The sequence below is a fragment of the Oncorhynchus gorbuscha genome, linkage group LG13, assembly GCF_021184085.1.
Source record: "Oncorhynchus gorbuscha isolate QuinsamMale2020 ecotype Even-year linkage group LG13, OgorEven_v1.0, whole genome shotgun sequence".
NCBI classification, from domain to species: Eukaryota; Metazoa; Chordata; class Actinopteri; order Salmoniformes; family Salmonidae; genus Oncorhynchus; species Oncorhynchus gorbuscha.
This window is the reverse complement of record NC_060185.1, coordinates 35,074,590-35,296,133: the sequence shown is the minus strand read 5'-3', so window position 1 is coordinate 35,296,133 and position 221,544 is coordinate 35,074,590. Positions and strand designations below refer to the sequence as shown.

General features: G+C 43.7%; 4 protein-coding genes and 2 pseudogenes across 7 annotated transcripts; 5 read left to right on the top strand and 1 right to left on the bottom strand.

The window, feature by feature from the left end:
- The first annotated feature begins 9,514 nt into the window (after positions 1-9,514).
- On the top strand, positions 9,515-24,492 carry LOC123992795. Its single transcript, XM_046294318.1, has 4 exons — positions 9,515-10,030; positions 10,696-10,853; positions 15,540-15,587; positions 19,399-24,492. Exons 2-4 carry the CDS (start codon positions 10,718-10,720, stop codon positions 20,211-20,213), a joined length of 999 nt encoding a protein of 332 aa, XP_046150274.1. The 5' UTR covers positions 9,515-10,030; positions 10,696-10,717; the 3' UTR covers positions 20,214-24,492.
- An 11,501-nt stretch (positions 24,493-35,993) lies between these two features.
- Positions 35,994-63,015, top strand: LOC123992786 (clustered mitochondria protein homolog). Of its 4 annotated transcripts, XM_046294311.1 has the most exons (28): positions 36,315-36,349; positions 37,292-37,408; positions 41,813-42,003; positions 42,285-42,456; positions 42,662-42,805; positions 43,025-43,164; positions 43,754-43,908; positions 44,157-44,282; positions 44,515-44,662; positions 46,122-46,214; positions 46,449-46,883; positions 47,107-47,366; positions 47,514-48,034; positions 49,217-49,318; positions 49,416-49,516; positions 49,710-49,862; positions 50,064-50,126; positions 50,302-50,546; positions 50,693-50,777; positions 50,988-51,141; positions 54,053-54,192; positions 54,304-54,384; positions 54,491-54,616; positions 54,808-54,929; positions 55,068-55,161; positions 56,244-56,378; positions 58,817-58,890; positions 59,041-63,015. In XM_046294311.1, the coding sequence occupies exons 3-28, from the start codon at positions 41,836-41,838 to the stop codon at positions 59,180-59,182; spliced, it is 4,179 nt and encodes a 1,392-aa protein (XP_046150267.1). In that variant the 5' UTR covers positions 36,315-36,349; positions 37,292-37,408; positions 41,813-41,835; the 3' UTR covers positions 59,183-63,015. The 4 variants fall into 4 exon arrangements, with proteins under 4 accessions (XP_046150264.1, XP_046150265.1, XP_046150263.1 ...); XM_046294308.1 differs by lacking the exon at positions 37,292-37,408 and having other exon boundaries at positions 35,994-36,349; positions 43,025-43,152; XM_046294309.1 differs by lacking the exon at positions 37,292-37,408 and having other exon boundaries at positions 35,994-36,349; positions 47,514-47,950.
- Positions 63,016-63,366: 351 nt separating this feature from the next.
- Positions 63,367-123,780, top strand: LOC123992794 (lissencephaly-1 homolog A-like). Its single transcript, XM_046294317.1, has 11 exons — positions 63,367-63,637; positions 75,544-75,851; positions 101,600-101,684; positions 105,599-105,673; positions 106,115-106,321; positions 109,658-109,826; positions 111,948-112,050; positions 112,175-112,403; positions 117,349-117,450; positions 117,800-117,956; positions 119,651-123,780. The coding sequence occupies exons 2-11, from the start codon at positions 75,820-75,822 to the stop codon at positions 119,722-119,724; spliced, it is 1,233 nt and encodes a 410-aa protein (XP_046150273.1). The 5' UTR covers positions 63,367-63,637; positions 75,544-75,819; the 3' UTR covers positions 119,725-123,780.
- A 1,443-nt stretch (positions 123,781-125,223) lies between these two features.
- LOC123992798 lies at positions 125,224-158,024 on the top strand (annotated as a pseudogene).
- Positions 158,025-163,234: 5,210 nt separating this feature from the next.
- Positions 163,235-194,480, top strand: LOC123992788 (max-binding protein MNT-like). Its single transcript, XM_046294313.1, is given in 7 exon segments — positions 163,235-163,488; positions 170,734-171,403; positions 171,861-171,902; positions 172,463-172,574; positions 188,430-188,520; positions 188,523-188,621; positions 191,326-194,480. Coding segments are annotated over 7 exon segments (1,902 nt in total). The 5' UTR covers positions 163,235-163,415; the 3' UTR covers positions 192,141-194,480.
- A 502-nt stretch (positions 194,481-194,982) lies between these two features.
- Positions 194,983-217,365, bottom strand: LOC123992789 (annotated as a pseudogene).
- Positions 217,366-221,544: the final 4,179 nt, after the last annotated feature.

Below are 221,544 nucleotides of genomic sequence, written 5' to 3'. Positions count from 1 at the left end.
GCTAAGACAACGCAGGAGTGGTTTTGGGACAAGTCAATGAAAGTCTTTGAGTGGCCCAGTCAGAGCACGGACTTAAAACCAATCGAACATCTCTGGAGAGACCTCAAAAAAAATGTGCAGTGACGCATCGAACCTGACAGAGCTTGAGAGGATCTGCAGAGAAGAATGGGAGAAACTCCCCAAATACAGGTGTGCCAAGTTTGTAGCATCATACCCAAGAAGACTCAAGACTGTAATTGCTGACAAAGTTTCTTAAACAAAGTATTGAGTCTTTGGTCTGAATACTTATGTAAATGTGATATTTCCATTATTTATTTATTTTTATACATTAGCAAAAATGTATAAATCTGTTTTTGCTTTGTCATTGTGGGATGTGTGTAAATTGAGGAGGAAAAAAATATTTAATCAATTTTAGTCTTACCCTTTAACATAACAAAATGTGGAAAAAGTCAAGGTGTCAGAATGTGTGTGTGTGTGTGTGTGTGTGTGTGTGTGTGTGTGTGTGTGTGTGTGTGTGTGTGTGTGTGTGTGTGTGTGTGTGTGTGTGTGTGTGTGTGTGTGTGTGTGTGTGTGTGTGTGTGTGTGTGCGTGCGTGCGTGCGTGCGTGTGCGTGAAATGTCTTACAGGTTGAGGTGCAAATCTCATAACACTGAGAAAGAAAAATATATATAAATACTATATGGAATCATTGAATCCAACACCTGTGTCTTCTTGAACATGTTGAGTAAAACTAGCACTAGAGTCGAAGACGTTTATTGGCCAAGCCTTATGTAAACTAAACACCTGCTACCTCGGAAGACTGTAGCAACTGCAGCTGTTCCTAACATGAGCTTTGCTATCTATTTTGTAAGGGTTCCCATGAGGCAGCACACATTTGGCCCAGCGTCGTCTGGGTTAGGGGAGTGTTTGGCCTGCTGGGATGTCCTTGTCCCATCGCGTTCTAGTGACTACTTGTGGCAGCAAGGTGCATGCAAGCTGACTTCGGTCGCCAGCTGTACGGTGTTCCCTCCAACACATTGGTGCGGCTGGCTTCTGGGTTAAGTGAGCAGTGTGTCAAGAAGCAGTGCAGTGCATCCTCGTGTTTCGGAGGATGCATTGCTCTCAACCTTCGCCTCTGCCGAGTCCGTACAGGAGTTACAGCGATGGGAGAAGACTGTAACTAGCAATTGGATATCACAAATTTGGGGAGAAAAGGAGTAAAAAGCACCAAAAAATCAAACCAACAAAAAAGGGGCGTGTTGGTATTTCTCAAAACTGTTTCACATACTCGCTGATCGGGTTGTTAACCAAACAACAAGGTTGACTTCAGATCGATGTCGAGTTGAATTTTGTGGAAATTAAACTAAAACAAAATTTCCCTAAGAAACAGCAGCTATGTTTGCTTTCTCTCCCTCACACAAACAACACACACAGGCACACAGGCAACGGCTGCTATGTTAGTCCATTTGGAACTTGCCCATTAGGTCGAGTGTACCTCTCAATACTAGGTCCACACAGTCACCATGACAACCGAGAGAGCCAGCTCTTCCCATACACACCAGCTAATGACATCACTAATGACATACAGGCCGTTAGACTGGTATCTGATGACTGACATGGTTGGTGGTCATTGAAGTGTCATTACAGAGTTGGCCTGAAGGAGGCAGAACACTCCTTAGAGGAAGGATATGAGATAGGTGAACTGATTCTGGATCTGTGCCTAAAAGTGCAACTTCTACCTAGAGCAGGGATGGGAACTCCAGTCCTCGGGAGCCTGATCGGTGCCACACTTTTTTTTCCCCAGCTAACATGCTTGACTGCAGTAATCAACTAATCATGATCTTCAGTTCAGAATGCCATTTGTTTAATCAGCTGTGTTTGGTAGGGATCTGGAAAAGGTGTGACACCACTCCGGCCCTCGAAGACTGGAGTTGCCCATCCCTGTTCTTGGTAGAAGTTGCCCATTTAGGCACAGATCCAATATCAGCTACCTGTCCCATATCCTAGATCTGTGCCTAAAAGGGCAACCTCTATCTAGTATCCATCATAACATAACAGACCATCGGTAATATTGAGCTGAAGTTTTTCTAACAAGATGTATTTCTATGTTTTGCTCCACTTTTTATTTTATTAAATTGTTTTTGTATATTTGTAATTTATTTGTATTCAAAAAAAGTTGTGTATTTAATTATCAAGGATGAATAAAATTATAAATATGGTTAATGAACACAGTTTGAATAATATTGTATATCCCTTTAGAATAATTGTTGGTTATATTGGAGATATATGGATTGATAGTGGTATCTACAGTATGTGGTGTATAAACTGTTGGGCATTGTGGTGTTTCTATAACCAGTGAGGGGTTCTTTCTGTTTCCCTGAGTCTAGAACATCCATGAGGGTCTTTTGAAAAGAGAGCTTATTCTTATTTGCCTGTTGATTATTTTGCTCTCTGACCAAACACATCCACTATTGCAGGGGTGGGCAGTCTTACCCAGCAAGAGCTGGTTCCAGCCTAGCAGTAATTCTACTTGACCAATTCTTCATGGAATACTATGATTAGAATAGCAAAATTAGATGACCCTACCAATGGCAACACACTGCTATAATGTACCACTATCAACAATGAAAATACACTAATGATGTTTGATATGAAGCTCATTAGCAAAGCTTGTTTCAGCTGCTTGAATAGACCTCCCAAACATCAGACAGTGACTGAACGGCTGAAGACTATTCTACAAAAACAGCTATGATTTGTTTCCATTCAGAAGTTGCCTTTATTGCGATAAGACTCCTGAATGAACTTCACTAGTTTACAACATGTATGTATGTACTATATTTGTTTCTTTTCGAGCAGATTAACAGATTGTGGTGGTGATATCTGAAGTACTTGCATTAACTTGTGAGCTTTATATTGCGGATCATGTGTCCTGTTTTGTAATGATACGACATCTTGTTATTGCTATTTGCCATTATAAATGTAAAGTACCATTGTGGCCAAGTTGGTTGGTAAGTGTCTGTATATTGTTGTAGTCTTTTGTAACCACATGGTGTAACTTTGGTAATGGAGGTTGTGACAATCCTAACAGTGTTGTGTAAGTGGTGGGCCGAAGCCGAAAAAACGCGCAGTTGGTCGATCCCCTTCGAGGGAGGCGCTGATTTTTTGTATATGACAGTAAAACATTCTTATGACCAAAAAATGTGTTCGCATCTTCAATTCTTGCACATTTTCAAGTAAATATATTTCATCACTCTGCTCATGCAAATTTGCCAAACTGCTCAACTTGGAACCAATCAGAACTCCCATACATACCTCTCCCCTACAAGACTATGGTACTTGCCTTCAGAGCAGCAAGAGGAACTGCCCCTCCCTACCTTCAGGCTATGCTCAAACCCTACACCTCAACCCGAGCACTCCGTTGTGCCACCTCTAGTCTCTTGGCCCTCCCGCTCAGCCCAATCCAAGCTCGTCTCTGTCCTGGCACGCCAATGGTGGAAACAGCTTCCCTATGAAGCTAGGACAGCAGTCCCTGCCTATGTTCTGAAAACATCTGAAACTACCTCTTCAAAGAGTATCTGTCTTAAATAATCCCCCGCCTCCGGAACTAAAACTCACACTTGACTTTTTTTTCCTCCTTTGCTCATAAATACTTTATTGAGGAACAATGTAGTTAATATAAATACATATCTGTTTTTGAGTGCACTTGAAATATGCAGCGTGCAATACGAATTGTCTCGATCAAATGAAGAGCTAACTCCGTTGACCATTTAGCCAATTTATTGAAAGCAAGCCAATGTTACAGTTTAACCAGCCTAGCCAGCTACCGTATATGTCAATTTGCCTGCTCAGAAGGGTAGTGTTTCATTAGCTATCTTTTTCATGATGTTTTGATATTTTGGCATGATTAGGCTACAGTGGTGATTTTTTGCATGTAAATCTTGGTGGGGCAAACATGAATTGTACAATAACAGTGATAAACGGTGCCCACAAACTGTTAGGGCCTACATAAAGCTGTCCCAACAGCAGAGCTTTCTTATCAGCAACATGGAGTGAATCCTTACCACTGTTACACCTGGGTATCAGCAGAGCATTGTCGGGCAGCGAAACAGTTCATTCATCCTCATTTACCGCCTTTAAAAAAAACATAGCTGATATTGCTGACATGCTTAAACAAATGGGGTTTCTACTGACAATTGAGATGTACAAACAATGGCATAAGGGGACGACGGGCGGATAAATGACATACCCAAATCTAACTGCCTGTAGCTAAGGCCCTAAAGCAAGGATATGCATGTTATTGGTACCATTTGGAAGGACACACTTGGAAGTTTGTGGAAATCTGAATTGAATGTGGGAGAATATAAAACAATAGATCTGGTAGAAGAAAATACAAAGAAAAAAAACAAACGTTTTTTTTCTATCACCATCTTTGAAATGCAAGAGAAAGGTCCCAGTTCCAGCCATCACTCTGGTTGTAATTCCGATGTTGTCCACACGATGGCAGCAGTATATGTGCAAAGTTTCAGACGGATAACTTGAAGTATGAGCGAACTACATGTCATTTAGTGTGAAGTCACCCAGGCACATTTGGGCAAATTATGAAGGAGACATTTGCATTCATATGAAATTTTTCTGCAATAATATCGTCAAATCTTTATACTTGGACTCTGATTTAGCTTTCCCACTATTAGTAGCCATATTATAAGTTAAACATTTGCAAAACAACCAGTTTTCATAACTTCATAACTCTGAATAATGTTATAATTTTTGTCCAAAAGGAAAAGGCATGCTGTCGCAATGTTGGCAGCTACATTTTGAGACGGATACAGGGTTTCCGGATACTCCCGTAAAGCCCAGCTCATTGGCTATCTAGCTAGCTTTGTTTGACCCCAATTGGTGCTTATTTGACAAAGTTAAAGTCAATCAAGTGAAGACCGCCCTTGTCATCGGCGTGCCATGAAGGTGTTGCTTACTGACCAAATTTGGTGTCCTATAGGATATACTACACCCCTAATGAAATAGTGAAGTCTGGTTACGTTCTATGATCTCTGAGAAATACATACAAACGTGATTTGACTGGTTGAAACAACGTTTAGAGTTAGATTTTCACAGATTCCTTTCTTTGCAAATTGAACGAGTGGAAATACAAAATCGATCGTGCATGCTATATGGACCTTTTTAGGGTATGAAAAATAATTTTATCTAACAAAACGATACTTCATGTTATTTCTGGGACCCTTTGGATGATAAATCAGAGCAAGATTTCAGAATGTAAGTACACATTTCACCTTCAGAGGTGAATTTATCAAACCTATCGCAGTGAAAAAAGTGTTTTGTTGTTAGGAGCAATCCTCAAACAATAGCATGGCAGTAATAGCTACTGTAAATTGGACCATGCAGTTATATTAACAAGAATTTAAGCTTTCAGCTGATATAAGACACTTACAATGCCTTGCGAAAGTATTCGGCCCCCTTGAACTTTGCGACCTTTTGCCACATTTCAGGCTTCAAACATAAAGATATAAAACTGTATTTTTTTGTGAAGAATCATCAACAAGTGGGACACAATCATGAAGTGGAATGACATTTATTGGATATTTCAAACTTTTTAAACAAATCAAAAACGGAAAAATTGGGCGTGCAAAATTATTCAGCCCCCTTAAGTTAATACTTTGTAGCGCCACCTTTTGCTGCGATTACAGCTGTAAGTTGCTTGGGGTATGTCTCTATCAGTTTTGCACATCGAGAGACTGAAATTTTTTCCCATTCCTCCTTGCAAAAGAGCTCGAGCTCAGTGAGGTTGGATGGAGAGCATTAGTGAACAGCAGTTTTCAGTTCTTTCCACAGATTCTCGATTGGATTCAGGTCTGGACTTTGACTTGGCCATTCTAACACCTGGATATGTTTATTTTTGAACCATTCCATTGTAGATTTTGCTTTATGTTTTGGATCATTGTCTTGTTGGAAGACAAATCTCCGTCCCAGTCTCAGGTCTTTTGCAGACTCCATCAGGTTTTCTTCCAGAATGGTCCTGTATTTGGTTCCATCCATCTTCCCATCAATTTTAACCATCTTCCCTGTCCCTGCTGATGAAAAGCAGGCCCAAACCATGATACTGCCACCACCATGTTTGACAGTGGGGATGGTGTGATCAGGGTGATGGGCTGTGTTGCTTTTACGCCAAACATAACATTTTGCATTGTTGCCAAAAAGTTCAATTTTGGTTTCATCTGACCAGAGCACCTTCTTCCACATGTTTGGTGTGTCTCCCAGGTGGCTTGTGGCAAACTTTAAACAACAATTTTTATGGATATCTTTAAGAAATGGCTTTCTTCTTGACACTCTTCCATAAAGGCCAGATTTGTGCAATATATTACTGATTGTTGTCCTATGGACAGAGTCTCCCACCTCAGCTGTAGATCTCTGCAGTTCATCCAGAGTGATCATGGGTCTCTTGGCTGCATCTCTGATCAGTCTTCTCCTTGTATGAGCTGAAAGTTTAGAGGGACGGCCAGTTCTTGGTAGATATACAGTGGTCTGATACTCCTTCCATTTCAATATTATCGCTTGCACAGTGCTCCTTGGGGTGTTTAAAGCTTGGGAAATCTTTTTGTATCCAAATCCGGCTTTAAACTTCTTCACAACAGTATCTCGGACCTGCCTGGTGTGTTCCTTGTTCTTCATGATGCTCTCTGCGCTTTTAACGGACCTCTGAGACTATCACATTGCAGGTCCATTTATACGGAGACTTGATTACACACTGGTGGATTGTATTTATCATCATTAGTCATTTAGGTCAACATTGGATCATTCAGCGATCCTCACTGAATTTCTGGAGAGTTTGCTGCACTGAATGTAAAGGGGCTGAATAATTTTGCACGCCCAATTTTTCAGTTTTTGATTTGTTAAAAAAGTTTCAAATATCCAATAAATGTTGTTCCACTTCATGATTGTGTCCCACTTGTTGTTGATTCTTCACAAAGAAATACAGTTTTATATCTTTATGTTTGAAGCCTGAAATGTGGCAAAAGGTCGCAAAGTTCAAGGGGGCCGAATACTTTCGCAAGGCACTGTATATGTCCTGACATTTGTTGTTTCTCTAAAATCTGCGATCATGACAAAAGGCGCTGCATGATTTACAATTGTCCCTTGGACGGGACGCCTATCCATTATATTATTTGTTCAGCACTTTTGAAATGTACAGCGACAGAATTCAGAACATGGGTCATTCTTACAGTATTCTCCCTGTTCTCGAAGTCAGAACCGTAGGATAAATAAAGGGGGCATATAAGCAGACAATGAAAGCTCTTACAATATTTGATAATGACATTTCAAGTATTTGATACACTGCCGATTTTGCAGGTTTTCCTACTTCTTACTGGTTGGTAGGTGATCAAATACTTATGTCATGCAATAAAATACAAATTAGTTACTTAAAAATCATACAATGTGATTTTCTGGATTTTTAGATTCCGTCTCTCACAGTTGAAGTGTACTGATGATACAAATTACAGACCTCTGCATGCTTTGTAAGTAGGAAAACCTGCAAAATCAGCAGTGTGTCAAATACTTGTTCTCCCCACTGTATCTCCCTGGCATACTACATAATTTATGCAGAAGCATAAAATACATTTTTGGACTCACCTTGTTGTGCTGTGCTCACTTGAGCAGGAAGGAGGCTCTGGGGTCCTTCTTGTGGGCAAATTTTGTCATCAAATCTGGCATTCTCTGGATTTATGGTGCTTTCAAGACAACTGTGAACTGAAAAAAAAACAGGTTGAATCATGACGTCAGTGATCTTCAGGTCAGAGCTCTAGAAAGAGCCCTGAGTTCTCAACTTGGAATTCCGAGTTGGATGACCGTTCAAAACATATTTTCCCAGTCGGAGCTCATTTATTTCCTTGTTCCCAGTTGTCTAGAACTCACTGAAGATTTCTGAGATTTCTCTCAGTTCCGATTTTCCAATTGTTTTGAACGTGGCTAACTGGTTAACTGTTCTGTTCAGGGGCAGAATGACAGATTTATACCTTGTCAGCTCAGGGATTCGATCAAGCAACCTTTCGGTTCCTAGTCCAACGCACTAACCCCTAAACTACCTGCCACCACATATAGCATACCTTGAGGAAATATGCAAGAATTAACATGACCAACAAATGGAAATGTGTTCAGGAAGATAATTGTATTTTTTCTTATTCTTTTGTTGAATTGAGGGTTTGTAATTAATTCGACTTCAATGTATGTTTCTTTACAGTAACATATATTTTGTATTTTATTATGAAAATAAAAAACATAACATTGAAAGTATTTTGTGTATTAATTTCATTAGTGGGTGCAGATGTCTTGCCATCATCTTTGAGGCACCAGTGACTCAATATCACAGCCTAATCTCATTGACTGGACATAACACAGTAAATGACAATCTGAGACACTCAAATTGGTATGATATAAATTACTTTTGGTATGATTACATAAGACAGATGGTTATTTAAGGCAAAAACAAAAGTACGGTCGTTGGTCGGGGGAGGTGGGCGTGTAACACGAACAAAGGTTGCGAGTTTGAATCTTAATTAGCAACTTTTCAACTACTTACTCCTTTTTAGCTACTTTGTAACTACTTAACATGTTAGCTAAGTCTTCCCTAACCCTAACCCTTTCAGCTAACCCTTCCGCTAACCTTTATCCTTTAACCTAACTTATAAACGTAACCCTAACCCCTAGCTTAGCTAATGTTATCCAGCTAGCTAACCTTAGCCACCTAGCCACCTAGCTGGAATTTATAAGATATCATAAATGTAGAAAATTCATAACATGGTGTACATTTAGCACATTCGTAACATATAATACGCATTGTATTTCGTAACATATCATAGTGTAACGACCTTGGGTTTATAAACTCGGAAATCGACATTGCCGCACGAGCATGCTCCCTTCTGTTTCATTACATTGGTGTCAGAAGTACAATATAAAATGGGTGATGGACATCCAAAAAAGTAATACATACCATACGAAACCTAACATACTGTATCATACTAAATGGAGGTTCCCGGGTTAACATACAGAATAATACTAAATGCTCTGAGACCAGGTTGAATATCAATGATTGACAGTCTTAATTCTTGGCCAATTAAGCCTCATTATTGTGCTAAATGTTGCGAAAAAAATTTTAACCTAGATAATTTCCATATAGACATAAGAGCTAGGCCTATCCATCAAGCCTAGCAAGACATTGCCATCCCCCATCAGGTCTGAAATGACTGGACTGTGTCAGATTGTCTCAGGGTGACGCATGTCCAGAGCAATGTCCCTGTCCATGGTGCTGAAATTGAGGCTTGTATTTGCCGTGCATATTCTCAAAGTAGCCCATATGATTTCGTAAGAACCCTGGCTCGGATAAACAAGCTTTGGTGTCACCCAAACAATTGTCTTACCAAAAGTACAGTCATTTTAACTTTCATAATAAAGACTATACTGTCCTATCTCTGCCTTCGAACTACTGCTATATCGATCCTGGCAAAAGTCGATGTTGGGTACGGCCACTTCTTTCAATAAGCTGTATTTGAGTCGGATGTTCCGGTCGCGATGTCTTGTTTTCATCATACGACAGTAGACTACTGTACCAGCTCAACCCAACAGACGATGAAGGAGAGGGTGGCTGCGCCTGTCGAAATGTATCGTGCTCCGTTTCCATACGTTACAATCTACTTGCTATGGTGACCTTGTTATGAGTATTTTGGCAATAACTGTTACTGACGCAGCGAGATGGTGCAGCCGTAATGAAAACATATTTATCCTGTTGTAGCCTCCCAGGACCGTTATGCGATGCGTCGCTGATTTTATTTCTGTGTACATGCTATTATCTTTCGTTCTTGATACAACGTTATCGCCTGCAAATGATGTTGAATTAATCTCAATTATTGGACGAATATCCTAAATGGTTTTGAAACATTCCTGGAAATCAATCATGTATGGATCGAAGGACTTGTTTATAGATCTCATGAATTTCATATCGTAATTCTTTGGGACTTCGTTCGACATTATCTAAAATAGCACGGTAAGCATGGATCATTTTCATAAAATTGCCACATTTATTGAGTGTATTGTAGGCATGTAGGAATCAACTGTAAAATTGAATTTAACTGGTACTAGGACTTTCAACATACTGTAACCTACCAAGCATATTGCGTTGGTTTCTTCCATCTCTTTATTGGGTGATCAATACATTTTTAACCGCATGACCACAATGACTCATACACACTCATACACACTTTATCTTACCTGACATAACCATCATCAATCATTGTGTTTTTTAAAATTTATCTTAGAATAAATTAAGACCAGTGTTTCTCTTGTTGTAATGCTTATTGAAAATGTGTCAGGTGATATTCTAAACTGCATTGTAAAGTAAGATTAAATAATTAACCTACAGTGAAGGTAAATAAAGAAGGGGGAAAGATACTGCAAATGCATCATTACACACACACAGACACACACAGACACACACAGACACACACAGACACACACAGACACACACAGACACACACAGACACACACAGACACACACACAGACACACACACAGACACACACACAGACACACACACATATACATTTGGAATACTTCCTTTTGTTATTGTTCATCATTAGTAACAGGAAAGTGACCCTTATACACATGCAGGTATAATGTATATTAATGCCCTCTGACCCTGTTCTCTGTGCAGGGTGCAGGACAGGTGTGTAATCATGGAACCTACAGGCTCCACCTTGGACATGCAGATGGAGAGTGTTGAGAGGAGTACCGTGTTTCTCAGACAGGAACATCTCACCCTACTGCATGGCCTACACCTGGAGATCCTGTCCTTGCAGAAACGATGTAGCGGTGAGTCTATACATCACACACACAAACATACACACATACCGTATGCACACGTGCGCAAACACACAGAGATCAAATTAGACTAGTGGAGTAGACAGTGACCCTCTTTACAACAACAGTGTTACTGCCAAGCCAAGCAGAGGCAGACCTCACTGCAGAACACGAAGAAGGTTCAGTTAAAGGGCATCACCACATGGTGTTGTGGTTTGACTGACAGACTAGGCTCATACACTGCAAAGATGCTAAAGCAATCAAATCTTAGATACAAACACAATGTAGCCTACTGTACTAGTCTATCAGCCCAATCAATTTGTTTTCTTGGGACTATTAACTTTAACTTGAAAAGAGCTGGTTTATCTCAATGAATGCTCCCCCACTACAGCCAGGGTTTCCATGAAAGGAAACCACATATTATAATACTTTCCTGTTCCTGTTAGTTAATCTATCCACCCTCCTCCTCCCTCATCCTTCCTTCCTTCCTTCCTTCCTTCCTTCCTTCCTTCCTTCCTTCCTTCCTTCCTTCCTTCCTTCCTTCCTTCCTTCCTTCCTTCCTTCCTCTCCTTTCTCTCTCTCTCTCTCTCTCTCTCTCTCTCTCTCTCTCTCTCTCTCTCTCTCTCTCTCTCTCTCTCTCTCTCTCTCAATTCATTTCAATTCAAAGGCTTTATTGGCATGGGAAACATGTGTTAACATTGCCAAAGCAAGTGAGGTAGACAACATACAAAGTGAATATATAAAGTGAAAAATAACAAAAATTAACAGTAAACATTACATATACAGAAGTTTCAAAATAGTAAAGACATTACAAATGTCATATTATGTATATATATATACAGTGTTTTAACAATGTACAAATGGTTAAAGGACACAAGATAAAATAAATAAGCATAAATATGGGTTGTATTTACAATGGTGTTTGTTCTTCACTGGTTGCCCTTTTCTCATGGCAACAGGTCACAAATATTGCTGCTGTGATGGCACACTGTGGAATTTCACCCAGTAGATATGGGAGTTTTTCAAAATTGGATTTGTTTTCGAATTCTTTGTGGATCTGTGTAATCTGAGGGAAATGTCTCTCTAATATGGTCATACATTGGGCAGGAGGTTAGGAAGTGCAGCTCAGTTTCCACCTCATTTTGTGGGCAGTGAGCACATAGCCTGTCTTCTCTTGAGTGGTCAATAGCAAGGCTATGCTCGCTGAGTCTGTACATAGTCAAAGCTTTCCTTAATTTTGGTCAGTCACAGTGGTCAGGTATGCTGCCGCTGTGTACTCTCTGTGTAGGGCCAAATAGCATTCTAGTTTGCTCTGTCTGTCTGTCTGTCTGTCTGTCTGTCTGTCTGTCTGTCTGTCTGTCTGTCTGTCTGTCTGTCTGTCTGTCTGTCTGTCTGTCTGTCTGTCTGTCTGTCTGTCTGTCTGTCTGTCTGTCTGTCTGTCTGTCTGTCTGTCTGTCTGTCTGTCTGTCTGTCTGTCTGTCTGTCTGTCTCTCTCTCTCTCTCTCTCTCTCTCTCTCTCTCTCTCTCTCTCTCTCTCTCTCTCTCTCTCTCTCTCTCTCTCTCTCTCTCTCTCTCTCTCTGTGGGGATTGATGGGATTTTCTGAGCAGGCAAAGGAAGGTGATAGGTTAAGGATTTACTGTGCTTATTTTGGGAGGTAAACTGTCTATTCAACCCAGCTGGCGAGTGAGAGGGAATAGACAGGGACATAATATAAATACTGTACAGTATATTTTAGTCTTTGTCCTTGAGAGCAACCCAAGCATGGCATCTGTCTGTGCTGACTGGAGAAGTGCTTAGAGTCCACCCAGCTAAACATAATCAGTTTAACTCAATGGCATTACTGTATGTCCAGTCTACACAAGGCCCTAATCATCTCTGTCTGAACTGTCTGCAGTCAAGCTAATTGACAGACTAGTCGCAAACAAACAGATTGGACATTCACTGCTTCAACAGCACTACAGTTATGATAAAGGATTAACATGGGTAACAGCGAACCCGGGACTGTCCTGGGAACACTTCACATTTCCTGAGAAAATAAAATGAAAGACCTGGGAAATTACAACATTTTACCTCAATGTTGGCACCAATGCAGACCCTACACATGCGCAGCATCAGATAGGCAAAAATTAAAATAGCACATTATCCAAAGAAGTTGTCACATGGCCTAGCACATTTACTTCACACAAAGTCGCCTTAAATTCAAAGCGCACGCATAATTGACACTGCCGTACTGCACATCGACCCAATTGCAGTTAAACCCTACAGGAAACCTCTACAGTTGGCCTAAAGACTATAAATGAACATGTGCCTCTTTGAGCTGTCATTGTGAATAGTCACACAGTCACACATTAGATAGGCCTATACACATTTCACTACATAGGCATCTCTGTCACAGATGTGAAGTCTGTTAACAATTCAGAGAGGAATGAGGACAATTCTCCTGTCCTAGAACCTAGGCTATTTTCCTATCCAGTCCCAATCCCACTGAAACACAAAATCCTGACTCCTGTCTCGCATGAAAATTCCAAACTTTATTCTGTAATCCATAGGTTGCATTATCAAAGCACCTCTCTTGCCTGCATGTCAAAATACCGCTAGAATATTTCCCCTGCTTGTCTGTGCAGTCTCATAGCCTAGCCTACTGCTGCCCATATGAGGGCTGAGGAAATATTCTGTTGACCACTATTTTGCTCCACTCATACAGAAGGTAATAAAGGCCTAGTGCACAATTTTAAAAATATATATACAGTACCAGTCAAAAGTTAGGACACACTTACTCATTAAAGGGTTTTTCTTTATTTTTACTATTTTCTACATTGTAGAATAATAGTGAAGACATCAAAACTATGAAATAACACTTATGGAATCAAGTAATAAACAAAATAGTGTTCAACAAATTAAAATATATTTTATATTTGAGATTCTTCAAAGTAGCCACCCATTGCCTTGATGACAGCTTTGCAAACTCTTGGCATTTGCTCAACCAGCCTTAATGGTCTCCTGAGTGGCACAGCGGTCTAAGGCACTGCATCTCAGTGCTAGAGGTTTGATTCCAGGCTGTGTCACAACTTGCCATGATTAGGAGTCCCATAGGGTGGCACGTAATTGGCCCAGCGTCGTTTGGGGTAGGCCGTCAATGTAAATAAGAATGTGTTCTTAACTGTCTTGCTTAGTTAAAAATAAAGGTTAAATAAAATAAATTAGGTAGTCACTTGGAATGCATTTAAATTAACAGGTGTACCTTGTTAAAGTTCATTTGTGGAATTTCTTTCCTTCTTAATGTGTTTGAGTCAATCAGTTGTGTTGTGACAAGGTAGGGGTGGTATACAGAAGATAGCCCTATTTGGTAAAAGACCAAGTTCACATTATGGCAAGAACACCTCAAATAAGCAAAGAGATTTGAAAGTCCATCATTATTTTAAAGACATGAAGGTCACTCAATCCAGAACATTTCTAGATATTTGAACATTTCTTCAAGTGCAGTCGCAAAAATCATCAAGTGATGATGAAACTGGCTCTCATGAGGACTGCCACAGGAAAGGAAAACCCAGAGTTACCTCTGCTGCTCAAGATAAGTTCATTAGTGTTACCAGCCTTAGAGAGTTCAAGTAACAAACACATCTCAACATCAACTGATCAGAGGGGACTGTGTGAATCAGGCCTTCATGGTTGAATTGCTGCAAAGAAACTACTACTAAAGGACACCAATAAGAAGAAGAGCCTTTCTTGAGCCAAGAAACTAGCAATGGACATTAGAATGGTGGAAATCTGTCCTTTGGTCTGATAAGTCAAAATGTTTGATTTTTGGTTCCATGTCTTTGTGAGACGCAGAGTAGATGAGCGGATGATGTCCGCATGTGTGGTTCCCACCGTGAAGCATGGAGGAGGAGGTGTGATGGTGTGGGGTGCTTTGCTGGTGACACTGTCGGATTTATTAGAATTCAAGGCACACTTAACTAGCATGGCATGCGCCATCCCATCTGGTCTGCACTTAGTGGGACTATCATTTGTTTTTCAACAGGACAATGACCCAACACACCTCCAGGCTGTGTAAGGGCTATTTGGCCAATAATGAGAATGATGGAGTGCTGCATCAGATAACCTGGCCTCCACAATCACCTGACCTCAAACCAATTGAGATGGTTTGGGATGAGTTGGACAGCAGAGTGAAGGAAAAGCAGCCAACAAGTGCTCAGCATATGTGGGAACTTGTTTAACACTTTTTTGGTTACTACATGATTCCATATGTTACGTCATAGTTTTGATGTCTTCACTATTATTCTACAATGTAGAAAATAGTACAAATAAAGAAAAACTCTTAAATGAGTAGGTATGTCCAAACCTTTGACTGGTACTGTATATATTTTTATGTGATTTATCAGGGGGTGCTACAGCATCCTCAGCAACCCTCAGCAACCCTACTTCTCGTTGCTATGAATTATTCCCGAATTATTCCCGGTATTGAAACTTGGTAGATTTGGTGGGAAATATTAATCCCTAGTTTCGATCAGCATTAGTATTTAGTCTTTCAATGAGACACATCAGATTGAAAGCATTCCTTTTTATTATTTTTGTAAATTCCTGAAATGTATCTATTTGTCTCCTAGACTTACTCATATGACTCATTTCTGTCTCACACATTATTCATTTATGTCTCTGTCTCACTGATGTCTCATTTCTTGTCTCTGTTTTCTCAGAGTTGACATGTGAGCTGAATGTGAAGCCTCCAGGCAAGAGTGAACTGGGTAAGTTCTGTGTCTCTCTTTCTGTCTCTTCCTGCCCCCCTCCCTCTCATTCTCTCCAGGCTTGGCTTTGTGACACTAACTGTTTGTCCTCTTTGGCTCCCCCCATCCCACCCTCATGGCATTATCCTTCACTTTACCCATCCGCCAAGGGACAGCCCTGTGGTCGACCTCCACAAACGCTCTCCCCCTTTCCCCCTCTCATCCTCAGCCATAAAGGCCATATTCCATGAATAAAACATCACATTTTATGGATTGATCTGTTACCAGGATAAAAAAAACGTGTAGGAGGATTGGAATTGGGTAGATTGGCAGCGGAGTGCAATACACAGTTCATGAATATGAACCAGCAGACAAAGGCTGTGTGTGTGCACCTTAATATTCCATTCATGGGTACTTTATTGCATTAGAATGTCTAGATAGAAGATGGATATTATGATAATATCGTAGATAATTACAGAGACAGAGGGGATGGGAGGGAATGGGTGGTGGAGAGAAAGAGAAAGAAAGGAGGAGTTGGGGGGTTCATGCCCATCTGCAGCCAATTATAACTAATCAGGACCCCCCTCTTTTTCCAGAGCAGGCCGTCCTTTGCTCTATCACACCACCACAGCCCCCTCTCCTCCATCCTCACAAATTGATCCATCAATTTTTCCTCCTCTCTCATATTCCTCTGTGCCCTGGTGGAGGGGTACAATTACAGTCTGTTTGCTGAGACAGAGAGATGGAGGGACAAGGGAGGAAGGGAGGGAGTGGGAAGAATGGTACAGAACGTGTTAGAGGGTTAGTGAATGAGATAGAGATAGAGATAGAGAGAGAGAGAGAGAGAGAGAGAGAGAGAGAGAGAGAGAGAGAGAGAGAGAGAGAGAGAGAGAGAGAGAGAGAGAGAGAGAGAGAGAGAGAGAGAAAAGGAGGACAAAATGGAGATTAGATTACACAGCATTTTCTATATTTGCAGCATGACCTCACCACCCTGGTCTAGTGGGCGACAGTTTGACAGAGACCAGGAAGAACTACACCAAGGAGAAAGCTGGGTTACTCAGAGAGAAAGGGAGGGAGGGGAAAGAGATGGAGGGGGGGGGGTGCGAGGAGTGGAGGGCAGGAGGGGAGAAACAGATGTAGAAAGAAAAATCTGTAAAATAGTGATTGGGATTGAGAGAAGAATTAAGACAGAGGGATGGAGAAACAGGTACAGGATGAGACTGGTACAGAGAGAGGGATTAAGATAGAGGGATGGAGAAAAAGGTATAGGATGAGACTGGTACAGAGAGAGGGATTAAGACAGAGGGATGGAGAAACAGGTATAGGATGAGACTGGTACAGAGAGAGAGATTAAGATAGAGGGATGGAGAAACAGGTACAGGATGAGACTGGTACAGAGAGAGAGATTAAGATAGAGGGATGGAGAAACAGGTACAGGATGACACTGGTACAGAGAGAGGGATTAAGACAGAGGGATGGAGAAACAGGTACAGGGTGAGACTGGTACAGAGAGAGAGATTAAGATAGAGGGATGGAGAAACAGGTACAGGGTGAGACTGGTACAGAGAGAGGGATTAAGACAGAGGGATGGAGAAACAGGTACAGGATGAGACTGGTACAGCGAGAGGGATTAAGACAGAGGGATGGAGAAACAGGTACAGGATGAGACTGGTACAGAGAGAGAGATTAAGATAGAGGGATGGAGAAACAGGTACAGGGTGAGACTGGTACAGAGAGAGAGATTAAGATAGAGGGATGGAGAAACAGGTACAGGATGAGACTGGTACAGAGAGAGGGATTAAGACAGAGGGATGGAGAAACAGGTACAGGATGAGACTGGTACAGAGAGAGAGATTAAGATAGAGGGATGGAGAAACAGGTACAGGATGAGACTGGTACAGAGAGAGGGATTAAGACAGAGGGATGGAGAAACAGGTATAGGATGAGACTGGTACAGAGAGAGGGATTAAGACAGAGGGATGGAGAAACAGGTACAGGATGAGACTGGTACAGAGAGAGGGATTAAGACAGAGGGATGGAGAAACAGGTACAGGATGAGACTGGTACAGAGAGAGAGATTAAGATAGAGGGATGGAGAAACAGGTACAGGGTGAGACTGGTACAGAGAGAGAGATTAAGATAGAGGGATGGAGAAACAGGTATAGGATGAGACTGGTACAGAGAGAGGGATTAAGACAGAGGGATGGAGAAACAGGTACAGGATGAGACTGGTACAGAGAGAGAGATTAAGATAGAGGGATGGAGAAACAGGTACAGGATGAGACTGGTACAGAGAGAGGGATTAAGACAGAGGGATGGAGAAACAGGTACAGGATGAGACTGGTACAGAGAGAGGGATTAAGATAGAGGGATGGAGAAACAGGTACAGGATGAGACTGGTACAGAGAGAGAGATTAAGATAGAGGGATGGAGAAACAGGTACAGGATGAGACTGTTACAGAGAGAGGGATTAAGACAGAGGGATGGAGAAACAGGTACAGGGTGAGACTGGTACAGAGAGAGGGATTAAGATAGAGGGATGGAGAAACAGGTACAGGATGAGACTAGTACAGAGAGAGGGATTAAGACAGAGGGATGGAGAAACAGGTACAGGATGAGACTGGTACAGAGAGAGGGATTAAAACAGAGGGATGGAGAAACAGGTACAGGATGAGACTGGTACAGAGAGAGAGATTAAGAGTGATGAGAGAAGAGAAGAGCAAGAGAAAGAGAGGAGGATGAGAAAGGAGATAGAGGAAGGAAGGGCTATTTATGTGGATATCAGGTTCCTCCTATTCTAAACTAGATGCAGCAATCCTAATATAGGCCAAATGAAAATCCCTACTGATCATTTTACAATGATTTCACATCCAAGTTTCAACTAATCACAGCACCTTTTGCTCCCCTCCCTTCCCATTAGTTTACTTTGACCTAATTCTTGGGTCAACCAGCATACCAGAGGCTGTGGTGTAATCCCTCTCCCCTGGCCCAGCTGTCTGAGCTGGGCAGCCTCAGCCCAAAGGTACAGCTGCAGCTAGTACTGACTAAGGCTTTTTTTAATCCCCCATTCCTACTGGAGGATTTCACTGTGATGGAGTACTATAGCTTTGACTTTGCCCCAGAAGCACAGCAAATGATGTACAATGATTTTAGACTTGCGGTTAAAACTGGATGCAGTGACGTTTTCACAGCAAATTCCTGGTGTAATGACGACATCAGTGCAGCCAATTTTGTCCGCTGAGAAAGTAGGTATTATTGGGTTGAGGGAACTATCAGTATATTACTATATTGAATGTTATATCGGCTATCAGCCCTCCAAAACAATCACCCCTTCCCCTCCCATCACACCACCACTGCATGTGAGCAGTCTGCCAGTCTACTCTCTTCACTCTCTCTCTATAGTGGGTAAGTGGCAGCAGATGTCACACCATGCCAGTGGCCATGATGCGGCTGGTAGAGATTGGGTGGTGGATACTGGCAGGGATTTGCTCAGGGGCTCTTTAATCCTTTGCCCATATGTGCTCAGTCTTCTGTCTTTGTCCATTCAATCCCTAAACCCACATACCATTTCCTATCTGCCAGATGATCCACAAATGTGCTTTGAGGCCAACTTGGTGATTGAAAGCAGCCAGCGCTGGTCACATGACCTAATTCCATATCCGTTTGACTGAATGTATCATATCCAGGCAGTGTGTTATCTTTCTGGCAGCTGCATTTGGGGCTTGTTTTTTTTTGTCTGAATGTTAGCTATCTGTCTGTGAATCTCTGATGCGTCCTCACTATTTGATTTGTGTGCACTTCTCTGCTTCTGTGTTCGTGTGTGCGTCCTCAGACCTGGCGGAGGAGGAGGAGCAGCTGGAGGCCCGCTGTCTGGAGGTCGAAGATCGCCGGACCGAGCAGCAGTGCATACTGGGAGAGCTGTGTAAGGAGCTGACTCACAAGGGGGCGCTGGTTGGTGTGCTGCGGGCTAACCTCAAGGACAAGGAGCGCCGCTTCCTGGATGAGCTGAAGCGCCGCAGCCAGCGCTCCACGGTGCTCAACACAGAGCTGCAGAGGCAGACCGAGGCGGCAGCCTATCTCTCGTTCCAGCTGCACGCTGCCCGTCAGAAACTGCAACACCAGCGGCTGCAGCAGAGGCAGCAGGCCCTCAGGGAAAACTGGGAGAATAGGGATCGTCATCATGGGAATCCCCCTGGGCCCCAGTACAGCCAAGCAGCCGAGTGGGACACCGCCATCTTTTCTCCCTTTTCTCCTCAGTCGCCCTCCGGTTTCTCCAATGCCTCCAACACCAGCTCTGCCATAGCCTCCCCTGTGGTCAAGCCTAAACGCAGGGGCAGCAGGACCATGTCAGGGCACCAGCTCCGGGCGGAGAGGGCCAGGGAGTGTGTCCCCAGGGAGAGGGTGACGTGCCCTGCAGAGCCCACCGCCATGCCTGACCCAGCGCTGTTCCTCCACCCTCACCGCAGGCACCACAGGTCCAGGGTCAGGCATTCCTACTCCCTGGCCCACAGACAGAATCCTCTGGTGGGGGAAAGAGGGGAGGAGGAGGGGGGTGGAGAAGGGCCCATGGAGCCCCAGGACGGAGCTCCTCCCAGACTGGCAGCCACGGCCACAGCGTCACCTGCTGGCTGCTCAAACCAAGGCTGAAGGCTGATGGCCCCACTGTGACCATCCCTAGAAATGCATCATCATCATCACTATTATCATAATCATTGTCATCATCATCGCTATCCTCATAATCACTATGACTATCTGATTTTATTAATACTGTAAATCGCCCATTGTCCTGCACCATTATCGAATTGATACTGACATTAATTTAGCATTGTTGATTATAATCCTATTAATTCTAATGACTGGTATTTAGATGTATTGCTATGATGAACACTTTTTATAATTATACATTTTGACATGACCTGAATTAACCCAAATTTCCAGGTGTACGAACACCCAATGAGGTTGTTGTTACTAATCACTTCACGTCAATGTGTAGAATCATGTAGTTGAATGCATTTACACTGGCGTCGCTCTATATAACGTTATTATGGGGCCTTATCTGAGTGTGACATCCTGTGTGGAGGTTAGTTTAACCTATGGCCTGTTGCCATAGACCTCAGCGCCTACTGTGCAATTACCTTACCCTGCTGTGTCGTTTTAGGGCCAACCATAAATCAACCCTGGGTTGCCCTTGTAGAAAACATGTTCTGACCTCTGTTACGCGGAGTCACAGTTGGGTAGCATCTGAGCATCTGTGTATGTCCTTGCTGTGAATACTATTGAATTTCAGATCTGCATCGGTGGCCTTCACTTGAAAAGTTCCCACATGGCCAAGAGGTGTAGTCATACCGTCATATCCCACTGAATCTTTCTTTATTCCATTGGTCATACAATAGGTAGGCCTACAGCACACCCTATACGTTATACAATCATTGAAAGTAACATTAGTCCACTGGCCTCACACACATACCTTAGTAGGTTTCAATTATATTGTGTCTCTGAGTTAAAAAAAAATAATAATAATTACCAAACACTGATGAAGCTATTGGATGAGTTAAACTGGAGTTCCTGGCATCCTGCATAAATAGGTGGAGGTATAGGTAACCTTCTAATCTTGCAGATGCTTTGCATAAACAGGACACTTTTGGGTAATAATGCATTGGGACCAGTTTGGCCAGATGCTTCTCTCAGGTTTAGTGAGCTGTGTGTAATACTGTACACAGACAATAGTATTTCTCTGTGTTTATTTACATCTGTGGTTTGCTGGGTGGGTTTCACCTTAGGGATAAAAGACACATAGGAATGTTGTTTATAGATGGTATGTGTAACGATCCTCTCCCTGTATATGACTGGACCAAAGCGCAGAGTGGTACGTGTTCAGGATATTTTATTCAATCAGAACACTTGAACAAAACTAACAAAGAAGAAAACAAACAGTTCTGTAAGGAAACTAAACTATACAGAAAACGACTACCCACAAAAAACCCTGTGGGAAAAAGCTACCTAAGTATGGTTCCCAATCAGAGACAGCGATAGACAGCTGTCCCTGATTGAGAACCATACCCGGCCAAAACAAAGGAATACAAAAACATAGAAAAAGGAATCACACCCCGACTAAACCAAATTAGAGACATAAAAAGCTCTAAGGTCAGGGCGTGACAGTTTGTTGCTGTTTGTTTTGGGTTGAACTTAGGCTGTGGCTGATTTGATCTCACTATTACTAGTCAAGCAAAAGGGGTTATTAGGGCCTTCTGGTAGATTTGTCTCTTGTCTCAGATAGCTGAGAAGAGAAAATTCAAATGTTCTTAAATAAAGGGGTCATTTTGGTTATCTACATGGTAGACTCCAAGCTGTGTAGACAGCAGCTGTTGAAAGCCATGACGCTATGAAACCAGCCAACATTGATTTGCACTTGGCTGACCCTAGTGGTGTAGTGAGAGAATAGCACCCAACCAGATGAAGATGTGTGGTGTCACTTGATCTGAACATTTAACCTAGTCTCTTTTCCTTTTAATTGTCTTTTAGTTGATGAAATTGGTGGATTTTACATTCAACATCAGATATTCGTACATTTTGAAACCGTTTATCTTGGTAGGTAATATATCTTAACCCTTATATGAATGTACATATATCATCTGATAATAACTCAATATAACACCGAGGTAATCCTTTTAGCAGACACTCTTAGCCAGAGCAACTTACAGTAAGTGAGTACATACCTTTTCATACTGGTCCCCTGTGGGAATTGAACCCACAACCCTGGTGTTACCAGTGCCATGCTCTACCAACTGAGCCACACGGGAAATGTTGTCAAGGGGTTATTTAATACAAAATATTTCCTATTAATCAATATAAAATGGAATACTGTAAAAGCTATTAGAAGGATATGTTTTATTATGATTGTTTTAACTTCATCTTTTTTTACGACTTATTTAACTGATTGTTTAATATATTATGTTCATTATATTACAGAATGTTATAAAACTATTATGTTATTTTCTGTATTTATCTGTCTATAAGGCATTTGGAGGAGGTATTGTCATGGAATGCCTTGAAGAAGAGAAGATGGTTTGCACTCAGTGCAGACATTTAACATGGTTGTTTTTTACAATGTAAGAAGAGCTGCCTCATTAATGAAAAGCCATGAACTTAAACTGTTGCTGGCAACAATAATGTCAAGCCTCCCAAAAAACGGCTGTGTCCCATAGGCACAACTTTCATTTTCTGTGTAGAAAAATGTCCAGATTCATGGTCAAGGCCTCCATAATGGCCCTTAACCCTTAGCCTGCAAGCAAGCAATTTATCATGACTGTGCACTATTTCCTCAGCTTCTGAGAACACATTCCCCATTCAATATCGAAATGACAGTAACATGACATTGAAAATGTTTATAGAGTACATGTTCTTCTTAGGGAACCAGAAGTTAGACTGTTCAGCTTTCATGTAAAGCACATGTCCTTGGATGATGTACTTGTGATATACCTGTGCTTATAATGGTGTCGGTACAGATTTGGTCTGTGGCTAGAGCCAGCTAGGTCCAAAAAATATCCTTACTTTCACACGGACACATTCCACTCTACAACTAAGCAATAAGAACAGATAAACCTGACACTTCAAATCTTACACATTTTGGACATTGAAATGTGTAAGTGACACGCTGATATGATATTATATCACAGACAAATAACAAATAAAAACACTATCCCTTTATTCTTAATCAAACAGCTAAACAGCTTTGATATACTGTTGAATCAGATTGTGGTGAAAAGTGTCTTATGACGACAATGATGAGCCAAAGAGGCCCAACACAGTTGTATGGTGTTCTGCCTTAGAGTAGTCCTGCTGTGGCTATGCTGTGTAACGTTGCAGCATAGCCACACACAATTACGTAGAAAAAAAACTAAACGTACCTTATATTTGAATTTACTCTGCCAATTGTCCGTGGGTCGAAATTTGAGACAAAATGTCCACAGAAAAGCATTATTAAACCAACTTCGAAACACGGGTCTCTGTGTGTGGCAATCAATATTTGTTTGCTCGTGACCTAAGGCATGTGCACAAGACGGAATTACATGCACAAGATACATGCATACTAACCAAAGTCGTGCCAGGTGATAGAAATTGCAACGGCAGTACTGGCGCTCTGAAAAGTTGGGTAAATAATAATTTCCTGTGGATATTCTGAAGGACCAACCTCACAGATAACAGATAGAGTAAGTTCAAATGGAATGGTATTGAACATTCTGGCTTGTAAGGAAGCTTTTTTTCAGACTGTATACCAAGAATTGGTACCAGTCTGATTTATTAGGCAAGCCTTGTTCTCCTCTTTCTGAATACCAGGAGAGGATGAGTCTTAAAAGTATTTAGTTGATTCTTCATAGAAAACTCAGATCTTCCCCTTCTGCTCTCCTTGCTTCCTTCTGATCCTTTGAGGAGGTGGCAAGGAGAACAGACACAAGGAATCGAGCAATGACTTTTGAGATCACCCTGGTATCCTCACTTCTATCTTCTATCTGGTTTCCAATTCCACATTTACTCAAATGTTTCTCTATCCATTTACTCACTAGCATGAAGAAAATGAGGATGAGGGAGACATTTGAATGAATTTCCCCTGCCGAGTATGTATTCCATGAGACCATGAGCCTGAGTCATGTCCACTACATGGGCATTTTAATAAGTATGAGTTTTTTTCTTGTTTGATATGCTAAGTCTTTTCAAGCAATACAAAGGCACCACTCTATATGTTCCCTCAGGCATACAACATAAGATATGTAGTGAGACACTTTGAGGGCGCCTCCTCTCAAGACCGTGAGGTGTGTTGTGTCATACGGTCCCGTGCTGAGCGCCCCCCACCCCCGTCTCTAGCGCACTACTGTGTTGGCTTGCTGTAGAGCATAGAGCTGTACACATTATCCAAATAAAATGTAGGATTGACTAAGCGTGTCGACTGTGTGTTGTATCTTTGAATGTGTTACCCTGGATTATCCAGTTCGATGACGGACACCAGCTCTGAAATCTACATACATAGATATACAGTAATGTACATACATAGATATACAGCAATGTACATACATAGATATACAGTAATGTACATACATAGATATACAGCAATGTACATACATAGATATACAGTAATGTACATACATAGATATACAGTAATGTACATACATAGATATACAGTAATGTACATACATAGATATACAGTAATGTACATACATAGATACACAGTAATGTACATACCTTCAGAAAATATACACACCTCCTGACTTTTTCCACATTTTCTTGTGTTACATCCTGCATTTAAAATAGATTAAATTGAGATGTGTCACTGGCCTACACAAAATACCCCATATCGCCAATGTGGAATTATGTTTTTAGGAATGTTTACAAATGAATAAAAAATGTAAAGCTGAAATGTCTTGAGTCAATAAGTTTTCAACCCCTTTGTTATGGCAAGCCTAGTCACATAATAAGTTGCATGGACTCACTCCAATAATATGTGTTTAACATTAATTTTGAATCACTACCTAATCTCTGTACCCCCACACTTACAATTATCTGTAAGGTCCTTCAGTCGCGCAGTGAATTTCAAACACAGATTCAACCATTAAAATCAGGGAGGTTTTCCAATGCCTCACAAATAAGGGCGCCTATTGGTAGATGGGTATACATTTTAAAAAAGCAGACATTGAATATCAAATCAAATTTTAATTGTCACATTCCTCGTAAACAACAGGTGTAGACTAATATGAAATGCTTACTTACTTCCTGACAATGCAGAATACAAAATTATATACTGTACATTAATAATAATAACAATAACAACAACAATAATTGAAGAAAAGAATAGTAACATGTGGAAATAATACACAATGAGCAATGATAGCTTGGCTATAGACATGGGATACCAGTACCGAGTCAATGTGCAGGGGTATGGGGAAATTGAGGTGGATATGTACATATAGGTAAGGGTAAAATGACTAGGCAACAGGATAAATAATAGACAGTAGCAGCAGAGTATGTGATGAATGTGTAAGTGTGTGTGTGTGGTGAATGTGTGCCTGTGTGTACGTGTTATGTGTGAGTGAGGGAGTGTGTGTTGGAGTGTCAATGTAAGTATGAGTGAGTGGGTAGAGTCCAGTGTGTGTGCACTGATTCATAAAAGAGTGCAATAAGGTTCAATGCAGATAGTGTGGGTAGCTATTTGGTTAACTATTTAGACATCTTATGGTTTGGGGGTAGAAGCTGTTCAGGAGCCTTTTGGTCCCAGACTTAGCGCTCCAGTACCGATTGCTGTGCGGTAGCAGATAGAACAGTGTATGACTTGGGTGGCTGGAGTCTTTGACAAATTGTAGGGCCTTCTCTCTGACACAGCCTTGTATAGAGGTCCTGGATGGCAGGGAGTTCGGCCCCAGTGATGTACACTGCCGTATGCACTACCCTCTGTAGCACCTTGCGGTCAGATGCCGAGCAGTTGCCATAGCAAGCGGTGATGCAGCAAGTCAAGATGCTCTCAATGGTGCAGCTGTAGAACTTTTTGAGGATCTGAGGGCCCATGACACATCTTTTCAGCATCCTGAGGGGGAAAAGGCATTGTTGTGCCCTATTCACGGCTGTGTTGGTGTGTTTGGACCACGATAATTCCTTAGCGATGTGACCCCCAAGGAACTTGAAGCTCTCGACCAGCTCCACTACAGCCTCGTCGAAGTGAATGGGGCGTGTTCGGTCTTCCGTTTCATGTAGTTCACGATAAGCTCCTTTGTCTTGCCCACGTTGAGGGAGAGGTTGTTGTCCTGGCAACACAATGACAGGTCTCTGCTAGGTCACTGACCTCCTCCCTTTGAGCATGGTGAAGTTATTAATTACACTTTGATGGTGTATCAATACACCCAGTCGCAACAAAGATACAGGCATTCTTCCAAACTCAGTTGCCAGAGAGGACGGAAACTGCTCTGGGATTTCACCAATGGTGATTTTAAAACAGTTACAGAGTTTAATGGCTGTGATAAGAGATAACTGAAGATGGATCAAAAACATTGTAGTTACTCCACAATACTAAGATAAATGACAGACTGAAAAGAAGGAAGCCTGTACAGAATAAAAAATATTCCAAAACATGCAATAAGAAAGTAAAGTAATACTGCAAAATAATTTGCCAATTATTTTAAGAATAATGGGTGAATATTGTGCAATCCAGGTGTGCAAAGCTCTTAGAGACTTACCCTGAAAACCTCACAGCTGTAGTCGCTGATAAAGGTGATTCTAGAATGTACAGTTGAAGTCGGAAGTTTACATACACCTTAGTTGGCTAAGATTGAAACTCAGTTTTCACCATTCCTGACATTTAATCCTAGTAAAAATTCCCTGTCTTAGGTCAGTTAGGATCACCACTTTATTTTAAGAATGTGAAATGTCAGAATAATAGTATAATAGAATAATAGACTAATAGAGAGAATTATTTATTTCAGCTTTACGTAACGATTGTCGCCAGAGAAGAAAAATAGGACCAAAGTGCAGCGTGGAACATATTCATAATAATTTTATTAAAGATGAATAGTGAACAAAAACAACAAACCAACAAACTGACAGTTCTGTAAGGTGCAACAAAAACACTAAACAGAAAATAACTACCCACAACCCATAGTGGGAAAACAGGCTGCCTAATTATGGTTCTCAATCAGAGACAACGATTGCCAGCTGCCTCTGATTGGGAACCATACCAAGACAAACATATAGAAATAGAAAACATAGAACACAAAACATAGAATGCCCACCCCAACTCACGCCCTGAACCAAACTAAAATAGAGACATAAAAAAGGAACTAAGGTCAGGACGTAGCACTTTAATTTCTTTCATCACATTCCCAATGAGACAGAAGTTTACATACACTCAATTAGTATTTGATAGCATTGCCTTTAAATTGCTTAACTTGGGTCAAACGTTTCGTGTAGACTTCCACAAGCTTCCCACAATAAGTTGGGTGAATTTTGGCCCATTCCCCCTGACAGAGCTGGTTTGTAGGCCTCCTTGCTCGCACACGCTTTTTCAGTTCTGCCCACAAAATTTCTATAGGATTGAGGTCAGGGCTTTGTGATGGCCACACCAATACCTTGATTTTGTCCTTAAGCCATTTTGCCACACTTTTGGAAGTATGCTTGGGGTCCTTGTGCATTTGGAAGACCCATTTGCGACCAAGCTTTAACTTCCTGACTGATGTCTTGAGATGTTGCTTCAACATATTCACATAATTTTCCATCCTCCTGATGCCATCTATTTTGTGAAGAGCACCAGTCCCTCCTGCAGCAAAGCACCCCCACAACATGATGCTGCCACCCCCGTGCTTCACAGTTGAGCTGGTGTTCTTCGGATTGCAAGTCTCCCCCTTTTTTTCTCCAAACATAACGATGGTCATTATGGTCAAACAGTTATATTTTTGCTTCATCAGACCAGAGGACATTTCTCCAAAAAGTATAATCTTTGTCCCCATGTGCAGTTGCAAACCATCGTGTTTTTTATTTTATTTTACCCCCTTTTTCTCCCCAATATATAATTATTAGTAGATACTATCTTGTCTCTGTCATGCAGGTGAATGAGGACCCAAAAGCGATTTGGCGAAAACAGAGTCTTTAATCCAGTAAAGTAATTCTACAAACATAAGACATAATTCCACTCGTAATGACGAGAACAGACTGGAGACTCGATCAAGAACTGCAGGTTGCCTCGGGAAGGCACTTGAACCTAGCAGACTCAGACACCTGCTCTCCACGCAGCATCTGAGGGAAACACGACACGACAGGGCGATACACAGACACAGCACGGTGAACAATAGACAAGGATCCGACAGGGCAGAAACAGAAAACAAGGGGAGAAATAGGGACTCTAATCAGGGAAAAGAATAGGGAACAGGTGTGGGAAGACTAAATGATTGATTAGGGGAATAGGAACAGCTGGGAGCAGGAACGGAACGATAGAGAGAAGAGAGAGAGGAAGGGAGAGAGAAAAAGGGGAACGAACCTAAAAAGACCAGCAGGGGGAAAATGAACAGAGGAAAAAGCAAAATGACAAGACAATCTAAGACAAAACATGACAGTACCCCCCCACTCACCGAGCGCCTCCTGGCGCACTCGAGGAGGAATCCTGGCGGCAACGGAGGAAATCATCAATGAGTGAACGGTCCAGCACGTCCCGAGACGGAACCCAACTCCTCTCCTCAGGACCGTAACCCTCCCAATCCACTAAGTATTGGTGACCCCGTCCCCGAGAACGCATGTCCATGATCCTACGTACCTTGTAAATAGGTGCGCTCTCGACAAGGACGGGAGGGGGAGGGAAGACGAACGGGGGTGCGAAGAAAGGGCTTGACACAGGAGACATGGAAGACAGGATGGACGCGACGAAGATGTCGCGGAAGAAGCAGTCGCACAGCGACAGGATTGACGACCTGGGAGACACGGAACGGACCAATGAACCGCGGAGTCAACTTACGAGAAGCTGTCGTAAGAGGAAGGTTGCGAGTGGAAAGCCACACTCTCTGGCCGCAACAATACCTTGGACTCTTAATCCTGCGTTTATTGGCGGCTCTCACAGTCTGTGCCCTGTAACGGCAAAGTGCAGACCTCACCCTCCTCCAGGTGCGCTCACAACGTTGGACAAACGCTTGAGCGGAGGGAACGCTGGACTCGGCAAGCTGGGAAGAGAACAGAGGAGGCTGGTAACCCAGACTACTCTGAAACGGAGATAACCCGGTAGCAGACGAAGGAAGCGAGTTGTGAGCGTATTCTGCCCAGGGGAGCTGTTCTGCCCAAGACGCAGGGTTTCTGAAAGAAAGGCTGCGTAGTATGCGACCAATCGTCTGATTGGCCCTCTCTGCTTGACCGTTAGACTGGGGATGAAACCCGGAAGAGAGACTGACGGACGCACCAATCAAACGACAGAACTCCCTCCAAAACTGTGACGTGAATTGCGGGCCTCTGTCTGAAACGGCGTCTAACGGGAGGCCATGAATTCTGAACACATTCTCGATGATGATTTGTGCCGTCTCCTTAGCGGAAGGAAGTTTAGCGAGGGGAATGAAATGTGCCGCCTTAGAGAACCTATCGACAACCGTAAGAATCACAGTCTTCCCCGCAGACAAAGGCAGACCGGTAATGAAGTCTAGGGCGATGTGAGACCATGGTCGAGAAGGAATGGGGAGCGGTCTGAGACGACCGGCAGGAGGAGAGTTACCCGACTTAGTCTGCGCGCAGTCCGAACAAGCAGCCACGAAACGGCGCGTGTCACGCTCCTGAGTCGGCCACCAAAAGCGCTGGCGAATAGACGCAAGAGTGCCTCGAACACCGGGATGACCAGCTAACTTGGCAGAGTGAGCCCACTGAAGAACAGCCAGACGAGTGGAAACAGGAACGAAAAGGAGGTTACTAGGACAAGCGCGCGGCGACGCAGTGTGCGTGAGTGCTTGCTTAACCTGTCTTTCAATTCCCCAGACTGTCAACCCGACAACACGCCCATAAGGAAGAATCCCCTCGGGATCAGTAGAAGCCACAGAAGAACTAAACAGACGGGATAAGGCATCAGGCTTGGTGTTTTTGCTACCCGGACGGTAAGAAATCACAAACTCGAAACGAGCGAAAAACAACGCCCAACGAGCTTGACGGGCATTAAGTCGTTTGGCAGAACGGATGTACTCAAGGTTCTTATGGTCTGTCCAAACGACAAAAGGAACGGTCGCCCCCTCCAACCACTATCGCCATTCGCCTAGGGCTAAGCGGATGGCGAGCAGTTCGCGGTTACCCACATCATAGTTGCGTTCAGATGGCGACAGGCGATGAGAAAAATAAGCGCAAGGATGAACTTTATCGTCAGACTGGAAGCGCTGGGATAGAATGGCTCCCACGCCTACCTCTGAAGCGTCAACCTCGACAATGAATTGTCTAGTGACGTCAGGAGTAACGAGGATAGGAGCGGACGTAAAACGTTCTTTTAGAAGATCAAAAGCTCCCTGGGCGGAACCGGACCACTTAAAACACGTCTTGACAGAAGTAAGAGCTGTGAGAGGGGCAGCAACTTGACCGAAATTACGAATGAAACGCCGATAGAAATTAGCGAAACCTAAAAAGCGCTGCAACTCGACACGTGACCTTGGAACGGGCCAATCACTGACAGCTTGGACCTTAGCGGAATCCATCTGAATGCCTTCAGCGGAAATAACGGAACCGAGAAAAGTAACGGATGAGACATGAAAAGAGCACTTCTCAGCCTTCACGTAGAGACAATTCTCTAAAAGGCGCTGTAGAACACGTCGAACGTGCTGAACATGAATCTCGAGTGACGGTGAAAAAAATCAGGATATCGTCAAGATAGACAAAAACAAAGATGTTCAGCATGTCTCTCAGAACATCATTAACTAATGCCTGAAAAACAGCTGGCGCATTGGCGAGACCAAACGGCAGAACCCGGTACTCAAAATGCCCTAACGGAGTGTTAAACGCCGTTTTCCACTCGTCCCCCTCTCTGATGCGCACAAGATGGTAAGCGTTACGAAGGTCCAACTTAGTAAAGCACCTGGCTCCCTGCAGAATCTCGAAGGCTGATGACATAAGGGGAAGCGGATAACGATTCTTAACCGTTATGTCATTCAGCCCTCGATAATCCACGCAGGGGCGCAGAGTACCGTCCTTTTTCTTAACAAAAAGAACCCCGCCCCGGCCGGAGAGGAAGAAGGCACTATGGTACCGGCGTCAAGAGACACAGATAAATAATCCTCGAGAGCCTTACGTTCGGGAGCCGACAGAGAGTATAGTCTACCCCGAGGAGGAGTGGTCCCCGGAAGGAGATCAATACTACAATCATACGACCGGTGAGGAGGAAGGGAGTTGGCTCGGGACCGACTGAAGACCGTGCACAGATCATGATATTCCTCCGGCACTCCTGTCAAATCGCCAGGTTCCTCCTGAGAAGTGGGGACAGAAGAAATGGGAGGGATGGCAGACATTAAACACTTCACATGACAAGAAACGTTCCAGGATAGGATAGAATTACTAGACCAATTAATAGAAGGATTATGACATACTAGCCAGGGATGACCCAAAACAACAGGTGTAAAAGGTGAACGAAAAATCAAAAAAGAAATAGTCTCACTGTGGTTACCAGATACTGTGAGAGTTAAAGGTAGTGTCTCAAATCTGATACTGGGAAGATGACTACCATCTAAGGCAAACATGGGCGTAGGCTTGTCTAACTGTCTGAAAGGAATGTCATGTTTCCGAGCCCATGCTTCGTCCATGAAACAACCCTCAGCCCCCGAGTCAATCAAGGCACTGCATGTAGCACCCGAACCGGTCCAGCGTAGATGGACCGACATAGTAGTACAGGATCTAGATGAAGAGACCTGAGTAGTAGCGCTCACCAGTAGCCCTCCGCTTACTGATGAGCTCTGGCCTTTACTGGACATGAATTGACAAAATGTCCATCAAATCCGCAATAGAGGCACAGGCGGTTGGTGATCCTTCGTTCCCTCTCCTTAGTCGAGATGCGAATACCTCCCAGCTGCATGGGCTCAGTCTCTGAGCCAGAGGAGGGAGATGGTTGCGATGCGGAGCAGGGAAACACCGTTGACGCGAGCTCTCTTCCACGAGCTTGGTGACGAAGATCTACCCGTCGTTCTATGCGGATGGCGAGAGCAATCAAAGAGTCCACACTGGAAGGAACCTCCCGAGAGAGAATCTCATCTTTGACCACTGCGTGGAGTCCCTCCAGAAAACGAGCGAGCAGCGCCGGCTCGTTCCAGTCACTAGAGGCAGCAAGAGTGCGAAACTCTATAGAGTAATCCGTTATGGATCGATCACCTTGGCATAGGGAAGCCAGGGCCCTAGAAGCCTCCCTACCAAAAACTGAACGGTCAAAAACCCGAATCATCTCCTCTTTAAAGTTCTGGTAATTGTTTGAACAATCAGCCCTTGCCTCCCAGATAGCTGTGCCCCACTCTCGAGCCCGGCCAGTAAGGAGTGAAATGACGTAAGCAACCCGAGCTCTCTCGCTAGAGTATGTGTTGGGTTGGAGAGAGAACACAATATCACACTGAGTGAGAAAGGAGCGGCACTCCGTGGGCTGCCCGGAGTAGCAAGGTGGGTTATTAACCCTAGGTTCCGGAGGCTCGGCAGGCCAGGAAGTAACAGGTGGCACGAGACGAAGACTCTGGAACTGTCCAGAGAGGTCGGAAACCTGAGCGGCCAGGTTCTCCACGGCATGGCGAGCAGCAGACAATTCCTGCTCGTGTCTGCCGAGCATGGCTCCTTGGATCTCGACGGCAGTGTTACGAACGTCTGTAGTCGCTGGGTCCATTCTTTGGTCGGATCCTTCTGTCATGCAGGTGAATGAGGACCCAAAAGCGACTTGGCGAAAACAGAGTCTTTAATCCAGTAAAGTAATTCTACAAACATAAGACATAATTCCACTCGTAATGACGAGAACAGACTGGAGACTCGATCAAGAACTGCAGGTTGCCTCGGGAAGGCACTTGAACCTAGCAGACTCAGACACCTGCTCTCCACGCAGCATCTGAGGGAAACACGACACGACAGGGCGATACACAGACACAGCACGGTGAACAATAGACAAGGATCCGACAGGGCAGAAACGGAAAACAAGGGGAGAAATAGGGACTCTAATCAGGGAAAAGAATAGGGAACAGGTGTGGGAAGACTAAATGATTGATTAGGGGAATAGGAACAGCTGGGAGCAGGAACGGAACGATAGAGAGAAGAGAGAGAGGAAGGGAGAGAGAAAAAGGGGAACGAACCTAAAAAGACCAGCAGGGGGAAAATGAACAGAGGAAAAAGCAAAATGACAAGACAATCTAAGACAAAACATGACAGTCTCATCGCATAGTCTGTTTTTTTAATGACGGTTTTGAAGCAGCGGCTCCTTCCTTGCTGAGCGGCCTTTCGGGTTATGTCGATATAGCACTTGTTTTATTGTGGATATAGATACTTTTGTACCTGTTTCCTCCAATATCTTCACAAGGTCCTTTGCTGTTGTTCTGGGACTGATTTCCACTTTTCGCACTAAAGTACGTTCATCTCTAGGTGACTGAACGCATCTCCTTCCTGAGCGGTATGACTGCTGCGTGGTCCCATGGTGTTTATACTTGTGTACTATTGTTTGTACAGATGAACGTGGTACCTTCAGGCGTTTGGAAATTGAGTTTCAAGGTAGGCCTTGAAATACATCCACAAGTACACCTCCAATTGACTCAAATGATGTCAATCAGCCTATCAAAAGCTTCTAAAGCTGTGACATATTTTTCTGGATTTTTCCAAGCTGTTTAAAGGCACAGTGAACCTCATGTATGTAAACTTCTGACCCACTGGAATTGTGATACAGTGAATTATAAGTGAAATAATCTGTCTGTAAACAATTGATGGAAAAATGACTTGTGTCGTGCACAAAAAAAATGTCATAACCGATTTGCCAAAACGTTAGTTTGTTAACAAGAAATTTGTGGAGTGGTTGAAAAACTAGTTTTAATGACTCCAACCTAACTGCATGTAAACTTCTGACTACAACTGTATTGACTCAGGGGTTGAATACTTATCTAATCAAGATATGAATGATTTATTTTCCATTGACATTACAGAGTATTTGGTGTAGATTGTTGACCATAAAATGACAAATAAATACATTTGAATCCCACTTTGTAACACAACATTTGGAAAAAGTCATGGGGTGTGAATACTTTCTAAAGACACTTCATACACTGAACAAAAAAATGATGCAACATATAAAACACCAGTCTCAATGTCAACAGTGAAGAGGCGACTCCGGGATGCTGCCTTCTAGGCAGAGTTGCAAAGAAAAAGCCATATCTAAGACTGGCCAATAAAAATAAAAGATTAAGATGGGGAAGAAAAAAAAGATGGGCGGCAGCATAGCCTAGTGGTTAGAGTGTTGGACTAGTAACCGGAAGGTTGCAAGTTCAAACCCCCAAGCTGACAAGGTACAAATCTGTCGTTCTGCCCCTGAACAGGCAGTTAACCCACTGTTCCCAGGCTGTCATTGAAAATAAGAGTGTGTTCTTAACTGACTTGCCTGGTTAAATAAAGGTAAAATTAATAAAATAAAAAAAAGAACACAGACACTGGACAGAGGAACTCTGCCTAGAAGGCCAGCATCTCGGCGTTGCCTCTTCACTGTTTACGTTAAGACTGGTGATTTGCGGGTACTATTTAATGAAGCTGCCAGTTGAGGACTTGTGAGGCATCTGTTTCTCAAACTAGACACTCTGATGTACTTGTCCTCTTTCTCAGTTGTGCACCGGGGCCTCCCAATCCTCTTTCTATTCTGGTTAGAGCCAGTTTGTGCTGTTCTGTGAAGGGAGTAGTACACAGCATTGTACGAGATCTTCAGTTTCTTGCCAATTTCTCACATGGAATAGCCTTCATTTCTCAGAACAAGAATAGACTGACGAGTTTCAGAAGAAAGTTCTTTGTTTCTGTTTTTTGAGCCTGTAATCAAACCCACCAATGCTGATTCTCCAGACACTCAACTAGTCTAAAGAAGGCCAGTTTTATTGCTTCTTTAATCACACAAGAGTTTTCAGCTGTGTTAACATAATTGCAAAAGGGTTTTCTAATGATCAATTAGCCTTTTAACATGATAAACTTGGATTAGCTAACACAACGTGCCATTGGAACACAGGAGTGATGGTTGCTGATAATGGGCCTCTGTACTCCTATGTAGATATTCAATTAAAAATCAGCTGTTTCCAACTACAATTGCCATTTACAACATTAAATGTCTACACTGTATTTCTGATCCATTTTTTGTTTACTTTAATGGACAAAAAAAATGCTTTTCATTCAAAAACAAGGACATTTCTATGTGACCCCAACCTTTTGAACGGTGGTGTATGCACATACATACATAAGTGTTTATAGACATCAACAACAACATTATTGGCAGTGTAGGTCAATATGGTAAATTTATTCAGTCCCAAATCTCTGGTTCACCAGCTTTGATATTGAGTGCCTGTACATTGACTCGGTACCCCCTGTACAGTCTTGTTATTGTTATTTTATTGTGTTACTCTTTTTTAAACTTTAGTTTATTTAGTAAATATTTTCTTAACTCTTATTTTTCTTAACTGAATGGTTGGTTAAGGGCTTGTAATTATGCATTCCACAGTAAGGTCTGTTGTATTCTGCGCATGTGACAAGTACAATTTGATTTGAGAAGTGTTGCACACCCCTATAGACATATTAACCAAAGAATGATGTTATACAAAAAGTCAAAATGTTCTAATACCAGTAATACAGAGCACCTGTCCAAAATAAAATCACAGTTTATCATTTTGTGATCCTATATGGGCACCTGTTCATAAAAAAACGGCACATTGCGCTTTCCGTAGCCAGACGTTTTGGGGGTGGGAACCAACGCAAAGGCAAAGGGGTCAGGAGGAGGAGAAACCACGTGTTTGCCATGTCCAGCTTTGACTGTCCTTCCTATGTAGACTTGTTTTTGTAAGATCGTACCCTCTGCATGTAACTGGCTAGCCCGTTAGCTAAGAAGAAGCATTTCACAGATTAACATAGCAATTTTGAGCAACATATTTCTGTTGCCACCTTTAAGCTAACTAGCTGCCACACTGACTGCCAAATAATGGTGAGCAAGACGGATGACATCCAGGCGTCAGTACCCAACTGTAATGTTAACACAGTTGATCTTGCAGAAGGAGAAACGCCAGACCACCAAGAGACCAAGGCACCAAAAAAGGATCCTTGTGCGTGTGGTAAGTAACAAGCTAACGTTACGTAGTTATCTAACTTGCTAGTAGAGACTAACTACCATGCAAAATGTTTAAGTTGTATCGTAATGCTAGCGGCGTCGGTTGAAAGTTATGAAATTGTGTACATAGCTAGTAACTAATTACCGCGTTAGCAAGCTAGCTACACACATGTACAGTTTATTCAAAGTAGTCATATCATCTGTCAATGCGTTGATTAGTCTGTTAGCTAACTAGCTGAAAATGCAGTAATGGGCCTCAGTATTCAAACCAGTTTTCTATACAACCAAGATGTGTCAATTCAACAATGACAGCTTGCTTGAGCTGTTGTATTGGCTAGCTAGTAGTTGTTGTGTTGGCTAAACTAACATTAACATGTAGCTAAGTGGTTAGCTTAGGCCATATCAAGAGGGTTTAGCTAACAATCAAAATCAAATTACTATTAGAATTATTTAGATAAGCTGTTCGACTAACTAGTTTGCTCACTGGCTGTATGCCAAACAAAGACACAACCGTTGATACACACAACTAGCTAGCTAACTAGCTTCGACATAGTTAGCCAAGCTTGTGGTGATGCTGACTTGTTGTAGAACAATGGCTGATATAAATGCGATTATAGAAAGTAATACAATTGTATCCACTATCTTAACAATGTGGTGCGAGCACCCCACGTTCTAACGCACATGGGACCACAGCTGTTCTGTACCTGCATGAAAGAACGAATGGACTGAAGGTCACCTTCAGTGGAACTGCACATTTCGAGATAATAGAGGGGTTCTAATCGATGTGAAGTAATTTCACACAGTTTTCTATTTATATAAACTACTTTTTTCCCAGTTAGTCCATCAAATGCATGATATTTTTGTGACCTAGTAATATCGAAGTGACTAGATCACCAATGTCCCCGTTAGTTGGCATGATACCTTCCCGATCCCCCCTCCCGTTCAGAACCGGAGAGGTTGGCTGTTCCTCGACCGGGAAGCGGAAGCTGACCCTTTGAGAAAAGTCATGGTGCATGCACGGAGAGAGAAGGTTATTCTTGAGACATTCTGAGTCATATAGCCGGTAAGTGTCGTTTAAACAAACCGATTTTCATGACTTTCCACCGATCGCTTGCGTCAAATATATATATATATAAAAAGTATTGATGATCGAGACAGTCACATGACGCACTACTGGTATAGGTTTGGTGAATGTAAGGCCACTGTTGAAATTACACAACCTTATGCAGCCTTCACGACAATGCCACAGCTTTCGGTGTCACGTTTGACAGGACCTTGAGTTGCATGCATACACGCCTGTGTTGTCACGACTATAACGTTACACACAATATAGTTAGTTCAGCTGTCACACTTTGAATTGGCCTCATTGTCACAGTTATTGCACGACAACTGTACTGATTGTAATTGATTGTAGGGACTCATTGTGTCACAGCCAGTGACTGTAATGTGTAATAACATGTCATTTATATCAGAATACAACTCTTAATTCCAGGTATTTGTAGGTTATGTTATGTTTCATCAATTATGTGCATTTGCAGCAAATGATTTTGAGACATAAACAAAACGTTTATGTACCAATCAGTATTTGTTGGAAGATGAGAAGCATATTTTTAATGGCTGCCTTCACCTAGACTAGAGCTTTGTATGTGCAGCACATATACCATCATACTTTCTTCTAGTGAATTTAAGTTTTTGTTTATGGACAAAGTGTTTGTAGCTTGTAGCTTTAGTATGTTGGCAACCTTTGTCAGCTATTGACAATATTCATTCACAACTCCATAGGTATTAAGTAATCAGTACCAACAAAATAATTGACCCCTAAACCACTTTCCTAATTATTGGCACTTCAAGATACGATCACCTCCTTGATTAGCTTTCTATTGCAATTCACCTCTCATTTAAGAGGCTTGCTGGACTAGACAAATGCCTTAGGCTGCATTTGAGCCTGTTGGTTAACTACCAAGACACTGAGCTGTGTATCCTGCAGTACTGACAGTATTGTGACAGACAGCACATGGCAGACTGATGGGGTAGCATGGGGGTTTGCAGGGGTGAGAGAGGTGGAGGAGGTTGAGGGTAATGGGGTGAGGGGGTCTGCTGGTGATTGTAACCGAAGGGGCTTAAAAAATCCTCAAGGGTGACCTTTGTAGTCCTCAGGGCACTGTCCAGACTCTCCACCCCCCCCCCCCTTTAGCCCCTTGTCATCTCTTGTAATGTTTTACTAACATCAGGCCTTCATAATCACAACCCAGAGAGGTATACTACGAGGTAGTATCAAATGAGTTAGCCAGCGAACTTTGATAAGCAAGCTGAAATAACTGTTGATTTGCTTGTTCTTTATTAGACCATGTCCATTTCAAGCTTATCTTTCTCAAAAATAAAAAGTTATTTCAGAATATTTGGGCAAGTTAACTCCTTGATCCTGCTTTGTCGTATACCCCACAGGTCTGAGGTCTAAAACAACAACTCATTCTAAAACACATCAACATGCTTCAGACAGAGGATTCATTTGACTGGCTATGAGACCTCCCTGCAAAGATATATGCATGACTCTGCAGGAAAGCTTTCCCCTTCCTGCTCTATATCAATCTATCAAAAGAAGGTTGCCATCTTGTGGTGTAATAAATCTATGTTGGACAAAAAAAAGACCTTGTTCTGTGCCCCCTCCCCCAAAATGCTGTCTGTTTGGTTTCTTTTTGCCCTGGTCTGTAGGCCCATCATGTCAAGGTCCACCATGTCAAGGGGATGGGGAATGAATTCCTCTGTAGTCGAAGCAAGAACAACGCTCAGTCCGTGGTTAACCTTGATCAGAGATATAACAGCTTACAACAGACAGGCTAGCAGACAGGGCAGCATGGAGGTAGCTTGCTCTCTGGATTAGTTGGCCTAGTGGTCTTTCACAATTTTGATTGAATAAGGATGTCAGTAGCGATCAAGACATTCACACCTCGAGGAAATTGTGAAAATGATTGTTGATCTCTTGTAGCCCGCTTTCTATTATTTGCCTAATTGATCTCTTTCGTCTTCCTTTCCATACTATCAGGGACCTAACTCTTTGACCCACTGCCCTGAATGAGACGTATCCTGGCTCGAGGATAAGTTTGGTTACTGTGCAACCTAAGGAGTGAGCTAAGATGCTAATGGTGGCACTGGATGGGGTGTGGAGGGGTTGTTTTGTCTAACTGGTTTAACTGAATGCTGGTCTGCCTAGTCCTTCTGCTTCCCCTCCCCCTCAATGATTTACCTGTTCAGGAGGATCAAAGCTCCTTGCTTGTGTAATAATCACCATTTTGTCTGGTTAAGGTTGGTCTTGTGGTTGAATTCTTTATTTAACTAGGCAAGTCAGTTAAGAACAAATTCTTATTTACAATGACAGACTAGGAACAGTGGGTTAACTGCCTTGTTCAGGGGCAGAACTACAGATTATTACCATGTCAGCTCGGGGATTCGATCTAGCAACCTTTCGGTTACTGGCCCAACACTCCAACCACTAGGCTACCTTAACACTATTAAGATAAATATTTCTTATTGAAATAAGCAAAGCCTTCAGTTGGATAATCTGTATATGTAGGCCTAACTCACCCACCGAGGCCAGAATATGCATGCCAGTATGACAGAAGTACTGCAGCAGTTTGTGGATTCTGCTTTCCCTTCCCTCCACCTGCTGCCCTCTTCATCTGTGAGTTGTCACCAACGACATGATTCTCTCCTGTCTACACTACACACAGTGACATGAAGGCGCAACCTCCTTAAAAAAACACGTTTAGTTGGGCTAAATATTTTGAGTAATGCAGAAGGTTGTGTAATATTGAACCCCATTCCCCACCCTGTCACCTCACCCCTAGTGCTCTGTTCTCTTGCTGTAGGGCCAAGTGGGTCTGTTTTGCAATTGTTAGGCTAGATGATTTTCATATTGTTGTCTGACACTTTGTACTCTTGGTTCTGACACTTGTAGTCTTGCCTTCTCAGTACAGATTGAATAGCATTGGCAGCAAGTATTCATACACACCATTATTTGAAGGCTCTTCCCCTACCTCATCAATTCCACTTGAGAAACTTAAACTGTATACATTTTCATTAAATTGATGTGAGTCAAGTACCATGTTGAATTTTTGTGGGAGTTACAAAACTGAGCTGAAAAGTGAATCATGAAGAAAGCAGAGGACCTTGAATGACCGAAGGGATTCCCACTGTCTGTTTGTGACAACTCTAAGAAAAATGCAATAGCTGGGGCATTGATGGAGGGAGGAAAGAATTAATGGAGAGATGAAGAGTGACTTGGATCAGGCCAGAAATAGGACACCTAAGGAGAGAGACAGAGTAACTGCTGTAACTTATCAAATATGTCTGCTTCTACAACAGGACAGGATGACCGGCCACTGTACCTGTTTCTAAAAACACAGTTGATCCCTTCCTTCACCTCCCTCCCTTCTGACCTACAGAAACATTATCCCTTGGCTCCTATCATATGTTCAAGTCTATTTTCCTTGTTCTTTTTTAGTAGTCCGTCTTCTCTTGCAGCATGGACTAGTTGTTGGCCAAGGCTGTTGTGTTTGGTATTCAGAGCGTGGTGAGTCTTTCTTTCTCACTCTTTCATTCCCTCCGCCCTCTCTCTCTCGCTCACCCTCTTACTCTAGATTCCCCCAACCACCCCCTCTACGTGGTAACCCTGACACTGCGTTACCCTTGACGTTGAACAAGGGTGCGCTGGTTGCAGTTGTCTGGGAGAGAAAACAGCCCCTCCACACTGCAGGCCCCACTTGTTATTTATGCATGTAGCCTTTCCTCTTGGCAACTCAACCCACACCATTCAAAATAGTACAATATTTTGTGACACTTTTTTGTTTTATTTTTAGCTCTGGTAAATGGGAAACACCCCTGCGACACAGATTTGTCTCCACAGTTACACTGCCTTGTGCCAGTGAGGCCCCTTCGGAGGTCAAGGAGGTTGCACTCATTCTGGAAGTGAAGATGTATACACACACACAGAGGGGAGGATTTGTGTGGATGGCTCTATTTTCCTTTCAAACTTTCCAGTATAGTTTCTCTTCAGTGACCTTGGGAGTCTGGTGCCCAATGTGGAGAAGGCGAAAAGCACCAGGCAAACAAACCACCAACTTTTGTGTTCTGTACTAGAGTCTGATGGTTAAGAACTCCGGGTTGAGAGAAGCAGACCAAGGTAATCTGTATACCTCTGCCTCACATGGCAAAGGCTGGAGATCTTGTTTTCTGTGCTAATTGGATCCTATTCTCCTTGGATCCTATAAATTGCCGATTTAGCACTGTAGACTATGCCCTTTTAGGAGTAATCTAATCTGACAACACGCACTACTTTGTTTGCTATCTGTAGGCTTATATCCTTATTAATTCAGTTATGTGTCACTCTGCCATGGCAATGCCCTCTCTACCCATCTGTCCAATCAGATGACAAGCTATGTTGAATGTATCTCCTTCTGTTCAATCACAGGGCACAGTGCAAGCGCAGTGGTGATGAATGGGGGCGGGGCCCACTATCATTCGGAGGAGGAGTCCAAGCAGGATGGGGGTGGTGACATGGACGGTGTGGAGGATTCTAACGAACAGGAAGTGATTGTGATTCAGGATACAGGGTTCACCGTGAAGATCCAGGCACCCGGGACGGAGCCTTTTGACCTCCAGGTACAGTACATACTTAGACAGCCCAACAGCCGGTCCCAATTTGCCACTACCCCTTGACCCGCCTAATCCTTCAACGTCTGCTGATCTGTAAGGTGTAAGCAATATAGTGGATGGAAGCTCTACCAGCACACCGCTTATACCTATCCAGAGGCTTCAGATCTGCAAACATTGAAGGGTTAGGGCCAAGGTGGAGAGATGGGGACCAAATTGGGACTAGCTGTATGACCAGACATTATCCGTCTCTGTTGCTATAAGATGTTAACCCCCGCCCGCTCCTCTAGGTTTCACCCCAGGAGATGGTGCAGGAGATCCACCAGGTGTTGATGGACCGTGAGGACACCTGCCATCGTACTTGTTTCTCCCTGCAGCTGGACGGCAATGTGCTGGATAACTTTGCTGAGCTCAAATCCATCGAGGGCCTGCAGGAGGGCTCCCTTCTCAAAGTAGTGGAAGGTAGGACTTGGTGATGTTCTCAAGTCAGCCACTAGCCCCTACCCCTAGACATTATTGATCTTAAAGCCTAAAAATTGTATAGGTTTAAGCTCGAAGGCAGAATTTCCTCCTAGTCCCCTTTCTAGAGAGTCTACAGTCCAGGAGACAGTCTGTAGATTGCATCGATAATAAAGCAATGACTGTCCTTTCTTTCTCCTCACCCCAGAGCCCTACACAGTGCGCGAGGCCCGTATCCATGTGCGTCATATCAGAGACCTGCTGAAAAGCCTGGACCCATCTGATGCCTACAATGGAGTGGACTGCAACTCTCTCTCATTCCTCAGTGTCTTCACCGACGGGGACCTAGGAGGTGTGTGTGCGTGCCCACGTGTTTGCGTACCCAATTGTTTATTTGCGTGTTTGGGTGGATCTGTTCAGCGAGAATTGGGGTGAGAGATTTCAGTCAGCATTCTGAGGTATCCAGCCACCTTTATCCTACAAATGTGTATGTCTGTGTCCTAGGTAGCAGGCTATAAAAAAATTTGGTCAGGCTGCATTAGTCTGACCTGTGACCTTATCTCCTCTGCAGACAGTGGTAAGCGGAAGAAGAAGGGCAGTGATCTGGAGCAGATAGACTGTACCCCTCCAGAACACATCCTGCCTGGCAGTAAAGAACGCCCCCTGGTGCCCCTCCAGCCACAGAACAAGGACTGGAAGGTAATAATGACGGTAATTACGATGATATTAGCACATTTATCCAAAGAGGCTTACAGTTCATACTGACATATATTTCACATTTGCTGTAACATTAAAACCCACAACCCTGGTGTTGGTTGCCAGCAAGCTAATTATGATCATTCTAATGCCATCTCATTCACATAGATTCATGTGTGTCTCTGTGACATTATCTGACAGTTCAAAAAATTTGTTAAATTCTTCAAGGAGTTTGTCCATTTGTAGTTTACTGGCTTCAACTCCAACCTTTTGATCTGCTTGTAGGAGCCATTTTTATATAGCTCACAATGATTTGCTAGCTAAGTGCCAGACTTACTCAAGCCTGGCACTAGTACACTTTTATTATTCTAAAATAAGTAAACGTGGTTATAGAATAAAGGGTAAGATTAGTTAAAAGTTGAGTGAGCACTCAACAAAACCAGCATACATCAGCTGGCTGGGTTGTACTATATCCTGTACATCCATACCACCATAAAGTGCAGATTAAGTAATCTATGACCCTTTTCCAATATCCACACTAGCACACCACAAGTCATAAGTCACATTCCAATGTCCATATCTGATTCCCCCTCTTGCTCTATAGCCCATGCAGTGCCTGAAGGTCCTGACTATGAGTGGCTGGAACCCCCCCCCTGGCAACAGGAAGATGCATGGTGATCTGATGTACCTGTATATGGTGACTGTTGAGGAGAGACACATCAGTATCACTGCCTCCACACGTGGCTTCTACCTCAACCAGTGAGTCTGGCTTTCCCTTTCTCCCGTTAGACTTACCGCATGCTGTTTTCACACTACTGTGCTGAGCCGAGCTGGATTGTGTTGGTCTGATTACACATCCACCACTTGCTGGAACTGTACTGGAAAGTGTGAAAGGGAAAATATCAGAGCCAGCACAGTATGGTTAGCTTTGGCAAGATTGTGTGAAAAGTCAACTGGCCAAGGCTGAGAGTTGACCATAATGAGAGATGACCATGGTGTTGTTCCAGGTCAACCACCTACACCTTCAACCCCAAGCCAGCCAATCCCAGTTTCCTGAGCCACTCGTTGGTTGAGCTGCTGAGCCAGATTAGCCCTGCCTTCAAAAAGAACTTCACTGTCCTGCAGAAGACAAGGTAAGTGGGCTACGCTAACCACAATGCACTGAGTTATTTATTAGTTCTGTGTAATGTGGGGAAAAGAAACTAAGCATACAATTATTAGTCATTATCAGAAATGTGTATATATTTTTAAGAGCTAAATATATTAGCCAGACAGTAGTTGTTTTTCTTGATCATTCAGGTAAGCCTTATCTGAGAAATATTCCCGCTGTGATACATGGATCATTTAGTTTCTGATTGATTGCAGGGTCCAGCGGCATCCGTTTGAAAGGATAGCCACACCCTTCCAGGTGTACAGTTGGACCGCCCCCCAGGTGGACCACACCATGGACTGTGTCAGAGCTGAGGACGCTTACACCTCCCGTCTAGGCTACGAGGAACACATACCTGGACAGGTACACACACCATACACCTCGCTACGAGGAACACATACCTGGACAGGTACACACACCATACACCTCGCTCCTAGGCTACGAGGAACACATACCTGGACAGGTACACACACCATACACCTCGCTCCTAGGCTACGAGGAACACATACCTGGACAGGTACACACATCATACACCTCGCTCCTAGGCTACGAGGAACACATACCTGGACAGGTACACACGAGAGGTCGACCGATTATGATTTTTCAATACCGATACCGATTAATCGTACCATTTAAAAAATAAAAAGTATTTGTAATAACGACAATTACAACAATACTGATTGAACACTTATTTTAACTTAATATAATACATCAATAAAATTAATTTAGCCTAAAATAAATAATGAAACATGTTGAATTTGGTTTAAATAATGCAAAAACAAAAGTGTTGGAGAAGAAAGTAAAAGTACAATATGTGTCATGTAAGAAAGCTAACGTTTCAGTTCCTTGCTCAGAACATGAGAACATATGAAAGCTGGTGGTTCCTTTTAACATGAGTCTTCAATATTCCCAGGTAAGAAGTTTTAGGTTGTAGTTATTATAGGAATTATAGGACTATTTCTCTCTCGACCATTTGTATTTCATATACCCTTGACTATTGGATGTTCTTATAGGCACTTTAGTATTGCCAGTGTAGCAGTATAGCTTCCGTCGCTCCTCCCTGGGCTCGAACCAGCAACACAACGACAACAGCCACCCTCGAAGCAGCATTACCCATGCAGAGCAAGGGGAACAACTACTCCAAGTCTCAGAGCGAGTGACTTTTGAAACGCTATTAGCGCACACACTCCGCTAACTAGCTAGCCATTTCACATTGGTTACACCAGCCTAATCTCGGGAGTTGATAGGCTTGAAGTCATAAACAGCTGCTGGCAAACACACGAAAGTGCTGTTTGAATTAATGCTTACGAGGCTGCTGGTGCCTACCATCGCTCAGTCAGACTGCTCTATCAAATAATAGACTTAATTATAACATAATAACACACAAAAATATGAGCCGAAGGTCATTCATATGGTCGAATCTGGATACTATCATCTCGAAAACAAGACGTTTATTCTTTCAGTGAAATACGGGAACCGTTCCGTATTTTGATCTAACTGGTGGCATCCCTAAGTCTAAATATTCCTGTTACATTGCACAACCTTCAATGTTATGTCATAATTACGTAACATTCTGGCAAATTAGGCGGCCCAAACTGTTGCATATACCCAGACTCTGCGTGCAATGAATGCAAGAGAAGTGACACAATTTAAAAAATTGTAAAAAAATAATAATCTGCCAAATCGGTGTCCAAAAATACAGATTTCCGATTGTTATGAAAACTTTAAATCGGCCCTAATTAATCGGTCGACCTCTAGTACACACACACCAAAAATAGTATTTTTTAGAGTCAGTGTAACAGGGTCTCTGTTATTTATTCAGACGCGAGACTGGAATGAGGAGTTGCAGACGACCAGAGAGCTGGCCCGGAAGAACCTGCCTGAACGCCTGCTGAGAGAGAGGGCCATCTTCAAGGTGAGCCAGCCTACAGCAGCAGTTGAAGCCCAACTCCTTCCCCCTCTTCTCTCCTGCACTCTTTCATGCTTATTTGCTTTCTCCAGTGAGCCTCGGTCAAAGACTCTCTCTTGAAGCACCCTCCTTTTATGCTACTCTCTGTTTCCGTCTATATCCTGTAGTGTGCACAGACTACTCTTCGTTCAATCCTCTACAGCCTTACGCATTCACTTTCTAACTCCTCCCCCTCTCCAGGTCCACAGTGACTTTGCGGCTGCTGCTACTCGGGGTTCCATGGCGGTGATCGACGGCAACGTCATGGCCATCAACCCTGGCGAGGAGACACGTATGCAGATGTTTATCTGGAACAACATCTTCTTCTCCCTGGGCTTCGATGTCCGTGACCACTACCGCGAGCTGGGCGGGGATGCTGCCGCGCACGCTGCGCCCACCAACGACCTCAACGGTGTCCGGGCTTACGGGGCCGTAGACGTGGAGGGGCTGTACACCCTGGGGACTGTGGTGGTGGACTATCGGGGTTACCGTGTCACGGCCCAGTCGATCATCCCTGGCATTCTGGAGAGAGAGCAGGAGCAGAGCGTTATCTACGGGTCTATCGACTTTGGGAAGACAGTAGTGTCTCATGGGAAGTACCTGGAACTTCTGGAGAGGACCAGTCGACCACTCAAGGTGAGGAAGAGGATATGATAATGCCAGTTTCATGGTTTATTTTTAAGTCTGATAATTGTTTGGGATGAATGTTTTTGTCAATACAGGGTAAGCAAACTTCAATATCTTTTTTCACTGCACCGGCCTACAGATGTTCAACGTATATTGACTGCCGTGTCTCTAACCTGCCATACTGTGGTTATCACATTCTCTCTGTCATAATGACTGACTCTCCCACCCCCAGGTCCAGAGACACAATGTGCTGAATGAGAAGGATGAGTCTGTGGAGCTGTGTTCCTCTGTTGAGTGTAAGGGCATAATTGGCAACGATGGACGCCACTACATCCTGGACCTTCTGAGGACCTTCCCTCCCGACCTGAACTTCCTGCCTGTGGAAGGGGAGGAGCTTTCCCCTGAGAGTGTGAGACAGGGTTTCCCCCGCCAGCATCGCCACCGTCTGGCCTGCCTCCGACAGGAGCTCATTGAGGCCTTTGTCGAGCACAGGTACTGTAGGGTGCCCTGGGTATGTCCCTCGAGGGTCATTTGATGTTCCCTTTAGTGTATGATTGTGTCTGCACTATTGAATGTTCACGTAACTGAATGGATGTCCTACTCCCTCGGATAATAAAGATTCTCTAATCTACTCCTCAGATACCTCCTCTTCATGAAGATGGCAGCACTCCAGCTGATGCAGCAGAAAGCCAACAATGAGAGCAAGATTGCCACCCTGACAGAGAATAACAGCCCCGAGGCAGCCGTTCCAGCCCTGCCCTCCACGGAGAACCCCGACGCTTCAGCGAAGTCCACAGAAACCCTCAATGACGGCAAGTCCGACGTAGTCCAGATAGAGACCACCTCTACCTCTGATGCCCCTCAGCCAGCAGCAACAGAAGCCACAACCACAGAAGCAGCCCCCAAGGCAGAACAAACAACAGAAACGGACATTCCCTCTGCTGCAGCAACAACCATGACTGCCTCCCAGGCAACCCCTACAGAGGATAATGTGGTTCCCACGGTGACCACCAATGGGCCATTGGTGCCCGTTGCCACAGCGATTCAGAACGGGGAGTGCGAGAGCCCTCTGGAGGGTAAGGCTGAGGATAGTATCCCGGGCTTAGCCCAGGCCAAAGAGCTGGCTGAGTCCTTAGCCGCGGAAGATGGATCCGGTATCGGTACGTCCAAACCATTGCAGGGTAGATAGAGACTGGGGATATCCAGTCGGTGGAGAAATGCTTTTAAAGAAGATGTCTCTTTATTTGCTCCATAGACTTGCATTTAGAACGGTGTGTGTGTGAGTTGTTAGCAGTTGACATTATTCTTCAATAACACAGACTCCAAAACAAATCGGGGACAAAAATAGATTGATTTGAGAAGAATCATAGATGTTATGCTGGGAGGTAGATGTTCACTCTCCCCTGTCCTCAGTTTTTCTCCACAGAACAAATAAACAGTATTTTATTTATAACCCCCCCACCCTAGCCTGGGGTTGATCAATCAGAAGTCCTTGTAGTACAACTGGGCCAGTGGCCAAATAACAAGTATCCTGCTCCAGACTCAATGAACAGACCAATGAAAACGTGGCACGTGTAGCTCTGATTTCAGGACATTCCACAGATTCTAAACAGCTGTTGAACTGAAAGCCAACTATTTCCATTGACAATTCCCTATTGACCATTGGTACTCTATTTAGTTTTTAGTACTCTCGTCCTCTCATCCTCTGCGTTGTGTATTTATCTTAAAAATATTCTTATACTCCCCCGTAGAACATTTTAAAGAGTGTATGTGTAGTTTCTCATCAGGATGTGAGAGCGTTTATCCATAGTATTGCTAAGAAGACTTAATGCTGGTGTCTTAGTTGCATCTCTCCACCTGGCTAGGTGTCCCTGTCCAGTTCTTAGCCTTCTATGGGGTGAGCATGGACCCCAGTAAAATCACTAACAGTGTGAGATATAGCAATCCAATAACCACATCTGTCAAGTTTATTTCTCATTGGCTGGTGTGACAATTAATCAAAGGGTTTGACGCTCCAGAAAGAAGGAAAGAATCCCTGGTTGAATGTGATCATTGCATGTGTGTGGGATAGCAGGAGGTGGCCCCTGGCCCTACTGTCTGCTTGACAATAGCTCTAATGACAAAGTTTAAAAAAAAATTAAAAACACAAAGATCTGCAACAATGTGTTGGTAGGGATTTTCAACGCATGTAGGCATTGGACAAAAGATGATAGTGGTGCTTTTGGGGAACTTACCCCATATAATTTTGATTTGAGTTGCCCAGCTAACTTGGTATATTCATAAAACACCCCTCTCCCCCTCCCCTGATCTCACCAACCCCACCCTGACCTGTCTCCATCAAGACCCTAAAAGCCGAGAAGTTGTCCTCAACGCCTGCAAGGCCGTGGGTTCCATCAGCAACACCTCCTTCGACATCCGCTTCAACCCAGACATCTTTTCTCCAGGTAGGATGATGGTAAATGTAGTGCTTTTAGGAGAGGTTTTGTGTGGCAGCTAGCTCTGCTGTACAGTACTCATTTCCTCCTCATGTCTCTCACCCAGGAGTGCGTTTCCCTGAGGACAGTGTGGATGACATTCAGAAACAGAAGCAGCTGTTGAAGGATGCTGCAGCCTTCCTGGTGTCCTGTCAGATCCCCTCTCTGGTAAGTTTCAGGGCAACAACATGGTACCACGCACAAGCAGTCATTGCCTTAACTATATTTCAAACTATTTTCATACATCACTGTATCACTAGCCTTTGTGTCTGTCTAGCTATTTGTGGGTTGGTGTTTCCTTGGTTATTTTTTTCTTGTGTGTGTGGTAATTCATTTTTCTTATGCGTGTCTTTCCCTCCAGGTGAAGGACTGCCTGGACCACAGTGCTCTGCCTATGGATGGAGCCACGCTGACTGAGGCTCTGCACCAGAGGGGCATCAATGTGCGTTACCTAGGCAACGTGCTGGAGTTTGTGGACAAGACCCCAGCCAAGGCACAGTTGGAGCACTTCTATGTAAGCCTAAACCGCTGACCTCCATACGCCCTTGAGGACTGACTAAGGAGAAATATAATGAAGGGCAATGATAACCTTCCCGACTGCTCTGTTTCTACTGCAGACATATTGCAGGAAAGGGTGCAGGACAATACATAAAGATGAATCTGCATTAAGTGTGTTTTTACCCCCTGATGGTTTTGTATCTCTTCTGTTCTGAAGAGAATAGGTATCAACGAGTTGATCACCAGATGTGCGAAACATATCTTCAAGACATACCTCCAGGTGATTGCTATTTCTAAGCAATGATTGTTAAATAATTATAATGCACTTAGAATGACACAGATCTTTGTACTTTTGCACAAAATGAGTATCCCTACTTGCTTATCATAGAAAGTATTTGTCTCCCTAAGAAATTGATTAAATATGAGAACAATAGACTATGTACTCCATCTCCCAGGGTGTGGAGTTGTCGGCCCTCTCAGCTGCTGTCAGCCACTTCCTCAACTGCTTCCTGTCATCCTTCCCTGATGCCGTGGCACATCTGCCTGCCGACGAGCTCGTGTCGCGCCGTAAGAACCGTAAACGCCGTAACCGAGTACCAGGGGGAGGGGACAACACGGCGTGGGCCAGCCTGACACCCAGTGAGCTGTGGAAGAACATAGTCTCTGAGGCCCAGAGCTACTACAACTTCACCCTGCACTGGTGGGTAGGAATTAGGATTGATGTTTGCACAATAGTAGGCTTGACGTTAGCACACTATTCTGGCAGCTACCATGTCGGCATGCACTGGAGTGTGCTTGGGTTAAAGTTGGCGTAGGTTTTTCCTAAAAACACGCATCTTTCTACAGTGAGAATGCTGACCAGGTAGTGGAGAAATACGGCCTTCAGAAGATCACCCTGCTCAGAGAAATCTCCATCAAAGCTGGCATCCAGGTAACTCTCATCAATTCCTATTTAGACAAGGTGTGATTTTTCAACATATTGTATACATTTATTAAATACCTTCAGGTCTACAGAAATGCCGAGGGAGTAGGTGCCAGGGGTCAAATTGTAATTCAGAATGTGTATTTTAATGATGTCATGTTTTTAACCCTCGCCCTCCTAACAAGCTTCCTGTGTCTCCTGCCTCCCTGTGTTTTCTAGATCCTGATAAAGGAGTATAACTTTGACAGTCGCCACAAGCCTGCCTTCACAGAGGAGGACATCCTTAACATCTTCCCTGTGGTGAAGCACGTCAACCCCAAGGCCTCCGATGCCTTTCACTTCTTCCAGAGTGGACAGGCCAAGGTTCAGCAAGGTGAGGCAAGCATGAAGCAACAAGACTTCAATCAGCATGGCCCAGAACGGCATGGATGCTCCTAGTGCTAGAGACATACAGTACTACTCACACTAATAATGCAGCACACACATGCGGACAGGCCAAGGTCCAGCAAGTTGAGGTGGATACCAGTCCTGCTGGGCAGGATCAGAATGGGTCCTCCTAGGGCTGTGGCGGTCACAACATTTTGTGAGCTGGTGATTTGTCAAGCAAACTGTTGGTCTCACGGTAATTGACTGTTAATTTACAAAAGACATTTAGCATCTCCTGGCTTCGACATACAGCCTACAAGCCATTATTTATTTTTTGACAGGTCTAAAGAAGCATGATATGAAAAGGTAGTCTATTTCAGAAGAAAAGAATATCAAACTCTGAGTTGTCCTGATGTGGCTATGCCAAATGGCTGTGGGCTGCACTTTTTCATTTAGCAGACAAGATTTGCTTATAATTCCGTGGCATTATTTTAAAGTATGAAGAATACAATTGAACAAAGCTGAATAAAACAGAAATATTTTCTCCAAATGATTTGAGGGAGTGCGCACGAGTGCTATTGTGTTGGGCAGTTAACAAAGAAATTGGTACTCCTATATGCTTAATTTAGAGTTATTAATGTAACTTTAGTTGTTCTACAAACGTTGGGCAATATGTTTTAGGTTTTTAATACATTGTAAGGCTGCATGATGAGAGACTAATAATGATTTGAAAAAAGTAGCTTGAAAGGCATGAGCTCTGCTTTTGCACAGGCTGTACTCTCAATAGTTTATCATTCACAGTTTGACAAGCACTTGATAATGCCTCGAATTTCATGTCGACATCCCCTTTGTGGCCATAATGCACCCCAAAACAATCCATGCATTTTGCGGCCCGGAGTGCTGTGTTGTTCCCTTCTCCCTGAGTGTGCTGTGCAATCCGAAGCACCTCTCCGTCACATGATCGGGTCTTTCTCACAGGCTACAAGTTAAGACAGACACATTGGGGATGCAACTGCGTCCTTAACCAATTCCGAGGCGCATATTGAAGATATTGGAAGAACAGTCCACATTTACTTTTCGTCAGCCAACAAGATGAGTAGACCTAACAAACATCAACTATCACCCATAGTACAAAGTCAACCTTTTCTGTGCAATAAATAAATATTCCATACATGGGACAGTTGTGGGATGTGATAGATTCCAAATTTAATACAAGCAATAAACACTTTTTTTATGCAATGTGGCTGATGCAACAGATCAGAAAATGTAGCTTAAAATAAACTATTGGGCTATTTCTTCATTATAAGCACAGTGTTGTACACATGGTAGTAGGCTATACCCGTGAATTTTTCCATTAACGGAAAACACCATTATCAAAGTGACCGCAAATGCAATTATGCATCTAATGCTTTTATTATAAAGGTGCATTTTTATGGTGACAATTATCTTCCCCAAATGTGAAACTCGCACGCTGCTTATGTATGCCAGTTAGATCTACACTCCTTGTAAAGTGGATCAAAGTGTTTAATTTTAATGATTTATTTGGCCAATTTAGTTGTGATACAAACCTTATTAAAATTGTAGGCCTGTGTTTTAGGCAAATTTTAGGCCTATGGTTTAGGTGTGCGAATATGATTTGAAATTTGCAGTGATAGGCTAATATTGTCACCCATTAGAGTTTTTAAAAATGTATTATTGTCTTTACATGTACTAAATAATGTGTGAAATTTGTTTTGATTTCGAATGGACCATTATCAGGGGCCTCCCAAGTGGTGCAGTGGTCTAAGGTTGTGCCACTAGAGATTCTGGGTTCGAGTCCAGGCTCTGTTGCAGCCGGCTGCGACCAGGAGACCCATGGGGCAGCACACAATTGGCTCAGTGTCGTCCGAGTTAGGGGAGGGTTTGGCCGGCAGGGATGTCCTTGTCCCATCGCGCACTAGTGACTCCTGTGGCGGGCCGGGTGCAGTGCACGCTGACAGTTGTGCGGTGTTTCCTCCGACACATTGGTGTGGCTGGCTTCCAGGTTAAGTGGGCATTGTGTCTAGAAGCATTCGACCTTCGTGGCTCTCGACCTTCGCCTCTCCCGGGTCCGTACGGGATTTGCGGTGACAAGACTGTAACTACCAATTGGATACCATGAAATTGGGGAGAAAAAAGGGCAAAAAAAAAAAAACGGACCATCATCATGAACCTGTCTCTAAACTGGGGCAGCGGGAAATAATACATGTAATCTATGTACTTAAATAGCGAATGGAGGAAGCTTTTCCTGTGGATCATTTTCATGCCAGCCAGGTAGGCTGTACTGTACTCCTGTTGTAAAGATAAACAATGTGCTTAATATTATGAAAGTTGAGAAATAAATATAGTAGGCCTAGCCTATAGAATGCTGAGGGGATCCTCCTCTTTTTATTAGCAGCCATCACTCTGTGTTCTCACTAAATTTCATAGCCTATAGAAATGTTGTGCAACATGAGCTCATGGGCTCTCATGAAGTGTTTGAGATTTTTGAATACATTAGCATTGATGGTAGCGTGATTAGGGAAAATAGAGTGCTGAATACCAGGCAGTTAGCATGTTTGGTAGGCTACTAACGACCATCAGCAGCATCAGAGCTTGGAATTTGACTGCCGTCATGACTCTTGACCGCCGGTGTGGTGGTAATACTGTCACCACAACAGCCCTAGGTCCTCCTAGTGCTAAACAGATATGCACATGAAGCTCTACTCACACATGCAACACACACACAAAGGCTGAGAAATGTTTCCTTCCTCCCCATACAAACCATGCAGAAGCATTACTACATTCATTCAACAATGCAAATTACCTTAGTGTCCTCTCTGAACCCGTTCACATGACTTTCTTTTGTGTTGTACAACAATTGTGGAACCCTGAGTTTTTAACAAGGCCTCTGTCTGCAGGTTACCTTAAGGAGGGCTGTGAGTTAATCAACGAGGCTTTGAACCTGTTCAACAACGTGTACGGGGCCATGCACGTGGAGATCTGTGCCTGCCTGCGTCTGCTGGCTCGCCTTAACTACATCATGGGAGACCACCATGAGGTGTGCTGCTCTAGACATGATACACACACTTTTATATTCCTCTCACACATGAAAACAAAGGGCCACAGCAATTCCAGTGACAGTCCTGACTTTCGTCTTCTCTGTCCACAGGCTCTCAGTAACCAACAGAAGGCTGTCTTGATGAGTGAGAGGGTTTTGGGCGTCGAGCACCCCAACACTATCCAGGAATATGTATGTATCCATGAAAATGGCTATTTGAAAAGGTTGTTTTGTCATTAAAAAACAATGCCAGTCCATGTAAGCTGTTTAAGTGCCTCTGGTTGCTTTCTCTCCCCAGATGCACTTGGCTCTGTACTGCTTTGCCAACGGTCAGCTGTCCACTGCCCTGAAGCTGCTGTACCGTGCCCGCTACCTCATGCTGATGGTGTGTGGGGAGGACCACCCTGAGATGGCGCTGCTAGACGTGAGTGGACCACAGTATTTAATGTATTTTCTTTTGATTGAAACCATCCTGTAAGTGGACGTGTTACCACGTTAACTCTGAAGTTATGTACCAATTTTGTGGAAGCCTTTGAGGTGTGTTTGTGTGTGACCTTTGTCAAATCAGTTCTCCTTACACTTGTCCTCCCTGTGGTCCCGGGTCTCCTCCTATAGAGTAACATTGGCCTGGTGCTGCATGGAGTAATGGAGTACGACCTGTCTCTGAGGTTCCTGGAGAACGCCTTGGCCATCAACTCCAAATACCACGGACCCCGCTCCCTCAAAGTAGCCCTCAGGTAAGGACAAGGGAGAGTTATTCCTTGAGTGACTGAACATAATTTTCAGTATATTAACTGACTACCTGTTCTAAACTCAAGTTTGTGTTTATCTTCAGTTGATTTAATGCAATTGTTCTTTTATATATAATTCTGCAGTCATCATCTGGTTGCGAGGGTTTACGAGAGCAAGGCGGAGTTCCGCTCTGCGCTCCAGCACGAAAAGGAGGGCTACACAATCTACAAAAACCAGGTAAGACGTACAGCTACAGTACACAAAGCTCTACACGTCCTCTCCTCAGAAGTGGCTTAAGAACAATTGCTGAAATAAGAATATGTGCTAGATAGCCTCCCGAGGTGCGCTGCGGTCTAAGGCACTGCATCGCAGTGCTTGAGGGGTCACTACTTTCCCGGGTTCGATCTCAGGCTGTGTCACAACTGGCTGTGACCGGTAGACCCATGAGGCGGCGCACAATTGGGCCAGTGTCGTCCGGGTAAGGGGAGGGTTTGGCCGGCCAGGATTTCCTTGTCCCATCGCGCTCTATTGACTCGTTGTGGCAGGCCTGCAAGCTGACTTTGGTCGCCAGCTGAACGGTGTTTCCTCCAACACATTGGTGCGACTGGCTTCCGGGTTAAATGAGCAGTGTGTCAAGAAGCAGGTTTGTGTTTCGGCTTGGCAAGGTCGTGTTTCGGAGGATGCGTGGCTCTCGACTTTCGCCTCTGTGTAATGGTTCTCTTGTGTTGAAGCAGAGTCGGACCAAAATGCAGCGTGTAGATTGCGATCCATGTTTAATAAACAAACGTATAACACGAATCAATTAAACACTACAAAACAAAGAACGTAATGAACGTAACGAAAACCGAAACAGCCTATACTTGTGTAAACTAACACAGAGACAGGAACAAGGACACTAAGGACAATCACCCACGAAACACACAAAGAATATGGCTGCCTAAATATGGTTCCCAATCAGAGACAACGATAAACACCTGCCTCTGATTGAGAACCACTTCAGACAGCCATAGACTTAACTAGAACACCCCACGAAGTTACAATCCCAATACCAACACACCACATACAAAAACCCCATGCCACACCCTGGCTTGACCAAATAAATAAAGATAAACACAAAATACCTCAACCAGGGCATGACACTCTGCCAAGTCCGTAGGGGAGTTGCAGCGATGGGACAATTGGATATCACGAAAAATCTGTAAAAAGTACTAAAAAATGACAAAGTGGAATATGTGCAAGATTACAACAACTGATATTAGTTGAGGTCAATCTGTTTTTAAGCTTTCTTTCTCACTTTCTTCCCCTATGTCCCCTCTCAGGTGGGAGAGGCCCACGAGAAGACTAAAGAGAGCTCAGAGTACCTGAAGTACCTCACACAGCAGGCTGTGGCTTTGCAGAGAACCATGAACGAGATCTACAAGAACGGCTCCAACGCCAGCATCATGCCACTCAAGGCACGTGGCTTAGGGCGTAGCTATGGTTTCATGGTTTTTATCCAGAAGACAAAATCAATGGGCCTTGTATTGTACCCAGATGATAGCATAATCTACAGACCAATGTTCCCTCTAAACTGCGCGAACAGTAGCCCGAGACTGACACCCAAACATATCAGCCCACAGAGAGTAGAATGAGATTGAAGTTTACTCAACTTTCTAGAGAGTGGTCACCAACCGGGAGATCAACTGGTTAATCTCAAAGGCATTCCTACTCGATTGCCAAACATTTCTGTAAAAAAAAAAAAAAAAAAAAATCCTTGTGTTCCTATTTTTATTTTTTGGCTCGGGCTGTTGGCGGTAGGTGCACCTGATTCAGCTGACCTGTGTGCCGGGTAGGCGAACTGTTGCCATTTTGAACCATTTCCTGTGTCTGAAGGTACAAACTGTGCTTTCTGGCCAATTGGATGGCTCAGATACTGTCTGCAGTAATATAGCAGGCATAAAACAAAGCTACAGCGAAGTTGATACTGTGAGATTTCAAAACGTTTAAAACCATGACAAGGGAGACTGTCAATGAATACAGAAAAAAGCTGCTGTTTTTATGAGTGAGTTATAGTTCGTACTCAGCACTGTCAACACTTTTATACGCCACAAAATGTGCCGCCTTCCTATTTCCACTCAGCGCTACAACAAGCAGTGCAGCAGTAATGAATGAGTAGGAAACTATCTATAGGCTTGCGTTGTTATTATTAGTGGCTCGGGTCTTTTAATATCGAGGAATATTTCACTTTCTCTGTTCATAGGAGTAACAACATGAATTTGTGCATGAGGCAGAAATAATGTGGTGCGACTCGAGCTTCGCCATCAGCTGGAAGACTGTGTCCCGTTTTGGTCAGTATCAGTGGAGGAAAGGCAGAGTGAAGGGATGTTGAGAGGGGGACCCTCATTCTCCTCTATTCCCTCTGCTGCAACTGACCATCAGATGCATTCACCATCAGCCCAGTAAAATAAAAAGGATTTAAATGTATGCTCACTCAGCTGTGCCTCACAAGTAATACAGCAACGGATCTATTACCGGTGTGATCATATAGCCTACCTCAAATGTTGAAATATAATTCATAAAAATGGCCTGAACAGCAAAGCCAATATGTGGTGGTAATGTATTGGGCCTATAGCTTACTGCACAAACCTCATTGCTACAGTACTGTTTTTAATTGGTTTATGTTGCATAGGTTTGCATTTTTTAAGTCATGTTAAAACAAAACCGAGCAGTAGATCTTGGCTTGCATTTTGACTCAGTGATCTTGACTCAGAAAATGTTGGTGACCACTGTTCTCGAGATTTCCCTGATAACACTATCAACGTTTCCCTTTACTCTGGCAATTGTGATTGAATCAACACAATATTAGCCCATTTCAATGTAACATACTGAAACAAAACAAACTATGCAAGAGATTGTTGTAGGCAGAATGTATCGGAGTATGATTCCATTTCATTGACACACTACTCAGCCCTTACTCTACACAGACCCGTGAGGCATAAACAATCAGACCATTGCCATATATGGATCTGTACCACTTACTTTGAACTGGACTGTATTTACAGCATGAATGGTTGTGAGTAGATGCACTTGTTTTGTGATCAAAGCGAGAGCTGCATTTTGTTCATATCCTCTGCTTGTTAGTGAGTTATTAGCCCAGTTATAGATGATTTGTAGTCAGCAATAGGGGAATCATTGCTTCCTACAAGAGCACATAACGTGTACATTTCTAGACCTCTTTGAAAAACAAGTCAGGTAAAGAGCTTTTTTTTTGTCTTAAAGGGGCAGTATTGTATTTTGAGGCAGGCTTGAATAAACTAAGTAGCCAATTGACAGAGGGTAGCATAGTTTGTCTGATTCTCTGTAATAATGGCATGGCAATAATAATACCTTTTTATTCTATAAAGTGGTTTCTTGGGTCAAACAACAACCATTTTCAGCCGCCTTGTCTGAAGGGCAAGTGGATAAACAGGTTAATGTCAAGCCCTGCATGTTTATTTCAAAAGGCTCATGGACTGTAGGCCTACATTGAAAACCACACATTGGCATCTACTGTAGGCTGAAGGATAGAACGGCTATTTCCATGTTAAAATGTTATGGGATGCATTTTCTCCATAGTTTTTGATGGTAAGGCCACTCTGGTAGGCCTACATTATGATCAAATAGCCACAGTAGCCTACATGGCCACTGTTAAAACTGTAACTTAAAGTGGGTATAGCCTCTGTGTTCACAGTAAACGCGTGCTGGAAGTTGCACAGAACGTTCAAGTTTGCATTCGGCTGACCTGAAATTTGCTCAGTGCCTACAATAATTTGAGGGACCATTGCTACAGACACAAGTTTCTTTTCAAATGTGTTTTTGGTGTTAGTTTCATAGAACAGTGTGTCATTTTGTTGTTTTCTGTCACTTTTTCCAGTTCACAGCACCCAGTATGGCCAGTGTTCTGGAACAGCTCAATATTATCAACGGCATCATCTTTATACCACTCAGGTAAACTGAAGTAGTACATTTTATTTTTTAAATAAAAAATGGAAATGTGCCAGGACCCAGTTCTGACCCCTGTGGAATTCTATCCAGTCTTAAAAAATATAAATGTCTGGGCTCAACATTAACCCCTGTGGTATCCCATTCTCTCTGTAGCCAAAAGGACTTGGAAAACCTGAAGGCGGAGGTTCAGCGGCGGCAGCAGCTTCAGGAGTCAGGAAAAAGCATGGAGGAGCTCACTGTGGACGATCCACTAGAGCTGGAGGACAAAATACCCATGGACGTTAATGTTGATTAATGTCAAACCCTCCATACCACACTACTTTCTACAAGGGAACAGATGTGATGCAACAGCCATCTCCTTGAATGAGCATGTGGACCTGAGAACTGAGCTGTCTAAAAATTAACAATGAAAACAAGAAGGGTGAAGGGTTGTTTGGGGCAGTCAGAGAAACATCTATGTATACAGTGGGTAGAGTGTTTATAAGAGGAGCTTCAAGGAGTAACAGAGCAAGAGTTACAGTAATATACAGAGGTAGGAGAATTTAATCAAAAGATAATATAGAATCCATGTTCAATCTGAAAGCCCGTAGCCTCTAGCTTTGGTAAAGAAACAGAAGGAGTAAGTATGTGGCTGTGTGTGAAAGCGACCAAGGACGACCATGACATTGTATTACCAGAGCCTTATCCACTGTTCATCCCACTCCACATCAGCCAACTGTTCCCTTTACCCTCTTCAACTTTTAGCCGAAGGACCACGGTTTACCCCTGCAACACTTCCAATAATCCTAAGAGAGCCACCGAGGCAACTAGGGCTTCCGGTTTCACCATGGTCCCATGTTGCCTCGAAATAACAACTGACACCCTGTCCCAAAACTCGGGAATTTTGTAAAAATATTTGTACTGTGAACTAGATCAGACTAAGAAGCAGTAATTAAATTAACACTATATTCTTTCATGTTGGGCTTCAGATTGGAAGTTCTCTTCTCGTGCGTTTAGTATTGTTAAACCTCACCTCCAGTCATCCATTTAGTCGCTAGTGTTCCTTATGGTCAGTCAAACTATTTGTGTTTCTATTTATCCCAGGTGGGTGGCTGCTTTGTCCTTTGGTTCTATCACAGCGATCAAACAGTGACGCGTGTGTGCTCTCAAACAGTATTTTAGAATTATTTGTTATACCTTTTTTTCTGTAAACATGTATCTTTTTGTAAAATCAAAATGGAAGGGGGAGAAAAGATTTTTAGGTCTGTCAATTATCCATTAATTGAAAGGTAGAATCATTCATTTCTGCAACAGCTAAAAGCTTTGAAGCACGAGGCTAAACTCACCCACTGTTTTGGTCCGGTACCTACCACACACTAACAGCGTGACACGAACCCATGCACATGCACTGATACTGTGTTGGCGCGAAGTCTTGGATCTCGCTCATCGCAGTATCTGCGGTCCTGCGGACCCAATTCACTGACTCTACCTTTAAGCCATGTCTGTTTTTATAGAAAATATGAGTGGAAAATATGTATAAATAGATCTGTCTTTGGGGTTTAGACAGGTACTTGATCAATGTTGATGGAAATGCAGATATGAAACGTCCAACTATGGCTTGAGCAGTAGACTCTATAGGTCTCTTATATTAGATGTGTCCAGTCTTCTATTTTTCCACTTTTAAAGAATGTGTGCATGTATGTTTGTGTAGTCTAAAAGAAGGAATCAGATATGGCCATGGTTTGTAACACTTCTGCTACTTCATAGTGTAATGGCTAGGTTGGGTAAGCCACGACCTTCCAAATGTTTTATATTTTATACACAAAGGCTGTGTTGACACCGGAAGGCCAATTCAGGTATTTTGCCCAATTATTTGGTGGCTCCCGAGTGGCGCAGCTGTCTTAAGGCACTGCATCTCACTGCAAGTCCCTGGTTCGAATCCAGACTGCTTCACATTCGGCCGTGGCCGGGGTAGGCTGTCATTGTAAATAAGAATTTGTTCTCAACTGACCTAGTTAAATCGAGGTTAAATTTAAATTGACAAAAAGATCAGAATTGGCTGCCTGTGTAAACTCAGCCATCGTAAAATCATGGGACCGCTAATATAAACTTGTATGTAACATTCTTGGCCAGCGATGATGTAAATCTGCTCATAAGAAGTGATTGTGAGAAACTTCACCCTATAATTTGATAGATTAGACAGACTAAACACAGCACCACCAAAAGTGGATTGAGTAAGGCTGCTTCAATATACCAAAAAGGACTGATAGCGGTGTGTGTGCGCTTGTGTACATGCAATGTGACCGACCTTCCCTTGCAAATGTCTTTCTAAAACATTTTGCGCGGTCTAAATGTATGTGACTAAAGCAATATAGAAGATGCTGGAACTAATTATTTTGAAGTGCTGCACTTGTGTTGCTGCAAGACAAACAGCTGTCATTGTAAGTAAAAGGTTGTCAAAGAGAGAGGGGAAAAACACTTACTATAATTAATTTCTTGATTATTATGCTCCTGAAAAAAATGGTGGTACAATAATACAACGTGGTATGTGATTTGTGCCTAATTTAGGCTTCAAATGGAACCAGGGTGTTAATGGTTTTCTAGTCAGCCCTTCAAAGCTTGTTTTAAATTTTTTATTTTATTTTGGTTTCTTTTCATTTGTATTTATGTTTGTCATAGGGCCATCACTGGTTTCCTTTTTGAAGTGTATCTGCATTTCCTTCCTCCCCTCAGGTTCAACTTCCTCCTTTATGAATGTCAGTCCTGTCTTGCAGTAACCTTAGTGGCCATGGGGCGGTGCACTAGAGTACTTCCTTTGGAACCATCGGAAACAAATGAAAAGGCTTTATTAATATGAAAATGTTTTTGTCCCATAAGGATGTTCAAATGGATATGTCCAGGCTAGTGTGTAACTATTTCATATGTTTCTCATTCGATTGACTTTGAGGGAAGCAAAATAAACAAGTATTTGATTGAATTGATGATGACGTGAACCTGAAAAATTGCAAAGGCTGCTACTTGATGTACATTGGTGAACTTGTTGAAACCCTGAGGTCTATTGTTTGAGATTTAGACATTTCTGATAGAATAAACTCGTTGAGAGTGATCAAAAATGCTTTTGTCTCCCTAGAGATCTATTTTTCTTCTTCCATGGATCATCAAATCATAGTGCTTCTATTCTATTTCATCACCAAGGCACGAATTCTTGTTGTTAAGCTGTAATTATGTTGTAATTGTGTAGTAATATACCTCTTGATACATTCAAGTAATTGCATGAGAAAATTATTTGACTGTTCTTTAGATTCATTCAGTAGGGAGTGACAGACCTCCGGATTATTTTATCAAAGCAAAGACCATTTATAATTTTCTCAATTTAACATTTTCAATTTCCAGATCATTCATATTACATATTGCTTCATCTTATGTAAACCCCTTGGTTTGTATGGATGGATGTCTTTATATTCGGAATGTTTCCAAATGTAGATTACAAAACTAAACCTGAATGTTGAGTGAAATGTTTGTGCAAAATTACATTTTGGGAGTTTATAAGGCCATAAGGCATTGGAGAAGTCACCTGAACACTCAAAGCTCTTCAAATTACTCCCAGCACTTCATCGATGTCAAACATAGGAGACTGTTATTACGTACATTTACACACATGCATTTTGTGTTCTCCCCAATTTTAAACAAAAATGTGTATTTGTCAAGATGACACATCTATTTACCAAAACGTCACACAAGAAGCCACCAATAGATCTGTCCATTTACTACTTAAATGTACTTTTGGCTCTGACCAAGATTTCATACATCTACTGAGCTGGGTTGTCTGCCCTCTTGTCTAGTGGGGAGAAAAAGAGGTCCTATGGGACAAAGACAGTACATATCTGGTCTCTATCACCTCAGTGTAGATGGATGTCTAATGCACACTGATCATCTTGCATTGTCTCTGTGTGGAACTCAAAATGAGGGTTTGTTCTTCTGTTTTCTCTTTTCTTGAACTGACAAGATTTATTCTGCACATTCTAGTGTTAAAGTCTGCTTCCCTTGCTGTGTGGTACCTATCTGTTGCTCTTTACTAAATAACAATCTAATTATTTTTGGTCAGAGTATGCTTTTGTATTAAAATTAATAAAGAAAACTAGCAAATAACACTTGGCTTGGATTTTTATTAACTACTTATTTACATATAAGATTGAGAGGATGTTAGCTATCCATCTTGTTGGACATGTAATTAGATGCAATGATATTATCATGCATTTCAAGTGTAAAGACTGGATGTTTATTTTTGGTATCCTACTAGTGGACCTGTCACACAAGTGTTGCAGTACATAGTTCTATGAATTATGTCCCGTCATCAATAGAGATCAAGTTCTGATAACATTCTGGAATCTGAATATCCACTGTAAACATGCGTCAATGACACCATCGGCAGAGGCTGGGTAATGATGTGTAGTCAAAAATAGTGAATGTTCATAGCTACTTGTTAAGTAACATTAGAGTAGGTTATCAGTGGGTGTTTGCAAGAATCTATTTTTTTTTAAAGTAGGGCTGTGATCAAGGACGTGCGCGCGCGTCGCTGTCAGTTTGTAAACGCAAGCGCGTCCCCGACTCTGAAGGCGAATGCGGCAGGAAAAAACAAGGATTGCAAGAGAGAAAAGTCGGCATACTCTAACCTCGAGATCATACGTTCTTTATTTTGGAACGAAAAACACGTCCTTTTGGCTTGTATAACTGTCCGAACTAGCTAAGGATATTCAGGAAAAACTATAGGGTAAGTTGTTTTGCAACAGATATTGTGTATCGAAGAAACGCTAAGTGGGGAAAAGGACGATGTGGCTGTAATTTTTGCGCCTCCTTTCAATGTCTCAAAATGGCGGACAGGCCGCTTGGAGCAGCAGGTAGCTGGCCATCAGAGTTGTAAATGTCTATGCTAACCAACTAGTGGCACTGGTCGATTTGCTTCTAAATAACTGTTGTTAACTTGATTTAAGTTACTATTTGATGAAGACTTGCACCTATTTTTCAAGTGTTATTGATCCGATCATTTGATATCAACTTTCTAGTTTGCCAGCCAGCAGCTAACGTTCACCAGTGGAAATCATTTTGACGTTAGCTAGGCTAACCGGCTGGCTAGCGGGCTTGCCAAACTCATCAATTGTGTGTGTGGGTCGTTGCCTCGCATCAAGTCTGTGCATAAACATTTATAGTTGTAACTATATATATATAGTTAATTACCTTTTTAAACGTTTATGTTGAGTGCATTGCCAATGGCTTCATTCAATTGAATCCGTTGCTTTTTCAACTCGCATTCGAATGGCTAGCTAGCGTTGCGATCATATGTAGGTCATGATTTGGGTGACAGTTATTTCACATACCAGCTACAAATGTATACCAGCTAATGTGTTGTCGAGCATATCTACTTGGTATACGGGTATCTGCTTGAACAAGCTAGATAACTTTAGCTAGGTAACGTTACCCACGATTTATAGAATGTTCAATAATGGAAAAGGGCGTATGCACTCAGCTGTATCATTATTTTGAGCTATTTAGGAGGGAGGCAGCTACGTGTAAATATATTATTTAGGTCGTATCGGTCGATTGTTATGTTAAACATTTGATGTGGTCTGATATTTTGACACCTTTGTTTAACTCAGCTAGTTACCAAATTAGTTGTGTGTTTCCTGTAGCCACTGAACACGCTACTCCCTCCATCCATCACGTTACATCCAGTGAGCTGGACAACTTCGATCGTTTTATGATCTGTCATCAAGGCTCTAGACCGGTAACGTAAATCATTATCATTACAGTTGGCCCTGTTTTACGAATGATCTAAGTTGAATGAATTCATGCAGTTTATAGAAATAAGTGTGGAACACATCGGTGGAAAAAAGTTGGAGGAAAACTACAATTTGCTTTGACCAATAGCTTTAGCTTGAAACCTATGTTATCTTAATATTTTTACATTTTATTTTGCGATTGAGGATCGACTATAGTTTCAGTTTGATCACGTGGGTTGAAAGGCAGCGGTATCCTCCATTCGGTTAGAAAAGACGCCACCCCTTCTACTGCAGAATGGATCCTTCAGCCTGCGTCTCTTTCCGCTGAAACTGACAAGTCACTCTCCTCCCCGTCTTGATGGTACCCCTATCGTGTTTGAAGCAGTATCCGTTGCTATGCAGTCCTCCCCGAATGTATAATTTCAACCTGGCCAGATCAGAGCTTGGCTACACCTGTAAGGATTGCTGCAGCAGCTGATGCAACCGAAATTATGGGATTGTTTTAGGAGTGGAGCTTCAATTGATAACTTGGTAGCTATATTTTTCTCCTTTACAGTTGTAACTAATGTGATTCTATGGTTTGTATGTCTATGCTGGTGGACCCTACTTGATTGAATAGGCAGTCACTTGATGTAAGCATTTAGATGTTGATTTTTTTACATGAAATGGTAGTTTTGGGATATTTTAATAGGTTGCTTGTTTGTGGTTGCAGGCTTGACAATTTCCAGACTCATTTAGAAAATAAAGCAGATTTTTAAAATCCTGAGAACATAAACACATGTGCTCCCTCATGTATCTATTGTTGTGCCAAATAGCTAATCGGTAATCATGGTGTTTGTGATTCTCATAATGGCCTCAATACACACCATGTGATATTTGACTGTTATACAAGAGGTGGGACTATGTTAACCTGACTGATTTGTTTAGTATACCTTTCAGTGTTTTGAGTGGTACCTGACCCATGGCGACATTGAAAATGTGTTTTCAGGTTCAAATTTTATTTGTCACATGCTCCGAATACAATAGGTGTAGACCTTACAGTGAACTGATTACTTAAGAGTCCCTAACCAACAATGTAGTTAAAAAAATACTAAAGATTAAGAAATAAAAGTAACAAGTAATTAAAGAGCAGCAGTAAAACAACAATGGAGAGACTATATAGAGGGGGTACCGGTTAGTTGTGGTAATATGTACATGTCGGTAGAGTTATTAAAGTGACTATGTATAGATGACAAAATTGCATCTATACACAGAGGATGATGTTTGATTCATCTCTCTGAGGAGGATGAGGGGGGAGGGAGGATGAGAGCGAGAGAGGGTGTGTCTTTTTTGTGAATGCAGAGTGCCTCACTAACACAGTCAGCACCAGATGCCCATGTTACCCTGTTTTGAGCTTTAGCCCAGAGGTCACAGTAGGACACTGGCTGACCTTCAGCACAGGAGGACTGGTCTAACACACACACTGCTAATAATGACATGCCAGCCCAGCAGACCCCCTCCTGTCTCTGGGTCTGCGACAGCCAGGTTGGGTTCACCTTCACATGACAGCTTAGTGCCACTGCTCATTTAATGGGTTTTGGATTGGAAATCAACAATTCCCAGCATATTATGCGAGCTCTTGGAAATCACTGCACTATTACTTATAAAACAGTCAAATAAACACACTATTATTGCACTGACCCATCACCACATTACAAAAAGAGGTCAATTTCAACCAATCACTGCACATTTACCTCATATGGTTAAATCAAGCCACCTGTCACTCCAAAATTTCCCCTCAACAGTGCATTTTCGCTACAAATTGGACAAAATCATTGCATATTGCCATACAAAATGTCAGAATTGCTTCAGCAAAATTTAGCAGTTTGTCTGCAAATATTACACAAAATCCACACTAAATAATGTCGAGACTTGGAAATATGATGCCAGTATGCGTAATATTTATTCCGTCAGCTCATGCCATTGTAATATTTAAAACCGCTTGATTTCTGAATCCTGTCAAGGATGAAGACACTATCCATGATTTGCACATTGCACTGCATAGCCTACATGGAATATTTGAAAATATGCTGAAAACCCTTAATTTGATCTTTGTTCTGATCAGTTTAATGTTGGCCTATGTGCAGTCAACTTGGATTTGTTAAGTAGGCTTGTCTTATATCTGGTTGTTGCTTTAAATCGCCTTAAGATTCTTTATGTAATCAATAGCGCTATAAAAGTTTAATTTATCTTCTGTCAGTGGTTTAGCTAGCACTCAATGAATGATATGTTGCCCTGGCCTGTAGCAGCTCTTCTCCTCTGACTCTCCCAGAGTCCTGTCTACCACAGACCTCCGTGTTGTTACTGAGCACTCCCTCAGCGTATGTGTACTCTGATCTGCTAATCATGACTCTTCTATCAGGGGACTCTGACTCCAGTGATGATGGCCAGACCCATGTTTTATTGGCCTCTCTTTGCTTCTCGGCAGCGGTGGTGCACATTGTCACTGCACTCAGTCATGGTTCCTGCCATCTGTCTCAATTGGCTTGCTTAAATATACATGGTAGGAGGAGGAGCCAAGATTGAATGGACTTCTTCCACCACTCTGTCTAGGATGTGGAAAGTCAACAAAGCTAAGATATGTTCAGTTTGAATGTGTTAGGTTTAAGAATGAATGCTTTATTTGACTGAATAGCAGCAGCCTGGTTGCTTTAGGCTTCTCTCAGACCACATAGCTTGGATAACAGCAATTGCAGCCAGCACAGTGATGACTTCTGGAAGACTGCAGTTTGTGCCAGATGTTAAATCCCCTGTCATTATCAATTAATGATAAAGCTCTTCAAATAATTTCTGCAAGAGTGCCCTGCCTGTCTAGAAGAGACCTACTGTGCACAAGCTGGTCATTATTTATAGAATAACTAGCTCTGAAAATCCCATCTTTATTTATGTATGTAGCCTTAGTTAGAGGTTCTGGCTGTTCCAGCTGTTATTTTAGAGGTTTAATGCTGGTGTTGTGGCGTGGCCGCTTGCCTCTGTGTTTGTATGCGCCTGCATGCAGACCTGGAGAGTTTCAGTGTATTTTGGTTGCAGGCAGAGATGGGAGTGGTTAGTCAATACTGAACTCTGTCTAACCAGAGCTCTGTGGTAAACCAGCATGCTAGCTGACCTAAAATAACTCCTCTCAATTGGTGGTTTGATGAGTGTTTTTCCAATGTGCAAGTGAACTGAGTACTGATGACCCCAAGCTACTAGCATAGTGTTGTGTCTGACATGAATTGTTAAATCAAAATCAAATCAAATGTATTTATATAGCCCTTCGTACATCAGCTGATATCTCAAAGTGCTGTACAGAAACCCAGCCTAAAACCCCAAACAGCAAGCAATGCAGGTGTAGAAGCACGGTTGCTAGGAAAAACTCCCTAGAAAGGTCAAAACCTAGAGAGGAACCAATCTATGTGCGGTGGCCAGTCCTCTTCTGGCTGTGCCGGGTGGAGATTATAACAGAACATGGCCAAGATGTTCAAATGTTCATAAATGACCAGCATGGTCAAATAATAATAATCACAGGCAGAACAGGTGAAACTGGAGCAGCAGCACGGCTAGGTGGACTGGGGACAGCAAGAAGTCATCATGTCAGGTAGTCCTGAGGCATAGTCCTAGGTCCTCTGAGAGAGAGAAAGAGAGAATTAGAGAGAGCATACTTAAATTCACACAGGACAGGAGATGTACTCCAGATATAACAAACTGACCCTAGCCCCCGACACAAACTACTGCAGCATAAGTACTGGAGGCTGAGATGTGACCACAGGAGCTGTAGGCATCTAGTCAGACCACGGTGTCCTGAAATGTACCGTGGAAACTGGTGATTGATTTAAAATCTTAAGTATTATTATCAGTTACACTTTTAAGCCTTGTTTTGATGTCATTACCTGCTTTTCTCGGGTCTGTTAGGTAGTTGTAGTTATCAGGGACATGTTACATGTACATTATTGTCAGTAGCAGGGCTCTACGCTGACCTTTTTCTACAAGGAGCACGTAGACTTTTAATTTAAACATTTTTTTTTAGGGGGGGGTGCACACCAAAGCCCTATTCATACTGGACTAGTATTAGAACGTTGCTTACCTAATTTAAAACCCTAGAATGTCCGTTATTCCAGAGGACGATTCGACAGGATTCATTTTTTTCTAAACCGCCCCCTGTAATTATTGAATACTTTTTTTCAATAAATTGACAGTTATATTACGGAAGCCTGGAGGTAATTTTTTTCTAGGCGTGAAGATATTTCAACTCCAGGTGATAACAGGGCTACACTGATAACCAGAGCTGGGTTCCTAAGTTTCTAAACCATAGTCGCCATAATATTTGAATTGAGGAAGTGTGATCCAAAGTATGTTCTAAATGCCCCTCAGTCTTCAGATGTGAGCTAAACAGTGCACTTGCTCTTGATGTGTTTTAAGGCTATGGACGAGGAAAAAGTGAACTTACCATTTCTAAATGTTTAGGTCAGATGTATGCTGCTTTGCAATCTATTAACCGCAAGGGTTGCATTAAATAAGCTCAATTTTTTTACTGAGACATTTGGCAATATTAAATTAATATGCACAAACTTATAAGCATTTACTGTGTGAGTGTGTACATGTAGGCCCTTCAAATATAGGCTATGCGCATCACTTCATTCAATTTATCGAATCAGTTGTTTTTATTTGCTCAAATCGTGAAATGTAGGTGCGCATTGAAAAAGACATGCATTTTCAAAGCCATTTGGATTGATACAGGAGTCGATGATGACGTTGAAGTGGCAAAGAACAACAAAGGAATCCTGCTGTTGTGATTTGGGAATCTGGGAAAGGAAATCCCTATTGCTGTATTTGTGTGACAGTCTGATAGTGCTGCTAAGTGTGTTATTCCACCCTTTGTTTTAATCATTCCATAGTAGTGTAGCACTGAAGCATTTACTATTCCTTTGTTCATGGCCTTGTTCAGTCAGAATTCAGAAAGGCATTGACTAAAATGCACTATCAGTATACATTACTATTGTAAGGATTAAGATGTTTAAGAAATACACGTTATCTGTTGGGTTCTGTTAGCCTGTTGAATCATGCTTACCTCTCTATAGACTTTGATCTTTGATATGCTGATGTAGGCCTACAGCTAATCTACTTGGTTATTTTATTCTGCAAATTATAATCGAATGTGTCGACTAGCCTACTAGTCTTAGTTGATTGTAGATCAAGTTATTGTAAATTCACTTAGCAGGCTATTAGAACTAGCTTCACAGGCTGCATTTTTATAACATTTGCATGACAATACCCAGATGTTTTCAAACTTTTTTTTTCTTCCTGTTTTTGTTTCTTCATTGGTTCCAGTGGAGTGTTGACCTGTGAATTGATCCATTCTTCAAATATTGAGTCCTGCTTACTGTGCCATACCTGACAGGGCTCTATGCTGACTGAATGAAAAATATTTGAGATATTAAAACTAGAATCCCACATTTTTCTAGGTGCACTGGTACTCCTCAATAAAAATTACAGGTTTCACATCAATATATTTAGGCGCATTTGCAAGTGAAGTGGTCGCACTGCAGAGCCCTTCCTGACCACAGAGAAATATGGATAGTTGGAGAACTCTGACCACTGACACACACAATCTCATCACCTTGGGTATGATAATCAAGATTATTGGCATGGTCTGCTGCTGTTTCACAGTTGACCTTTCTCATTCAACTGATAAAATAGCATACTTATGACTCAGAGCACCAGCCTTCAGGGCAGACTATGCCAACATTCAGAGCAGTCTATGCCAACTTGCCAACCCACAGGGCACAGCCATGCCAACTCTGGATAGCTGGTTTCCTTATTCAGTCGCCGCAGGTACACAAAGACTAGAGAATTAACAGAAATCTGCATTTTCAAAACACAGACACACTTTTTATTATCTGTTTTTTTTTGTTGCTGTGTTTTGTTGCTTCCATAGTGATCAGTGGCGTGAGAAGTGCAACGCTATTTGGCTAGCAGACACACGTACTTTGGCTTACAATAAAAAAAGCATGTTTTTTTCTGGTCAAAAATATATTTCTGTTTATCATAGAATGTAGCCAAATATGTTTCCTAATGTTTTGCTTGAGGTTAATCTTGCATTTTACTAGAGTTAGACAGATTATGATTTTTAACGCCGATACCGATTATTGGAGGACCAATGAAAGCCGATACCGATTAATCAGCTGATTTTTGTGTCTGTGTAATAATGACAATTACATCAATACTGAATGAATTCCGTATTTTATCGAACGGGTGGCAACCCTAAGTCTAAATATTGCTGTTACATTGCACAGCCTTCAATGTTATGTAATTTCTGTGTGTTATTATGTTATAATTTATTATGTTATAATTAAGTCTATGATTTGATAGAGCAGTCTGACTGAGCGATGGTAGGCACCAGCAGGCTCATAACATAGCACTTTCGTGCGTTTTGCCAGCAGCTCTGCTGTTTATGACTTCAAGCCTATCAACTCCCGAGATTTGGCTGGTGTAACGGTGTGATGTGAAATGGCTAGCTAATTAGCAGGGTGCGCGCTAATAGCGTTTCAAAAGTCACTCGCTCTGAGACTTGGAGTAGTTGTTCCCCTTGCTCTGCATGGGTAACGCTGCTTCCAGGGTGGCTGTTGTTGTATTCCTGGTTCGAGCGCAGGTAGGAGCGAGGAGAGGGACGGAAGCTATACTGTTACACTGGCAATACTATAGTGCCTATAAGAACATCCAATAGTCAAAGGTTAATGAAATACAAATGGTAGAGAGAGAAATAGTCCTATAATTCCTATAATAACTACAACCTAAAACTTCTTACCTGGGAATATTGAAGACTCGTGTTAAAAGGAACCAAATCAAATTTTATTTGTCACATACACATGGTGAGCAGATGTTAATGCGAGTGTAGCGAAATGCTTGTTCTTCTAGTTCCGACAATGCAGTAATAACCAACGAGTAATCCAGCTAACAATTCCAAAACTACTACCTTATACACATAAGTGTAAAGGGATAAATAATATGTACATAAAGATATATGAATGAGTGATGGTACAGAGCGGCATATGCAAGATGCAGTAGATGGTATCGAGTACAGGATATACATATGAGATGAGTATGTAAACAAAGTGGCATAGTTTAGTGGCTAGTGATACATGTATCAAATAAAGATGCAGTAGATGATATAGAGTACAGTGTAAACATTATATTAAGTAGCATTGTTTAAAGTGGCTAGTGATATATTTTACATCAATTCCCATTATTAAAGTGGCTGGAGTTGAGTCAGTGTGTTGGCAGCAGTCACTCAATGTTAGTGGTGGCTGTTTAACAGTCTGATGGCCTTGAGATAGAAGCTGTTTTTCACTCTCTCGGTCCCAGCTTTGATGCACCTCTACCGACCTCGCCTTCTGGATGATAGCGGGGTGAACCGGCAGTGGCTCGGGTGGTTGTTGTCCTTGATGATCTTTATGGCCTTCCTGTGACATGGGTGGTGTAGGTGTCCTGGAGGGCAGGTAGTTTGCCCCCCCCCCCCCGGTGATGCGTTGTGCAGACCTCACTACCCTCTGGAGAGCCTTACGGTTGTGGGCGGAGCAGTTGCCGTACCAGGCAGTGATACAGCCCGACAGGATGCTCTCGATTGTGCATCTGTAGAACCACCAGCTTTCATATGTTCTCATGTTCTGAGCAAGGAACTGAAACATTAGCTTTCTTACATGGCACATATTGCACTTTTACTTTCTTCTCCAACACTTTGTTTTCGCATTTTTTAAACCAAATTGAACATGTTTCATAATTTGAGGCTAAATCGATTTTTATTGATGTATTATATTAAGTTAAAATAAGTGTTAATTCAGTATTGTTGTAATTGTCATTATTACAAATATATATATTTTTAAAGCGGCCGATTAATCGGTATCGGCTTTATTTGTCCTCCAATAATCGGTAACTGCGATGCAAATTCATAATCGGTCGACCTGTAATTTAAAAAATATATACTTTTATGTATTTAAAGTGTAGATTTCTTCGTTCCTGTGACTCCTGTACCCACGCGCACACACTCTAACCAGGTAAATGGGTGCATCTTGTGGCAAGGCAATCACCTCTTAAATCGTGGTGTGATGTCATCACATTTTCTCCCAAGCCAATTGCATCGATTGTGTTATTGTTCCAACAGTGTACTTACTACTGATGAAACACCGAAATGAGAAAGATAACGTGCAATGTCTAGCACGATCACAAATTACACACACACAAACCTGCTATTAAGAGTAAAACATATCTTGTATGGAAAATCAACATGTTATAATGCACTACAGGCATTTAGCAAAGGCTCTTATCCAGAGTAAATGTACAGCTTTCATGTTGCCCCCCATGAAATCTTTGCCCATGCCTGGAGTGTATGACAAATGGGAGCAACAAATGCAGTGTTTTATCTGCAACATTGTGAACGATTCACCTCACTGATTAAACCCTTGAGATCTTTCCCCTGCAGTCAGTGTATGACAGGGTGATTACTGCTTGCACGGTGTTGACATCAGTGTTCATAGGTCAGGTGGTGCCCAGGGCAATTCATATTCACAGCATAGTCCATGCCAAAGCCCCACGTCTCGTTCCTCTAGCTATCTGCTGCTGATAACCAGTTTTGACTGCTCTGCTACATAAGTGTCAAGTCCACCAACCGCTGATAATGAACCACCGTTTCCGTTCATTACATTCCTTATTGGGTTTTGTGTAGAATCTATTGACTATGCCACCTTTGCTTTTATCAACTTTTTTCTAGATTTCTCTTGCAAAAAAATAAGCCTACTTCTGTGTGCAAATGGCAACAGGTGGAAATTCGCCAGCCTTAGGATCACCTAGGCTACATGTTGACTGATTTAAAGCAATTCATTGGCTGTTCCTCCAGTAGGTTACATCTTTTAGGGTGTGTTCCAGTTACCATGGTGCTCTATTCCTTTAGGTCACCCTTCCTGGGTGCTATGTTGAAGCGAAGGCTGGAATTGATCTTCTCTTCCAATGGTCTCCTCGCTTTCCTCTGTCGTTGTTGAGAAGGAGATGAGGAGCAGGGACATGAGAAGAAGCCCTGGAATCAAGGAAAATATTTCCCCTTAGCGTCCGGAGAGAGCTCGGATCAAAACATCCGGTCGGAGACCGCAGGGAAGGAGTTCCCTTGAACCGGTTAGACCAAGAATCAATTGCGAATCAAATGACAAGACTCTAGACAACGTGTGGAAGCTGTAGGCGCTGAAACCTCGGCCCTATTTAATTCGGTTCACTTTGAACAATTCCTTGAAGTCGCGGAAGGATATATTTTTCCATTTTCAGTAAACAGATTTCCCTGCACTTTTCGATGAAACGCACGTTCTGTTAAAGACACAGCCGTGATTTAAACAGTTTTAGAAACGTCTGAGTGTTTTCTATCCACACATACTAATCATATGCATATACTATATTCCTGGCATGAATAGCAGGGCGCTGAAATGTTGCGTGATTTTTAACAAAAAGCTGCGAAAAGCTGCCTGAATTCTCTACTTCCTTAACAGGTTAACAGCTGTGTTTTGTTTACTGGTCTGGGCGAGATGATGTGATCCTTCTCCCAGTAGACTAAGAGGCTTACCGTGGCTAATGGCAGTGGCTGGCGACTCAGGTTAATCCCAAGTACCATCAACTTTGTCCTGAGTGGATAGTATGTTTTCCTGTAGGATGATCCTTGAGAAGCACTCAAGCCCTCTTTAATTGATTTTGTATGGAGTGAGGTCGTAGATGAGATGTTTTGAAATCATGAGACCAAAAAGGCCACTGATTTGATTATTTGATTAATTCAATTATTTGAGCTCTGTTGTTTTGAAGCCCTCGTCATTCGATTTCATATGAATCGTTATCAGCCATTTCTGAGGGAACCGGGAGAAGTGAAATTAGTTTGGTCTGCCTGGAGATTTGACTGCACTGTCGGCCGTTACTCTGTCCTGCATTTTACTGTTCTGTTGGACAGGCGTTGGGAGGGGAACTGTGGGTTGCCGGAATCTGGGTCATCTCTCTACTCTACATGTGGTAGGAACTCCCTACAGGGGGATTTCTTTTTATTTTCTTATTTAACCTTTATTTAACTAGCCAAGTCAGTTAAGAACAAAGGGTCTGATGCCTCTAGCTAGCAATGAAATGCAGAGCTTAAGACTGCTGACCAGGCTGCCTCATAGGGCTGGAGTAGTGGGGTGTTGGTGGTGGGAATGTAGAAGAGTGGTTACTGGGAGAGTTGAACAGGTGAAACACCTGATGACAATGAGGATGGTTTTTAACTCTTGTTGGCTAGCACATTATATAATTAAGCAATAAGTATGGTGTATATGGCCAATATACATACCACGGCTAATGGCTGTTCTTATGCACGAAGTAATGCGGAGTGCCTGGATACAGCCCTTAGCCGTGGTATATTGGCCAAATACCCCAAACCCCTGAGGTGCCTTATTGCTATTATGAAATGGTTATCAACATAATTAGAGCAGTAAAAATAAATGTTTTGTCATACCTGTGGTATACGGTTTGATTTACCACGGCTGTGAGCCAATCAGCATTCAGGGCTTGAACCACCCAGTTTATAATATACCTGTAAGGCTTGTTGAAGAACAGGTCAATATATTCTATTGATGCAACAGTCAGCTGCATTATTGTGACCTCTCCTTATCTTTCTGGCTCTCAGTAGTGTTACAGGAAGAGCTGGCTTTAGACACCGCTGCTCTTTACTGTCATATGAATGTTCTCGTCCCTATCTGCCCTCTGCCTGTTCTTCTATCAGGTGTTTGTCATGCATACATAATACTGACCTCTCGCTCGGTCTCTTTCTGTCGCTCTACTTTCTCTCTCCCCTCGCTCATATTCTCCCCTCTCTCTCTCTTCCCAGATGCAGTTTAGAACTGACTGGTAACACTTCTGCAGGCGTTCCCCTCGTCTCATTTTTGGAGCCAGAGCTTTTGGGGGGCAGAGTCCTGCGTTAGTGGCAGAGCCTCCATCCCCCAGTTAGCCGGAGTCGTCATTGTACATCGGAACACTGTCGCTGTCAAAGTGTGTTGGTTGGATTGAACTGATCTGATCTTCTGACTGGGGAAACCGCAGCAGCTGCAAGCCAAGCCCTCTGCTTGACCACCCCTGGCCCCGCCGACACCGCCCTGCTGCCACCATGGTTCTGTCACAACGGCAACGAGACGAACTGTGAGTAACGCACACATACAGCCCACAATTTTGTTGCAAGAACTAGCTGAACTGCTGTTTCTTTGATATCCACCACCAGACATTCTCTAGTCCAGTCCTGTATAACACAGCCATGTGGCATCAGCATTACCTGTGACATTCAGGGACTGTGGCTGGTGAATCTTAATTATATGGGCTAGAAGCCACATGAGCTCAATACATGCATCTGTGTTCAGCAAAAGGGGGGAAAGCAGGTGAGCACAGAAAATTGTGTTTCTTCCTAGCCCCCCTGCAAAGTGCAAACCTTGTTAACCATTCCATCCATTCCAGAGACACAAAGCAACATCTCTAGCTAGTTATTACCATTGTTCTTGTTAGACAGACATGTATGCAGTAAGGAAAAATGCCCACTCTCTCACAGCACAAGATGTGCATGGATTATTTTAAACTGGCCGAATGGGGTGAATTATATATATTTTTTTAGGCCCATCTGGAAGAATCAATGATCTGTAGTTAGTTAGGGTGCCTGGGGGCCAGACACACTCCCATGAGGTCCCCATATATTGGTCTCCTCCTTCCTGTCTCCAGAATGTTATTGATCATTGTTCGGTTTGACCTCTAGCTGTGACCCAAAAGATTGCATAAGGCAGAATCCTCACAAAGGGTGTGGATAACGACACAGCCTAATATTGCTAGTGCAGAGGTGATCTCTTTAACATGTGGCCAAGGAAATGGGCTGATGTTTACAATGGCTTTTGTACTATGTGGAAGTCCAGATAGTCCCATGTGTGTTGTCCACAAATAGTCAGAAGCATTGATTTGTTGAGTTATACACACGCATACATAATGTGTGCAGCTGTGCATTAAGTCAGGGATAATGCATAGCAGGGGAGACACTGTTGTAGCCAGAGATGACAGGATAGGTGTGACCAACCCTGCGGTGTCTGTAGCCCTGCGGTGTCTATGAACCTGGAGGTTCTATGAAGCTGGTAATTAACCCCTGAAGCGGGGGATAAGAGGGTTAACACAGCCCTATGTCAGATCAGATACATGATGAGAAGTGTGTGATAAAGGTTACGATATGTGGAGATGGTGTATCTGAGCTCTGTTTGGGGTAGGGGATTACACATCTATATGAGAGCAGAGGGGAGAGGTGTCAAAGGTTATGCGTTTAATTCACACACAGGAGTCTCAGGGGTTGTGTTAACGCAGAACTCTGCATGGGGAAAAAATAACACCTCTAAAATGCTTATTGTAATAATAAGCAGTTGTTAAAATTCCTGCATTCACAAACCGGCATTCTTTATTTTTCAACATGTTTTTTACATAATAGATTCTGAATTAGATAAACTTATATTTTTCGGCAGGTACATATGCAGGATTCTACCCTCCCACAGCATGGCTTTCGCTACAGATCAAAACTCCAAACCTACAACCTAATTTTGACCAAACTTTACCGGAGAGATTACTTCTTGCAAGTTGTCCTTTTTCCAAGCTATATGGAGGGTGCTCTAGCAAGCAAACAGCAGAGACCTGAGGACACCATTCCAACCTGGAACTGACTGAGTAGTGTTTGGGCTGATGCTATTTTGAAAGCCAGGGGAGAAAATAAAGGTACATTACAATATATTTCACTTCATGGGGACTGAAAGCTGAGTTAAGTCTGCCAGGCTTGCAAGGACAGACCAGATACAAATTCAATTAGCACCAAGGTGTGAAGTAAAAGCTCTTTGGGACCAACAATTGGCAGGAGTTATTGAAGCCCCGTCCTGCTGTTCAAAGACCATTCACTGGCACTTCTTTTGTCGACTGTGTAGTAGCAGTAATGTTTTTTTGTGTGAAGGAAAACTAATTCCACTAATGTTTTAAGTGCCACTCTATTGTCGCAAAAAAAAACACAAACCATTTCACCTGCGTTTTTAATTGAGCAATAAGGCCCAAGGAGGTGTGGTATATGGCCAATATCCCACGGAAAAGGGCTGTTCTTATCCGCAACGCAGAGTGCCTGGACACAGCCCTTAGCTGTGGTATATTGGCCATATATCACAAAACCCCGAGGTGCCTTATTGCTATTATAAACTGTTTACCAATGTAACAAAAATAACTTTTGTCATACATGTGGTATACTGTTGGACATACCACGGCTGTCAGCCAATCAGCATTTAGGGCTCCCAATTTAAGTTAAGACGCAGATTTTATGGTCTGCGTTTTGAAAAAGCCAATTTCTGAAATCTAAGCTGACCCCGGATTCTAATTAAGATATTGATGAGTTAGCCTAACCATGAATTTATTTGGATTGATGAACTAGGTTAGTGCTATTACCATATCTGTAATGAGATGGGTTGACTATAAATGTGGTGGCCCTTCACACTGCAGAACAAAACACTCGTCATTCTCTTGACAATGTGTTTCTGTATTTTAGTTTAGCCTAACAGACGCAGGGCCAGCGGAACTCTGTTTCGCTATCGTGTATTCCATTGGAATTCTAATCATCCTTATTCAGAACACTGCGTAGGTTTCTGACATTCTATTCTGTTATTTAATGCCTGGACACACACAAAATACAGGAAACCAGTATAGGACTATTGCGCCTTGTGAGCTGCCAGGCCGACGAGTGGCGCCTGTTGCGTTGCATCTAATGGGGAGTCCCTTGTCCCTAGTGTTTTCTGTGGAGGCTCTTGACAGTAAAACACCCACTAAGAACTGTGGGGCTGTGTCACAGACCTACTGCCGCGCCCGCTCTCGCTGTGTTCTGGGAAACCGGGCGGCCATCTTGAGTCCTAACAGCTTAAACAATGGACTGACTGGGGAGAAATGGTGACTGACCAGTTGACTGCCCCGGCCTCGTCAGTACTCTATGACCCCTTTCCCCTCCCTCACCACCTTCATGGTTTATTTGTTGTCAAGCCGTACGCATTGATCTTGTTCCCGTTCTTTTGAAAACTTTCTCCCCCCTCCCAATGTTTTTGTGTCCGAACTCAACTGTCAGATTGAGCTGGAGAGAGATGCTTCTTCAGGGTAAGTGAAAGCTTCTTTAAATTGCTCATGCTTTTAGGAAGCAAAAGTCTAGGAGAACAAGGATGTGTTTGGCTCACTGGTGATATAAGTCATGCCACCATAGAGATGGTTAGTTAAGTGAGAAAGAATGGGGAATACATTTGTGCTTGTTTTTATGGACTTTGTAGGCTTCTTAAACAAACTTTGTGCTTCTTGGAGGTACATTTGAAATAGCAACTGATTCCCTTACTGTTGTATGTAAATTATCTATCCGTCTCTGTCACCTTATTCTGAAAACAGCTATATTGTTTTCAGTGTCAAGCCTGTTTGTCAGATGTCACGATTACAAAATAAAAAAATTCAAGTTCTATTCTTATTTCCAGAACCAATGAAAAACACATTTAGTTTTTCCACAGAAATTAGATTCAAGCCCAGAGACCACGGCAGTAAAAATAGATGTGGTGAACCCCCCCAGACCTGCTGGCAGGAGGCAGACATGTGCAGATGGGCCAAGTTCAAGCTTATTTATTTTTTCCTGCTTCACAAAGAACTTCTCTTTAGTCTTTTCCAGGTATTTTAGTCAAATATGTTTCATGTGACTGTGTTCCTGCTCAGCTGCACCCACTAGCTGTGATTGTGCGGACGTAAGCACATCAAGATTATTAATAGTGAAAGTACATTGTACCGTCTGAGGTTAATGGTATAGAATAGCACTGACAACAAAACAGAGTGACATACTCATGCAGACCTTTGATCTGCTTTTATGTGACTGACTGGAAAAAGGAGGCCAATTTTAAATCAATGTAATTTTTCACTCTTGATTGTTTCGTAACTCTTTGATTAATTCTGGGTCCTATTCCTTTTCTTTTTGGGGTAGCTAAGTTCATTGTATCTCATTGTGGAATTGTTTTAACTGGCTTTCCTGAATATGTTGAACATGGAGACATGACATCAAATGTAGAACAATGAACACATTTTGTTGGCAGACACATTTCTGTAATGGTACAACAAGCTCAATCACTCCCTGTGCTCTGTATTGGGTGTGGCAGCTGGCTTCTATGGGAAATTGCTCACACGTGTCCATCTTGTCCACACACACACACACACACACACACACACACACACACACACACACACACACACACACACACACACACACACACACTCCTGTGGCGTGATCATGGTGTACTGTGTATCGAGTGTGACTGGGTAGCCGGCAGGATTCCATCAGCAATATGGATCTAATATCCAGCCGGTCAGACAGGCGGATTGTGTGGGGACACCACTGTTCTAACTTCACTGAAAATTGCTGGTGCTCAGACTGCCATCATAGCATACCTTTCTCAGGGCATATTTCTTGAAACCTCTTCCTGTTGTTCTTACAGAGGATGTTAAGTCTACTTGTTGAAGCATGAAACGTGGGATATGTGCTTTGTATGCATTACACAACCATGTAGTGTATTTTAGCAGGCTAATTTAACTGAACCTGACTTGTGGGTCTTGCTGCTAGTCCTCTTTGCTGCTGAATACATGAGTTGGTAATCTAAATCTTCCTGAATCCTGTTAGGTCAACTCTACTCTCCTGCGTCGGTCTCTCTCCCCTCTGAAGCCTCCTGAATCATGTTAGGTCAACTCTACTCTCCCTCGACTGTCTCTCTCCCCTCACCCTTGTCTTTGTCTCTACCCCATTTTCTCGCCCTCTCTTCCCCCATCCTCCTGTAGTCTTACTCAGGCTGAACAATGTAAAGGCCGGCTCGTTTAGTCTGTGCCCTTGACTCCTGAGAGGTGTGGCTAAGTCGAGCCCACCAAATCTCATTATGCCTGCTGCTAGTGGGAGCGGCTGTTTGTTGTATGAAGAATTAGCTCAGCAGCTACAGCAGATTGTGTTCACCATGCATATTTTGTGTATTCTGTGTATTTGCAGCTGACTCAACAGTACCAATCGAGAGAGACACACACACACACACACACACACACACACACACACACACACACACACACACACACACACACACACACACACACACACACACACACACACACACACACACACACACACACACACACACACACACACACACACACACCTCCATGTGTTGTAGAGCTCACTGACTCTCCTCCAATTTGCATATCAGTAACATGTCATTGCCTCTATGTGGTGGGGAAACTGACTTGGCTGGTACTGGTAAATACTACGGTCAGAATGACCTTTATCACCTCCTTTCCCTGTGCATATTCACAGCTGTCTGGTGTGCATATTCACAGCTGTCTGGTGTCCTCTTCTACGCTGAGGGATGAACATACTGTTATCCTCTAATCTTATCCCAAACCAGTCAATTCCATGTTAACTGTAGCCTCCACTGCTAAAGGGGATGCATTAGCTTTCTTGAGTATAGACCGTGACATACCCACCTATCTCAGACAGAGAATAAGTTAACTAGGTCTACTTTATGATATTATTAAAAGAGTGGAGGGTAAATGAAAGGTGTAAAACCATGACGTACCAATTTACCGTCTATTTTGAATTTTATTCAACCTTTCCGTAGTAAATGGGTTTGTGGATTAATTGGCTAGTTAAAGGCTGAATCGCTGCAGGTAAGAAGACTGTTAATTGGCACTGTCTAATGACCAAGACATGGGGCCAGTCTCAAATGGTTCCCTATATAGTGCACTACATTAGGCCAGAGCTTCTTATTCCCCATACCAGAGCTCTATGAGACACTGGTCAAAAGTAGTACGCTAATACGGAATAGGGAGCTATTTTGGATGCAAGCCTGGAGTAGCCCAACACCACCAATCAGATACATTCAGCTGGACAGAATTCGTATGACTGACTGGTATTTTTTATGGACATTTTAGAGTTGCCCAGCGACACAACCGTAATGACCCAATCCTGTTATGATTGGTTCAAACCCCTGAAGGTTAGAGGCAACAAGTCCTCTCCTACATGTTCTCAGATCCACACAATCCTTTGGTGAAGAAATAATATTGATTTAAAAAAAAAATGTTTCCCCCTCCATTATTTTTCTCCTTACCTCCCTGCCCCTCAGTGGTCAGAGGAGCTCCTGTGTGCTGCTCTTCCATGGCTTCCACTTGGCTGAACATGGTTTTGTGATTTTAACCGCCAGACAGACATTCTACTGCTCTACGAAGCCATGTGTGCCTCAGACACAGTCAAACACTGGCCACTATGAGCGGTATAGAGTCCCATTCTCTGTCCTAGTACAGCAGTGGGATAGAACTGAAGTAATGAAGAAGCCCACCACTCTCTTGTTTGTGTATTGCTTTTCTTCGATTTGTTTATTTATTGAATGTCTCCAGCTCTCTGTAATTAGTCTTCCTCTGCCTGGCAGTCACACTGGCCTTGTCTTTTTACAACTGTACTGAGCCCTGTTTGTTTGCACTGAGGTTATCAGTTCACAGGCCAGGGAGAGCAGCACCATAACACTGAGACAGAACAGGCCCAGGCTGTGATATAATGCTCTATATGCGGCAGCAGGCAGGCAGCACAGGGCATCTCATAAACTTTCAGCCTATTCAGAAGTAAACAAAAGTTGACTATATAGAAGCCTGAATACGCCAATACCACTCAAGGGTTGAAATGAGTGATGCACCGATATGACAATTTTGACAGATATCCAGTATTTTCCTTGCCCAAAAAATCGATACAATTTTAAATAAATCAGTATCTGCTTTTTTAAAGCATTCTAGTACAGTTAAATACTTAACACACACACATGGACGCAGCAGTCTAAGGCACTGCATCTCAGTGCAAGAGGTGCAACTACAGTCCCTGGTTCAAATCCAGGCTGTATCACATACGGCCGTGATTGGAAGTTCCATAGGGAGGAGCACAATTGGCCCAGTGTCGTCCGGTCTGTCATTGTAAATAATAATTTGTTCTTAACTGCCTAGTTAAATAAAGGTTACACACACCACACTGACCAAAAAGTTATTTTGTTGGCATTTACGTATATCAAATCAAATGTATTTATATAGCCCTTCGTACATCAGCTGATCTCTCAAAGTGCTGTACAGAAACCCAGCCTAAAACTCCAAACAGCAAGCAATGCAGGTGTAGAAGCACGGTGGCTAGGAAAAACTCCCTAGAAAGGTCAAAACTTAGCCTGGTTCCTCTCTAGGTTTCTTCCTATGTGGGGTGGCCAGTCCTCTTCTGGCTGTGCCGGGTGGAGATTTTAACAGAATATGGCCAAGATGTTCAAATATTCATAAATGACCAGCATGATCGAAGAATAATAATAAGGCAGAACAGTTGAAACTGGAGCAGCAGCACGGCCAGGTGGACTGGGGACAGCAAGGAGTCATCATGTCATGTAGTCCTGTGGCATGGTCCTAGGGCTCAGGTCCTCCGAGAGAGAGAAAGAAAGAGAGAATTAGAGAGAGCACACTTAAATTCACACAGGACACCGAATAGGACAGGAGAAGTACTCCAGAAATAACAAACTGACCCTAGCCCCCCGACACATAAACTACTGCAGCATAAATACTGGAGGCTGAGACAGGACCTCCATCTTCTGCTACCTTGCTACCCATGGCTCGGCTAGCTGTCTTAATCGCCGTGACCCCAACCAAGCTCACTACTCACTGGATCCTTATGATCACTCGGCTAAGCATGCCTCTCCTCAATGTCAATATGTCTTGTCCATTGCTGTTCTGGTTAGTGTTTATTGGCTTATTTCACTGTAGAGCCTCTAGCCCTGCTCATTATACCTTATCCAACCCTTCAGCTCCACCACCCACACATGTGATGACATCACCTTTTTTCAATTATGTTTCTAGAGTCAATATCTCTCTCATCACTCAATGCCTAGGTTTACCTCCACTGTATTCACATCCTACCATACCTTTGTCTGTACACTATACCTTGAATATATTTTATCGCCCCCAGAAACCTGCTCCTTTTACTCCTTGTTCCGGACGTCCTAGATGTCCAATTCTCATGGCTTTTAGCCGTACCCGTATCCTACTCCTCCTCTGGCAATGTAGAGGTGAATCCAGTCCCTGCAGTGCCTAGCTCCACTCCTATTCCCCAGGCGCTCTCTTTTGATGACTTCTGTGACCGTAAAAGCCTTGGTTTCATGCATGTTAACATTAGAAGCCTCCTCCCTAAGTTTGTTTTATTCACTGCTTTAGCACACTCTGCCAACCCGGATGTCATAGCCGTGTCTGAATCCTGGCTTAGGAAGACCACCAATGACTCTGACATCTCCATCCCTATCTACAACGTTTTCAGACAAGATAGAACAGCCAAAGGGGGCGGTGTTGCAATCTACTGCAGAGAGAGCCTGCAGAGTTTTGTCCTACTATCCAGGTCTGTACCCAAACTATTTGAACTTCTACTTTTAAAAATCCACCTCTCTAAAAACAAGTCTCTCACCGTTTCCGCCTGCAATAGACCACCTTCTGTCCCCAGCTGTGCCCTGGACACCATATGTGAATTGATTGCCCCCCCCATCTATCTTCAGAGCTCGTGTGCTAGGTGACCTAAACTGTGACATGCTTATTAACACCCCGGCCATCCTACAATCTGAGCTTGATGCTGTTAATCTCACACAAATGATCAATGAACCTACCAGGTACAACCCCAAGCTTGTAAACACGGGCACCCTCATAGATATCATACTAACCAACTTGCCCTCTAAATTCACCTCTGCTGTTTTCAACCAAGATCTCAGCGATCATTGCCTGCATCCGTAATGGGTCAGCTGTCAAACGACCTCCACTCATCACTATCAACCAAACACTCCCTGAAACACTTCAGCGTGCAGGCCTTTCTAATCGACCTGGCCCGGGTATCCTGGAAGAATATCGACCTCATCTCGTCAGTAGAGGATGCCTGGTTATAAAAAAAAGCCTTCCTCACCATCTTAAATAAGCATGCCCTATTCAATAAATGTAGAACCAGGAACAGATATAGCCCTTGGTTCTCTCCAGACCTGACTACCCTTAACCAACACAAAAACATCCTGTGGCGTTCTGCATTAGCATCGAACAGCCCCCGTGAAATGCAACTTTTCAGGGAAGTTAGAAACCAATATACACAGGCAGTTAGAAAAGCCAAGGCTAGCTTTTTAAAGCAGGAATTTGCTTCCTGCAACACAAACTCCATAAAGTTCTGGGACACTGTAAAGTCCATAGAGAATAAGAACACCTCATCCCAGCTGCCCACTGCACTGAGGCTAGGAAACACTGTCCTCACCGATAAATCCACTATAATTGAGAAATTCAATAAGCATTTTTCTACAGCTGGCCATGCTTTCCACCTGGCCACCCCTACCCCTGTCATCAGCACTGCACCCCCCCACAGCAACTCACCCAAGCCTTTCCCATTTCTCCTTCTCCCAAATCCAGTCAGCTGATGTTCTGAAAGAGCTGCAAAATCTGGACCCCCCCCCCCCCCCCCCCCCACAAATCAGCCGGGCTAGACAATCTGGACCCTTTCCTTCTAAAATTATCTGCCGGAATTGTTGCAACCCCTATTACTAGCCTGTTCAACCTCTCTTTCGTGTCATCTGAGATTCCCAAAGATTGGAAAGCAGCTGCGGTTATCACCCTCTTCAAAGGTGGGGACACTCTTGGCCCAAACTGCTACAGACCTATATCTATCCTACCCTGCCTTTTCTAAGGTCTTCAAGAGCCAAGTTAACAAACAGATCACCGACCATTTCGAATCCCACTGTACCTTCTCCGCTATGCAATCTGGTTTCACAGCTGGTCATGGGTGCACCTCAGCCACGCTCAAGGTCCTAAACGATATCTTAACCGCCATCGATAAGAAACAATACTGTGCAGCCGTATTCATTTTACCTGGCAAAGGCTTTCGACTCTGTCAATCACCACATCCTCATCGGCAGACTCAACAGCCTTGGTTTCTCAAATGATTGCCTCGCCTGGTTCACCAACTACTTCTCAGACAGAGTTCAGTCTGTCAAATCAGAGGGCCTGTTGTCCGGGCCTCTGGCAGACTCTATGGGGGTGCCACAGGGTTCAATTCTTGGGCCGACTCGCTTCTCTGTAAATATCAATGATGTCTCTCCTGCTGCTGGTGAGTCTCTGATCCACCTCTATGCAGACGACACCATTCTGTATACTTCTGGCTCTTCTTTGGACACTGTGTTAACCTCCCTGTGCACGGAACCCGCTAGCGGGCTGAAATTCCATAACATAGGGCGATCGCTACATAAATGGTCATATTAAACATTCATGAAAATACAAGTGTCTCACATGTTTTGAAAGCCGAGAATCTTGCTAATCCAACTGTGTTGTCAGATTTACTGCGAAAGAATACGATGCGATTATCTGAGCATAGAGCCCCCCAAAAAAACTAATATTTTAACCAGCACAGGCGTAACATATTCACAAACTGCATTAAAATAAATGGTTTACCTTTGACGATCTTCGTCGGTTTGCAATTCCAATGCTCATTGTTACACAATGAATGATCTTTTTGTTTGATAAAATCCATTTTTATAGCCTAACACGAAACATTTTGTGAACCGCTTGTCGTGAATTCCGTCTCATTCCATTTTAGACGACACATTCCAGGTAAATAACCCACACAGAACGTGACTTTTCCAGTCATGTTTGGTTTCACTGCAATCAACTGGTTTGTTTGTAATACAACCAAACCTTGATGGGTCATTTCGCAGGACGTATTGACTGAAAGAAACCGATTTGAAGACAACAAGTAATGACATCCTTGTGCACCAATGATTTGCCTGCTGTTTCGTTGATTGACTGTATTTTAACCCAATGACCACTGATCGTCTTGAAATCTAGCTGGGTAGATAGCCAATGAGCTGAGATAAACGGCAGTAGGCCATGTTTATGTGTTGCCAGTCTAACCCATGTAGTAAGCTCCAGTGTAAAGTGAGTCATTCGCTATTGAAGTTTCATACCGGAAGGAGAAACGCATATTACGCACTGCATTGTTTGGTAAACGCGCAGATTCAGCTGTTTATATATCAATCATTATGGCGACTAAGTCAGGGAAAGCTAAATCTAAGTCTAGATATACAGATGTACACACACTTTTAGAATAAATTGATTGGGAAGGTGAGACAGAGATTGTTGTAGGACGATTCATTTAGCGATTGTGGAGGAATATTTTTTGAACGGGAGAGGACATTGTTTTGGACTGGTAAGTTCTTATCATGCTAATGCCCTTGTTTTGAAATTAATAACATAAATTAAAAAATCAAAAAATATTTTATTTTAGAAGCAATATATAAACATGTAATGTCATGAAATGTGACATGCGTGTGTCTGCCGCCTCACATGAAATAGCCTATTTGAGGCTGTTGAGGGGAGGGCAGGCCCACAACAATGGCCAAAGTGAAATGGAGACAGTAGATACAGCTGGTCTGTTGTAATATAATAAAGACTTAGATCTAGCTGGTCTGTCATAATACAAAAGAGACAGATCTAGCAGGTCATAATAATGTATTCAACCTTATGTTCCCTGTACTCTCTCTCTCTATATATATATATATCTGTTTATTATACCTGTTGATACAGCGCTCATATGTGAAACTATTCTAAATGAACATTATCTTTCAAAGTGACACTGAGTCTTATCTGGTGTCCTGTGTGAATTTAAGTATGTTCTCTCTAATTCTCTCTTTCTCTCTCCCGGAGGACCTGAGCCCTAGGACCATTGCGTCAGGACTACCTGGCATGATGACTCCTTGCTGTCCCCAGTCCACCTGGCCTTGCCGCTGTTCCAGTTTCAACTGTTCTACCTGCGGCTATTGAACCTTAAACTGTTCCTTTTTACTCTTGAGGTGCTGTCCTGTTGCACCCTCTACAACCACTGTGATCTCCACCCGGCACAGTCAGAAGAGGACTGGCCACCCCTCATAGCCTTGTTCCTCTCTAGGTTTCTTCCTAGGTTTTTGCCTTTTCTAGGGAGTTTATCCTAGCCACCGTGCTTCTACACCTGCATTGCTTGCTGTTTGGGCTGGGGCTATATACTTTGATTTGATAGAGGACTGAGGGTCTTCCAAATATTGAAAGTGTGTAAATAGTTACCCATGTTATTTTGTAAATGTGTATATCTATATATTTTTTCAGATATTTTTCTCAAATTTTTTTTTTGGGGAGGTGGGGGGTGTTAGAATACCATTTTGTATATAGTTATTTGTTTCAAAATGTATACCTTCACCAATTTGGCCACTTGGTACATTTGTGCTACTTGTGTAGGACACCTGGGTGACTTCATGATAAATGTCATGTAGCACACTCATTTTGGAAGTTATCATTCTGAAACTTTGCACAAGTACTGTTGCCCTCTTTTATATTTTTCATTGAAATTGTCCCATCATCCTATCTGAATGTTTGTTTTATCTTGTTCATTTTAAAGATGATACAACAATAAAAAGAAAAAACGTATGTTTTCTTTCATTGTATTATCTAAACCAGATCTATTGTGTTATATTCTCCTACATTCAATTCATATTTACACAAACTTCAGAGTGTTTTCTTTCAAATGGTACCAGGAATATGCATATCCTTGGTTCTGTGCCTGAGCTACAGGCTGTTAGATTTGGGTATGTCTTCAGGCGGAAATTGCACAAAGTAGGGGGGGAGCTCTAAGAGGTTACCCTCCAGGTGAGCTTCAATGCCATAGAACTCTTCTTACATGGCCTTCAACTGCTCTTAAATACAAGTACAACTAAATGAATGCTCTTCAACCGATCGCTGCCGGCACCTGTCCGCCTGTCCATCATCACTACTCTGGACGGTTCTGACTTAGAATATGTGGATAACTACAAATACCTAGGTGTCTGTTTAGACTGTAAACTCTCCTTCCAGACTCACATAAAACATCTCCAATCCAAAGTTATATTTAGAATTGGCTTCCTATTTCGCAACAAAGCATCCTTTACTCATGCTGCCAAACACACCCTCGTAAAACTGACCATCTTACCGATCCTCGACTTTGGCTATGTCATAAAAAAATAACCTCCAACACCCTACTCAACAAATTGGATGCAGTCTATCACAGCGCCATCCGTTTTGTCACCAAAGCCCCATATACTACCCACCACTGCGACCTGTACGCTCTCTTTGGCTGGCCCTCGCTTCATACTTGTTGCCAAACCCACTGGTTCCAGATCATCTACAAGACCCTGCTAGGTAAAGTCCTGCCTTATCGCTGCTCGCTGGTCACCATAGTTGCACCCACCCGTAGCACGCGTTCCAGCAGGTATATCTCACTTGTCACCCCCAAAGCCAATTCCTCCTTTGGCCCCCTCTCCTTCCAGTTCTCTGCTGCCAATGACTAGAACGAACTACAAAAATCTCTGACACTGGAAACACATCTCCCTCACTAGCTTTAAGCACCAGCTGTCAGAGCAGCTCACAGATCATTGCACCTGTACATAGCCCATCTTTATATAGCCCAAACAACTACCTCTTCCCCTACTGTATTTATTTATTTTGCTCCTTTGCACCCCAGTATTTCTTCTTTGCAGTCTCATCTACTGTCAAATCTACAATTCCAGTGTTTTAATTGCTATATTGTATCGCCACCATGGCCTATTTATTGCCTTTACCTCGTCTCACCTCATTTGCTCACATTGTATATAGACTTATTTTTCTACTGTATTATTGACTGTATGTTTGTTTTACTCCATGTGTAACTCTGTGTTATGTCGAACTGCTTTGCTTTATCTTGGCCAGGCCGCAGTTGTAAATGAGAACTTGTTCTCAACCAGCCTACCTGGTTAAATAAAGGTAAAAAAAAAAAAATTGTGCTGCCCTAGTTGAAATAATATATTATCTTTCAAGCACTTTAGCTGTGCTTGATTGTGATTGCGATGGAGTAGTACTAAAAGTGTAAATTCCACCCATCCGGCACTTCAGGCAGCTAAGAAAACAAATACTAGCTAGCTTATTTTAAAACCATGTCTGCAGGGCATAGCTACACCTAACAAGCATATATGATCAGACTTGACCTACATGTACATAGAATTTAATATCTTTTTCTAAGGGAATATCATTCTATATGTGACAAGATTCAGACAGATCATTGAATGTCTTATAAGCGATGCCTATAGGCTATTGTTGAAATATTCTGCAGGTCTATACATCTTGCCGACTGCTGTGATCTAAAGTGTACCTGAGAAACCTTGTTACAGACAGATGCACCGCCGTAGGCTAGATGGTGTCCTGGCAGGCGAGTCAGAAAGTATGGTTTCATAGCCTAGATTGATTGACCAGTAATACGAAAGATAAGTAGCCCATTGCTTGGTAATGATTGGGACAGTCACGATTGAGCGAGTGTAGACTTTCTGAAATGTTGGCATGTCTTTTACTCTTTGGGTTGCTGTAAGGTATAAGACTGGGCAGTGTCTCGGAGTTGGAGTGCTGCTGATCTAGGATCAGCCCCCCCTTGTCCATGTAATATTATTCATTATGATCTAAAAGGCAAAACTGAAACTAGATTAGAAATTCCACTGAGATGCTTGATACATGTCGCACCAGGTCTGAAGAGCTTTGTGGCAAAATTAATTTCATTGTGAATTAGGGATGGTGCAGTGTGAAAGCTGTGCAGTAGCATAATGGCGGATCTGTGGTGGTGATCTTGAAGGAGATGTGTGGTGCGAAGCTAGCTCAACAGGAAGTGAGGTCATCGACTTACAGGCTGGCTGGCTAGCTCTATCTTAGAGGGATGAGGTAATGCAGCTGCTCTCTCTCCTCTCACGGTGTGATTTCTCTCTGTCTCTGTCATACTGAGCTACTCTGTTTGTGGATTATTTTTCATGGAACAGCTCTTACTGTACTGTCTCATATCTGTGCCATTTGAGTACCAGCATTGCCCCCTCTGCTGCATTCAGCCTATGTTTAGGGTTGTTATACGTTTTGTGGAACTTATCTACTCTCCTATGGGTGCAATAGCTGGTGAAAGCCTCATTAGATGAAAAGTTTCTTGTGATCATGCAGTTTTTTTAATAGAAAGGGTGGGGTTGGGGATTGGCTGTCTTTTAGTAAGTAGCATGACATAGTCCATTTGCCAGTCACTGTTTAGATGGAGAGTTGATATGTGTGACATCGGTCTGTGTTGAATTGGTCAACACCTGGTAGGTACAGCATGTACTCTGAGCATGTCTTGTTGCCTATGGTGGCCCACTCACTGATACCAACCAACCACACTGCTTCCACTCACTGTCTCACTGTGGGCTGCTAGCCATGAACCAGCCTGCTTGCTCTCTGTCCTATCTTCTTCTTTCTTTCTCACACTCTTTCTCTTTCTCCCCTTTTATTTCTCTCCCCCTCTTCTCTCTTTTCTCTGTCCCTCTTTCTCCCTCTGTTCCTGCCACATGTTGAATTTGGTATGTGTGTTTATTTATATAGTATCCCCCCCCCAGAGGTTGAGCCAGGGTGAAGAGGGAATAGCTGGGCTCTCTGCAGTCAGTCTGACTGCAGTACTGCAGCATCTTTTTGCTCTTATTGTTACTCCTGTTCCTATCTGAGGTAGAGTATTGAATTGGCTTCTCATTCCCCCCCTGTCTACCCTTGTAGTTCACTATAAAAGTTGTTACTGGTCAGGGACCAGACTCCGATGTATGCTCATCCCCCATCAAGTTAGATCTGTGGTAGTAGGAAGTAGAGGTCGACGGATTGTGATTTTTCAACGCCGACAACAATTATTGGAGCACCAACAAAAGCCGATACCGATTAATCAGCCTATTTGTAATAATGACAATTACAACAATACTGACTGAACACTTATTTTAACTTAATAGAATACACCAATAAAATCCATTTAGCCTTAAATAAATAATGAAACATGTTCAATTTGGTTTAAATAATGCAATATGTTCCATGTAAAAAAAGCTAATGTTTGAGTTGCTTGCTCAGAACATGAGAATGAAAGTTGGTGGTTCCTTTTAACATTCCTAGGTAAGAGGTTTTAGGTTGTAGTTAATATAGTATTTATAGGACTATTTCTCTCTATACAATTTGTATTTCATTTACCTTTTGACTATTGGATGTTCTTATAGGCACTTTAGTATTGCGTCCCTCTCCTCGCTCCTACCTGGGCTCGAACCAGGAACACATCGACAACAGCCACACTCGAAGCAGCGTTACCCATCGCTCCACAAAATCTGTGGCCCTTGCAGGGCAAGGGAAACAACGACTCCAAGTCTCAGAGCGAGTGACGTTAGAAACTCTATTAGCCCGCACCCCGCTGACTAGCTAGTCATTTCACATCAGTGACACCAGCCATTAGGCTGATAGACTTGAAATCATAAACAGCGCTGTGCTTGCGAAGAGCTGCTGGCAAAACGCACGAAAGTGCTGTTTCAGTGAATGCTTACGAGCCTGCTGCTGCCTACCATCGCTCAGTCAGACTGCTCTATCAAATCATAGACTTAATTATAACAACACACAGAAATATGAGCCTTTGGTCATTAATATGGTCGAATCCGGAAACTATCATTTTGAAAACATATAACGTCTATTATTTCAGTGATTATAAGGAACCGTTAGATAAAATACCGAACGGGTGGCATCCCTAAGTCTAAATATTCTTGTTAAATTGCACAACCTTCAATGTTATGTCATAATTATGTAAAATTCTGGCAAATTAGTTCGCAATGAGCCAGGCTGCCCAAACTGTTGCATATACCCTGACTCTGCGTGCAATGAACGCAAGAGAAGTGACACAATTTCACTTGGTAAATATTGCCTGCTAACCTGGATTTCTTTTAGCTAAATATGCAGGTTTAAAAATATATACTTCTGTGTATTGATTTTAAGAAAGGCATTGGTGTTTAAGGTTAGGTAAAGTCGTCCAACGATTGCGCATTTGTTAAATCATCCCCCAACGCCGCATCAATTATATGCAACGCAGCACACGCTAGATAAACTAGTAATATCATCAACCATGTGTAGTTATAACTAGTGATTATGATTTATTGATTTTTTTTATAAGAAGTTTAATGCTAGCTAGCAACTTACCTTGGCTTACTGCTTTCGCGTAACAGGCAGTCTCATGGAGTTAAACGAGAGGCAGGTGGTTATAGCTTTGGAATAGTTAACCGTTAGGTTGCAAGATTGAATCCCTGAGCTGACAAGGTAGAAATCTGTCGTTCTGCCCCTGAACAAGGCACTTAACCCACCGTTCCTAGGCCGTCATTGAAAATAAGAATGTGTTCTGAACTGACTTGCCTAGTTAAATAAAGGTATAAAACTTATTTTTTTAAATCGGCTCCCAAAAATGTCCTATTGTTATGAAAACTTGAAATCGGCCCTAAATTAATCGGCCGTTCCGATTTATCGGTCGACCTCTAGTAGGAAGGAAGGTAAGTGGTGTGGTAGTGTAATGGTTTAATGAATCTGAATCGAGATAGCGGTGATGTCTATCTCTCTCCAGGCTCTGCTAGCCCTCGTGCAGGGTCTTGTGCTTATCTGGATGAAAGGACAGAACAGGCTGTGGCAGGTTTGGGTTCTTTAATATCTCTGTGTAGATGACACTGAGGATCTTTTGTTTGCCCCTGCTCAACTGAGAGGCCCACAGAAAACCATTGTCTGCTGTAGCAAGCAGCCCCAGAGTCAGACTGACTTCTGTTGCAGCTCAGGATAACACTAGTACGCATACGCATGTCGTGTCTTTAGCTATGCTGGATTAAGTGATATGTGTGATATGTTTATGTGATAAGTGATATGACATGCTTTTCTATAAAATCATTTCTCCGTAATTAATATTACCTGATTGAGCTAATCGTGTAAATGTAATTAACTAGCGTCGGGGCACCACAAAATAATATTTAAGACATAGTAATATTTGACATCAATAGCAGTCAATATTAATCGTCACCTTAATTCAGTCTCATCTGAAAGTTGTAAATTCTTGGTTATCTGCACGAACCCTGCTAACAAGTTGAATCAGCAATACAAAATTGGGTTTAATTATTTATTTACTAAATACCTAACTAATCACACAGAATTACACATACAGTGCCTTGCGAAAGTATTCGGCCCCCTTGAACTTTGCGACCTTTTGCCACATTTCAGGCTTCAAACATAAAAATATAAAACTGTATTTTTTTGTGAAGAATCAACAACAAGTGGGACACAATCATGAAGTGGAACAACATTTATTGGATATTTCAAACTTTTTAACAAATCAAAAACTGAACAATTGGGCGTGCAAAATTATTCAGCCCCTTTACTTTCAGTGCAGCAAACTCTCTCCAGAAGTTCAGTGAGGATCTCTGAATGATCCAATGTTGACCTAAATGACTAATGATGATAAATACAATCCACCTGTGTGTAATCAAGTCTCCGTATAAATGCACCTGCACTGTGATAGTCTCAGAGGTCCGTTAAAAGCGCAGAGAGCATCATGAAGAACAAGGAACACACCAGGCAGGTCCGAGATACTGTTGTGAAGAAGTTTAAAGCCGGATTTGGATACAAAAAGATTTCCCAAGCTTTAAACATCCCAAGGAGCACTGTGCAAGCGATAATATTGAAATGGAAGGAGTATCAGACCACTGCAAATCTACCAAGACCTGGCCGTCCCTCTAAACTTTCAGCTCATACAAGGAAAAGACTGATCAGAGATGCAGCCAAGAGGCCCATGATCACTCTGGATGAACTGCAGAGATCTACAGCTGAGGTGGGACACTGTCCATAGGACAACAATCAGTAATATATTGCACAAATCTGGCCTTTATGGAAGAGTGGCAAGAAGAAAGCCATTTCTTAAAGATATACATAAAAAGTGTTGTTTAAAGTTTGCCACAAGCCACCTGGGAGACACACCAAACATGTGGAAGAAGGTGCTCTGGTCAGATGAAACCAAAATTGAACTTTTTGGCAACAATGCAAAACGTTATGTTTGGCGTAAAAGCAACACAGCTCATCACCCTGAACACACCATCCCCCCCTGTCAAACATGGTGGTGGCAGCATCATGGTTTGGGCCTGCTTTTCTTCAGCAGGGACAGGGAAGATGGTTAAAATTGATGGGAAGATGGATGGAACCAAATACAGGACCATTCTGGAAGAAAACCTGATGGAGTCTGCAAAAGACCTGAGACTGGGACGGAGATTTGTCTTCCAACAAGACAATGATCCAAAACATAAAGCAAAATCTACAATGGAATGGTTCAAAAAGAAACATATCCAGGTGTTAGAATGGCCAAGTCAAAGTCCAGACCTGAATCCAATCGAGAATCTGTGGAAAGAACTGAAAACTGCTGTTCACAAATGCTCTCCATCCAACCTCACTGAGCTCAAGCTGTTTTGCAAGGAGGAATGGGAAAAAAATTCAGTCTCTCGATGTGCAAAACTGATAGACATACCCCAAGCGACTTACAGCTGTAATTGCAGCAAAAGGTGGCGCTACAAAGTATTAACTTAAGGGGGCTGAATAATTTTCCACGCCCAATTTTTCAGTTTTTTGATTTGTTAGTTTGAAATATCCAGTAAATGTCGTTCCACTTCATGATTGTGTCCCACTTGTTGTTGATTCTTCACAAAAAATATTTTTATCTTTGTTTGAAGCCTGAAATGTGGCAAAAGGTCGCAAAGTTCAAGGGGGCCGAGTACTTTCGCAAGGCACTACACATAATTAAATCATAACTTGATTACAAATTACATCATAAGGGAAAATGTCCCTAGCGGGTGGAACAGATATGACAGCTGGTTACACAAAAGAAAGGGGTTTGAGTGAAAGAGTGGAAAGACTGAGGAACAAAGGGCGAAATACAGTATCTTTTTCATTCTAAATTACTGCCCATTTGGAAAAGGAAAATGCAATAAATATTTACTCTGAGTTGCGCTTCGGTAGGTTGGTGGTAGATGGAAGGCCGTGTTGCCAAACCGAGTCCTTTGTCTTTTGAAGAATGTCTCTGCTGGTAAATTGAATACGTTGAAGTAACGTCATTGAGTGGTAGACGGGATACTCTGTCTGTTCCTTCCTAACCCTAGTTTGCAGCTGCTGTTGCTAACTCAACGGCTAGGAGGTATCACTTCTGTAGTGAATAAGAGTTCAAAGTTCATACCATTCCCAACCAAAGCTCACGCTGATGTTGGCTTCGTTCTGTAGTTATTATCTGAACCATTCTGACATCGGACCGTCGTCCTCACATCCTCTGAACAGAAGGTTATATTGTTGTGAAGGCTTTATATAGGAAGGGAGAGGAGGACGTGTTTGAAAAGTTTTATAGCCCATGTCCCTTCACAGGGGCGGGCCACTGATTGAGCAGACTTTCCACCGTAGAGTTTGTCATCTTATCATTGATGAGAATGTCTCAGATGACAACCGAACTGACATCATATTCATTAAGTACCACCGCATATGTTCAATTGGTCAGATTACCAGAATATAGTTCATTTCCTCCCACCTTCTGATGTTCCCAGAATCTCTGTTAACCAAAGGGGTTTGCAAATGTAACATCAGTGGGGTAGAGAGGTATTTATGACTGTCATAAACCTACCCCCAGGCCAACTTCATGACACGCACGACCAATATGCTTTAATGGTTTCTGTCTGCTGGACCTGGGTGACTCTAGGGAAACACGGTACACACCAGACACACACAGATGTGCAAAGACACTTCCTCACAACTAATTTACACCAACCCCCAGACCTGCAGCAGGATGTCACATGAGCGATAACCTCCTGCTGACCTTCAGCTGTAATCACACTGCTTCTGTCATCTGGGAGGAGACGGGGATACAGGAGGGATGGGTGGGAAAGGGCATGGTGCAGTCAGGCTGCCAGGCCAGCTACATGCTCTGCTGACATACTGTCAACCACACACGCACCACTTTAAAGCCAGCCAGCCTCCGAGTATCGGTGCCAAGCACAACACCTTTTTTTATTCTTTCATGTCATTTTTCTGTCAGGTGAATAGCCTTTACCCAATGCCCACACGCCCAGACCCATCCAATGATGAGGGAGTAAACCCTCAAGCTTTGACACCTATTATCTATCTTAAACTCACATTTCCGTTCTCACTATAAATGAATTCCGTTCAGACCAGGGTTTCTGTTGGCAGGTAAGAGCCAGCTCTCGTCCGTTAATTGTCGGAGAGAAGAAAAATCCCAGTGAGAAATAATGCTCTTTAGCCTGTTCATTGATGGAATAATGCTTTTGGAAAGTATTCAGACCCCTTGACTTTTTCCACATTTTGTTACGCTACAGCCTTATTATAAAGTGGTTTAAATAAATATTTTTCCTAATTAATCTACACACAATACCCAATAATGACAAAGCGAAAACAGTTTTTTAGAACTTCTTGCACATGTATTAAAAATAAAATAACATTATTTACAAAAGTTTTCAGACACTGCTATGAGCCTCGAAATTGAGCTCCGGTGCATCCTGTTTCCATTGATCATCCTTGACGTTTCTACAACTGCATTGGAGTCCACATGTGGTAAATCCAATTGATTGGACTTGATGAAAACCTGCTCCAGAGTGCTCAGGACCTCAGACTGGGACGAAGGTTCACTTTGCAACAGGACAAAGACCCTAAGCACACAGGCAAGACAATGCAGGAGTGGCTTTGTCTCTGAATGTCCTTGAGTGGCCCAGCCAGAGCCCAGTATTGAACCCGATCGAACATCTCTGGAGAAACCTGATAATAGCTGTGCAGCGACGCTCCCCATCCAATCTGACAGAGCTTGAGAGGATGAGCAGACAAGAATGGGAGAAACTCCCCAAATACAGGTGTGCCAAGCTTGTAGTGTCATACCCAGGAAGACTCGAGGCTGTAAGGTGCCAAAGGTGCTTCAACAAAGGACTGAGTAAAGGGTCTGAATTCTTTACAGGACCAGTCAAAAGTTTGGACTCCTACTCAAGAGTTCATTTTTATTGTTTTCTACATTGTAGAATAATAGTGAAGGCATCAAAACGAAATTACACATATTTTCATCATGTAGTAACAACAAAATTGTTAAACAAATCCAAATCTAGACTCGGCAAAAAACAACAACATACTGCTTGTTCTGTGTGTGATTTCCTGCAAGACAAGGAATGTCAGTGTTCTGCCATGGCCAGCAAAGAGCATGGATCTCAATCCCATGTGAGCACGTCTGGAGACCTGTTGAATCGGAGGATGAGCGCTAGAGCCATTCCCCCCGAGAAATGTCCGGGAACTTGCAGGTGCCTTGGTGGAAGATTGGGGCAGCATCTCACAGCAAGAACTGGCAAATCTGGTGCAGACCATGAGGAGGAGATCCACTGCAGTTCTTAGTATCTGGTGTGGCCACCAGCTGCATTGTTACTTTTTTGATACTGACCCCCCCCCCCCCCCTTTACACATGTTAAGTTTGCTGAAAATAAATGCAGTTGACAGTGAGCGTATGTATCTTTTTGCTGAGTTCATTTTAGATTCTTCATTGTAGCCACCCTTTGCCTGGATGGCTTTGCACTCTCTTGGAATTCTCTAAACCAGTTTCATCTGGAATGCTTTTCCAACAGTCTTGAAGGAGTTCCCACATATATGCTCAGTACTTGTCCTTCACTCTGCGGTTTCACTCATCCCGAATCATCTCAATTGGTTTGAGGTTGGTTAATTGTGGAGGCCAGGTCATCTGATGGAGCACTCATCACACTTCTCTTTGGTCAAATATCCCTTACTCAGCCTGGAGGTGTGTTGGGTCATTGTCCTGTTGAAAAATAAATGATAGTTCCACTAAGCTCAAACCAGATAGGATTGTGTATCATCATGGGTTTCTATGGCCGACCAGCCTCATACAAACCTAATGTCACCATGGTCAATGCGACGCATATGGTGTCGTGGCTGAATGACGACATGAATAGCAGGTTATAAACTATCGCAGGATATAACAGTAGCCTCTGGTAAGACCCGGGGTGGCATTCTTTGTATGTTTGTAAACAGCTGGTGCACGATATTTAAGGAAGTGTCAAGGTTTTGCTCACCCGATGTAGAGTATGTCATGATAACCTGTAGACCACACTATTTACCAAGAGTTTATCGATATTCCTCATAGCTGTCTATTTACCTCCTCAAATCGATGCTGGCCCTACGACCGCACTCAATGAGCTGTATACGGCCATAAGCAAACAGGAAAACGCTCATCCAGAGGCGGCGCTTCTAGTGGCCTGGAACTTTAATGCAGGGTAACTTAAATGAGTTTTACCTCATTTCTACCAGCATGTTAAATGTGCAACCAGAGGGAATAAAACTCTAGACCACCTTTACTCCACACACACACAAACGTGTACAAAGCTCTCCCTCACCCTCCATTTGGCAAATTGACCATAATTCTATCCTCCTAAAGTAGGAAGCACCAGTGACTCGGTCAATAAAATAGTAATCAGATGAAGCAGATGCTAAGCCCCAGGACCACTTTGCTAGCACAGACTGGAATATGTTCCGGTATTCTTCCGATGGTGTTGAGGAGTACACATCAGTCACTGGCTTCACCAATAAGTGCATCGATAACATCGTCCCCGCTGTGACTGTACATTCACCCCAACCAGAAGCCATGGATGACAGGCAACAACCACACTGAGCTAAAGGGTAGAGCTGCCGCTTTCAAGGAGCAGGACTCTAACCTGGAAGCTTACAAGAAATCCCGCTATGCCCTCCGGCGAACCATCAAAAAGGCAAATCGTCAATACAGGACTAAGATCAAATCATTCTACACCGGCTCTGATGCTCATTGGGTGTGGCAGGGCTTGCAAACTACTACAGACTACAAAGGGAAGCACACCCACGATCTGCCCAATGATACGAGCCTACAAGACAAGCTAAATTACTTCTATGCTTGCTTCGTGGCAAGTATTACTGAAACATGCATGAGAGCATCATCTGTTCCCGATAACTGTGTGATGACTCTCCCCGCAGTCGATGTAAGTTAGACCTTTAAAAAAAAATAACGGTCAACATTCACAAGGCCGCAGGGCCAGACGGATTACCAGGACGTGTACTCCAATGATGCGCTGACCAACTGGCAAGTGCCAAGTGCATTTTCAACCCCGCCCTGTTTGAGTCTGTAATACATGTTTTAAGCAGACCACCATAGTCTCTGTGCCCAAGAACACAACGGCAACCTGCCTAAATGACTACCGACCCGTAGCACTCATGCCTGTGGCCATGGCTCACATCAACACCATTATCCCAGAAACCCTAGACCCACTCCAAATTGCATACCGCCCCACCAGATCAACAGATGATGCTCGATCTCTATTGCACCCCAGTGCCCTTTTCCGCCTGGACAAAAGGAATACCTTTGAGAATGCTATTCATTGACTACAGCTCAGCGTTCAACACCATAGTGCCCTCAAAGCTCATCAATAAGCTAAGGGCCCAGCGACTAAACATCTCCCTCGGCAACTGGATCCTGGACTTCCTGACGGGCAGCCCCCAGGTAGGAAGGGTAGGTAACAACCCATCCGCCACGCTGATCCTCCACACAGGGGCACCTCAGGGGTGTGTGCTCAATCCCGTCCTATACTCCCTGTTCACTCATTACTGCATGGCCAGGCCTGACTCCAACACCATCATTTAAGATTGCTGATGACACAGCAGTAGCCTGATCACTGACAACGAGACGGCCAGGTCTCTGACCTCCTCCCTATAGTCTATGTGATGTCAGGACAACAACCTCTCCCTCAATGTGATCAAGACAATGGAGGGGATTGTGAACTACAGGAAAAGGAGGACCGAGCATGCCTCCAATCTCATCGATGGGGCTGTAGTGGATCAGGTTGAGAGCTTCAATTTCCTTCGTGTCCACATTACCAACAAACTATCATGGTGTAAGCACACCAAGACCGTTGTGAAGAGGGCACAACAAAGCCTATTTCCCCTTCAGGGGACTGAAAAGATTTGGCACTGGGTACTCGGATCCTCAAAGTTCTACAGCCACACCATCGAGAACATCCTGACTGGTTGCGTCACTGCCTGGTAAGCAACTGCTCGGCCTCCGTCCGCAAGTCACTACAGAGGGTATTAACCGATAGATATGGGTCCGTTAAATTAAAATGTTACTGGTCAAATGTCTTGCGCTACATTTTCCTAACGGAAACCCTGGTTTAGATAACAGTCTCAGCTGAATGACTTTTGCCACTGAAATAACCTAGCCCTTGGTGGGTAAATTTAGCCTGAGTTGTAGTCCTAGGGTTGATCTACAGCTCAGTTAAGCGTATGTGTATGTGCTTGTCCCTCTGTCTATTGTCCCAAACCTGAACAAAGAGAGGAAGAGGCAGGCAGTCATTTTACTGTGTTTGCTTCTGTCTGCCTGTTCTATTGTCATGTCTATCTCAACATCTCATCTCATACCTCTCGCTCTGCTTTCACTTGGCTCATGTCTGGTCTTCATGTGAAGGATTTTGTAGAAAAGCTGTGTGTCAGGAGAGCGTGTGCGTGTCTGTCTGCGGGTGTTTCTGTGGTGTACAGTAGTCTAGTTTTCATTTTCTCTACTCTGTGGGGAGTGATTCCTCCATTATCTGCCCAGAGCAACAAGAGCTCATTATCGACAGCAGACACATGTGCTATCTATCTGTGTCAAATTGGTCTGTGAGCGTGTGGCCGTGCGTGTTATTTTTCTATTTAACACATGTCAAACAAAAGACCAATGCAATTTACTTGTTACTCAGACACACTTATTTTCTTTCTTTGTTTTACCCGTAGTCAAATCCCTTACTCAAGCTTTTTCTCCATTTTAAAGATAAATGTCTCATCTTCTTAACAAGAGAAACTCTAATCTCAACTGCTTTTAATAAGATAACTAATTGGTTTCTTCTGTCCTATTTCAGAAATCGAGCGATAGCTGATTACCTTCGTTCAAATGGATATGAAGAGGCATATTCAACTTTCAAGAAGGAGGCAGAATTAGACGTGGTGAGTAACGATGGAACATTACACACAAACACACACAATAATACACGCTCACTATAAATCAAGCCTATTTACCCAAACAATACCACTTTAATTTCCACTTTATTCCCCCTTTTAATTGACGCAGGCACAAGTCTGACTGAAGCCAATTGAGCCCAGCTAAGGGAATCTAGAGTTATTATTAGGTTGTCTGACACACACACACACACACACACACACACACACACACACACACACACACACACACACACACACACACACACACACACACACACACACACACACACACACACACACACACACACACACACACACACACACACACACACACACACACACACACACACACACACACACACACACACACACACACACGAGGGAGAAGCTGCAGTCAGGTAGTGGAACAGAAGCTGAAGATAACCTGTCTTCCTTACTATCTCTATCAGAGCTAATGTAATGGCAGGTAGCTAGCAGCTAAAGCCCTGGGAAAAAAAGTGCCCTTTGAATTACCTCAATGTACAGTCTCCTCAAACAAGACAAAACAAAGCGCCAAGACAACATGTGGCAGGGTAACATGTAAATGCTCCCTTCGCTCTCTGTCTGCCTCTTTTCCTCTCTCTCTCCCTGTCTTTGTAATTTCCTCCATATTTCTATAGCACAGATATGAGAGGGGTTCAGTCCTTCCTCCTCCCTAGTTAGTGGAAACAGCCTGAATAATAGATTGCTATGGACAGAGAAGCTCCCTGACACATTTGACACCACACACACAGGCACACCGTGGCAGGATTGTGTTAAAAACTTGCCCTAATGATGCTGGCAATTCCAGCCTTCCATTGCCTTAATCTAGTTTATTTATTACCTGTTAAATGAGTAGGTTATACCAATGGAGAATGGAGACATTTCCCCTAATGCTACATTTACACAGCCTTTGTCTTGGGTTTATTTTAAGACCTCCTAAAATATTGTAATGCGGTATGTAGGTGAGCAGAGTGGTGTTGAAGGTAGTATACGAAACAGCATGCCACACCTCTCGTCTGGCACTGCCCGCACACACCCTGCTGATTAGACTGGCAGACCACAGTGATTAGGTGTGTGTGTGGATCACTGACTGACTGTGTGTGTTAAGCTGTCGGCAGAGGGTCTTGGCAGATGGCAAATCAGATTTTTCTCTCCTCCCTCTCAACCGCTCTTCGTCTCTCTTCACGGACACAATGCCACAACTCCTTTCATCCCTCCATCCTGTGAACCTCTCCTCCCATTTTATCGCTCCAAGTGCTGAGCGAGGCAGCAACTGTTCTCTTGGACACCTCTGATTTTCCATCAGAGCTATTTCTGCCTAGGAGCAGCAGTTCAGCTTCAGAACACACACCTCCCCTATGTGCCTATAGCGGTACTCCTCACTTCCACATTTTCTCTTTTGTTTCTTCCCCATTGAAACAGTGGCTAGGCTGTCAATCTGAATTGTTGATGGTTTGTTTGATAGCTGAACTGATGCCAGTGACCTGCTATAGAACTGTACTGAATCACCAGAGAAGTTAAGTGTTGTGCTACCCCTATCCCTTCACCTCTCCCCCTCATGGCTCTTCCATCCTCTCCCATTAGTAACACCACATGAGGAGACAATGGAAATATGTACCAACTAGAGGTCGACTGATTATGATTTTTCAACGCGGTACCGATTTATTGGAGGACCAAAAAAGCAGATACCGATAAATTGGCCGATTTTTATTTATTTATTTGTAATAATGACAATTACACAATACTGAATGAACACTTATTTTAACTTAATATAATACATCAATAAAATCAATTTAGCCTCAAGTTAAATAATGAAACATGTTCAATTTGGTTTAAATAATGCAAAAACAAAGTGTTGGAGAAGAAAGTAAAAGTGCAATATGTGCTATGTAAGAAAGCTAACGTTTCAGTTCCTTGCTCAGAACATGAGAACATATGAAAGCTGGTGGTTCCTTTTAACACGAGTCTTCAATATTCCCAGGTAAGAAGTTTTAGGTTGTCGTTATTATAGGAATTATAGGACTATTTCTCTCTACCATTTGTATTTCATTAACCTTTGACTATGGATGTTCTTATAGGCACTTTAGTATTGCCAGTGTAACAGTAGAGCTTCCGTCCCTCTAGTTATTTAGTGTGCGCAAACTAGCTAGCCATTTCACCTCGGTTACACCAGCCTCATCTCGGGAGTTGATAGGCTTGAAGTCATAAACAGCGCAATGCTTGATGCACAACGAAGAGCTGCTGGCAAAACGCACGAAAGTGCTGTTTGAATGAATGTTTACACAACTGCTTCTGCCTACCACCACACAGTCAGATACTTGTATGCTTGTATGCTCAGTCAGATTATATGCAACGCAGGACACGCTAGATAATATCTAGTAATATCATCAACCATGTGTAGTTAAGTAGTGATTATGATTGATTGTTTTTTATACGATAAGTTTAATGCTAGCTAGCAACTTACCTTGACTTACTGCATTCGCATAACAGGCAGTCTCCTTGTGGAGTGCAACGAGAGGGAGGCAGGTCGTTATTGCGTTGGACTAGTTAACTGTAAGGTTGCAAGATTGAAACCCCCGCGCTGACAAGGTGAAAATCTGTTGTTTTGTCCCTGAATGAGGCAGTTAACCCACCATTCCTAGGCCGTCATTGAAAATAAGAATGTGTTCTTAACTGACTTGCCTAGTTAAATAAAGATATATAAAAAAATAAGAATCGGCAAATCGGCGCACCAAAATACTGATGTCCGATTATGAAAACTTGAAATCGGCCATTCCGATTAATCGGTCGACCTTGAGTACCAACTCTTCTCACCAAACACTCCATCCCTTTCCCTTTTTTAGTGTTTATAAGCCACATGGCCAGTTGAGCTCCAACAGTGCAGGACAAAGTAAAGGAAAACAATACAAATATGATCAAATTGATAATAATAATTGAAATTATAGCCCCCTCTTTATCAATCTGCGCCCCCACGCATATTTCAGACCGCAGAAATGGTGTCTGCAGCAGTTGTGTGTACCACACTGTCTGACTGCTTCCACCTTCATGTGTCTTGGGGAGTGCTGTTGTCTAGACTGTAACTTGTGTGGGAGGACGGATGAGAACCCACCTGGTGTGTGTAACCCTGCTCAGTGTGACTCTGTCTGATTAGCATGTTGTAGAGGCAGGTGTGGGGCTCAGCTGCAGGTAACTCAACCTCCCCCTGGCTCATTGGCACCCACAACACGATCGAGAGCTAGGGGCTTCATATGCCACACGTACACCAACCACTTATTTTCTTTGTCCCTTTCTGCCTTCCTTGAATAGAACATGTAGGCTCATTTCTAGGTGAATTGCTCGTCTTGATCTTTGTTACTACCCGTAACAGATTTCACTTAAGTTTGTCTTACTCCTTACCCTAGCCAGCCTGTAAAAATGCACCAGAAGTCCCTCCCTCGCCCTTTAGTAAAATGGCCGCCATACCCCTGTTGCTAGCCTTTCCTCCAGGTGGAAGCCGCTCTCTGCCAGGCTCCCGGAAGTTAATGTCCATCAACAGCAGACTGTGAGGGCGTAAGCCCTTGTCTGCAGGAGATTAGCCTGTGTGAGGGGGATTAAGAAGTGTGTGTGTGTGTCCGTAAGTATGTCTCCGTGTGTATGTGTTTTTACAATTAGCCTCAAGTCTGACCCTCTGTGGTGCGACCACTGTTTGGCTGTAGGGGTGTAAATCCCATTCCTTATTACTGTGTATACACACACACTCCTTATTACTGTACCCACAGACTGCATGCAACCTCCGCTGCCCCCTAGGCAGACCATAGGGCCCACTGATTAGGCCTAAGCTAAGCTCTGTGCTTAGATTGTGTGTCTGTGCATGCAGCGTTCTTTTCCTAACTCCTTTCTTTCTTTTCATCCCCAACCAGAATGAAGAATTGGATAAGAAGTATGCCGGCCTTTTGGAAAAGAAATGGACCTCAGTCATCAGATTACAAAAGAAGGTTTGTGGTTTGTTTCAGGGATGCTGTTGGGGATTCTGTCTGCTAGTCTCGGCCCCTGACTGCGGTGGAACAGCATCTGATCATAAATTCACCATACATGGCATATTAAAAAGGTTACAGTTCAAGGAATTGAATGTGTTAACCCAATGCCCTTATGATATGATGAGATCGTTTGATATGGCTGGCTCTCGTGTGGTTGCTTAGCAGTACACTGAAGCTGCCTGCAGAGATTTCCATGTATCAGCAAGCTTATATTAGCCATTTGTACTTGCGTAGTACAAAGTATACACTGTACTGTATCCCAAAGTGCTTTACATTGTAAGTGGTACATTTCCCACCTGATGAAAACAGCCAGTTTCCTTCTGTAATAATGTAATACCACATTACTGTGATGGTAACTGAGTCACCATGTCTATCGCCATGTCTGACCCCCCCCCCCAGGTGATGGAGCTGGAGTCGAAGCTGAACGAGGCCAAGGAGGAGATCACCCTAGGTGGGCCCATAGCCCAGAAGCGTGACCCCAAAGAGTGGATCCCTCGCCCGCCGGAGAAGTACGCACTGAGCGGCCACCGCTCCCCTGTCACACGCGTTATCTTCCACCCAGTCTTCAGCGTCATGGTGTCCGCCTCCGAGGACGCCACAATAAAGGTCAGTAGAATATAATAATCATCATAAACAACAACAGTCTTTACTCTTTCAAAGTTTTTCTCCAGGTTGGTTGCCAAGGTCCCTGAAGACTGCCTAAACAGTGAAACAATGTACAAACAACGTGATCATCATAATAGGGGATGCCAGCAACCCACCCCATACAACTTCCCAACGCTGTCTTGACATCTTACTTAATCTACTTCACTTGTATGCGTGTTGACTGTGTATGTATAACTGTAACTAATAAGGCATAGTACAAGTGTGTAATCAGGCCACATTGATATTTTGTTGTCATACTTCTAGTGCCAATCAAAGTTGGCATTTTGAGAAAATGACTTCAACATATGTATTTTGAAATACATTTCAGAATTAAATTGTTCTAAAGCATAGTATTGTTATTTGACCTGTTCTATGACCGGGTGGTTCGAGCTCTGAATGCTGATTGGCTGACAGCCATGGTATATCAGACCGTATAACAAAATGTTTATTTAAAAAAAAAAGTTGATAACCAGTTTATAATACCAATTAGGCACATTGGGGGTTTGTGGTATATGGCAAATTTACAATGGCAATGGTCGATGCATCGTGCATAAGAACACCCTTAGCCGTGTTACATTCGCCATATACCACACCCCTCAGGCTTTATTGCTTAAATATGCCAATATATGATTCCACTCATTGTTGTTTGTTAATCACAGCTGTTTCTGTATTGTACTATATTCTTTGGACACGTGCTTGTGAGAGAGGGAGAGAAAGAGGGAGAATGCTGTAGCAGGCCTCATTCTCCATCGACTTGCATTGGATTTGCTTATGCTGTATAATATACTCTGTGTGTGGATTTCTTTAGATATTGTTTTCACAATAACAGAGGAGAGATGCTCATAAAAGGACACTGTGTTTTGCTTTTAGCTGCATTCCCAAAGCGATAAGCTCTGCTTCCTTGTTATTCATTCATTCACCCTGATTCGTCCGCCATTGCTATTTTTACAGCCATCCAGGATTGGTCTGCTGCTCTACCACAGCTAGATACCTTCATGCCCCAGTTCCTCTGTTCCGTATAAATATTTGTGCTGTATATTTTATTCATGTGGAATCAGACTCCTGTTCTCTGTTTTGCCATGCTATCCTTCATTCTCTATTTGACTACACTACCACAAGGGGCCTCCTCTGGCACCACTTACTTCAACCACCACCTCCCCCCAGCTACCCCTCTTCATTCCCAGCACCCCCCTCCCCCTTATCTTCCGCTTGAGTGCTGGCCCCTCTGCCTCGACCACTATCCATCCAACCCGGAGCAGGCCCAATCAGGCCCCAAATCTCACAATCTGCCCCCTCCCCTCTTCTTTCCTGGCCTGTCTCGCCTCACTCTGTTCCCTACTTTCCCTCCAAACCTTGCTGTTAAATCTTATACTGGGGAGCTGAACTTAAGAGCTCTGCACACTCTGACATTCTCTCTATTTCTCTCTTCCTCTGACATTCTCTCTTTGACATTCCGCTATGGCTGTGTTAGTTTGCCTGCAGTCAAACTAGTCTCTTTTTTTCCCTCCTCTTTGTTTAGTATGCAGGGAGTAATTGTCACGGGGCTTTGGTGCTCTGCGGACAAACTGCTTCCTCTCACTCCTTCCCTCTCTTACTCCCTCTCTTCCCTTGTCCACTGCTCTCCCTTCTGCTAACGTAGCAAATCTATACAATCCTTTTTTTTTTACTTGTTACCAGCCTTGAGCTCGCCGCCTTGGCAGTATTTAAATCAGCAGGTTTTGTGAGCAGTGAGCCTTCTCTATTTCACTCTCTCTTGCTCTCGGTTTCTCCCTTTGCTTTCTCTCGCTCTCGCTTCCCCCCACCTCCCTTTCTCTGCATCGTGATGAGAAACCCTGTCACACAAAACTAGACTGAACAGCTTGAGGTGAACTACTGCGTATGGCAAGAACGACATATGCCTTTAGCATATACTGGACCCCATTATTTTAGTGACTATTTAATAGTGTCTTTCTCTCACAAGTGGGCCTATATTAATTACTGCCTTGGTATTTTGGTTTTTCTTTAAATTGAATATAGGTTATCTTCAGTTGGTCAATGGAAATACTTAATCAATTTGTCTCTCTCTCTTAGAGCCACATTGTTACGAGTGGCTAACATAAACACTAAATTAATCTTATGCTGTTGTCAGTACATAAGCACAGTTAATTTTCAGGTTAGCTTCCTCTGACCTTATTACCTAATGACCTTCTGCAGTGCATCTAGACTGCACTTTACTGAGCTAATATTCTACATGGGTCTGCAGACGAAAATGTCATAAAAGCTGGAATTGCACCACCATGTTTCACTACCCCGCCACTTGCATAGGTAGCACAAGCTCAGCAGACCAAGTGATGGGCTTGGTGGTACTGGCAGACTTAACACCACGCCATACTGGGTGGATTTTGTGGTACACTAGACTTGAAACAGGAGGGGAGAGGGGGCGGGTGGAGTTGGCAGTGGAGAAAGCCCAAATGAGGCAGAAGGAGGGGGCTTCTGTCACTGTCTGCCAAAATCCAGCCCCCACCACCCTGCTTGCTCAGCGGTGGAGGAAAAGCTTATCCCCACAGTGCCTGTCTGCCTGGAAACACAGGGTAATGTGATAGCCATTATGCTTGAGATGCAGCCAAACTAGTGTTTTTGAACTTTTTATTTAAGACTCAAATCCCACTGTCCGTATAGACACTCATATTTATTGAACCACCATAGTCTTACTTTTGAATTATTTCCTTCTGACTATCCCAATAAGAGGATATTTGAATTGACACGCTTCACAGACTAATGTAGTCTTCTAGAAACAGTCATTTAATCAGACAAGGAAGATTTTGAACATTTTAATATGTATGGGGTCTGTGTTTGCATGTTGAGATGTCGTCTGGCTTGTAGGTTCATGATTCTGTGCTATTTGGAGCTCTGGAGACGAATCTCAGACAGTGAACTGTGGTAGCTAATGTCTAGAGTTTGTCTGGCACCCCACCCAGGGTGTGTTGGAGCTCCTATGATATGACATCAATATGATCTGCTATCCCCATCTCTCTCTGCCATTCTCGGCCTGGAGGCAGTGTCACAGGGTGCAGGCTAGGCTAGACTAGACCTTGGTATTTGGTCTCTGTGGAGATTTTTAGATTTTTGAGAGCAGCTTAGGTGTGCGTTTCTGTTCAGGTGTTTGTGTTCATGTGTGTTTTATGTTCACACAGCAGCTGAAGTTTAGAATTGTGTGTTCATGTGTGATCTTCTCTCTCATCTGAGGTGTGTTTGTTCTCATTTTCATGTGTGACATGTTTAGGCAGAAGCTGAAATAGTGTTTTCTCTCCTCACCAGGTGTGGGACTATGAGACAGGAGACTTTGAGCGGACGCTGAAGGGCCACACTGACTCTGTCCAGGACATCTCCTTTGACCAGACTGGCAAGCTGCTGGCCTCCTGCTCTGCAGACATGACCATCAAGCTGTGGGACTTCCAGGGCTTTGAGTGCATCAGAACCATGCATGGTGAGGGGACAGGGGAGGATGGGTGGGACTGGTTGGAGGATGTTATATGTCTTCGACTATGAGGAGGACCAGGGATGGTGAGGTATATCGGTTTGGTTCAGGCAAAGCATGGATGAGCAATTCCAGGCGTGTATGTGAGAATGTGTTTGGATGGTGCGTTGGGACACAGGTGCTACCGATGCTGTTCATTGTCATGTATGCTATGGCTCCTCATCACTGAAGTTCATGGCAATCTGTTCCAATTCACAGAAAACCCAGTGACACTAAAGAGCTTCACACAACAACCAAATGATCTGTCACACAGGCTTTAATGTTAATGCCAGCCATTCCACACTTCTTAATATCCTCCCCAATCTAACTCCTATAGGCGGTGGGGACTTGTTCTCTCACCATCTCCCTGTCTCTCTCAGGAATTCAGTCATTTGCACCCTTTAATATTAAGATTTGGAGGGCAGAATATGAGAAGCCTTTTTGTATTCACACACACACGTACACCCCCAAGACAAGGTGCTATTTCTCATATCAGCACTCTAAATGTACCAGTCCTTAGGCAGTGTCACTGCCCCCTCCCCTCTTTTAAATCCTAATTGCTGCATAAATTGAAGCGGCATATCTTACGTGTGCCTTCAGGCCCCACTGAAACAGGAGGACACCACTGGAGTGGCTTTCCTATTCCATTGGAACTGTCGAGAGCTCCTAAAACATATCAAAACTTAATGTTTGACATCATATGCCCCTTAAAATCTCCCCCAAAATGTCTCAAATTGCCCTAACTGAGAAGTATACTACATGAATGAATATGAATGCTGAATCTAAATAAGCTCTTGACTAGGACTCAGTCATTTTTTAATCCATGTTTGACTTGTAAAGGTTTAAAGTGTGTGTGTGTGTGTGCGCGTGTGAGATATTAGCAGTCTCTCTCCAATCCGTTTTGGGTGTAATTTACACCATGTCAGTTAGAGCTGGCATGTTGCCCCAAAACAGACAGGCTGTGTTCACACTGTGAAGAAACGAGAGCTTGGGGACCTCTTCTCTTTGTCTCCATCTCTCTCTCTGCGCCTGCCAAGTTACACTGCGCCATATTTCCTGTCATCCTCCCATCCCCTCATATTCTCATCCTTTCATTTTCCTTGAGTTCCTTTCTTCCTCTAATTTTCCTTCTCTCCTTCCATTCTCCTTAACCAATTTCCCTTCTCCGTAACCAATTTCCCCTCTTTCCTCACCCTTTCTCATCAACACCTTTTCTCTCTCCCCATCTTCCTCTCCCTCTCCTTCTCTCATCCTCTTCCCCTCCTTCCCTGCATCCCTCCCCCTCCCACCAGGCTGGCTGATTTGGTAGTGAAGATTAGGAGAGATTTTGGACAGTCAGTTTAATTATCCTCTTCACTCAGCACCAGATAGCAGCCCTTTTGTGAGGCTTTCACCACCCATTATTATAACAGCCAGTAGCGCACTGTGGGGCTACTGTGCTCCCCAACACATACACGCACACTTCTCATATTTTAAGCTTGCCTTTTAGAACCTACTTATCATTTCTGTATCTTTTTAGCAGATTAAAAATGGCTGCCCTGGTGACTAGGTAATTAGCTGCCTCTTCTCCAGGAACAAAGACACCCTGGGTGTAATTGGCTGTCTCACTACACATGTTAATTGGCTCATTTGGACAAAACCCATTTTATGGCATGTTTAGTTCCGGGGACTTTATCAAGGGGATGGTTAAGGACTTCTTGTCAAAGTGGGTGGCATTCAGAAATGGAAAGGTTTTGGCAGGAATTGCTGGCTAATGCTTTTAGCCCAACTTCGTACTGCCACTGTCTGAAGTACAGTACTTGAACATTTCACCAATAGATATTTCAGTCACCAAGGGAAAGGGGACACCTAGTCAGTGGCACAACCGAATGCGTTAAACCGAGACTTGTCTTCCATATTTAATCAGAGGTGCGGGGGCTGCCTTAAATCGACGCCATAGGTGCCTGGGTGAGCATTTGTTGTTGGGGGTTGCTCAAGGGCAGAATTGTTCTACCTTTTCTGCTTGACAATTCGAACCAGCAACCTTTTGGTTACTGGCTCAGCTACCTGCCGCCCAGTAAAGGTCTCATTGTGTTGTCTTTTGTTTTCCAGGACACGATCACAATGTTTCGTCCGTAGCCATCATGCCCAATGGAGATCATATAGTATCTGCCTCTAGGGACAAAACCATTAAAATGTGGGAGGTGGCCACTGGGTAAGTACACTGCATAATAGCAGTCAGCGCTCACCATGAGCCTAAATTTTCTTTGAAAAATTCCCTATGCTTCTGCAAAGCAAGCAACCATCTTTAACCCTTCTCCCCTCTTCCCACCCGTCAGTTACTGTGTGAAGACGTTCACGGGCCACAGGGAGTGGGTGAGGATGGTCCGGCCCAATCAGGATGGCACCCTGATCGCCAGCTGCTCCAATGACCAGACTGTGCGTGTGTGGGTGGTGGCGTCCAAAGAGTGCAAGGCCGAGCTGCGGGAGCACGAACACGTGGTGGAGTGCATCTCCTGGGCCCCTGAGAGCGCTCATCCCACCATCTTGGAAGCCACCGGCTCAGAGGTGAGAAGGTGCTCGACACGAAGATACTGATACACACACACTTCACGAAAGGCTTTGTCTCCTCCTTGGTCCCCAAAAGCAGATTAGGCAACCCCTTCATCGTCAAAACACCCACTGCTGACTCTTCAAAAGCACCTTGCCCTTATGCCCTGTATTTGGATCTGTGCCAAAACCTGTATGTACATACAGTGGGGCAAAAAAGTATTTAGTCAGCCACCAGTTGTGCAAGTTCTCCCACTTAAAAAGATGAGAGGCCTGTAATTTTCATCATAGGTGCACTTCAACTATGACAGACAAAATGAGAAAAAAATTCCAGAAAATCACTTTGTAGAATTTTTTAATTATTTTATTTGCAAATTATGGTGTGTGTGTGTGTGTGTGTGTGTGTGTGTGTGTGTGTGTGTGTGTGTGTGTGTGTGTGTGTGTGTGTGTGTGTGTGTGTGTGTGTGTGTGTGTGTGTGTGTGTGTGTGTGTGTGTGTGTGTGTATATATATACAGTGCCTTGCGAAAGTATTCGGCCCCCTTGAACTTTGCGACCTTTTGCCACATTTCAGGCTTCAAACATAAAGATATAAAACTGTATTTTTTGTGAAGAATCAACAACAAGTGGGACACAATCATGAAGTGGAACAACATTTATTGGATATTTCAAACTGTTTTAACAAATCAAAAACTGAAAAATTGGGCGTGCAAAATTATTATAAAATTTCACTTGGTAAATATTGCCTGCTAACCTGGATTTCTTTTAGCTAAATATGCAGGTTTAAAAATATATAATTCTGTGTATTGATTTTAAGAAAGGGATTGGTGTTTAAGGTTAGGTACACGTTGGAGCAACGACAGTCCTTTTTCGCAAATGCGCACTGCATTGATTATATGCAATGCAGGACACGCTAGATAAACTCGTAATATCATCAACCATGTGTAGTTATAACTAGTTATTATGATTGATTGTTTATTAAAATAAGATAAGTTTAATGCTAGCGAGCAACTTACCTTGGCTTACTGCATTCGCGTAACAGGCAGTCTCCTTCGTGGAGTGCAACGAGAGGCAGGTGGTTAGAGCGTTGGACTAGTTAACCGTAAAGGTTGCAAGATTGAATCCCTGAGCTGACAAGGTAAAAATCTGTCGTTCTGCCCCTGAACAAGGAAGTTAACCCACCGTTCCTAGGCCGTCATTGAAAATAATGTGTTCTTAACTGACTTGCCTCGTTAAATAAAGATTAAATAAAGGTGTAAAAAAAATATATCGGCAAAATCGGTGTCCAAAATCACCAGACATGTTTGAATCAGACCATGAAATGAAAAGTACAGGAGGAAGCCTGTCATTGCCCAGGGTCAGGCCATCACCCTGAATGGTGCCCCTGTGAATATCCCGCTCTCTCCAGTTTTGTGATCATGCCCTAGCATATATACCTAGCAGGCAGCTAGTGGCCCTGTCAAGAACCTTGCCTTCCTGTCTGCCTCGATGCCTGAGCGCAATGGTACACAATGTCCCATCTTCAGATCTCACGGAAGGAGCCTCAGACAGTTTTGCCTCTTTAGCTCTCTGTTTCTGTGTTTACCCATTTGAATGGTTGATGTGCTAAGTCGATGCAGGATGGTATTGTTGAACTTGGCTAAGGCTCAAGCCAGAAGAGCAGACGCACACACGTGCACACACACACACACATGTAAACATACATGTAAACATACATACCCCATTACCCTCACCTTTAATCACTTTTTTTAAAGACAGGTAGGATTGTCCTGTCATCAATTATACTGTCACACTTTATGTTCTATGAACTGGGGTTTACAGATTATTTCACTTATAATTCACTGTATCACAATTCCAGTGGGTCAGAAGTTTAGACACTAAGTTGACTGTGCCTTTATACAGCTTGGAAAATTCCAGAAAAAGATGTCATGACTTTAGAAGCTTCTGATAGGCTAATTTACATCATTTGAGTCAATTGGAGGTGTACCTGTGGAGGTATTTCAAGGCCTACCTTCAAACTCAGTGCCTCTTTGTTTGACATCATGGGAAAATAAAAAGAAATCAGCCAAGACTGCAGAAAAAATATTGTAGACCTCCACAAGTCTGGTTCATCCTTAGGAGCAATTTCCAAATGCCTGAAGGTACCACATTCATCTGTACAAACAATAGTACACAAGTATAAACACCATGGCACCACGCAGCCGTCATACCACTCAGGAAGGAGACGCGTTTTGTCTTCTAGAGATGAACATACTTTGGTGCGAAAAGTGCAAATCAATCCCAGAACAACAGCAATGGACATTGTGAAGATGCTGGAGGAAACGGGTACAAAAGTATCTATATCCACAGTAAAACAAGTCCTATATTGACATAACCTGAAAGGCCGCACAGCAAGGAAGGAGCCACTGCTCCAAAACCGCCATAAAAAAAGCCAGACTACGGTTTGCAACTGCACATGGGGACAAAGATCGTACTTTTCTGAGAAATGTCCTCTGGTCTGATGAAACAAAAATAGAACTGTTTGGCCATAATGACCATCGTTATGTTTGGAGGAAAAAGGGAGAGGCTTGCAAGCCGAAGAACACCATCTCAACCATGAAGCACGGGGGTGGCAGCATCATGTTGTGGGGGTGCTTTGCTGCAGGAGGGACTGGTGCACTTCTCAAAATATATGGCATCATGATGAAGGAAAATTATGTGGATGTATTGAAGCAACATCTCAAGATATCAGTCAGGAAGTTGAAGCTTGGTCGCAAATGGGTCTTCCAAATGGACAAGCATACTTCCAAAGTTGTGGCAAAATGGCTTAAGGACCACAATGTCAAGGTATTGGAGTGGCCATCACAAAGCCCTGACCTCAATCCTATAGAACATTTGTGGGCAGAACTGAAAAAGCGTGTTCGAGCAAGGAGGCCTACAAACCTGACTTGGTTACATCAGCTCTGTCAGGAGGAATGGGACAATATTCACCCAACTTCTTGTGGGAAGCTTGTGGAAGCCTATCATAAACATTTGACCCAAATTCAACAATTTAAAGGTAAGGCTATCAAATACTAATTGAGTGTATTTAAACTTCTGACCCACTGGGAATGTGATGAAAGAAATAAAAGCTGTAATCATTCTCTCTACTATTTTTCTGACATTTCACATTCTTAAAATCAAGTGGTGTTCCTAACTGACCTAAGACAGGGAATTTTTACCTGGATTAAATGTCAGGAATTGTGAAACTGAGTTTAAATGTACTTGGCTCAGGTGTATGACTGCAACTGTATGTCCTCCTCGTGCATGCTTAGCTGCCGAAGATGATATTTGATTTTAAAATAAGAGATGGATGGTAGTTTTGGTGAATATGGAAAAAATATGATTTATACTGCACCACAGAGCTTGTGGAAATGGAACAATTGAATTTTAAGTGCAAATGTGGTCTATCACATATTGCCCTCCAGTGCAAGTTTGCTCTAATCTGTGTTCAGATACACTCTTACAGTGCATTCGGAAAGTATTCAGGCCCCTTGACCTTTTCCACATATTGTTAGGTTACAGCCTTATTCCAAAATGAATTAAATTGAGAAAAAAAACGATCTACACACTACCCCATAATCACAAAGCAAAAACTGTTTTTTTAAAAAAAGTGTTCACATTTTTTAACATTTACAATACAAAACAAATATCACACTTACATCAGTATTCAGACCCTTTACTCAGTACTTTGTTGAAGCACCTTTGGCAGCGATTACAGCCTCGTGTCTTCTTGGGTATGATGCTACAAGCTTGGCACACCTGTATTTGGAGAGTTTCTCCCATTGTTCTCTGCAGATCTTCAAGCTCTGTCAGGTTGGACAGCTATTTTCAGGTCTCTCCAGAAATGTTCGATGGCGTTCCAGTCCGGGCTCTGGCTGGGCCACTCGAACATTCTGAGACTTTTCCGGAAGCCACTCCTGCGTTGTCTTGGCTGTCTGCTTAGTGTCATTGTCCTTTTGGAAAGTGAACCGTTGCTTCATCTTGTCACTCTAGCATAAAGGCCTGATTGGTGGAGTGCTGCGCAGAGATGGGACAACCTTCCAGAAGGACAACCATCTCCACAGGTTAACTCAGGAGCTCTGTCAGTGACCATCTGTTTCTTGGTCACCTCCCTGACCAAGGCCCTTCTGTCCTGATTGCTCAGTGTGGCTGGGCAGCCAGTTCTAGGAAGAGTCTTGGTGGTTTTAAACTAATTCAATTTAAGAATGATTGGGTCCACTGTGTTTTTGGGGACCTTCCTCAGATCTGTGGCTCGATACAATCCTGTTTTGGATCTCTACGGGCATTTCCTTCGACCTCATGGCTTGGTTTTTGCTCTGACAGGCACTTTCAACTGTGGGCCTTTGTATATACAGGTGTGTGCCTTCCCAAATCATGTCTAATCAATTAAATTGACCACAGGTGGACTCCCAAGGATGATCAATGAAAAGCAGTTGTACTTGAGCCTAATTTCGAGTTGTAGCGAAGGGTCTGAATACTTATGTAGATAAGGTAGTTATGTTTTCAAATGTTAAATAAAAATAATTTCTAAAAGGCTGTTTTTACTTCATTGTTATGGGGTGTTGTGTGTAGATTGCTGAGGATTTGTATTTATTAATCCATTTTAGAATAAAGCTGTAAAAAAATGTGGTATGTCAATCGGTCTACATACTTTCCTGAAGGCACTGTATCTGTGCAGTCTGTGTCCTGCTCTGGAGACACATCCTCTGATAACTATTCCGTTTGTAGTCCATTTCCCCTGATGCTAAGGTGCTATTTATTTATCGAAGGCTGTGGTACAAAAATGCATTTATTTCAGAGGGCTCCTGGCAGCATATAGCCCTTATAACAAAATAATCATAGGGTTGATATCCACCAAGTGAACACTGCTAAAGGTTCTGTATTGGCAATTTACGGCGGCAATTGGAGCTCATCGTAATTCTTTCTCTCCCTGTGTCCTTCCAGTCTAAGAAGAGTGGTAAGCCGGGCCCCTTCCTGCTGTCTGGCTCCAGAGACAAGACCATCAAGATGTGGGACGTCAGCATTGGGATGTGCCTTATGACACTGGTGAGTGGACCATTAATCATAGACATTCGATAATGGTCATTCTGATTCATGCAGTTTTTAATTGAAAAATGTCCCCATTAGTGATGCCAACTCCATTCTTCACATAACATGACTTGAATTGTAATGTGGTTGACTGGTTTCCCGAACTAAGCATAGTTTGTTTTAGTCAAGGAACAGTCTGGGAAACTGGCACTAGATTTTGTATTTGAAAATAAAAGAGAGCCGCACACTCTAGGAGCTCAGATGCAAAGATGTAATTACCAACGTTTCGACAGCCAAGCTGTCTTCATCAGGGTTTATCAGGGTTAGATTTTGTATTAACAATTCTAACCAAACACTATTGTCCCAGGTTGGCCATGACAACTGGGTGCGCGGGATGCTTGTCCACCCCGGAGGCAAGTTCATATTAAGCTGTGCTGACGACAAGACCTTAAGGATCTGGGACTACAAGAACAAGCGCTGCATGAAGACTCTGAGTGCCCATGAACACTTTGTTACCTCTCTCGGTAAGCCGCTCTCAATCTTCTCTTCTCCTACAGTCACAGTCAGCGCCAGTTACTGCTGGGTCTTTTTTAGTAGGCACACAGTAGCAAAATGTTTGCGCTGAGCTATGAACTGAAATTTCTGTTTTTTTTTGTTTTTTTTAAAACAACTATTTGATCCGAGTTCTGTTCAATTATTTGAATTCAATTTAGTTATTTTTTTTCTGTGAGCTTAATGCGCACATTGCACAGCTTCTCTAGAGATAAATCAGCCTGAACTGTGTGACATAGTAGAGTTGTAGTTTCCAACAGGCCAATATTCTACATGGTTTAATGCATAAAGCGGTGTAATAAACTACAATGACCATAATCCATTGCACATCTACTTGTCAAGTTTTTCTTTTATGCCTGCTAGGGAAGAGGGAAGAATTCACAATCGTGAGATGATATAGAGAGCAAGTGTTGCTTCGCGAGGTATCTCTAACTGAAAATACTTTAAATAAGTGATTGATAGTTGCTATTCAGTAGTCATAAAAATATGCTACTTTGAAGAACTACAAAATAGGGATTTTGTCAGACACCATATGCAGCAGCTCTGTAAAGATGAGATGATTACTAGTCATCAAATAAAACAAATGTAATATACACTACTGAAATATTTAAATTATGGTTCATAATTGATGAGCAGTAATAGGCAGTCACTATCAAAAAAACGTTATTTTTTTATAATCAAACGGAACTAAACTCAAAAAGCACTAATCACTCAGTACTACAAAACATTTGCAACGTGAAACGAACATTTGATTTCATCTGTGGCTAAGTTCAGGGAGTACTTGCCTGTATCTCCATGTCCTTAGTGAACTCAACTCTGGTGTTTCCTGAGTTGTTAGTTCTTTGTTTGGTGGTTTATTGAGGTGTGAGCTAGGAGGCTCTGCATTAACCCCCTTGGGTGCATCATGCTATAGGCCCCAGAGTGAGAGGATCAGGCAGGGGTTAGACAAAGCTGTTTTGAACGTTGTTTGAATGGGGTTAGGGATAGATAGATGGATAGGAGAGGGGTGGGGGTTGTAGAGTTATGATAAACTGGTCTTGCCTGGCTCAATATCCTGGGGGCTGCTAGCTGGCAGCTGGGGTCTAAGAGGTAGACAAATACTCCAGGATTTTCCCAATTTTCCTCAAATCTGATTCTTCTAAGCGGATCAAGGCTAGGGAACTCTCCGGAGAAGGAGACTCCAGCTATCCAGCCAGCTTTCCTGTCAGGCTAGTGCTGTTTGAAGCCTCAGCCTCCGAAATCTAGCCACACACACACACAGAGCACTGCTGTAAGCTATTGTTTGGATATTTTGGGGGGAGAAGACAAATACACCTTTTGTTGAGGTTTATGTGCTGTGCTTTTCTGTGTGATGCATGTACCAAGAGGTAAAGAGCTTTGTCTAGTTAATGAAATGCCCCAATTCAACTATTGATAATAAAATAATGATATATTCAGGTCATACTGCTAAATGGAATATTATTGATAAATGGCCTTTAATGTGGAAGTTAACTAATTATTCTGCCATCTCCTCTGGATAGAACCCGATTCTCTCTCTCAATTAATTTCAATTAAGTTCAAAGGGCTTTGTGGGCATGGGAAACATGTTCACATGGCCAAAGCAAGTGAAATAGACAAATTATTTACTCTTCCTTTGTACTGATGCCCTTTCTCCTCTTCTCCTCAGATTTCCACAAGAATGCGCCGTATGTTGTCACCGGGAGCGTAGATCAAACAGTAAAAGTGTGGGAGTGTCGCTGATCCGATCAGGCCTAAGAAGATCGGACCACCACCATCCCAATTACCACCCCACCTCCTCTCACCCCACCTCCTATAGGCCTCATTCCACCCCCCGCCCCCCTCTGCATCCCACCTAACACTATCTCTTTCATCACCTCTGGTTACACTCACACACCATGGTTAATACCTTATCCTGTCATCACGCTCTCTGGTCCAATAACTATGGTCCTTTTATGTACATTATTCTGGATGTAGATTGAGCTATTAAATGTTACACAGCAAAAAAAGTGTTCTTGCATGGTGATGATGAATCCAAAATTGTATACTGTAAATTTACATAAGGTTGTCTAGAAGTACCATAGGTTTAACATGGGTGGGGCTGGCTAAGTCTGTTGTCACATGCAGCCTTACCTACCTACTTATTGAAGGCAGATGTTTCTTTGTGTGCGTCACAAATGCCACACTATTCCCTATATGTTGCAATACCTATGAACAGGGCCTATGTGCCCTGATCCAAGGTAGTACACTACAGGGAATAGGGTGTCTTTTGGGACACATTCTTTGACTTGGTGTAAAACGTAGGGCGCTAACACTGATAATTTTAAAAACGACTGTCGTTTCTTTTCGTGTCAGATTTATTATTTTTGTCACTTTTTTCCCCTGTTTATTTTATTTTTGTTATTTTCTCTCCTTTTCACTGTTGTAGTCTGTCAGTGACCTTTTTGAGGGGGAAAAGGAAAAGTATAATCCCTTGATGTCGGAGGATATGAGATTGTCTGTCTGTGGGGGTTTTGTTATTGGAATAATCTGTAGCTTTGTAACATCACTTCTGAAGTGTGCATACCATTTCTCTTCATGTGGAACTAGATAATATATTAATGGCTACATATACGATTGTTTCAAACTGTTGTCTATCTTCGGTCATCTGGGGGTTGAGAAAACAAAACAGCTTTGTACTCTTGTCATGACGACGCGTCCTAAACTGAGTAGCAAAACCACACTTGATAGGCTTAGAATTATCCTATCCAATGACTGAATTATGTTTATTGAATCGGAACCTTTCTATATTGGCATCTGAATGAATTAACCTGGCTAGGCTGCGCAGCTGGTGATCTTATTTCAGTGGGTTAGCATTTTGGCTGAAAACTCAGTGGACTGATGACTTTCAGGTTAGCATTTAGGCAATGTGAGCCGATAGCGTGAGGTTACTCCTCCCTGAAACGCTGCCCCCTGTCTGTTCGGACTGGTACTGGACCTTATGGTTGGCCGCAACTGATCAGGCGACCGACCGCTTCAGCCTTTCTTTAGCACTTGGCCCTTTAGCAACTGACTTCAGGGATATCACCTCTTTTTAATCTCAAGCACTTGAAAAGAAAGACCTTTAGGTGTCTCCCTCCCTCTGTAAGATGTCTCACTGTTGTCTCAAGTCTAACCTGAGTGATTTCCATTGGACTCAACTGAACCTTCTCCCTTTTTCTAACCATATGACGAATCAGGTGTCAGCTGGGTTTTATTATCCCTTATACTACAGGAATCATGTAAGAGATTTGATGCTCAGTTGGCCATTGTCTTGTGCTGCTTGCTTCTATGGGCTGTGTAAATTAGGGAGGGTAAGCTTAAGCCTTAGCTCTGGATGAAATATGCAAGTTTCAAATGAGTCGGACACAGTCAGAGAGACGTCGTCATAGCATGACAAGGAGTCAAAGTTGCCCCTCTGGTTTTGATGTGCAAAATATCTCCCTGGAAAAATACAAAGAATTGAGAGGTAATAAAGCTGTTTCTGTGGGGGAGAAAGACATGTAAACTAAAGCTTTTTACTGAGCTGTAGGTAAGTGTCCAAATCTGTGTTTCCACTGAACTGACTGGGTAACTTTCGAGGGGGATTCATTCATTCAGTTGGTGATGAAATAAAATGCTAGCAGTAGACATGTTCTCTGTACAGTAGAGGTCTGATGGTTGTAGTTCTTGTATAGGGATCTTCACCCCTAAGACTACATACAGCAGCTCCCTTGCCACAGACTGACGTTGGTCTTGGGCAAGACCTACTAGGATCTGTTTGTGCACAGGAGAGTGCTTAGACACCATTCCTAGGGAAGAGCTCTTGGTTCAAAACTCTTCAGGACTGACTCTAACATATTGCAGTAGTCTCCAGGGTGGCAAGCACATCTGTATCCTATTCTGTTCATCTTAATGAGCTAGAAGGCTGAAGAAATAATGAAAAATGACAATTGGAACTAATTCTAATCTAACCAAATCTATATGACAATGGAGACCAACCATTCCCCCCAACAACAAAAAATAACATCTTGCTTACTCTGCAGCAGGCGAGGAAGAATCCTATTATCTTGCACATCCCTGCTTTTCGTTAGCTCTTTGGTCCTTTGTCTGACTGACGATCGAAGAGAAATGAAGACTCAATAAAATATCATTTTTTTAAATCAGCCTTTTTGCATTATGATGCAATTCTGTAATAATAAAATACTCCACTTGCTTAACTGATTTTATTATTTTAAGCTTCTTTGCTGAATAACTTCCTGTTCCTCTTCCTGTGTGTATTTGATTGGATGTAGCTAGCTGCTGCTGTTGACCTCTGAACCCTCATAGTGGCTAGTGTGATGAACCCTTTGACCGGTTGACAATACCACTGCTGCATGTACCCCTGTTGTACCAGAGGCTGAGCCATCTGGCCTTGTGAGCCTTTCTGGTTCAAGTGCTATGATGTAAGCCACTGAACACTCAGGCCGAGTCTGAAATGGCACCCTATTCACTAAAATTAGTGCACTTAAGACGCAGACTCAATCAGCCACAGGCCACTCCGCTAAGCTGTCAAAGGCTAGTCTGTCCACTTGACAAATTTATATACTGTAAAAAGAGCGAGAAGTAGGATAAGAGAACTCCATCACTTATGAGAAGGGGTGGTACCCCTACTGTTGCTTGCCAGTAAGCAGGTGTATTGTCCCTGTGTATCTATGTATGTATACTGTGTATTTTGCATATTGACTTTTAAAGACACCAGACAGGTTGGCTCAAGCTGGCTTGATGGCTGCAGACAGACCTCGCTGTACTTAATGTGGTTGGTTGTTGCTGCTGAAAGGAGGACAGATCTGTAAATGTATGAACTGGCTCCTTCATTCCTCTATATGCGATGGGATTGTGGCAGACTAAAGATGTTCTGAGAGAAAAGAAGCCTCCTTGAGAGAATACCACTTATGCCTCCTCTAGACTAGAGACCCCCATGTATTTAATCAGACTAGACAGGTCTTTCTCCAAGCTCCTTTCTCTGTCAGTCAGAGGGAGGGAGAGACTTTGATTGAAGAGTCGGCTTGAGTTCATTCCGTTACACCAACCATCGATAGGACAATTGGACATGGTGGTGCTGATGCACCATAAAACGTGTTTTAGCTGAAACCAAAAAAAATTAACTACAGTAAGACGACATGGTTTAGCTTCAGCATTCAGATGTCCTGTTCTGTTCTGTTCTCAATCCTAGGCTAAGTTAGCTTCCTGATTTAAGACGATTCTCTCTTCAGATTGGCTTAATTCAGGATTACCATATCAGGTTCCTTGTGTGTAAATTCTAAACCAGGCCTGAAGTGAGCCTAAACGGATATTTGACTTGACTCTTATTGTTATTAAAGAACTCAGCTTTCCTTTTCTTGGGTTAGACAAGGTCTATAAACAAATTGTCCAGAGGGAGAATGTGTGTCTCCCCTTGTAATATAGTTGTCATTGAATGAATGCTTTCCATAACTGTGCTATTGTACCTTCCCTGTGAAAAGAAATCACTTTTTGCCATTTGCAGCTCCCAAGCAATCCCTATGCTGCACTGGCTAGGTGGATCAGAGGGACTGGCAGACAAGCTTGCACTGTCTGTTGGTCCTTCCCCCTCAGTCTCAAGTCCATCTGTCTGCTATAATCTGCCTTGTGAATAGATTGAGGGCTTCAGACTTCTCACAGCTTGAACAGGATTTATAGTTTTGCTTTCAACGTCTTTCTCACTCTTCACACAGCAAAATTGCTAACAAAATATCTGGATGTCATTATTGTTTGCAACATAATTAAAGAAAAATATGTAAATGTTGGCCTTTTATTGGGTTGGAGGGGGGGTTCTCAACAAAGAACATGCACTGCTTGATATATTACATGTCTACCACAGATCTGTTCATTTAGGGATTTTCTGATTTTGAGCTAAAGGTTTCGGGGAAAGCGAGTCTTAACATTTCATGATTTTCTTCAGCGAATGGCATGTATTTTTTCTTAGGTAGAAAATTATAGATCATTAAATGATCATAATTACATATTGCCAGTATACTGTGTGTGTGTGAAGTATTAATATAATGGTAGGGATTAATTTTTAATGTTCACAGCTGTTATGTATGCCAAGAGATGATGGAAACCATACTTGGAACAGAATGTGATTGAGATTTTTGGGTCTGTTAATGTAAATTGTCAATCTTACATTTCTAAGACCATGTTGGTGTCTTTATTTATTTTTGCAATCTTCCAGATAAGTGCATGGTTCCACCTGGCTGGCACCTTCCTGCTATGTCTAATTGTCTGACTACACTAAAAATGTCTCATGATCTTGAAGAATATCGATGAAGTGTGAAATGCAGCTCTGGGAACAGATTAATCATGCTGAGCAGTTTAGGTTATGACTCAAATATACTTGCTCAAGCAATATTTTAATTCACTTGGATACATTTGTGCAAGTGTCAATCTGTTTTACTGTTGCCCCTTTGCAAATGTTTGACTGGGTGGGTAGGGTGTACAATTGCCATCATTTTGCCGTCTGCTTCTGAATGGAGGATCATTTGTATGTGGAGAATTGATCAATCAACCACACACACTCAACATCAACTATAAATTGTTGTCGGGATACTACTGATGATATGTAGCCTCAACCTATCATGTTTCAAAATATCCATGCTGGCGGGATCCATACCTCAATGTGAAATGGTTAGGTAAGAAATTATGGTTAAGATTTAGAGTAGGGACTAACGAAAGATCCCGGATAGCCCTGACCCTTCAAAATGTTGACTGTTTTGAATGCGCTGAATATCGACGTCAACCAATGTCTCGTCGCAGAATTGTGACTTCGTTCACCATCACAGAAGAAACGCATTATCGTTTGTGCAAAAAAAGTCCATCGTGAGTTCTCAGATCGTGTGTACAAGACAACTCTACATACGAATATATTCCCGAGCGAATATTTCAGGTATTCAAGTTACTACCATTATAACAAGAGGCTAGCTAACGCTAGGCATCTCATTTAGAGGTCTTGTATAGCCATCTATATAAATAAGTTGAAATGTGCTTTAGCTAGGTGGCTAACTTGCGGTTTACTGATTTAATGCATTTAGTTATCTAACAAGCTAGATACTATCCCCATAGTTTTACCTTTTGTATGTAGTATTTTACACCCATTTATGTCAGTTAGCTAACTTTTTAGCGTGCCAACCCTTTGAGTTCAAATGTACAATTGTGTATCATGTGTTCTTCCTCCACAGTGAAGTGAAAATGTCACTAAACAGGTCAATGGAACCGCTACAAAGACAAGCCTCCGGACTTGGCCTCCAAGTATCCAGACTTCGAACAGCATGTCCACACCAACCTGGGTGGCAGAGCTATGTGAGTACAGGGCGTATTCATTAGCTACGGAAATCGTTTTAAGAACCAAAAGTGAGCAAAACTATAAATTGTATTGGACAAATTCTGGTAGTTTTAGGACCCTCCCCGTTACCCATAGAGAACAAGAGCACCTCCTCCCACCTCCTCCCAGCTGCCCACTGCACTGAGGCTAGGTAACACGGTCTCCACCGATAAATCCATGATTATCGAAAACTTCAATAAGCACTTCTCAACGGCTGGCCATGCCTTCCGCCTGGCTACTCCAACCTCGGCCAACAGCTCCCCCCCCCCCCCCCCGCAGCTCCTCTCCCAAGCCTCTCCAGGTTCTCCTTTACCCAAATCCAGATAGCAGATGTTCTGAAAGAGCTGCAAAACCTGGACCCGTACAAATCAGCTGGGCTTGACAATCTGGACCCTCTATTTCTGAAACTATCTGCCGCCATTGTCGCAACCCCTATTACCAGCCTGTTCAACCTCTCTTTCATATCGTCTGAGATCCCCAAGGATTGGAAAGCTGCCGCAGTCGTCCCCCTCTTCAAAGGGGGAGAAACCCTGGACCCAAACTGTTATAGACCTATATCCATCCTGCCCTGCCTATCTAAGGTCTTCGAAAGCCAAGTCAACAAACAGGTCACTGACCATCTCGAATCCCACCGTACCTGCTCCGCTGTGCAATCTGGTTTCCGAGCCGGTCACGGGTGCACCTCAGCCACACTCAAGGTACTAAACGATATCATAACCGCCATCGATAAAAGACAGTACTGTGCAGCCGTCTTCATCGACCTCGCCAAGGCTTATTCTTATCGGCAGACTCAATAGCCTCGGTTTTTCGGATGACTGCCTCGCCTGGTTCACCAATTACTTTGCAGACAGAGTTTAGTGTGTCAAATCGGAGGGCATGCTGTCCGGTCCTCTGGCAGTCTCTATGGGGGTGCCACAGGGTTCAATTCTCGGGCCGACTCTTTTCTCTGTATATATCAATGATGTTGCTCTTGCTGCGGGCGATTCCCTGATCCACCTCTACGCAGACGACACCATTCTATATACTTTCGGCCCGTCATTGGACACTGTGCTATCTAACCTCCAAACGAGCTTCAATGCCATACAGCACTCCTTCCGTGGCCTCCAACTGCTCTTAAACGCGAGTAAAGCCAAATGCATGCTTTTCAACCGATCGCTGCCTGCACCCGCATGCCCGACTAGCATCACCACCCTGGATGGTTCAGACCTTGAATATGTGGACATCTATAAGTACCTAGGTGCCTGGCTAGACTGCAAACTCTCCTTCCAGACTCACATCAAACATCTCCAATCGAAAATCAAATCAAGAGTCGGCTTTCTATTCCGCAACAAAGCCTCCTTAACTCACGCCGCCAAGCTTACCCTAGTAAAACTGACTATCCTACCGATCCTCGACTTCGGCGACGTCATCTACAAAATATCTTCCAATACTCTACTCAGCAAACTGGATGCAGTTTATCACAGTGCCATCCGTTTTGTTACTAAAGCACCTTATACCACCCACCACTGCGACCTGTATGCTTTAGTCGGCTGGCCCTCGCTACATATTAGTCGCCAGACCCACTGGCTCCAGGTCATCTATAAGTCCATGCTAGGTAAAGCTCCGCCTTATCTCAGTTCACTGGTCACGATGGCAACACCCATCCGTAGCACGCGCTCCAGCAGGTGTATCTCACTGATCATCCCTAAAGCCAACACCTCATTTGGCCGCCTTTCGTTCCAGTACTCTGCTGCCTGTGACTGGAACAAACTGCAAAAATCGCTGAAGTTGGAGACTTTTATCTCCCTCACCAACTTCAAACATCAGCTATCCGAGCAGCTAACCGATCGCTGCAGCTGTACATAGTCTATTGGTAAATAGCCCACCCATTTTCACCTACCTCATTCCCATACTGTTTTTATACTGTTTTTTATTTATTTACTTTTCTGCTCTTTTGCACACCAATATCTCTACCTGTACATGACCATCTGATCATTTATCACTCCAGTGTTAATCTGCAAAATTGTATTATTCGCCTACCTCCTCATGCCTTTTGCACACATTGTATATAGACTGCCCATTTTTTTCTACTGTGTTATTGACTTGTTAATTGTTTACTCCATGTGTAACTCTGTGTTGTCTGTTCACACTGCTATGCTTTATCTTGGCCAGGTCGCAGTTGCAAATGAGAACTTGTTCTCAACTAGCCTACCTGGTTAAATAAAGGTGAAAAAAATATATAAAAAAATAAAAATAGACACTAGCTTCCCATATAACTATTAGAGCAGGGTTTAGACAAATGCCTGTGGTTGCTTGTGATGTTCATCGGCTACAGAGGAAGAAAAAGTGATCACTGAAATTATGAATGCATGCGCTACAAACAGAATATCAGCTCTGATGGGGAGGAATGGAAAGTTGGAAACCAGGAGGAACCAGGGCTGGAGAGGGAATGGGAGGTGCGGAGTGGGGGGTTAGGGGGTCACACAGTCTGATGAGAGGGAGACTGTCTCAATTCTCCCTGACTGGAGGGCAGGGTCTGCCCGCCAGTAATTGGGACACACACAGGGATGTGAAATATGCAGAGAGAGAAGAGGGGGCGATGGAGGGAGAGGGACAGAGCGTGAAGGATGAACAGAGAGGTAGAGAGTTTTGGGGCTGCTTTCTATCTCCGAGTGGCTTTACAGATCACATCTCTACTGTCAAGATTGTCTTCACTTTTCCTCACAGAACAAAGGCTTGAGAGAGGTTTCTCTCACAGAACTGACAAGGGGAAAGATTGTGTGATTGTGACTGCTGAGTCCTGTCACATCACGGTGTGCTTTTGTGTAATTTACTCCCCTTCTGGTTGTGGGAAAAACAAACACGATGGCTGCTTAAGTCAGAGACAGTCAGTTCGTCAAATTTCTGCCCTGCTAGAGCTGCACCTGTCAAATGTAAGTGCTGTTATTGGGACGTGAGCGTCTAGGAGAAACAACGGCTCAGCCGCGAAGTGGTAGGCCACAAGCACACAATGGAACCGCTGAAGCGCGTAGCGTGTAAAAAAAATAGTCTGTCTTTGGTTGCAACACTCAGTACTGAATATCTAAATCGGCCGATTAATTGGTATTGGCTTTTTTTGGTCCTCCAATATATTTGCAATAATGACAATTAAAACAATACTCAATGAACACATATTTTAACTTAATATAATACTTAAATAACATCTATTTAGTCTCAAATAATAATGAAACATCTTTGGTTAAAGTAATGCAAAAACAAAGTGTTGGAGAAGAAAGTAAATATGTGCCATGTAAAAAAGCTAAAGTTTAAGTTCCTTGCTCAGACATGAGTCTTCAATTTTCCCAGTTAAGAAGTTTTAGGTTGTAGTTATTATAGGACTATTTCTCTTTCTACCATTTGTATTTTATATACATTTGACTATTGGATGTTCTTATAGACACTATAGTATTGCCAGCCTAATCTCGGTAGTTGATAGGCTTGAAGTCATTAACAGCGCCGTGCTTCAAGAATTGCGAAAAGCTGCTGGCAAACGCAGGAAAGTGTGGTTTGAATGAATGCTTACGAGCCTGCTGCTGCCTACCACCGCTCAGTCAGACTGCTCTATCAAATCATAGACTTAATTATAATACAATAAACACACAGAAATACGAGCCTTGGGTCATTAATATGGTCAAATCCGGGAAACTATCATTTTGGAAACAAAACGTTTATTCTTTCTGTAAAATACGGAACCGTTCCGTATTTTATCTAACTGGTGGCATCCCTAAGTCTAAATATTGCTGTTACATTGCACAGCCTTCAATGTTATGTCATAATTATGTAAGAATCTGGCAAATTAATTACGGTCTTTCTCAGGAAGAAATGGTCTTCACACAGTTCGCAACGAGCCAGGTGACCCAAACTGCTGCATATACCCTGACTCTGCTGGCACTTAACACAAGAGAACTGACACAATTTCAGGCACTGCATTGATTATGTGCAACACAGGACAAGCTAGTTAAACTAGTAATATCATCAACCATGTGTAGTTAACTAGTCATTATGTTAAGATTGATTGATTGTTTATTATAAGGTAAGTTTAATGCTAGCTAGCAACTTACCATGGCTGCTTGCTGCATGCACTCGCATAACAGGTGGTCAGCCTGCCTCGCAGTCTCCTCGTGGATTGCAATATAATCGGTGTCCAAAAATGCAGATTACCGATTGTTATGAAAACTTGAAATTGGCCCTAATTAATCGGCCATTCCGACTAATTGGTCGACTGGTACATACTCCTGTAATGCTATGAGGTTCGTAAGGATAGTGTAGCTAACATACCGGTACATACTGCTGTAATGCTATGAGGTTCGTAAGGATAGTGTAGCTAACATACCGGTACATACTGCTGTAATGCTATGAGGTTCGTAAGGATAGTATAGCTAACAAATTGTCAGCCAACATAAGGTGTAATATAACTTATTTAAAAAGTCATTACTTTATTACATTGCTCAACATTTTCATAATATTTGTCAAAATTAGTTAAAGCATTGAATTTGTATCCTCTCTCGTTGTACTTCGGCTGAATATTTTATGCCATTCTCTTCAAATCTGAAAACGTTGTGGCATTTTCTGAACAGCATGTACCTAGTGTCCTCTGCTGTATTCCTCACATTTTGGTGAATTTAGTATGACATCTGGGAACTTTTAGCATACTAACTACATACTCAATTTATATCACAAATAGTAGGGTTAGGTTAGTATGAATATTCTAACACAGTTTATGCTTCTGCTGGTGAGGGGCAGGTTGTCTAAGCGCGCACACACACACTGGCAAAAGATTTTCAGCTGGCAGGCAGACACTCAAATAGGTTTCTGAGTGACAAGAGTAATGGCTTTGCATAGGCACTTTGTTGGACTGGAGAAAAACTCCTTTAAAGGAATGTTTAACCGGATCCCATGCTTTTAAAAGTTATGTTCTGGGACAGTATATATCACCTTCATTCCCGGTTCGGATTCTGTTCCTCAAAAAAAAAAAACATGGTGACTAATTTTCATTTGGAATAGAGATGTGGGGGTCTATGAGAAATACATTTCAAACATTTAATTTACAAGGCGAAATAAAGTCTTGCATTAAGAAGCTTAGAGGCTAGATTGAAAGCCCTCAGCAGTCCTGGTTGACCAGTATTGCCTCCGCCTGTGGCTGCAGGAGAGGTTATTATGGCTGGGTAGGCAGCCAGGTGCAATAGAGAGAAAGACCAGACATACAGACAGGCAGGAGAAGAAAGGGAGGCTATTGGGTTAATGTTGTTTTTGATGTCAACTCGGCAGTCATCGCTGCACCTGGTGCTGGGCTGGAGCTGACGGCGCGTAATGGAGCACATCTCTCTTGCTCTTATTCTCTGCCTTGTGTACTTTCTATACCTCCATCTTGTCTCTGTCCTTTCCTTTTCTGCATACTATTTCTGTCTTGCTCACTCTCTTCCTCTTCCCTCATTCACCCTCTCCCTCTTCCCGAGGTCTCTGTTTGATGATAGAGGATGAAGAGTGTCCTGAGTTGCTAGCTTTTCTTTGATTCCTGCTAATGACGGACTGAAGTCCCAAACCTCCCCAGCCGTGGTCTAGCCTGTCCAGCACTACTCCAATTACTAGAGGATACCCCCCCCCCAACCCCCTATATATATGTGTGTACTAGAGGTCGACCGATTTATGATATTCAAAGCCGATACCAATTATTGGAGGACAAAAAAAGCCGATACCGATTAATCAGCGGATTTTTGTAATTAATTTTTTTATATATATATTTTTTACAATTTATTTGTAATAATGACAAGTACAACAATTATTGAATTAACACTTATTTTAACTTAATATAATACATCGATTAAATCAATTTAGCCTCAAATAAATAATGAAACATGTTCAATTTGGTTTAAATAATGCAAAAACAAAGTATTGGAGAAGAAAGTAAAAGTGCAATACAGAGGGGCACAATTGGTGGCTGGCTAAATACTTTTTTGCAAGTTCTCCCACTTAAAAATATGAGAGAGGACTGTAATTTGCATCATAGGTACACTTCAACTATGACAGACAAAATGAGGAGAAAAAAATCCAGAAAATCACATTGTAGGATTTTAAATGAATTTATTAGCAAATTATGGTGGAAAATAAGTACCCAAATTTAACTGCCTGTAGCTCAGGCACAGAACCAAGGATATGCATATTCTTGGTACCATTTGAAAGAAAACACTCTGAAGTTTGTGTAAATGTGAATTGAATGTAGGAGAATATAACACAATAGATCTGGTTTAAATAATACAATGAAAGAAAACATACGTTTTTCTTTTTATTGTTGTATCATCTTTAAAATGAACAAGATAAAACAAAGTTTCAGAATGATAACTTCCAAAATGAGTGTGCTACATGACATTTATCATGAAGTCACCCAGGTGTCCCACACAAGTAGCCCAAATGTACCCAAGTGGCCAAATTGGTGAAGTTATACATTTTGAATGGAATAACTATATACAAAATACCAAAATGGTATTCTAACACAATATATATATTTTTTTAATATACATTTACAAAATAACACTTTCAATATTTGGAAGACCCTCAGTCCTCTACACAATATTATGCTGCTGATGCCAGGTGCCATAGCACATCCATGCCTGCAAAAATAAATTTGGGCAGATGAACACCACTTGTGGCAGGAGCTGGATGAACCAGCTTCAGTGGGGGATGGACACCTTTGGCACTGGGGGCTCCCATTCGGAGTCGGTGTCTCTGTGAATGAAAATGTTCCGTTAGAATAGTTTCACATATGAGCCCTGTATCAACAGGTATAATAAACAGATATATATATATATATATAGAGTACAGGGAACGTAAGGTTGAATATATTATTATAGACCTGCTAGATCTACTCATTTATATTATGACATTGCATCTAGATCTACTGTCTTTATTATATTACAACAGACCAGCTGTATCTACTGTCTCCATTTCACTTTGGCCATTGTTGTGGGCCTGCCCTCCCCTCAACAGCCTCAAATAGGCTATTTCATTTCACAAATAATATTTTATATTATTAATTTCAAACAACGGCATTAGCATGAGAAGAACTTACCAGTCCAAAACGATGTCCTCTCCGTTCAAAAAATATTCCTCCATTTGGGAATCGCTAAATTAATCGTCCTCGGTCAATTTCTTCTAGAATTGTGTGTACATCTGTATATCTAGACTTGGATTGAGCTTTCCCTGACTTAGTCTCCATGCTGATTGATATATAAACAGCTGAATATGCGCTTTACCAAAACAATGCTGTGCGCAACATGCGTTGCTCCTTCCGGTATGAAACTTCAATGGCGAATGACCCTCTTTACGCTGGAGTTTACTACATGGGTTGGTCTTCCAACACAAACATTACATATTGCCGTTTACCTCAGCTGATTGGCTATCTACCCAGCTAGATTTCAAGACGATCAGTGGTCATTGGGTTAAAATACAGTCAATCAACGAAACAGCAGGCAAATCATTGGTGCACAATGTCATTACTTGTTGTCTTCAAATCGGTTTCTTTCAGTCAATACGTCCCGCGAAATGACCCATCAAGGTTTGGTTGTATTACAAACAAACCAGTTGATTGCAATGAAATGAAACATGACTGGAAAAGTCACGTTTTGCGTGTGTATTTACCTCGAGTGTGTCGTCGAAAATGGAATGAGACGGAATTCACGACACAAGCGGTTCACAAAATGTTTCGTGTTAGGCTATAAAAATGGATTTTTATCAAACAATAGACCATTCATTGTGTAACAATGAGCATTGGAATTGCAAACAGAGGAAGTTCGTCAAAGGTAAACAATTTATTTTATTGCAGTTTGTGATTTTGTTACGCTTGTGCTGGTTGAAATAGTTGTTTTTTATGGGGCTCTATCCTCAGATAATCGCATCGTATTATTTCGCAGATTAGCAAGATTCTAGGCTTTCGAAACATGTGAGACACTTGTATTTTCATGAATGTTTAATATTACTATTTATGTAGCGATCACCGTATGTTGTCAAATTTCATCCCGCTACCGGGTTCCGTGCACAGAGAGGTTAAATAAAGGTGTTACATTTTTTTTTTTTAATCAGTGTCCAAAATTACCGATTGTTATGAAAACTTGAAATCGGCCCTAATTAATCGGCCATTCCGATTAATCGGTCGACCTCTAGTGTGTACGCCCCTTTAATACGTACTCCAGGAAATTATCTCAACCCCTATTACCAGCCTGTTCAACCTCTCTTTCATATCGTCTGAGATCCCCAAGGATTGGAAAGCTGCCGCAGTCATCCCCCTCTTCAAAGGGGGAGACACCCTGGACCCAAACTGTTACAGACCTATATCCATCCTGCCCTGCCTATCTAAGGTCTTCGAAAGCCAAGTCAACAAACTGGTCACTGACCACCTCGAATCCCACCATACCTTCTCCGCTGTGCAATCTGGTTTCCGAGCCGGTCACGGGTGCACCACAGCCACGCTCAAGGTACTAAACGATATCATAATCGCCATTGATAAAAGACAGTACTGTGCAGCCGTCTTCATCGACCTTGCCAAGGCTTTCGACTCTGTCAATCACCATATTCTCATCGGCAGACTCAATAGCCTCGGTTTTTCTAATGACTGCCTTGTCTGGTTCACCCACTACTTTGCAGACAGAGTTCAGTGTGTCAAATCGGAGGGCATGCTGTCCGGTCCTCTGGCAGTCTCTATGGGGGTGCCACAGGGTTCAATCCTCGGGCCGACTCTTTTCTCTGTATATATCAATGATGTTGCTCTTGCTGCGGGCGATTCCCTGATCCACCTCTACGCCGACGACACCATTCTGTATACTTCTGGCCCGTCCTTGGACACTGTGCTATCTAACCTCCAAACAAGCTTCAATGCCATGCAACACTCCTTCCGTCGCTCTGGATAAGAGCGTCTGCTAAATGACTTAAATGTAAATGTAAATGCAAACTGCTCTTAAATGCTAGTAAAACCAAATGCATTCTTTTCAAACGGTCGCTGCCTGCACCCACATGCCCGACTAGCATCACCACCCTGGATGATTCCGACTTAGAATATGTGGACATCTATAAGTACCTAGGTGTCTGTCTAGACTGTAAACTCTCCTTCCAGACTCATATCAAACATCTCCAATCTAAAATCAAATCTAGAGTCGGTTTTCTATTCCGCAACAAAGCCTCCTTCACTCACGCCGCCAAACTTACCCTAGTAAAACTGACTATCCTACCGATCCTCGACTTCGGCGACGTCATCTACAAAATAGCTTCCAATACTCTACTCAGCAAACTGGATGCAGTTTATCACAGTGCCATCCGTTTTGTTACTAAAGCACCTTATACCACCCACCACTGCGACCTGTATGCTTTAGTCGGCTGGCCCTCGCTACATATTCGTCGCCAGACCCACTGGCTCCAGGTCATCTATAAGTCCATGCTAGGTAAAGCTCCGCCTTATCTCAGTTCACTGGTCACGATGGCAACACCCACCCGTAGCACGCACTCCAGCAGGTGTATCTCACCGCCTTTCGTTCCAGTTCTCTGCTGCCTGTGACTGGAACGAATTGCAAAAATCGCTGAAGTTGGAGACTTTTATCTCCCTCACCAACTTCAAACATCTGCTATCTGAGCAGCTAACCGATCGCTGCAGCTGTACATAGTCTATCGGTAAATAGCCCACCCAATTTTACCTACCTCATCCCCATACTGTTTATATTTATTTACCTTTCTGCTCTTTTGCACACCAATATCTCTACCTGTACATGACCATCTGATCATTTATCACTCCAGTGTAAATCTGCAAAATTGTAATTATTCGACCCTCTTTTTTTTCTACTGTGTTATTGACTTGTTAATTGTTTACTCCATGTGTTGTCTGTTCACGCTGCTATGCTTTATCTTGGCCAGGTCGCAGTTGCGAATAAGAACTTATTCTCAACTAGCCTACCTGGTTAAATAAAGGTGAGAATTTAAAAAACATTTTTTTTTATCCAGCCTCGTCTTTGTGGTGAAATTGCCAATGGTCTGTTCAGTGTGAAAATGACATTGTGTAAATGCAGATGATTGCAGACACATATGCCGATGTCACCACCAGGTGCAAGCATCTGCTGTGTGAGTGAAAGCATATTGGCATGGGTTGTGGGTATTTTCATTGTGGATGTGCAGAGCGTGTGATGTAGTTATTTTATCAGCAATCTGGCTTGGCTGTTTTCGTGAATATCTGGGTGAGCAGTGAGGCAGAGGAGAGCTGTTTAAATGTGCTTGATGTCCATCTGCAGCAGCCAGGTGTTGATTACAGAAGAGAGAATCATTAGTATACAGTACATGACTCACTGACAAACTGACAGAAGGACAGACGGATAGAGATGACTTCGCTGACAGAACTAAAGACACTGACAGACAGAAAGAGCTTCAATACCATACTGATGGACAAAACGACAGACCCAAGAGGGAGACGACAAACAACCTCTTTCTCTAGTTTGCTCACTACCAGACCCGCATGGGTTCAAATATTATTTGTTTTCTTTCAAATATTTCAGCTGTGCCTTTTTGAGCTGGCCTGGTGCAATGGAACAAATGTAATGTCATAAAAGTGCAAGATCCTTCAACTGAAAAAAGACCTACCAGTGAGACAAGTCTTCATCCTGAACAGGGATGTGTGGGAGATGATTGAAAGAAGTTGGAAGGGGGATGTGGGGAGGGTGGGAGTGAGAACTTTGGAGAGAGGGATGCGAGAGAATTGGCCTTTAGAAGTGAAAGTAGATATACACTGCTCTAAAAAATAAAGGGAACACTTAAACAACACAATGTAACTCCAAGTCAATCACACTTCTGTGAAATCAAACTGTCCACTTAGGAAGCAACAGTGATTGACAATACATTTCACATGCTGTTGTGCAAATGGAATACACCCCCAATAATGGAGTGGTTCTGCAGGTGGTGACCACAGACCACTTCTCAGTTCCTATGCTTCCTGGCTGATGTTTTGGTCACTTTTGAATGCTGGCAGTGCTTTCACTCTAGTGGTAGCATGAGACTGAGTCTACAACCCACACAAGTGGCTCAGGTAGTGCAGCTCATCCAGGATGGCACATCAATGCGAGCTGTGGCAAGAATGTTTGCTGTGTCTGTCAGCGTAGTGTCCAGAGCATGGAGGCGCTACCAGGAGACAGGCCAGTACATCAGGAGACGTGGAGGAGGCCGTAGGAGGGCAACAACCCAGCAGCAGGACCACTACCTCCACCTTTGTGCAAGGAGGAGCAGGAGGAGCACTGCCAGAGCCCTGCAAAATGACCTCCAGCAGGCCACAAATGTGCATGTGTTTCTGACCGTTTGAGCAGACAGACTCCATGAGGGTGGTATGAGGGCCCGATGTCCACAGGTGGGGTTGTGCTTACAGCCCAACACCGTGCAGGACGTTTGGCATTTGCTAGAGAACACCAAGATTGGCAAATTCGCCACTGGCGCCCTGTGCTCTTCACAGATGAAAGCATGTTCACACTGAGCACATGTGACAGTCTGGAGACGCCGTGGAGAACGTTCTGTTGCCTGCAACATCCTCCAGCATGAACGGTTTGGCGGTGGGTCAGTCATGGTGTGGGGTGGCATTTCTTTGGGGGGCCGCACAGCCCTCCATGTGCTCGCCAGAGGTAGCCTGACTGCCATTAGCTACTGAGATGAGATCCTCAGACCCCTTGTGAGACCATATGCTGGTGCGGTTGGCCCTGGGTTCCTCCTAATGCAAGACAATGCTAGACCTCATGTGGCTGGAGTGTGTCAGCAGTTCCTGCAAGAGGAAGGCATTGATGCTATGGACTGGCCCGCCCGTTCCTCAGACCTGAATCCAATTGAGCACATCTGGGACATCATGTCTCGCTCCATCCACCAACGCCACGTTGCACCACAGACTGTCATCAGGAGCATGCTCAGGCGTTGTAGGGAGGTCATACAGACACGTGGAGGCCACACACACTACTGAGCCTCATTTTGACTTGTTTTAAGGACATTACATCAAAGTTGGATCAGCCTGTAGTGTGGTTTTCCACTTTAATTTTGAGTGTGACTCCAAATCCAGACCTCCATGGGTTGATAAATTTGATTTCCATTGATAATTGTTGTGTGATTTTGTTGTCAGCACAACACTCAAACTAGAGTAAAGAAAAAAGTATTTAATAAGAATATTTCATTCCTTCAGATCTAGGATGTGTTATTTTAGTGTTCCCTTTGTTTTTTTGAGCAGTGTATTTTGGGGGTTCTCGTCAAGGAGAGGGAGGGAGGGAGAGCAATAGAAGATACATGGACAGTAAAAAGACCAAGACCACAGAGCAAAATGTGTATGAATGGAGTGAATAGTAAAGAGGAGAGCGGGGTGAAGGATAGATGGGACTCAGATGGCAGAGAGAGATGGGATTAGGAATCATGAACCAGAAAGATGACCCAGCCCAGGCGTTCCATCATGGCTGTCTCTGGCTGGCTGACGACCCTTGATGCCATGGCAGTAGGGGGAGGAGGGGGCATTAAAAATTCAACGCTCTCTGGGTGACATTTCATTTGGCTGTCATTCTTTTTTTGGGGGGGTGGGGGCAGACATTACCAGCAGAGAAATCATCCATGGTGGGTAGAGGAGTTTTTCCCTTCCTTTAATAAATGGAGTAATTGAACTTTCCATCTCACAGTGGGTTCCTTCCTGGTGCTCTGCTTGCATTATTAACACAGTGGAAGGCAGGAGCAGGAGGTGAATTGAGAAATATGTATGGATCAGTCTGAAAACGAGCCCCTAGCTACACCAAATATATGGTACCTTCAGAAAGTATTCACACCCCTTTGCTTTCTCCATATTTTGTTGTTAATCAGAATTTAAATTTAAGGTTGTGTCACTAATCTATACACAATACCCCATAATGTCAAAGTGGAATTTTGTAAGATGAAATGTCTTGTCAATAAGTATTCAACCCCTTTTGTTATGGCAAGCCTAAATATGTTCAGGAGTAAAAATGTGCTTAACAAATCTCATAAGTTGTGTGGACTCATTCTGTGTTTAATAATAGTGGTTACATGGTTTTTGAATGACTACCCCATATCTGTACCCCACACAGAATTATCTATATAGATCCCTTTATTGAGTAGTGAATTTAAAGCACAGATTCAACCACAAAGACCAGGGAGGTATTTCAATGCCTCGCAAATAAGGGCACTGATTGGTAGATGTGTTTTAAAGTAAACAAGCAGACTCTTAATATTCCTTTGAGCATGGCGAAGTTATCAATTAGATTTTGGATGGTGTATCAATACACCCAGTCGTTAAAATATTCAGGAGTCCTTCCTACTGTAACTCAGTTGCCGGAGAGGAAGGAAACTGCTCGGGGATTTTACCATGAGGCCAATACTCATTTTAAAAAGGTTATATGGTTGTGATAGGAGATTACTGAGGATTGATAAACAACATAGTACATTAGCAAACATAAATTAGTGAAAAGATGGAAGCCTGTACAGAATAAAAATATTACAAAACATGTATCCTGCAAAAAATGTGGCAGACAAATTCACTTTTTGTCCTGAATACAATGTGTTTGGGGCTAATCCAACTCAACACATCACTGAGTACCACTCTTTATATTTTTAAGGAAGCTGATGGCTGCATCCATGTTATGGGTATTGTCATTGGCCAGGATTAGGGATTTGTTTGTTGATTACAAATAAACATAATACAGCTGTGAGAACAGGGAAATCTTGTTCAATCTGCTTTCCAACAGACACTGGGAGACAAATTTGTCTTTCAGCAGGACACTAACCTTAAACACAAGGCCAAATCTACATTGGAGTTGCTTACCAAGGCGACATTGAATGTTCCAGAGTGGCCTAGTAACAGTTTTGACTGAAATTGGCTTAAATCTATGGCAATAGTTGAAAATGGCTGTCCATCAATGATCATCAATCAACTTGACAGAGCATGAAGAATTTTTTTAAAGAATAATGGGCAAAAATGTTCAATCCAGGTGTGCAAAGCTGTTAGAGACGTACTCCAAAAGACTCACAGCTGCTTCTACTAAATAGTGACTCAGGTGTGTGAATATCTAAATTTGATATTTCTCCATTTCATTTTCAATAAATGTGTTAACATTTTTAAAAACATGTTTTAACTTTCATTATGAGGTATTGTGTGTAGATGGGTGGAAAATAATATATTTAATCCATTTTGAATTCAGGCTGCAACATAACAAAATGTGGAATAAATCAAGGGGTATGAATACTTTCTGAAGGCACTGTACTAACCTTGCAGATTTGAAGGAACTGGATAGGTAGCTTATATGGTGGAAGTGCACTAAATCACCTCAACCTCCATGATTGGTTGACTGGGTTACTGATTACAGCCAACTGATTACCAGGACCTCTCTGATTGGTTCGCTCGTTAACCGATGATACCCGCTGATCCGCATGGACTTGGATTGGTAGAGCGCTTTACTGAATATAAATGTGGCTTCTTTGAATGGCTTCAACTTCCACTTGGAATATTTTTTTTGTTATACCTAATGAGCTCTTCTACATACTTAGAAGTGCCTTAATTTAAAGTGCAGTCTTGGCTACACCTCTGAATGAGGAACAGTCAATACAGTTTGTGTTCAGTGCACAACCTGAAGTGGGAAGAGGAGCTGCTAATCTGTCAAATAATTATACTGTACATTCAGAATAAAAATGAGTTTGCCCTGAAGGTCACCTCTCCATCTCTCTCTGTGCTGATGGACTATGCTAGCGGAGGGTGGAGGCGTGGGGCTTACTTGCTGCTGGCTTCTTCAGCTGCGGCAGTTGGTTCCCTAGGTAGATATGGGTTTGTTCATCTCACTGCCCTAGGACTGTTCTAGTACTCATCAGTTTCACTTCCCTCATATTTTTATTCGACTCCCTCTGCTGTTATTTTTCTCTCTCTCACACTTTCTATCTCACACACACACCATCCCACCCCCCTCCCTTCTAATTGATGTACTCCCCCTTTCTCTTTGTTACTGTCATCTGTTTCTCACAATCTGTATTTCCTAATTCAGAGAGAAATTGCTGATTTTGCCTCTCTGCCCAGGCAGTTTGGAGTCCGTAGGGAGACCAGAACTCCCTGTCCACTCATCCACCACAGCCCCACAACCTTCCGAAGATTTCAACCTACCTCCCTCGCACAAACTTTCTCTGTTTTCATTACGAAAAGTTCCCTTAGGCCTCCCTTATCATTTGCCATCCACCTCACTCATCTTATTCCTGTAACACCTGCACACCTACAAGATTAATTCTCTCATAAACCATGTTTTACCGGGTTTGTCCCATGCCCCACACCGTCCATCGTCACCACCGTCTGGCGCACAACCATCCACCCTACAATGTGTGTCTCGATCTCGTGCACGCTCACGCTTCTTCCAGTATCAGCCATATTGCTCCAACGTGGCTGGATTTATGTGAGCTGACTGCCTGTGTGTGCCGGTGGACCCGGGTGGTTGCCATGGAGACCTGCCGTTGTAGTGCTCTGCAGTACATACGTGCATACACTCGTCACGGTCTAAAAATAGGGGGCTGGGCAGGCAGGCTCTGAACGGCTTCGTTATCTGCATGTTGATCATTACACTGAGAAGAGCGAAACTGTGAGACCTGAAGACACTCTGAGCTAGTGGATAGGCTTTAGCTCAGCGGGCTAACACCTTCTTGAGGGACACGGGTTCGTTCCCCGGTCTGTCACATATGTACTATATAACTCCGGCTAAGTGCCTTTTGGGGAAACTAACTCGCCCTGTAGTGCTGCTCATCATCAGTGATTGTCTCTCTCCTCTCCGCCGTAGTTGTGGTGGATACACTCTCCTTCTTGTCCCCCAAACCCAGCAAGGAGGTGCCAGACGATCCTATCACCAGGAGGTGTCTAATTGCTGTCTGTGGAGGTGTGAATGCAGACAGACTGGTTAATTACACATCTGTCCCTTCTCTTTGTCTCTCAAACCCAAAACATGCTTTCCAGGCAGTGTCTCTGTCTGTGTGTTTCCCAAACCCAAAACGTGCTTTCCAGTCAGTGAAAATCATAGAGATGTAGAGAAGGTGTGGGGGTCTGTTTGGTGGGGGTCTGGTTAATGCTGGAAAATATTATTTCTGTATCATTAGTGAGGAAGTGTAAATTGATAAGCTCCTTATTTAATTTGTCACCGGGTTTCATTGTGGTGGTTGACGTGCGATGAGCAGTAATTAGGGGGGAATGGACGATATGGAGCACTGGGCTATGGGCAATATGGGGCTATGGAGCTATGGGCGATATGGGGCTATGGGCAATATGCAGCTATGGGCGATATGGAGCTATGGGGCTATGGTCGATATGGGGCTATGGAGCTATGGGCGATATGGGGCTATGGAGCTATGGGCAATATGGGGCTATGGAGCTATGGAGCTATGGGCAATATGGGGCTATGGGCGATATGGGGCTATGGAGCTATGGGCGATATGGGGCTATGGGCGATATGGGGCTATGGTCGATATGGAGCTATGGGCAATATGGGGCTATGGAGCTATGGGGATATGGGCGATATGGAGCTATGGGCGATATGGAGCTATGGGCGATATGGGGCTATGGAGCTATGGGCGATATGGGGCTATGGTCGATATGGAGCTATGGGCAATATGGGGCTATGGAGCTATGGGCAATATGGGGCTATGGGCGATATGGAGCTATGGGCGATATGGGGCTATGGAGCTATGGGCGCTATGGGCGATATGGGGCTATGGAGCTATGGGCGATATGGGGCTATGGAGCTATGGGCGATATGGGGCTATGGACGATATGGAGCTATGGGCGATATGGGCGATATGGGGCTATGGAGCTATGGGCGATATGGGGCTATGGGCGATATGGAGCTATGGGCGATATGGGGCTATGGGCGATATGGAGCTATGGGCGATATGGAGCTATGGGCGATCTGGAGCTATGGGCGATCTGGAGCTATGGGCGATCTGGAGCTATGGGCGATATGGGGCTATGGAGCTATGGGCGATATGGGGCTATGGAGCTATGGGCGATATGGGGCTATGGAGCTATGGGCGATATGGAGCTATGGGCGATATGGGGCTATGGGCGATATGGGGCTATGGGCGATATGGGGCTATGGGCGATATGGGGCTATGGGCGATATGGGGCTATGGAGCTATGGGCGATATGGGGCTATGGAGCTATGGGCGATATGGGGCTATGGAGCTATGGGGCTATGGAGCTATGGGCGATATGGGGCTATGGAGCTATGGGCGATATGGGGCTATGGAGCTATGGGCGATATGGGGCTATGGGCGCTATGGGCGATATGGGGCTATGGAGCTATGGGCGATATGGGGCTATGGAGCTATGGGGCTATGGAGCTATGGGCGATATGGGGCTATGGAGCTATGGGCGATATGGGGCTATGGAGCTATGGGCGATATGGGGCTATGGGCGCTATGGGCGATATGGAGCTATGGGCGATATGGGGCTATGGAGCTATGGGCGATATGGGCGATATGGGCTATGGGCGATATGGGGCTATGGAGCTATGGGCGATATGGGAGCTATGGGCGCTATGGGCGATATGGAGCTATGGGAGCTATGGGGCTATGGGCGATATGGAGCTACGGGCGATATGGAGCACTGAGCTATGAGTGATATGGAGCTACGGGGGATATGGAGCACTGAGCTATGAGTGATATGGAGCTATGGGCGATATGGAGCTACGGGCGATATGGAGCACTGGGCTATGAGTGATATGAGGCTATGGGCGATATGGAGCACTGAGCTATGAGTGATATGGAACTATGGGGATATGGAGCACTGGGCTATGAGTGATATGGAACTATGGGTATATGGAGCACTGAGCTATGAGTGATATGGAACTATGGGGATATGGAGCACTGGGCTATGAGTGATATGGAACTATGGGGATATGGAGCACTGGGCTATGAGTGATATGGAACTATGGGGATATGGAGCACTGGGCTATGAGTGACATGGGGCTATGAGTGATATGGAGCACTGGGCTATGAGTGACATGGGGCTATGAGTGACATGGGGCTATGAGTGATATGGAGCACTGGGCTATGAGTGATATGGGGCTATGGGTGATATGGAGCACTGGGCTATGAGTGATATGGGGCTATGGGCGATATGGAGCACTGGGCTATGAGTGATGTGGGGCTATGAGCGATATGGAGCACTGGGCTATGAGTGATATGGAGCTATGGGTGATATGGAGCACTGAGCTATGAGTGATATGGAACTACAATTTGTAAGTCGCTCTGGATAAGAGCGTGTGCTAAATGACTTAAATGTAAATGTAATGTAAATGTAACTATAGGGATATGGAGCACTGGGCTATGGGCAATATGGGGCTATGGGCGATATGGGGCTATGGGCGATATGGAGCTACGGGCGATATGGAGCACTGAGTTATAAGTGATATGGAGCTATGGGTGATATGGAGCACTGGGCTATGAGTGATATGGGGCTATGGGTGATATGGAGCACTGGGCTATGAGTGAAATGGGTGATATGGAGCACTGGGCTATGACTGATATGGGGCTATGGGTGATATGGAGCACTGGGCTATGAGTGATATGGAGCTATGGGTGATATGGAGCACTGAGCTATGGGTGATATGGGGCTATGGGTGATATGGAGCACTGGGCTATGGGCAATATGGGGCTATGGGCGATATGGAGCACTGAGCTATGAGTGATATGGAGCTATGGGTGATATGGAGCACTGGGCTATGAGTGATATGGGGCTATGGGTGATATGGAGCACTGGGTTATGAGTGATATGGGTGATATGGAGCACTGGGCTATGAGTGATATGGAACTATGGGTGATATGGAGCACTGGGCTATGAGTGATATGGGGCTATGGGTGATATGGAGCACTGGGCTATGAGTGATATGGCTGATATGGAGCACTGGGCTATGAGTGATATGGAGCACTGGGCTATGAGTGATATGGAGCACTGGGCTATGAGTGATATGGAGCACTGGGCTATGAGTGATATGGAGCACTGGGCTATGAGTGATATGGAGCACTGGGCTATGAGTGATATGGAGCTATGGGTGATATGGAGCACTGGGCTATGAGTGATATGGGGCTATGGGTGATATGGAGCACTGGGCTATGAGTGATATGGGTGATATGGAGCACTGGGCTATGAGTGATATGGAGCACTGGGCTATGAGTGATATGGAGCACTGGGCTATGAGTGATATGGAGCACTGGGCTATGAGTGATATGGAGCACTGGGCTATGAGTGATATGGAGCACTGGGCTATGAGTGATATGGAGCACTGGGCTATGAGTGATATGGGTGATATTGAGCACTGGGCTATGAATGATATGGAGCTATGGGTGATATGGAGCACTGGGCTATGAGTGATATGGGTGATATGGAGCACTGGGCTATGAGTGATATGGAGGAAGGTGTGAATGCAGTCTAGTGCTGCCTGGAAGATTGGTGGTTTATGTGACATGGTGTCAGTGGAAACCTGTAGGGTGGTCTTTAGGAGAAGCAGCAGTGGCAGGGTAGTCACTGTTGGGGTAGAATTGATTTGCCATTTCTATTTAGGGCTTGTGGTTAGTAGCTCTTTGTGAGTTTCCAAAAAATGTGTTATGGCTGGGTTTATAGGTGTAGTTACTTGTGGTTTTGTTTTATAGGGGTAGATACTTTAGCATTGTAACTCCCCCCCCCCCTCTTCTGCAGGCTGAACTTCAAGGAGCCAGAGGCGGTGCGAGCCCTGACCTGTACCCTGCTGAAGGAAGACTTTGGGCTGACCATAGACATCCCTCTGGAACGTCTCATCCCCACCGTGCCTCAGACTCAACTACATCCACTGGGTGGAGGACCAGGTCGGAGGCCAAGGGGAACCACGCAGGGGCATCGACCTCGGTAGAATTATGACCTCCAATAACCACTATAAATATGGCCCCTCTGCCGATCCTGTTCTCTCCCTTGAAATGAACCCAAATGAACCATCCATCTTGGTTCAACCATAATTGCGAGGATGCATAATTACCACCACTCCGATCCTATGTCCTGTTTCTGTAGAAGAATAGATGGCTTTTATATGGCCTGTCCCTTTAATCCCTCCACTGGTTCTTAGTTGTTACATCAGACGGTTGATTTCTCACCTGTCTATATAAAGAAAGTGCACAAATATCCTCAATGCTGAATGGGATGAATAAACTCTCATTAATTCCCATACAAACATCACATCAGTAATGGAGAGTGATAAAGGTATTTCATGTGTGATCGTGTTTGTTTGCTATATTCCTGCAGCAGTAATCTTTCTGGGTATGACTCATTGTGGCTGCATCCCAAATGGCACCCTATTCCCTACAATGTGCATTGACCAAAGTCCAATGGGTCCTGGTCAAAAGTAGTGTGCTGTATAGTGATTGGCTTGCCATTTGGGACATAGCCTATAAGGGCAGCTGTCTGACGATGTACTTTTCAGGCTGGCAGAGAGGTGCTGCCTAGCGCAGGTCTAGCCCAAGACACATATTTGAAGTCTTAGAGTAGTGCTGATAGGTTTTGCCTTTGAGATCATAATAAGATTGATCCTAGATCTGTACTCCTATTCTGAGACATGTTTTTAATACAGGCTGACTCTAACTAGTCCCAGAGCAGCTGGCTGCCAGTTGGCATTACAGACTGCCAGAGAGTGGCTGCATGATTGTTGGCACGTCTACCTTCAGATCCCACATCTATTTCCTGTTGATCACTGGCCAAATCCCCATCCACATGTCATGGCTGGTTTCCTGCTCTATCAAAGACTGTGATGTGTGTCAGTTAGCTCATTAGAGAGATAAACAGGTTAGTGATTGGTGACCCTGATCCATTCTGTAAGCTGATTGGAGATGTCACTCTCCTGATGGATATCCACAGGGAATTACTCTCCCAAGCCTTAACCTGGCCGGGGGCCATCTCACCCATCTCTACTGCCCCGGGGGACCTCACTGTGGTCAGTTAGATTAGAGGCCCTGGTCTCTGTTAGGCCTGGATGATCTGATCATGGCTGTCTGGCTCACCTCTTATTATTCTGTTATGGACAATAGGAGACAGCGAGAGTGGCATTAAAAAGACTGCCACAGACACAAACACTCAGACTCACACCCTGTTCCTCACGTAGTGTGTTATATCCCCAGGTACTGGAGCGTCCTGTATCTACCCCCTGCTGGGAGCCTCTATGAACGGCTGGCATTACCTGGCTACTGAGGTAGATGACATCTGCTTTGATTACGCCACCAGGAACGTGGAGCAGAACAACCTCTCAGACCTCATCAAAGGTGAACTGTTTCATTATGTAGTGCTATGAGAGGCTATAACTGATTTATAGCTTATAGACACTAGGAGCATAGAGCAGAACAACCTCTCGGACCTCATCAAAGGTCAACTGTTTCATTATGTAGTGCTATGAGAGGCTATAACTGATTTATAGCTTATAGACACTAGGAGCATAGAGCAGAACAACCTCTATGACCTCATCAAAGGTAGCCGCAATGTAATGTACTACTGAAAGGAAGATGGCTTGAAACCTTGTTGATAACGTGTCCTTGCCCTGTCTCAAGTTCCCCAGAAGACCATATTAATGGACGCTCTAAAGGAGGAATCAGCCATTGTCAAGGAATTCTGCATTTGTAACCCTCCCCTCTTCGCCAACCAACTGGAGGCTAAGGTAGGCCTCTTTTAGATTGAAAGTGTTTTGAGTATCTGGAATAACTGCTTTATTCATCTACATTTCACAGATCATTTTTTTTCTTATTTTCCTTCTCTCCCTTTTCCTGTCACGTTTCCTCTTTCTCTTACCCTTTATTTCTCTCCCCATGCCCCTCTTTTTTCCCCTCCCTTCTTCCTTCCCTCCCTTTCTGTCCTCCTCTCCCCAGGAGGTAAATTCCAGGAACTCTCGTCGTCCTCCCCCCAGCTCAGTGAACACAGGTGGGGTGACACAGATCATGGCTGAGGGTGGAGAGCTGGAGTTTGTCAAGAGGATCATCCATGACAGCCTGCAACTCAAGACAGGCCTGCGTGTCACGCAGCACGCGCACATTGTGTTCACAAACACAGCATTTTGGTCCCCATCAGTACACTGAGCATTCACAGAAGGAAATGGGGTAGCGTTCAAGATCGTTTCAGATTGGTTTCAGATTGCTCATGCTTCATATCTGCTCCACTTTCCTAAACCCCAAATATAATATAGAACAAGCTGATGGTTATGTGTTGGTGTTGTTGGATGTTTGTTCATTACCTTCTGTTACAAATGCACCTTTTCAATTTTGGATGAGAGGAAAAGTGAGTGATTGAAGAATGAGAGGACTACTGATGGAGGAGAGCAGGCCAGATGGGATGCAGGGATGGAGCTGTCACCCAGAGTTTGTTTAATGAATTGGCACCAGGAGTAAACAGTCACCCACCCCCTGGCAGTATCCGCACGCCCACAGGGAACAGCTGTGTGTGGGGCGTGCAGATCTCTTCCACACACCACCACCACCATTACAAGGCCTGTCAGTGGTGCAGTGGAGTGAGACATGGATGCAGTGGGAGAGATACGCACTATTAGAGTTAATCAGACCGCACGCATGCGTGGTGACTGGGAGACAAGTGGCTGACATGAAAGCTGTGTGTCACTACCGTATTTTTGTGTGGAAAGATGATTGTCAACCGCATGTGTGTGCGCGCGTCGGTGTGCACATATATTTCAGTGGAAAGATGAGTGGCCCTCACAGGGGGAAAAGTGTCTGTCTCCCTCTGTCTGTTTGCCTGGCTGTGCATGTGTCTGTGTGTTCACACTTGGTGGTGCGCTTGGCTTGTGTAAAGACCATAGATGAGTGTCTGCCACAGGGGAAGGCGTGCCCGCCCTAGTCTCCCTCTCTTCCGACTTTAGTTCTTTCCTGTCCTCCCTCTCTCCTCTCCTGCCATGTGTGTAGTGTGTTTGGGGCCAAGGCAGCAGTAAGCAGGCTGTCACTCCACACACTGCATGCTGGGACAGCAGAGCTACTGCCAGGTGTCCACGGAAACCAAGCCAGTCCAGTCCCTCTGATTGGTCCTCTGAGACCCACCATCCCCTCGACCAACCCCTCCCCCTCCCTTTCAACAACACTGAGCTGTAATTACTCTCACCAGACTATCACACACACACACACACACACACACACACACACACACACACACACACACACACACACACACACACACACACACACACACACACACACACACACACACACACACACACACACACACACACACACACACACACACACACACACACACACACACACACACTCCAACCACCAGCCAGGAAAAGGAGCTGATTTCCCCCTTGTCAAAGTGATGCCCTCTGCTAATTATTGTCTTTTATTGATATGATAATCACTCTTGGAAGGGTTTGCTTGAAAATAAATTTTAAAAGAAATATACGACTTTGCCAAGATTGCTTTTGTCTGACCCCCATGAGAGTTTTGTTTTTTTGGGGTGGGAAGATCTTTCTGGAGGAAGGAAGTGAGGAAGCTGTTTGTGTGTTAACATGAATGTTCAGCCCCTCCTCGCTGCATGACAAAGTGGGGAACATCTGGGGATATTACAGGTCCTCAATATTTCATAGTGCCACTTGAGGCGAGGCTTTTGCCCCCCAACCCTACGCAAAATCCTCTCACCCCCAACATTCCCACCCTTACCTCCATTCTGCGGGCGCTTCTCTGAGTGGGCTCTTCCCCAATCTTTCAAGGCTTTTAGTGAATGCCAGCCATCAAGCTCATCCGGCTTTTTTTGTTAGTTGATATTTATCTAGCCAGATTGGTTTTTGTGTTGTGTTGCCCTCAAACACGGTGTACACTTTTCAGAGAGGGCTTGTTTCCTGTTCCCATTCCCAAACCTTTCAGTGCTTTCAATGAATGGCATTTAGGTCACCAAATTCTTATTTAATTTAATTAAACCTTTATTCAAAACCTTGTTCAAATCTGGTTGGCTGTATTAGTCTGTGCTGTGTAAAGGTGTTCTCTCCCCTTTCAACCCTTTAAACTTGTATATGGATAGGGCTACATTGAGGGCTACATATGGATAGGGCTACATTGAGGGCTACATATGGATAGGGCTACATATGGATAGGGCTACATTGAGGGCTACATATGGATAGGGCTACATTGAGGGCTACATATGGATAGGGCTACATTGAAATATTTTTTACAGAAGAAATATGAAAATAATATGCATAACTATGGTAGCAATTGATTAGGAGCAGTTTGGAGAGAATGTGTTAATTCATACATAACAGTTCACCTGACAAGACTGAATCCAAACATTACACTGATTATATGTGCATTTTACAATTACTGTACTTTTTGCTAAATTTGTTGATAACAAAATAATCTGGATACCTTGAGTAACATAAGAATATTCCTGGTAAATGTGGGGTGTCATAAGACTAAACAATGACAAGTGTTTGAGTGAGAGGACTAACTGGTGTCTCCAAGGGGTCACACAGGACTCACAGGACACAGTTTCTTAGTAATTGTAATCCACTTTTATGACTCAAAGAAGAGTCTCAACTATAAGGTGCTTTTTTTGAGCTCTCCTAGCTGTGCAAACACACTTGTAGTTGTTTCATTTGGAACACAACACTATCCCCGCCATCACACAGTTACAGTTGTTAACGCAATCGAAAAACGGTCAATTATAAATCGCAATCTGGGTGACTGGGCATGAAAAGGATTTGAAAGCTTGTTCTATTGCCAACATGACTAGCTAAGTTATAAAATCTGTTCTTAGTGTTAAGCATTCACAGAGTCATGAGTGCATTCAGGTGTGTGCACCCCGGCGAATTCTCTTCACAATAAACAAACACAGCCTCATTCTGTTCAGGACAACTCGGGGTGTGACGACATGTCATCTTGTACATTAAACACAGTGATACATTTTTCAAGACATTCTTTTTTTGTATACTTTTTGGCCAGTCGTTGTGAAAGTAGTGCTCTGCTCTGTGTGCATGATGTGTTGACACTTGACATCCACATAACAAACACTCCATCCTCACCATACATTGCATTGCTCATAAATATATCGTATCTAGGCCTAATGAATCTAGACAGGAAGGAAGGCAACCTAACCAGACAAGGTTTGTCATGCATTGTTAGTTTTCCTATCCAGATTGACTCCCTGCTAGGTTTCTCTCTGTCTCTTTCTCCTTGCTGGTTGATACTGAGGCTCTATATGCTGTTGTATCGATTACAATAGACTCATCTCTTCATTGCAGAGGAGATATTGATCTGCTTTCCTGCTCAGGGCCAAGACATCAAAGCTCTGCTCCTCCATAGAGACTCATACTGGTCTCGTTGTTGTTCTAGCTCTCTTTCGCTCTCTCATTATATATATATATAAAAAAATAAGAGGGAGAGCTAGAACAACAATGAGACCAGTATGAGTCTCTATGGAGGAGCAGAGCTTTGATGTCTAAAAATATATATATTAAAACTACAGTTGAAATCGTAGTTACCCACTCTGCCTCAGAACTACAAAAACAGAAAGTCCGTTAGGATCTTTTTCCCATAGAGTCAAGGAGGGAGATCCAATATCTGCGGCTTGTTTGATCTTAGACAGGAGTTCATACCCAGGCCGCTGGACACACACTCCTAAGATTATTTTTTCTTCCAGATGGTACAGTTACATGTTGGGAAAGAAGTGCAGCCTGGCACCTTTGAAGGAGGAGTTGAGACACTTGTCAGAATGGGAGCTCCGACGAGACGACATTAGATGCTCATACATGGTCTTATACACACAGCTCATGCAAATGGGTACAACACACATATCCACTGTACCAAGCCCAGGCGTGAGTTAACATACTTGAATACCCCATACATACCCAATGACAAGGTGAGGTAATGGAGGGTTGAATGAGTTCCCTCCTACCATCTAATACCTCCTCTGAGACGGAAGAGGGGGATCAGATACCTTCTGAACCGTAACGGATCAAGCCTGGCTAATAGGCTGGCTAAACAATGTCACAGCCCAGACCTGATTGAGCTGATTTCTATTAGTGTTGCATGACTGAAACGCATGGCAGGGCCCACACACACACAGTAGGTCAGCGCCGCTAATGTTCATTAGCGCCATTATCCTAGCTATTAGCCCCTAGCGCATGACTGCTAACTGACTTGACTATCTGACTATAGAGGTTAGTCTCCAGCCTGTACCAGTCGCTTACCTCAGATTATCAGACCCATTCAGTGGGGATGACTGGCAGCTGGCACCAGAATGGCATCACAGCAGCTCCCAGGGGTGTTAACCACACACACACCATGTCAATCACTGGGGGAGGACCATACCACAATCCTCCAGAGGTGTCAGAGGACTGTCGCTGTGTGTCACTGCTCATTAGTGTGAGTGCATCCTTGGCCAACGTCCAGCGCAGGCAAGAGGGTGGGGGTGGAATAGGAGACCTAATTAATATGCTAATGATATTTGCACCTTATCTCTCTCGCACACTTTTCTCTGTCCTCCTCATTCTCTCTCGCTGCTTGGTTAATTTGGTGAGTGTTTAGGGGTCAACATGGCGCTCTCATAGAGGGATGTGTCTTCTTTCCTCTGGGATCCATTTCTGTGACCTTTGACATGTATCTCTGGGGGCACTGAAACCCACCACATATTGATTGTGAGTGTGAAGGGAGGCGGTATCAAGTGGACAGTGAATACTATTGAAGAGTCTTTTACACTGGTCTTTCCCTCCCCACGTTCTTCATGCTTATTGGAGGCTCTTCACACAAGTGCTCAGCTCTGCCACTGTGTGTAAATGTGTGCTGTTCACACCTTGAAGGACGTAGTGCAGCTCTGCATCACCTGGACATGCTGGAAATGCTGCCTCTGCAGAGCTACATGTGTGTATTGCTAACGCTTGTTGGTGTTTCTTCTCTATTAGTGTTGTCTAATGTTCTGTAGCGGTCTGTTTCTGTTCCCAGGTGCCCAAAGTGAACCACACAGAGTTCTGCCAGGGACGGACCATGCCCTGGGCTCTGGCCTGGAGTTTCTATGATGCTGTTACTGTTCTGGTAAGCTGGCTCTGGTGGGCGGTGTGGGCAGTACCCCTCGGGTCCTCTCCCAACCCTTCATCTATAGTGGGAGAGTAGAAGAGGAAGGCATAATCATGGCATCTCGCCCTCTCTCGTGTTTTCGCTCTCTCTTCCCCAGTCATCTAGGGGCATGTCCTAACTATACCCCTGCTGCTTTTCCAGACGTTCCCAACCTCCACACACTTCCTTAATAATGCATTTGCGGCCCATCCCACTCCACTCTCCAGCCCATTCCTTTAGAGAACGCAGGCAGCACTCAACCCGCCCTCTGGGGAGATGTTTGTATCCCTACCCTAATTTGCTGTATCCAGGCAACCATTGCTGGGGCAGGAGTGTGTGCACATGCACGCCATGCCATTAGGCTTTTGGACCGCTGAAGGAGTGATAGAATGAGATGAGAGAGAGCATCATAGAGATCAATGTGAGAGTGTGAAAGCTGGTAATATTGGGAATAAGAGCGAGAGTTAAAGGGAGCTAGAGAGGGGTGGGAAGTGGAGTGTTACAGTATCTGAAGGACTTCTTTGGTCTTTGTGTAATCTCGTTTCACCACAAAGGCAGTTGAGCAGAAAGATTGGCCTACATTTTACTGCCCTCTCCTCTTCTCTCGTTACACAGTGGAGCACTGCATCATTACCAGGCAGACTGGGACGGAGTGTGTGGATGACCCCACACCTGGGGGAGGGGGGTCTGTCTGTCTGTCTATGTATGAATTGTGCATATGACTGGGTGTTGGTAAGTGTACATGTGTCTGTGGCCTACTTAACCCATGGATTACTAGAGCAGACACCTGTGTACTAGTAACTAGCTCCTCTGTGGCATCACAGCCTGTGTTTTTAACACATCCTGGTGATTCAATAAATAGCTCTGAGATCACACATCTAACTGATGTGTAATGCAGTAAGTGAGTCTCACCAGGCACATGGACAGAATCAGATCCCTTCACAACAGAGCAAGGGAGGGGCAGAGAGACAGATCGAGGATGATGGAGAGAGAGTGAATGAAGGTACAAAGACCATAAAAGGAAACTTGGGGAGAAAAATAGAGGGAACAAGACATGAGAGAATCAAAGAGAGAGCGTTAAGGGGAGGCCAGGCTATTTCATGGCCTTCTAGCTTTTGTTGTTGGTCTCTATTCTCTGACTGTCATGTGACACTGTGGGCCCAGTACAGGGGGTGTGTCTGGCATGCAGCCAGTCAGAAGATTTACAGCAGGGGTCAGAAGTCAACAGGAACAAGAGACCCTGGTATTGAGGTTCTGGTGGCCCCACAGGGAGAGGAAAAGTGGGGTGGGGCTATCCCTGTCTAGGTTAAATGGTTAAATGGCCATCTCTCTTCTACTGATCTGTCTGTTTGTGGTCAGTAATTGAATAATGGCCTATTATCTGGGGAGCCATGCTGAGGCTCTGTTCAGCTGATTTCCCGGGCTTGAGTCCTAGTTGGACAAATGGGGCTGACTGGCTGCTAGATAGGGAGAAACAGACAGACTGGCTACGCTAGACGACTAGAGCGAGGTGTGGTCAAAACAGAATACAGAAAGCCATCTTTCTTGTGTGTGTGGACTGAGCACACATTTGAGTGTATGTGGGAGTGGGTGAGTCAGATTAATAATAGAGAGAAAGACTGAAAGGGAGGGAGAGAAAGAGTAAAGATGAATCAATGGAGACCGAGAGTGGATTTAAAGCTGTACACACATCAGACTAGATGAGGAGAGGTGTCCTTTCCTGTCTGTGCTTTCTGTTTATTTGCTTATGGGAATGTGTAAGTGTTTTCCTGTGTGTGCTTTTGTCTGGGAGTGTATGTTTATCTCTTTGTGTATAAATCTGTGTGTGTACGTGCATATGAGTGTGTGTACTGCGTTGATGTGTGTGTATCTATGTTAACGATGTGCTGTACAGGCTGCAATCCTTGATGGATTGTATAGATTTTTTTTCCTCTTCCTTTGAGCTGCAGGGGCTTACTGAGCAGAGGGAGAAGGGCTGGGAAACAATCAGAAACGCATGAAGCAGTTATAACAAGGCCTGACTGGTATAGACTCACTAGACAGACCTGGGTTCAAACACTATTTGTTTGCTTTAGCTTTCCTGTTTTTTGCGAATGTTCTATTGGTTCCTTTGATCCATGCAATCTTAATAGAGCCCAACTAAATTATTAAAAAATATTAAAATTATTTTTTAAATTGTATTTGAACCCAGGTCTGAGTCTAGACTAGACACATTCCATTTTTTTCTTTCCTATTGACCAGTCTGCAACCTTTTTTCTATGGAAAGAGAATATGTGAATTAAACATGACTGTCTTCATTAGTCTTTAATACAGTAAGGATACCACCACACAAATTACATTATCTCATAGGATAACAGAGAACTGATCTAGGACCAGTCTGAAGGTTGTAGTGCAGTCCTCCATTCCATGCAGGTCAGTTCGCCGTGTTGTCTGACTGATTACAATGTCATTGTTTCATTGTTGCATTGTTTCATTGCCGACCCGATCTGGCAATTGGGTGCATTTAAATCAAATGTTATGGACCAATAAGGTATGTTTGTATAAGGTAGAGCCCTGTGGCATCATTATGTGTGGACTTGCTTAGATAAGGAATGCTTCCACCATAGCAGCATGGTACCAGTAGTAGCTCTGAGGCAAGGCACAGCAGGGCCAATGTCATTGCAGGGACGTAGGACTAAATCATGTGGAAGGAGCGCCCCTTTGTGGTATATTTTGATATTGCATTTACAATTCAATGTGTTGACAATAAGATGAGCAGCAGATGAAAAAGAGCAGAGTCACAGGGAAGGACAGAAGAGACCGAGAGAGAAAAGCAGTGAGAGAGGTATGCAGGCCGTGACTCATCCGTGGCGTGGGCTGGTCTAAACAGACAGGAGTCCTGATAATGGTTCCAGGAATCCAAGACTCTCTCCCTCTCTCTTCACTTCCTCTGGCTCTCCATCAAGCCCCCTTTCATTCACTCATTGTCACACAGAATGAGTGAGCTGAAGTATTTTACTTCCTCTCTTCTCCTCCTGCTCTTTTCCTCCTCCCTCTGTTTTTCTCTCCTCACTTCATCATCATACCCCAGCCTTCCAGAGGGGTTTCCATGGTGACTAGGACAGTGAGACTTTACCAGCTCACGTTGTCAATGTCTAAGCTTGTTTGTGTGTGCGCGTTTGGTCAGAGTGAACTTGAGTGCCTCAGGTGTATAATGACGTGCAGTGTGAGTGTGGAACTGGGACAAACTTGTCTTTTAGCACCTTCAGGTTCAGGAATGCTGTCCCAGTGAACTCGTTTATGACTAACATGCCTGTCTGAACAACATACTGTACGTGTGGGTATATGTGGGTATTGATATTGTGCATTTACCAGCAGTCTCCACACTGTCATCATGAATCACCCTTTATTAGTCTGGGCAGGTGGATTCACATTTCCAAATAAGTGTTTTACATACATCTTCACCGGAAGAGAAGCAGATTATGACAATGGTACCTGGGTAAATCCCACTCTGTCAATGGATATTTCATTATTTCCAGCTCCCTCATCTCAGTCTCCCCCCAGTAAGGAGAGGAAACTGGAGAAGTCTGGAGAAATCCCGTAAGCCACTGTCCTTCATGCTGCTGCAGTCCCAGGCCTCCTCTATAGGCTGACCCTCCAACCCCAGGCCCATGGAGGCCATCACTGCCTGGCTAGAGAAGACACTCAGTGACCTAAAAGGTAAACACACACAGGGTTGTTTCTAGATTAAAAAGGGGGCTTAGGTGGTGGTCGTCCCGACCATGCAGACCTGCGGGCAATAATTTAAAGCACCAATCTTGGCAGGGGAGAGCAAATGTAGCTGTTTTTTAAAGCTAATTTTCTGCAGCTCAATACACACTTTGCCATGGAGCTGAGAGAATTTTGCTGTTTTGAAATGATTTTCCTGCAATTCTATGAATTTTGCCCTGGCTTATTAGTGCCTTCTGAGGTCTGTTCCGGTTCATTCTTTTGTTGTGAAAGTCACATTTTGGATTAGATTTTGTTTTAAATTACATTAAATGCTATAACACAATAGAACCACGAATGAATGTCCCATAATGGTAGTGACTGCCCATTTAACAATCAGTTACTCAAATGACTTTAATCAAATATTTCAGTTGTGTATACCTATAGTCCACATCCCCTTTAGCTTTTTTCACATTTTGTTGCATTAGTGGGATTAAATTTCTGCCCTGCTAGAGCTGTCCTGGTCAACTGTAAGTGATGTTATTGTGAAGTGACAACGGCTCAGCCACGAAGTGGTAGGCCACACGAGCTTGTTCTCATGCTCAAACATTAAGGAAATGTCATTAAGTTTTCAATGTTGATCTTAAACAACAAATATAGGTCCCTTATCTATCTGGTTTTAGTCATTTCATATTTACGCTAAAAAAACAATCCCCCCCCCAAAAATGTTTTTGTTCACATACACTTTTGTATTACTGTTTGGACTTAGTCCACCTGAAAAAACACTTAGGTGACCTGCCCAATACCTTTCTGTGCAGAAAAAACCCTGACACATACAGCAAGCACCACACACACACACACATACACACACACACACTGAGGAGCCACACACAGACAACTAAGCATTTACATGTACACAACTCATTCATGAACATACTTTTTCTGCAAGCACACACCCTAACCCAATTTCTCCAACAGAGGTATACAAATCATAGATTGTAGACTCAAAATACACAGCAACTGTGTCATCTGTGTTCTGCAGGTGCTACACAAGCGTGTCCCTTGTGGGAGGAAGGAGCAGAGTCTGTTCCTGACAGCTGTGGAGAACACCTGGATCCACAGGAGACAGAGACGCAGAGACCAAGGCTGACACCTCAGCTGCCCAGAGCGCCCCCCAGTGGTACTTCCACCACTCTTTCCTCAGCCACAGCCCAGCACCCACAGAGCCTGCAGCACTCCAGTACACACATCCCGTATAGCTTTACACTCCCACAGATTTACACTCCCACAGCAGCACAGGGGCCAGGCAGTGTTCCACAGTCCGGGACCAACAAGGCAGATGGAGCCAACTCTCAGGGGTCAGCTGTGTCCCAATAGAGAACAGTGGAGGATGTCATCATGGAGTCTTCTCCTACCTCTACAACACCCAATATCACATTGGCACAGACAGCACTACCCACCACGACACAAACAGGAAGTACCTGCTGAAACACAGGAAGAAGAAGTCGGTACCACTGGATAGGAAGTGATGCAGCCACAGAGCCCCAGTGTTGTACAACACTTCCTGTTCAAGTGCTTGGTGAAAGTGAAGGCTGAGGAGCAGGACGTTGCTGTGGAGATCCACTGGGTGGAAGGCCAAAACAAGGACATGCTGAACCAACTGTGGACCTACCTGAAGAACACTCTGCTTAGTGGTGGCCAAGCCACTGGGGATATAATGGAACATAGTTGACCTGTAGTACTGGGTCGCCTTCACTCAGCGAGAAAATAGAAAAACAGGCAGGGACTTTGAGAACATTATTTACCGGTAATTGTTCTGTCGTGTCCAGTGTTTGTGTAAGATATACTTATTTGCAGGTCCAGTACAGTTTCACTGCAAGTCTCCTTGTCAAAGTTGTAATGACTAGAGCAATGTTTTTGATAAATGTATGTTTTAGTACCATGTTATTTGTGTATTTCCATGTTCAGTCAGTGTTTTACACACAGGTAGTCTATCCCAGACATTTGTCTAGGATGCAGCTTCCATAAGCAACCACAAGAGGGCAGTCCATAGCTGCAGCTCATCCACTTGTATCCTGTTGATGAAATATAGCTTTTTCTGGGTAGCCACCTATTAGTGGCATGTCTTAGTATCACAATTAGACGGTCGTATTGACTTGAGTCGGTAAGGAATGATCTTTGCATACACACACTTTAGCTAAAACAAAACCTAATGCAGGATGCCCAGTATTTCGTGTGCCTGTACGCACAATTGTCACATGAGGTCGCAGCCGAACAGACAAACTTCCTGAACAGGGATTTAGTGGTAAATACCAGGAAAAGTGGTCCAGCAGTGGACCCAAAGTTCATTTGCCACGTGCACAGGATACCACGGGTGTAAAACACTTCCATTCAATTCTTACCTTGAGAGCTCATTCCCAACAATGCAGTGATAGTAATAATATATAAATCAATGAACAGCAGCGTTATGGTAGTAATAAATGTAATCATTATAGCAGCTGCATAGGTGTGAGGGAGTGTGTGCGTGTGTCTGTAAGTGCATTGTGTCAGTTGGTAGAGTCCTGTGGATCACCTGAGGGAGAGCAGTAGTTAGCCATTTACCAGTCTTATGGCCAGGGGATAGAAGCTGTTTAGGAGTCTGTTGGTCTGAGCCTTGAAGAACCGATACTGCCTGTCTGACGTGAACATGGTAAACAGTCCATGTCTCTGGTGGCTGGAGTCCATGGCAATATTTCTGGCCTCTCAGACACCGCCTGGCATGTACGTCCTAGGTGGCTGGGAACTCGCCCCCAGTGATGCGCTGGGCCGTCCGCACCACCATCTGTAGGGCCTTCCGGGCAGTTGCCATACCAAACAGGATGGGATGCATGCCAGCAAAGCCACTAAACAATACAATAATTGCACTATAATGGTGACAAACGGTGCCCACAAACTGTTAGGGCCTCCATAAAGCTGCCCCAACACCTTACTACTGCTACGCCAGGCTTTCAGCGGAGCCTTGTCTCAAATCAAAGTTTATTTGTCACGTGCGCCGAATACCACAGGTGTAGTAGACCTTACAGTGAAATGCTGAATACAACAGGTGTTGACCTTATAGTGAAATGCTGAATACCACAGGTGTTGACCTTACAGTGAAATGCTGAATACAACAGATGTTGACCTTACAGTGAAATGCTGAATACCACAGGTGTTGACCTTACAGTGAAATGCTTAAAGGCTCTAACCAACAGTGCGGAGAAGAAGAAAATAAACTGTGTGTAGGTAAGTAAAGAAATAAAACAACAGTAAAAAGAGATTTGAAAATAAGAATAGCAAGGATATATACAGACACCGGTTAGTCAGGCTTATTGAGGTAGTATGTACATGTAGTAGGTATGGTTAAAGTGACTATGCATATGATGAACAGAGAGTAGCAGTAGCGTAAAAAGAGGGGTTGGCGGGTGGTGGCACACAATGTAGATAGCCCGTTTAGCCAATGTGCGGGAGCACTGGTTGGTCGGGCCAATTGAGGTAGTTTGAACCTGAATATATAGTTAAAGTGACTATGCATATAAGATAAACAGAGAGTAGCAGTAGTGTAAAAGAGTGGTTAGGGGGGAACACAATGCAAATAGTCCGGGTAACCATTTGGTTACCTGTTCAGGAGTCTTAAGGTTTGGTGGTAAAAACTGTTGAGGATCCTTTTTGTCCTAGACTTGTCATTCCGGTACCGCTTGCCATGTGGTAGAAGAGAGAACAGTCTACGACTGGGGTGGCTGGGGTCTTTGACAATTTTCAGGGTCTTCCTCTGACACCGCCTGGTGTAGAGGTCCTGGATGGTAGGCAGCTTTGCCCCAGTGATGTACTGGGCCATACGCACTACCCTCTGTAGTGCCTTGTGGTCGGAGGCCGAGCAATTGCCGGCAGTGATGCAACCGGTCAGGATGCTCTCAATGTTGCAGGATCTCAGGACCCATGCCAAATCTTTTTAGTTTCCTGAGGGGGAATAGGCTTTGTCGTGCCCTCTTCACAGCTGTCTTGGTGTGTTTGGACCATTCTAGTTTGTTGATGATGTGGACACCAATGAATTTGAAGCTCTCAACCTGCTCCACTACAGCTCCGTCGATGAGAATGGGGACGTACTCTGTGCTCCTTTTCCTGTAGTCCACAATAATCTCCGTAGTCTTGGTTACGTTGAGGGATAGGTTGTTATTCTGGCACCACCCGGCCAGGTCTCTGACCTCCTCCCTATAGGCTTCCTCATTGTTGTCGGTGATCAGGCCTACCACTGGCAGAGAAACAATTAATTCAGCCTCATTTACGGCCTTTAAAAAACCATGGCTTACTTGCTTAATCAAATGTGGTTTCTACTGACAATTGAGATATACAAACTATGACATAAGGGAATGACAAGCAGATGAGGCAATCTGTAAGTCGCTCTGGATAAGAGCGTCTGCTAAATGACTTAAATGTAATGTAATTTCAATTAAGACATTAATGAGCGAGCGACGATGGACATAGTCATAACTATTTGTTCAACACTTTTACAACGACAGAATTCAGAACACGGGCCGCTCTTACAGTGTACTCCCTGTACAACAAGTCAGAACCGTAAGATAAGTAAAGGGGGCATATAAACATTGAAAGCTCTTACAATATTCAATGATTACATTTCTCTAAAACAGGTGAAATTAAGGTGAAAATAGACAATTTAGGGTGGGGCACATTGACATGCAAAGACCCAAATGGCGTTCAAAAAGGTACATCGTAATAACATTTGACGCGTTAAATAATGTGTACCGAATTTGCACGCCTCCACTACTATCAGTAGCACTAATAGCTGTACAAAAAAAGTTGGCAAACAAGCAGACACCGGCCACGAATGATGTTTTCAATACCGCATTGGTGAAAATAGACAATTATTAGGCTAAGGCACATGGGCTACTAACATCTTACTACACAACATACACTTAGTATTACTTGCTTAGCTACAGTATACATATCTCCCTTGCATATTACATAATTTATGCAACAGCATACAGGTCATTTTTGGACTCGCCTTGTGAAGGTGGCGCGGCGCGGTGGTCTTTTGTGGGCCATCAGTCTGTCAATCTCTGGATTTATTGTGGGAACTTGCGGGGGGGGGGCCAGGCTCACATTAGTAGTTACTTTACAATGCATGCAGTTAGCCACTGATTCCTTCCAGACGACTGATTGTTGAACTTGCAATTTCCAATTTGTTGTGTAATCTTTGACCGATGAGCACGGATATGTTTTATCTATCATTTCTCTTCATATGACAAGGATTTAAAAGGATTTGCCAGTAGATTAGACTTTGAAAGTAAGATGTTGACATGATCAGTACAATCAAAGCTGCCGTAGATATCAAATCAAGTTGTCATTTTATCTGTGGTCAATGACAATGAGCCTTCTTGGAATGGCACTTGTAATAATTATATGGCAGGACCCAAAGGGCTGAAATTTTGGATGTCTACCCTTACTAAGGACTAAAACTTGGTGATGAAGTACTGTCCCCATGAGTGACAGAACACTGAGCAAATCATGGTGCAATGCTCCCATTTTCTGCTGGCTCTCTACCACCACAGAAAGCACTGAGGCTGAAACACCTGCATTTTGGAGCTGCCTTACTCAAGAAAACAGTGTGTGTATGCAGCTTTATTAACAATTATATATATATTTTTTTTACATTGTTTGCAAACTGATGTGACATATATGAATGCCAAAATAACATGCAAAACAGGCAAGCCCCCCAAAATGTGGTGTGTATGTGTAACAGTATAGCCTCTGTCTCTCTCCTCGCCTGGGCTCGATTTCACATCGGTTACATACATATAATTTTATTTTTTCGCGCTACATATGTGGGGCTCAAAACAGGTGACCTGCCCTGAATGAGAGGTCACCACTGCATACACAGCAGGACTTTGACTTGATCAGTTCATGTGTGTGAGAATCATGGGAGGTCAGTGATTTTCATGGGAGGTCAGTGATTTTTGATACATCATGGTTGCTTCCATTCACAAGAGGTGCCACTTAAATGATTGGTTTGGATTTATGGCATCCTTGGTCTTGGAAAACAGTTGAAAATAGCTGTCAATCCAGTAAAACCCACAAACAAGCATAAAGATACATGATTGTTAATTACCTAAGTGCAAGAAGTATGCTGTCCACAAAGTAACAGAGCAGTTACTGCTCAGAGTTAAGCTGAGGAAAATGACTACTCACCCAACAGCTAGCCAGTTGGCGGAGTGTCCACGACCTTGCGCCATGTGGAGAGAAAAGCGTACCATCTCTTTATATAGCAAGCGTTTTAATTGCTCGTTTCAAGCCGCCCTGCCCAGTACCACCTTGTTTATTAATGAACCATTCCACCATGCCCTTTGTCTGACTACTTGTACCTTTATGATGACAACTACAGAAAATGTTTGCAACACGGTCAATAAATGACAAGTGTAAAGTTTCCCTTTTACATTACTTTAAACAGACATTTGTGATGACTAATACATGTATGGTGGCAAATATTTTGTATTTTATTAGGATCCCCATTAGATGTTGCAAAAGCAGCAGCTACTCTTCCTGGAGTCCACACAAAACAGGAAACATTACATAATACAGAACATCATTAGACTAGAACAGCTGAAGGACAGAAATTTATTTAAAAGAATAATGGCACACGTAGCCTACATCTCAATGCATACACACAAACTACCTCGGTCAATGATGGCTGGTTGCTCAGGCCACTGACCCATAGACCGGATCATAATATGAGAATGATGGCTACTCTACTAGTTTGCAAGCTCAATACTTTGTTGTTCTCGGCTGGTGATTAGCTATTAGGCAATGATATGTTAATAATATATAAACGTGTTGTCGTGAACGGACACAGACAAATCGTGGATTAGGAATCCATGAGAAAACGTGTAGTTTGTGATGAGAAAACGTGTAGTTTGCGTTGTAGCATAATGAAATTCAATGCCAGTATGTCAAGTCATTTCAAAACTCCATGTCGTGTTTTATTTGTTATTTTAGTGTATGGGAGGGAATACATGTGTGGGCGGTCTTATATTGTATGCTTTTGGCCCTGATTTGTTACCTACTATACTCAGCGCCATCTTGTTGCAACTCCTCTACGTATGTGGAAGAGTTTCTACGAGGGGTATCCGATTACCTTTTTCTTCAATTTTGCTGACTGAAGTACTGGATCCTTACACTGAAAAATAAAAGTGCATAGCCTGTAACATTCGCTTAATTTTTGCTTGTAACATTTAGTTTCCAATACGTAGAAGAAATGAGCATCGAGACGCTTTTAGAAGCAGCCAAGTTTTTGGAATTGCAAGCCCAGCAACAACAGAAGGCACGTGGTATGTAAAGGTTACAATCAATTATCGTTTTTTTTTAGATGCTTTCAACGTTACGATTTGAAAGGATCAAACTAATTCGTTATTTAGATGTGTCAAATCTATAAGATTATTCTCCTGGGAAAAGATCATCTGCATGGATTTAACCTCAGTCATTTTTAAAATTAATAATTAAACATTTCGTTCATAATGTAAGATTTAAGTGCACAGTTGATTTGTATTGCCTTTGTTTGCGTTGGGGGTCGTGACTAATCAGACGTCCTTGTCTCAAATGTCTTGAGCAATTGGAGGTGTGATTTCAAATAGTAGTCTATTTCAGATTGGATCATTGTGCTAAGAAGTTGGCTACAAATATATCATTTGGATGTGTGACAGGACACAATGTAGCCATGTGAATTCTACTGCATTACAAACTCGTCGATCGTCGCGCCTTCTATCAAATCTTGAAACGATCGTGTTTATTTGCAGCACTGTTTCCAACTATGAGCTTTCGGCCAAACCATGTAAGTTTAACATCTAGCGACGACTTTTAAAGTCGTATAGTAAGCTTCTTCATTATTTTACATTAAAAAAAACTCATCTCAGTAAAGGGCGGTGGCGACGCGAGTGCTGAAGACGTTTTACATCATCTGACCTGACATATCAGGGGATCATATGACAGATTCAGGTTTCCCTCTCTGCTCCTGTGGCGCTCAATCGATTGAATTCCTAAAATTGCTGTATGAATACACCATTACATGTATGTGATTTCGTACATGACACTTATTAAACTGAAATGTAGGCTAGATGGAACATGCCTAGTAAAGAAACCTTCGGTTAATCGCTGAATGTTTTTTTGCTTGTTGCTGGTGACGTGTCCAAGTTGACCACGCCCCATCTGCAACGGGGACCGCCCCTTTCACCACGTGCATGCTTGGCACTCCTACACTCAGAGGCCCCCTCGTTCCCTCCCTGTTCTCTTCTCTCTAGTGCTGCTGCTAGATCAGTGTGGAAGAAAGTAGGGCAGTGTTTCTCCCCTTCTACTGTACTAACTCCTCTGCTATGTGCTTTGGTTATATAAGCGGAACTACACGTTTTTATCCCCAACCTATCAAGGCCATAGAGCTAAACACAACCAGACAACATTTCAATAGATCTTTAGTAGTAAGTCAAGCAAGCAGTGCAAACATTAATCAAGTTTTTCCTGTACTTTGAAAGAGTGTATGTTATTACATAAGAACACGTGGTAAGTAGTCTCGAGTCAACCAATTTACCAATGAAAATAGTGTTTTAATTGACACACTAATGCAGTAACGTTATACCAGACTTGACTCTCACCTGGATTCACAAAAGTATCTTTATAAATAGCATGAGAACGAGGCTATCCTCAACTATGCCTCCGATCTTACCGGAAACCATCGAAACTACCGAAATCTGATTACTCTTTGGTTGAGAACCAAAATGGTAAAATAAACGACAACCCCCTTCCTCTACCTTATCCACAGCTGTGTATTCACCAGTCATTCATTTGCAGAGAGAGGACAGGAGTTATGACCTGTGTACATAGTCAATAGTCATTAAAAGCTGGTGACTTTAATGTTTCCATAGTGTTTTACCCACTTCATACTGTAACCAAGTCAAGGCTCATTCTATATAACTACTGTTGTACACACCATTTCTATTAATATGTCTATACACACCATCATATACACTGACCAGAAATATCAACGCCACATGCAATAATTTCAACGATTTTACTGAGTTACAGTTCATTTAAGGAAATCAGTCAATTTAAATCAATTCATTAGGACCTTATCTATGGATTTCAAATGATTGGGAATACAGTTACCCCAGAGGGGCGTGGATCAGAAAACCAGTCAGTATCTGGTGTGACCACAATTTGCCTCATGCAGCACGACACATCTCCTTCACATAGAGTTGATCAGGCTGTTGATTGTGTAATGTTGTCCCACTCCTCTTCAATGGTTGTGTGAAGTTACTGGATATTGCTGGAACACACTGTCATGCATGTCGATCCAGAGCAACCTAAACATGCTCAATGGGTGACATGTCTGAGTATGCAGGTCATGGAAGAACTGGGACATTGTAGCTAATGCATGTCCATACCATAACCCCACCACCACCATGGCGCACTCTGTTCACAACATTGGGATTGGCTAACTGTTCGCCTACACAATGCCATACACGCGGTCTGCCATCTGCAAAGTACAGTTGAAACTGGGGTTCATCTGTAAAAGCACACTTCTCCAGAGTGCCAGTGGGAAAATGCTCACCTTCAATGAAGTTGGCTTCGTCTCTGAACTGCAGTCAGGTCAAGACCCTGGTGAGGATGACAAGCACGCAGATGAGCTTCCCCGATACGTTTTCTGACAGTTTGAGCAGAAATTATTCGATTGTGCAAACCCACAGTTTCATCAGCGGGCAGAGTGGCTGGTCTCAGACAGATGTGGAGGTCCTGGGCTGGTGTGGTTTCATGTAGTCTGCGCTTGAGACCAGTTGGACGTACAGCCAGATTCTCTCAAATGAAGTTAGTGGAGAAATTGACATTTAATTCTCTGGCAACAGCTTTTGTGGACATTCCTGCAGTCAGCATGCCAATTGCACCCTCTATCAACTTGAGACTTCTGTGACCATTGTGTTGTGTGACACAACTGCACATTTTTATTGTCCCCTGCACAGGGTGCAAATGTGTAATGACCATGCTTCTTGATATGCCACACCTGTCAGGTGGATGGATTATCTTGGCAATGGAGAAATGCTCACTAACAGGGATGTAAACAAATTTGTGCATACAATTTGAGAGAATATTTTTATGAGTTTTGGAAACTTCCTGGGCTCTTTTATTTTAGTTCATGAAACATTCGGGAGCAACACTTTACGTGTTGCGTTTTAAAATATATTTTTGTTCAGTGAATATATATATTATCGGACTCTGACATTTCTCGTTCTGATATGTGTGTATTGTTAGGTATCACTGCACTGTTGGAACTACATTACATTACATTTAAGTCATTTAGCAGACGCTCTTATCTAGGAACATAAACATTTCGCTACACTCGTGATAACATCTGGAAAATATGCCACCGATACAATTTGATTTAGGAGTTTTGACACCTCCACTGCCTGTTCAACAAATGACAAGCTCACAACACTCTGCACTTAAATGATGGTTTAAGTATGTCATGGGGTTTTAAAGGACCATCAGATGCATGTAGAGGAGGACTTATTCCTGGCTCTGTTGTTAACTAATACTGTGTTTGACCTTTGAATCCTACCCTGGGACTGTGACTGCGCAAGGCCTAACCAATCCAGTCCTTTGGGGGTTTGGCCTAACCAATCCAGTCCTTCTGGGGTTTGGCCCTAACCAATCCAGTCCTTCTGGGGTTTGGCCCTAACCCATCCAGTCCTTCTGGGGTTTGGCCCTAACCCATCCAGTCCTTCTGGGGTTTGGCCCTAACCCATCCAGTCCTTCTGGGGTTTGGCCCTAACCCATCCAGTCCTTCTGGGGTTTGGCCCTAACCCATCCAGTCCTTCTGGGGTTTGGCCCTAACCCATCCAGTCCTTCTGGGGTTTGGCCCTAACTCATCCAGTCCTTCTGGGGTTTGGCCCTAACCCATCCAGTCCTTCTGGGGTTTGGCCCTAACCCATCCAGTCCTTCTGGGGTTTGGCCCTAACCCATCCAGTCCTTCTGGGGTTTGGCCCTAACCCATCCAGTCCTTCTGGGGTTTGGCCCTAACCCATCCAGTCCTTCTGGGGTTTGGCCCTAACCCATCCAGTCCTTCTGGGGTTTGGCCCTAACCCATCCAGTCCTTCTGGGGTTTGGCCCTAACCCATCCAGTCCTTCTGGGGTTTGGCCCTAACCAATCCAGTCCTTCTGGGGTTTGGCCCTAACCCATCCAGTCCTTCTGGGGTTTGGCCCTAACCCATCCAGTCCTTCTGGGGTTTGGCCCTAACCCATCCAGTCCTTCTGGGGTTTGGCCCTAACCCATCCAGTCCTTCTGGGGTTTGGCCCTAATCCCATCCAGTCCTTCTGGGGTTTGGCCCTGACCCATCCAGTCCTTCTGGGGTTTGGCCCTGACCCATCCAGTCCTTCTGGGGTTTGGCCCTAACCCATCCAGTCCTTCTGGGGTTTGGCCCTAACCCATCCAGTCCTTCTGGGGTTTGGCCCTAACCCATCCAGTCCTTCTGGGGTTTGGCCCTGACCCATCCAGTTCTTCTGGGGTTTGGCCCTGACCCATCCAGTTCTTCTGGGGTTTGGCCCTGACCCATCCAGTTCTTCTGGGGTTTGGCCCTGACCCATCCAGTCCTTCTGGGGTTTGGCCCTGACCCATCCAGTCCTTCTGGGGTTTGGCCCTGACCCATCCAGTCCTTCTGGGGTTTGGCCCTGACCCATCCAGTCCTTCTGGGGTTTGGCCCTGACCCATCCAGTCCTTCTGGGGTTTGGCCCTGACCCATCCAGTCCTTCTGGGGTTTGGCCCTGACCCATCCAGTCCTTCTGGGGTTTGGCCCTGACCCATCCAGTCCTTCTGGGGTTTTTATGGGTTGTTCTTGAATGTGGGAGAAGAGCACTTAATGGACTGAATCTTCTCAGGGCTGCTGAACTTTGAACTCTGACTGCACTTTGTCACTATTGAGTGTACCAGATAGGCCTGAGGTAGAGGTTAAACACTGATGACGGTGCTACAGTGTGCACTAATGAATACAACCCCGGGTTTTGTACATTTACATTTTTACTAACTTAAGTAGATCTAGTTCAGGTCAGTATAAATGCAAATAGTTTCTTTCTAGATAAGGAACAAACATACAAAGACCTCTTCTGATCAACAATTTACTATTGTTATAAAAGTCCAACAAATGTAGTTTCAGTTTGAGCCGCTCTGTTTAATCTTAGTAGGCAGTATGTAGAACATCATCAACTCTTCATATCTAAGACCGAGGAGGCTTTCAATGTCACTGTGACGATCTGGCCTCTGCTGTGCTGGGGAGAGTAGAGCTGTTGCTTCTTCCTATTGCCTGGCTCTGAGCAAAATATGACCAATGTCTGTGTTAACTGCAAAATCATGTTCCGTGTGTGCCTTGGCCTCTTTTGGAAGATGCACTGCCAGATAGCATTATTATGACAGACACACACACACACTGTTATTTATTCTTTGAGACTTTTCGCTTTTGTCGATATCTTCGTCTACATGCAGCTTCACCCTCCCTGTAATCAGGTAAATTACCACAGCTTGGGCCCAATCCACACACTGTTGTATGTCCTCAATTTATCCCACGCTTCTGAGAAGTTTCTCTGAACAACCCAATTGAATCAAGTCTCCCACTGAATTGGATATGGTGGTCTAAGGAAAGGGAACATTGTGTAGCTACCGTGCTGTAATGGCCATGTTTAGCTCGGATCTGCTCAACCTCTTATCGATGTAAAGGGTGGCTGTAAAGCTCTCTTGTCTGACGCGTTCTAACACCACTGTTACCATAGCAACTGGACAACCCCCTTCCCCCGCCCCCATAGTACCTACACATTGAAACGCATGCTGTTGGTGATTCTCCAATCCGATTGGATGAAGAGAGGAAAGGTCGTTGCTAGAACTCAGGGATTCAACCCCCCTCTCTTCCTTTGTCTCTCTGGCTTGTCCAGGTTGTCGTCTTTTCTCCCCCACTCTAAGACGAGAATGTGTTGAAGGAGCTAGGAAAACGCAATTGGAGCTCATTCTCAAGGACCGCACGTGGACCTAATGTTAAGAGCATCAGTATTGAAACGTTCCAACAAACAAGTTGCTTCCTAAATAAGTTCACGGAGCGTTTTACGCTTCAATTGTTCAATGTCTTCAATCTCAGTACTGCACTAACATCAACACAATGTGTTTGTTCAGTTTTCAGTCCTAACATTGGGTTACAGGGCTGAATAAAAGCTTTGTCTAATTGATTTGCTGCCACAATACATTTTCTGATGTGTTTCCAACCGCGTCCTGCAGCTCTCTCTCTCTGAGGGCTTTCAGTAGATGTGGAGATATCACACATGGAAGTTTCTCAGAAAAAACTATTCTGCTTCAGCTCAAGTTACAAATACTTCATTACAGTATTTAGGCCTACACATATTACAGTCGTTGGATATGGGTCCCCAGTAAGAAGATTAGTTTGGGGAATTACGGAAGCTTGCAATGTCCCAATAGAACATATCCCTTTTTACATGCCAGTATGACCTGGATGGGGCAAGAGGCATAAAACCTGCTTTTACTTGAACACACTGACCTTGGAATATACTCCACTTCCTCTTCAAAAAAAAATGTCTCGCACTGAGCTCAGCCCAGCTTTTACCATACATACACTGTCAGTCCTCCTGTCATACTGCAGACCTGTAAGTGTGTAAATCCACTCATAAAAAGAATAAACAGAATTAGAGTTTTGCCTTGTAGCCAGCCAGTGCCAACAAGAGCAACGTTGTATAAATATAGGACTTTGGCTGCCTCGGAAATGGCACCTATTCACTATATAGTGCACTACATTTGATCAGGGCCCACAGGATTCCCTCAAAGACGAGCTGCTTTAATATGTCAATTCTTCTAGTCTCAAGGTTCTGGCTGGCAAGGCATTGCGGCTGCATTATATGGCTCTTATAAGCTGGCAGAGGTCCAGGAGGCAGGATGAGGTCTGGCTGCAGGTCTGGTATGAATGTATGTCAGCATTGTAAAAGCCCTATTGAGGTGTCTGGCATCATATTTAAATTCAGAACATGCAACATAAGCTGTAAACATAGTGTGCTAGCTAGGTGAATGGATGGTAGACTGCTTCCTTCCAGCTACCCTAGTTTTCCTCCCCTGTTTTTGTTTATTGATTGTAGTATTCATTGGGAGTAAACCTGGCTGTCAAACTCACTAGATGGAGATTAGTCAAATGACGCTGAAAATGTTGTCAGACATGTTTCTGCTGGTACCTAACCTATGCTGCTTGACCTATTTGAAAACGATATTCTCTGGTCATCGCAGAGGTTAGATGTCATTGCTGTCAACCCAGTGGATGGTGAAGTCTATGTTACCAGAGCTAACCTAACTGCAGTCCCAGAGCTATGGAGGAGTTTCCTTTTTTTAGGTGGAGAAATGTTTTTGCACTTTTCAGATGTTCCTTTGTTGACGAAGCTAGTACAATCAAAATATTTATTGATAAATTGAATGAAATTCTGGTAATATTCTTGGCTCTTACGTTTGCTAACGTGCTCTAGCCTGTAACCATGCCTTCTTTCTCTCCCCACAGAGGAGAATGAGCTGAGGGAGAAGCTTCGCCTCCAGCTGTCTGACCACACCCACAGGCGCAATGATGTCACTTCCTACTCCCCCATCCAGATGAACCATGTGACCCGAGCAGAAGAGCCCTGCCCCCATTCGGAGCGCTTTACCGCCCCTGTCCCGCCCCCACTGCCACCCCCCCCCATGCCCATTACTGTCATCCCTATCCCCATGATGACCTCCAACCACACAGGTCTGCCCCCCACTGTCCCAACCCCCTCCTCCACCACCCTGTCACCCCAGGCCGGGGCAGCACCCTACCTGGCCTCCCCCAGGAGGGACCCTCACTCCCCAGGGCACGACCACCAGGGACAGGGTGCACTTTTGGCTCTCTCTCCTCAGGTGACGACAGACCACTCCCACCACTTGCCTTTGACCCAATCTGGCAACCACAAGCAGAATCGCCACCACCATCACCTTCCGCAGATGGTTTCCCCCCAATCTGGCAACCATAAACTGCTGCAGCAGCAGTCGCCCCAGCTGGTGCAGCCCTACCTTGGCTCCATCGTCTCAGCCCCCCAGCTGCATGCCTTACTTCCCCAGCCAGGGCCCCCCCAGACACCCCGTGGGGCCCAGACCAGCCCTTTTGGTGGCCGAGGCAGCCCCCCTGACCTGGACGGGAAGAAGAGGCCTGGAGGGTAAGTGGCCAATTTTGTTATTTATAGGAGAGATGGTTTGCACTTTGGTTAGAATTTTTTTTCTCCTTTTGCATTTTTAGTTTTCCTTTTGGGGGGGGGGCTATTTTGTAGCAAAGAGTGTGTGTAGATGTGATTGTAAGTCACATGTTGAGTGGTAAGGTAAAAACGGTATCAGAAATCACAAACCATGAAAAGTCACTACACTGAAGGATTTTTGGAAGAAATAACTCTTGGATTATGTACTCTATAATGAGTGTCCTGATTGGTCAATTGAGCGGTAATCAGATCCAATTAGCTGCCTGTGCATATTATACAGTATATTGTTAAAGTAAAGTAACAGAGATGATGGAGTACTTTTATATTTGTTGGTTGATTTGATTCTTGTTCAGTGAGTCTCGTCGTCTTGCCCATTCTGGACACCCAATCTTATAATGTGCTCCGATCTGTGCTTTTACAGGGCAGGGACAAGAGAAGTACATAACAAGCTTGAGAAAAACAGGTGGGTGCATCTCTCTCCCATGGTCACCTTTTATTAAACAGTGGATTGAGCTCTTTGCACAGGGCAGTTTAAGGTTATGGTGAGATTAGGTGTACACTATTATTGCCCACGTCTTTTTTCAACCGACTTGCTTGCTTACTTCTCTGTCCTGTTCTAAGAAAAAAAATATACTCCCATTTATTCACTAATGTCTAATCTATAGATATGGCATTTGTCAGACAATAATTGGTCATATCTTGGACTTTTTAATGGCTTTCAATATTCTGATTGTACTTCCCTGTACTGTAGTAGTAGGGTTATAATGGCCAAAAACAGGACCAAGCAGAGGAGTTGTTGCCTTACCCCTTCCTGTATCCTTTAACACAGACGTTTTACCAACGAGAACAGAAACCTGTTCAATATGTCTCATGTTAGTAGTAATTAGTTATTAGCCCTAAAGGGAAATTGGTTTGCAACATTTGTTTCTTTAAAGAAGCTGAATGTGTGAAATCAGACCTCATCCTCCCTCTCACTAAGACTTCTCTCTCTACCCTTCTTTCATCCCTCCATCCCTTACGCAGACGGGCTCACCTGAAGGAGTGCTTTGATACCCTGAAGAAAAACATCCCCAATGCAGATGAGAAGAAGACCTCTAACCTCAGTGTCCTGAGGAGCGCCCTCCGATATATACAGGTAAGCAAGCTAAAATAACTGCATGGTTGAGCAAAGGACTACGGTGGAATTTAGTTCGCTGTTGAATTAAGTGTGGATTTTCACTCTGCGTTTTCACCATTTGAATGTGTGGATTTTCACTCTGCATTTTCACCATTTGAATGTGTGAATTTTCACTCTGCGTTTTCACCATTTAAATGTGTGGATTTTCACTCTGCGTTTTCACCATTTGAATGTGTGGATTTTCACTCTGCGTTTTCACCATTTGAATGTGTGGATTTTCCAGTTTTCTAATGTTACTTGTTTCCCTGTCATTTTTGTGTCGTATCTCGTAGGCTTTGTTTGAAGAAAGTAGAGTGCAATGATTATTGGTTTCGACTATTTCAGCCACACCCATTCCTGACAGGTGTATAAAATAGAGCACACAGCCATGCACTCTCCATAGACAAACATTGGCAGTAGAATGGCTGAACTGAAGAGCTCAGTGACTTTCAACGTGGCACTGTCATAGGATGCCACCTTTCCAACAAGTCAATTTGTCAAATTTCTGCCCTACTAGAGCTGCCCCAGTCAACTGTAAGTGCTGTTATTGTGAAGTGGAAATGCCTAGGAGCAACAACGGCTCAGCCCCGAAGTGGTAGATTACACAAGCTCACAGAACGGGGCCGTTGTCTCATTTACGTGTAAAAATCGCCTGTCCTCGGTTGCAACACTCACTACTGAGTTTCAAACTGCCCCTGGAAGCAACTGTAACTCGGCTACTCAGGAACATTCACTGTCTTCTTGATAAGCAAATCCAGTGTGGTATGTGTATGCCAAGCATACACATACCATGAGGCAGTTGCTCATTGATCGGTTGTTGGCTTTGCATTTAGGCCAGGTATTTTTACAGTATTACTTCAGTGCCTTTTGTACATGTTATTCTGTATATTTTTGTTCTTTTCACGCTGTCATTTAGGTCACTATTTTGGAGTCACTACAATGTTGTTGATCCATCCTCCGTGTTCTCCCATCACAGCCATTGAACTCTAGCTGTTTTAAAATGACCAATGGCCTCATGGTGACATTCCTGAGCAGTTTCCTTCCTGTCCTGCAGCTCAGTTCAAAAGGACGACTGCATATTTGATGTGTCTGGGTGGTGTAATACATCATCCACAGCATAATTATTAACTTAACCTTGATAAAGATATATTTAATGCCCTTGATTTTGGAATGAGATATTCGACAAGCCGGTGTCCACATACTGTTGGTCATGTAATGTGCCTTTTTTTATGTGTGTGAATACTTGGAACAGATTTACTAAATTAAACTCACTTTTAGCAGAATGCCTAGTGATATTTGTAACCTACTTTTATGTCATTTTTCTTTTTCAGGTACAAACTTTTTACACAAACTAACCCCCCGCACGCGCCAACAGGGACGGTTTTGTCCCTGTTGCTGATCCTTGGTTCACTGTCTGGTGGTGTTGCTAGGAACCATCTGAGCATTGAACGTTTCTGTTGCTTCTTCATTGTAAAGTGAAGATTGCCTAACCCTTTGTCTCCTGCTGATTGTGTGTGAACTACTGTATGCCTGATCCACCACTCCTACAGGTGGCGACTTGTGTGGGAAAACTGTCTGGGACAAAATTGGTATAAACGGCAATTCATTTCAGATGAACTAAGATGATAACACTTATTATTTGTTTTAGTGCCAGTAGGTGATTGGAGCTGCTTTGTATGTCCTTAGGTCCTTGGTGTTCTTGGCATTGTCATTAGGTCTGGTCAGGTTAGTCCATGTGAGGACTGGGGAGGAAAGGGAGTTTCTAGTCTCTAGCAGAAGGCTAAACTGTTTGGATATGCACTTCTGCCTGGGGTTTAGGCAGACCAGAGTCTCCAAAATGTACTAAGACTTCATTAAAACCCCTTTTCAAAAAGTATTAAAGCTAATTTTTTATGTACACTTTTTATTTAGATTATTTTTATGTGATTAAAACCTTTTTAATAGACTTTTGTGGTTGAAAAGGAATGACTAAGTGGTTCAATGATGTGTAATACAGGCAGGTAGCATATCGAAAGCTATGTGCGAGCAGGGGACTGGTGTATAAAGGTCTTGAAAAAAACCTAATTGAACTTGGGAATGATGTGATGGAGTTCCTGTTGCTATGTTCGCCGTGTGTGTGTGCTTGTTCAAAATATATGCAGTACCAGTCAAAGGTTTTGACACACCTACTCATTCAAGTTTTTTTTTTATTTGTAATAGTTTCTACATTGTAGAATAATAGTGAAGACATCAAAACCTATGAAATAACACATGGAATCATGCAGGCACCAAAAAAGTGTTATACAAATCAAAATATATTTTAGATTCTTCAAAGCAGCCAGCCTTTGCCTTGATGACAGCTTTGCACATTTTTGGCATTCTCTCAACCAGCTTCAACTGGAAGGCTTTTCCAACAGTCTTGAAGGATTTCCCACATGCTGAGCACTTGTTGGCTGCTTTTCAATCACTCTGTGGTCCAACTCATCCCAAAGCAACCATCTCAATTGGGTTGAGGTCTGGTGATGATGGAGTCCAGGTCATCTGATGCAGCACTCCATCACTCTTCTTCTTGGTCAAATAGCCCTTACACAGTCTGGAGGTGTAATGTGTCATTGTCCTGTTAAAAAACAAATGGTAGTCCCACTAAGTGCAAAGCAGATGGCATGGCGTATCGCTGCAGGATGCTGTGGTAGCCATGCTGGTTAAGTGTGCCTTGAATTCTAAATAAATCAGACAGGGTCACCAGCAAAGCACCATCACACCACGACTTCATGCTTCACGGTGGGAACCACACGTGCAGGAGATCATCCATTCACCTGCTTCCGCGTCTCACAAAGACACAGCGGTTGGAACCAAAAAATCTAATTTGTACTTGTCAGACCAAAGGACAGATTTCCATCGTTCTAAATGTCCTTTGCTCGTGTTTCTTGGTCCAAGCAAGTCTCTTCTTATTATTGGTGTCCTTCAGTAGTGGTTTCTTTGTAGCAATTTCACATTGAATGCCTGACTCATGCAGTCTCCTCTGAACAATTGATGTTGAGATGTGACTGTTACTTGAACTCTGCAGCACAAATAAATGCTACAATCTGAATTTGGTAACTCTAATGAACTTATCCTCTGCAGCAGAGGTAACTCTGGGTCTTCCTTTCCTGTTGTGGAAAGCGCTTGATGGGTTTTGCGACTGCACTTGAAGAAACGTTCAAAGTTCTAAATTTTCCGCACTGACTGACCTTCATGTCTTAAAGTAATGGTGGACTGTCGTTCGTCTTTGCTTATTTGTGTTGTTCCTGCCATAATATGGACTTGGCCCTATTTGGTAAAATACCATCTTCTGTATACCACCCCTACCTTGATTGGCTCAAACGCATTAAGAAGCATAGAAATTCCACAAATTAACAAGGCACACCTGTTTTAATTTAAATGCATTCCAGATGACTACCTCATGAAGCTGGTTGAGAGAATGCCAAGAGTGTGCAGAGCTTTCATCAAGGTAAAGGGTGTCTACATTGAAGAATCTCAAATATAAAATATTAACACAGCAAAAAAATAAATGTCCTTTTTTTCAGGACCCTGCCTTTCAAAGATAATTCGTAAAAATCCAAATAACTTTAAGATCTTCATTGTAAAGGGTTTAAACACGGTTTCACATGCTTAATTAATGAACATGCACCTGTGGAAACGGTCGTTAAGACACTAACGGCTTACAGATGGTAGACAATGAAGGTCACAGTTATGAAAACTTAGGACACTAAAGAGGCCTTTCTACTGACTGAAAAACACCAAAAGAAAGATGCCCAGGGTCCCTGCGCATGAATGTGCCTTAGGCATGCTGCAAGGAGGTATGAGGACTGCAGATGTGGCCAGGGCAATAAATTGCAATGTCCGTACTGTGAGACGTCTAAGACAGCACTACAGGGAGACCGGATGAACAGCTGATCATCCTCACAGTGGCAGACCACGTGTAACAACACCTGCACAGGATCGGTACATCTGAACATCACACCTGTGGGACAGGTACAGGATGGCAACAACAGCTGCCCGAGTTACACCAGGAAAGCACAATCCCTCCATCAGTGCTCAGACTGTCCGCAGTAGGCTGAGAGAGGCTGGACTGAGGGCTTGTAAGGCCTGTTGTAAGGCAGGTCCTCACCAGACATCACCAGCAACAACGTCGCCTATGGGCACAAACCCACTGTCACTGGACCAGACAGGACTGGCAAAAAGTGCACTTCTCTGACGAGTCACGTTTTTGTCTCACCAGGGGTGATGGTCGGATACGCGATTTATCGTCGAAGGAACAAGCGTTACACCGAGGCCTGTACTCTGGAGCGGGATCGAGGTGGAGGATCCGTTATGGTCTGGGGCGGTGTGTCACAGCATCATCGGGCTGATCTTGTTGTCATTGCAGGCAATCTCAACGCTGTGCATTACAGGGAAGACATCCTCCTCCCTCATGGTATCCTTTCTGCAGGTTCATCCTGACATGACCCTCCAGCATGACAATGCCACCAGCCATACTGCTCGTTTTGTGCGTGATTTCCTGCAAGACAGGAATGTCAGCGTTCTGCCATGGCCAGCAAAGAGCCCGAATCTTAATCACATTGAGCACGTCTGGGACCTGTTGGATCGGAGGGTGAGGACTAGGGCCATTCTCCCCAGAAATGTCTGGGAACTTGGAGTTGCCTTGTTGGAAGAGTGGGGTAACATCTCACAGCAAGAACTGGCAAATGTGCTGCAGTCCATGAGGAGGAGATGCACTGCAGTAATTAATGCAGCTGGTGGCCACACCAGATACTGACTGTTACTTTTGTGCTTCTAGTTCTGACCGTGCAGTAATATCTAACAATTCCACAACAACTACCTTATACACACAAGTGTAAAGGAATGCATATGGATGAGTGATGGCTGTGCGGCGTAGGCAAGATGCAGTAGGTGGTATAGAGTACAGTATATACATGGGTATGTATGAGATGGGTATGTAAATATTATATAAAGTGTCATTGTTTAAAGTGACTAGAGTCTATGTTTGCAGCAGCCACTCGATGTTAGTGATGGCTGTTTACCAGTCTGATGGCCTTGAGATAGAAGCTGTTTTTCAGTCTCTCGGTCCCATCTTTGATGCACCTGTACTGACCTCGCCTTCTGGATGATAGCGGGGTGAACATGCAGTGCCTCGGGTGGTTGTTGTCCTTGATTTATCTTTTTGGCCTTCCTGTGACATCGGGTGGTGTTGGTGTCCTGGAGGGCAGGTAGTTTGCCCCCGGTGATGCTTTGTGCAGATCTCACAGTTTCACTGGTTGTGGGTGGAACTATTGCGATACCAGGTGGTGATACAGCCCGACAGGATGCTCTCAATTGTGCATCTGTAAAAGTTTGAGGGTTTTAAGTGTTAAGCCAAATTTCTTTAGCTTCCTGAGGTTGTTGAGGCACTGTTGCGCCGCCTTCACCACGCTGTCGGTGTGGAGGACCATTCGTGATGTGTATGCCGAGAAACTTAACTGGGGGGGGGGGGGGTGCTCCCGTTGCTGTTTCCTGAAGTCCATTATCATCTCCTTTGTTTTGTTGATGTTGAGTGAGGTTATTTTCCTGCCACCACACTACGAGGGCCCTCACCTCCTCCCTGGAGGCCTTCTCGTCGTTTGTTGGTAATCAAGCCTACTACTGTAGCATCGTCTGCTAACTTGATAATTGAGTTTGAGGTGTGCATGGCCAACGCGGTCATGGGTGAACAGGGAGTACAAGAGAGGGCTGAGAAGGCACCCTTCTCCACCAGTGGGGTGGAGATGTTGTTTCCTACCCTCGAAGTCCAGGACCCAGTTGCACAGGGTGGAACTTGTCTGTGGAACTTGTTCAGTTTGTTTCCATTGTTGAATCTTATGTTCATACAAATATTTACACATGTTAAGTTTGCTGAAAATGAAATGCAGTTGACAAGAGGACGTTTTTCTTTTTTTGTTGAGTTTATTTGGATTTAACACTTACTACATGATTCCATATGTGTGATTTAACACTTTGTTGTTGTTGTTACTACATGATTCCATATGTGTGATTTAACACTTTGTTGTTGTTGGTTACTACATGATTCCATATGTGTGATTTAACACTTTGTTGTTGTTGTTACTACATGATTCCATATGTGTGATTTAACACTTTGTTGTTGTTGGTTACTACATGATTCCATATGTGTGATTTAACACTTTGTTGTTGTTGGTTACTACATGATTCCATATGTGTGATTTAACACTTTGTTGTTGTTGTTGGTTACTACATGATTCCATATGTGTGATTTAACACTTTGTTGTTGTTGTTGGTTACTACATGATTCCATATGTGTGATTTAACACTTTGTTGTTGTTGTTGGTTACTACATGATTCCATATGTGTGATTTAACACTTTGTTGTTGGTTACTACATGATTCCATATGTGTGATTTAACACTTTGTTGTTGGTTACTACATGATTCCATATGTGTGATTTAACACTTTGTTGTTGTTGGTTACTACATGATTCCATATGTGTGATTTAACACTTTGTTGTTGTTGGTTACTACATGATTCCATATGTGTGATTTAACACTTTGTTGTTGTTGGTTACTACATGATTCCATATGTGTGATTTAACACTGTTGTTGTTGGTTACTACATGATTCCATATGTGTGATTTTCATACTTTTTGTTGTTGGTTACTACATGATTCCATATGTGTGATTTTACACTTTGTTGTTGGTTACTACATGATTCCATATGTGTGATTTAACACTTTGTTGTTGGTTACTACATGATTCCATATGTGTGATTTTCATACTTTTTGTTGTTGGTTACTACATGATTCCATATGTGTGATTTTCACACTTTTTGTTGTTGGTTACTACATGATTCCATATGTGTGATTTTCATACTTTTTGTTGTTGGTTACTACATGATTCCATATGTGTGATTTTCATACTTTTTGTTGTTGGTTACTACATGATTCCATATGTGTGATTTTCATACTTTTTGTTGTTGGTTACTACATGATTCCATATGTGTGATTTTCATACTTTTTGTTGTTGGTTACTACATGATTCCATATGTGTGATTTTCATACTTTTTGTTGTTGGTTACTACATGATTCCATATGTGTGATTTTCATACTTTTTGTTGTTGGTTACTACATGATTCCATATGTGTGATTTTCATACTTTTTGTTGTTGGTTACTACATGATTCCATATGTGTGATTTTCACTTTTTGTTGTTGGTTACTATGATTCCATATGTGTGATTTTCATACTTTTTGTTGTTGGTTACTACATGATTCCATATGTGTGATTTTCATACTTTTTGTTGTTGGTTACTACATGATTCCATATGTGTGATTTTCATACTTTTTGTTGTTGGTTACTACATGATTCCATATGTGTGATTTTCATACTTTTTGTTGTTGGTTACTACATGATTCCATATGTGTGATTTTCATACTTTTTGTTGTTGGTTACTACATGATTCCATATGTGTGATTTTCATACTTTTTGTTGTTGGTTACTACATGATTCCATATGTGTGATTTTCATACTTTTTGTTGTTGGTTACTACATGATTCCATATGTGTGATTTTCATACTTTTGATGTCTTCACTATTATTCTACAATTTTAGAATATAGTAAAAATAAAGAAAAACCATATGAGTAGGTGTGTCTAAACTTATGACTGGTACTGTACACACACACACACCTATCCTCTGCTGGTGAGAATCTGATCCTGTGTGTGACAGCGGTGGGGTTTTACTCCCTGGGAGGCAGGGTTAGGAGCGCGGGAAACTAGGGCAATGTGGGTCCACAGATCTCATGTCACCCAATCTCCCTCCTCCCCCTGCCTCCCTCTCTAGTGTGTCGTGCTCGACTAGCAGACTGACCCAGCACCCCCACCCCTTCTCGACAGCCAAGCTGGATTTAGGGTGTATTTAAAGCACATGTACCGGCCGGGAAACAAACAACTACAGACATTTTCCACTCGTGATATATTTGCACTGCAGGGCAGTCTCCATTTTTAGCCGTAGGAATTTAGCGTGAGTTTATTTAGTGAAGAGGGAAGTCAGAATTTGTTTTTTTGGATGGGGGAGATTTGAGTTTATTTCCAGCTTAAATATGGCATGTTTGCTGGACCGAAAAACTGGTTAAAATGTTTGAATGACTTTAATTACTTTTGAAGTTATAAGTATGTGACACAGGCCAGAATGTGTGTAGTTGCTTCATGTTTCCAGTGCTACAACACACCCACATTCTCTGGTCTTCCCTTTATTCATCCGTTTACTGTAAGTGGCTCCTTCTCAGTACACGTATCTATGGACGTCAGACTGAGACCAGGGTTTCCTGATAGACGAGCTGAGTACACACACTAGCCTATTGCGGGCCTCTCTTCTTGGTAACAGTTGAGTTGTAGAAGTCGTGCTGAGTCACGCAGTTCTCTTCCCTAATTGTTATTGGTTGAGCTCCAATAGTGGTGGGTTGGGGGAGAGCGAGGGAGGGGTGAGAAGAAAAGGAGATGGATGGGTGTTTAAAAGTGCAGCGTGTGATCGCTGTCGTTCAGACATGGACAGTACGGTGCAGGACAGACACGATTCCAGACTGCACGCGCCTCTCTCCCCGCATGCTCCTTCCTGATCCCCTCTCTTCAACCTTTTTTGTTATTTAGGCTATTGGCAGCATAGCGGCAGTATAGTCTGAAAATGTGACCAATGAGGACCAGACCAGAGAGGTTGAATAAGAGGATTTGGGCAAAGGATTACTTTTCATTTGATACATCTTTCGGCAGTGATGCTGGCAGCCCTGTGTGTCACCTTTTGTTGAACAACATGGCCTCCTGGGTAGGAGTTCTGATCTACGATCAGTTTAGCCTTTTGGATCATAATGAATGACTTATTTTAGTCAGAAGGGACTTGATCCTAGATCAGCACTCCTACTAGGATACACTTTATGAATACAGACTCTTATCTTCAGGCCGGGTGTCTTATCAGAGCATGTCTCTTGTTTTGCACTGAGGTTAGTGTCACTGTGAGGCTACTTCTCGCCAACAGCCACTCTGCTGAGAAGTCAAGTCACACTTCTGTTTCATTTCTTCCTCCTTTCATAGAAGTGACTGAGAGTGAGTAAGCTAGCGAGACCAAACTGAACGAGGAACTTGAATATAACGCTGCCTGCCTGCATCACGTGTTCGTGGGATTCTTGTGGTATCTAAACCAACACTGGTGTAATGTTTCAAAGATTGCTGCTTGCAAGCATTACTTCCGTATGCTTCTTGGTTTGATGTTTTTCTCAATACTTTATCCTACAGTAGATTGTTGTCCTATGTGTTACGCTATATTTTTAGATTTTACGACTGTCTAACGTGGGATGTGTTTCTCTATCTGACCTAATTGCTGCTGTCGTGTGTGTGTGTGTGTGTGTGTGTGTGTGTGTGGGAGAGAGAGAGCGGCTTTGTACTCTCTGCTGCGCCATGGCTGGGACTCTTAAACGCTAACGTGCTCAGCACTGGGGCTCCTCCCTCTTCTTTCATCCCTCCCTCCATCCTGCCTCACTCTGCTCACAGGGCCACATGAGCAGAGAGCACATGGCTAGCCAGAGCTATATGATGTCACCCCGTGATGGGCCCTCCTCTTCGCCCCGCCCACAGCTACAGCCACAGCTCAGTGCTAGAGCTAGCTAGCTCCTCTCCTGGAACTGCCTGGGAGGGAGGCTTAGCCACTAACTGAAGGGAAAGAGGGAGGGTGAAAAGGGAGCGTAAACACCAGGCTCGTTTTAACCAGCCTATTAGATTTCACTGGCGGCAGAACGACTCTGATGGAACCTGTTTGGGATGCAGAAGAGCTGTGTGTTGGAGGGCAAATGTGCTTTTCCATGTGGTGGGGAAGCTGCTCATGTCTGCTACAAATCATATAAATGTAATACAGTCATTGATTTAGCAAATATGTTTTTAAGAGTAGCTCATGTTTTGAGTTTGTCACAGGCAGAGATTTTAACCTAGTTAAAATCCAATTCTTTGACTCAACGATTTCAGTTGACATTTTTCTAATTAATTCAGTCTAAAGGAGAAATAACTGTTCTGTTTAGAGGAAATCACAGGATTTGAAGTGTTAGTGTTTGTAAGGATTTACGTCATCAAAAGAAGTCTCTATAATACTGAAGTGGGTCACCTAGTTGGTCATTTCTGATTCTGAAAGACACGTCCTTTTAAAGCAGCACCAGATCCCATCACATATTATCGGGACGGACAGACGGCGTGTTTTGGGGATTGTGTTTTTGGCTCAGCCCCCCCCCCCCCCCGTGAGGGTGTGAGCTTTGACCCGAGCTGCAATAGTGAACTATTACTTCCACTGGTCCTCATTGAGGTTTGTGTGTTTGTTTGTTCCTTGCTCCTATTCCTTCTGTAAGTGGTTTAACACAGAGGGGAATTAACCCTGGCTGAACATTAATGCTATTTACTAGGACCTGGAGGAGCCTGGGAATGAACTCGGGGCACTTTGGAAATGCTTTGTTGGTGTTGATTTAGTCTCCGATGAGGCTACATGTTGAGGTAATGTTGGCAGGTACTCAAGGCAGACTTAGGTGTGTCCCCCAAATGACACCTTATTCCCTATATAGTACACTACTTTTGACCAGAGCTACTATGGGACCTGGTCAAAAGTATTCCCTGGTAGTCCTGTGTGGCTCAGTTGGTAGCAATGTGCTTGCAACGCCAAGGGTCGCGGGTTCGATTTCCCCCTGGGGTCACCTATACGAAAATGTATGCACATATGACTAAGTCACTTTGGATAAAAGCGTCTTCTAAATGGCATATTCTATTCGTGCACTATATAGGGAATAGAGGGCCATTTGGGATTGAGCATTCAATATCTTCTGTTTTGAAGCATTGTTATTGCAGTGTTGAAACCACATCTTGGTCAGGTCTGAGCCATCAATTTTCAAGAGCAACAGAATTTTTCTGCTCTTTTCAGTTTTACAAATAGGTACTGTTCCTTTACCCAAGCTGTCACAGCAATTGTACATGTTGTGTCATTTCCTCCAGCTCTGTCTGTATAAAGTACATTTTGACTCACAGGTTGCATATAACGGATGTTAGAGAAGTGTGTTTCCAGTTCAGTTCCACACAGCTGGTAATTACCACTCCATCCCCTGCCAACCGCTGAGGAGGTGAGAAGAGGGCACAGTTGCTGTCTGTAATGTTTGTATTGTTCATGGTGCTCTCATTCTAGCAAAGATTGATAAGGATTTTGATAGTGTCCTTTCGTCATCAGCAACTCTTCCTCATAGTGACTGACAACACTGCAGCAAGGTCTGGAACACTACGACTGTTTAACTCATTACATGGCAAGAACTCTCAAATTAGGCCACTTACCACCCAGTTTGAACACCGATGCACGCACACAGCGCTTGCGCACACACACCCGAAAGTAGGGATTTTCCACTAAAACGCGACTCCTTTGTTGTTTTTGCCTAGAGCCACTTGACGTTTTCTATTCCGACTTGGGATCTAGAGAGAAGACAACACACAGGTTTACGGTTACTGATGATCACAACAAACGCTAGTGAAAAGACCGTTGTCCCCCAGGCTAATTACCAAGCACCGTGCACTGAAGGAGTAGTTTGTCTGCAATGTGGTTGGCTGGCTGCCTGCTGCTCACGCTATCTAGCTTAGGCTAGCCTAGCGCAATCTGTCTCCACTGTGCTGCAAAAGTGATTCAGTGAGTACAGCCTGGCTGCTCCCTCCTCCCCCGCTACTCTCCCTCCCCCTCGGTCTCCTCTCTCTGCGGGGCCATGTGCTCAGCACCCGCATTGCATGTCATGCCGCCTGAGCTGTGTTTACACACACACACACACACACACACACACACACACACACACACACACACACACACACAGCACAGCACAGTGAAACCTGCTCTACTTTCTTTCACAAAAACAGATCTAAACGAGGCCCCACTACTCCTCGAAGGAAAGGCGGGGGGAAGGGAGGGAGTCATGTTTGTCACGTGCAAATGAAACAAAAGCTAATTGTAACCTCATCTCCGTTTCTCCCCCTCTTCCCTTGTCGTAGCTGCAGAGCTCTTTTTCCGTGTTTCTAAGGATGGTAGGGACTTATAGTGCTTTCGGAAAGTATTCAGACCCCTTCTCTCTCACTCACACAGTACCAGTCAAAAGTTTGGACACCTACTCATTCCAGGGTTTTTCTTTGTTTGGACTATTTTCTACATTGTTCTACAACTATGAAATAACACATATGGAATCATGTAGTGACCAAAAATGGGTTAACCAAACAAATAACAATATATTTGAGATATTTCAAAGTTGCCACCCTCTGTCTTGATGGTAGCGTTGCATACACTTGGCATTGTCTCAATCAGCTTCACCTGGAATGTGTTTACAACAGTCACCAGCAAAGCAACCACACACATTCATACCTCCTCTTCCATGCTTCACGGTGGGAAACACACATGCAGAGATCATCCATTCACCTACTCTGTGTCTCAAAGACACGGCGGTTGGAACCAAAAATCTCAAATTTGGACTCCGCATGCCAATGGACAGATTTGGGGAGACCTGACAATAGCTGTGCAGCAACGCTTCCCATCCAACCAGACAAGAACTTGAGAGGATCTGCAGAGAAGAATGGGAGAAACTCCCCAAACTAAGGTGTGCCAAGCTTGTAGCGTCATATCGAAACAGACTCTAGGCTGTAATCGCTGCCAAAGGTGCTTCAATAGAGTACTGAGTAAAGGGTCTGAGTACTTATGTAAATGTGATATTTCATTTTTTTAATACACTTTCAAAAATGTCTAATCCAGTTTTTTTTCTTTTTCTTTATGGTGTATTGTGTCTAGATTGAGGGGGGAAAACATCCATTTCATCCATTTTAGAATAAGGCTGTAACGTAACAAAATTTGGAAAAAGTCTAAGTGGTCTGAATATTTTCCGAATGCACTGTAGTAGTATGTGGATCAGTACAGGCTGATGCTGAAGAGGTGCGTCATGCTTTCTCTGGTTTCTTGTCATGTGTTCTGTAGTATCCATCTGCTGTTCTTGGCCTGCTTCAGGTACACTGTTCTTAGCTTGTCTCACCCTAGCTGTTGCTGTGTGTTCTCTGTTCTTGAAGGGGGACTGGGGCAGATATCCTTTCTTGTGTCGACTACGGTTCTAGGTGGTAGTGGTACAGCTTACCTTGCAGAGTGTTTTGACTTTCTCCAAGGACAGTATTGAACAGCCAAGTGCATACGAATGGCAACTACAGCTAGTATAGCAAGCAGATGGAGGTGTATTAATGGCTAGAAGCAGCTAGCTACTAGATTGTGTAGTGACAGGGGTTGGGCCATAGTGGGTGTTGGTGTTTGTAGAGCAGTGAGTAGTACATACAGCATCTTTATCGCAGGTGCTCACTGTCTCTCTGTCTGTATGAGTCATAGCACTAGGCCCAGAATTCCACCGTGTGTTCATGAGCATGCTTGCAAAAGACATGCCCCCACACTCTCATATGACTGTCTCCGTGTTACAGCGTTGGCTTTATGACTGCGTTCTACAACCGTTTTTAAAAAACCTTGTTGTAGCATTGTTTATTTGGTCGCTGATGTATGTTTCTGATGCCTTTTTAATATTCTACCACTGTACAACTGACGCACTGGGACAATGTGCTGCTTATCACCTGACATGTTGCCATGGAAACAAATGGCGGTTTTCAGCTGTTGCCGTGACAACGAAACGAGGGGGGCGGTCTGATTGGAGCAGAGTGCTGTCATTATTCATATAGTTATGTTGGTGGTGAAGACCACCCAGACTGGCTGGGGTCTGTCTAGGACCATAGGTGACTCACCACCAGCCAGTCAGGGGAGTCTGCAGCAGTACTCCTTCTACTGGACTGATAGAGCCTATAACAACACCAGACTGGCTGTCTTAATCGTTTTAACTCTACCCTCTAACTCTACATTTAAATCAAGACCGAATGAAAGATCTGGTCTTCTTTATCTTTAGTCTGCACAACAGTCTCATCTCATTATATATTCACACACACACACACACACACACACACACACACACACACACACACACACACACACACACACACACACACACACACACCTCCTTTCTGCCTTCCGAGGTAAGGAGCAGTTCACACATGTAGATTTAGACAGGTCATAGGGTTTGGGTTGTGTTTCAGTGTGAGGGGCCTGGGTTTGTGTGAGTGACAGCACAGCATCTTATCTGATCCTGGTTGAAGGTATACTGGTATACTTCCATACTGAAAAGCAATTGTACAAATGTATTTGTACCTAGTCTCTCATACACAGCTACATTATACACAGATACAGGAAGTCCAGGTCTGTGAGCACACAGCTTTATGGCTCTGAGTCAGATGAGTCCAGCCTTGTTAGCCTTGTCAGGATTCTAGTCTTCTTAGTTTCGTCCTGATTGGTTAGTCGTGATTCCAATGGTCTTCTGAAGCTAGTCGATTGGGCAATACCCACTGGAGGAGGGGGAATGAAACTCTATGTCTTTGTCTCTCATAAAGTCAATGTAAAGGTTTCCTGTCCTGGCAGACTTCATCATGGTGTTCTTCCTAGTTGTTTTCAGTCTCCCAGGCAGACTGACAGTATAATCTCTCTGTCCCGGCTGCTCTCCCTCCGTACAGACCTGCCCCGCCCACTACAGCCTGTTTTGTCAGGCCTTTGTCAGCTGACCAGGAAATGATAAACTGGGTCAGAGAGCCACTGCCCAGCACCTCTCTCTTTCTGTACTCCTTCCCTCTATCCAGGTCTCTCTGTGTCTGTTCTTCCTTTCACACAGTCATGCTGCCTGCCCGGTCATGGTGTAGGTTAATGTCTGTTGCTTCTGCTCGTCCAGTCAAAGGAAGCAACAGACATGGAAATGGCTCTCCCAAGACTTTATTTTAGACTGCTGTCAGTCCTATGAAATGGTCTTGATTAATGCTTCCAGAGTAGTAAATGAGTGTCCATGTGGTTTAGAAATAACATTTTGTTGTGACTAGCAAGCTGAGCAAAGAGGATAATGGGAGGGGCCCACATAAGGAGGCATACCCAAGCAGTCTCTAAGAGGATGTTGATGCTTGCGTCCAACAGTAGTACTACACTCAGAGTACTAGTTAAGTGTTCCCAGAGGGGATTGTCCTTTGCTCCTCTGGAATCCTGCTCAGCCTACCGTGGAAGTGAAGAAGAGGCAGCAATGACCTTCTGAAGAAACATTATCTATCGGCTGTTGTAAACACTCAGGATGTGGCCGTGGTGTCGTTTTGACAGTAATATAACATTTGACATGTTTCTGTCCAGGGAGAGAGAAGGATCTCTTGGTCAGTGTGTGTGTATAGCCCCGTCGCTGTCTCAACATTGACAGATGAAGTAGAGACCATGGGGTCAGGAAATCGTGTTGGTGTTATTGTTGGTTGTGTGATGTACTGACACAGAAAAGGAAGTGACCAGCATAACGAATACACTAAGGGATTAGAAGAGAGATGTTTTGTGCATGTGGTCCCGCGGCTGTTGCTAAAACACACGTCTGGATAGCAGCTTTTACTTTACATGAACGCAAATGGGGAGGTTTATGACATTGGTATGTATGATTTTAATTATGATCGGGTAAACTCAATGTACACATTTATTTATTTATTTTTAACTAGGCAAGTCCGTTAAGAACAAAAAAAACAATGACAGCCTATTACTGGTTCTATTGAAGAACTTGTGTGAAACTTCAGTTCAAAGTTTTATTATAATCAAATTGCAGAATGCAGGCTCTCTCTGAAATATAATTGATTGCCCCATTTATAAATGGGTGTGTTCAAACTGTACTGAGCACTTTTCTGTCCCTCTGTGTCTTACAGACGTTGAAGCGCAAGGAGAAGGAGTACGAGCATGAGATGGAGAGACTGGCGCGGGAGAAAATCGCTACTCAGCAGCGATTGGCTGAGCTGAAAACGAGCTGAGCCAATGGATGAATGTCATGGAGATAGACCGTGTTCTCAGACAGACGGTTCAACCAGAAGACGACCAGGCTTCTACCTCTACTGCCTCAGGTACGCTCAATCAATCGGTTCAACCAAGCAATCAAATTCATTAAGAAAACCGTCTTGCTTATAAATAGATCTATGGACACACAGATCAAAATGGTTTGCATTGAAAGAGAACCCTGATTCTCACCGACACAGGAGTAGGTCTCTTTTGCCTGTGTGATGCAGGATGTGAATTCTGACACCACTTGAAGCTGGGATGTCCCTAGTATTTAATTTGCTCTTCCGACTGTCCAGAAACTCCTTGCTGAACCCTACATCACAGCCACTAACAACGCATATGCCTGGAATCCTTACATCATAGTGCAGCAGGAGAGAGGGGGTTTGTCGCAGTAGCGATCCGAGATCGATTTAGAGCCAGTAATCAAAAATAATTTTAAATAGATTTCAAACCATTTTTGTCATGTATGGACACGATTTTAATATGAGATGAAAGGCGAGTTCAGGAAGCCAAACTAGAGCTCTGTGAAGTTTACAGCGATGGGGGCAGACGTTTTGCTCGAGACCGTTAGAAAATAAGTACTTTACAGTTAAGGTGAAATCTTATAGTTTTTATAATTAGAATATACTATTTGTAGAAAGCACAAGTAATTTCAAGCCTTATTCAAACATTTTTTTTTGATGAAATGGGAAATAAACCCAGCGACAACAAAAAAAAGTCCCTTTTTAAGGACCCTGTCTTTCAAAGATAATTTGTGAAAATCCAAATAACTTCACAGATCTTTATTGTAAAGGGTTTAAACACTGTTTCCCATGCTTGTTCAATGAACCATAAACAATTAATGAACATGCACCTATGGAACGGTCGTTAAGACACGAACAGCTTACAGACGGTAAGCAATTAATGTCACAGTTATGAAAACTTAGGAGGCCTTTCTACTGACTCTGAAAAACACCAAAAGAAAGATGCCCAGGGTCCCTGCTCAACTGTGTGAATGTGCCTTAGGCATGCTGCAAGAAGGCATGAGGACTGCAGATGTGGCCAGGGCAATAAATTGCCCTATAAATAAATAATAAATAAAATGCCTAAGACGGCGCTACAGGGAGACAGGATGGACAGCTGATCGTCCTCGCAGTGGCAGACTACGTGTGACAACACCTGTACAGGATCGGTACAGCCGAACATCACACCTGCGGGATAGGTATAGCATGGTAACAACAACAGACCGAGTTACACCAGGAACGCACAATCCCTCCATCAGTGCTCAGAATGTCCGCAATAGGCTGAGAGAGGCTGGACTGAGGGCTTGTAGGCCTGTTGTAAAGGCAGGTACTCACCAGACATCACCGGCAACAACATCGCCTATGGGCACAAACCCACCTTCGCTGGACCAGTCAGGACTGGAAAAAAGTGCTCTTCACTGACAAGTCACAGTTTTATCTGATGGTCGGATTCGTGTTTATCATCAAAGGAATGAGCGTTACACTTGAAGCGGGATCGAGGTGGAGGGTCCGTCATGGTCTGGGGCAGTGCGTCACAGCATCATCGGACTGAGCTTGTCATTGCAGGCAATCTCAACGCTATGCGTTACAGTGAAGACCTCCTCCCTCATATGGTACCCTTCCTGCAGGCTCATCCTGACATGACCCTCCAGCGTGACAATGCCACCACGCACAGAATGAGCTGTATGGCTGATTTCTTGAAAGACAGGAATGTCAGTGTTCTGCCATGGCCAGTGAAGAGCCCGGATCTCAATCCCATGTGAGCACGTCTGGGACCTGTTGGATCGGAGGTTGAGGACTAGGGCCATTCCCCCCAGAAATGTCCGGGAACTTGCAGGTGCCTTGGTGGAAGAGTGGGGAAACATGTCACAGCAAGAACTGGCAAATGTGCTGCAGTCCATGAGGAGGAGATGCACTGCAGCACTTAATGCAGCTGGGGGCCACCAGATACTAACTGTTACTTTTGATTTTGACCCCCCCTTTGTTCAGGGACACATTATTCCATTTCTGTTAGTCACATGTCTGTGGAACCTGTTCAGTTTGTCTGTTGAATCTTGTTATGTTCATACAAAATGTGTAAATATAAGTTTGCTGAAAATAAACTCAGTTGACAGTGAGAGGATTTATATTTTTTTTGCTGAGTTTACATTTATTTTCATATTTGTACTTAAACTTCTTCAAAAGTGATTTTATACCTCAGCAATATATAAAAACAATGACCAGAAAGGTGAGATTTGAACCTTTCTTGGCGTATGCAGCATTACTAGTTATTGTTTATGGCCCACCTGATAAATAATTACCTTTGGGGATGATGTAGATCACATTTAACTGGTTTAAGATATAAGGGGGATCACAGCTATATAGTTCTATATTGGACCCTATAATTATAATCATTATAAAATTGTATACCATTTGAGGTTCTTGACAATTGCAATGAATTACTTGGAAAAAGTCCTTGAATTTGACTTGCCGGTGTCTGTATAAACCCTGTTTTAAAGGTTGTATAGTCCTAAACCTAGGTTGTTGTATAGGTGGAGTTATGGGCCAATTTGCACATTCACTTTCATTCCTAAGTACACATGTAGAACTTCATGAAAATCCTTGTTATTTTTGTTTCAAACCATTTTGAAATGTTGATCCCAATGTCACACTTTATAGAAAGACCAAACGACACTAGTTCCTACACAGTGTTTTTAATGTACAAAGCGGTCATATCTGTGACGTTATCAAGCGTAAAGTTAATGTATTCTTTCTGTCTGTCACACAGAGGGTGAAGACATCATGGATGACGACATGGATGAGGAGAATGTTCCGGCAGCCTTACCCACCGTGCCTCAACAAGCCATGCAACCCGAGTTGTACAAGACTGTGACCACCACTCCCATAACCCCCACCACCTCCATCCTCACCCAACACATCTCCAGCCAACACAAGGCCCAAACGTACCCCCACCCGCTGTCACCCCTGGCTGTCTCAGCTACATTCTCCACCCCAGCATCCAACATCACCACCACCCCTATCCAGGCACTCCTATCGCCTCACACACACATCGTAACCTCCCCTAGCACCCTCTTCCCGGCTCACACACACATGGTGACTGCCCACGCTCATACTCACATGGTAAAGGCCCCCAGCCTCCAGCCCACAGTCATTGCCCACGCCTCGGCTTCCCACGCCTCTGTCATCCAGGCCGTCAACCACGTCATCCAGGCTTCATCTGGAGGAGCCAAGCACATCACCCATCTAGCTCCCTCCTCCTCAGCCCCCATGCAGCTGGCCCCAGGTCACCACCACCAGCCCATCGGAGACATCCCTATCCACCCTGTTACCCACCTGGGCCAGCACCATCTACCCACCATCTACCCCCAGTCCGTGGCTGTCACCCAGCCAGCCATGGTGGGCCACATCACCCATACTCTCGCCCAGGTCAATGGTACTGCCCCCAGCCAGGGCACAACCACCATCATGGGAAAGCAGACGGCAGTTGGTGCCCAGGTGGTGACACATCACCAACAGCTGCTGAACCCTGTAACTATGGTGACCTTGCCTTCATTCCCCGTTAGCACTCTGAAGCTAGCCTGATCTCTGAACCAGGCCAGAGCCATCCTGAAGCTAGCCTGAGAACCAAGCTACATGAACAGGCCACACCCACCCTGAGGTGGTCAGAGTCAGGCTGAAGTCGGAGACAGACCTCCAGATCTGGAGAACATCGGCCTCAGAGCAGACCAGCCGGACAGGAACCAGCCCAGACTCCGAGCCCAGGGCGACTGAAGCAGGCCCAGAGTGAGGCTGGCACCAGGACTACTGTACTGACAAACAAATGTAAAAGCCTTCCTACTGGACGCAAGTCCTCATATTCACTGATGATTCTCAAACTGCATTATTAACTAACCTGATGCATTACAGCTGTCAATAAGAAGTAACTCAGAACATTCCAAAAAGAAACTATAAAAATGTACAATTTTTTAAATATATCTTTATAATGGTTATGAGAGGTGAAAGACAGCCAATGTTGTTGTTGTTGGGCAGAGTATGATGTCCAGGATGGTAATGTTGATAGTGTGATATTGTATAGGATGCAGTGAAGAGAATCACATGGAGACATTATCTGTCTGGCCCTCCTCTGTGTTCATATCTACAGTAGCTAATAGTGAGAGACATCCAATGTCCAAGGCAGTCAGACCTGCATATTTTCATTCAGGACCGGTTTTTATATTTCTGGTACAGGGTCACGTATTCCACAGCCAAGAGTATTTACAAACCACACTGCTAATGACTGTGGTTGTGCCACTATTTGCTATTATGAAAGCACCAAGGTTTTAAATTTAACTGAAGTCTACCACAGAGGCCAGGGCCTGTATTCACAAATCACCTGAATAGTTGTGCTGATCTAGGATCTGCCCGTATAATCTCATTATGATTTTAGTCTAAATTGATACTAGATAAGCACTCCTACTCTGAGACACTTTGTGGATATGGGCCTTGATGTGACCAGAAGGCAAAGCATCCAATTTCAGACCGCTGAATCGGGGTCAGAGAGACTGGCTCTCTGGCTGTGTGATTGGTAGGTGTTGGCACGTCAGCGTCAGCATGGGATGTGTGCGTGTGTGTGTGTGTGTGTGCGCGAACAACTAAGCGCCATAAAGGAGCACATTGAGGACATAATTGCTGGGACCTCCCCTTCCCACTACCCAGGCACATGGCTGTGAAGTGAAACCTAAAACACGGCCTGGCCGTTCTTCTCCCACTGCAGCGCTGTCATATTACTGCATGTTCCACAGGCTCCCCCTGCTGGTGGTAAACTACAACGGCATGTAAAATAGTCATTGACTGTACTAGTTTGTAATAACATATATTGTGTGTGTGGCCCAAGCAGGAATCAAACCCAAATGCTGGCATTACCAGTTCCACCATGCACATCTGAAGCAGGTGATGTAAGTATAACTGTGAGGACTTTTCACAAAACTGAACAACCACTCAGTTTAGCACAGGAGTAAAACTACAATACTCAAGTGGCTACATATTACCACGATTTATATATATTTTTTACTAATGGCAGAGCAGGAGCCATAGCAGGCACAATCACTGTAAATAGTTCCTAGAGTATCTATGTATGTGTAATAAAGTAGCTATATAGTGAGGCATATCTTGTTTGTGTTGCAGCAGTGATCTTGTTTAAGTCCTTTGGCAGTGTCACGGTAGACCATTGAAGTGAATGTGGCAGTTTGGGGTTAAACTGCATGGTCAGGCAGTCACCTACGACATTTTATCCTCTTTTTTTCTACTAACCATATGAATTATCTGGTATATCAATTCTTATCTAGATTCTCGTGTTGGCCGTCCACTGCACTATTACACGACCTGTGTAGCTGAGATTCAACTTTTAACTTCTAGCACTTTGATATGCTACTTAATAACCCCAATTAAAGCAAAACTGGTTTACAACTGTACATAGCACTCGCAAAGACAGCACCTGACTGTGTTCCTCTTCACTTAATCTGAATGGTTTTGTGTCTGGCTTTGGGAGGAAGAATGGACATGGTAGTCATAACATTTAAAAATATATATTTGATCAATCTTTGTGTGGAATGGAACAGTATGTATGTATGTACACATTCAATAATGGTTTTAGTGTATTTTAAAGATTTGCCTGTTTTTGCATGTGGATTGGTGATTTTGGTTCATATGTAGATTTTTATGCCAGCTGTTCTGAGACCATGTACAGTACTGTATACCACGGGAGAGCTTTCAGAGCCATTTCCACAACCTTTGTTTTCCCTATGGAGAAAGTGGAAGTTCTATATTGCCTGTACATTTTGGGCTGTGTTTAGATTTAATTGTCCATTATGTAAAAAGAGAAATCATTTAAAAGCATAAGTGGAAAATGCTGAAGATACTTAATAAATCTTATTACATTTATAACTTCTTGCTTTGGGCAATTTATTTGATCTAAATCTTTAGGGTGTGTAGGTTCGCTTAGCAACACTATCGCAATACAAAGTAGGACTAGAAAATGGCTAGAATGGAGAAACAAGATGTTACTTCCTTTATTGTATTACAATTCATTGCATCCTTTCTCTTCCTCAATGACTTTATAAAGTGCTGGATTCAATCCGAGCGAGCTTTGTCCACAATGCACTTTTTCAGAGCCCACATTCACGGTAAACGCTGCATATGTTGGCTCAATGGGAAAATGTGTTTATTGGAGACGTTGCCAATCTGCGCTCAGATTGAATCCGGGCCAAAGTTATTTATTACATAAATGTATTCAGAAAAAGTAGTATGACAACATTCTTACGAAACAATCTTAATTCCTACTTTTGTTCTGGTGTGATTTTGGACTGGGTCTGTAGGTGAATCTCTAGGCTTTTGATGGATCAGGATAGAACAAGTAAATTGAACAATGTTGCTTACAAAGAGAATGTGAAATAAAAAATATTTTATTCTGATTATTTCAAATCAATTTTTCTGGCACTCATACTAATAATCCAAACAAATGTATATTTTTGTCTCATGACTTGTGAATGAACTGACATTCTGAGAAAAATAAATACATATGCACAACTATTCATCTTCTTCATGAAACAAAAAGTGTTAAGTCAAAATTATTGGAAGGAAACACCTAAATGATAAGTAATTATAATTTCTCTTGCGTTTGAGTGCATGATATATCTACTATAATAAAATCATCCACTCATACATATGTACTTCAGAGGGTGCATACTTACTGTCCACAAACATAATCCCAAAATATATCACCCATGAATGAAGGCCTGCTACATCAGGCACCTCTATAACAGACACTATACCCACAAACAACCTTACTGAAGTGACCCTGTCATTCTCTAGCCCCCTGACCTCTGGCAGAATTAAGGGCCTTGTCCTGTCTGCTTTGGTCCCCAGGCCAGCATCTCTTGGCTGGCACATAGTTAGCTCAAGGCTTCTATTTTCTCCTCTTGGGTTCATGTTCAGTGAAAAAATGTTAAATGGGGAGTTAATGCTGGAACTTGTCCATTTGAGCCAGGATTTAGTCAGATGGCAGGTTTTTGCACCGCGGCTTTTAAAAGGCAATGTTCTCTGCGTTCGCAGAGATCCCATCACGGAAACGCTGCATATGTCAGCTTAATCTGAAATTGCCTTTAAAAGTCGCAACGTCTATAATGGGATTGTATCCCAGTCTAACACTCATTTTCACTGCAAAACGTTTTACGACGACCTGCGGACGAACCTGCAAGTCAACAATATTCCAGCAAACTCATTACAGATGTCAGAACTGTAAGTAGTGGGTTTCCTTTTTAAGTAAAATACAAGAATGAACAACCCATGGTTGAGCATGCTGGAATTGGGAGAGTGAAGGACATTAGTTAGCCCTATTAACATACATGTCAAAACACACCCAACAGTACTTCAGTAACATTTGTTGAAATTAAAAATAAAAATGGTGAAAAAAGGACTCATTCCATCCTATTCTGTGTAGCAATGCAAATAAAAGCAATAACAAGTGATAGATGCAACTTTGTAACAAACATTTACAAATGTAACATTGTAGTAAAAATAAGTATCACATTTTATCTGTATGACCATCTATAGTATTGACCTTTAAGAAAAATGCTCTTGGGAAAAAATTGTGCATGACAAAATGTATTTGGGCAGGCCAACCTCCTTCCCAACAGACCTTGTCTAGGGTGGTTAAGACCACACAACTACATTTGTTATGAGATAGACTTTCAAACACCTAGCAGAGGGACAGGACAACACATTCCCTACAGTCTACCCCTTAACCAATGTCAGGGTTAGAGTTCACTAAGGAGAAACATCAATGAACATTGAAGTGTTAGCAATGAACTGGAAGGCAAAAAGTTCTCTTGAGAAGACCACAGGTAAACTATGAGTGGAAAGAGGGCAGGCAGGACCCGGCCGTAACCCTTTAAGGACAAGCAGGTGGTTAGGTCGGTGCTGTCCGGCCCGGTGTTGTGCTCCAGCAATGGCACTCGAAAGGAGTGCCCGTTGTTACTGTTAGGGTTTCCACAACAGGTGTGGAGACACAGGACTTCCATGTTGTTGGAAGAGAAGGCAAATTCTCTCCATGCCACGTCCTGTCTGTGAATACCTCATGCCTGGTCATGGATCAGTCTCTGATAGTGAGGGTTATAGACTAAATGAGTGGTGGCTGTTGGGGTTGGATGAGCTGGAGTTGACAATGTTTGTGGACTAGAGTAGAGTGGTACTAGGGGTGCCCACCCTAGTAGTGGAAAGAGGGGGCCTGCATTTACAGAAGGGCAGGGGTTCTAGTAGTAGCCTGGGTTAATAGGCCTCCTTCTGCGTGTGCATCTGTTCCTGGATCTTTGTGAGCATCTCTTGCATTCGCCGCAACTGTGGAGAAAAGAGACAAGAGGCCGCTGTCAGTCAAACACCCGGGACATGAAGCAAAACACAGAATGAAGTAGGGACTGGGGAGATGCTCACAGGCTTTAGGAACCATAACCAAGAGCTATCCAATCACAACAAAGCCAGCTATGTGACAACAGATAAATAGGATTCCCCATACCAGCCTACTCTCACCAGACTATCAGATTATTAAGTCATATTGATGGATTCCTATGATGCTAAACACTACTTCTGCATTTGCAGAGATCTGACACAGATCTGATTGTCTCAGAACACTACACATGCGGAAGTAGTGATGGTCTACATTTCATGACTGCAATGTAGGCGGCCTGGAACGCAACCATTACTTCCACATGACTGCACCAATAACCAAGCCCTATCCAAATCACAACTAAGCCAGCAGTGCTGACAGACAACCGATCGATACCATTTGCCACCCCAGTCTATTCTGACTTTAGACCATGTGACCTGATGACGATGACGACGGATGCGTGTGTGTTCAGTCATGTATACAGTTGTAGTCTAATGAGTGAAAGACAGGCTGAAGGTGGCCTGGAACGTGACCATTACTTCTACATCACTGCACCAATGACCATATCCAGTGAGTAACAAGCCAGCGGAGGACAACCGATTGATACAATTTGCCACCCCATTCTACTCTGTCTGGAGACCATGTGACTGAGGCTGGTGACTGTGTGTGTGTTCAGTCAGGTATACACATTAATTTCTGTAGTTGCTACACACAGAGCCTGATAATTCAATACTGTGATATGAAGTACAAGTGTGAAAGATATGGCACTTGCAGAAATACTATTATTTGCCCTTCATAGCATCCCCCCAATCCCACAAACATATCAAAATAGGATGAAATTATTAAGGTGACAGTTTTGTGTTTCCAACGTTTTAATAATGGGAAGGGTTACATACCAAAAATGAGGAAATAGCAGAAAAGAATGTATTATGTTTTTAATGGCTCATGTCATTCAGGGGGGAACCTAGCTTGAGATGCACAAGCTTAACTTTATTTTTGAGAAAATTATGTATTGATATCAATGGAAGATCTGCACCAACACTCAAGCTGCACAAGTGGGTTTCAGGGTAGGCTTCATGCATCAGATTCAAACCTCAGGTGAGGGTATTTTTGTTAAAGTATTGTTAAGGTTCTTTAAAGTTATAAGCTTTTAATCAGAAAATATATACAGTACCCGTCAAAAGTTTGGACACACCTACTCATTCAAGGCTTTTTCTTTATTTGTACTATTTTCTACATTTTAGAATAATAGTGAAGACATCAAAACTATTAAATAAAACATATGGAATCATGTAGTAACCAAAAGGTATTTAAAAAATCAAAATATATGTAATATTTTAGATTATTCAAAGCAGCCAGCCTTTGCCTTGATGACAGCTTTGCACATTCTTGGCATTTTTCAACCAGCTTCACCTGGAATGCTTTTCCAACAGTCTTGAAGGAGTTCCCACATATGCTAAGCACCTGTTCGCTGCTTTTCCTTCACTTTGCAGTCCAACTCATCCCAAACCATCTCAATTGGGTTAAGGTCAGGTGATTGTGGAGGACAGGTCATCTGATTCAGCATTCCATATGTGTTATTTCATAGTTTTCTTGTCTTCACTATTATTCTACAATGTAGAAAATAAAAACCATTGATTGAGTCGGTGTCCAAACTTTTGACTGGTACTGTAAATAAATAAATAACTATATGAAATTGGCACGATGGTTGCTTTTGGACAGGGACAGACTCAAACAGGGAGAAGAGAACCACACGAGAGCTTCTTTCCATTTACAACACTACTCTACCCAGGCAGCGTGACCTGGCATATTATATTCTACTGCCAGACCTGGGTTCAAATAGTATTTGAATATAAAACATTATTTGTACCCAGATCTAATCATCTCTTACAGGTCATGTGCACCTCATGGCTGGGTGCTGTTTTAGGGGTGCTGCTGTAGGGACCAACTGTCACCCCTCACCCTTCCTCAGACCAGAATTACCACACCTGACTGGGGTCCTCAGGGGCACCTGCATGTATTAATGGAATGTATATAAAATATGATTGACAGCCTGGAGGACTCAAGAGGCCTCAGGTTCAGGCCCTTGGTCTAGGCCTGGGTCAGAGTTGGGTTCTAGGGGTCGGTCTGAGTGCTCATCGTGACTGTGCTCTTGCTCTGGTTCATGCTCTGAGTGTCGTCGTTGTACCTCTTCATCTTTCTCTCGGATCAGCTTCTCCGTCTCGGTGTCTGTGGTACTTGGTATCACAGGGATGGGGAAGTCTGTGCCGCTCTCCCTGGTCAGTTTACTACGGGAGTAGAGTGGAGAAAGACAATATGGTTGACAGTATGTGGGTGTATATTTTGTTAGAGTTTGTGACTATACAGTACCAGTCAAAAGTTAGAACACCTACTCATTCAAGTGTTTTTCTTTATATTACAGAATAATAGTGAAGAAAACAAAACTATGGAATAACACATTATGTAGTACCCAAAAAAGCGCTACAAATCAAAATATATTTTAGATTCTTCAAAGTAGCCACCCTTTACCTTGACAGCTTTGCACATTCTTGGCATTCTCTCAACCAGCTTCACATGGAATGCTTTTCCAACAGTCTTAAAGGAGATCCTTTAAGTGCTGAGCACTTGTTGGCTGCTTTTCCTTCACTCCGCGTTTAACTCATTCCAAACCATCTAAATTGGGTTGAGGTCGGGTGATTGTGGAGGCCAGGTCATCTGTAGCACTACATCACTCTCCTTCTTGGTCAAATAGCCCTTACACAGACTGAAGTTGTGTTGTGTTATTGTTCTGTTTAAAAGCACCAAGCACAAACCAGATGGGATGGCGTATTGCTGCAGAATGCTGTGGTAGCCATGCTGGTCAAGTGTGCCTTGAATTCTAAATAAATCCATCACAGACCGTGTCACCAGCAAAGAACCCCCAAACCTCCTCCTCCATGCTTCACAGTGGGAAACACACATGCGGAGATCATCCGTTCATTTACTCTGCGTCTCACAAAGACACAGCGGTTGGAACCAAAAATCTAAAATTTAGACTCATCAGACCAAAGGACAGATTTCCACCGGTCTAATGTCCTTTGCTTGTGTATTTCTTGGCCTAAGCAAGTCTCTCCCTCTTATTTGTGTCCTTTAGTAGTGGTTTATTTGAAGCAATTTGACCATGAAGGCCTGATTCACACAGTCTCCTCTGAACAGTTGATGTTGAGATGTGTCTGTTACTTGAACTCTGTGAAGCATTTATTTGGGCTGTAATTTCTGAGGCTGGTAACTCTAACAAACTTATCCTCTGCAGCATAGGTAACTCTGGGTCTTCCTTTCTTGTGGCGGTCTTCATGAAAGTCAGTTTCATCACAGCGCTTGATGGTTTTTGCGACTGCACTTGAAGAAACTTTCGAAGTTCTTGAAATTTTCCGCACTGACTGAGCTTAAGGTCTTAAAGCCATAATGGACTGTCATTTCTCTTTACTTATTTGAGCTGTTCTGGCCAAAATATAGACTTTGTCTTTTACCAAATAGGGCTATCTTCTCTACACCCCCCTACCTTGTCACAACACAACTGATTTACTTTTAAGCAGGAAAGAAATTCCACAAATTAACTTTTAACAAGGCACACCTGTTAATTGAAATGCATTCCAGGTGACTACCTCATGAAGCTGGTTGAGAGAATGCCAAGAGTGTGCAAAGCTGTCATCAAAGCAAAGTGTGCCTACTTTGAAGAATCTCAAAAATGTTTGTTTAACACTTGTTTGGTTACTACATGATTCCATATGTGTTATTTCGTAGATTTGATGTCTTCACTATTATTCTACAATGTAGAAAATAGTAAAAAAATAAAGAAAACCCTGGAATGAGTATGTGTCCAAACTTTTGACTGGCACTGTATGTTAGTGTGAATTGTAGTTGAGCTACATTATGTTTGTATAAGAGTAACAATACATCCAAGCTATAAACAACACGAGCTAAAGTGAGTGAGATACTGGTCTGTGTGTGTGTGTCCATACTTGCGGTTGCGTTCTTTCACCACCATGCGGGTCATGCTCTGGATGCAGTGAGCCCTGTAGTTCTCATAGTGGGTCTCCCGTGTCACATCCTTCAGGTCCTGCATGTGTGTCCTCACCAACATATTCCTCAGCTTCACAAAGTCACAGTGTGCCGAGTTCTCCACTGTCAAAAGTAACAGTGTGTGTGTTATGTTAGGACAGTGTTTTTTCCTAAACCTTTCATGGCCACATCCCGGATTCAACCCCAACCCTAACCCGAACCTCAACCACAACCCTAACCCTAGCTTCATGGCCACATCCCGGATTCAACCCCAACCCTAACCCGAACCTCAACCACAACCCTATCCCTAGCTTCATGGCCACATCCCGGATTCAACCCCAACCCTAACCCGAACCTCAACCACAACCCTAACCCTAACTTCATGGCCACATCCCAGATTCAACCCCAACCCTAACCCGAACCTCAACCACAACCCTAACCCTAGCATCATGTTCACATCCAGGTTCACCCCTAAACCCCAACCCGAACCTCAACCACAACCCTAGGTTCATGCCTACATCCCAGTTCAACCCTAACCTCAACTATAACCCTAACCCTAGCTGCATGTCCACATCCCACCACAACCCTAACCTCAACTATAACCCTAACCCTAGCTGCATGTCCACATCCCACCACAACCCTAACCTCAACTATAACCCTAACCCTAGCTGCATGTCCACATCCCACCACAACCCTAACCTCAACTATAATCCTAACCCTAGCCACAACCCTAGCTGCATGTCCACATCCCACCACAACCCTAACCTCAACTATAACCCTAACCCTAGCTGCATGTCCACATCTCACCACAACCCTAACCTCAACTATAACCCTAACCCTAGCTGCATGTCCACATCCCACCACAACCCTAACCTCAACTATAACCCTAAACCTAGCTTCATGTCCACATCCCACCACAACCCTAACCTCAACTATAACCCTAAACCTAGCTTCATGTCCACATCCCACCACAACCCTAACCTCAACTATAACCCTAAACCTAGCTTCATGTCCACATCCCACCACAACCCTAACCTCAACTATAACCCTAAACCTAGCTGCATGTCCACATCCCACCACAACCCTAACCTCAACTATAACCCTAAACCTAGCTTCATGTCCACATCCCACCACAACCCTAACCTCAACTATAACCCTAAACCTAGCTTCATGTCCACATCCCAGTACAACCCTAACCCTAGCTTCATGTCCACATCCCAGTACAACCCTAACCCTAGCTTCATGTCCACATCCCAGTACAACCCTAACCCCAGCTTCATGTCCACATCCCACCACAACCCTAACCCTAGCTTCATGTCCACATCCCAGTACAACCCTAACCTCAACTATAACCCTAACCCTAGCTTCATGTCCACATCCCAGTACAACCCTAACCCCAGCTTCATGTCCACATCCCACCACAACCCAGTAACCCCCAGCTTCATGTCCACATCCCAGTACAACCCTAACCTCAACTATAACCCTAACCCTAGATTCATGTCCACATCCCAGTACAACCCTAACCCCAGCTTCATGTCCACATCCCACCACAACCCTAACCCTAGCTTCATGTCCACATCCCAGTACAACCCCAACCCCAGCTTCATGTCCACATCCCAGTACAACCCCAGTAGTTTCATGTCCACATCCCAGTACAACCCTAACCTCAACTATAACCCTAACCCCAGCTTCATGTCCACATCCCAGTACAACCCTAACCCCAGCTTCATGTCCACATCCCAGTACAACCCTAACCCCAGCTTCATGTCCACATCCCAGTACAACCCTAACCCTAGCTTCATGTCCACATCCCAGTACAACCCTAACCTCAACTATAACCCTAACCCTAGATTCATGTCCACATCCCAGTACAACCCTAACCTCAACTATAACCCTAACCCTAGCTTCATGTCCACATCCCAGTACAACCCTAACCTCAACTATAACCCTAACCCCAGCTTCATGTCCACATCCCAGTACAACCCTAACCCCAGCTTCATGTCCACATCCCAGTACAACCCTAACCCCAGCTTCATGTCCACATCCCAGTACAACCCTAACCCTAGCTTCATGTCCACATCCCAGTACAACCCTAACCTCAACTATAACCCTAACCCTAGATTCATGTCCACATCCCAGTACAACCCTAACCTCAACTATAACCCTAACCCTAGCTTCATGTCCACATCCCAGTACAACCCTAACCTCAACTATAACCCTAACCCCAGCTTCATGTCCACATCCCAGTACAACCCTAACCCCAGCTTCATGTCCACATCCCAGTACAACCCTAAACCAACCCTAACATATTAAGAACCCCACACACAAGAGCTACATAACAGTGGTGTAACAGGGTTACCTTCCACGATGCCCCAGGGGTAAAGACGACCCCAGCTTCATGTCCACATCCTAACCCCAGGACCCTCTTCCCTTTGGCCTCCACCACCGTGTTGCTGCCGATCACCGCAAATGGTATACTGTCCTGGAGGAGGGAGACAGGGGGAGGGAGACAGGGGGAGGGAGAGAGAGCAGGAGAGGTGAATATGAATGATGTGAATAAAGTACAAAGTGGGGGGAATATATCTGTGGTTACGATGAGGTAATGCAGAGAGGGGAATATATCTGTGGTTACGATGAGGTAATGCAGAGAGGGGAATATATCTGTGGTTACGATGAGGTAATGCAGAGAGGGGAATATATCTGTGGTTACGATGAGGTAATGCAGAGAGGGGAATATATCTGTGGTTACGATGAGGTAATGCAGAGAGGGGAATATATCTGTGGTTACGATGAGGTAATGCAGAGAGGGGAAAATGCTGCAATGCAGATCTACCCATTTCTCTCTCTCTGTAATGCTATATATCTCTTCTCTCAGTCTCTCTCTCTCTCTCTCTCTATATCTCTCTCTCTACCCCATTTCTCCATCTCTCTCTCTCTCTCTCTCTCTCTCTCTCTCTCTCTCTCTCTCTCTCTCTCTCTCTCTCTCTCTCTCTCTCTCTCTCTCTCTCTCTCTCTCTCTCTCTCTCTCTCTCTCTCTCTCTCTCTCTCTCTCTCTCAAATCAAATGTTATTTGTCACATGCAACGAATACAACAGGTGTAGACCTTACGGTGAAATGCTTACTTACAAGCCCTTAACTAACAATGCAGTTTTAAGAAAAATACCCCAGGGGGTACCGGTACAGAGTCAATGTGGAGGTTATATACAGAGGGTACCGGTACAGAGTCAATGTGGAGGTTATATACAGGGGGTACCGGTACAGAGTCAATGTGTGGGGGCACCGGTTAGTCGAGGTAATATGTACATGTAGATAACAAGCAGAATGTAGCAGCAGTGTAAAAGTGTGGTGGGGTGGACAATGCAAATAGTCTGGGTAGCCATTTTATTCTATGTTGAGGAGTCTTATGGTTTGGGGGTAGAAGCTGTTTAGAAGCCTCTTGGACCTAGACTTGGCACTCCGGTACCGCTTGCGTGTGGTAGCAGAGAGAACAGTCTATGAGTAGGGTGGCTGGAGTCTTTGACAATTTTTAGGCCTTCCTCTGACACCAACTGGTATAGAGGTCCTGGATTGCAGGAAGCTTGGCCCTGGTGATGTACTGGGCCGTACGCAATACCCTCTGTAGTGACTTGCGGTCGGAGGCAGAGCAGTTGCCATGCCAGGCAGTGATGCAACCAGTGCTCTCGATGGTACAGCTGTAGAACCTTTTGAGGATCTGAGGACCCATGCCAAATCTTTTCCGTCTCCTGAGGGAGAATAGGTTTTGTCGTGCACTCTTCACAACAGTCTTGGTGTGATTGGACCATGTAGTTTGTTGGTGATGTGGACACCAAGGAACTTGAAGCGCTCAACCTGCTCCACTACAGACCCGTTGATGTGAATGGGGACGTTCTTTGTCCTCCTCCTGTAGTCCACAATCATCTCCATTGTCTTGATCACGATGAGGGAGAGGTTGTTGTGCTGACACCACATGGCCAGGTCTCTGACCTCCTCTCTATAGGCGGTCTCGTCGTCGTCAGTGATCAGGCCTACTACTGACTGTGTCATCGGCAAACTTAACAATGGTGTTGGAGTCTACTTAGAAATGAACAGAGAACACTGTCAGGGCACATGAGGTCACAGACACGGTTCTATGAGGGGGAGTGACTGAGACACATTTATCTACCAAAACGCCATTCAGGCCTGGTCTGGATGCACAGCCACACCCTGCCCTCTAGTGCGCCAGTGCACACACACATCAATAGAATTCACAAACAGATAACTATTCAAGGCTGTGTGCTCAATAACAACAAGGGTATGGACATTATCTCTAATCTAGGTTTCCTATCCCAGCATTTCTGTATTGCAGACAGGTTGCTTATGATGACCAGTGTCCTGTATGTTGTCATACTTACTCAACTAGTGATGTGAGGTTTGGATAAATGTGGTTCACCTTGAGCTCCTGATCCTGCTGTTTGAAGTCCTCATCCTCATCAGAGTCACAGTCTGGGAACTGGTAGATCTTAATCCCAAACTGCTGGATCTCCTCTCGGATCTACAGGAAGTTGGAGGGAGGGACAGAGAGAAGCAGATGGAACGAGGGAGGGAGGGACAGAGAGAAGAAGATGGAACCAGGGAGGGAGGGACAGAGAGAAGAAGATGGAGGGAGAGACAGAGAGAAGCAGATGGAGGGGAGAGACAGAGAGAAGCAGATGGAACGAGGGAGGGACAGAGAGAAGAATATGGAACCAGGGAGGGACAGAGAGAATAAGATGGAACCAGGGAGGGACAAAGAGAGAAGAAGATGGAGGGAGAGACAGAGAGAAGAAGATGGAGGGAGAGACAGAGAGAAGAAGATGGAGGGAGACAGAGAGAAGAAGATGGAGGGAGGGACAGAGAGAAGAAGATGGAAGGAGGGACAGAGAGAAGAATATGGAACCAGGGAGGGACAGAGAGAATAATATGGAGGGAGAGACAGAGAGAAGAAGATGGAGGGAGAGAGAGAAAGAAGATGGAGGGAGGGACAGAGAGAAGAAGATGGAAGCAGGGACAGAAAGACGAACATGGAGGGAGGGAAAGAGAGAAGAAGATGGAGGGAGGGAAAGAGAGAAGAAGATGGAACCAGGGAGGGACAGAGGGAGGGACAGAGAGAAGAAGATGGAGGGAGAGACAGAGAGAAGAAGATGGAGGGAGAGACAGAGAGAAGAAGATGGAGGGAGAGACAGAGAGAAGAAGATGGAAGCAGGGACAGAAAGATGAACATGGAGGGAGGGAAAGAGAGAAGAAGATGAGGTAGTGACAGAGAGAAGAAGATGGAGGGAGAGACAGAGAAGAAGATGAGGTAGTGACAGAGAGAAGAAGATTAGGTAGTGACAGAGAGAAGCAGATGGAGGGAGGGACAGAGAGAAGAAGATGGAAGCAGGGAGGGAGGGAAAGAGAGAAGAAGATGGAGGGAGAGACAGAGAGAAGAAGATGGAGGGAGAGAGAGAAGAAGATGGAGGGAGGGACAGAGAGAAGAAGATGGAAGCAGGGAGGGAGGGAAAGAGAGAAGAAGATGGAGGGAGAGACAGAGAGAAGAAGATGGAGGGAGGGACAGAGAGAAGAAGATGGAACCAGGGAGGGAGGGAAAGAGAGAAGAAGATGGAGGGAGAGACAGAGAGAAGAAGATGGAGGGAGAGACAGAGAGAAGAATATGGAACCAGGGAGGGACAGAGAGAAGAATATGGAACCAGGGAGGGACAGAGAGAATAATATGGAACCAGGGAGGGACAGAGAGAAGAAGATGGAGGGAGAGACAGAGAGAAGAAGATGGAGGGAGACAGAGAAGAAGAAGATGGAGGGAGAGAGAGAAGAAGATGGAGGGAGGGACAGAGAGAAGAAGATGGAGGGACAGGGACAGAATATGGAGGTAGTGACAGAGGAGGGAGGGAACAAGATGGAGAGGGACAGAAGATGGAGGTAGTGACAGAGAGAAGAAGATGGAGGGAGAGACAGAGAGAAGAAGATGGAGGGAGAGACAGAGAGAAGAATATTGAGGTAGTGACAGAGAGAAGAAGATGGAGGGAGAGACAGAGAGAAGAAGATGGAGGGAGAGACAGAGAGAAGAATATTGAGGTAGTGACAGAGAGAAGAAGATGGAGGGAGAGACAGAGAGAAGAAGATGGAGGGAGAGACAGAGAGAAGAATATTGAGGTAGTGACAGAGAGAAGAAGATGAGGTAGTGACAGAGAGAAGAATATGAGGTAGTGACAGAGAGAAGAATATGAGGTAGTGACAGAGAGAAGAAGATGAGGTAGTGACAGAGAGAAGAAGATGAGGTAGTGACAGAGAGAATAATATGGAGGTAGTGACAGAGAGAAGAAGATGGAGGTAGTGACAGAGAGAAGAATATGGAGGTAGTGACAGAGAGAAGAATATGGAGGGAGGGACAGAGAGAAGAATATGGAGGTAGTGACAGAGAGAAGAATATGGAGGTAGTGACAGAGAGAAGAAGATGAGGTAGTGACAGAGAGAAGAATATTGAGGTAGTGACAGAGAGAAGAATATTGAGGTAGTGACAGAGAGAAGAATATGAGGTAGTGACAGAGAGAAGAATATTGAGGTAGGGACAGAGAGAAGCATATTGAGGTAGTGACAGAGAGAAGAATATTGAGGGAGTGACAGAGAGAAGAATATAGAGGCAGGGACAGAGAGAAGAATATGGAGGGAGGGACAGAGAGAAGAATATGGAGGTAGTGACAGAGAGAAGAATATGGAGGTAGTGACAGAGAGAAGAATATGGAGGGAGGGACAGAGAGAAGAATATGGAGGTAGTGACAGAGAGAAGAATATGGAGGGAGGGACAGAGAGAAGAATATTGAGGTAGTGACAGAGAGAAGAATATTGAGGTAGGGACAGAGAGAAGAATATGGAGGTAGTGACAGAGAGAAGAATATAGAGGGAGGGACAGAGAGAAGAATATAGAGGGAGGGACAGAGAGAAGAGGAGAACAATAAACGACTGTTTGGAATCCTGTGATTGAGGATGGAGCAAAAGCAAACCCATCAAAACAGTCACCTAGAAATCAAAATGATTTTAGAAACCAATAAACCCTGTCCATTTCTTATTTGCACACACCCACGGTATTCAGACAAGCAAACACAGATAGAAAAGCGAGTTAGAGTGGGCTTGCCTTGAATTTCTTTTTCTTGACCTCGGTGGGTGTGAGTGTGTCTGCCTTGGCCAGGATGGGCACAATGTTGACCTTCTCATGAAGGGCCTTCATAAACTCCACATCCAGAGGCCTCAGACTGAGACATACAAGACAACAAGATATGACATATATTTTTTTGTGATTTAGCAGACTAAATGACCAGAGCAACATTCAATTAGGGACAACAACTCAACACTGAGAAAACTACCAAAACACACTGTACATGTGGAAACACTGACACAACTTGGATATGGTTAAGAGCTAAAGGGATAATTACGGTAATCCAAATGAAGGTAATCCTCATTAACCCATATTTTCAAGGATAGTAGTAGTATCCAATAGTGGTCAGCAGAGGGAGCTATCTCCTTATTACAGGTTGGCAGCAGTGCTTCAATGCTACTGATGGTGCAACTTACACACTGGTGTGAAACAGACCGTAAACTCAGACAAAAGTACCGCATCAGCATTTATCCCAAAGATTGGAGAGAAAGTTTAGTATTGTAGCATCTGCCCTCAAAATGGATAGAACGTTGAACGTTTAGCACCTGCACGAGATGCAGATTTCCCTGGAGGCAGCAGAGCAAGGTGGTTCTAGATTCCAGGGAAACCCAATGCATTTAGAATGCATGGGACATGGTGCAAAACAACATGGTGCATAGTGGAAACCCTATCAGTGGTAGTGAAGGAAGGAAGGTAGAAGGGGAAAGGAAACTAATCTAAGAGTATTGAGACACAGCCAATATGTTTATCTCAACAGAAGAAAGGACTCCGTTTAAAGAGTATTGAGACAGAGACGACATGTCGTAGCTGACGTACCCGTGTCCGAAGGGAGAGATGAAGTAGAGGCAGCAGTGGACTCTGTTATCCTGGATGTTCTTCCTGTTCAGTCCACTCTCGTCCCTGAAGTACTGCTCAAACTGCTGGTCGATGTAGTCCGCCACTGACTTCCAGCTAGGGCGGTGGGGGAGACACAGAGACACACCAGCACTGAGGCAATACTGCAGACAGCCACCCTACAACCACTAACCATACCAACCCTAACCCACTGACTTCACGCGAGGGCGGTGGGGGAGACACAGAGACACACCAGCACTGAGGCAATACTGCAGACAGCCACCCTACAACCACTAACCATACCAACCCTAACCCACTGACTTCACGCTAGGGCGGTGGGGGAGACACAGAGACATCAGTCATTCTCCTACTATATACTGAGCTATACTGCAACTGTACCTCAAACTGACATCAAAGAAGAGTCCTATGGAGGAAGGATGTTTGACATATACCATTCAGTGTTATTGACAGCGTCTCCAAAGCCAGGGGTGTCTACGATGGTGAGCTTCAGCTTGACCCCCTTCTCCTCAATGTCCACTGTGTGTTTAGTGATCTCCACTGTCTGAGTGATCCGCTCTGGAGTTAAAACACACATTTCCTCAGCAGCTGGCCATTTACAATCATGCATTCATTTATTCAGAAGATGAGACACCAAAATGGCCGCCTCACCCTCAGCGTTGAGTAGCTTCCTGTCCTTGTAGAGGTCTGTGAGGAAGAGGCTGTTGACCAGGGTGGACTTGCCCAGACCAGACTCCCCTGCTACCATCAGGGTGAAGTCAAAGCCCTTCTTGACAGACTTACGGTGCACCTGGTTTGGCAGTGTGGCAAATCCCACATATTCCTTGTCTTGGTCCTAAGAAAGCAGGAGAAACACAAAGAGGCGCCATTTTAAACAATCTGCTAAATTCTGGTGACGGCACATTGCGAGTTACAATAATCTTTCCAAATAAAAAGGTAACACCTACCACACATAAATACATGTCTTTCAAACTTAAAGCCATTTTACCAGATGTAGGGTATTGAATGAAGCCATTGTCAACACAACAGAACACACTACTGTCTTTGACCAACATCAATTTTCAAAGCGAAAGCCACAAGTCATCGGTCAGACACAATCAAAGTTCCCAAGTAAACATCACTGGAAATGGCCTGAACCTGATGCTAGTGCTCCTCTGAGACTAAAGCACATACTATTTGGACTGGAGAGCTGATAACCCAACCCATGTTGCCCATAGTGTTGCCTCTGGTCTCTACACGGTCCCCTGGCCTGAAGTTTACCTCTGGAAAGTCGTAGGGATCAAAGCGGCCCCAGGGGCTCTTGGGCCTGGTGGGACTGAGGGGAGACTGCATATCATAGTGATCCACCATCCCACCTCCACCCAGCTGCAGCCTCCCTACGCACTGGTTGTCTGACTGGGCCCTGCCACCTGCCGTGGGGGGGCGCAAAAACGGTGGGGTCCCAGAGGTGGGCGTCCCGGGGGTGTTCGGGGAGCTGTCGCCACCCTCCGCCTCCCTGTCCACCGGGTGGTGGTGCTCATGGTCGGGGCTGTGCTCATAGCTGGGAAGAGGCTGGTGGGGGTGCTCACGGTCGGGGCTGTGCTCATAGCTGGGAAGAGGCAGGTGGGGTTCTTGTTGCATAATGTTCTCCAACTCAGAGTCTTCAGAGTCGTCCTTGGAATGGCTTGAGTGCTAAGGGGGAGGGGGGCCAGGGAACGGTGCGGGTGGGTGTTTTCCGGGTGGGTGGGAGAGGTGATGCAGAGAAGAGTGGACAGAGGGGAGTAAAGGTTGACGCAGGAAGGAGGATAATATAGATCGGAAGGAAAACAAGGAGGAAGGTAACAGGGGCAACATAAGAATCAACAGAAAAGAAGAAAAGTACAGAGTGGTTAGAATCACTGAATGTTTTGATGGAGAGAAGGTACGAGAAACAGAATAAATCATTATTATAAGTGCAAGATAGGCCTAGTTCTCTAGGTAGTTAGAGAAGATTTACACTAAGAGACAGTGAGGAAAGAAGATATTGATTTGACTGACTCACTAGAGACCACCAGTGAAGCTACAAGATTAACAACATAAGAGGGTAAATATTTGTGCTGAGGAGGAATGCCGATGTCAATTGCCGGGGAAGAAGAGATCCGTGATGTCCATCAAGCTGATAACACATGGTCCTCCACTAGAGTAGATAACTCGTATCATAACTCGTATCATAATTGTAGTATTAGTAATTTATTAGGATCCCCATTAGCTATTGCTGAAGCATACATAACAAAGAACATTAATAGACGAGCACAGCTCAAGGACAGAACTACATAATTGACCTTCATGAACTTGTAGGAAATGGGAGGATATATCTTGTTTAAAGTGCAGTGTCGTGGCAGTTGGCTGAAAAGATTCTCCCTGCTCAGCAGATTCAGACTTGGTGGCACCCTATTCCCTATGGACCCTGGTCAAAAGTAGTGCACTATATAATGAATAGGGTGCCATTTGGGACACAAGCTGGGACAACACAATTCAATAGAAGGCACGGTCTTGCAGCCACGTGGATGATAAAGAGTGGAGGGAACCGTTTAATGGGTTACATCAGAAGTTCCACCACAGCAGAAGGACAGGAGGCACTGCCAGACTGCACAGATCACAGAAACATGTCGTGACGCCACATCTGGGTGGCATTTGTGTGCACTTCGCTCTCCACAACCAAATATGGTTTCCATTGATAGAGTAGAGCTAAAGCAAATTAACCTCTAAGCGATTAATGAACCCTCTTGATTACTAGATGACTACTCAAATTGACTGCTGTAATGCAGTGTGATACAACTTCAAACATTCACGAAAACACACTTTATTACATCAACAAGGACTCAACCTTGACATCATCTAATGGGTGTATCTCTCGACATACTGGTATACAAAGGAAACCTGATAAAAACCTGTTGGTGTTAAACATGTCACCTCAAATGTTATTTACACAATGACTGATCAATTTGTGGCCCCAAGGTGACAGCACTCTCATTTTCAAATCTACCTAAACCTGTCAATCATAATTACATTTTTCTTCCCTTCTCTGCTTTTTCCCAAACCACAAGAGTAAACCATCTACCTTACCTGATGACAATACCTACAATTCATGAGACCAACAAAGGCAGAGCCCCTGTGTGTAACTGAACTTGTAAAGGGAATTCTCTCCCCGGAGTTCCTAGACTAGAGACTGGTGCTCATGTTACCACAGCTCTCCCTGTAGTTCCCAGACTAGAGACTGGTGCTCATGTTACCACAGCTCTCCCTGTAGTTCCCAGACTAGAGACTGGTGCTCATGTTACCACAGCTCTCCCTGTAGTTCCCAGACTAGACTGGTGCTCATGTTACCACAGCTCTCCCTGTAGTTCCCAGACTAGAGACGGGTGCTCATGTTACCACAGCTCTCCCTGTAGTTTCCAGACTAGAGATGGGTGCTCATGTTACCACAGCTCTCCCTGTAGTTCCCAGACTAGAGACTGGTGCTCATGTTACCACAGCTCTCCCTGTAGTTCTCAGACTAGAGACGGGTGCTCATGTTACCACAGCTCTCCCTGTAGTTCCCAGATTAGAGATGGGTGCTCATGTTACCACAGCTCTCCCTGTAGTTCCCAGACTAGAGACTGGTGCTCATGTTACCACAGCTCTCCCTGTAGTTCCCAGATTAGAGATGGGTGCTCATGTTACCACAGCTCTCCCTGTAGTTCCCAGACTAGAGACTGGTGCTCATGTTACCACAGCTCTCCCTGTAGTTCCCAGACTAGAGACTGGTGCTCATGTTACCACAGCTCTCCCTGTAGTTCCCAGACTAGAGACTGGTGCTCATGTTACCACAGCTCTCCCTGTAGTTCCCAGACTAGAGATGGGTGCTCATGTTACCACAGCTCTCCCTGTAGTTCCCAGACTAGAGATGGGTGCTCATGTTACCACAGCTCTCCCTGTAGTTCCCAGACTAGAGACTGGTGCTCATGTTACCACAGCTCTCCCTGTAGTTCCCAGACTAGAGACTGGTGCTCATGTTACCACAGCTCTCCCTGTAGTTCCCAGACTAGAGACTGGTGCTCATGTTACCACAGCTCTCCCTGTAGTTCCCAGACTAGAGATGGGTGCTCATGTTACCTTCTGTAGCTCAGTTGGTAGAGCATTCCCCAGGGTACTTCCCGGGACCACCCATACGTGAATGTATGCACACATGACTGTGCTCAAATGTATTTTTTTTTTTTTTTTTTTTTTTTCCACAGCTCTCCCTGTAGTTCCCAGACTAGAGACTGGTGCTCATGTTACCACAGCTCTCCCTGTAGTTCCCAGACTAGAGACTGGTGCTCATGTTACCACAGCTCTCCCTGTAGTTCCCAGACTAGAGACTGGTGCTCATGTTACCACAGCTCTCCCTGTAGTTCCCAGACTAGACTGGTACTCATGTTACCACAGCTCTCCCTGTAGTTTCCAGACTAGAGACTGGTGCTCATGTTACCACAGCTCTCCCTGTAGTTCCCAGACTAGACTGGTGCTCATGTTACCACAGCTCTCCCTGTAGTTCCCAGACTAGAGACGGGTGCTCATGTTACCACAGCTCTCCCTGTAGTTTCCAGACTAGAGATGGGTGCTCATGTTACCACAGCTCTCCCTGTAGTTCCCAGACTAGAGACTGGTGCTCATGTTACCACAGCTCTCCCTGTAGTTCTCAGACTAGAGACGGGTGCTCATGTTACCACAGCTCTCCCTGTAGTTCCCAGATTAGAGATGGTGCTCATGTTACCACAGCTCTCCCTGTAGTTCCCAGACTAGAGACTGGTGCTCATGTTACCACAGCTCTCCCTGTAGTTCCCAGATTAGAGATGGGTGCTCATGTTACCACAGCTCTCCCTGTAGTTCCCAGACTAGAGACTGGTGCTCATGTTACCACAGCTCTCCCTGTAGTTCCCAGACTAGAGACTGGTGCTCATGTTATCACAGCTCTCCCTGTAGTTCCCAGACTAGAGACTGGTGCTCATGTTACCACAGCTCTCCCTGTAGTTCCCAGACTAGAGACTGGTGCTCATGTTACCACAGCTCTCCCTGTAGTTCCCAGACTAGAGACTGGTGCTCATGTTACCACAGCTCTCCCTGTAGTTCCCAGACTAGAGATGGGTGCTCATGTTACCACAGCTCTCCCTGTAGTTCCCAGACTAGAGATGGGTGCTCATGTTACCACAGCTCTCCCTGTAGTTCCCAGACTAGAGACTGGTGCTCATGTTACCACAGCTCTCCCTGTAGTTCCCAGATTAGAGATGGGTGCTCATGTTACCACAGCTCTCCCTGTAGTTCCCAGACTAGAGATGGGTGCTCATGTTACCACAGCTCTCCCTGTAGTTCCCAGACTAGAGACTGGTGCTCATGTTACCACAGCTCTCCCTGTAGTTCCCAGACTAGAGACGGGTGCTCATGTTACCACAGCTCTCCCTGTAGTTCCCAGATTAGAGATGGGTGCTCATGTTACCACAGCTCTCCCTGTAGTTCCCAGACTAGAGACTGGTGCTCATGTTACCACAGCTCTCCCTGTAGTTCCCAGACTAGAGACTGGTGCTCATGTTACCACAGCTCTCCCTGTAGTTCCCAGACTAGAGACTGGTGCTCATGTTACCACAGCTCTCCCTGTAGTTCCCAGACTAGATGTTACCACAGCTCTCCCTGTAGTTCCCAGACTAGAGATGGGTGCTCATGTTACCACAGCTCTCCCTGTAGTTCCCAGACTAGAGATGGGTGCTCATGTTACCACAGCTCTCTCTGCCATGCGCCAGCCTGTGTGAAGAATCACCAGCCTGCTCCACTATAAATAATATAGTGGTTTTGAAAGGGCTAGGAGGCTGTTTTAGTTCTAAAGGAACAATAGTAATGAGTGTAAACTGGAGTTATGGTACCATATCTCTGCTCAATAGTGATATTAAGTTTTGAAAGCGGACATAGAGTCATGATGATACATTGCTGTTCTTCCAGCTTTTAGCTCTGTGGACAGACACACAGCCCATTGGGCCTCCTTTCTTTGGATCAATAGTGAAGCACTCTGAACAGGAACTAGTCAACTACAAAAGGGACAATTAACTTCATTTTCATGTACGTGGTTGCCAGTCCTTGGTATGTATGAATCTTAGATTGTCCTTCCACATAGTTCTAAGGATAATAACAGCCGACAGTGGGCTGATTGTGGTTCCATATTTGTTTAACTTTATTTAACTAGGCAAGTCAGTTAAGAACAAATTCTTATTTTCAATGACGGCCTAGGAACAGTGGGTTCACTGCCTTGTTCAGGGGCAGAACGGCATATTTTTTACATGGTCAGCTCAGGGATTCGATCTTGCAACCTTTCGGTTACTAGTCCAACACTCTAACCACTAGGCTGCCTGCGAGGCAGGTAACAGGGGCAACATAAGAGCGCAGCGGTATGAAACATCCTGCCACAACAACATCACTGTGTTGTGTATGACACTTAAGAGTGGATAGGGCTTAGGAGGGGGGCGATGGGGATGTCACTGAGAGACCAATACAAATATGTAAAATACTTCAAAGTATTTGAGGTGCACTTGATTTAACTTAGAATTTGGAACTTTTTGGACTGTTCCATTTGTCCCATTCATTGTGCCAGTCCAACTAAATCAAGCACAGCAGCTCAAATATTTGGAAAGTACTGAGCATATTTCTTTGACCCAAATCTGGTCTGTTCACTGGTACCTGTTCGGTCTGATAGTGGTGGTCCCTGGTGTGGCCAGGGGATGGCGGGGCAGAGTCCTGGTCATCTGATGATGAGTGAGCCTCACGGTCACTGTCCTCCATTGCTACTGGGGCTACAGTGCACTCTGCCATCTCCAACCAGGAGGGAACATGTATTTGGAGTGGAGAGGGGCGGGGCAAGGAGCAGGGGCAACAGGGAAGTAAGGATTGGAAGGACCAAACAGAACGAGGCATGGGGAATGGGGATGGAGGAAGTGGAAGGGTAGGTTGGCGTGACAACAGGATAGCGTTGCGTGATGGTGTTTTGTGTAGATCAGACCAATACAAAAGGGTTGAAAGAAAAAATAAATCATAATAAATAAATGAAATGATTAAATAAACTTGAATGAAATGAACAACGAGTGTGTAGTGAGACACAGACGTCTGGATCCAGCTGTAGAAAATGACATGGCTGTTGGATGCCAGAGTAAGCAACATGGCTGTCCACTGGAGTAGCCCACAGGGTGATTGAGTTGTATTCAGAGTGGTGTGTGGAAAGAATTGTTTCAGCAATGTCCAGAAATAATGTTGGTATGGGCAGGGATCTATTCTGTCTGGTCATTCCACTCCAGCAGTACTCTCAGCCTAATGTTGTTTATTTGTCCAGCTGCACTTAGTTGAACTGATTCTGATTTCTTCCCATTCAGTGGGTCTAACAAAGCACTGTTACTGAAGCAGATGAAATGAACTGATCCGGCTGCAGTTGCATCAGGTAGAGTGGAAATGTCTTTACTGAAAATAAAAGCTGAAATACACATGCATACAAACACTCAAAGTTCACAGCAAGGCCATGCAGGGTTTTCAAGACGAGGTTTTCCAAGTCACCCAACAAGGTTTTCAAAGTCATCCCAACAAGGTTTTCAAAGTCATCCCGACAAGGTTTTCAAAGTCATCCCAACAAGGTTTTTCATGTCACCCCAACAAGGTTTTAATTACACAGGGATTGGGATTAGGAGCAGAGAGGACAGAGAGGAAAGGAAATTAATAGTCTCACAGATTAGAGGACAATTGACCTGTTTTCCTCTGGTCTGCTTTTCTCTGACCAAACCACATGGATCAATGTCCAATCTATTGCCCAACATGGACGACCCACCGCGTGACCCAGTTAACAGGGTCCCAGGTCAATAACAACCAACACTAGCAACTCTGGAGCAGAGATGTGAGTGGAATGGTTTTCAGATCAAACATTTCTAAATCTTTTACTTGCCACACAGAGAGGATAATTGTCAGATTCTGAACACTTCTCTGCTCTACCATTTAAAAACCTGAAGGACAAGTATGATTGATGACATATATCTAAAGTTAATGCAGTCTTTGTAATCAATCTTTAAACAATTAAATGACAATCCAAACTTACAAAAAAGTTTACTTTATAAGAAATGAACTAATCCTGGGTGTACTCCAACTAGACTACATTTTTATGATGACCTTAACTAAAAGAAAACTCAGACTCAATTTTAAAAAATCATCTTCAGAACAATAACTCACCTGTTCTCCTGCAGTACCTCACCTGTGTTACCCTGTATGAGATGTAACAGCCTTGCTTTCTTGCCTCCTCTCAACCAGCTCTTCATGCCCTCACCGGGAAATGGTCCGGAGTGCCCAGCATCCCCTGCCTATATACCCCCTCTGAACCAGGACACTGTGTCCTTCAGCCCCATCGAGCTGCCTGGCTGTCCCACCGCCCTGGGGCTCCTAGTCCTATCAGCCACATAGACATGAAATCCATCCACGGCCCACGCACCCATCGTGGTTCACAGGGTCAGGCTGTCCAAACCACACCATCCCAATAACACCAAGTTCCTATCTTTTGAGGCCACTCATCTCTGGTTACACTGCCTGAAAAGCCCAGGTGTATCAGTTGGGCTGTCAGGCACTGGATTGTGTGATTATCTTTAGCATTAAAGTCTTAGGAGACCGCAGCCACAGCTGAAAGGATTTAAGGGATGATGATCAAGGAATTTCCCTGTAGATGGATGGAACTCTCCTCTCTTTACCCACCTGTATGGCTGGCTGCCTCACTTCCAAAAGAACACTGTCTCATGAGGTCTTTATTCAGTAGTTTGACATAAGGTGAGAAGAAAAGAGATGGCATATCAAGGGAGGGAGAGAGAGAAAACAGATAGAAACCAATAGTGAGAGGAGAGAGATAAAGAGGAGGAATCTCAGATTATACTGAATATAAGAGCCTTAACACAGACAGCAAAACAATAGTGGTAGTGACGGTCAGGCAGCAGAGTTGGACTGGTGACATCACCCAGTCAGTCAGCCTGGGTAGCACGTCCATCAGGGCTACTTGGCATGCCTGGCACAGAGTACTCTGGAGTGGGTTAACCTTGGGATTACTGCCCCCCCTTTCACCCTCTTGCATTGCTGCAGGATATGAGGATGGAGGGAGGAGAGAGGGCAAACAGGATCATTTATCCTGCTCTCTGTTAATGAACAGCTCAATCTAGAGAGGTAGGGTAGCATCAGTCGCAAATACAGTTCCAAGTGTTTCGTCACCCACGCATGCTTTCCTTCTGAGCCTTCATCTCCCTTCTCCCGATTCTCTACCCTGTCCCAAGTGTGTACTTGTTCACTTGCCTTCATGGGAGACACACATACACTAATGACTTTACAGAGTTATGCATTGAACTGCTGCAACCTCCCTAACATAACACTAGGCCTATTACGCAACTGTGTTTAGAATTATTCCATCCATTTCTCTCATGTACGTACAGTGCTTTGTTGGGAAAATACGGTGGACATTTATTTCTCATGGGACTTTCCATTAGATCACTTTGATGTGCTTATCATGGGTTCAACATAATAAGACAACCTCAAATCCTTCAGAAAGAAAGGAAGGGAGAGCAGATTACATACAGTCATACATACAGTCATACATACAGTCAGAGAGAATCAGTCAAACTGAATTCATAAAAACTAACAAGAATAGACAAAGAGGCTGTCATAATGAAAATGATAGTCACGTTGACCAAAATGTGTCTTGGTACATTAAGTCACATAACTCTACAGTTTACATCTTCATTTAACTCCTTATTCCATTGCATTCCTTTTGATTTAGTCACACTATTCCTGAGAAAAGGAGAGGAGAAATCTAAAGCATACAGTCAGAAACAAATGAGGCTATATATCTGAACGCTCTCTTGACGTACACCTGAAACAACCCAGTCAGCCAACAGGGTTACAGCTGAGCATCTGAACTCAACATAGTTCCCAAGGCTGATGCACCAAAAAGCTTAGGAAAAGACACTGTCGACTAGCTATAAAACACCCGACCTATGGTGGAGCTGAGCCAGACCAACACAGAAATCACACCACAGGAAACTAATACAATGACACCTCCAGTAAGATTAGCCTGGTGGTCTCATATGCTGTTCTGAGGAGGTCTGAGTACCTGTCACTGCAATGCAGACAACATTATCAATGCCCTTATTCACCTGAGGCATGCAACTCAAACTATCTAGTCGTACAGTGCCTTCGGAAAGTATTCAGACCCCTTGACTTTTCCAAAATGTTTAGGTTACAGCCTTATTCTAAAATGTATTAGATTGTTGTTTTTTAACCTCAATCTACACACAATACCCCATAATGACAAAGAAAAATAGGTTTTTATAAATGGCTAAAAACAGAAATATCACATTTACATAAGTATTCAGACCATTTACTCAGTACTTTGTTGAAGCACCTTTGGCAGTGATTACAGTCTCAAGTCTTCTTGGGTATGACGCTACAAGCTTGGGACACTTGTATTTGGGGAGTTTCTCCCATTCTTCTCTGCAGATCCTCTCAAGCTCTGTCACGTTGGATGGGGAGCGTTGGGGCACAGCGATTTTCAGGTCTCTCCAGAGATGGTTGATCGGTTCAAGTCAGGGCTCTGGCTGGGCCACTCAATGACATTGTCCCGAAGCCACTCATTGTTGTCGTTGTCCTGTTGGAAGGTGAGCACTCTGGAGCAGGTTTTCATCAAGGATCTCTCTGACTTTGCTCCGTTCATCTTTGCCTCGATCCCGACTAGTCTCCCAGGACCCTGCCAATGAAAAACCTCCCTACAGCATGATGCTGCCACCACCATGCTTCACCATAGGGATGGTGCCTTGTTTCCTCCAGACGTGACACTTGGCATTCAGGCCAAAGAGTTCAATATTGGTTTCATCAGACCAGAGAATCTTGTTTCTCATGGACAGAGTCTTCAGGTGTCTTTGGGCAAACTCCAAGCAGGCTGTAATGTGCCTTTTACTGAGGAGTGGCTTCGGTCTAGCCACTCTACCATAAAGGCCTGATTGGTAGAGTGATGCAGAGATGGTTGTTCTCCCATCTCCACAGAGGAACCCTCTCTGACCAAGGCCCTTCTCCCCCGATTGCGCAGTTAGGCGGGGCGGCCAGCTCTAGGAAGAGTCTTGGTGGTCCCAAACTTCTTCCATCTAAGAATGATTGAGGTCACAGTGTTCTTGGGGACCTTCAATGCTGCAGAAATGTTTTGATACTCTTCCCCAGATCTGTGCCTCGGCACAATCCGGTCTCGGGGCTCTATGAACAATTCCTTCGACCTCGTGGCTTGGTTTTTGCTCTGACATGCACTGTCAACTGTGGGACCTTATAGACTGGTGTGTGCCTTTACAAATCATATCCAATCAATTGAATGTATCACAGGTGGACTCCAATCAAGTTGTAGAAACATCTCAAGGATGATCAATGGAAACAGAATGCACCGGAGCTAAACTTAGAGTCTCATAGCAATTATTTTATTATTGGCTAAAATTTCTTAAAACCTGTTTTGGCTTTGTCATTATGGGGTATTGTGTGTAGATTGCTGAGGATTTTATTGTATTTAATCCATTTTAGAATAAGGCTATAGTCAAGGGGTCTGAATACTTTCCGAATGCACTGTATATAGTGCAGTCAGTGCATACCAACCAGATGAAACCAGAAAGTTTCTGGTTCAAGTCCAAGGTGGCATACTGCTGCGGTGGCCAGCCCCTTGAGCAATATCTAAGGCACTTAACTGCAAAATACTTCCACAGATGTTGTGGAAAACTCAACAGCTGCAGTCAGAAACGTGTAGTATGTCAGCTGTTTATGATTTGTATGAAGGTTTGTGATCTTGTGATCTTATCTTAAAAGTTTCATTCCACAGATTTTACAGAGCAGTCAGTCCAACACAACAAAAGATTTCTCTGCTCTAAAGAAAATGTCATGGGTAAAAATCGCCACAGTACAGAATCAGACATCTCAGCCAGGCAATGTCCTGTCACAATAACTACACGTGACAGCAATTGGTGATCTCAAACTTTTCTATCTGTATAGTTCAGGCCATTACGAGTAACAACATGCCATAATGAAGCCAGCATATAACAATTTCACTCTGGTCCGTAGCGGTGCACATGATGAATTTGTAAGTCGCTCTGGATAAGAGCGTCTGCTAAATGACTTAAATGTAAATGTAAATGTAAATGAATTTTACTCTAGCTTTATTCTACTCTGCACCCACTTTTGTGGAAGGTACTTAATACTCTTTAATGAGTTGTTATACGCTCTTTTGAATGGCATGTTATGGGGTTCCTTCACATGCTTATTGAAGAAGCTAATGTTCACCTTTAGGAGGGTACTTCAATCAACTCACTGTCTGTCTGCCCTCAAAGGGCCCATTGTCAACATACCACCAACTAAATCCAAAAAAGGGGAAGAAATGATGGGTTGTGGGAACAAACTTTTTCCCCCTGACTCATGGACTAAAAGGTGGATGGTTGGTTAGACTATAT

What these genes read in the sequence shown, in the direction of transcription:
- LOC123992795 (XM_046294318.1), top strand. Translation starts at nt 10,718, where the DNA reads ATGGAACCTACAGGCTCCACCTTGGACATGCAGATGGAGAGTGTTGAG. An exon ending in CTTGCAGAAACGATGTAGCG is followed by an intron (nt 10,854 to 15,539) that starts GTGAGTCTATAC and finishes CTGTTTTCTCAG; the next exon opens with AGTTGACATGTGAGCTGAAT. An exon ending in TCCAGGCAAGAGTGAACTGG is followed by an intron (nt 15,588 to 19,398) that starts GTAAGTTCTGTG and finishes GTGCGTCCTCAG; the next exon opens with ACCTGGCGGAGGAGGAGGAG.
- LOC123992786 (XM_046294307.1), top strand. Translation starts at nt 36,220, where the DNA reads ATGGTGAGCAAGACGGATGACATCCAGGCGTCAGTACCCAACTGTAAT. An exon ending in GAGGCCTTTGTCGAGCACAG is followed by an intron (nt 47,367 to 47,513) that starts GTACTGTAGGGT and finishes TCTACTCCTCAG; the next exon opens with ATACCTCCTCTTCATGAAGA. An exon ending in TCTTCAAGACATACCTCCAG is followed by an intron (nt 50,127 to 50,301) that starts GTGATTGCTATT and finishes TCCATCTCCCAG; the next exon opens with GGTGTGGAGTTGTCGGCCCT.
- LOC123992794 (XM_046294317.1), top strand. Translation starts at nt 75,820, where the DNA reads ATGGTTCTGTCACAACGGCAACGAGACGAACT. An exon ending in CAACGGCAACGAGACGAACT is followed by an intron (nt 75,852 to 101,599) that starts GTGAGTAACGCA and finishes GTCCTATTTCAG; the next exon opens with AAATCGAGCGATAGCTGATT. An exon ending in ACACTTTGTTACCTCTCTCG is followed by an intron (nt 117,957 to 119,650) that starts GTAAGCCGCTCT and finishes TCTTCTCCTCAG; the next exon opens with ATTTCCACAAGAATGCGCCG.